The 221,071-nt window shown below is 35.7% G+C and overlaps 6 protein-coding genes and 1 long non-coding RNA gene across 11 annotated transcripts; 2 read left to right on the top strand and 5 right to left on the bottom strand.

Moving 5' to 3' along the window:
• Positions 1-47,581: 47,581 nt before the first annotated feature.
• Positions 47,582-56,971, bottom strand: LOC139690042 (uncharacterized). 2 transcript variants are annotated; one of them, XM_071587230.1, is made up of 3 exons: positions 56,698-56,971; positions 52,205-52,441; positions 47,582-49,788 (listed from the first exon to the last, which is right to left on the bottom strand). In XM_071587230.1, the coding sequence occupies exons 2-3, from the start codon at positions 52,419-52,421 to the stop codon at positions 49,121-49,123; spliced, it is 885 nt and encodes a 294-aa protein (XP_071443331.1). In that variant the 5' UTR covers positions 52,422-52,441; positions 56,698-56,971; the 3' UTR covers positions 47,582-49,120. The 2 variants fall into 2 exon arrangements, with proteins under 2 accessions (XP_071443331.1, XP_071443330.1); XM_071587229.1 differs by having other exon boundaries at positions 47,584-49,788; positions 56,705-56,970.
• A 3,845-nt stretch (positions 56,972-60,816) lies between these two features.
• On the bottom strand, positions 60,817-98,588 carry LOC139690028 (solute carrier family 53 member 1-like). The gene is made up of 15 exons (XM_071587210.1): positions 98,520-98,588; positions 98,136-98,289; positions 95,612-95,883; positions 94,146-94,407; positions 93,208-93,575; positions 92,873-93,020; positions 92,558-92,752; positions 88,282-88,451; positions 83,202-83,335; positions 82,799-83,016; positions 67,534-67,782; positions 65,324-65,518; positions 64,794-64,963; positions 62,856-62,989; positions 60,817-60,922 (listed from the first exon to the last, which is right to left on the bottom strand). The coding sequence occupies exons 1-15, from the start codon at positions 98,586-98,588 to the stop codon at positions 60,817-60,819; spliced, it is 2,844 nt and encodes a 947-aa protein (XP_071443311.1).
• Positions 98,589-102,161: 3,573 nt separating this feature from the next.
• LOC139690694 (solute carrier family 53 member 1-like) lies at positions 102,162-118,708 on the bottom strand. Of its 2 annotated transcripts, none has more exons than XM_071588201.1 (11): positions 118,445-118,708; positions 112,706-112,828; positions 112,255-112,408; positions 111,410-111,693; positions 109,511-109,772; positions 108,326-108,693; positions 106,969-107,116; positions 105,472-105,666; positions 105,178-105,347; positions 104,451-104,584; positions 102,162-102,767 (listed from the first exon to the last, which is right to left on the bottom strand). In XM_071588201.1, exons 2-11 carry the CDS (start codon positions 112,772-112,774, stop codon positions 102,533-102,535), a joined length of 2,019 nt encoding a protein of 672 aa, XP_071444302.1. In that variant the 5' UTR covers positions 112,775-112,828; positions 118,445-118,708; the 3' UTR covers positions 102,162-102,532. The 2 variants fall into 2 exon arrangements, with proteins under 2 accessions (XP_071444302.1, XP_071444303.1); XM_071588202.1 differs by lacking the exon at positions 118,445-118,708 and adding an exon at positions 116,481-116,496.
• Positions 115,909-200,287, top strand: LOC139690027 (uncharacterized). The gene is made up of 10 exons (XM_071587208.1): positions 115,909-116,101; positions 116,511-116,896; positions 162,835-162,925; positions 191,173-192,581; positions 192,675-192,953; positions 193,032-193,163; positions 194,705-194,906; positions 196,259-196,476; positions 197,991-198,221; positions 199,976-200,287. The coding sequence occupies exons 2-10, from the start codon at positions 116,885-116,887 to the stop codon at positions 200,285-200,287; spliced, it is 2,886 nt and encodes a 961-aa protein (XP_071443309.1). The 5' UTR covers positions 115,909-116,101; positions 116,511-116,884.
• LOC139690693 (solute carrier family 53 member 1-like) lies at positions 131,274-155,083 on the bottom strand. Its single transcript, XM_071588200.1, has 10 exons — positions 154,677-155,083; positions 154,122-154,275; positions 153,745-154,001; positions 146,402-146,663; positions 142,553-142,920; positions 138,808-138,958; positions 138,337-138,531; positions 134,390-134,559; positions 134,164-134,297; positions 131,274-132,729 (listed from the first exon to the last, which is right to left on the bottom strand). Exons 1-10 carry the CDS (start codon positions 154,743-154,745, stop codon positions 132,456-132,458), a joined length of 2,034 nt encoding a protein of 677 aa, XP_071444301.1. The 5' UTR covers positions 154,746-155,083; the 3' UTR covers positions 131,274-132,455.
• Positions 172,174-187,156, bottom strand: LOC139690695 (uncharacterized). Of its 2 annotated transcripts, XR_011701494.1 has the most exons (6): positions 186,952-187,156; positions 186,573-186,794; positions 183,113-183,280; positions 177,134-177,314; positions 175,515-175,803; positions 172,174-172,362 (listed from the first exon to the last, which is right to left on the bottom strand). It is a non-coding gene; the product is annotated as an uncharacterized lncRNA (long non-coding RNA). The 2 variants fall into 2 exon arrangements; XR_011701493.1 differs by having other exon boundaries at positions 186,573-187,156.
• Positions 200,288-201,352: 1,065 nt separating the features above from the next.
• Positions 201,353-215,037, top strand: LOC139690371 (gamma-soluble NSF attachment protein-like). 2 transcript variants are annotated; one of them, XM_071587799.1, is made up of 10 exons: positions 201,353-201,465; positions 201,701-201,768; positions 201,895-201,979; positions 202,076-202,093; positions 202,356-202,563; positions 204,679-204,749; positions 210,152-210,329; positions 210,928-211,248; positions 212,300-212,404; positions 212,934-215,037. In XM_071587799.1, the coding sequence occupies exons 1-9, from the start codon at positions 201,407-201,409 to the stop codon at positions 212,384-212,386; spliced, it is 1,095 nt and encodes a 364-aa protein (XP_071443900.1). In that variant the 5' UTR covers positions 201,353-201,406; the 3' UTR covers positions 212,387-212,404; positions 212,934-215,037. The 2 variants fall into 2 exon arrangements, with proteins under 2 accessions (XP_071443900.1, XP_071443899.1); XM_071587798.1 differs by lacking the exon at positions 212,934-215,037 and having other exon boundaries at positions 212,300-212,591.
• The last annotated feature ends 6,034 nt before the right edge of the window (positions 215,038-221,071 follow it).

The following is a 221,071-nucleotide window of genomic DNA, read 5'->3' as shown; positions in this document are numbered from 1 at the left end:
AACTTACTGAATTCAAGAAATTTGGCTAATTTTCAGCAATTTTGGTTTTGACTGAAAATGTCTAGATTTTGAAGTCCAGGTCTGAATGACTCATGTTTTAAATACTATATGTTTAGTTACGTGTCTGATTCAAGAACCGGATTTGTTAACCAATGACATGGCTCTCTTCTCTGACTTCCAGGATTCCCAGTCAAATGTAGATTACATAGATTTATATTTCCATGGAGGAGTGTTTAAAATTGAATATTTAATGATTAAAATGTGAAATAAAAAGTTATAATATTCTGTGTTCATTATCCAACTGAATATTAGTGAGATGATCAAGCTACCTTTTGGTACTATCGAAAAGTTACACAAAAAATAATTGAAAATCGATTAGCTAATCGATAAAAAATGAAAAATGCTTACGAAAAAATATAACGATATAGAGAAATTTTTTCCGTTGTCACATATAGCAAGCTATTCTGTCTTTTGATAAATATGTTTGTTTTGATGTGTAGACGATGAATGTATATAATCAACTAGCTGATAACGCATTGGATTTATTTTTTATTAACTTATATTTTTGAACTAATTAAAAATATATTGTCCATAAATGTGCTTATTTTAACGTGTAAATATTTCTCAGCAAGTATTCTCTCTTATCATTCATTTTTTTCTCTGTCCTTTTAAAAGAATAGAAAGCAGCCCCATCGCAATATAAATTTATCCAATCTAGCTAGGGTCTAGGTTCCTATGACCTTTTGCATAGTTCCTTCGTGAAACTAGTGTACGGGAAAGTAAGTCTTGATTTTGGAACTGGAATGGTATTAAAAAATGACAATGAATATTCCCTACCATTTGTCACGCTTGACGTCAATGGAGGGGACTCCGACTCCGCCCACTATAGCTAATAGCATTCTGACACATTCTAGCCATCGAATTGGCAGTCAGTGAAACTTCCATTCGATTCCAAGTCGAGAAATATTATTTAATACTTCAAAACTAAACATATGTATCTGAATATAATATCTGTTATTTTTTGTCGCATATTTTTTTAGTATTCCAGTTGCAAAAGCGATCATAAATATGAGCGCTAGATGGAAATAAAGGCCAATTCCTCCCAAATTACTTTTATTATTTTTCTCGTTCTAACTTTAATCGTTGGCTACTACACCGAGTTTGCCGATCATTGTTTTACGAATATGGTCCGCATGTGCGGGCAAAATTGGCATCGGCGAGCATTTTCTCCCCTCTTCCATTGCTTCTTGTTAGTGTGTGTGGCCCTTAAGTTCCGTAAAGAATGAATCAGTAACATATAAATAGCGCAAAAATGCCTCGGAAAATCTCCTTTCTGCCATGAACACAAGGGCCTAATTCTGCGTTTCACAGCACAACTTGGGGATGTGATAGTTGCCAGGGATGTTGATCCCAGCTGTTTTCAAAAGACTTACACAATTACTATTGCATCATGTGACACCACTTCCAGACCAGAATGCAGACTTAAACACAGCGGTTTAACATGGGTTTAATTCCAAAGCTCTACTGTAGGTACAATTTGCTTCCGACGAAATTATCTATCCCTCAGATAATAATACTAACGAGATCAAAATAGTAATTTTGAACATAAATATAACAAATCTTTTCATGGTACATGTTTCTGTCCCCACGAACTCTCATCAATTCAGTTTAGGAAAGCGCTGCTTTTTATAGTTTTACGTCAGTCAAAATCACAATACAATGTCAGGAGAAGGTATTGGTATTCTCTTTCACGTAATTTTTCATTTTCATCTAGGTATTTTATTTCGTGAATGCGTAAATTGGGAACAGGATTCCACTTCTCTTTATATTATTTCATCTCTGCTCTCTCTTTCTCTTTCTATTATTTTCGTTGTCCAAATAGTTGTCGCTTTCAGTCATTTAAACTCACCGCCACAGGATAGGAATCCTAGGGAACGTTAACGAGGGCTGTGAGTCTCAATTCCACCCCGATCTCATTAAGACTAAAGACTGGAAGTGTCCCTGCTCTCAAGACCATCGTAAGATTACTAGATGCTGTGCAACTGATAAGAATAGCTGCGTCTACTCAGTCCCCGTTATTTAAGACCCTTCGGTTTCGAAGCAGTCGATTTAAGTGGACAGGAAGCTAACTCGGGTGCCATGTGATGCGTGGCCAACTCCATGCTTTACTGTAAGACATTCAATAACAATAGAATGATGAAGTGCGGACGAGAATGAAGATAACCTATGTGCAAAAGTGATAACTGAGCCCTTATTCATGCACACTAAAGACAAATTTCATCACGCCATTTACCACTTCCAAAGGTGATAGAAATGGAAAGCTGAATAGCTCTAGCTTCTACATCAATATGCTTCCCGCTTATAATTCAGCCAATTCTATTTTCTTTAGTTAAGGTCAAAATTTTATCGACATGTATAAATGTAAATAATGTGCTAAACTTTATTAATTCAAAAGTGTATTGGAATTTAATATTTGGTGCATAACTTCGTTTTAAGAGAGCTAATTTCGTCATGTTTAAGAATATTTAATCCATGACTTTAAATTGAAGAGTTATGATCACCTAATGACCTTTAAACACTTACTTTTATGGTATAATGAAAATGGCGAACTTCCATCAAAAATGCTAACTTACGTTTTCTTTCTTATGTATTTTTTTAATTCGTAACTGAATTTCACGAAAATATTTTCAGGTGCACATAAAATTGTAATGTTTTTTAATCTCATTTTTACCCTCTGAAATTTTTGCACTCAAATGGTTTGCTTTGGTTAATGAACGTGCTGTCACATCCAAATTCTTTTATTTGTGGTGAATTCCTAAAGTTTGTATGCATAAAATATTCTGGAAGTATTTTAACGTTCGTGCGAGACCTATTATTAGAAAAAATTGGGGATAGTCAATTTGATTTACTCCACTTATTACTTAGACAGCAGTATTGGGAATACGTTCAGCGATAATTGAATTACAGTAATAAACTCCTATTAATGTGAAGATATTATTATTGCAATCGAATGTGTAACAGTTTTTCGTCTGAGATGCTCACAACTATTTTACATTGCGGTCGATACACAATGATTTAAATGAATCGATAGACAGCCATGTCGACTGAACCGCGTCGCTCTCATTGGTTGTGATGCAATATCTGCTGTCCTAACCTTCCTTGGAACTCAGTTCCTTATCCCATTGGAAAATGTCCAATAGATATAATTACTACACCCTGTCGATTCTTCGGCGTAAATCTTCTGGAGAAGTTTAGATGAACTACATGGCGAGACAGGCTTGTGAGATGCTCAATGTTCCAGGATATTCTTAATGCCGGGGATATGATAATGAATTTGTACTACAATTATTGAATAAATTACGTCAGGATGAACTTTTTCAGCTTACACTTTAACAGCATGCATTAATCTCCACATAAATTAATTTGCTGACATGTTGAAAACGCATTCAATAAATTAATATTGTTAACAATAGCGATGCTTTGGATACTTGTTTGAAAAAATTATATTTTTCTATGAACCACATGTGTGTCTCGAATTTTCACGCATATCACGAGTTTGAAATACTCCCGCACAAAACATCCTCGAGTAAAGAGGATTGAGAAGTCGTCAGATGAATATGTGCGGTAAACCTTAATAAAACAATAGTCTAATTGATCTACCTGGCCTAAAACACTAGGCTTGATAAAAATAAATACTTTTAAACATGTCAAAAACTTGCAATCCTAAGTCTAGTACTGTTTAGGGAAATTCACACGAAGAATATGCAGTTACTCTGGGAAAATTGTATTTACTCTAGCGTATTTAAAAAGGACAGCGGAAAAAAGTAAAGTAGATCTTTTTTCTGTATTATTTCGACGTCACACTAAAACTATCTCTATCATAACGAAGCACTTTCACTAGCTGTGACGGCAGCAACAATGATAAATTTGGAATAATCAAATATCAAAAAATTGAAATGGGACGGTTCGTCAGGATGACAGTATACTTTATAATGTTTCATAACTGGTTTCATGGCTTTAGGATTTCACATTATCTATTAAAAGATAAGTTTTTCTCGCTATTTACTTGTATATGAGACTTGTGCTCTCATTTCTTATGTTAATATTTTATGAATTTACTTTGGAATATAAGGCAAAGCAAACCTAGATGTATCGCAGAAATTTTAAGACAATTTAATAGAGTCGCTATTAGAAATAAGTAGCAGTTACCGTGATTACTGTAGGCCATTTTTGAAAAAAAAATGAAAATGTACTTCCCAAACCTTAGCCATGAAAACTAGCGCCGTATTTCATTCAAAAAAATATATCAATTGAAGTTAGGTTTTGGTTGGTCGGTAACGTCTACTGCGTTCCACTTAGCACGGCCTTACGTATATCAGCTAAGAAAAGCTAAGGAAACTATTATACTTATTCTATACACTGGATGTTACAATTAGGTGAGTGTATAACTGTGAATTTTTGGGTCATATGAGCTAGATGTGAATTAATAACACCCGAAATCTCTTGTCTGATTTCACTTTATGGCAGCCCCGTGGAGAACTCATGTTTAATTCACTCGCCTTCTAGTTGGAAGTCTGGGGATCGAACCTGCACCCGGAGGAATATAATGATGTAGCGTAATTTTTTTAATAGCTGAATAACCGTGTAAACTGACCTAATCTCTGAGCCACTTTCCCATGTCAGTTTTCTGTTTCGTGGTATCCTGATAAAATGAAAAATGAAGAAATGAGCCTAAATGTTCCTAACACCATCACTGAGTCATTAGGCTGAATGTCAGTTACCTTTCCACTTCGAATATTATCCATTGCTGTCGATGGTAAGTAAATGTTTCAAAATATTCGTTTAAACGGAAATTACTTTTAATTTGGTATCCTTTAAGGCGTCTTGCTTTCGCGTTTCGGATGCAAAAGAGTGGGCTTATCCCTTTCCCGCGTGAGGTTACGGCACCGCGGCACATTGTTTTTGTGGTTACTCAGAGAGACGCTCTAAGCCAGGCCGAGAGCCACACTTCACTCATCCACGCCTGAGCGGCAGCGTGCGTGCCTCTGGATGAAATACAAGGGAGGAATGCTTTCACTCGGGTGGGCTCCTTAATATGCCGCCCACGATCGGAGGGAAAGACACTTCCGGAGGCTTAACCACGACCTCGCCACCTTGAGGAGGGTCCGCATCTCGTCCGGAAAACGTTGACATGGAAAACTTGCTCCGTTCCCAAGAAAAAGCGAGATGAGTGAGCTGCCTCTGCCGCTTTCACTCTCAGCGGCCTCTGTCGCCGCCTCCCCCTTTGGCCGCAGGAGTAATTGCCCGAGAGCTGGAATCATGCCGCCGGATGAACTCATCGCGGTCCGTTCTGACCGCCGTAAATTCAGGGAGCCCCTCCACAGATCAAGCGTTCCTAGGGGCGCATCCGCATAGAAGGCGCGAATGGAGAGGAGGGGTTGGACCAGCTAATGGATGCAATTGCGTCCACGACTCCGCGGGGCGAGTTAGTAGCGGTGCCTTTTCGTCGTTTTCGTCGGGAAACTTTCGCATAATAATTTTAGAGTGAGAATTCGATGGTTCAAACATTAAGGGCAATATGGGTCAAAATAATATGACAGAAGACATAAATTTGGGAATACGCAAAGTCTAAACACTGATCGGAAAGCATTTCGTGGAAACCAATGGAAAGAAAAATTAAAGTAAAAAATTACCAAAAATGAACTTGGGACATAATTTTTTATTGGACTAAATATTTCACAATACATGCTCAGAATTCGACGTAAGATTCCGTAGTACTGGAACAAAACAAAATTATGTGACTCATAAAGTTTTTTCAACCATTTAAAATAATGCCAAAAACATTCTGTAGGTAATCTGATATTGCTTAGCAAGTTTATGCGTGAATCATAAATTCGCCGCACTCGAATTTTCAAAAATCCATACATTACTTAGGATTATAGTATTTGATATATATATATCTTTTTCCCAATTATCAGTTCCCATTTTACTCTCATAGTTCATCAATAAACACGAGCATTCTTGCCTATAGAATCATTACCTTTAGTCCAACTCTCCCTTAAACGCATCCTTATAACAGAACGACGGTTAAATGTAATTTATTTGTCTTTCTCAAGCGAGAATGGCCGGGGCGAAAAGTTTTTGAATTTAGGCATTGGCTACAGTGCAAATTTATCTGGGAGAGAGGCTAAGCACGGTAATGACTACACCATTATTTTTTCAGAACCCGCACCCAATTATAAGGTTTTGCTTTGGGCTTCGGATAAGTTTGAACCCAATTATTAAGACCTCCAAAAATTACCAAAACAATATTAATATACGAGTAGAAATGAAAATTATTTTGATTCATCTATGCAACTTTGAACAAAATTGTTTTGATGATTTCCCTCTAATGAGTAAACTAAATTAAATTGTTGAAATCCACTATATGAGCTTGAAGTGAAACAGTACACACCATATCTTGATATTTATAGCACTCTTTAACATCTGAATCCACAAGGTGCAATATCGTATTGAGGATGAAATCAGACATTCTCAGTTCAGTATCCGTTTCTATACCTTGGCACCATTCGAAGTCGCCATAACACGGGGTAAGTTGATTATCAAATTACTCATCAAGTAATTAATACAACTGAGCAGTCGAATTTTAAACAATCATGAGTAGCGCCTGTGAAACTCTCATTGGCTCTTGTCCCCTTTTATGCTTTTTTTTCGGGTTGTCTAACAGTGAATGTAATACTTTATATCGATTATTGATGGTATTTATATATATGGCATATATATGGTTTATTTATATATATAGCATTTGTATATATATATACATATATATATATATATATATATATATATATATATATATATATATATATATATATATACATGTCAAATAAATGCATTGCAAGCCTAACATATAATTTTGCTCTCTTCGTATTCCCAATCAAAATATATAAAACATGGGTGAAAACATTTATATATATATTTTTTAAATCTACCGGTAAAGTTAGGTTTGGGATGGACACAACTACCAAATAGATATTTTGTTACCTAAGAAAACACCATCCAGCAACCCACTCTACATCAAGTCCCTCCTCATCTGTGAGTACTTACTTCCTCACTTCATCCCGTCCAACATTCCTATCCTATGCGTGCCCTTTCCTCGTCTGCCTAACATTCTCCCCTCTATTACAGTTTTCAACATCCCTCTGCCCATTAATACGCCCTTCATCCATTTTTCCTGCCTCCATAGGATTTCTCCCAACAAACCCCTCTCCTCACTCACCATACCTAGTACTTCCATATTTGTTTTCCTTTCGGTCCATTTCACCTTCTCCATCCTTTTAGGGAGGCTTTTAAAATGAGGGTGTGAACCCTCATTTTAAAAGCCTCCAAATCTACTGCTATCATTCAGCTTCAGTGGCCACGTTTCCGCGCCGTACCACGCTCCAAATCCAAGTTTTAACAAGTATTTTCTTAACATCCTTACTCAGCGTCCTCGTCATCAACTCCTTCCTCCTTCTGAAAGACTTTGCCTAGCGCAATTCTTCTCCTTACGTTCCTATTACTTTGACCGTGTTGGTCCAAAACACTTCCGAGATACGTAAACTGTTCTACCTGGTCTAGTTTTTGCCCTCCTATTTTAATGTTTAGCTTAGCCTTTTTCTTTCTGTAAAATCGCATAGCCTTTATTTTATTAGTATTGATTCTCATCCCATATCTATTGTATTAAGTTTCCAATTCGCTCAGCAAAGTTTGCAACCCCTTGGCTGACTAACAAATTAGAGCTTGGTCACCAGCTCTAAATGATTTTAGCAAACCTAACTGATTTTTTGTATTCTTCTCCTACTTCCAGTTCTTCCCATGCCTCTTTAATCATTTCCTCTGCATACAGGTTGAACAGCAACGGTGATAATCGGCAACCCCGCCTTAGACCTCTTCCTAACACTGCCCAACCGGACTCCCCGTTCCCCACTAGCACTTGAGCAGTCTGAGACATGTACAGGTTGCGGATTAGCCTCCTATCCCTCCAATCTATTCCTATTTTCTGCAATATACTCATTATTTTTTCCCAATTCACTCTATCAAACGCTTTTTCGAAATCTACGAAACAGGCAAATACATCCTAATTGCATTTTATATCCCTCTCGATTATTGATCTCATTACTGCAACGGCATCACGTGCGCCTCTCCCCTTCCTAAACCCAAACTGATCATCCCTTAAGTAATCATTTGCCCTACTCTCTATCCTTTTGTTGGTGATCCTGAGAACCACTTTAGCTGCGTGGGATATCAAACTTATTGCTCTGTAGTCCTCACATGCTATAGCCGTTACCTTTTTCGGGATATGAACTAACACTGATCTCACAAAGTCTTCCGGCCAGTTTCCTTCCTTATAGATGCTAAGAATCAGTCCACAAAGCCTCTTCCTTCCATATTTGCCTACACTTTTTAGTAGTTCCGCAGCAATGTTGTCTACCCTAACGGCCTTATTTACCCTCATCTCCCTTGAAGCCCTTTCTATATCATCGTCGAGTATGCCTGGACCTAAGTTATCTTCCTCTACGTCATGTTCCTTTTCCATGTCTAACTTTGTTGGCCTAAGTTCTTTACCATACAGTTCTTCTACATATTCCTTCTATCTCTCTTGGATCTTTTATATACCAACTATTATCTTACCCGACTTATCTCTAGATGTTAACACAGATCTCCCCTTCTTACTTCTTTATAGTGATAAAACCTTGCTGTATAGCGCCCCAATTTCATCCTTCCTCTGCAAACTTTCCATATCCTCGCATTGCGTCTTCCACCATGCTCATTTTTCTTTATTTTACTTTATTTATATTATGTATATAAACATAAATGTTTTCACCCGTTTTTATATATTTTAATGAAAAATACGAATGGAGTAAAATGATACGTATGCGAGGCTTGCAATACATTTGACAAAAACAGAATTATGTTACCATAACGCACTCATCAATATTTGCGAATGGCCTAGAATCGGAATAAATGAACTTTTTCATGCATATATTATATTCTGCCATACTGTTATGTTATTAGGTACTGCTAGATTTTGATTATATCTTTTCGTGGATAAGGTGAGAAGAATAAATTTAAGGGTCGTTTTCTCAACAAATTTCTATCTTTTTGAGGAAGTAGTTGGATACTGTGATACCATAATATATCAGTGATCATTCTAGCGAGGCCATATGCATACGCGCATGCATAAGTTCCGTGGATAAATACTACTTCATCTGTAGTATAAGTTTCCCTTAGCGATCTTACGTTAATGTCAAAAATGATTTAATTTTATTTGGCAGAATCTTTGAAATAGCTTAAAACCCAACCTGATGACCCTGAAGCATCTATAGAGTAAAGGCAGGGCTGTCCTGGAGGTACATGAAATCATACAACTCAAAGAAAGGCCACAGTTAAATTTATTTTTTTTAATTTTTTTGCCCATCCTAATGACAAAAATGTTTTCGTGCTATAGCAACACCATTCATCTCAGAATTTAATCTCTTTGCATCAGTATAGAGGAATGGCATACTTTCAAAACCTTAGGTCATGAACGGAAAAGAGAAAAATCTAATATCGCTCTGTGATGAGACACAAGATCTTCAAAACACGGTGTCCTTCAAAATACAGCTGAGACTTTTTGTGCCCTGGGGAAAAGAAAATAATCCTCCTCCCCGAAAAAATTTCAGAGAAAAGATTTTAATCTTAGTTGATTTTCGCTTAATCCCGAGCTCCTCCGACCATGGCTCTGCCAAATCGATTAAAAAACTCGTAATCAATAATATTTTCACAAATACTCGCCGAGTATCCCAGACGCCCACACTGAGTATCGTAATGTGGCGATCATCTGGCATCGTCTCTCACCACGCGCGTCAGTGCCGCACGTCGAATCTGTCTTCGTTGCAAGTGGGTCTATAGGCCAGCGGCTGAGGTATTCGGTCCTTAGTAAGGCTCTATCCCCGGCTGCTATGCGCCCCATTGGGGGTGGAAGTATAGGGAATGGGTCGCGGGTTGTGGGGAGGGGGGAATGAAAGGGGTCCACGGGGCTGGCGGAGGAAGAGGAGAAGCGAGGAGAATAGGAAGGGGGCGTGCAGACTAAGGGAGACGCGCCGGCGCTCCGGTGCGGGGGATAAACTAGAGCTCCCGAAAAACTATCCCCTCGCCCGATGATATCCTCCCGGCGGCGGCTGCCACTACGGGAATAGATCCTCCCCCTCCCGGTCCACCCTGACTAACTTCCAAGCCCATCTCCCACCCCCTCCTCTCCTCCACCAACACCACCTCCGCCTCAATCCACCTCACCACACTTTCCGAACACCCATCCCCACTACCCACACCCTCATCCCTTCTCCCAGCGCACCTCTAACCTCATCTCTTTCCCAACCCCCTCTCGCCTTTCCTCCCACACATACGCAACCCTCTATTTCTCTCGCCATCCCCCAAGCACGACTCTCCCCTCGCAATAATCTACCCCCCCATGATAACAATCCACCTCCAGAAGCACCCAATTATTTCCCCCTCTCCTCATCGCCGATAGTTCCAACTCCACCCTGCCCTCCCCCTCGTTTACCGCCATCCATGACCTCTCCCTCCCTCATGGAGATTGCCGCCGCGCCCTCTTCCTATGACCGGTCCGTTTCCGCCTCGTTCCGGTGTCGTTCACAATCTCCCTCCCGGTGAGCGGTGTGAAAACAAAACACGGAGCGATGGGTATGTCTGATCCGAGCGTGGAAAGAAAAATGTCTCCCCGGAGTGTGTTCAAGGGGTTTCCCCACGGCGATGGGGGCGAGAGATGTGGATAGGTCTTCTCCCTCTTCGCGAAACGTGACCAAGAGCTGATTGGGTGTGGGACGTGAAAGAGCTTCGAGACACCAGGCGTTTCTCAACGCTACAAGTCAACTTACGCGTCCTCTGAAAACAGTCTAAAATTTAATATAAAACGTATACTGTTCAATTGAGGAAAGTAAGAAGGGATGCGCCATCCGAATAATTTAATGTGCAAATCACAAGGACTCGCATACTAGCTCGTAGATTTGTGAAATGGTCACCAGAAGACCAGAGTTATTGAACCGGATCCATACGCTCTTTCAATAAATGCCGGTGTTTTAAATGCCATTTTCTTGTAATACAAGCGGAAAACAGCGTGTAAATCGTGTATGCATTTCACTAATCTAAAATCGAAGCGCAGATACATCGGGGGAAGTCACGGAGGGATATAGTAAGTAGGAAGTCACTTGTCTGAATGGAAGTTGATTCGGGAAAAATGAATCGGTTATGTTGTTGCTTTTGGCGCCTGTGTAGAAATTGTAGTCCTGCAAGTTATTTTTCGTTGGACCTAAAAACCCCATTTGTAATGAAATGAACTTTTTCATTTCATGAAATGCATTGTGAGACATTTCCCCATCACTTCGCCTAACTTGATGATGGTATCGACAGCAGACGTTTCTCCAGTAATCGGAAAATATACAGCGGGCTAATAATTGAGTAAACTAACATGATTAGTGATGATTTTATCGTGGCGAAAAAAAAGTTCTTTATGTGAAATTAAATAGCGACGACCTAAGTTGTCATTAGTCTGCACTATTGTAATGTCCTTGTTGATAATAAACATGTAACTAAGTCTCAATAATTCTGTCAAGCGGTGATTTATTGCGGCAAAATGATTTGTCATTGGCTAAGCACTAAAGAGAAAGGGTTATAAATAGAGACCTAGTTTAATAGACTTGAGAAATCTTGAAATAATAGTTAAAAGAATCTTAGGCGGAACGCTGAAGTTCAGATAGGTTCGAGGTTATAATAGTAGTTCTAAAGTAGAAAAAGAACGGATTGCGAAACAAGATTAATTGATCAATGGGATCTGTTATTTTAGTGTCTTTCAACAAAAATCTGCAAAAAAGCAATGTAACTCTAGAGTAATTTTATGATATGCATAAAAATTAGACCAAGTTTTTGCAAAGGATGCTTCGGGAATTGATCAGAAGTAAAATGATATAGGAAATATTAAAAACATTGTTGTTGAAAGATAGCTTAAATTTTAAAATTTTTTAATGGCATTAAATATTTAAGTTAATATTAACGACTATTGTTATATCGTTAACAGAAATAACAGTGAGGTGGATAAGTAAAATAAGCACAAAATTATCATCGCCCAAGGGAGAAAGAAATTTAATATGAAATGAAATTACTGTAAGGTTATTACTCATATTTTATGGCATTTTTATTGCATTTAAGATTAACAATTTTATGGACTCGTGCAATGTCGATTCAGTAAAATCGATGATTAACGCGCATGGCATGCATAATGGATTCCGAGCTCACAATGACTGTCAGAAACTAATAAAAGTATGTAAAGTTTAAAGTTCATTATTGATTCTTTAACTCTCCGGTGTCTGCGCGCCTGACGTAATTGTACTAATTACTTTTTTTGGAACTCAGAAAACCTATAGTAACGCTACACTTTATCGTGAAAGTTTAGAACTTCAAGGTTTCTTAAGATTTTTGAACTTAGGATCCTTCGGCCATTGTCCCTCCATAATTTTGGATGCCTAAGCATTGCACTTAATGGCTCAAGGAAATATTTATGTTTTCTTGCCTCAGTACCTCTGAAGCCTCTTTTAATGCGTGTTCTTGTTAGTATCATTTTAATTTATTATAACGCTAGAAGTTCCCTGTTCCTTGCCTGGCAAAGATTCAATCTGCATGAGGGACGAGGTTGTTTTTTATAGCAGCGAAGCGGGGAGGTAAAAGCCTCTGCCGTGATTTAGCTTCGCAACAAAGATTAGGAATATCTACCATAGTCCTGTGGACAAGGTCATGCAATGTTTTTCAAATATAGGAATGACTGCTCTCTTTTTTTTTCAGTTATGTGCTTCGTGAAATTTTGGAAATGTGCACGAAATAGTACTCGGATACATATTTGCACTCATACTGAGTTATCTCTGTAATACAAATAAATTAGTTCAGCACTCGCGTTGCTCGTTTTATATGGGCGAAAGTTGCCAAGACTGAGTGCTGGTGAAGTGTTTCTCTTACAATTAGCTCAACTAAAAATACATTGCAACCAACCTAATTGGGGCGTGTAACCGTTGCTGTGCAACGGTTACACGCCCCAGTTAATTGATCGTTTATACCAGAGTAAAAGGAAAAAACTAAGCACGCTGTTAATATATGGTTTAAATCATAATGTTTTCTCAGAAGCCAAGTGGCGCAGGCTTACCTTCCTAGGACAGTTGTCTCTCTCGGTCGCTAAAGTGTTACCAAAAAAACGGATAAAGCCAGCCTTTTACAATAGACGCAACTTGCGAAACATCCTCGCAAATAACAAAGACGAAATCCCAAAATCGGAAAGGAGCGGAGTGTACAAGCTAACCTGTGAATGCTCCGCCGTCTACGTAGGTCAGACGGGAAGGAAGTTCCGAGAACGAGTGAAGGAGCACCAGGCCTGCCTGAAGAACGGTAATGGAAAATCTCAATTTGCCAAGCATTTGATTGACCAGAACCATAAAAGTGATTTTAGCGTGGAGTTTCTCCATTTCGAAAGAAAAGGCCCCCGGTTGGACATTTTGGAAAATATGGAGATATTGGAAAGAGCGAATTCTACCTGTAATATTGTGAACGACGTGCTATGTAACTCCCGGTCACCCCTCCTCAACCTTAAACTCCCAAACTCTTTGTCCTATCTCCACTAACCCCAAGGCGGACCCCCGCCAGGCAACCCTTTCCCTACCATGCTTCCTTAACCTCCCCCACCCCTCCCTCCCCCCCCCGGAGGCTAACCTTGACTCCTCCTTCACAGTAATACCCCAATCCCGCTCCTTTCCCTCCCCCATTATCTCCTCTTCCTTTCTTACATCCATACACCCACCCCCCACCTCCCCATTCCTTCTGTTATATAAAGAAAGATTTTGGCCTGTATTTCACCTGAAGATGACGCTGAGCGTCGAAACCTAGGTCGTGAATAAATATTTTATGTGGAAAAACCAAGTTTTCTTTTTCAATATACATTGCAATATTTTAATGAGCCTTATATAAAACGAAAACCTTATGAAATCGTGAACCTGATTTCATTAACTCATCTCATTCAAATGGAAAAAGTAATAGCTAATCATGTAACTAGTGAACCCAATAGTTTATTTCGAATAATGCATGTGGAAATTAGTATAAAATCAATGAAAAATATAGGGCTTTAACAAATATGGTTTGTATAGGTGCCCATCATATACCCAAAAAAACTAAACGCAGATCTAATGATCTGCGTTTAGTTTTTGACAATAATTTGTCCACCATCTCAAGTACATCTCAATGAAATATTGACGGAAAGTATATGTATTGATTTTTCTAACCACAGATCAATTCGACTAAAATTCCGTGCATGCAGTATCGAGAAAAACTCATTGAAAATTTAGAGATTGGATTTTGGTGTTGTTATATTTATGCCATGCGAAGAACTGAAATTAAATAAATGCAGGGCATATAAGCGTTTAGGCTAAATGAAGTATCCGCGATGTGCACTGTAAAATAGTATTTAGGAGCCTCCTAAAGCCTACCTTAAATAGCTATGTAATTATGTGATTTATGGTGAAAACTTATGCAGAAAGCATAATTTCATTGAACACACCTGTCGTAAAAAATTCTGACTGTATCAATTGTTAAACTGGACCCAAGTTTATTGAAAGTAATATTTAAAGGACTTGGGTGTAAATATAGAGAAAAAATGATGAGTCGTGATCAGTCATGATGAGTCATGGGATGAGAAAACAATTATGACAGTGGTAGAAAAAAGAATTAAACAAGATCCTCGGAAATGAGTTCAAAGAAAATGCCAAGTGAACTTGGAAAAGAAATGGCGAGTTAATTAAGGGTATTTGGAAGAAAAACCTTTTCATTGAATTTCAATAATTAAATGGTAACATGAGATAAGGAAATTAGGAAATTCATGCAATTACAAAATGTTTTTGTAATTTATCTTTTATAAATAAATTAAACTTTGCTCTACTCTCTATTTCCAAAGTATTACAGTCGCACACTGTATTTATCTCAAAAGTTAAAAACATATACGACCTTTATTACAAATCATATCTACTTCTTTTTTTCACATAGATTATTGACTCCGAGTCAAATTTGCAGTTATAAAAATATTTTCATAATATTATTATTTTTTCATATTTTTTTGCGTTTTTCTTCGGTAATGTTTAACTATTCATTCAACGCATCAATTATAGTAGTATTTTTTTACCATGCATAGGGAGATGATTTTTTTACATTTTTGGAACAAGAAAAATTAAGCAAACGATCAAACTACCCCAGAAAACCTTAGCTGTATTAGAGTATATTAATGCTCAACTAACTACAATCTTAGAGTCTCCAAGTACCATATACGAGGGCATATGGCATCGACACTGGGTATGGTACACAGAGACATCCAGCGTCGCGAGAGACCACTTACGATGAGTGAAACCAAAATGGTGGTGAATTATGATGAACGTGTTTGTATTTCAATTAATTACGTAATATCATAGCATTTTGAGTATTTTCTTCTCAGAATTATATAATATAAGTATGTTTTAGCATACATTTGATTGATAATGATGACTCAAAATTATCATATTTGGTAAGTAGTCACTGGATTTCATCAGGGTTGGTTCATGGTTAAAACATACGAGGATGGTTTTTTTTTGTTGTTTTCTCTGATTCATCCACACAAATCCAAGCATACCTCTAGAATAGACTATCAATTTCCGACAAATGAACCATACGAGTAGATGGGCTGTGGGTCTGTATGTACGCGGTATAGAAGTAGTATTTTTTCACCGCGTTACCTATTACCACCTCCGCGGTACATAGGTTTATCCACGGGACATAGTTCGGCAACATTTGTGACAGTGCCGTGGGCTTTCATTAGACAAAAAAATACTTAATCGCTGAGAAAAGTACTGAGGTGTAGATAAAGACTGATGAAATTTGTCGGTAATAGATGATAGGTTTACTTAACAAAAAGCTGCTTGAACTAGGTTCGATATTCAATGTAAATTAGCAATCCTGTTTTACTTAATGAAATGATTCCTGTCTCAAAAACGCTAACAATTCATTAATGTTTGTTAGATTGGGACGGAATTCAAGATGTTTTCCTTTTTTGTACAATCTATGTCTTTCTTGTCCCATTTCTATCCGAGGGTGTGAGCATATTTATCCTCATTGTGCTGTTTTTAAGGCTCCATTCGAATTTTCATACTTGCAATTTATTTCCTGATTCATCAGCAATACCAGGCTTAGGTATAAAATGCATGATTTAGGAGGTATATGTGAGGTACACTCTGTTTTGTTGGTATTAATATTCATATAACCTTAACTTTATATAACCTTCTATACTATTTATATAACTTTTTTTTTCTATATAACCTTAACCTTAAATTTATTTATATATAACCTTATTATATTTATTTACATAACCTTAACTTCATATAACCTTATATAATTTTCCATCACTGCGATGTATCATATGCTTCCACCACTTCAATCAGTCGGACATAAAATACTTTTTCTATTTTTTAATCTAAGGTTGGTTTTGACAGATGAGGGTGGAACTCGCCTGGAACGATGCCTTATAACCTGTGAAATTCACTTATTTTAATCGGTCCTTCGCCACCTGCGACTTCCCATCAAGTTCTGGTATCAGGTCATCACACCGCTTGAAATTTTTATAGGGTTTTCTAATGTAAAAATTCGGGATACAATAATTTTCCCACTTTTATCTTACGTGTATTTTTTACCTCTCATGGAGCATGGTGGCTAAGGAGATTACTTCCAATTTTTTTCTTAGTGTTGCACAATGTTTCACAACTTAGCGACAATACTTGTTCACAGGATACTTACTCTTTGCTACTTTCTATACTTAAAACTTGGATAATTACTAGGACAAATTTGTTTCCTTATAATGATGTGTGCGATCGAATTTCCAGTTTGTTTTTCATAGCGCACGACAAACTGAACCATACACATATTATGCTATACATTCTTAAAGTCTACTTGAAATCCAGGGTTGGCTAATACTCCACCTTCTCGTGTGTATTACGAAAGCTCCGAGTGAATGACAATGCATCAGCAAAAACAACCATAGATTTTGTATCATGTAATCGTAACCTCATCCTATCTCTTATGTCCTTGTGAAGATATGAGTTGCATTCCAACACAGTTGAAAATGTTCTATAATTTTGTATTATTAGCAAAATACTTTGGTTGATGAAAAATAATGTGACCATAGTAAACTGCAGGCATCGTGCCCTGTGTAAAAAAGTTACATGAAGACGTTCATCCGTTTTTAAACTTTTCCATTAATGCGTAGCATTAACCAAATTGAGTGATGACGTCATAAGTGTACATTTGAAGCTTCATTGTAATGTGAAGCGCTGGTCAAAGCAGAAGGCCTGCGTAGAATTAGTGTTATTTGGTTGCGGAAGCTTGAAAGGTATTTTGCTCAATTATTTGATCTCTAACTGCTCTGGCAGCCGACACCCAGTCACTTCCTCAAAGTAAACTCCGTGTCGTGACAAATAGACCATCCATGCGCGGATTAGGGTTCCTACCTGTGACAGAAAAACTGCCCACAGGATGTAAGACCTTCTCGACCGATCGGTCTCTGTTGAAATAATCGAGGTAGGTAATCCATGCTTGCATGTAACTAAATACAAATGATGGGATTGTTTACTGATTAAATCTTCATGCAATTAATTCCTTCGCGTTTTGTGTACCCAAATAGTGTTGGTAAAATTTGTAAATATATAGGCACATACTTATGATAATAATTCCATTATATAATTATTCACATTCATTATACATTTCCATAAAAACTAATCACATTGCATCGTCTCTCGGGTAGGAATAATCTCACCTTCCAGCCATTCCGAACTCCATATCATTTTTACCGTTGCGCTCGGTCATCTAGCTTCCTAAATAACTTTATGCAAATATGATCGAAGGCAAATCAATGAGTCAAATCTCGATTGACACCTCAGTATTAATATCGGCAATGCTTTTTAACGTTAGACTTTCATTAACGAATAGCTGACAGCTCCAAATTATGCTGCTACCGGAAAAGTTTCGCTCCAAATCATGTTTTTTTATATTTATTTCGTTAGTTTATTAACGTTTTTCTTTCACGGTTTACCTCCAGTTTATTTTTGCTTACTTAGCCATTCCTAATGAATATTCTTCCATTTTCTTCGTGTCATTTTGGTAAAGAATGTCGTCTTTGAAAGGTATCTTAAGGATTTCTTCCATTACACTCTCTTTTCCTAGCCAACCAATCTTCACATTTTGATTTAATCCTCATCGGGAAAAATTATAATAAGCAATGCCCGTGCGCAACTAAAAACATCTTCTGGGTATTTAATGTCGGACAGTTGGCAATTTCGCTGGATAAGTTTCAGTTTTGATCCATCGCGACAAATCAAAGATGTGCTCGTTTACTACCGCTATTATTCACGATAGGGTTCTAATTACTGGGTTAATAGCCACCCCAGCAATAGCTCCATAAAATTCACGGACTGGATGACACAAAGGTGAAGCCCTCCAACGGCGCTGACTTAGCTCCAGAGACTTGACAAATCATACAACCATCTCTACTAGCTCCTCTCGCTTCTCCTCCCTGCCTCACGCCAACCCTCCCATGTCCCTCCTGGCGCTTCCCCACTCTAAGCCCACGTGCTCCCATCCGCACGCGTAAATCCTCCTTCCTTTGTTCTATTCTGATTGCGGCGAATGCCTCTCTACCGTAATAGCCACGGTAAGGCATTCGAGGCCAAAGCCTTTGATGTTCAGGCAAGAGAAAAACACGTGCATGAAAGTTTGGTCAACTCGTAATTTCTTTCTTGAGGGTATTCCACCCATTTCTTTGTTTCTTATCTTAATTCATGGACGTATGAACCATTGGTCGTCAGCAACTGGCGCAGATTAAGAAAATATCGCTAAACCGTTTGAAAATTCAAAATATTTTCATAAATGTACGAAGTGTGACTAACTGCTCATGGATGACTGACTTCCATTGATGGTATACTTGGGATACCACTGCAAATCTTAATTCTATGATGCCCGAAAGCTTCTGCCATTAACTATTGCAGTAAGAGTCAGGTATTATTTAATAGTCAAGGTAAAGGATTTCTACCATAGCAAGCATATCAGCTGATGTTATTAGTAGTTACGTATACACTGGACGCATAGGATTATCTCATGCAGCAGAGCATTCGGTCGCCACCCCACGACATTTATCCAACATTCCCTCGTTATATCTTTCTGTTATGTTAGGAGAATCGAAGAAAGAACGTTTCTGAAGTAGTGGCCATATAGGTCGAGCTTTTGACCCCCCAGAGACTTTCATGAAAACCAAATGGCATCATGAGGAATAAAACTGACCCGCCCTAATTTGAATTTGCGAATTTAAGACACCGAGGGCTTTGTAGGAGGAGGCTGGCACTATCCCCCGAGTCAATTTCAGCCAGAGTAAGTTCTCAGTGTTTTTTACTGCATTATACCGCCGCAGTTTAAAATAAGATTAAATATTCTAATATCTCATTTTTATCAGAAGATTAATCATCAGTTTCTGAAATTTAATATTCTTTGTCGTGTGAAGACTCATTATCTTTTAATGCAACAATTTCAGAGCGTAAAAATCATTCGCCTTGACTGGGACTCGAACCCAGATCCCTCAATATCCGGTCGAGTGCTTTAGCCACTTAAGCTACCGAGGCGTCCTCTTAAACTCTGAAATTTTGGGGCTTTTAAAGGAACTAGATGTTATGACGAAATACCGTACATACAATGTCACATGCATTCGTAGTCGTGCGCGAGGCGCCACTGTCCACGAGGTTAAAAGCCAACTTTAAACACGTATGGTGTTTTCCCTTTGACAAATTCCAAAGAAACTGCGGGAGATGCCGCAACAGTAACTTTTAACGGAGTCATCCGCTAATGTGCATTTTAATGCAACAATTTCAGAGCGTAAAAATCATTCGCCTTGACTGGGACTCGAACCCAGATCCCTCAATATCCGGTCGAGTGCTTTAGCCACTTAAGCTACCGAGGCGTCCTCTTAAACTCTGAAATTTTGGGGCTTTTAAAGGAACTAGATGTTATGACGAAATACCGTACATACAATGTCACATGCATTCGTAGTCGTGCGCGAGGCGCCACTGTCCACGAGGTTAAAAGCCAACTTTAAACACGTATGGTGTTTTCCCTTTGACAAATTCCAAAGAAACTGCGGGAGATGCCGCAACAGTAACTTTTAACGGAGTCATCCGCTAATGTGCATTTTAATGCAACAATTTCAGAGCGTAAAAATCATTCGCCTTGACTGGGACTCGAACCCAGATCCCTCAATATCCGGTCGAGTGCTTTAGCCACTTAAGCTACCGAGGCGTCCTCTTAAACTCTGAAATTTTGGGGCTTTTAAAGGAACTAGATGTTATGACGAAATACCGTACATACAATGTCACATGCATTCGTAGTCGTGCGCGAGGCGCCACTGTCCACGAGGTTAAAAGCCAACTTTAAACACGTATGGTGTTTTCCCTTTGACAAATTCCAAAGAAACTGCGGGAGATGCCGCAACAGTAACTTTTAACGGAGTCATCCGCTAATGTGCATTTTAATGCAACAATTTCAGAGCGTAAAAATCATTCGCCTTGACTGGGACTCGAACCCAGATCCCTCAATATCCGGTCGAGTGCTTTAGCCACTTAAGCTACCGAGGCGTCCTCTTAAACTCTGAAATTTTGGGGCTTTTAAAGGAACTAGATGTTATGACGAAATACCGTACATACAATGTCACATGCATTCGTAGTCGTGCGCGAGGCGCCACTGTCCACGAGGTTAAAAGCCAACTTTAAACACGTATGGTGTTTTCCCTTTGACAAATTCCAAAGAAACTGCGGGAGATGCCGCAACAGTAACTTTTAACGGAGTCATCCGCTAATGTGCATTTTAATGCAACAATTTCAGAGCGTAAAAATCATTCGCCTTGACTGGGACTCGAACCCAGATCCCTCAATATCCGGTCGAGTGCTTTAGCCACTTAAGCTACCGAGGCGTCCTCTTAAACTCTGAAATTTTGGGGCTTTTAAAGGAACTAGATGTTATGACGAAATACCGTACATACAATGTCACATGCATTCGTAGTCGTGCGCGAGGCGCCACTGTCCACGAGGTTAAAAGCCAACTTTAAACACGTATGGTGTTTTCCCTTTGACAAATTCCAAAGAAACTGCGGGAGATGCCGCAACAGTAACTTTTAACGGAGTCATCCGCTAATGTGCATTTTAATGCAACAATTTCAGAGCGTAAAAATCATTCGCCTTGACTGGGACTCGAACCCAGATCCCTCAATATCCGGTCGAGTGCTTTAGCCACTTAAGCTACCGAGGCGTCCTCTTAAACTCTGAAATTTTGGGGCTTTTAAAGGAACTAGATGTTATGACGAAATACCGTACATACAATGTCACATGCATTCGTAGTCGTGCGCGAGGCGCCACTGTCCACGAGGTTAAAAGCCAACTTTAAACACGTATGGTGTTTTCCCTTTGACAAATTCCAAAGAAACTGCGGGAGATGCCGCAACAGTAACTTTTAACGGAGTCATCCGCTAATGTGCATTTTAATGCAACAATTTCAGAGCGTAAAAATCATTCGCCTTGACTGGGACTCGAACCCAGATCCCTCAATATCCGGTCGAGTGCTTTAGCCACTTAAGCTACCGAGGCGTCCTCTTAAACTCTGAAATTTTGGGGCTTTTAAAGGAACTAGATGTTATGACGAAATACCGTACATACAATGTCACATGCATTCGTAGTCGTGCGCGAGGCGCCACTGTCCACGAGGTTAAAAGCCAACTTTAAACACGTATGGTGTTTTCCCTTTGACAAATTCCAAAGAAACTGCGGGAGATGCCGCAACAGTAACTTTTAACGGAGTCATCCGCTAATGTGCATTTTAATGCAACAATTTCAGAGCGTAAAAATCATTCGCCTTGACTGGGACTCGAACCCAGATCCCTCAATATCCGGTCGAGTGCTTTAGCCACTTAAGCTACCGAGGCGTCCTCTTAAACTCTGAAATTTTGGGGCTTTTAAAGGAACTAGATGTTATGACGAAATACCGTACATACAATGTCACATGCATTCGTAGTCGTGCGCGAGGCGCCACTGTCCACGAGGTTAAAAGCCAACTTTAAACACGTATGGTGTTTTCCCTTTGACAAATTCCAAAGAAACTGCGGGAGATGCCGCAACAGTAACTTTTAACGGAGTCATCCGCTAATGTGCATTTTAATGCAACAATTTCAGAGCGTAAAAATCATTCGCCTTGACTGGGACTCGAACCCAGATCCCTCAATATCCGGTCGAGTGCTTTAGCCACTTAAGCTACCGAGGCGTCCTCTTAAACTCTGAAATTTTGGGGCTTTTAAAGGAACTAGATGTTATGACGAAATACCGTACATACAATGTCACATGCATTCGTAGTCGTGCGCGAGGCGCCACTGTCCACGAGGTTAAAAGCCAACTTTAAACACGTATGGTGTTTTCCCTTTGACAAATTCCAAAAGCCCCAAAATTTCAGAGTTTAAGAGGACGCCTCGGTAGCTTAAGTGGCTAAAGCACTCGACCGGATATTGAGGGATCTGGGTTCGAGTCCCAGTCAAGGCGAATGATTTTTACGCTCTGAAATTGTTGCATTAAAATGCACATTAGCGGATGACTCCGTTAAAAGTTACTGTTGCGGCATCTCCCGCAGTTTCTTTGGAATTTGTCAAAGGGAAAACACCATACGTGTTTAAAGTTGGCTTTTAACCTCGTGGACAGTGGCGCCTCGCGCACGACTACGAATGCATGTGACATTGTATGTACGGTATTTCGTCATAACATCTAGTTCCTTTAAAAGCCCCAAAATTTCAGAGTTTAAGAGGACGCCTCGGTAGCTTAAGTGGCTAAAGCACTCGACCGGATATTGAGGGATCTGGGTTCGAGTCCCAGTCAAGGCGAATGATTTTTACGCTCTGAAATTGTTGCATTAAAATGCACATTAGCGGATGACTCCGTTAAAAGTTACTGTTGCGGCATCTCCCGCAGTTTCTTTGGAACTCATTATCTTCATAATTCCCTCTCTTTATATTTCAATAAACGTCTGGTATTGAAATATCGCTCAGAGAGCGTCCGCTAAAAGTAAACATAAAACATGCCTGCTCCCGCTCCAAGGGCCGGGGTTTGAATTTTGGAAATGACAGGGTCTTTTCAGTGCTGTCCCGATCCCTAATTGAGGTGCTATGCGGAGAGTAGTGCAAGTGGGGTGCTACGTCCGTCGGATGGCACGTTAAACTGTGGACGCCTTGCCACCTTTTATTAAGAGTAGGTTAATACCGACTCCTACCCTCCCCTAATCCCTTAACAGCCTACTCCTACCCAATTTCCCAACTATCCCTGATGGTACAAATGGCCTTAGCCATCGCCTAGCCTTCCCTAATAACTACTATCAAAACATGCCTGCTCCCGATCTCCACTTGAGGTGCTTTGTGAAGAGCACTTTGAGTACGCCGTCCGTCGGATAGGACGTTAAGCTGTGAACCCTTTGGCGCCTACGTTATGAGTAGGCTAATACTGACGCCGAGTTTCTGTCCACTCTTTCTCCTTTCCCATCCATCCCTAATGGTGCAAATAACCTGTGCTGTCGGTGCCTCCCCAAAATCTACTCCTACTACTAACAAGCCTGCTCATGATCTGATAGTTCGTTATCGGTGCATTTATCAAAGGCCCCTTGGAAGAATATATATCGCACTTGATATGATGTAACTTATACAATATGTATCCGATATGATGTAAAAAATATTATATCCTACATTCTCTGACATAACTGCATGTTATTTACAGCCCGAGAGCTATTAATGACCTACGCATATGTTTATTTTCGGTGTGAACTATTTCTTAGAGATTTTGGGTTTGAATTCAAGATAAAGTAAAATAAGTAATAGATATTTCGGCAGAGGGAGTGGTATTGCCCCGGCGGATATCTTTGTCTGATGAAAAGTGAGGAAATCTGGAAGAATATTGATGACGCGTGGCTAAATTTCCTGAGAAGATGAGGGCAGGGCCGTGGTTTCATCCTCGGAGTGACTCCGCTACTCATTCGGTGACTGGAGTCCGCCATCATTATTCTAAACCTTTTGTCACCAGAGGTTGGACTTGCCCTTGGGGTGGGGGTAAGAGTATGAGAGAGGCCGTTACTTCCAATTTTCTGGATTGCAAGAAGCTCGATTCCCGACCTTCCTCGGAGGTATCCATTCCCTATTGGTAAATAAATGTATCACGCCAGGAAATATGTTGTGTCGTAAAACAATGAACAGATATGTCCCCAAATTTCTCATATCCCTCATGCTGTCACTAAAATACCCACAGGAAAAAAACATGAGAGATGGATATTGTAAGACAGAATTGAGAAACTCGACGCAAAAATACCCGCAATGTTTTCTGGCTGATGTTTTCGAGACCGCCTGAGTTACGTATCATTTCCAACGTTCCAGATTCAGATTTCCTTGCTACTAACACCATTGTTCATCTCCCGTCACCAACTAAACATGAACGAAATGGAAATCAATAGTTTTTCTAAGAGATGAAGGAAATTTGTGGCGCTAAATTTACTGATGCAATTAAAGAGAAATAATTTACTGGACTAGACTTCTCAATGATATTTTATAAGATAAGGGTTTGTTTATACGTGAGACAGTTCATTGGGTTAGGCGAAGTACTTCTGACTGTGGTGTCCGGGTTTGATTCTCAAGGAAGCCTCTGGGCAAGTTCAACCTAAGCAGTGTAATTTTCCGGGTGCCAAAACTTCATAAGAAACCACAGTTGGCAAAGAGAAAGGAACTGTCCATCATACCCTGATTTGTGTCACTTCTCTGCATTGCATGCATATACTTTAGTAGGTGAACTTCAACCTTGCCTCATTTTTGGGGTCATTGCTGTGGTTTTGAATTTGATGAACTGCACATTTTTTCATTCATCGACAATTGCAAGTGTATGCGCGCCACATACTTATTGACATTAAAACTTCATTTTATACCGGTGAACACGTAATAAAATGTGAGATATAGCTTGAATACTCTATTTATTTCAATTATGGCAGTCCAAATGGAATAACTCAAAAGGTCTTATAAACGTTTTTGATGAATTACCATAGCTACTATTTAAACATTAAATACATTAGTATAAGCGGAAAATGTTAGGAATGAATCAACCATTAATATATTTCTGTACGTTTTTAATTGTGCTATGACATGTTGTTTTGATTTTTTTTTCAAATCGCGCTTAAGGTATAAGTCAAGAAGAAGAAAGAACAGATTAAATAAAAAGATAGGATTTTAATGTTGAAACGAGGTCATTGTAAGTTAAGTTTGCGGAATGTTCATATTTGAGTTTAATCAATACATCTTGCTATGCTTTAACTAAGTTTCAATTTATATTCTATGTAGTATACATTTTGAAAAACAAATCTTGTAATGGAATAATCATATTTCCATTAAAATACTCTGAATGTACCAAGAGTCCGAAAATATATTGGAGTTTCAAAATCCACCGAAGGAAACGTATGGTTACGTAGGTTTAGTCACAATAAGTTAAAGTGTAGTATAAGGTTTTCTGTTTCCTGTCATCTAATTAAGACAAATGAATTGTATTAAGATTCGATATCATTCGTAGTGATAGCATTGCGTCTCTGTTGACAACTTTATGTGAGAACGTTACACTCACAATTAATGAAGAATAATATCCTTAATTCAGAATATTAAATCACCAGTCAGTCTACAATAAAATGTATGTTTCCCTGTATAAATTTATCATTTGCAAATCCGCCTTGTACTGTATTATTCATTTTGCAATACAAAGTGTTCTTTAAAATAAAGTTGACGTTCTGTTTCGATCTCTATGAAATCAGTTTTGAAAATCACACAATATATATCAAGAAAATCTATTTATTCCTGTAAAAAGCAGAGTATATCCTTTAATTTCAAGTTTAATTGATAGGATATAGTCGGCATTTTTACTTCATGAAATTGAATTTGGATTAATAATAAATATCCAAATCCCTCGAGTCGGTCCGTGCAGCCGAAGACAACAATAGTTTAATTTTGGTCCCATCATTTCATCAATAGTTAATAAACTTAATATTTTAAGACGTCACTTTATATTTTTTATTTCATGACTAAATTACCCTGGTAAAGTTTACAAAACCGTTTAATTTAATGACCTAGGTTTTAACTTGTGCAACAGTCCTTTTCAAGGTGATTAGAGCTGGTGGCCCGAAACAAATATATTGGTGTAAGGAGAGGGGGCAAACCTGTGGATTGGCTATCCTCACTCACCTCTGCTTCGATTATTTTTGTGAATAATTTAGAAGAAAGGCTTAAAAAACATAATCCCCTTTTAAAAAATATGATTTACTGGTAACGGTATATTGGCAATATTTTTTTGTTGGACAAATGGCTCTCGCAATCTATAAAATGTTTAATGATTTAAATAATTAATTCATCTATTACTTTACCATCAAAATGTGTGAGAAATTATTTAAAATTTTGGACTTGGTTGTAAAATTCTAGCCACCAGAGATTTTAACCATCAACACTCATACGACGGCCTTTTATTTAACGGTTTACCACCTTTTATTGGCTTGTATGGACCTAAGTAATCATGAAAATGAATACTACATCACCAGTTGCATTTGTTTTCAAAATGCTGTAATTAAAATCTCATTGAAAATACGTTTAAGCGTTAACTGAAAGAATTAATGATGATAAATTTGACTAGAACTTTGGTATCCACTAACACGAGTGACCCTGCCAGACATTAGCGCAAAATTAAGTTTGCCGCCCTTATCTTTCAAGGTCGCGAACTTTCTCGCCATAATTCGCACATTCCAAGAAAAACTCTTTTCAACGACAGAAGTTTAATTCTTCTAACCAGAACCTTGTATTTAGATCCAGTTGTATCGACCCCAACTGTACCACTGAATACGTCGGCCAAGCTCGTCACTTGGTATACACCAGGATCTTGGAGCACAACAAAAGCCTGCTTAGGGCAAATATGAGTTCCAACTGGTCAAAACACTTGGAATGAAAACATATTTTAATGGGTTTATTCCGGAGGCTATTTGCATCTTCAGGAAAGGCGCAAAGTTGGATTCTCGTGAAGAGTTTGAGATTATAGCAACATCTAAACCTAAAGTGAACCTTCTAAATCGCTGTTCCTCCTTCACGCTCACCTCTATTGTTCTTGTCTTTCCGCACTCCTCCAACAACGTTGTGACTCACAATCTAAACATGACCTCAAGCTCTCCCTGGTACGCTCCCTCACTCTCATCCACCCCTTTCCCTTTCCTCCCTCTTCTTAACTTACATATTCTCCTTATCCTAACTTTTGACCTGCGGGAGTCAAAAATTACCCTGTAAAATATGATTTCCTCCCTTCCCATCCCTTCACTATGCCCATATATATGTTGACTCCATGTTCCGAACTCTATTTGAAATATGTCTTTAGGTGAATTTTCTGAAAATGCTATTTTTATAATTTGAAATCTATGCTGGAAAATACAAACAATTCTTAAACTTAAGTTATTTTGTTCATTATTATTTCTCTGATAAACTAAATTCACACCGTATTCAATAAAAATAAATACGAAAGTTTTAAAGGTCTTTTTGTTGGTATAGATGGGGGGCAAATCTGTTGATTGAAAACAGCAGCAAGATTATTCTCTCTTCACTCAGCAAAGTGCTCTTTAAATATATATAGGTTTATGCATAACTGTAGTGATTATTGTGCTTATAACCTTTTCAAGAAATATGAATTAACCTAATAAAACTCCTTGCTGAGGTATAATTTTGTGATAATTACCTAATATTAATTCCCGCTTTAATTGAATTCCGAAACCCAGGAAAGTCTCCCCACGAGAGACGCCCTATTGCTGCTCTCTCTCTTCTTCCCCAAAAAACCTTTAGTTCTACTCTAACTCATCAAAATATATTTCCCCTCGCTTTTTAAGTATATGATCTTAGTTTTCCCCAGCATACTGCATACCGATGAGAGCACATTAACTTTTGTTACCAGGTGTACGTTTTAGTATTTTGTTGCTATCTTTTTCAAGTTTAGATTGCCTTAATAAATAGCCATAATTTTACGTTAAAAAAGTAAGTTTCATTCAAGAATAGGTTAGGGTTTGAATTAATGTATTTAAAAACATATTTTCAGGTTTGATATACCTCCAAAACGTAATAAGCTACTTTCAGACCTGCACTTATCACTGTAAAAGAACTTTTGCTTATTAGATCATAATTCCATTTCCTAATTAGTGAAGCTGATTCTTGGATTTGAAATTTAAAAACTAAATTATAATGGATTCTTGGAATCCATTATAATTTATTTTTTATAAGTACTCATGTAAAGTGAGGGCTCAAACAGTTTTCTGGATAGTGATTGAATTATCATGGAAAACAGATGACCAAAAACGAATGTATGAATTCTCTCTTCAAAACAGCTCAATGTGTATATGCAGTTTAATGATACCTTGTAATTCAATTTTAAAGTCACTCATTCACGTTCAGGAGGTATGACCTGTATTAATTATTGCCCATAAAATGTAGGTAATGTGCAAAAATTGTTGATTTTAACGGCTCTAATGGATTGGCTCATTCATGTGAGCACCTCTAAAAAATGTGCTCTGTCTAATTGACGTCAACATCGCCCAGAGCACATACGCCCTTTCATCCATATTCGGCCCTAAATTGTGGCTACCAAGATTATATTTTAGCAACTGACACTCATTTTTCGCAACTCGTCAAGACTTGTGTCAAAATCAATTCTTAGCGCGCTCATACTCTATATGTATGTATACAAAATGTCAATTTTAGTGTACTCAAATGTATATTTTTTCCTCCGCCAACAGTCTCATTAAATCCAAATCAAATGCATGCACACACACACACCCTCACCTATATAAAATGCAAGGAGACGCACACAAGGGCGAAATTTTCAATATGCGTTCAGAGTGCTTCAAAGGTGTGTTTACCGTGAAATTCCGAAGATTTTGTCATGATTGTAATGCAATCCCTAATGGCATGCACGATGCGGATACACATTCATCCATTGGTAGGATTTTTGTTTTCTGCTGTGCACTGGTGAACTCGCATTTAGACGACGTAAAATTTGCTATAATTGGTCTAGTAATGCGTGTGGTAGTTGTTTTACGATATACTATATGTGTATCATTGGGAAAGGATCACATATAAACCATTGTTATTTCCGCAATCATTTTTTTACAGCCCGAGTTCACGACTACAGTCGTGAAAATAAAATATTTGTGGCGTTTCTTTCTCTTCTTTTTCCAAATCGCCAATGAATATTAATTACATTTTAGCTACTGACCTTCGGCCTAAAATTATATAATTTCAATAATCTTTATCCTAAGTAAACGTTATTATAATTTCTACTTAAAACTTGAAGCAAGCTTTGGGAATTAGAAGTAAATATTCCTAATATGTACTTTAAAAAAGTGGAAAATAAAATTTTGCGCTGAGTGATTTGAGACACTTTAGCCACATTCCATAAAATTTGAGGAAACAGGCTTAGAATTAAGCGCCCACGTTCATTCCGTATGCTGGTCGTCGTTCTTTCAAAGATACGTGAAGGAAATATGTTCATGGTGTCTCTACTTGGTACAATACACGTCTATGTGATATGCTGAATGATCTGAATTAATATCAATAGACCTTAACTAAATCATATAATTTATGACTTTAATCCTAATTATTAATACTTTGTAAAGTTAATGAGTTTTAAACATAAATAGCTAGGAAGATACCATTTGTCTGCTTCGTGAAGCTGGTATACTAGACGTTCTCCTCCGTGCGCTAGCTATGCATGCCAGAATACTCTCTATTGTAATCAGGAAAGGAAGCTGAAACACAAGCCATTAATTTAGAAATGCTTTATTTACATTAATAATGATAGTTTCCTTTTCACCACAACTTTTCCAATATTCAATGTACCGTGTACATTCTATCTATACTTCCAAATGCGTTCATCTGAATAGGCTGTGTTTGAACCATCATTATACCAGTCACTCGACCCCCATTTGGATTTTATTTAAAGATCTCTGTATAAGTTTATAATTTTTTTAACTCTCAATTTTCCTCATTTGATTTATTATCTATTTATTTTTGCTACATCCTTTTATCTTTTGCCAGGACATCAAAGCCCATTAGCAGGCGATATCTGCGTTTTTTCAAATCAAATCAATTTATCAAATCTGTTTCTGATTTGTTACTTGGATTTCAAGTTACTCTTTTTATTTATTGCGATTTATATATTTCCGTTACAAGTAAAAAGATGTGGACACCGTTCAGGTTTTTTCTTCACTTGTGTGTGTGTGTATATATATATATATATTTATATATTTATTTATATATTTATTTATATAATATATACATTAGGGAGGAAGGAAGTGCACAGAGATGAAGAGGGATTTGTCAAAATTTTGATATGGAGCGTAGTTATGTACAACGTGATGATAGAAGTAGATTGGAGGCTTCTGAATTGTGGGTTTGGTGAAGAATGGAGAAGATAAAATGGACCGAAAGGAAAACAAATGAGGAAGTACTAGGTATGATGGGTGAGGGGAGGGGTTTGTTGGGAGAAATTCTAAGGAGGCAGGAAAAATGGATGAAAGGTATTCTGGTCGGCAGTGGAATATTGAAGGGAGGAAAAGATAGGGGGGAGCATGTTAGGCAAACGAGGAAAGGGCAGGAACAGGATAGTGATGTTTGACGGGGCGAAGGGAGGAGGGAAGTACAGAGAAATGAAGAGGAACCTGATGTAGACTAGGTTGTTGGATTATGTTTTGTTAGAAGCCACAAAATATTTATTTGGTAGTTGTGCCTATCCAAAAATCTACCTTAACCGCTAGATTACTTAATAATATCAATATATATATATATATATATATATATATATATATATATATATATATATATATATATATATATTGTAATAACAATATACATTTATATACATATATAGATATTTATATAAACATATACAAATACATATTTATTTATTTATTTATAGTATTTTATCCCATGCTGACCGTAGGTTCACAGATGTTACATTAATGTATTGATCATTTCAGTATACCTATTCCAATTATTATATGATGCGCAATGCCCACATCATAAGTGTAGTGTGATTTATTAATATTTAATGGTAAATTATTAATTATTGTGCGTAACTCCCTCGTTGATTGAAGGTGATGGTGACGGGCAGGAAAATGTATTTCCTCTAAGTACTTCGAAGCTTCGTAATCAGAAATATGAGAATCGCGATCCATAAAAACTATACACTCTTAGCTACCTGCTACCAATCTAAATTCTGTGTAAATTTCCATAATGATACATCCCTATGTTATTTTACTTGTTCGATATTTCATTAAAATTTCATATTCGAAATATGCATGAAACTTCATCAAGTGCGCACTCATTCTACCAAACGATGAAGCATAGCCACATTTCCTTTAGATACGGGAATAGCCTATAAGAGGAAGATTAATTTCCTGGCGTATTTTGAAATCCCAGTCATATGATTGCGCTTCAAGAGCACCTAAAAAATATACTTAAGATCTTTTCAGGCTATTTTAAGCTGGAGATGAAGTATTTCGGTATTTTTAATGCAGTGTGTCGCAAGTGGGTTGTTTACTTTTCAACCGTTTCTCGATGCAGTAAGTTTTTCTTGAAATTATTTTGATGGCTATAATTAAAAAAAAGAAAATGATAGCTTTTTACGTTTATATCTTTCTACGTTCAATCAACATGTGAAAACCTTCCTCATAATCTTTATGCTGGTTGTATTTTGATAAAGTTTCGGTGCGCCCGCCTTAAACTGCGTTTAATGCGAACGTCCTGATATGTTCATTCATAGACAACTAACGGACAGAAGACAGTATATATTGATAACTCCTTGGAACTATATCTACGGAGTCATTTTTGGATTTCTATTAATTTTTCCGAGTTACCTCTTTTATAATTTTGACGTAAAATAATTATTTTTATCTGCAATATCATAACATAACCCGTAAATAATATTCCCATTCCTAAATTTTATATAACAAAATTTTATTCATAAAAAATACTCCATTAACCTTATTAAATGAATTTAGGAAGCATGTCTCGATATTTTGAATGAAAAGAGGTAAACCATTTGAACATTATGCCTCATACCCTACAGTACTTACTAGAGTGACGCGGTCATAATGCGTATATCATTAGGATCTTCTGATTACGGAACTTTCAGGCATTGCGAAGATGGACGGTAAAAGTTCACTTAATTAGAAAATGTAGCTCCGTCTTATCATATTACTCTGCATACATCGTTACAACAAACATTTGCCATCCAAAGTCGGTGTCTCATCACAATTATATTACATTTGTTGCTATAACCTATCTTAGGTGTAAATAGTATCACTGGAAGACAAAAATTAATGCTACAGAAGTTTTGCTTTCATTCTGTTATTTCATTCTGTTACCCCCCCTCACTTAAATCCAAAAACGGTTTTAATTGGTGAAAGCACATACCCGAGGCTTCAAGGAATATATCTAACATAACTACGCTGTAATAGCAATAGTTGGACGCTGGACCCTTTCCTAACCGCCGAGTCTAAATAATTTTTGCTCTCCTACCACACCCATTACCAAGAATATATAGCAATTGAATAGACATTCTCGTATTGCGATACATTTACCGGTTTTTGCGAAATATATTGTTAGAAAAGCAGCCGTTAGTAGACTATATTCTCGGATAATTAATTACGAGTGGCTTAGATAAAAGAAAAAAATCAAATAATTGTCACTGATCGAAAAAACTCAATTTCTCAAACGCACCTTTGGAAAATCTTTTTTTAAATACCCACGCATTGACTTTTGAAAGGGTGGGCTTTTAAACTTTTTTAAAGGTGGGATATCATTTAAAAAATTACGCTCCCGAGGTTCCCAATTTTCACGTCGGAAGACCATGGCGCTTCCGAACGCACGAGAATACCTCATGTTCCCACTTTTTATCGGCGTTTTAATTCGCTCATTTTTTGCAGTGGTCGGAAGTTGGAGCTTAGGTCACCGTCTGTAATCTCCGAGAAGAAACCTTGAATCTTAGCCCTCTTTTCGTGGAATATATATTTATATCCCCATTCCACGAATACGCATAAAAAATGCGACACATGTATCAGGTCGGCACCCACTAAATAAGAAAATGGGGCCCCCTGCTGAACTAATTTTGGCCGGCATGGATTGCGACCAACCCCTTTCTTCCCCCCCCTCCGTCACCCGGACGGTTTTATTAACTTTTTCCCTATTCCATACCCCTCATCCAGATCTGGAAGATGGGGAACTCTCAGCTTCTCGATTCACCTGATTCCACTTGATTCCCTTCAATATGGATTATTTTTTATTTTCTGGTGCCTCCTTTTACTCCGGAGAGTTAAAACTTACCCGACACACACTTACCTTCGTATTACTTACCTTTTTCACCATTGCATACGATCCGAATTCCCCACCGCATCAGCTGCCGAGGCAATATCCTACCCCGAGCCTCCGTCAGGTGACGCATTAGCTCACGGGCCTCGGTGGCGCGGCGTGGCGGAGGTTCTCAAAGCGTCGCGGCGGTGTGAAATGTGGTTGAGATACGTGGATGACGACAGTAATAATGTGGACCAGGAGAGCGGGTGCAGAGTGAGAAGGGGGAGAAGGGCGTGTGGGAGAGAGATAGAGGGGGCAGAGGAAGAGGAGAGGAAAAGTGGAAGGGGATGGGACTTATGGGCGCGGTGGAAACATCTTGGGAGGTTTATTTTGAGCGCACAGCCCACCTCCCTCTCGCCCCTCCTCTCTCCCCTCCCTCCATTGGGTCCACCAAGCTGGCAAAGCCATGGCGGTGCAGGATCGCGAACGCAAGACTACATTTTCCTGGGTGTTCGCCAGGTCAGCTTATCCCTCTCCCTCCTCATCTCCCCCTCTCCTCGTCTATCTCCGTCGGAGAGATCTCTCTTCTTCCACACCAACCTCTGTTTTCCCCCCTCACGATTTTATTCTCCGTCCCTTATTCCTCAACACTCTTTCGAGTCTTTTCCATTGCTCCAATTCCACTCGTCTACTTTCTTGTCTCCTGTCTCTTCCTTCCCGTCCATATAATTTGTGCTTTCGTCCTTCTTTCCCCCTTGTGACACCGTCTATAGGAATCGCCTCCTTCTGTTTTGGTCATAAGAGGCATTGGATGCAAAGACGTCTTGCTTGAATATGATTTTATTTCGTTTCCTTAAGTTAAGGCTTTAAACATTGGTTTTCCTTTGAGAAAATTACTTTAATATACTAGTATTAGTATAGAAATATCATGTACGGAAACAAAACTGGAAGATTTTTTTACGAGTGCTATTTATAGATTTTAGCTTCCATTTCCCTGTGTCAAATGGTATAGAAATCAATGGCCTCACTAACGAATAACATTAGAGTTGAGAAATAATATTTCCTGTGGGGTTATTGTTTCCCTTCGTGATTTCCAAAATAATAAATATGTATTATTGAATCTGGAACTTATGAGGCATTATTGAGAATTTTTCAACCACATGAGGCCGTTTCATCATGTCACGGCAGAAATTCATTCATTAGCATTGATCTGTTTTCAATTCGCATATTTCGCATGAATAGGGCATGTGCTTTTATTAATTTATTTCTGAGTACCCATAAAACTTAGAAAATTCTCTCTTGCAATTCAACGTACTTGTATTATTTTTGCAATATTAATGTTGGTCTCGAATTTACTTTCTGATATAAATGTGTTTTTCTGTTGATCACGGGTGAAATTTCAGCAGCGAACCGGAATAAACATCTTTCCTACTTTATATATACGTCATTTGATGAGATTTGAAAGAAATTGATGGTCATCCAATACTCTGAGTTAAGGAATTTTAATTATGTCACTTTCGGAATAATTTTTGCTTATTGTTCTCTTGTGGGTCATCCAATACTCTGAGTTAAGGAATTTTAATTATGTCACTTTCGGAATAATTTTTGCTTATTGTTCTCTTGTGAAATCAATTTAGGATCTATGCCAATTAATTGTGGTGTGTCCCACTTTTCTTTCAGTAGTAGTTGTATGCGCAGTTATATAGGAATTGTTTTTTCACCATCATAGCTATAAGTCATAATTTTCCGTGATCAATTGAATATTAAGAAATAAAAAGTCCGTGGATCACTATGTACTTACATTCTTTATTACGTGATTCATTTTTGTATCTTGCGTACTCGCATATTTAATATGCACCCTGAAGGAATAAGCGCTGGATGTGTTTAAGCTAAGAAACACTTCTATATCTTTGGGTATTTTTATCTTGCTGCTTTGATTCATTCCCGGTTGTTTGAACTAATCGGCATCCTAGCTGGCCGCCGCCTCAACTTTTCTACCCTGTGCTTTGCAGCAGACATCAATAGTTTCGAATGGCTAAGGTCGAAGGGCCAAAGGTCATCTCTTCCATCCAAAGCTTTATTTTTCTTTAATTCCAAGTGAATACACGAGCGAGGTTTTTTTTTTAATTTCCGAACCTCTGTCGCAGTCTTTAGTGCCCCTAATTCCATTACGAGGCCTGTTTCGACGCTAAAAACGGAGGCATTTTCTTGAAATATATTTTCGGCGTGACCACGAAAATGTACTCAAATGCTAATAAGATCTGATGAACGGGTAATAATAATCTTTGAGCGTAGTTTATTTAGTGTGCGCGGAAAACGTACAGGGCAAAGAATGAGATCGGAAGAGGCAATAGTGCATTTAATTCTAAAAAATGTCGGTCTCATTAATTACATAGACTGTTTCTAAGGTTCGGTACTATTTGAATATCCACCGAGCTAAAATAGTCGAAATAGGCTGGTTTATCTTTACTCGAGCATTCTTCAGTAAGTGGTCTATTTGTTTCATATTGAAAAAACTGTCAACTAAATCGTTCGGTTGTTCCCATTATTATTTGAATAATATATGCATCTAAATTAGAGGCAGTTAATATTTCGATATTTTTAGGATAATACTTTCTATAGACGATTTTGCTTTAAATCATCTATAAAAGTTTAAAGTACGGATACCACACCGACAAATGTATTTATGAGACTGTAAATGAGTGCTACTTTCGTTTTGGTAGGTTTATCAAATTTTACCACTCACTTTAACTCAATTAATCGCTGATAATCCTTGTATTGTTAGCAACCATACATTTCTCGTCAAATATTTCCAACATAATGAGCATTTAAAAACTTTCAAGCTATTTTAATAAATTTTGTATGAGGGTATCATGTGAATGAGATGAAATGTATATTTTCAAATGTTAATGTTTATTTAGAATTATATTGGAGTGTTTTACATTGATTTTGATGGTATTTGTTGTGTTACCTTCAAAGATTTTTCGCTGAATGCATACGAGTACCTGCCTAAACTAACACCCCCACATCTTCTTTTCACAACCGTCCATTTGCATGATTTTAATTATTACCTGTATATGATGCGTTTCTCGGTAATGCTGAAAATAATGAGCAAAAGCGTATTTTTTATTTGAATGTATTATGATAATATTTAGCATCATCCAAATATAAAGAAATGTACTGATATTGATTTTTATGGACGTTTTTCTTCGTTTTTGTTATTTAAGGCATGGTATTTTATAAATAGATTAGGAATATAGCTTGTTCCTGTCATGAGAAATGATATTTACCAGGTCACGTATATTTGGGTGTCCAATTTATAAGACTAGATTTTGAGTGTAAAGAAAAACATTTCTCGTCCTTCAATTTAACAGAAGATAAAACATGCTGTCATTAGTCGAATATGCCAATTCGGGAATGTTTGACTCTAAAAATATATTCCAAAGAAACTGCGGGAGATGCCGCAACAGTAACTTTTAACGGAGTCATCCGCTAATGTGCATTTCAATGCAACTATTTCAGAGCGTAAAAATCATCTAGTTCCTTTAAAAGCCCCAAAATTTCGGAGTTTAAGAGGACGCCTCGGTAGCTTAAGTGGCTAAAGCACTCGACCGGATATTGAGGGATCTGGGTTCGAGTCCCAGTCAAGGCGAATGATTTTTACGCTCTGAAATAGTTGCATCTAAAAATATAGTTTCAGGTCAATCTTGAACAGTTAGACTTTCGGCTAGGTTTTGAAAACATTGACATGAAAATAAGGCTTCGGTGTACTCAGCTTTATCATAAGCATCTCTGTTTTAGTATTCCTTTCCCAAGATAATAGTCTACTTCAAGACAGTATATTTGATATTCTATGCATTAATACAGTATATTTACTTTTGAGGCCTCAGATACCCTGTAAATATTTTGTGCACATCCTCTTTAAATCCGATATTTTTACGTTTAAATTTCATCAATAATTCATTGTATTCATTGCATTAATGCATAAGGCATTGGAGTCATTTTTATTCATACCATCCCCAGGGTATTGGCTTATAAATAAATTTTCAATGGATCTTTTTCTCCATTGGAGGGTGAAATTCCTATTTTTTCAGAGCAGAATTCGCTGATTGATATCGTGTTGAAACTTTTCTCATATATTTTACATTTTTCCTTCCCTTCATCTTTACTTCCACCTCAGGGTATGTAAAGAGATAAATTAGCAGTCACCGTTTTTTCGGGACCTTCATCCTATGCGATCACCAAAATAGTTTGAATTTGGAATGGCAATCCGTCATCCCCAATTTTCCAGTCTGTCTGTTAGAAAGTTGCAAAAAATGACTGAGTGGACGGAATTTATTTCACCACTTTGTAAGAAATAACTTCCTGTAAATCGTTTCTTCCCTTCTATACTCCCTATTCCTTGATTGATTTCAGTCCTATTCAGAAATAAAATTTATTTTATGAATTTATGAAGTTATTTTCGTAAAAGAGTATGCATCCATTAGGTATAAAATTCCGCACGTAAATAATTTTATCATTAGATTAATGGATAGTTTTCTGCCATTAAATTTATATCTCTGTTTTAAAATGATAGTGGTTCAAAATATTTCCCCCATTAGTTTGAAATATTACCTGTTTATTCAACTCAATGTGGGATTGTATTCCTCTTATAATCAAAGCAAATTACTCTATACATATTATGATAAATATTACTGAACTAATATTCAACTGTGTAATACTTACATTTGTGGTCCACAGTCTGCGAGAAAAGCGTCGCTTGGATTTCCTTGAGTAATGCGTGTATCGAAAGTATTGAATTAAATTGAGTCCATACACCCTTCGCCTATCAAATTACTTGCCAATAAAATTTGGTCACGCTCATTCCCCCAATCTAAACCTCGTCGATGACTGAATTTTGCTATTTCTATAATTATATGCTGGTGAAAAATTTGCCTCTATTTTATATCTTATTACTTAATTTCTTTCAAATAATCCTGGGTCAATTGGCATATTAAAAGTGCATCGTGAAGAAACTGTAGCGACGATATTATTTTATAGATGGCATTTGAAATACGTTTTGCGAAATAACTCAGTTGATGTTTTGCTCGGATGTAACTGGGACTGGATTTGCCGAAGGCCAGGAGTCAAAGTAAAAAGAACAAGCCATGCAGCTTATTCCAAAATAAAAACCACAATACAAGCTTTAATAACTGTTCACTATTCCACTCTCGATTCACTAAATGCGTATTCGTTCGAGCGATTCCACGGAAAATAGAATGATTACATCGCTCAACCAACACTAGTCCTCTTCCCAGACCGTTTCTCAACCGGTGGCCCTTGCCCTTTGCGCCGATCTCTAACCATCAATCCTCCTCCAACTCTCCTTTTCCATACACTTCAGCCCCCGCTGCTCATCTCTTCCACTCAAGTCCTTTGTCTTCAATTCGAACGCCATAAATAAGTCAGTGCAGTGGCCAAGCTGCCTGTCTTCGTCACCTCGGGAACGGACCATTCTCCGCCATTAATCCTGTTTACCTTTCCTCGCAGGTCACATTTCCCCTCCCCTTTTACTCCTGGACCCCGGCAATGCTTCCTCTTTCCCGATTCTCGTTAGATCCATCCCATCGTGACCCTATTACGACACGCATCCGTCAAAAGTTTAAATCTTGAAATACATGACCGCCATTAATACGAGATTTTCCTATATCAATTGCATGTGGTGAAATTAGTACGTGCTCATCCTCAATCAGGAAGCGAATCAAGAACTAAATCATGAGTGGCAGAAATTATTGGACCTCCATGGTCTGGGGAATCTGTCCTTCGTCAGACAGCAACGTTTAAGCAACTTACATTTCTGAAAATAGGAACATATGACCAACTTCATCTCTTGGATCACAATAAAATGAATATTTTTTTCGCTTTTATGGTAAAAAAATCAAGGAATTTCTCTTAGAATGTTAAACATAATGCCTCGATCCGACGCACAATTAAAAGAAATTTTATCGAGATAATCGATGGGTGCAAGTAATGTGAAATATTCTGAACTGAATTTCTGCACTTCATAATTCAATGTAATCTATTTTATTTTTTCTGGAAAAAACTAGCATCTTTACGCGGCATAAAACAGAAACATATTGAGAGATCCCCTTTATTTAATGGAAACTAAACCAAATAAATGCGTGTCTACAGTGAGAGCTCACCGTGAACTTTTTTTTTGCCAAGCTCTGGAGAAATACGCTCTCGCACACTGAATTTCGCCGCGACCGAGGGATTGTTCGCGCTCTCGCTCGTTAAGGCGCAACTCGTTGAGGCATGCGGAAACCTATTTTGGTGCAAAACACGCGCGTCTCCGGAATATACATCCGTTGAGGCGGGGTGAAGTCGTATTTTGCCGGGCTAGGGACGTCCGCGGAGGGAGAAGAGAACGAGGAGGGCACGGGAGTAAGAGAGAGAGGAAGAAAGAACTGCAGAGGGTGGGGTAATGGAAAATTTTAGGAGGGTGATGTGAAGGAGAGAAATGCTCGAAAAAAAATGACGAAATGTTCAACTGCGAGAGGAAGTATGCGTGTTAACCCGATGGCCATCGTAAGGAAAGGGGAGAGAGAGGGTCTGGGAGGTAATACGAGTGGGTTAATGGGTTCATACTAGCGAAGCTTATCTAAAAGAATTCTTTCGCTGATGGCCACGACCTCAAAGTAGAGTCTGTGAAGAGAGCTCAGACGATTCAGGAGGGGGTAATGATTTTGCATGGGAAGGGTGCGGGGTAAAGCTCTTCTGCTCTCGGGAGCAAGATCGTTCGATGAGGAGATAAATGGACGATAATTTATCGTGCAACTAAAGAGTAGGGAAAGCGTGCCTGAAATGTGTTTATGGTTTTCGCTAATGGCCACATAATGGCGGATATGGATCAAAGTGGATTAAAACCTCTAACCGGCTCTCGGACGAAATTTATCTCAGTTTTTATATCTCAAGCCAGACTCTAGTAGTGGAAATAGTAGTCACTTGATAGTTCCTTAATAATTGAATATCAAACTTTATCTGTAAATGTGAAACAGTTTTTTCTTAGTTTTAGCCCCACCCATTGTGAATGATTATTTAAATAATGCAGTTTTCATGCACACGTCTTTAATTATTCCCCGCTACCTAGCCCATTCTTTTGAGAAGTGGATATTTATGTTCACTCACTAAAATATTAGTAATTTTTCATTTATATCCAACAAAAATGGTAAAATTCCTAAAATGGAAAAAAGATATGGTAAGTTTTCGTTGATAGAGAAGTTCAGAAGCCTACGGCCGTTATTATTTTTCCCTCATTTATGAAAAGTGAGTTGGTTTTCAACACTTGTACCACAAAGTGGTAGCATCATTGCTGAAACAAAAGCATTAACGAGAGGAGAAAATTCCATGATTGAAATTAACAAAGAAACTCTATAATGTACCTAAAATATTTGGTATAGGTTAGTGTGAAAACTAAGCTGTAATGCACCGCATCCATAGCAGTCAATGTCTAAATCACTTTAAACAATAAATATAGTATGTTGACTATTCATTTGATGCATCCTGTAAACATGTAAAAATAGTGATAACATGGATTCATTATGAAATTAAAGGTAGAAATTCTTCACTATGTTGGTATTTGCCGATTTAATTCTTTTTAGTGGACTTAGAAAAGCGAAGGAATGTTATTACAAATGTATTCCATTATTTTAGTCTCATCCGTAACGTACTCAGAGGTTACGTATAATTTTCCCTCGATCGATATTCGTCGGTGTTATGCAGTATCTGGGAGGCCTCTAGGGAACTTGGGAACTAGGGAAATGTTTCATTAAGTTTCTTCGAGATCCTAGAGCACCATAAAAATTTGAACTCAAAATATTTTGATCAACAAATGAATTTTACAATGCAAGAAATCAGTCAGCTTATTCCTGCATATCGAAGAATCTTAAAGGTAGTATTAAATAATGTGCTCGCTGTATCAAAGAGAAGAAACGGAAATTACGAAGAGCGTGAAGTGAAGGTAAAACAAATATGATGATGAAAGTATCAAGAAAAAATAGCACTAAATGAGGAAAAGGAGAATGAGGTATTAGTTAGACGAGAAAATGAATAGCTTAAATACTTTAATTCAGTCTGAAAATGATGCAGGGAACGAGAAGATTGATTGCGTAATAATTGAGCCTGGGATAGAGCTGAAAATGTGCGCCGAATACAAATATTTACATCATTTTAGAAAGGAACTGAAAAAGGATGCTGGATGGAGAAGTGCATTATTTACTATCCAGATTATATTAAGATTGTAAAAATATGCGGCCAATGAGGGATTAATATGGCCTCAATACAAAAAAGTGCAGGGGGCAAGAACATATGTGCGTGGGCGAATAGAGCCAGGAAATGGAAAAAAGGGTTCGAAGATCCAGATTAAGAGAATAGAAGCAAAGTCATCAAAAACAAGATAGAACGGAAAGGAGGGTAACGAGGGCTTGAGAGACTGGGACGTGAAGAGCAAGAATAGGATGGGCGAAAGGTCGAAGAGGAAAAGGTAATTCCACCGGGATGCCTTGAAAATCAGATGGTTTTAGAGCCGGAGCATTGCTTTTTATGCGTCCTCATAGCTTGGAAACGGGGAATTGGTTCAACGAGTGGTATTATTTGAGCAGTGTACTTGAAGGAAAGTTTAAAAATCAGTTCTCTCCGTTTTGAATGCTTTTTAAAGATATAGATAACCAGTACCAGAGAAAGGCTATTCCACTAAAGTGCACTTTGAAACGGACATTCAGCGTTGGTCAAATCATACTCGAAATATTGGACTAAAGGGACAAAAATAATAATTTTTGACCGTGAAAATTCTTAGTATTTTGTACGTACCAAAGTGGTAAGCATTAATGTGAGCAGTTAGTGCGTGGGTTTGAGTGCACATGGATATCTATGGGCCGTTTTCGAGACAGGGCAATAATCGGAACTTCCTCTGTGACCTACTTGCGACAACAGTGCACTTGGGTGGTATTTACGGAGCCTTTTTTCCTCGGAGCACCTCTTAACCCTTAGAACTATCAACTTAAGAAAACCTTCACATCGGTGGGAAAAGTTATGGTCACAATGTGAACTGACGATTGGTAGACAGGTCCGACCGCTTTATTTGTTTATGATAAAAGGCGTTTAAATTCAAAAAAGGCATTCCAGATCATTATTAGCTTGTAAGTAACCGGTTTAGGGTATATTATTGACGGACCCTGGTACTACACACTACTGTATTCGTGAGCACTGACTAACATGGTACAGAAATTCCTTAACTCCATTCTACATATTACAACGACTCATTCTGTAGCGCTGCATTTTTTATCCCCGTGAGTTAATTCAAAATGCCTATTCTTTTCCTCCCTTTGACTCGCTTTTCTAGCATCCTTCCCTCCATTACTGTCATCACCATCCCAATGCCTCTCAGTGTCTCCAGAATCCACTGGCTCTACCATCATCGAATTTCAACCAACAACTGGTCTCACTCAACCTACCATGCCTAGGATTTCGTTTGTTTTCCTCTCCGTATATACTCTTATAATCTTCTCCATTCTTTTCCACAACCATGTCTCGACGCCTTCGAATTTCCGTTTATTCTCATGTCTCTTCGACTTGCGTTTTCGATCCATAAAAACCTACGCTCCGTATAAAAGTGTTCCCTAGTCCCCTCTTTACGCCTTTACTTTTATGTGTGTGCCATCAACTCCCGCTTCTTTGTGAACGCTTCTTTGCCCATTCACGATGTACTTCTAGAGAATACATCTAATTAGTTCCATCCCTTGTTCATATATGTGCATCTCTGTGACATTAAAAATTTTTTTCCATTTAACTCAACATAACAGTCAACCGAAAACTCTCAAGCGTAATGCATAATTTTAATTCTTAGAGTTTGAGGTGGGTTAGAGTACCCTAGTATTCTTTTTTATCAAGACGGAGTAGATATAAAGATATGGTGGAGCTCATTATATTTGGAAACTTTTGATCGATAAAAAACATAGATGGCTCTACCGTACATTACTCAGAGTTTGTATAGCCTCCGCTAGAGCTAGAAGAGTTTTTCATACTTAAAATACGTCGTTTAGCGTACAAGAAACCCGCGAGATTTAACAGCCATCGAACTTCAACGTCAATTGAGTGATACATGCGGCAATGGTGTAATGGATGTGTTTAAAATATTCGTTCGTGGGTGCGACATTTCAAATAAGGCCAAAGATCGCGTGGAAATGAAAACGAGAAGACTCAGCTCCGTACCAGCCGGGATTTCCAGTGGGCAAAAGGAACCGTGACCGAAACGTTCTCTTCGACAATGGAATAATGGCGTCTACGTTGTGAAAAATGTATCCATTAGAATAGAGATTGCGTAGCTGAATTTACAAAAGTTTTAACTTTTTGTTGTAATGAGTCGATCCGAAATAAATTAGAAGATGTAAGATTTTGAATCCACTCGTATTACGTCATTTTCAATGGATTTTAATAGCTTTGTTGCACCCTCAAATAATGATTAAGAATCCGCTATCGATCAGTTAAGAAAATAGGATATCCATGGGATTCGCCAGAAAATTTCTCTGGTAAATAGGTAAGCGAGTTACGATATAGACTCTTCTTGGATGAGTATCGACTAATTTTGGCGAATCAGGCCTTCGGGTGGCGGCAGGTATAATATATGACGAAGGGTGTTGGGTCAAGGAATTTGAAACGTGAGCAGGGACGTGAGCGGGAAGTGTTGGGAACGTGTTTGACAGCCACCCGTAAGGACGAGGGAAAGCGAAGGGACGGAGGACGTGACGTCGGTTGCGGTGGTGCGGGGTGTAAGGGGTGCGAGCGCTGGGGATAGCGATGAAAGAGGTGAGGTGAGAGCAGGATTCTAAGGGTGGGGGTGAGAGGGAGGAGGGGGGGGAGGGTGATTCTGTTGATACTCAGGCGGTGCAACGCGCTCCGAGTGTTAGCTCAAGTGGAAGCGAGGAAAATGTGAGAAGATGGCATCAAATAATAGGTAGAGTTTACCAAAGTGCAAGATTAAAAAGCATGTCGTCCATGATATAACGTCTAAGCTTTAAAGAGGCAGTTCAAAGCTGTGCAGGTTACGCTTAATGCGGTGATTAAGCTCAATCATCCTGGAGCTGTATGTATAGCAAAGATTTTATCAGCGGAGAAGGTCGAAAATATGGATTTCAAGTAGCTTGGTTAGTGGTGCGAGGTGAAATTAAGACTTCCTTAGGGTTATTCTGAGTATGGAAGCTAAAAAATTAAATTCTTCTTAAATGCATTATTTTTCACTTTCATCACAAACTTATATTCATTCCTTATTATTAATCCGTTGTTAGAGTGGAAAATAGCATGCGCAAATTGCACTCTCTTAAATCAAATCCACCCCAATATGGTCTTCTTACTCTAAATAGTATGCATCATTGAAGTTATTCAAGAAACTCCATCTGTATATAATGGAAACTCAGTTAAATATAAATATTTCATGAAAACTATTGTTCATACTTCCTATAACTTCATATTTAATTTCTAACTCATAGTATTTTAAGGCAGATAGTGTATTCTCTACAGTTATTTAGATTTAAAAAAGCTTTTGATTGCTGAATGAATCTTGATAACTACGAGAAAAGGTCTTAAGATTAGTTAAAAGTATGCTCAGTTATGAAGAATAATTATATTCTCTCTCGCAATATTTTGGGGATCACTGATTCATTGTTTGGTGATTTATCTCCTAAAAAATATATTTTCCTCAAAACAAATATTTATTTCACTTATGTGGTAATACTTAAATTATCATATACTCATGCACGTATTGAGATATTTGATGCATTAGTCTCCGTTTTGAGGTGGCATGATAACACTACGCGGAGCAATTATGATTAAGGAAGAAAACGTCAATGAAACTTAATAGCAGTATGCCTACCTATTTTACAGAATGATAAATAGCGTAACTTAATATTATTTCTGCCTTCTCGAAAATTAGAAGAAAATGAACAACTATACAACTTATAAACATATTTCGGTTTTGGACCAGGTAGGTAGGTATTGTGCCGGATAATAAATAACATTACTTAATTAATTTAAAAATAGACATTATTTCTATTTTCTCGTAAATTACAAGAAAATGAACAATTGTAACATGAGCCAACTAATATTTCGATATTGGGCCAGATATTTTGGCAATATAATAAGCCTAATTGCCTACCGAGTCTAATTGGAATATGCTCGTGGGTAACTTAATAGTTCAGAGTAAGACGACCATTGTTGAGAGAGAGCCTTGGAACTTAGGAATGACTATCATTGCCAATTTCCTTGTGTAATGTTGTTCGAAATTTTTATTCTCTGAGACTAAGCATAAGAGTAAAAAAAGTCAAGGTTTAAGAACTTTTAAATAGTTTCCACCGGCCTTGTCTTGCGTACATTTCCCCGCAAGGGTTCCTAGGTTATGAGATCACGGCGTCTGAGATACTGTGGCGCCGGCTACCCGGGACTGCAAAACAGGATAAAGGGGAAGAAGCGGATCTTCTCTCGAGACTCGGGGAGCTCTCTGCACCCAAAAACATTCATCCCTCTTCTCCCCTTCTGCCCTTCCCCCATTTCCTCGCCTCCACTCCCGTCAATCCTCCACCACCCCCCCCCCCCCAGCTCCCTTCCCCCACTGCTCCCATGGAGCACAATAATAGCCGCTTCACCTGTCCAAGCTTGGGGCTATACCAATATTCCCGGTCTTCCTCAACCCCCGAGAACCTCTTCCACCTCCTCCTCCTCCCCCCTTCTCCCCCTTTGCATCCCTCCCTTCCCCACGACCCTTCCAATTCCCTCACCCCACGACTTCTTCCCTCACCCATCTTCCCTCGACCCCGTCTCTCCGACCGCCGGATTCCCTACTCTGCTCGGCCGGCACCCTTCCTCGCTCCGCCCAACACCGGCGAACCCGTCTCCTGTAACGAGCGAGTTGCCGCGCGAGACGACTTGAAATCGTTCCAGGAGCAATTCATTGTTTCCGCCCTACTCCTCCTCCTCATGGAATGTCAGTTGCTTAGTTTGTCTCGACTTCACGAGAAATTAAATTATCATATTCTCCTTCCATTGAGGAAACTCAAGTGGATTTTTCACGACTGCTTCTCGAAGAATTTACTAGTTTTTCACAGAATGAACTCCTCGTGACAAATATCGAAGAGAATATTATTCCCACAATTTTATTTGAAATTATAAAAAGTACAATGTTATCAGAAACTTTCAAAAACTGATCCTTTTTATATGTAAATTGTAACGCTCCTTCATGCACTAGTCTTATATTTTTGGGGAATGTGTTTCGAATGATCGTTTATTCCTTTAGATTAGATAGTCATTTTGTTCCTTACACTTCATTTATGGGCACTTGATATGGGACGAAATTGAAGAAAATGGTGAATATTCTAGCGATTTAATTCACCGAAATTCTCACCGTTTTCTCTCCAATCCCTATCCAATGTCTAAGATTTAGCGCCCCGACTAAAAATAGAGATCACTTCCTCGACAAAGGAGGAAGTAACGCATAACAGTATAATTATTTGCAGCGCCTTTAAATAGACTCCTTTCAATTGCCAATAAACCTCTGCTAATAGTGAACCGCACTTCTCTCTCCAAACTGACTCACTGCAAGTAATTACTATAATAAACTGAATTCCTTCGGCGTGCTCTTCTATTTCCAAAAATAGACATGTAAAAATACCAAACTTAAAGCATAAAAAATTCCTACCAATGGTTTAACTAATTTTGCTTTATTCGAATTTTTTGTTGGTGAAAAAATTATAATAACTCAAATAAAGACGAATGCAGCTTGATGAAAATTTTCTATTGCGGCGTTTCTTTAAAATTAACGAGCCGGAAGAAAAGGTTCTACCATTATTATATGAGTTCACCGTTGTTAATATTTGTAATTTAAATCTAACCATTTATGCCTTTTCGACAATGTTGCCAGAAAGCTAAAGTAGAAATTCACGATGAGGTAAGTTAAGTATACTTCAAAATGTCAAAATAAAATTTAGGAAACAATTGTTTTAACAATACATTTCTTTAATTTAAACTTTTGCATTTCAGTTTTTTTAACTTTTCAGCGGCTTTTGAATTAATTTTTGCAATTATTAACAAAAAAATTAACTTTCATTGAGTTTCATCACAGTAACATGACTGCTACGAGTCTTAGTTCAATATTTGAATAAGGAATCGGCAGGTAAATACGTCTCCAAGAAGATAATAAGCTATTCATACATACCACGTTAGAAATTATAATTTTTCTCTTCAATTTTTAATAGGAAAACCACTGTGTCAAATGTCACTAAAAAAATAGGAACGTCAAAGCCAAGTAAAGCGTATATAATTAATACGCTTATACGGACGTAATTTTGTTTTGCAGCGCTCTATTTTGCAGCACGACAAGGAGATTAAAGCATCGTTGGTATGGTTTAAGAAATTGCAAGGGATTTGGTTACAAAATTGAAGGTTTCCATAAGCAAATGTCCCTCTGTAATAAAATAATAATGTTAGGTATGCAATCAGTTATTGAACAATGTGCGACAAATATGGCAAATAGCAGTGCTTCCATCTCGACGGTAATTATCAACTTTCCAGCAAAACAAATTGAAAACATTTTTGATATATACTCATGCAATAAATGTGACTCAAATAATGTACACTAATTTCTAATTTTTTGTGCATTTAGTACCAACATACAACTGTACATGGCATAACAAGAAAAGTATATCACCTGCTTTTAACGAATACAATTTTTGGGGTTCAACGATTGACAAATGTTTGTGCTTCTCCGAGTATATTTTCTGATTAAGAAGCTCAATTAGTTTTAAAAAAATGGGCGTAAAAATTATAATGCTAAATACAAATGTTGAAAGAAGTATGTATAGAAAAATGTCTTAATAACTGAACTATGAAAATCAAGTAAGAAATAACAATTCCCCTCGCGCAAATGCAATTCCGGCATGTATATTATAGCAAATATATTGAGGGGTTCACTAAGCTTGAAAATTATTAACAAGTCTCTTCTTAAAAAATGCGTTACATATGTTTTGAAACATGAATTTGAGATTAATTTTTTTTCATTTCCTAATTTTAGCACGAGAAACAGTAAACGAATTGAATTTTACTAAAAAAAACTTGCTTATGGCATCATACAGATTAAGCTATGAATCATTAGTTTAGCGAAAAATCAAATTTTTCCGTTTATATACGATATGTACAAGAGATCGCTGATGAAGCTAGCGATAAACATAAGTATAGGATGTGCCCCGTCAAATAGACTTCTTGAAAAGATATGTTCAAGAGTGTGCTAGTGTTTGCTTGTGTTTTCAGGTTTGTTCATAGAAGAGACAGATAGTAATATACAGTTTCTAAAATTGACAAAAGTTGTAGCTTTCACAAGAAAGGAGTTTTCATACATTAAAGGCCTTTTCTCTGTGAGAACCCTCTTACGCGATGAGTTCGGCCATCGTCTTCCATACTATCAGCATCGTCATCGATCATCATCATCGAAGAATTATTATTCTGTGCTTAAATTCCTCCAGAATGTTAAGCAGAAGGGAACTCGTCCAAGTGTCGCTAGAAGCTGACCATCTTCTTTTCAGCCGTCGCCGACTGTTGGATCGAAGTCTTCTTCACCCTCACTGTAGACGATGTGGCTGAGGAAGAGGAGGCGTTGACGCTGCCACTGCCATCGCCCATCTCGGCGGCCTCCGCCAGGCGAGCCGTCACCATGGCCCTCCGCCCCGCTCTCCCGGCTGCCCTCTCCGCCAGCTCCTCCATCTCGTTCTCGATCTCCGCGATCCTGGCCCGCGACCTCTTGGCGCGCATGGCCGCGGCGGCATCCTCCTCGGCGTCCGCCGCGCTGGCGGCCTCCAGCGCCTTGCGCGCCGCCTCCGGCTTCAGCGCCGTCCACTTGGTCATCGTCCCGTTCTCCAGGCCGTTCTCCTCGGAGGATTCGCGGAGGGTCCTCCGCTTGAAGAAGCTGTCCGATTCCAGGTCGCCCAGCTCGCTGGTCTTGAGGCCGACACTATCCATTAGTCTGTCGGACATAGCGATTTTGGGCCGGCGACGTAGGCGGGAGGAGACGGAGTCCGGATCTTCCAGGGTTTCTTCGAGAGTCATGGATCGCCCGGCCCTGGCAGCCCTCATTCTTTTGAGGGCGGCTGAGGTGATATCATCTTCTTCCTCGACTTGAGACAACATCTGGGATGCGGCAGAGTGGTTGGACGATGTGTTCATCTCTCCTGAGAAATCGTGGTCCCCGACTTTAGACCCATTTCAAAACGGAAATTCATCAAAGCTTCATTGCAACTTATTCTAATTTAAGAGGACTCCACGTCTATGGGGTACAACATTCTCTAAATAGTTCTCATCAAAACATTTTCCCTGCGCCACAACTAATTGGGACCCATTTCCTTCACAACATTAAACAGTTAATTATCTTTATGCGAAATGATGGAGGTAAAATGACAGAACCTAAGCGCTTCATATCTTAATTTAAACTCTCTCGCTTCAATTAAGTATGGAAGTGATATAAGTAATTAAACTAGTTGGTTATTCAATTGATGACTCACCCGATTAAGAAATACGTCACCAATCTAAAATTTACCATCGCAAAAAGGGAAAGTTTCCTCTCCCCGAGTTGGCAACGGAGAAAAGGGGATTAGTTAAGCATTTGGTTAACGAACCCAAGTAAGAATTACAACATCCGTGTTTGTAAATATTTTCAAGGTTGATACTATTTTATAGTAAAACTCCATCAAAAAATCTTTTTTAATACTCGTTTTTGAAATAATAGTTGCGTAAATCCCGAACTTTGAAAATTATTCCTCTTTGTTCATAGTACTATTTATACTGATAAACAACAGTTAGCCACGTCCACATTTTAAGAATGTTTACTATTTTTGGAAAATATTGTTTTCGGGTGATATTTCTATTTCAGACGTCATGAGGCTAACACGTATACAATTGAGGTTTAGCGGATCTTAGTCTATAACACTTAAATTTAACCCAGTAGCTTCAGTCAATTAAAACTACGAATTAAAAAAAAACGCCCATTTCATTTTCCAAGTTGGTGACAACTGCCGCCTATGATTTCAAAGTAAAATTTGTATGTTTTTTGCTAAAATTAAATATCTTAAAATATACGGACTAATAATAATGGCCATAGTCAATAAATAAAACCATGCGTTTAAAACTGATGGAGCTTTAACACTAGTTTCCTTCCATCTAATTCTACAACTACAATGTTTCATAGGCAGCAGCTTGTCACCAACGTCTAATTCCTGTAATCAATATTCTTGCCTCATAAAGAGTAATTTTCTAATTCCATTGAACTTCATAGCCAAAAGGATGAACTGATATTTGCGTTTATTCACCTTTTCTTTGTTCGCTGTCTTTTTTTATTTATGCGCATAATGTGGTGGTTTTTGCGATAGCTTTCCCGTCGTAGTATGAAATAATTATCAAAGAATATATTTATGATCCGTTGCAAATATGCCCATTTATCATAAATAGTAATCTTCCCCCCCTGAATAATCCCACCCATCCCACCTACAGTCGAAGTGAATAAGCAGCTGAGATATTCAAGAAATGCAAGTCGAGAGAAGTATCACTCCTCCTGGAAGGTAAACTTCATCGTTTAGTTTCCAAGACAGTCTTCACCTTGTGTGAAATAATTGTGTGAAATTGACAGCAGAAATCATTTTACCCCAACAGGGGTAAAATGTCGCGGCGAGTGCGGCTGGAAAGTTATAAAGACCGTTTAGTTCAAAACTAAGCTACGGCAGGTTAGGCACAGCTTAGTAAAAAGCATTAGGCGTTCAACTAAAAATTAAGTAAAAAGCGTTTCACTAAAGTGCAAATACTATCCTTTTCAGCAGTAAATGAATGCGGATTTTTCGTGTTTATAATCAGATACAAGTTTACATTATGTATGTGATAATCATTTTATTCGATCCTTAAATATCAACAACATTTCTATAGAAGTGCCATTTCTTCAGTCCCTGATAGTACAATAATAGATATTTACGCCATTCATGGCTGATAAAATAAACAAGAAACAAAAGTTTGTTTCCATTGTCACATAACATAGATACAATGATTTTGCTCTTGTTCAATATTGCACAAATATCATTCAGAATGAGTAATTTTCCTGATTTAGGCTGGGTTTCCTATGACGTTGTGTGCGTTTCAGTAAAAAAAACTAATTGCCAGAATTTTATTTTCTTTTAACTGGTTAAAACATGTGAAAACGTTGGAATATTTTCAAAAATTCAGCTATTGACTATTTATACTAAAGAGAAAATTAAATAATAAATGCATTCAGAGGTTTTTTACTATGTTTTACGTAAGTCGGTCAAAGTGTGTTTCAAAATAAAATTAAAAATAAAAATTTTAAAAAAAGGAAGCGAACAAAGCATAATGTTGTTTCTTTTGTTTTGAGCGAGGTGAAACGCATTTGGTTATTTTAAATCCACAAATGAGGTATGTTTTCAAATGTGAGCTGCCCGCTTTCTGAGGCGAGGCAAGAACCCGTTACATTTCATTCTCCCGTTCTCTCCCCCCAAATCCCTGAGTCATGTGCTTAGAACTGCTTCGGGGGTTTCCCCAGGTAATCCTGCAGGAGGATCCTCAGGGGCAGGCCGCCTGATCCCTTACCAAGAAGAGACGACAGGGAACGGCGTCTTGGGACGTCGTCTACTTCCACGAAAGAAGCTGGTCTTCTGGGGAGAGCGCTCTCGAGATCCTCTGCAGGGCGGCCGGAGTATTTCCTATCCAGTCGGTCCATCATTGGCTTGTACAATTGCTCTCCCAAGCTGTAATTGTAGTCATACAGCTTCGTTCTTGGTCTGCTCAATGGACGTCTTCCTGCCATTGTGTCTTTTGCTTATGGAACTGTTTCGAAATAAACAAAAATTATTTAATTGAAAAATAAGAGGAATATGAATTGAAAAGTTTAAGAACTAGAAGCAACGAACGACACAGGTTACTGGAATTTCATTTCAAAATAAAATCCAAATTGACTGTTTGATCAATGATTCATTTCAATTTTCTTTACCAGCAGCGTGACAAAAATAGTTTTCAAAAATATTGTAATTCACATCGTCCGAAATATTTAACTTCTTTCATACATCCTGAGGTAATGAATTTTAACACACAACAACCATAACAAACCGACATATGAAAAATTTCACCTCTGAGGGTATTGCAAAACTAATAAGAATACAAATGTAAGGGATTAATTTATCAAAGAGCTCCGTGAAGGTACTGCTGAGTTGACGCATGACATAGTTGTTGATGTTTTTTGATATGTTTGCGGTACACCCACTTAAGTGGGCACTTCAGTGCAAGATCAGATTCCAATTTCTAAAAGGATTTCCGATTTCATTTAGCCGGCGAATATAAATTGAGTACTCTCTCAGTCTTTCACTTTTTGAAATTCTGTTTAAAATGAAATGCATCGGCAATATTATTTATTCTTAGAGTCTTTGTTGGGACTGCGATATAATGCCGGATTTCCCTTTTGTCGGATATATGCATGAACGTCGCAAATACTTTTGTGTGTGTGTGTGTGTATATATATATATATATATATATATATATATATATATATATATATATATATATATATATATATAAAGCAAACAATTATTTAGCTGCTAATACAAAAATTATTCCATGACACTAATAAATAATTGATGAGCTCCAGATCCAGATTTAAATAGCTATCGGAAACAGTTGCCTGCCTCATCGTTCTCGATAGCAAGTCTAAGGCCTTTGATGGAAGTCAATCTTACGTGAATGTTTCCTTTCAGTATAAATTTCAACCTACGTAAGACTTAGCCACTACTGATATTCTCGCAGCGTAAAAAATTAATCGTTCAACACACAGGTATGCCTGTAGGTCTTCATTGTGAAAATCTGGATTTGGCATAATTTAGATTTTGGCTAGAGAAGCAATTATTCGAACAGGAGATGTTTATTGTCGCACATTTAAGGACTTAAGAAATATTAGAAAAATAACAAATTGCTGCCTCAAGCAGAACCTCTTAACTAGATCTAATGCACCATTCTTTAAGTACAAATCATGAAATATTTTGCCCATGTTTCCATTTATTTGCTTTAATTCCATGCTCTACTTTATTATCACTAGTGCGCTAATGTGATTTTCTACATATTATTTTTCTACATATTTTTATGCACACCTAGCAAATGTGGATTGTCTTTACTATAGGTTGAGTTTATAACAGAGATCTTTGACTCAAAAACCGTATTTTTCAGATTCTTGCGTTCAGTTGAAATCAACTATACACTTTTTCCGTGCCACATCCGGGTGGTTCACTGATGTTTTTGAAACGTCCGTCTAATGACTGAGGAGCAAATTGAGATTTGGCTAAAAAGTTAGTATTACTCAGGACCCTGGCCAGTTTTGGACTCAACAGTCATCTCCTTAAGCAGAATCCTAAAATTATGAGAAACTTAGGACAGAATTGGTATGTAACTCATTTTGGCACTACGTACAAGAATGAACCATTGTGTTAAATGTGGCTGACTCTGACTTTCAAATGTCAAAATTAACCCACCAATCAGTGATGCAGTGCAGCTTATTAGATGGAATGAGCGACGTTTTCAGCTATGCTTGCATTAGGAGATTTTTAATGGAGAATTTAAGATTTTTTCCCTACTTTAGAATGCCTGAATTTACGCTTTCTCGAGAGCTTGCCAAGTGATAAGACGGAAATAACGCGTCCACAAAAAAAAAGACACGCGACCGGTGCCCTTCGGCGCCCGTCTGTATACCCGGTGCCGAGCGCTTGTAGTACGTTTCAGAATTAAAGCTAATTCAATTTCCGTCGGATTGTATTAAAATATAAACCAATTAATATGCAGGAATTTGCTTGGAAGGTATATTGGAAGTAATGGGCCATAATATTTTGCATCAAGAGCTGAAATTAGTAAAAGGCCACTTTTCTTCCTTTGAAAAATTTAAAATTTGTGATTGAAACATATTATCAATTCATGACTTCGAGTGATACATAAAATGAAATAAAATAAATATTAGCATTTAAATTATTTCCCAAAACCTCCTAGAATTATTGATATGTGTCATTAAATAACGTACTGTAAAATAAAAACTAACATTTCCATTGGTATAATAAAATGAAATCTACTTATTTTAATTAAGTTCATATATATGTATAAACGCACACATACACACACACATATTTTTATTTATTTATATTTATACACATGTGTTTGTGTGTACACAGGTATAAACATAATTCCTATATATAAAATCCTATATAAATCCTAAAAACCAGTGTAACGGAAATTAGGGAAACAAACGACAGGATCGCATTTTTATCATTCTATTCCATTTTACCTGTAGCGTCATTTGTCATTCCATTTGATGAGGTCGTATCGTTCCGTAGACCACATTCAATTCGTATTATAAATATTTCCATTATTTTATCATCAAATTTTTAGTGTTCTAAATCGTTTGAATATATACAAAATATGATATGAACAGACTTCTGTATTCCATTTCAAGTTTTTTTTTATAAATTGATCAATAATATTGTCAGTCTCAAATAAATGATTACCGTAAATTCTTCCAGAAATCTACATCTCTTTAACCGAATACCGACTAAAATTATAAAATTTCTAAATATGAACTATTTTTCTTACACAATTCTCTCAATTTTATAATTTTCTTATGTATTATGACCTTTAATGTGATTTCTAAAATATTCCTCTCCTTGGTTTCCGTGCATATTGGGAGATCGTTCAGTTAAACTAAAACGGAAGTAATAAATAAAAAGCCTTTTCAAAATGATACTTCGCCATTTCTCTATTGATAAAAACCTCTGGTAAACGTTAATTTGGGCTAAAGAGAGTTAATGTTTTCCTCTCGTTATATTTATAAATGAATATATATATATATATATATATATATATATATATATATATATATATATATATATATATATATATATATATATTACAGTTTATATGAATAAAATCACATATGGCGATTTCTAATATATAATTTACTTATTTAATGATAGAATCAAAGGCATCCAATTTGGTCTCGTTTAGCACACAGCGCACACAATATTGCTGCTTTTCCATGCTTAACTTCATTAGCAACAAAGGATCTATTTCAGTTTACAAAATTTGGCGACGTCGGCGCTGCAAAATTAATTAGGGCAGAGATCACAGAGGTAAAAAATAGAGTATCGGTTGACTCTTGAGAACGGATCAGAAGTCTTTGGCTGCAGTCTCCACGCATTCTAAATTTGGAACCAACCAAAAAAAGGGGTCAATCACTCTACCGATGATATGAAAAACATTTATACTATCGCGCAGTGAGACAAAAAATATTTGTTGTGATCCATTTACTCTATAAAATAATTACCTTAATCATCTAAAATCCAAATCAAAACTTTTATAATAATCAAATAATTAATAAATTCACTGAAACCTTAGTTTTTATCCAAATGATATTCTTATCAGTTGATTTTCTAGCCAAAACGATGACTGTAACTATTTTTTATTATGTTTCACATTAATTTTATTAAACTATAATTTCAAATATACTCACTATGGACGACACAGCATTTAAATACTGAACTGTGCTAGTGTAAGTTTAGAGAGTAATAGCAGCGAATATTTTGGTACCTAGTTTTACCTCCCAACCCTATTTAACCTATTCTTAAAACCATAATTTGCCCATGCTCTGCGGCGTCATCACTGCATCAATTTTCATTGAAGGCATCCAATTCATCCCGCTCTTTTTAGAATTTTACCCACCCAATTCCGTTCAAACTACTGTGAAAGCATGCATTTGTAAGGAAGTTAAAATAATCCAGCGAGCTGAAAACAGCTTGAGAAGAAACATCGTGCGCTGGTATTCCAACATAATTTCGATTCGATAGCAAATCACTGAGAACCACCCTCAGAAAGAGGAGGTTAAAATAACAGCCAGAGTGCAAAGATCAAAGGGCAAAAAGTTGAACGGGTAACCGGATCCTTGACGAATGCCGCCGCGAAAAGGTCGATTTCTACTGGGAGCACATCCAAGCGGAACAAAAGAATCGCCATCCCCGCGGCACAAGCACGCACACAAAACCGCGCACAATGAAACACACCTCTCACCTCTCTCGATTCGAGCGGCGTGCGAGGGAGCGGCACTCCTGTTTTGCGTCGTCCCTGGAGCTCTTCTCTTCGCCGAGTCCCTCAACTTGGGCTTCCTCTTCTTCGCACTTGCTTCTCTCTCTCTCTCACTCTCTCTCTCTCACTCTCTCTCTCTCTCCTCTTCCCGGTAAAATGAACGAAGGGCTCCCCAAGCGCTGCGTCGTCGGCAATCGAGAGAGATATGTTCTGTGCCGTTCACGGCGAGAGTGAACGCGAACGCCCTTGCTATTTGGGAACCTCTCCCGCCCACCCCTAGCTCCTCCGCTCTATCTATCTCTTTCTCTCTCTCTCTCTCACACACACACACACACACCACGCCCCGCGGATCTCCCACCTTCTTGCCCTCCCCACCCCCATTGCACACACACACCACCCCATGCCACCCCCACCCTCAACCCCTTCGCAGACCGCTCCCCCCCACCCTTCCGCCACCACCACTTCCTCTTCCTCCCACCACACCATCATCCGAGGAGGGAAGCATCGAAGAGGGAGTGTGAGAAGGTGGGAAAGGGGGTGGGTTGCGTGTGCCAGGGGCAGTTTGACCCATCTCCTTCCATCTCGCCACCATACCATCCTCCCACACACCAGCCACCCATTCCACCACCACCTGCCACTCACGAGGGCAATTCATCAGGTCCCTCCTCCCGCACAGCATTTGTCTTTTCCCGATTTCTGACCTTTGGGAAAGCCTTCTGCTGGGTGTCGAAGACGTTCCGTCAAGGGTCCGACGAGCGATTACTCGGGGGACATCCCGGAAGAAAAGGTTTCGCGGCGGGCAGTGGAAAAGCCGTCCGCTATTTTTGTGGTCATCGCGGAAAGTGGGACGGAATAGTAAAATTAAAGAACGGAAGAAAAACTTAACCTAGAAAACGATATTTCCATGGAAGAAATTTTTCCAAGTTAGTTATTTTGCTCACTCATTTTTTTTTTTTTTAAGTTGTAGAAGCACGCTTTTTGACCTCAAAAATCGTTTAATGGGTACCAAGCGTTATTGGAGAATCACACGAGTACAATATCTGAATTCATCGTAGAAGAAATGAATTAATGAGCCGGTTTAAATTAAGAAAATAGATAAGAGAATTCAATGAAATAATGCAGTGTACCATGATCAAATTACTGGTAACATATCTTCGAACTTTATTTGGAGCGTGAAGTAACAATAGGATGATTTGATAATTCGAAAAATAGGCCGTCAGCTGAGTCACCCCGCATTACCTTCCATTGAATCACTTTAATTACCTTCTCCCCATTTGTATCGCATGTGAAGATGCAGAAATAGCGTCATGATGTGAGTGCATGGTTAAACGGGATAATAGGTTCAGGTGTGTGTGTCAGTGGATTTATTAGCCTGACTATAGCTTTCTCAGTAAGTAAATTATAGCTTCCTCCTTCAGTAGTCGAATCTGATGGATGACTCTTCTGGTTTCTAGTCTACTCTAGTCTAGACCAGCCAATGGCTTCCGTTAAATTGTGGTTGCATCACATCCTATAATTTATTTCATCCAACCTTCTTTAAATAAAAGAGCAGAGTCTCAGAGGACCGAAATGTGACAACCTCTGGAGCACCGTGTGATTTTAGACGAGCCGTAAATGGAAAATAAAATTGTGATAAAATGTGTTTCTGGGTCACCCGTTTCAAGTTTCTGCTCTACTGAGTCGCAGAGGAACGTATTTCGCGAATGAATCTAACCGACGAAATAAGCGTTACTTATCTTCAGGAGCACGAACCCACTACCGTTTGAGAGTTCATCCACCAGGTGCCCCCCAATCCTACCATTTGGCAAGTTGTACCCGTTTGTAAATAAATCTCGATGAAGTCTTTGGGTCAGGTGTAGCAAATTTATGATATGGTGGGAATCATTTTTGGGCCAGTCAGAGGATAGCATGCAGTTTGATGCAGGAGTCCGAAAGTCGCTTGATGAAGTCGTCCACGTGGCCGCTCATTCCAGTGGTTTCATAAACCATAAATTGGTTCTACTTTACTGCGCAAGCTTCGAAATATGTAACTACTCGTGTTAATTTTTCAGTCTACTTCAAATGCTTCTATTTCTTGAGCACCCATCAAGAACACATCTAGTTCCACCAATCGCCTGTTATCATTATTTTTTATATGAGTTTAGAGGATAACGATTAGCGCATTTTTATACATCTAACCTACTTCATTGCACGGCGGAACTTTTGTCTATCAAAATGACGATGACCCCATCTCGTAAAATAAAAAAGTGTGTGCGTGTATTCTGCTTTTCAAGAGAATTAAAATGTCAACGATGAATCAAGGTTATGTTCTGTGCTAACTGCAGTTAGAGTTTCTATTCTCAAAATGATAATTATCTATACAGCCTTGTAACTACTATGCTAAATCCTTTATGAATACTCCGGAATTCAAACTAGCTTTATTCACGCGCACATTTGCCTGAATTTTCTTTCTGACAGAACCCTGTACCCGCATTGGCATCTATGGTTCATCGACATGGTTCATTTGAAGAGTGTTAATAGAATCATTTTGCTAGAGCCAGTATATTTCGCATGATAAAAATAATGTTATCCACCTGATATTTATGATTCACAATATGAAACTCGATATTTATGATACACGGTAATTATTTTATAGAAGGAACAAGCGGATAAAATGTTTTATACCGATACAGCATGTCATCCGTGATATCAAATTTATTTGAGGAGGTATGTATGATACGATTTGATTGATAGAGTAGTCATGGAAGCATGCACCAAACTATTTGTTACATCTCATAATCACTGCCACGCTGATGTATCATTATACTGCGATATTTATTTTGTATGAAGAATCGAAACTAAAAATTAATCCTCCTGGTTGCGCTCCACCTATTTCTGTAATTTATTTCTGTGTATTTTTGGTTTCTGTGGTTTTTTTCCAGAGGTTGTGACATTATTGCCCCGAAGTTCAGATACCCATTGCATTTTATTCACGGTACAAGATTGACACAAAAATATTCTGACAGTGAAAGGAGGCCGTCGGATAATGGCATGACATATTAATTTATCCACCCCCTAAAATGTTCTTGCGATATTGGCATAAATACGGTACATTTATCTCTAATGTTGCGCAAAATGGGATTTTTTTTATTTCGTGGGTGATAACCTTGAAGATATCAAATTTTGGGAATTATCTTAGCTTAAATTAAAATCTTAGCTGTTACATTAATGTCACCGTTAAATATGTACCAAACTATAATCTCGTTCCATCGAGATCCAAATTCCTTTTGAGTTTAATCGTTTATAAAACCAAAATATTAATAATTTTTAAAATTCATTAATGTATGATTTATTATATTTTTCAAAACGTGCAATAAAGTATTGGAAATTTATTCAGAAGTTCGCCATACCCGGTGAAAGAACAATGAGCACTTAATTTTAACACATACAGATACAAAACACTAAAAACTGAGTTCATTAATTTTCTATTCATAAACTAGATTTATATATACCTGTATGATATAATATTTCCCCATTTTTTCGTACTAATTTAGCCCAATATCACAGTGCTTTGACAACGGTTGTGTGTTTAATATTTCCAGCCAATTAAACACTGATATCTGCGACCATACATAGCATGTTGGTTTCCAATGGAGTCAAGAGGAGATGCAGTCGGCAGAGTATAATTTTTCTAATGGATTGTAGGATAGATAAATGAATATTTGTTTGGCAAACCAGCCCCATATGTTTCAAGAAACGAGTCTTCTCGTGTTACAATGCGCCAAAAAAGCGTTGGTCCTCCGAATTGCACTTGTAAGGGTCACCTCTGAACGATCCCGCGTTGAAACTATTTTCTCTCCGTCCACTCTCTTCCCTTCATCCCTTCCCTCAACCTTTCCACCCCTGGTAGTGTTAAGAATGACGAAATATTGACGCCCACATTGTCTATCCATCTTTCTTCCCGGCTTCCCCCTAATGTTCTCCTCGGCAACTCCCCTAAACTCGACTCCCCACCCAACTTCCCCCCGTCTCCATCCCTTCCTGCCCCCCTCCATCTCCCGACACGTCTCTTTCCCCGACAATCTTCTTCCCACGCCGTTAGCCATTTGCCGTCTCACTCAACTCCCCTCACGGGTCTCATCCTTTCTTTCTCCCTGGCCCTGTCTTTTGAATTCCCACGTCGTGGAGACGAAGACGGCAAGTGGGCCAAGGGCTCCCCCGAGCCTGAAAGCAAAGGCGAGAAAGAGAAAGGTGGAAATGGAGGAGGGAAGTGTGATGTTGGCGGGAGGGAGCGATGGTGGGGGGGGGGAAGGAGGAAAGTGCGAGGTGGTGGTGGCACTAATGGAGAACGAGAGTGCTTTCGTGAAAACTCAAGAGTGAAAAAAGCTCACAGCGAAAAAAAATCAGTTTTGAGGTTTTTCTTCTTCTCAGTTCAACCCGGGGATGCCACAAACTTTCCACAAATATCGTCGGACTTTTGGATCCCCTGCAGTAACCAAAATAAAGGTTGTCTCTTATGTTTCATTGAAAACGGTCAATATTGACGAACGCTTGCATTAATGATGCACGAACGATGGCATTTTGAAACCTTCATTCGATGAATAATCACGTACTTACAAAAAATAATTGAATTCTACGAAAATCTTAACCATTACTCTTCTTATTTTTATATAAGTTTTAAATCTTCATACTCTCTACTCTAAAGGTTAAGGGTTTTCATCTCACTGACAGTTAACTGAGATACCAATTAATTGCTAGGAAAATTATTTCAAAAGTTTTATTTCGCTAATAAATTGGATGAAAACATGTGTTATTCAAGAAATTAAATCAGAAACATAGTTCAATGATAGTCCTGCCATGATTTAATCACAAAAACCCCCGTGGAAACATCTTCGTGTTTTGGTTGTTTGCTCTCTTCGATATTGTAGCTTCCTTTTATCAGTTTCATCGGTAGTATTTGTTTTGTTGCTGAAAAAGTATTTTATTATTAGGTTACGAAATATAGCACTGGTCTTTGCGTTGATTAATAGGTGCTGGGCTCAAGTTTGAGTTACCAAATCATATAGCATCCCTTCCGATCGCGAAACATTTTTTTAATTACGGTTAGTAATTTAATTTATTAGAGAGAATAGAAGTTTTGTAGGATTCACTCAAAAAACCACTTTTAGGCAATTAATACTATATATTATGCCTAGTATATGAAGACTTTGTTGGAAACGTATAGCGTCACCAAGACCATTACATTATGAGTATTAAATAGTTGGTGCAAAATATTTCTCGTAACTTCTATTTCATCATAAAACATGACATTTTAAATAGCATTTTTTGATACAAATTCTTGAAAACGAAGAAATTGGTAGTTTCAAAAACCCCTAAACACCAGTATGTCAATCGATAACGGATGTAATCCCCAGAATGAGCACTTTCTCTCATTATCCCTATCATCCGTGCAATAAATCTCAAGTATAATGTGAAAACACAATTGGCATTTCATAGTTTTTAAAATTTTTCGTATTTTTAATATAATAATTAACAATAAAAAGATGGGTAATTTTTTTGCGTGCATACAAGCCAAAAAAAGTTGTAAGTTATAAGTGCAAAAAAGCTTATACTATCATTATTTTAAACCTTTTCCAGCTATTTTTTTAATTGGGCTTATAAAGTATAATGCTCTCATTCGGGAGCTTTTTGTATGCCATAAATATAATTCCAACGAAATAGGTAGAATTTTAGTTTTTTATTTAGCATGTGAAGTATAAATCTTTTAAATATGTTAAAATGTAATAATTGATTCATTAATACATAATTTTTCTCAAAAAAAGCACATGCGAAATTAACAAACCTTTTCTTGACGACGATGGTAGTGCATTATTATTCGTGGGTGGAGACACGTTATTTTCCTTTTCCGCAACTATTGCTCTCTTTCTGAATTTCCCATTTTTGTTATCGTCACTTTCTACCTGAACTTTTACGCCAGGATCTTCATTAAGAGTCAATAAAATGCGTCGCACAGACTGATAATGTGCATGGTTTTTGATGTGCTCATTCTCCAGACGGAATATATTCCAGATGAATCGCCTGAATATGGTAAAAACAATTGATTATCATTGAATTCGACGCCGAAATAAGATATATTTTAAATGTAAACTTCACGTACCTGACTACCTCGAGAGGCGAAAGAATGGTGAACATTAAATCCAAACTTGCATATCCTGTTTGCGTCATCAGGTAAAGTAATAACCAGTTATATCTCAATACAAAGTCTTCGACAATTGCAAAATAATAGTAACCCTGTAAAGAAATATAATCTATCAAAATGATAAAAAGTTTTAGCTCACCACTTTGAATTACTAATACTGAAAAAGAAAGAATAATTTGCTTTCCGCTAAATGTAACATAGTGATTATTCAGACTTAATAACGCATCGTTCCTCTTTGTAAATACATGTAATTTATTCCTTTTGAAAAGATAGCAGTGCTTATTTTATTATACAAGCAATGTAGTTTACACATTATCTGGAATTGCAATTCACTACGGATTACTATCTTAAAAAATAAATATACTTTTGGAAAACGCATTAAGAATTAATACGTTTTAAAGATTATAATATGTTTAATGTGGGTCTATTAGATCAATGAAGTTGGTGAATTGGAATTAGCGGCGTTTGGTATAATATATGACGTCATTTTAGTACTATGTTAAAATGACTGATAATGTCCTTTAGCCGTTGGATGACAAACAGTTAAGATTTGCGCCTTTTTGAATGATATGACGTCAGCTAATTCAAGGGAGCATTTTAGTCATTCTAATAACTCATTCATCTGTAAGTAATGTAGAATTAAAAGTGGAAGTAATCAAATTAATGTTAGGAACAGGACTAATTAATTGTAGCACTATTGACTGAAATAAAAATAATTTATTTAATGAGGAAGAAGTACCCGACTATGATCCTGAATCAGTTCCTACTAACGTACGTAGTTCCATTTAAATTGTAATTGAGTATTTTCAGCGCAGAATATCTATGTTTCTGGTTTCCCAGGTTTTCATACGCTTTATTCCCATCAGGAATTGAAGAACTGCTACCAATGTTTTTAATTTGTGATGATGATATTAATGTCAGTCCACGGAAATACGAATTTTAATCCATTTGTTGTGTGAAGTGGGTGGCGTACACACCAGGAGAACTCTATTCGCTGGTTGCCTAAATCCATAGATAGCCTGGTTAAACAAATGATGGCCTGCAGGATTCTGGCAAATGCATGGGTGTATTGTGTTATGGAGTTTTCATCTCAATTGTTTTTATTTTTGTGCGTTGGTTATGTGCTAATGTAACACTAGTCCCTGGTAGCTATAGTTAGCATGCATGAGTACAAAATATATTAGTTGAATCCTAATGAAAATTTTCAAAAATATGCAAGTAGATTTTAATCAAATTAGATGTAATACTGGTATTGACGTTTATTATGCATTAAAGCACTCTGTACATGTTCGGGCTGTGTACCTTAAGTTTCATAAAATTTGTTAAAACCAAGTTTGTTTGAAAATATATATATGCAAAATTTTAGAGCTGCATATTTCATTAAAATAGATATTAGAAATTTCCATAGACTGACACCTGACGTATTATGCCTATATTGAGCCTCGAAACTTGTAATGTGGCTGCAAAATATGAATTATTTCATTTTTGTATAGTTATTAATATTTAAATGCAATTTTGAATCTATTATCAGTTAATAGGAACTTTGAAATTGGCACTTAAAGATTTTGAAATTAAGATCAACATTTTTTTTTAACTTATTATCTGCTTCTATTTACTAAAATAATTCCATCATTTAAATAATTTTCTCCTACGCTTATATCATGATAATTTCATTCCATTTATAGCCACAGTAGGGCGTGATAGGAGATATTGCGAATTATGGATACTTGTTGCACAATTGGGTTTGTAGAATCCTGCTGACTTCTTGTCAATTTAAAACTTAAATAAGGTTACAAATGTTGCTGTGAATATATACACTGACCAGAGATGAATTTACAGTGATCGCCCTTAAACTACATGCTGGATTACTGGGAGTCAAAATGATGTGAAACTTACCTTATTTGGAATCATCATTTCTTCTTTCAAAAATTTATTTTTGCCCCTAAATGTATCAAAAAGTCCCCAATCAATAATCACGTCCCAAAGGTACGCCCAAATTGCATTTGTAACTGAGGCAAGAACCCACAAACCAAAGTATGGGTTGTAGAGGTTGGATGAGTAGTCACCTTTAAAAAAATCATGGTTTACAATTTAAATTTTAAATATTATTTAGTGATTATTATCTTTAGTTTGTCGTATTTTATATTGAAACTCATGAGGCAACGAAACCACTAAATACATTAAACTCAGTGCAGCTTCCAAAGAAACTGCGGGAGATGCCGCAACAGTAACTTTTAACGGAGTCATCCCAGTCAAGGCGAATGATTTTTACACTCTGAAATTGTTGCATTCAGTGCAGCTTATTAATTCTTATTTCTTTATGTTATTGTGAAATTATTTTACTATTCAGATTCTTTTCTAACGGTTTTCAGTGCCATAAAAAATTTGATTTAAAATAATGTAATTTTGTTTTAAGATATAATTACCTTCTTTGATCCTAAAAAGAGCGAGGAAGGTGAAAACAAACAAAACTGTACTGTACTTTCCAGCGTTTGCAATGTGTGGGAATTTTAATTTAGTATCCCTATAGAGCCTGAGGCATTGAATGAATCTTATGGCAGCTGGAATGGATGCTGCAACAGATCTTGAGGCAAGGGATTGTTCCAAGCAGTGGCTGGTGTCTAGAATAAATATAGTATATCATTGTAATTGTACCGAAAATTTGTAATGGCAGGTAATTCAAAAGTAAGCGATTCTATAAATATTGCTGTTACCTCCAGCTGTCGCCCAGTTGTCGATGTATATGTAGAAACAGAAAAAGAAGTGCCAGTCCATGAACGCAAGCCACAAACTTATCATTTGGTCAGCAAGCCAATAATCCGTAAAATAAACTCGGAAATATGGTGAAACTAAGGTCCTTCCCTAAGGAAAATATTCCAGCCAAGTATTAAAGTAGCTACGTATTAAAATTGATATTATTTACATAAAATGGTCGCAAATTGAAATCGTTTCTTACCAAAATTTTCAGAAATCCAATGCGAGCTTTGTACCAGCAAACGTGAAGAGGATTTAGTAATATAGCCAGAGCGAATAAGAACATGGCCAGGGGGAACACATAAGGCGGAATGTGGAGGTATGATGAGTGAAGGAACCCGAGAACGCTTAACGTCCAAAGAATCCCCATGAGGCAGGCGATTTCCAGAATATCGTACTTCGTTAAGTGATCCTTGGGATCCATATTAAAGATCCTTATGTGGTTCAACCCGTATTTCTGCCATGTTCCAAAGTTAAATCCGGTGAAGAAGGTCATTTCCACTATCACAAGAGGTCCACGATAGATCCGTAGAACTACATGCCAGTCTTCTTCTCCATCATAATAAAATACTGAAATTTGCACCCATATTTTTATGAACAGTAATACTTAATATTTTAGTGTTGATTTGATTGTAATATTTGCATGAACAAATTTTATGGTTTTCAAATACTCCCAGATTGTTACGGATACGCAGAAAAAATAAATCGCATATCTCCGAAAATAATTGTATAACATTTTGGCACAAGAGCATTACAATATATCATTTCACTTAAGAAGTCACACTCTGTTACAACTGTCAACAACGATTATAATATACCTGAAGAGTATTTTAGTCTCAGAGATGATCGGAGCATACTTGAGGATTACAAAAAAATATTAAAAACAGCTTAAGAAAGAAGAACTCGCCTTAGATTTAAAAGTTTTTGTTCCCTGAATTGAAGTTAAAATGTGTAATTTCATGGCCTTCAAAACCCCAAATAAAATTTTGATATAAATACTATTAAAAACTTCCTTGAATTGAAGTGATAAATTGTAATATCAACACTAAACTAGAAAATTCTTCAATGCTAGGAAAATTTAACAAATATTGTGCAAAGTTAAAATTTTAATACTTCAGAAAAATTATTTTCTAGGATAAAAGCCCTAATTATGTAACAAGCACGAATAAATTCGAGGGTTTAGCTAAAATTAGAACAAAATATTATCAGAGAGGCTCTTTCGAACAAGTTTCCGTTCAATACACAGGTAATAAAATGACACTTCTCTCTCATTCGTAATATTAGGGCATAAACTTACATTTCCCAAAAAAACTATAATAAAATTTTAATTCCAATTAATTTATTTCACATTAAGTATCCCACGCTCTGAAAGTCATCCAGCTACATTTCTATTATTGCTTTAGAAAATAATAACATACTGAACGCGGAGATCAAAGATGACGCTTTACTTTCAGTTACTTTTGTGTCGAGTTATTCACTGTGGGAAAACATTTTTTAACAAAATTTATCAAGACAACTCTTTGAAATTCTCAGATTTTCCGGCTATTTTTACAGAAACGTATTTCAAAAATGAAATTCCTCGTCTACCGCATCTATCTAAAAATGGAAGTTTAAATCTGCGATGAGTGACTGCCGAACTTTCAAGTTATCTTAAATGATCAAAGTTCTAAGGGCTTGAGTTCAAGAAAAGAGATTTGAGCAAACTTAAACCCTGTTAGCTAAGCATTTCCCATTGAGTACTACGCATTGAAATAGGCAAATAAATTGAATTAAATATTTTTTTTAATAGCAACATTAATTCATTCCGTTGGTTTTCACCACTTACTCATTAAGGACCGATAACTCTTAGCTGGGAATTGGCTTTTGGTGAAATCGAACTTACCCGATAAGACTGCAGCAATCAGTAAGATGACCAGGCAACCGGAGTACAGTCCAACTCTGAAAACACACCCTTGCAAATAATCATCTTGGGAAGGGTGACTGTGCAGTTTCTTTATAGTTTTTTCATAATCACCATGCTCAAATGTATTTGAGATTGTCTCCTCCGTTTCATTGATCAACTTCTGCGTGTCTTCACTCGTGTAAAATGTTGAGTATACAATTTTTTCTTTGTACCACTGAGTTCCGGAATCTATTTGAAAGAGCTTTAAAAGACACGATCAAAAATTAGGTCACTGCATTGTACTTCATTTAATTATGAAAATGTACTTTAAAAGAATTTCCCTCGGAAAATAATATGACAAAGAAGATACTTTACTCTTAAAATTATTTAAGGTAATGTAAATTATAAAATGTTTCAGGAGTATATATTATTGAAAACAATTTCAATCAGCTGACCACGCTGGATGACTACACCATTCGATTCTGGGAAAGGAATTAGATGAATTACTCTGCAGCAAATATTTTTTCGGTGCCCATTTTCTTTAGCTTCCTCTTTGTTTCAGGTTTCCCTAATTTCTCCGCCCATCTATCCAATTCTCTCTTCACCCTCATTTTATTTAGCTATTCTTATGAGGAATATCGTTAGGCTAATTTCTTCTCTTACCACTTCATTTAAGTATTCTTCTAGAATTCTACAATCTTTTACTATTTTCAAACCTTTCGTCTGCGATGCCTGTATCCTTCTTTTATCCTCCTTTGTGATTGTCCATATTCAGCTAACACAGAAAAGAACAAGAGCTGTCATTAGTTAATTACAAGTTAGGTTAGTTTTCCTATTTGCATGGGCAATAGTCTCCATCGTCCTATAACTCGTCCCACATATCATCTGGTATTTTCGTAATTTGTTCTAGTTGTTCATCTCCTCGTTATGTACAATGAAATTTCTAAAATAAGTGAAATGGTAAACTTGTTCTGTCATAATCCTGTTAATGACAGTTTTGTTCTGATTGATTCTTCTCCATGGATGGCCAATAACCTTGTTTTATTTTATTTAATATTATCAGATTATATTAGCTCTAGTTGTTTGAAGTGCCAATCAATGAAGGTAACCTTTGATGTCATTAACCAGATGGTCTTCGAAGATCAGCATGTTCAAAATGAATGAACAGGGTTTGTTCAATAAGTATCGGGACTGGTTCGCTGTAGCCTCAACGGAGTGGTGGATGGGGGTCCGACCGGTTGGCTCGGTAGAGGGGTACCCCACTACTCAGATGCACTTTAGGTCAGTCGCCTTTGGGCATAGCTCTGATACAGGAGGTGGATTTTTGTGACGTGTGATTGTTTGTGGTGTCGTCGCGTCAGCATGCAGCACACCTTCGAGCAACGCTACGCTATGAATATTTTCGTTAAACTCGGGAAATCCTCGTCGGAGACCTTTGAACTCATTAAACAGGCTTATGGGGATGATGCCTTAAGCCGCACAAGAGTTTTTGAGTGGCACAAAATGTTTAAGGAAGGCCGGGAGCTCGTCGATGACGAGCACCGCGTCGGACGCCCGACCTGAACCTGACTTTTTCTTGTTTCCGCGAATAAAAAGGGTGCTCAAAGGATATCGGTTCGACTCCATCGAGGCGGTTCAAGCGGCGACGACAAAGGCTCTCAGCAGTATTCCGGAAACCGACTTCCAGCGGGCTTTTGACGAGTGGCAGATGCGCCAAACTAAGTGTATCGATGCAGGAGGAATGTATTTTGAAGATTATTAAGTAATTGTAATGATAACTGCAGTAAATTTTGATTTTTGGAACTAGTCCCGATACTTATAAAACGGACCCTATGTATCAATTTTCAAAATGTTCAAACTCTTATCGACTATTTTTTTCCATTTTATCATGACTACGTCAATGTATGCATTTAAAGGTGTGAGTGGCAGTGAAAACCCTTGTCGAGGCAGACATGGGTGTTCCTTGTCACTCTTTGCATTGTAATTGTTTTTTCGATTCTCTAAAATTATTTTTACAACTATCTCTGTGTTGTGATAGAAACTTTTAATTGTTTTATAAACTACTGAAGTACCTGCTACTTTTAGATATCTGCCTCGATAGTTTCTGTCCATAAGGTCAATGGCTGTGTCAAATTCAATAAATTCTGAATTCACGGTGTTATTCAATTACATGTTTTATCACCACAGAACCTCCATTTCCCAACTTGTTGATAGTATTTCCATAAAATAAGAAGAAAATTTAATAGCCCTAATTTCAGCAGAAGTCCTTCGCATTTCAACAATTGTTCATGTATCCCATTCTGATCAGTCGATTTTCGATTCCTCTGTCGGTTCACATATTCGCACACAGCACACATGCAAGTACTTGTATTAGAATTTTTGAATCTAGATACTATAATCTTGCCCGTATTTAAGTGTGTCTTGCTCGTTTCCATTATGTTTTCTTGGTTACGTATTCTTCAATAAATCACAATATTTTATTTAGTACACAGTTTTCTTCAAACGTTTAATGCTTTCACCTGCCATATCTAGCGTGCCAGTGACCCATAGCCTAACCACAAAACTACAGTAGCTTCGCTGAGTTCTTACTGGGGACTCTTATAGAATGCTGCCGTCCAGACCAAATGAAACCTGGCATTGAAACGAGATTGTTTTACTCCTTCTTCTCTCTCAACCTGGGACAAGAATTGGCAGGATCATCTAGAATGAAGCGCTTAACTAGCATGATTTTTGCTCGGGAGCTCGCATTTGGACCCTGGAAATCGTCCCTCGTGGTTCATTGGCTTTAGATGCCTCTTCAGAGAGAAATAATGGAACAAGAAATGGAGACCTTGTGAGCGAAGCCTCGAAGGTAATCATCGCGACAAATTCAGTGTTTGAAATATGTAGTACTCAAGTATATGTGTATTCTACACTTATTGATCTTATGATCCATTATGCTAGTGTTACAAAACCTTGAGCATCTGTCTTTTAACAATGGTATAAATATTACGGGTACGAACAACGCATATAAACAAATCTATGATCACGGTAGCTCGGAAATGAACGTTGATAATTTCGGCTTACACGTTCATGATCTGCCGCCTGTAACATATGTGTGTTCAAGAACTCAAAGATATCGATTTTGATGTTAAATCAACGTATCTTCCATTTTAAGTGTGGCATCATTATTCCGAATTACGCTCGAAAATGATATTGATGCTGCCCTTCTAATTTCTTGGAATTAATTCCTGCGTTGTGTCCTTTGGCGATGCTTCTCAACATTTTATACGGAACCCTTATAAAATACCTCCTTTTTCGTTCAAAATTGTCACATTTTCGAACGTAATGGGCCAATTTTTAACGAAAAATATCGAGAAAATATGTACCAACGAAAATTCTAACATAATGTGTTTTCATCATTGTTTCCCCAGAATCGCTTGGCTTAAATTAGTCAAGATTTTGCTCACATTATTGTTGAGAAAAAGAAATAGTTCAGGTAGATGATAAAAGTCCGCTAGATAATGAATAAAATGTATTTCAACTTATGGTTTTATGATCTTGCCTTATTAAGTTTTCGAAGAATCCTTTGAAAGCCTAAAATGTTTAGACTTTGGTAATTTTGTAGCTCGACAAGAAAAGAGTGAAAATCATAATATTTTAGACTCAATTCTGTAATTTTCCTTGGCGATGCGGCAATCTCAGAGTCATGGATTTCCAATCGATTTGGAAGCTGCTCTTCTAATTGCTGTAAGGTACTTCTGTTTGTATGGATTCTTCTTCCAGGTAATTTTTTTAGACCAACTTCAAGTTCTGCGTATCTTCGGTTGGCTTCCGCAAGTTTTTCTGGGTAAAATATAAATTCCAATTACAAAATGTGAGGGGTTATAACAATATCACTAATTATTTTTGGCTTAAAACCTCTAATGATAAGTTTATCTTTCAACAGAAAGTTCAATATACATAATCCAAAAAAGAGTCAAACACCTTATTTAGCCAATGAATATAATTTATCGTACTGTCGATACCAGTCTGATTACAGAATACAAAATTGACTATGGCAAAATACACCCACAATATTTCGCTCTTATAGGTACAGCCATTAGCAAAAGTCGATTTTGAGTCTCGCCCGCCGCGCGTTTGAGTGGGTAATCTAAATTTTTTGAATTAAGTTCAATATAGTTCACACAGAGGATTCAGGAGAAGTAAAAATGAGGAAGAAGTGTACAAGGAAACACCAGTGTAATGTAATTAAGATCAAGATTTCATTCAAATTTCATTTAGATTTTTTTAAAATTCTGTATTTGTAGTGCAAGTGTACGCTATCAAATGACGATTATAAAGCAGAGTATTCCTTAAAAGTCGGAATCTTTTGATCCGTATAACTATTTACTCCGTAAGAAAGCTTTTGCTCCTCTCGTTGCTGTTCATTCAACTATATCTTCCCTCCATTTTCTCCTTTGGTCAGTATCAACTTATTGAAATAACTATAGCATCCCCCACGTGAGGCGAAGTGAGGGAGGCAGAGCACTCCCTTTTTCAAATGGCTGTACCTGTCAGGCGGCAAATGATGATAACCCACCCGAAAATTTGTTCAACAGGTGGGAGGTGAGAGGGTAAAGCTCACCTTGCAGACAGTCCCCGGGCGCATGAATTCATACGCTCAGGTTAGGGAGAGGCCAGTCCATTCCCATTTACTGGCAAAGGTTTTCCATAGAAAACTGGTAGCCAGAAAAGCACACAGGGAGTAGATTGTCGCTCATTTTTTTTCTCTGATTAATCTAGCACTCAGAAACACCAACATAGCCTTGGGTGGGCCGATAGCGTCCAGATTCACAACCCGGATTTGAAACTGGGACCCTCCAGTCAACGGCCGAGTGCTCTCTACCAACTAGGCCACCACGTTACCGCAGTGGATAAATTCCTGCAATTATGTCTTTTATTAGGCAAATCAAGAACATATATATCTAAGAAAATCTAAGTTCCCACGTTTCTTTCGAATAGTTGAAATAAAAAATTCATCTTTTTCAATTGTTAATTGAAACATTTGTAATTTTGACAATAATCCTCATGAGCAACAGAAGCGTCTCCTTTTCCGATGCGAGTATCGAACGAAGTAAAATTAATTTTTGGAAACGTAGGGTGTAGATACCTACGAATATTTAAATTATAAAAATTTTGAAAAATTACGAAATAAAATGAACTTCGTAAAAAATATACGTCACATACTACGAGCAATGTTTCGTGGCACGCCTGGAAAGATAAACAAAACTGTCTTCGAGCGTGAAAAGACGTTCTCCTGTCAATGGAGGTATGGCGTAATACACGTAAATCATATCTGATTAATGCATTAGCCCAGCTTATTAAAATTATTCAGAGTAAAATATCCCATTGTACCTAATTAAAAAGGAGCAATTTAATATTTGTTCAAGTCGTGGGATCATTACGGAGTAATTTGCTGTATTAGTTTTGTAAAAAACCTTAAATGGTCCTCATTTTTCATATATCGTTCAATAAGAAATAAAAAACGTTGAGATAAACCTAATGTTGATGTTAGCAAATTTTCGGCAAAAAAATCAGACGGATAATTTTACACATGAAGGAAGGTGTCCCACGCTTGAGCATTAACCTTGCTCTTAAAAATTATGCGCCTCAGGCCACTCCGCCATATTTAAAATTCCCTAAGGGTTTTTTCTCCCTGAACCGATGAACAAAATGTAGACATAAATAAAATAGGTGGGGCACACTTTTTCTATAGCATTCAGAAGAATTTTCGTGGCTCTGGTGACCAGAGAGAACAACCTATTCACTGCCGTGTGCGGTCATCGATCCTCTTAGGTTCGATAACTTTTAGTTATTGGTTTCGACTGATAAATGCGGCCTGCCAACTTTCGCGCCTCGCCGTTACCTTTTGGCTCGTAGAGCCATCTGTGAATTTCGTAAAAACATTGCACCGATGGACGGAATCCTAGAAGCACGTGAGGCACTTTTTACCTCGGAAAGGTAAAGAAGTTATAATGAATAACTAATCGTAGCACTTTTCCACTTGATAAAATGTATTTACGGCCGGGTTTCGATGAATTACATCATCATCATATATATACTTTCGAATAGGCTTTAGAATTTTTCCTTCTCATTGTATCACAATAAATGTTATAAAAATACACAATATTAGAGCTCCATTTTTTAAGACTAAAGTGCAATTGTAGGACATTAATAAGAGACATAAGCAGGACTTCTGGCTGAAATACAATGCTTGCTAATTCTAAATTTATATTTTTTTCATTTTCAGTTGACTGGTTGTTTGATTTTGTTACATAATGTCCAAGGAGTGGTCATTGCATTTGATTGGGATGGTCTTAATATAATAATATTTAAACTTACCTGAATAAAAAAGCTCTACTTTAGCCAATTCGTCTTCACAGTGATCGAAGAAATTATTGATAAAATGACCATTGTCATGGCTGGTTACTTTAGTCTTATTTACATCGAAAGATGATTTGTTTTCTCCTCCCTTGTAAAGTAGTTTCTTCAATTCCTAGAGTGTTCGAAAAAAAGAGGTTCCGGTGAAGTTAGCAGAGCAGCAGAAGCTTGTATGTAATTGAGCCACTTTCTTTGTAAAAAACGTCGTCGATGGTAAATTTTATATTCTTTTTAATAAACTTTATTTAATTTACATCTGCATTCACGCACAAATGTTCATTTTCATACATGTCAGTGCTCCCATTTTCAATAGATTGATGTTCATATGTTATCTTGACAACAATTTTAGTTTTAGCAACAAAAAATAGTAAAAATAAGATATATGCTTGACCTCTTTTCAAAGAGATCTGAACCGGAAATTTGAATGCTGAGAACGGGGTGCCGATGGTGCTTCCAAATGTGACCAAATTACTTTTGATAATATAGTAATTCCATAGAGTTTTCTTTGTTCGACTCTTGCTATAGATAGTTTTTTGTATCACAATAATTTAACGCATTAAGGCAGATTTTCTGACCAGGTGTTCATGTATCCAAACTTACTTTGAAGGATACACTCCAAAACGTTAAATAACCACTAAAGATGTTAATAGGAGTTGATCTATCAATTGTACGAGTAATTCGATAAGCTTAAAAAAACGTGCAAACATTTAACTCATCAAGGCTGATTGATAAAGTATTAAATTTAAAGCGCAAGCTCGATCGATCTCTTCATGGAACACCGGAGGGGTTCGTTTGACCCCATAGGTGATCGTAGGACTCAATTAAGCTTGAAGTGGTGTTACCATGGGGCAGTTCTAAGATTTATTTTAACGGTCAAGTAGATTTTTGCTTTCAAAGCGACCCAGAGAGCTATATCGACTTACCCTATTCCCAGAAATCTTCATCAATTATCGTCACCAAAAATGGTTAACTATTATGTCGCCCGTTTCGACAGACCTGTAGATAAATTGTCAATCCAGATTTTCACCAAATCCCACCGTAGTCAAGGCTGATCCATATTATACAGATATTTTTGTTTGTTTTCCGCACTTAGTCAATTGCTTTTTATGTATATTTTTCTTATTGTGATTGCAATTTATTTGGATGTTTCCTGAATACTTTGACAACATGGAATGAAAAATATGACTTGTGATAATTCCTTTTTTTCCCGTAGTATTTCATAATAATTCAAAACTAGACACAATAACTTTCAGGTTTTTCATCCGAACTAATTTTATTCTTTTAGATTGTCGTCTTGGAATACGATCTTGTTCTTGATTTATACTTTTCATTCTAAATGCACTCAAAAACATCTAAAGATTTTATAAATAGATATCGCGGATTGTAAAAATGGATACGAACTTTGTTATTGAGGAATTATCTCAAATCAAGGAATAGTGTAGCTGCTTGAAAACCTTGGCCCTATTCTTCCACGTAAGAATACCTGCTGGTGCGTCGAACAAATCTTCAAATTGACCCTCGGGAGCGAAAGACTGGGTTACACATACAGCTAGGTGTGTTTTTTGACTATCGAAGAGTATTCTTTCTACTGTCATTTGGTATGTGGTCAACAGAACGTAAATCAAATATCCTGGCACTTATTCACATAGAAAGCATATCTTCGTCTGTTGAGATTAATTTGCTAAATACTGAATTGGGTGTCATCTTCGTAGGATTTCCTTTTTAACAAATAAAATCCTTCTCATAGTCTAGGTTACCATTACACGCTACATTCACAAATTAACTTTAAGATTATGACAACAGGTATAAATAACCCACAACCAAAGTGTTAGTCGTCAAGTATATTACCAAATAGAACAATGCGAAAAGTATAATTTGTAACTGAAATCTCTTCCAATTTTCTCATAAAAATAAATGAAAGGATTTCCTTCATAAGCACATCAAAATCGTACATTTTCAAAAAATTCAAACAGAACTCCACCTTTCTCGTAAAAGACTGTTCGGTTCTTCAAAAAATTGAGCTACTATTATTATCTACCCGAGAATGTAATTGAATTCAGAACTTTTTTACCTCATAGTTTATATACTGCTCACTCCAACCTGGCGAGATATTTTCTCGTAAATACTCTCCAAACTTCATTGCACGCCGTGAATTTCTACTTTTCCTGAAACGTTTTAATTTCGTAGGTTTTTAAGCATTCATGATTAAAATACTCTAAAATTATCAGATAGTAGTCACTCACCTATTATAAAATATTTGGTCACTCTTTAATGCGTGTTATCAATAAATATAACACAATAAAGCCTCCGTCTATAGATGTAATTAAAAACCTGTTACTAACGGCAGAAAGTTCACCTTCTCTGCTCTTTGGCCACACTTGAAACTATTTTCCAGTGGCCTTTCCCGTCAATTGCACAATCCTAGGAATTATGAGCCTCTGACGTCACTCAAAATGGATTTAATTCGATAAGAACCCGGGATGTAGTCTTCCTGACTGTGTTAAGCAAGAAACTCCGTGGTAATTTAACTCTAATCCTACTCCAAACTCCTCCTTTTCACCAGGTACAGGAATAAATTCGGCGACGGAAGTGATAACTGTCCTAAAATAGAAAAAACTATGTAATAATACATTTGGTCCTTAATTTACATGCATAAAATAAATGCTGTGACCCAATAATTTTTATAAATAATACTGATAATCCCTCATTGCTTGAAAAACTTACAAACACGGCGGTAACTCGTACTTCATTCTCAAATGGCGACTCGATGGTGGAATGGATATTTTATGACTTTTCACGGAAAAACCTATATGAAAAAGGTATTAACTAGATCGTGACCGAAGTGGTAAATGATTGTGAAACTGGGACAACAGCCGTTACACCTGGGGATGTCTCAAGGTGCTCTTTGGTGCTATATTGCTAAATACTCGGCTAACGGATTTGTCACGAGCCGGGCGATTCACCCCAGAAGGAGAAGAAAAAACAATATCAGAAGAGCGAAAATAAGGCAGTGAAGTTATTAAAACTAATCAGGCACATTGAAAATTATTTTGGCCACCGAGTGTAGTATAGGAAATAAAAAAATTAAGAAATAGAATGACTCCAGACTTTACTTTTTACATTAAAGAACCTCTTTGCAAGAAAGAATGAAAATAAAATAAAACAGGAATGAGGAGAAAGAGGAACAAAGTTAAACCTTCTGGGAAACGATGTGAGAATGGTCTCTTGCAGTGAAATGTCCCCAGCAATGGACTGCCATATTTGGCGTCTAGTTGGTATGAAACGACGAGTAATTTACAGAAAGGGATTAGTACGTCAGGTGATACTCTTAATAAATATACCTTCGCCACAGTTTCATTAAGGTTCTATTGTTTGAAAAAACTTTTATTAGAATTTTAACTGCAACAAAAAGACCCGAAGATGTGACGCCACTCTTTTTACTGGCATGTTGATAAATAAATATCAACCAGATCATTGATAAATTCTTTAATTTAAGCCTAATTAAATCCTGCCCTCTTGTCTGTCGTCTATTTCTCCTTTGGTGGGTGAAACAGCTCCCTAACTCCATCTCTTGGTGAAAGAATCGGGGCACTTGGTTGCATAAACCCCCCGCATATTTCAGCGTGAATTGAAGAATTCCACATAGCCACCCATTCCCGTCAGTAACTCCGTTCGGCAGGGCTGCCCGCAGTCAATGCTGCCGTTCGCCTTTACCTTAGACCCCCTACTCAGACGACTGCACGGATATGGCTGCCCCTGGTACAAGAAGATTATTTTTGCAGAATGACTGTGCTTCAAACCTATTGATAATTCTTACCATACATAATGTTCCGTCGCTAATCCAAATTTTCATACTATATCCCGTGAACCCTGCCTTCATTTATATCTTGCTGAAGTTGCTCATGGTTACAACTGTTTATGCATGTATATGAATGTATGTGTATGTATGCATGCGTGTGTATGCATATTTATGTGTGAGTGTATGTATGTGTATGGATATGAATACATATATTTATATAAAGAAAAAGAAATATGCTGTGACAATAATCTTTAAGCTGACATTATGTATAATGTAAACACTAGCTGTGTAACATTCTGGACCAAATAACATTAAGTTGAATCAAAGCTCAAGTGGTCAGAGCACCAGCAAGTCGAAAGTTCTGGTTCAAGCCCGGGTCAAGGAAATATTTTTACCCTTGTGATCAGCTCGATTCCGCCTTTCCCACCTCTCCAGTGTTCGTCTTTTATATGTGTTCCTATTCCTTTTCCTTATACCCATTTTATACCTATTTCCATGTGAATGAATATTTGTTCGCCATATGGCAGGTTTTTATGTTTGAATGTGTGGGTGTGTGTATATACTCGTATATATATATATATATATATATATATATATATATATATATATATATATATATATATATATATATATATATATATATATATATATATATATATATATTCATTGTTCTTGTGTGGACATCCATGCAATATTTTGTCTTGCCATCAATACAATACACAACTAGGATTTCACTGAAAATGGACTCTCTTTCAACTGTCTTGTTTAGCATCTTTTTCGGTTCTTTCTTAGTTAAAATAATCATTATTGTCTAGTTTTGAAAGTTTTGAATTATGTACCTTAGTTGTACAAGTATCATTTGGCCTCATCAAATCTTTTTCAAATCATTCTTTTCTTCAAATAGAAACCATCATCTTGTCTTAACTACTCAGGTTAAACTTTGTGCTTTTAAGTTGAGGACAAAATTAGGATAATAATTCATTGCATTTTCCGAGGGCTGTCAAGAGAGGAACTTATGTTTCAGCCTAGCTTGGTGGTGGGTAGGGCTAGTGCCACCATCTTGGTGTCCCTAAATTCAGTATGCATCCTCCTGTGGTAGTGTGAAGAGTGTGGCTCATCTACTTTGCTTACTGCAAACTGTTAAAATGAGCCCTGCAATAGAAAATCCTGCGAGTTGTCAGCGTAATTCTTTGAGAGCCAAAGAAAATTTTATTTCCAGAATATTTGTTTGAAAAGTTAATCACAAGTCCAAATAGTCATCAATGAAATGAATAAAAGTAAGAATATCTTAGGAAAAATGTTGAAGTTCTTATATTTCCCATAAATGAGTATGAAACCTTGGTGGCTGTATTAGGGTAGGATCATAATTAAAATGATTAATCCCAACAAAAAAAGCCCATTTATTCACTGATAATATATTTACAGAAAATGTGCAAGCAGAATGTAGATGATGAGTCAATATGAAAAACCCAGCACAAACTGCTCGTCTGTTTTTTACCATCTCCCACTGGTCTCATCATAGTGCTCACATTCTCAAGAAATGAAAGCCGTTATGTATATGCAAAACAACAACAACCTAATGGCCGCTTGTGTGCTTTTTACTCCTTTTGACTGGATGTTTAATTTCCCTGTGTTTTTCTGTGATAATATGAGCCTTAAGTCTACCTTGATGTTAAATTGAATGGATTCATAAATTTCCAGATATTTCTTAGGGTAACATAGATCTCCCATCACTTATTAGTGTCTCCATCATCAATATTTTTCTGAAATATGAGTTCATAATACCAAGTGGCAATAACACTACATCAATAATGACAGTACCTGATTCCTAGCTGAGTTTTCTGAATAATCTAAAGTCATTGGTCCAATTTTCCTCTTGAAATAAGCCATCTTCAAATTTTAATGAAGGAACCTTGATGAAATTAATTTTTGCTAATTTTCCATCAAGATAGTAGAGAGCTATAATAAGAACAGTCTATAAAACTAGACTTAACTCTGTTACTTTTTGGATTTGAACTCCATTGAAGGAGCTGTGTTTGCCTAATCGTTGCAAGTTTTTGTTGAATTATTTGGGATTTGTTTTAAATTCATAATTGCTCCCAGAGTCCTTATGCTCTTTTAAGAAACTACATGTTTGTTGATATAATTACCCAGCTAAATATGCAGGTACAATTTTATTAACTGTATGGTAGGTGTGCAGGCATAACTATACTCATGATGCATTATCTGAAGTTTTCCCAGGGTAGCATATATGTACTCAACATATTTACCACCAATTAGTAAGTGAACATAATAATAGAAATTTCTAATTCTATTTGTCTTACAAGTTTACCAAAGGATATGGTAGTGAAGTGGGTGGAGCTATGGGTTACTGACCTAAGTTCCTGGGTTCAATTCCTTGTGATGACTCAGGGCACCCTCAACTTAATCCAAATTCTATGATTTTTTGGGTACCAGATCTTCCTGATACTATAGCACAGGGAAAGGAACTAGCCCCACTACCCTGATGTGTGATCCAACATTCCATTGGGCTTAGGACTAGATGAGCTCTGTCCTTCATCTATCATACCAACCTTTGGGTTGATTACTGTGGTTTTGCACGATAACAAGGCTTAGAATTAACAGAAAAATTAGGTAGTCTATGGCTCCTGATGAAAAATACTAAGAAGCTAATCAATAACTTTGGAAATAAGATATAATAAATTTTTTTGGGAGACAAAATAACATAAGAGACTTAAATTTGTGAGGTTATTTATAAAAACATTATTTTTATTATGCAAAATGTTAGTTGTAAACATTTTGAAAAAATGCTGCATTTTGCAACTGACAAAAATCATCTGACAAGTATTTTCACATTATCGATTTACTAAATCAAGAGACATTCTAAAATTTTCATGAACAATATTCCACAACTTTAGTGTCATGATAACAAAAAATATCAACTGCATAGCATTTTGTAGCAATTATTTATAATGAATAGAAATTAATGTTATTCCTCCAATAAACCATTTCAATAACATGCAGAGAGGAAATATTCAAAAAAACAATTTTTACTAGGTTTATTTTATTTATTATTCAGTGTATGTCATCAAAACCATACAGAATTTAGACAATTTAAACACAATTTTGGCAAATGAATATTAAACTTTAGAACAAGCTTTTAGATCTAAACTTTTTCAAAACTTAACATGTTATATATCATTTACATTTTACTCTGAATTATCGGACATTATCCATGCACATTATATACTGCAGTCAGCTAAACAAAGTTCTTGACAATCCTAGTCTTGAAACTTAACAATTTAGGCTTTAGCCAAAAAGTTCATTCTATACTCTCGTAGCATTCTAAAATTTCTCTTATTGGGAGTAGAACTTTAAACAATAATACTGCTATATAAATAAACATCCAAATTCAATAAAAATTATGCATTTTATGATAAGATTATTGTTATAAGAGCTATAAAAATCACCAATTTTCACACTCACACTATTACATTTTCCCATGTTAAAATCAAAATATATCTCTTAGTAATCCCATAGCTGATACTTACTCCTTATCCTCTCCTTAAAAAACCTCAATAAAGTTATGATTATATTTGTAACTGTTATAAAATGAACAGTAGGTGTTTCATGAATCCATATCATAACTTTTGAGCCTCCCTGTTGTTCTCCATTAGTTTTTTGGGAAGAATTTGTTTACCTGCAAGAAAAATGTTGACACATTGTAATTATATTTTGTTAATTGAGTTAGTCTTTAGGAATAAATTGGGCTTGGGTTATAAAACCACAAATTATTTCTTTCATTCATTAATTTTTAATATTTTAGGAAAAATCAAAACTGTTGAATTCATATTAAAATAATATTTGGGGAAACTAACTTATTGATATAATGGAAATTTTTTAGAAGTCTTTTCCTTTTTTGTTATATTATATTGTCATATTGTAACATACAGGCTAAGTACTCTATGCATGATATAGCTTTTGCGATTCTAATTTAATTAAATAGATATTTTTATTCATCAAAATATTCAGGAATAAAACTTTGCGAAAAGAAGGTAGGGTATAGAAATTGGATACGAAGATTAACTGAAGATCTTCAGACAATCGTCTTAACTCATTTTTTTATATGCATTAATTGTGAAAAAGAGTAATAAAAATAAAAATTCCCTTCCACGTTTTTGCTAGATACTTTACCCCATGCTCATTTGCCTTCTCCTCCACTTGGCAGTATTGATTATCTCTTCATTTACATGGATATCAAGTAGATTTTTCTCCCAAAACAGCAAAAGAATAAAAGGATCTACTGACAGTAACATGTGATAAATGTGGCATATAAATGAAAGTTGAGCAATGGACATATAAAAGCTTTCACTAAAATTTTCACTCTATCTTTGATGCATTACCAAAAAATGGTGTTATATCAGAGGAAAAAATGTGTCCATCACTATTTACTGGTATTACTTTTTGTTTTGAATAGGATATAACATTTTAAGTGGGCTAGAGATTTTGACACAATTTATTCATTTTAATTTTTCAATATTTATTAGTATATTTACCCCCCCCCCCCCATACCATAAAAGTTTTATCAACAATCGTCATATTATTCGCATCCAATTAATAAAACGGAGTCAAACTTCAATATCTAATTACCCAAGAAATTATTATAATACTTATGTAGCCATAAGTATATGCATTGCACATAAAATTATAGCAATTGGTTAAAAAAATAGTTTCCTAGTTCCTCTGGAAAAGCATCCATCTATATATACTTCTTTCCATTTAACGTTATGCCTACAAGCAAGAAATAAATTTATTGATAATGCAAAAGGTCTAACTTCAGTTACAGAACTCTTTAGCTACAAAAGATAATATTTTTAAATGTCTACAGTGAATAATTGGTTATAACAAACAGTAAAAGTAGTATTAGATATATAATTGATTATTAATATTATTTGTATAAATTTAGATGTGCGTGTTATTGTATCTTAACTAAAATTGATAGTGTTGTTATGTTGTTAGTTATCATAAGAAATATCAAACTCTTGCTCCATTGAATATGGTTACCTTTCTCAATAGTTATACTAGTAGATTTGTCTTCTTTTTTCTTAAAGTTCTTTCTTTTCCGGCATTCCACTACACCATCTTCTTCATCCATCATCTTTATCATTAGCCTTTCATCAGATGATGTGATAGGGGCAACTGAAATATCTCTCACTGCACGGAACTGACCACAGTTATTAAGGTGCTCATTTTCAAGTCGAAACAAATTCCAAATAAATCGCCTGTAATCATATTTTAGAAAAGATTAAAATTTTCCCTAATTTTTTTCAAAGTATGCAACATAAGCATTTCCACAGAAAATAAAGATAATAAAAATCAATGTTCACATGGTGTTGCAATTTGTTTTTTTTAGAAATAATTGGAAATTTAAAAATTTTCAAATATTCTAATGTAAATATTTACCAACCTCCCTACTTCTAAAGGTGAGATGATGCTGACTATTGTATCATTTGTTGTCAATCCACTCTGAACACAGCCATATATTATTGCCCAATTGAATCTCATTATTAGATCCTCTACAATGGCAAAGTAATAATAACTCTGAAAAAACAAATAATTACTTTAATAATTCACTTACTTAAGTGAATCCCTGTAAGGAGGCTCTTAAATCAGCACAAGGGTGTGCTCTGCAATGGAAATCATTTTCCCATGCAAAAAATCACAGGTCATTAGTTTAGTAGCATACAAGTGGGTTCTCATCATTCCACAATGCATTCATTCATTGGATTGCATTCCATAATTCCAGCTGTTGCACATAAACATTCAGTGCATACATAATAAATTACTGGACCTCGAGGTTCTAGTAAACGAGTACCAATCCCATGTGATCTGTGTCAACGAACATTGGTTAAATGCGATTGAACTTGACTCTCTTCGTGTGCCTGGGTATGTCATCGCTAGTGCCTTTTGCCGGACTGTTCACAAAAATGGTGGTGTTTTAATCCTACTGTCTGAATGTTTTTCCCGTATTCCCATTGGTTACCCATACGAATTTCTCAATGAAGATCAATTATTTGAATGCTGTGTTGCCTGCTTCAAAATGGATACTACTGTTTTTTATGTGCTGTCTATTTATCGTTCGCCGAAGAGTGACTTTTGCGTTTTCCTGACCAAACTGACGAAACTCTTGGAAATAATCCATAGGTTAATCCACGAACCTTGCATAATAATTACAGGTGACTTTAATTGTAATTTTATGGCCGATTCTAAAGCTAAAAAGGAATTCATGGATTTACCGACGTCATTCAACATCAATGCTACCAACAGTGAACCTACTAGAGTGAGTGCTAGTTCGCAAACAGTTTTAGATAATGTACTAACTAACATCGACCTTGATCTAGTACAAACAAATACCATTAATGCCCACCTATCTGATCACTACCCACTTCTTTCCACAATTGCTGTGTCTACATCCAAAGACAGTAAAAAATACCACAAAAGGTATTTCTCTGATCAGAATATGATCGCCTTTTGTGACTTATTAAATTCCCATGACTGGTCCGATTTGTTTTCCTTGAAGTCCTTTGACCTTAGCTTTGAATATTTCTATTCCACCTATCTACATTACTTTGAAATCTGCTTTCCCCGTGTCCTGAAGCATACAAAAAACAAAAGCTCTTCTGTTAACTACAAAAGTCAGTGGGTCTCTGATGAAATTCGCTGGCTTTCAAAGAAAATGAAAGATGCCGCAGTGTATTACAAAAGTAAATCAAATCCAGCAGATCGCCAAGAATACTCAGTACTCAAGAAAAGTTATCGCCAAACCTTACAGCATGCCAAAAAATCTTTCAACAACCATAGACTTACCAATGCAGACAATAAAGCTAGAGAGATTTGGAAAATTATTAACGAATCCAAGGGTCCACATCATGTACAAGATCTTCAACTGTAGGACTCCGCTGGTAATACTATATCAGATTACTCTAAAATGGCCTCCATCCTGAATGATTTCTATCTATCCCATCAAAATCTCACAGTTTTAGTCAATTCAGCTAATTATTCTCAAATTCCTAACTCATGCCATTCATTATATATATTCCCATGTTCAGCCATGGAACTGACCAACGTAATCAATAAATTACCTAACAAATTTAGTCCTGGATTAGATGACATCCCAGGGATAGTCATAAAAAGGTCGTTTAATGCTATTAAGGATCAGCTGCTGTTCTTAATTAATGAATCCCTAAAAACTGGAATTTTCCCGAGCCCTCTTAAATCAGCAAAAATTGTGCCAATATACAAAGGGAAAGGTTGCAAAATGGCAATGAATTCTTATAGACCAATATCCCTGTTGAACCAGCTGGGGAAAATATTTGAAATAGTTTTTTATCAACGTCTTGTATCATATCTTGAGACATATAAGCTATTATCCACATCTCAACATGGATTTAGGAAAACAAGGTCCACTACAACAGCCACATATCACATGGTGAATCAAATACTTTCAGGATTGGATAATAGAACTGAAACTTTGGGATTATTTTTCGATTTCAGTAAAGCTTTTGACTTCGTCAATCATCAGTTACTCCTATATAAACTGAAATGCTATGGTATAAGAGGCACGCCCTACAAATGGATTGAATCTTATCTAAGTGAACGGCATCAGTATGTTGAGCTCTCAAGAAATGGCTCCAAATTTGTTTCCCCTGGTAGAGAAGTAACACTGGGTGTTCCCCAGGGTTCTGTACTTGGTCCTATTTTATTTTTAATCTATATCAATGATCTCCCAGACAATCTTAAGCTCATTAAGGGGATAGACCCAATACTGCATGCTGATGATACAAATATCATTGTATCAGCCTCCTCAGTAGACAGCTTGACAGAAAGAGCAGCCGAAGTAGCTCAGATTTTCAATGAATGGTGTCTTCATAACTTTCTAAAACTCAATATAAATAAGTCCAGCCTGATTTATTTTACTAATAAAAAGAAAGTTTCATCTGCAATCTCAGTAGATGTAGAAGGTGTGAGCATTCCCCAAAATTCCAGTACCCAATTCCTGGGAGTAATCCTGCAGAAAAACATGTCTTGGGAGGAACATATTTTCAAATTACGCAGCAAGTTAAGCTCCCTATGCTTCCTTATTAGAAATATTAGGTATTCTGTAAATTTAGAGGTCCTTCTATCCATTTACTATGGTGAATTTTATTCTCGTGTTACTTTCAGTATCCTCTTCTGGGGTTCCTCTCCCCATGTGGGCATAATCTTCAAAATCCAAAAGAGGATTATACGTATTATGAGCAATGCTCCTTGCGATGAACCATGTAAACCTCTCTTCAAAAGTCTTGGTTTATTTCCAGTACCTTGCATATATATATTTAATGTCATCTTACATGCAAAGGGTAATATTTCCCATTACAAGTCCAACCACAATTACCATAGTCAATACACAAGGACCTGCAATGACCTGCACCAACCATTTGTCAGGACACACAATACTGCCCATGGGCCCAAAGCAATGGGCTTAAGGTTATTCAATAAACTTCCCCATGAAATCAAATATGAAACAAAAGTACCTTTTTTCAAGAAAAAGCTGTTTAACCTTTTAAAAAATAATATGTTCTATTCTGTAAATGAATACCTTGAATTGTCGCAATGCGTCAATTCCGGCTTAAACAATTGATATGTAATTATACTATTGTATTGGTATGCATATATATATATATATATTATATATTGTATCTCTTCTATTGTGAAATTGTGAAAATTATATTTGACGTGTCCTATATTTGTGTATGTATGAATATGCAACAAATCTCCGGACAAATAAATGTATTATTATTATTATTATAAGTTTGGTCAATAGTGTGCCTTCATATGCTCACAAATCACTTTGACAAAATCATTATGAGTATGTTAAGCATCTTGGCTTGGGATTATTTTCCCCATTAGTGACTTTTTCTGAATTGGCAAAGTTATATTTTAATGTGATCCCCAAACAATACTCCTGTTTGGAATTAGTATAAAGTAGTATGATTCAGACCTAATGGCCTCCCTGTGAGGAATTCATTTTCTCATAAATAACCATAGCCATCGGTGTGTGTCTTACTATGAATGCTCACAGGAGTTGATCCAAGTTATGGGGTTCCTTTATCCTTTAAAAATTTTGGTCAACAAATATTACCATTGATTTTGTTTTTATGAACAGTGATATTATTACTATAGGTAATCTACAGGTTAATGTAAGTTTTGGATGGACACAACAGGGAAATAGTTCTCTTTTGTCACATAAAAAAAACACAGCTCAATATCCTCCTCTACAATAAGACCCTCTTCATCTCGGTATACTTCCTTCCTACCTTCATTCCGTCCAACATCCCTATCCTATTCCGGCTCCTTCTTCATTCCCTCTGTTACACTCTTCAATATTCCACTGCCAACTAAAATGTTTTGCATCCATTTTTCCTGTCTACTCATGATATCTCCATGTGAGCATTAATCTCCTCTCCTCCTACACCATACCTTACACTTCCCCATTTGTTTTCCTTTCTCTCCACCTTCTGGAGGAGGAGGAGGAAATTGATGTATTTAAATTTTTTTATCCTAAACAACTTAAAAATGAGATGTATGAGCATGTGCAGTTCATCTTACATGATATTCCTTTTTTTTCAGAAATGTTTAGCATACATAGGTTGTTAAATAATTCCCTAGAAAATTCAAGAGATGGCAGTCATAGTATTGGAAAAGGTTTGCTTTTAGTAAACTTCATCTCTCACTAGATGGCTGTTAAAGGTTCAGATATGTCCACCATGCGGTTTCATTCTCAAAAACGTTTGATACAACAATCTTTTGTTTATATAGAAAAATCACAAAAAAATTAGCTGCATACCATGATTAAAAACCTCTAAATGAAAGGCTTAATACCAAAAGATATCATAGCCAAGTTGGATAAAGTTCATGACACATCTGCTCCTGAGTTTGCAACTGTTTACAATTTGGTAAATGAGTTTAAAAGTGATTGCACATCCACAGATGATGAAAATCATATGGGACGTCTAGTGGAAATGACTTTCTTCAAAATGGTTGACAAAATCCATGCTATGGTTTTGATTGACAGACGAATCAAAGTTTGCAAACTATTGGAGACCACAGGCATATCACAAGGCACAGCGTTTTCCATTTAACACATAAACTTGGGCGTGAAAAAGATCTCAGAAAGATGGGTGCCGCATTTACTCTCTGTGAAGAATAAACTCAATCATGTGGTCAACTTTGAGGTTGGTTTGGTACTTTGCCATCACAATCTTGACAAATTTCTGCATTAATACATAACCCTAGACACTCCTTACTCCAGAGACAAAGAAACAGTCAAAATAGAGGGTTTCTAGAAGTGATCCAGCACCTACATTTGTTCTTCAAATAACATTCACATTGCTAACCTTCTGGTATTGCATTGAATTTTCAAAATTAAAACAGTCATCTAGAACATGGAGTGACTTTCCCTTTTAATTACTTCCATTTACCCAGAAAATATGAGTCTTCACACTTACCTTAGAGGAATAGATTATTTCTTCACGCAAGAATAAATTTTCTCCAGCATTCTTGTCAAAAAATCCCCAATCCAATTTAACATCCCATAGATATGTTGCTATGGAACTAACAATGGAGGACAATACCCATAGATGAAAGTAGGGGTTTTCCAGGTGGGACTGGTACTGATCTATTATTTAAAGATAATATATGTGCTATAGAGTACATTTTTTCAATAACTCTAAACATAAAAGACCAGTTCTTAAAGATACTGCAAAACCAATTGTTATTTCATTTTTGACAATTGATTGATCTCATGAAATATGCAAATATCTGCATGACATAGATAATGCAATTGGCAATAATTGATTATTAATATAATAAACTTCTAAGATGGTAATGCGAGTTGTGAAGCACAAATCAGTGTTAGTCATCCACCTGTAACTACCATTTCTTGAATATATGAATGAACATCATGAACTATCAACAGATGAAATATTTCACTTATAAACTATGTAATTCCTTATATCTCCCTATTAAAACTACAGTAATTTTTTAACATGAATGTGACAAATAAAAATACAATTGCGTTAAAGATTCATTGGAAAAATTTGTATCACTTTGCAAAAATGCACCTAGAAATTTAAGAGAATCTAAAAGAAGCAGTATACTGATATGGCGGGATGTGGAATTTGATAAATATAGACAATATATTGAGCAAGATGTAAAAATAGCTGCAAACAAATGTCGCACACTAAAAGAACTAAGATTATATCAAAGATGAAATGCAGAAGCAACATAATGGAAAGTCACTCAAATGATGTGATTGAAACAGTAATATTTAGAGATTGTGACATCACTATTGCAATGACCCATTCACAACAAATTAATACATTTGTATCCATCAATACCAGGTTGCAATCATGACGGAATGGTTGCTGTTTATAAAAGTCCACAATAGTGTATGTATTTATTCATGCAAAAGTCAGAAAATATCTAATAATATTTTTAATCTTAAAATATTGGATCAAAGAAAAATATCAAGAAGAAAAATTGCATACAAAACTTTGGACAAGCAAAGCAAATGAGTAAAACAAAATTTAGGATATGGCAGCATTATGAAGAAAGATAGAAATATCTGAAGAATAAAATTACAGAAACAGCATAAAGTCAACTTATAAGTTAGCTGCCATCATTTAGCCATCAATAATAGTGCTCATAGGAAAACTTTAAAGAAAACAAGGTAAATATAGGAATCCAGGGAACCAAGATGAGAAATTCCTCTGCAAGAAGTTAAGACCAATGGATTCAAGAGTCTATGAAGGCAAAGGGATAGTGGACTGAAAGCTGTGGCGAATAAATCAGTAAAAACATGAAGAAAGAAAACACAGAACCGAGTGCATGCTACTGGAGAGTCATTCAGAGAAAGTTAAACTAAATGTAGAAATAGCAGAAATATATGTATTAATGAAAGATGAAGACAGGAAATGAAAGGTATAATTTCTTGAATAACTATTTCAAGAGCCAAAGCCACTGGAAAACTATTTAATAAAATATAAGAGAATGTAATGGCATCACCAGGGTGATAAGGTTGGAGGGGGAGGGAAAACTGGTATTAAGTATCCCATAAAACATGGAAATATTGAATATTCACTCTTACAGAACTGAACAAAATTTCAGCAAATAAAATGTTCTTCTATTTTCTTGGTTAAGATTTACATTTCTTCACAGGAGAGATTCAGGGTAAAGAATTTATGATGGCCGTTTCTGATTCTTAAATTTTACCACCTCAAGTCTTCATATTTTGTATAAAACAGTAACATTAAAGAGGCATTGTAGTAATTCTCAACACTCTGACTAGATAGATCAAGGTATCAAATCACCCCTTTAAATTAATATCAAAAGTCATCAGTTCTATCCTACATACATTGAGTTGGACTTAGAATGGACTACCCACCCTTGCTACACCTTTTTGCCTATACCACAGAGAGAAAGTTTGATAAAGATAGCATTTTGTGCCATTATATTCTAGGATGTGAATTTGGCTCAATAATCAAAGAGTAGGAGGAAAAAAAGATGATCAGATCTGAAAGACATCAAGTAGTTTTGAGATGAAATTAAATTGAATTCAAGGTAATTCCGTCGTCCATATTAATGAAAGGCAGTTATGATGATGGAAAACTACCAGATATATCTGAGAAGAACATCATAATTTCAATGAGAAAGAAAGGTAGTCAAGAAATGTGAGGAACACTGAACATTGGACCTCCATATTGAGGGCTTCCACATACTCTTTTCACCTTCCCTGAACCTGTTCCACTTTCATTAATAACTTTTTTTTCTAATTTCATATGGTTGGTAGTTTTTCCTGTGTTAACTTTTGACAACACCCTTGCCTTCTTTCCAACATTTCCCTGTCTCTGAGATCTTTTCTGCATCTTTGCACTACTTTTTTCACTGTCTTATTGGTAGCATTAGTTTTAGGTGAGGCGACCGACAGCTGAGGTCATTTGCCCCATTAGGGATGGATGGAAAAGGAGGAAGGGTGGAGAGAAACCCAGCATTGGCATTAGCCTACACTCAACAAAAGGCGCCAAGGGGTTCGCAGCTTAATATACCATTCAACAGACTGTGCACTCACTCAAAGTGCTCTCCACAAAGCAACTCAAGTAGGGATCGGAATATCATTGACAAATATCTACCATCTAGAGTATTCAAACCTGGGCCCTCAGGGTACAAAGCCAGTATGTTAGTCACCACACTATCCTGATCCTTGACTATATTGGTTTCTGGACAAATTTTATTATTTAGTGTTCTAGACATCTTACCTTATTCCATGTTCATATTCCTCCATTTTATCCTCTCTTCCATTCTCCTTATAATACTACCTATGATCCATAGCTTCTATATTTTCTTCAGTTTTACTGCTCCTTTTGTTTACTTTGCAGCCCTTCTAATGTTTTTGCATTAAATTGAATCACTACTAAATAATAATATTAAGTTGTATATTTGTTTGGGAAGCTGTATGAATTGGTGGCACTGCTCCTAATATCTATGTCTATCCATAATCTAATCCAACTGACCTCTCCCTGTTTCTCTGAACATTTCCCATATGTCCCATTAGCATCCTAACAATTCAGTTTCCTATTCCAACCAGTGTTATCTCTTAAAAGTGCTGTATAACATTTCTACATTTTCCTTTATCATACTGTTGACTCAGCTATTCAAGTATTTCACGAGATGATAGCAACAGAGACATTGCCTCCCCCTCTGCTGGGCACAAAACCCACCAAGTGGGCTCAGTCCCTAGGATTCATCATCCATCAGAATGAGCATCAAAGGAATTAAAAAAATTAAAATGCTTCCTAAAATGAACTGATCCAATCCACAAGTGACATGATAGTTATATAAGAGAATTATACTTTCTATTTCATGCATCCTCAAGTGCATGACTCAAACTCTCCAAAGGCATAATATAAAAAACAATTGTAAAATTTTAGTATGTGGGAAAGAGAAGATAAAAGTAGATGTTGAATTAAAAGGAAATAAATTAGACAAGTGGACTATTTCAAACTGGTATTTTGGAAGCAACACAGTATAGAATAGAAAAATCTTGATGGTATCAAGTACAGAAGGGGCAATGGTAATAAGTCAGAAAAAGAGGAAAGGGTCACGTAGAGATTCACATAGAAAAGAATAATGAAATGGTGAGTGGACACCTTGAAGCATAGTTTTTTCAGGAGCATATTAAGAGTTAAAATATAAGTTGAGGTCCTATGAGGTAGACTCATGGCCAAGTCATTAGGTAAAATAAAGAAGGATGTAGGAAAAAAGGGTTACATGTACACAAGAAAATTATCATTGCATTGTAAGGAATAGGGTTTTGTGGTCAACCAATCATTTAATTTCAATGAAATAACTAGGAATAAATGAGTTAAAAATGATTTTGATTTAAAAAGAAATTCATTGTTATTTCTGCCAAAGCCATTATACATTGAAAGTGTTAGTGAAAAAAATATATGAGCATTTGCATTGATGACATTAGTAAGACAAGCATCAAACTAGTTATGTAATAGATTCTAAACTGAAACCGCTGAAGATGCAAACTATCTGGAATTGAATTTTTACAACACTTTAATGGAAATTTAGGAACCAGGACTCAAACATGGGAAATTTAGTGTTTGATGATGTGCTAAGGAATTCAGTAAATTGCCTGCAATAGCAGGGGTGTGAAACTAGTGTAAAAGTATCCACATAATGACTATACCAGTTTAAATGTAATATAAAACAATTCACCTTCATATGCCTTGTGCAGACCTAAAAATCCAAAGACAAAGAAAACAGTGCTATATTTTGCAGCATTCAATAGATGTGGAAAAGCATCTCTTGTATCTCTAAAACGTCGACAGCATTGAGCAAATCTAAGCCATGCAGGAAATGCTGCCAGAATAGACCTAGCAACATAAGCATCTTCAAAACACTGAGAAGTATCTGAAATAGATTAATTGGCCCAATCAGTTGACTCCTTTGGATAACCATTTTGTTAACTCAAATCATGAGCTTTACTATATAAATTATTTCATATAAATTCTTTCAAGAATATAATACAACCTCCAGCAGAATTCCAATTGTCATTTGTGGCATAAAAACAGAAAAAGTAATGGAAATCAAGCAGAGCAAACCACAGGCTGTTCACTTGATCAGCAAGCCAAAAATCAGGAAAATTCACATGAAACATCGGGGCACATAACATTCTTGTCTGTATATGTGAAAAAAAACATATGCCTAGCTCTAATACTTTTCATAAACTTGGAATTAAATTAAAATTAAGTACTTATATATACTCTTTCTGACCATAGTAGTTTTCTATAATGTATGCATATTATAATGCATAAATTTCATAGCAAGTCAATACTGACATTATTAATTGAAAATAGTTTACTTACCATAATTTTGAGTAACCAGAAGCGTGCTTCATATCTAAATATCCTTATTGGATTCAGTAAAAATGCCGTAACAATGACCATTAAACCTAATGGAAAAGCATATGCAGGCACACCAAGTGAGGAGGAGTAGAGAAATCCCAAAACACTTAGAGTCCAAGCAACACCAAAGATCGATGCAAATTCAAGTAGATGCTGTGCTGATAGATGATTACGTGGATCCAACTCAAATATAAGAACATGATTGACTCCAACAGACTGCCATAAATGTACATTAATTCCCAAGAGCAAGATAAATTCCACCAGAACAAGTGGTCCTCTATACATTCTGAGTGCCACATGCCAGTCATCAATCCCGTGATGGAATATAGCTGTAGGTGGAATAAAAAAAATTGAGTCATTTCTAATGAAAAGTAATAATCTTTGGGTCCTCTAATAATCAAATTGTGAATCTAGTAATTTCAATGTGTGACCAACAGTATCTTTGTGAAAGCATGTCCTACAAAGTATTATAAAAAAATAACTATTTTTGAGATAGTGGGAGTGACTATCATGGATATAATTGAAGAGTAACAATGAAAATCTTCAATGATATAATAATTATTAATATATTCATTTAAAGCTGACACAAATAATTTGGAATTAATTCCACTCAATTATATGGAATTTCAACAAAGCTAGCTTACTATTTGAAATCCAAAATCACATAGGGAAATGCTTCTGTAAGCTAAATCACTGTGAAAATTTCTTAAACATGTATACAGTCTCACATGTAAATTCTTATATGCCACAATGGATGCTAAGTTATTTCCATTTCTAATCCAATGATAGTATTGTGAATTATTTAGGAAGATGGTATCCGAATGAGGTATTTCATTCTGATTCGATTCAAGAATTTTGTAGGAATATGTTAACAATGCATAGAGATATATATTGCTCACCAGACAACACAGCTGCTATAAATAGGATAATCAGGGATCCAGAAAATAATCCCACTTTAAAAATAGTCCAATGTGAATGTCTTTCACCTAAAGGTGGAACTCTCAGTCTTTTCATAGCCTTTGTACGATCGCCACCCTCTAACTTCCAAGTAACAGTTTCTTCTGTCTCACGAAGAAGACGATCTAAGTCCTTGTTAACATGAAAATGAGCAGGGGACACATTCTCTTGCCTCCAAAATAGTCCTGAATTGGTATGCAGCAACTTAAATGTAAAAATAATTATGCATGTAACATGTCATCCTGAGTACTCCAATGCATGTGAAGGGTGAAAACAATTATAATATGGATTTAATTAAAAGTTTTTTAAAATGCGGAAAAGATAACAAGAGCATGTTCTCAAAGCTGCAAACTAATTTGAATTTCCTCTGAAAACAATCATAAACATCATATAAAATGTTATAGCAGACACCTTTATCATTTAGATAAATGATACATTAAATAACTATATTTTGTATAGCTAGGCCACAATCAAGCAAATTATTATTGCTTTTAATTTGCCTTCTAGCTTGAAGAAGCAACCTCTAAGATGACAGTATGTGATCCAACCAGTGAGTAGTTCCCACCATTAGTACTCCAGGTGTCAGAGGTGTGGCAGATATTAGCTCTCCCTTACTTACATTGTGGATACAATGATACAAAATTTTAATCTTAGTAAAAATGGCCCTACTTTATGTTTTTCTCTTGCTCTGTCTTTCCTCCTATATTCCCCTTTTTCCCATTCTGTTCTTTTAGTTCCCTTCCCTTTTTTCCCATCCAAGTATCATTCTTCTCCCAGCCACAAGCAGTTACATACTGCCCTTGTACACAATGGGGCCTAAGGACCATTATACTCAATGGATAAATAAAACAAAAAACCCTTAAAAGTTTTAAATTTTCCTTTGGGTAAAGTCATTTCATACTATCACAATCATATTAAGCACTACTGCTACGGGTAGAACTCACCACAAACTAGAACAAAAGACATGTAAAATTCACAGATCCATGATAGGGAGTCAATTCCTTCTATTATGGCACTATATGGTACCAATGAGTTTTCTATTTCCCAAATAATTGAACCACTCAAATTTTATAATGGGTTCCTTCTAGTTATTAACTGGAATTTGATCCCAAGATTCTCCAGTCAGTGACTAAACACTCTACCCACAGGACTGCAATACCTCCTATATTACCACCAAGTGTTATTTAAATAAGGTGACTTGGAAATGCAATAATTGTGCTCTAGAATTTTTGTTGTCTTTAATCTCACACTCCACTGTCATTCATGACCGATTTGATCTTTTCAGAACCAGGCAGTACTCATTTACCTTTGGTTACAAGGTAAATGAGGACCAAGTTCCCAAAATCAAGAGTTAAGACATGAGAAAATCAAAATTTGATTTCAGGAAATAAAATTATGGAAATGTTACCTTATCATGTTTCTTCATTATCTTTTCAAATCCTGTGCAGTTCAGGTTTTGGTAGTTTTGCAAAAGTATCAAACTGAGATAGAATTCACTGAAGGCCAATTTCAGCTCCCGGAGTTTGCTTGAAGATGCCTGAAGATTCTTTATTGCATCTTTTCCTTCTTGGTAAGATTTTTTTATCAGTGATGTAATTCTTGATTCAGTTGGGCCTTCAATAGTTTTTTTAAGCTCGCTTTGTAATGTTGCCATTTTCCTCGTTGACTCAGCAAGTTTTTCTGCCATGAGCATACAAAACAAAAGGTTTCAGGAAATATTCTATGCATGCCAGGACATTCATATATTCTCTTCCTTTAACAGCATATTACCTACCAAAACATTATTGCAATACCTGAGGTGGTAAGAGAGCAATGTGAGAGCAGGTTACTTGATTATTTTACTGCTAAATAAGATAAGAAATTCTGTCATTTTTTGATTTAATTAAGTGCATAATTTCATGTCAGTCATTAAAAAAAATCATGTGTGTGTGTGTGTGTGTGTGTATATATATATATATATATATATATATATATATATATATATATATATATATATATATATATATATATATATATATATATATATATATATATATATATATATATATATATATATACATATATATATATATATATATATATATATATATATATACATATATATATATATATATATATATATAATCGAGAGGAATGTAGAATACAACCAGGAGGTATTTGCCTCTTTTGTAGATTTCGAAAAAGTGTTTGATAGAGTGAATTGGAAAAAACTAATGGGTGATGACCAAGCTTTAGTTTGTCAGTCAGCCAAGGGGCTGCAAGCATTGCTTAGTGAATTGGAAATTCAGTGCGACAGGTATGGGATGAGAATCAATATTAATAAAACAAAGTTTATGCGATTTTCTAGAAAGAAAAAGGCGAAGCTAAGCATTAGAATAGGAGGGCAAAAACTAGAGCAGGTAGAACAGTTTACGTATTTCGGAAGTGTTTTGGACCAACGCGGTCAAAACAGCAGTAGGGACATAAGGAGAAGAACTGCGCTAGGAGAAGAGGATTTAGCAAGGAGGAGGGAGTTAATGACACAGATGTTGAGTAGGGTTGTGAAGAAAAGACTTGCTGAAACTTTGATTTGGAGCGTGGCTATGTACGGCGCGGAAACGTGGTCACTGAAGCTGGATGATAGCAGTAGATTGGAGGCTTTTAAAATGTGGGTGTGGAGATGAATGGACCGAAAGGAAAACAAATGTGGAAGTACTAGGTATGGTGGGCGAGGAGAGGGGTTTGTTGGGAGAAATCCTATGGAGGCAGGAAAAGTGGATGAAGGGGGTATTGACCGGCAGTGGGATATTGAAGACTGTGAAGAAGTAATAGAGGGGAGAATGTTAAGCAGGTGAGGAAAGGGATGGAACAGGATAGGGATGTTGGACGGGATGAAGGGAGGAAGAAAGTACTCAAAGATGAAGAGGGACCTGATTTAGAGTAGGAGACTGGATTTTGTGTTTTGTTAGGAGTCCCAAAATGTTTATTTGTCCATCTGTTTGTCTGTGTCTATCCAAAAACCTACCTTAACCAGTAGATTCCCTAATAATAATAATTATATATATATATATATATATATATATATATATATATATATATATATATATATATATATATATATATATATATATATATATATATATAATTCATAATCTGCAAAACCACACCCATTAATAGTATTATTCTTAGTTTTCTATGGATAAACTATAAAATAAGTTAGAAAGAATCCAAAGACCTAACTGTATAATACTGAATTAAAATAATTTAATGGTTATTCTTAGGGAGCTTTTAGCATAAACCAAAGATAGCAGTTAATAACTTTAAAAGGGAAAATCTTATTTTTGTTACATCTAGATATTACCAAAGACTTTCGATATTATCATGCAATCATTGGGAAAATTTTAGATTTTTTGTGAATGTATGCCAACAGTAATTTTATCCTAATCGGTTTGATCATTGAAGCAGAAAATTACAAATATATACGAACAATGATCTATAATGATAGCTGCCATGTGAAGAGTAGATTGCCAATTCAATAATTGCGATCATGGGTGCCATGAGAATATTTCAAGGAGGTGCATTTGCACATCACTGGCCTATAAATCAAGTGGATGAGGGGAATCCAAAAAAAGGAAAATTTCATTAAGGCAGAATAAATATTTTTTAGTCACACCGAAACTCAATGCACAAATATTAATGAATGCTTGAGATAAAAATTTGGAACATTCATTTTAGAAAAAACAGATTTTTTTCAGTGCATCCTCTTCTGGTTGCACTATCCTGCGAGTGGTAGAGACAGTTATTATCACTGTACTAGAATCTTGATCAAGACTACTTTAGAATAAAAGTTTTTCTTCAAATCTCTCCATAAAGAATGCTATAATTTCGTTCACAACAGAATTAAAACATATGATAAAAACAAACACCAATCCCAAAGAAAATTTATTAATTACCTGAGTAAAAGGTATCAATTTTTTTAAGCTCATTTTCACAGTATTGGAAAAATTTTTCATCAAAATTTCTAAAATGTCGTGTCACTTCTTCTTCATCAACAACTTCAGAGGATGGTGCTTCTTCCACTGCTACATAAAGAAAAGCTTTCATTTCCTTTAATTTAAAAAAATAATATTTTAAATAGCATTAGTCAATGTAGGTTCAAGTCATGTGACATCTTCGCATCATCTATGAAAAATGATGACTAACACTCATATAATGAAATACTTAATTCAGGCTTCAATCAACCACACTTACATAAAGGCAGCCAAAATTCCATCGGTTAAAAAATAATCTTAACTGCATATTAAATGAAATGAAAGATAATTATAATCAAAAAGTACCTCATAGTTTATATACTGCTTTCTCCATTCAGGAGTGATGTTTGATGCCAAGGTCTCTCCAAATTTCATTGTTTCTTCTTTTTTAATATAATCCAAGTTTAAAAATCTTAATTTTTTATAATGAGCAAATCTTATTCCATAGTTCACGATTAACCTTGCTAATTATATAACACTGATTGCTTAGGACCAAATAGAAAGTTTTGGAGACTCAAATGCAAAGTTATCCAAAAATTCCAATGCTTGTCTTCTCCCAATGCCTCCTCTCTTCAAATTAAGTCCTACTTCATTTAAAATACCAGACATATGTACATCCGGACAAATGCACGGCAGAAACCTTCTGTCATTCACATCCTTTATCTTTTCTTAAATGTCACGTTTTCAATTTCTCTCTGAGAGATTACTAGAGCTTTAATGGCCGCTAATTCTTCGTGAAAACATGGCAATCCAAATTATTTAGCCCTTCAAATGACTAAGAAAAGCAGCGTAAGGCTTAAAAAGAACCTGAGGGAACGATCATTTCAGCAAAAATTATAAATACTGTTCTATCGATGAATTTAGATGAATAAATACATTTCTTCCCCATTGAGGTTACTTACATTAATGAGATTAAATTTTTCTCTGGAACATCACGACTCCATTTATTTCTCTTTGAAAACGTTAGAGGAATTTGTATGTAATTAATTCCTCAATATGTTTCGATCCAAGTTGTAATCAATTTTGAATTGCCGCCAACTAGTCACTAGATGCCGCGGCGAAAATTTTTATAATGAGAAATTTATTAGTTCCCACCGAATCTCACAAAATGTTTTATGGAAATGAAAGATTTAGTTTTGCAAATAAGAGCTTGAATTCATCGTCGAACCAACATCGTGATATGTCATTCGGCGAGGGGACGTGATTCACATGCTAATTCAAAATATTCACGAGCGGAAAGTCGTCAGGTATTAATTATGAAAAACGTGACGGTGAAACATGAAACACATCTTCATTCATGGACAATATTTAGTATCGATTTTTAGCGACGTATTTTTTAGCAGAGCCATCCTTAATCCCTCCGGTTTACAGCACATGTGAATGCTGCCATAGGTGGACTGTATTGGAGATCTGGTGTCTGATTTAGCGCTCATTAACTAGCAAACAAGGAAGTTTTGGAATGAAATCAACTTTGACTCAAGGTAATTAATCCTTTTACAAGAATCACCATGAATTCATCCATTTTAAAACACTCAGCAGCGAAATATCGATTTCACAGCAACGTGCTATGCACACTTCCATAAAAATTATATTTTAAAAGAGCGCGTGGTTATTACGGGAATTGCACACGTATAATTTTTAGTCATGAGGGGCACATACGTGGACAGACAATATTAATTAGTTGTTTTGTACCCTCCATGTGAAGTAGCACTCCAATAAAGTGTACTCTTTGCATAAATGCAAAGGGATTCTAAATGCATCCAAATTAAAACTCCGTCTTTTCAAGTCACGACCAAATAGTTTAATTGTACAATCTAGGCAATCAGTCATTCTATCTAAACTGAAAGAAATACCAAAACAGAATGAAAAAAAAGTAGAGGAAATAATGTTTGAATTTTTTGAGATGTCCCTCGCCATTCATAACCTTCCCTCACTCCCCACGGAAATATTTTTCTTCTCCTAAAAAGAATGATATTCTTGTTTGGTAAAAAATACCGATTTAATAAACTAAATCGGTAATTTGATTTGAGATACATTAGAAATCCAAAAAGATAGAGGGAGATCGTCTCACCTCGTCCCTCTTGGTTAGCACCCTTGACTTCACATTAGTTAGAACAGGGTACATTTTTGTAGACTCATCGGAGAAGTGATTAATAAATTTTTAATTAATAATCTATTAGAAATTGAAAAGGAAAACTAAAAAATCAGTGATGTCGTTACAATAAATTAATACACTAGCTTAGCAGGAATGTTACAGAAACTAGAAATGGAAGCACTTAAGTCTCAAAGATTAAATTTAGTAGAAGATATAGGGCATACAAGTATAATAAGAAGAGCATTAATGCTAATCGTAATGAAACCTGAGGGAATAAGGAATCATAATAGAAATTATTACCGTTGGATGCCTTCATCTGAGGCCAGTGGAAACCCATTGAATACTCTCACCATGACCAATCTGATTTTTAAAGAAGATTCCCTGTGAAAATTGAACCTAACTTAACAAATAACCCTCATATATTTTATAACAGTTAAGATGGTCCTTTGTACATTTTTTGGTGATGGTCCCTTGTCCATGAATATTATACATGCAATTTTTTATTGCCTGATTCAACATAAGTTTTTTGTAATTACATATGCCTCATGGGGCAAATTAAGAAGGACCTAAAACATGGAACCTATCAGAGGATGAAGGAATTAATACTAAATAGGGAAGAATGGAGGTCATCAGTTAACCAATTTTAGGATTGAAATACTGATGATGATACCTTTTTCTCATGCATTACAATACCTCAGCTCTTTGCATACCTTGCAGATATGCATACTGCATACCTTGGTGGTAGATTGCACCATATCATGTAAATGTCGATATAAGATTTCTTAAGATCAATTTAATCAGTATAAAACCATAAACACAGTAATCAACCCGAAAGTGGGTTTGGTAGGTGATGGTAGAGTTCACCCAGTACTAATCCCGACGGCGTGTGAAATTCACACATCAGGGTACGGGGGCCAGTTACTTTCCCTGTGCCGGTTATGGTTTCCCAGGAAAATCTGGTACCCGAAAAATCACATAGCTAGGGTGGAGCTGCAGGTGCCCAGAGTGCCTTGCCCGGAAATTGACCCCAGGCCCTTCTGGTCAGCAGTCCAGCGCTTTACCCCCAGGACTACCGCAACCCACTTAATCAGTATATAATGCCCAAATCATAGGATAAGACGGCAGTCGACATTTATAAGTTGCATGCCAAACTCCCAGTGGAGAAAGTTAAATGATCAGTTTGCATCACAAAATCATATATTTTAGAGAGTGTTCATTTTTAATGAATGGAATATGTTAAGTGACTTCTGCCCTATGTAGGAGCTGTGGAGGGAGGGAGGATTAGATGGCAAGTGAGTGGTCATATGGGAGGTAATAAAGACTGTGGAAAGGAATCTAGGAGAGGTCAGAGGAGTGTAAGGTTGGAGGTAAAGACATTGACCCTCCTCCTCCTCATATTAACGTTGAAAGTCAGGAGTTCTCAGTGATATGTGGGTTGAACAATGGAGATTGATAGGGGCAGCTGCCTTCCCTTAACCTTTCGTGATAACACCACTGTAATGAACTTGAAATTTCTGATAAATATACATTGCATTACTTCATTTAGCATCAAACTGCAAAAATTACCAAATAGTGTTAGGTTTTGAAAAAAATACCAACATCATCAAAGATATATGTGGAAGTAATAGCACACTTGATTAGTGCTAGTAACTTCAGCTCTCCAGGGTAAACTTACAAAAGATAAAGTTGGTTCATAAGTATTATTGAATATCCAGGCAGGTTTTTTTATTCTACAATAAATAGCATTGCTTTACCATTGAAGATACCTGGAAATTCAGCAAATTGTGACCAATGCCAAGAGTTACTTAGGTACTTAAAACTTACTAAAATAAGAAATAATTGCTCAAGTAACATAAAATAGAAAAGTAGATAATTTATTTTTAGAAAACAACAATGTTGATTCACTTCAACCCAACTAAACATCATGGTACATAGGTATTGTATAAAATATTACAATATCAGTAATAAACTTTCATAAAAAAGACCTTGGGAATACTTGGAACAGAAATCCTCTCTAAAGTTTGGAAAATAAAACTGATGCATCAATACTTTCTAATGAAAGTTACTCTTAACACATTTGTAGCAGTCTTTTGATCACTGCTAATGATCATGGTATGCCAGTTAAGTATGCATTCAAACATGTGATGACTTCCACATTGAAGCACAGGAAAGTGATGGACATGATATGTAGACGAATAATACTTTAAATTGTTGTAATAAATATTTACTCCACTATAGCTATAGCAGTTGAGGCTTTCAATAGGGGTATTTTATCCTCTTTCTTTTTAATTTTCTTTGCACGTCTATTAGTCACCCCATTGTCATCATCCATCATATTGACAATTAACTTCTGATCTGATGAATTTATAGGGGCCACAGAAATGTCTCGAACAGCACGAAATTTTCCACAATTGTTTAAATGTTCATTTTCCAGTCGAAAGTAATTCCATATAAAACGCCTGAAAAGATGCACAAAGGATGTATTGAGGATCACTTATTGTACACATAATCACTCATAGCATTGCTAAAAATGTCTTTATAACATTGAGACTAATCAAAGGAAATTTTAAAAAAATACAAATATATTATTTTTCAGTTTAGGGTTATCCACACCACTAGTAAAGCTAAAAGACATGGTATTTTTTTAAATCTATGAAGATTTTCACCACAAATAGTTTAAATTAATAAATTAGTAAATAATTATTATGAGATGGCATCAAAATAATTAGGGAACACACCTATAAAGTATCAACCTGATAAATTTAAAAACCTATGTAAAATGGCCAATTTCAATTGCTGAGTTTTTAAGTTTTTAAAAGTAAAGGTAAACTTTTTTTATAAGTAACACAAAATGTTGAATATTGAATTCTACACAAATAATTCCTTATGCTATTTAATATATTGCAAAGACAATATGAGTGCAGAAAGTATGTAGGCAAGCTAAGCAATGCCAACATGAAAACTTCTTCACATATGTGTGCTTTGGATGGTTTTCTTTCTGCATGAAAATAGAACTTTATTAATACAATTTTCTTGATAATACAGAAATAAACACCATCAAAATCTCAAAATAACGCATCCAAAATGTGGTATCACTAGTTATTCCTTAGCTGCTTTATAAGCCTCTCATTGTGGAAAAGGTAGGTAGTCTCAATACACAATGTAGTGTGTTTTGAGGCTACCTATCTTTTCCCAACCCCAGTCACAATAGTCAAATATCTTGGGTGTAACTAGAATTATATATTACCGGTCAGTCATGAGTACTGTTGTAATGTTGCTACTCTGGGGAAAATGAGGTATCTGACTCTTATGCCTGATTATGAACTTTGTCTGTATGTGTATAAAATTTGGAAAATATCAAGGAGTGAGGCTTTACAACTGCCAAATACATATGTGTTCTTTCACCAATGCCATTATATCCGAATTTATCAGTAACTATTATACAAGGGATGCTTTCATGGCTTATGACCTGCGTGCATTCAAAATGCAGAAAATTACCTTTACAGAAAGGATACTATTGCGGAATTTACCTGGGTAGAAATAGCTATTGTTTCCAGCAGTATGAGTATAAGAATTCACATCACTAACTTCTCCTCATGAAATGGTTCAACATGGTAAAATACTTGTTGAGTGATTGGAAATAGACAAAGATGAGCAGGATAGAAGCTAATGTTCATTTTAATTTTGAAACAAATTTGGGCCAAAATGATTGTGATTGTGGTGCTTCATAAAGATATTATTCTGGCTCATAGACAGAAAACAATGGACCAGTTCATAAAGTGTAAAATCAATGATTAGCAAGGAAAATTAATTACATGCTTGTATTTTACGGCAAGAGAAGTACTCATACTGCCATACACCATAATACACCACCATTAAACCAAACTGGAGTACTTTATATAATTAATGTGCTTCGTATTACCAATGTACAAGGATGCTTGTAAAATAAAAGCCAGCAGTAATGTCATCACATTTCCTGTTTTATTGAGAAACGTAACCTTAGTTTCTAATGGCTAGAATCAATGAATTCCTCACATTAATTATGAATTGATATGAGAAATGTATTTGTCTGTTTGCATGCTCTGAAAAAATTGAATGTACAAATAGCATTTAATGACTAAATATCAAAATAATGAACTTACCTAAATACCTCAAGTGGCGATAGGATAGTGGTCATTACCTCACTATTGACTAATTCAGCCTGTTGCAAACCATAGGAAACTGCCCAACCAAATCTTAATACCAGATCTTCAACAATGGCAAAATAATAAAAACTCTGAAAATGAAAAAAATAGGTATTTATCAAATGGAATTTTGATTCTTCCACTGCTCCTACTGAGTAAGGAAGGGAATAATATCATTCAGACAAATTATATATCTGATAAATTCTCTAGATGGATATTCTTATATCAAAGTGATAAATATTTTATTTATTTGGATCATGCATTGAATAGGTTTTATTACAGAGTCAGGGTTAAACAATCATTCCCACTTGGATTTTGTTAATAATTTTATGAATTTTTTAATTGATTACATTTATTAGGATATATAGGAACTTTCATTTAATTACTAACTCCTCACTTTAATGTTTTTGCTGATTATTATGATTACCACTTCATGATGTTTGACATTGCAGTATCTTTGTTGCATCTTTAGTAAACACCTTAGACCGTGTAACAGCAATATGATCAAATGATATTTGAATAATAATTAATGGAGGAAAATGTATTGGTATTCATTAAAATCACTGGAGTATCATGCAAAAAATTATTTTCTGATTCTAAAATCAATTGGTCATTAGAATATAAAAATGCAATTTTGTTATGAACCATCATTGTGAGTGGTTATAGGCTGAAAATTATATCTTACCGGTGAAGAATAAACAATTTCCTCTCTCAAGAACCTATTATCTCCAACTTTTTTATCAAATAACCCCCAATCCATTTTGATATCCCATGTATAAGCATAGCATGAATTTATCACATTAGAAATAATCCATAAATGAAGAAATGGATTCTCAAATTGTGATTCATAGTTTTCTGAAAAAAAACATTTTCAATCATGAATAAATAAAAAATTAATCAGACTGTTTGCTTATCAAATTATATATCTTTTTAATAAAGTTGAAAATAATTGGCCATTCACTAGAAATAAATTCTTTACCTGCATAAAAACTCTTCAAAGTTCCAAAAATAACTACAAAAAATGTCGTTGAATATTTTCCTGCATTCACCAAATGAGGAAATCCCTCTTTAGTGTCACGGTAACGCCTTAAGCACTGTGCAAATCGGAACCATGCAGGAAGACAATTTACTATAGGTCTTATAATGAAAGACTTTTCATTGCATTGACTAGTATCTGTAAATCAATTTTTGCAACATTAAAATATCAGACTACATTTGTACATATTGGACAAACACAGTTTCATTTTTTAATATGATAGTTTAATTGTGACCTAGAATACGCATATGCATATTCTAGGTCACAATTAAATTATGCATAACATTTAGATTGCAGTTAAGGAAGATTTGAAAAGAATATAACTTGTTGTTTGAGCTTCTCATAAAATGTCCATAAAATCTGCCACAATTTAACATCGCCATTAACTCTCTAAATATTATGACTTGGACATAACTAATGTTGTTCAAAATTAAAATAAAGTGATTTTAAGTTTGACATATAAAAGAGATAGACAATGAATCCAAAGTGCCTAACCTATCTTAAAATATGAAATGGGTTACAAGAAGGTGGCATATACTATAGTCATATGGCAAGCATTTTTAAATGCATAGACTCTGTGCTATCTCCAATACAAAGGGCAATTTACTATCCCTGTTACATCATCTTGTAGTGAATAGGTACCTCACCTTGTATCTTTCCTCTATAATAGGTTTTCAACCTTTCCTTCGGCACTGACAGGTTTAAATCTTGTGATAATAAAGGGATGGATTGACATGAAGCTTCCTCATTAATCATACCCCAAAATGTCTTTTCCATGGATATACCTCACTGTCTTATGGCAAATATTATTGATAGGTTTAAATGCAAGGATTATTTTCTTAGGTTCTATGGGTTAAAAGTAAATCATAGTCAATTTGAAATTTATGGGGGCACCAAAAATGAAGGGTAGACCAAGACATGATCTAATTCTAACTATGCTTTCTTGTTCTCAAACAGCCCAAGTTGGTGCAAATGAAGCTTCTAAATGCCTTCACATCTTCATCCTCCTTTATCAGTATCAGAAGACGATGTGTGAGTATGCTAATTATATTTAAATGGTAATGCCATTTCCATTTATTGTTTAATGTCAAAACTATTAGTGTATTAACTTATCATATGAATTAAAGTTAAATTAATGGTTATATAAACCACGTATGCTACATATCACAAAGAGCTCTATTGCATTAAATTTGCACTGGTTTAGTACCAAAATGAGAGTGGGGTGCCAAATTCACATCTACCCAAAGTGGCACAGACTGTTTAGTTATTGTTGTAGCCCCGGAGTTACATAATATATGTCTTATCTTAATGTTAAATTTTAAATAGCATATTGTGTAACTGAATATTAGAATTATTTCTTAGAGTGATTTCATTTTTAATGTGAAGAAAATTGCATAGAAACATTCAAAAATATATTCATGTAATCCACCTGAAACTTACCACCAGCAACAATCCAATTTTCATTTGTTGCATAAAAACAAATTAAGTACTGGAAATCCAAGAAAGTTGATGCTAAGCTATTCATTTGATCAGCAAGCCAAAAGTCTGCAAAACCAACATGAAAGAAAGGTGCAGCAAGGATTCTTCCCTGCAAAATAATTAATAAAAGTATTAAAGCTGGCAAGCGAAAAACAACTACAAATTAATGATAAGTTTATTCCATTATATTGGTAGTCTTTTTTAATAGTTTGGATATTGATTGCAGCAGTTCCTGATTAATGTGTTACCTTAGGTTTCTTGGGGGAGGGATGTATTTGCAATTTCATATCCTTATTGGAAATAAACAGGGCATATGCAAGCATCTTACATAAGGTATTTCATTGGTTTATTCATTGGGCTTATTATTTTCATTTTGGCCATTGTTTATGAAAATATAATTTTAAATGTCCTAGATAACCAAAGAAGTCATTTAGCAATAGCTAATCAAACTTGTTTCAAAACTATTTAAGCACAAATCATCTGATTAAAAGAGTTTCAAAATCTGTTCAAATGCAATGTATGAATTATAATATCACTAAAATAATAAACTAATCTCCTGGCAAGGTAATGGATTTTCAGTGAAAATAGATAATTGTACAGATTTGAAATCACAGATGAAATTCTTTCTTCAACCCTTGATGTTCTTATTTTAGTATGATGTACTTATTTGATATTAAAGTTAGCCTAGATAATTACACAAGAGGTGGATAAACATTTAAAAATGGCCCCTTAATCAGGGTAACTTTAAGCTGCAAATTGCATTCAACAATACTCATTTGTTTATCCACATAAGAGTGATCAATTTTCCCCCATGAACGTGATTTCAGAATTGATCCATATTTGCCATTAATGTGTGTCTAGATTAAATAACAGTATCAAAACAGCATCATGATGACCTATGTTAAAGCTTTTGTCATTATTCTATGCATTATTTTCTACAGTGGTTCTACATCCCACACATGTTATTAAAAAATTTAGTCGTTAAGAGGAAGGTAAATACCCTGAAATATATAACTTCATAAGCTGCTGCCAATAAGGATTTGATTGATATGAGTACAGATTGAGTTCACATTATTTATATTTCCACACTGTATAGCTCATCATTCATAATCACTGAAGATAGATTGTAAACATTAATCTTTGAAGAAATCATGTGAATTAACTGGTTAATTGAGGTTTAGACTTCATTTTTAAAATTAAATACTCCTACAACCGTAAGTAAAATTTAAAGCCAAGGGGTACATAAAATTATATTACGTCATTATAGACTTAAATAATTACATAATCATTCTTTACTTTATATTAAATCAGTACTCACAACTTCTCTCATGGCCCAAAAGCGAGCTTCATGTCGGAAAACATGAAGTGGATTTAAGAGGAATATTAGCATGATTACTGCAAGAGCCAAAGGATTTGCATATGGAGGTATGCTCAGAGAAGATGAGTATAGGAATCCCAGCATGCTCAGAGCCCAAACAACTCCAAATATTGAGGCTAGCTCCATTAGGTGTTGCTCTGACAGGTGATTACGAGGATCAAGCTCAAATATGAGCACATGATTAACTCCTGAAGACCTCCAGCCATACACATTTACTCCCATTAGAAAAAGAAACTCCACTAGAACAAGGGGGCCTCTATAAAGCCGAAGTACAACATACCAGTCACTTCTTTCTTGCTGAAAAATTGCTGAAACAATCAAAAGAATTTAACTCAAACTCATTGAAAATTCATAACATTTTGATTAATTTTGCTAGCAAATCATTTTTAAACAATTTTAAACTTTTAAAAATAGTTTAATTCCCCAAAAGTATTTACTCTTTTTTGTTACAACATTAAAAAATAAGGTACATACACTATATCACCATATTCTTAATATTATTCAAAGCAGTACCAGATTAAATATTATCATTTATTTTTGTCAGCAATATTTGCATCATGTTATATTTCTCATTCTTTCTGTATTATGTATATAATATAGTTCACTAAACTTTTTGACATTTTTTCAGAAGATAGGCCATATAAGTTTCATTGTTAAAGCCACTTATTAAATGTTGCTGAAAGAACTCCGCTCATAAAAAAGGTATTATATATTAAAATAATAATAAAATACTATTTTATCTTGGAGTCAATGAGATTCAATCTGGACACTCTAGCCAGTAACCAAATGCTCTATCCAGGCTACCACACTCATCATACACAAACATCCCTGAGAAAATCACACCACAAAATAGGATATAGGGGGTATACAGGATCACAAAGGGGTGTATGATGCATGAAATGTAAGCCCTGGTCATCATTAGTAGCCCAGCCTCAATAAAAATGACTAAATATTATGAAAGACCTTCACTTCAAAAAAAGGTTACAAAAGACACCACTCATTCTGAGTCCCCTGAAATTCCTGTTCAGTCCCCTTCAGAAATTTCTAAGATTAAGAAGAACAACTACAATTCATGTCTCAACGTAGATAAAAATCTATGCATGGAAAATGTCTAGTTATATTTACCTGAAAGGACAACTGCAATGAATAATATTACAAATGAGCCAGAAAATAGTCCCACTTTGAATGTTGTCCATGGTGATTGTTGTTCCCCTAAAGGGGGCACTCGAAGCCTTTTCATTGCTTTCTGACGATCTCCCCCTTCAAGTTGATTTGTGACAGTTCCTTCTGTTTCACGGATCATTCTATCAATCTCTTTTACTGTATAGAAATGGGATGTAGCTACCCTTTCCTCTTGCCACCGAAGTCCAGATTCTACTGACAGTAACTGTAGAATAATGCCATACACTATAATAAGGCACTTTCATATGTAATGAAAGTGATTTTAAACCATAATATGCATACCATTTTTAATTCAAAACAACTATTGGCAAAAAGACTTTGCTTTTCAAATGAAAACATAGAAATGAAGTGCTTCTGGCAACACTATATTTTTTTTGAGAAGTATTTACCAAGGGGTTAAATTTCATTGAAATTATAATATTCTAGCAAAATTGTTTCCAAATAATGTACCTGTGCACCAACACACATTTTTTTAATACAAATAAAGCGAATAAAATATACCTTTCAATTCATGCACTTCCAATTAATTCATATGATATTATCCCCATGATATGAGGATAAAATGGCATATTTAACAAAAAGCTATTTTATCTTCATTTTCATTTCTATTTTGTAAATAACTGCTCTATGTAGTTGTACACTTACAATAATACTGTTTCACAAACAAGATTTTCCCAATGCTGGTCTGACAATGTCCACTGTGGAGTTCATGAAACATTTCAGTCTTAATTTTTTTAATAATAAAGAAAATCTATTAAAGCAGATTTTGCCAGATATTAATATTACAACTCAATTCAGTGATGGAAGTGGCATTCATGAGATAGGTTACTCCATAGCTATGAAGGCAAACTAGTCATCAAAGGCTAAGTTTCAAATTATGAGATTGAGGAAGTTTTCATTGTTTTTATATCTCATCCCAAATTTGGTGCTGTGTGGAGAGTAGTTCAGATATGAGAGCTTTATACTTCAGGAATAATATTACACTGTTGATATACTGGTTACTCAATTTAGAGTAAGCTAATACCAAAATTTGGCTAATTTGTACCTTTCTGGTGGCGATTAAATCCTTACAATACTCAGACAGACCTATCTTTAATGATTCAATTAATTCAGTCATCACCTCTCCTTGATAACTAACTTAGTGGTTTTGTTTTTATCGCATTTAAATGCTAAAAATTTAGTTTTATTCTAGATTCATCTAATGTTGAAGCATGAGCATCCTGCCCCAAAGCTAAAAGCAAATTTCTCAGGGAAGATAAGGCCCTCATTCAGAAACTAATTTTTTTACTACTGCTCCATTTTATTGTTCCTAGGAAAGTTTCCATCATGAAATTTCCATTCAGCAGTTCTTTGATCATAGCTGTACAATTCAAAATTCTTTCAATTCTTCATTGTTTGGATCATATTTACTCAAATCATCAGTTCTTTGATTAAAAAATATTCTGATTAAAAATTCAGGGATGAAACAGGTAATAGAGCTGATGGTATGCAATCCATCGAGTGTTCCTGAAGATGTTTCACAAAATGTTCAAAATCTCTGCAAAAAATGTTGGTGGGCTCAATTTAGTTGTTTGATATGGATAGCTCCCCATTAAAAAACTGTGGAATTTTATGATTAGGATCTTAACCACTGTTATTCAGAAAATTGTAATTTGAATAAGTGTGATTCAAATTTATTTGTATAATTGAATAATTATAATTCTTAAACTAAATAAGTTCAATGAATTATGGTTGAATAACAATTGTTTGAGGATTATGGTAAAAGAGCTCTAGAAATCTGTGACAATATATTTTAAAACTACTCATCATTTTACTTTATTTGGAATTCACTCTATAAATTACCTTGTCATGTTTCTTGAGAATTTTTCTAAATCCAGTGAAATTAAGATTTTGATAATTTTGCAAAAGAATTAGGCTTAGGTAAAATTCACTGAAAGCTAATTTAAGTTCTTGTAATTTTCTTGCAGGAGCATCAGGTCTCTGAAGTACATCTCCAACTCGCCCAGTCCCGCTTACAGCCAGTAAGTTTTTTAATGTTGTTTTATTACCCGGCATGCTACCTTGTATAGATGATTTTAATTCACTGTGCAAAGATGCAAATTTCCTTGTAGCTTCAGCAAGTTTTTCTGTAATTAAATAAATATTTACATAGGCGTAAACACTATTTTATCATAAATGTTCTTCACAGCTCTTATCATAAATTCATGCCAATGAGTGCAATAGAGTGAAAAGCTATGTCTAAAATAATTTCATAATGAATATGAAGATAAAATTGTATAGTTATCCCATCGACTATTAATGCCACTTTTGGTTAACCTTGAATATGCAGATAGCCATTATGAAAATGAAGTTGCTATTGAATAAACATTTAGTACAAATGACATTTTCATCATTATTCACTGACTTTCATGATGATGCATAACCATTTTGACTAATAAAAAATTAGCACAAGCAGATAATAGCATTCTGAATTCCAATATACTAGCTAAAAATGAAAATATTGGCCATTTATGATTCAAGAAGATCCTTTGCTATCATCAGTATATAACAATTACATTTGGCTTAAAGTCATTGCAACTAAGAGAAGAAATAAAGGAACAACAAATAGTATTAATTTTCATTATAGAACTAGGTATACATATAAGGAGGTCAGAATGTCAATTCTGCGGGAAAGGACAGAAACTTACCTGAATAAAAAGTGTTAATTTTGGTGAGCTCATTTTCACAATACTGAAAAAAACTTTCATCAAAACTGGCAAAATAGCGAGTAACAACTTCTTGTTCAACAATTTCAGCTGATGGTGCTTCTTCAACTGCCAGATAGAGCATTGCTTTCATTTCCTGTTAATTATCATGAAAATAGTTATTAGGTAGGTATCCAAAAAAGTCTAAATTTCAATAATGAAAGTTCCTAGATGGTAATTCCATCTTTTTGGAAACATAATATGCAAACATTTCAGCCAATGAATTAATTTAATGGATTATTAATGGTTAAATAAGAGGCAAAGTTAATAGTGATAAACAAATTATTAAGTTTGGGTCACAAAAACAAATTTAAAATCCATTTATATCTCATTTCTGATCTCAAAAAATTATTTCCTAATGCTAATATGAGAATAAAATCAAATAGTTGTTTACCTCATAATTTATATACTGTTTCCTCCATTCAGGAGTAATATGTGCAGACAAATGCTCTGTGAACCGCATTGCTGTGTTTTCAAGTTCTTTTTCAAATGATTATAGTTAAATCTGTTGCTGTTTCTGAAAAAGTATTATCATTATAGTCTTATTATGATAGTAATATATTAACTTATTTTACTTAAACTGCTCTAAGAAGTTGTAAATTTTTATGACTCTAGGCTAATGAAACTCTTTCTATTTTAGAATACACAATATTGCGATGAAATAACTGAACTCACCACCCCTCTACCATGTTAATCCCTCCCTCAAATGATGGGTAAAAATGACTTCAGCTGTCTGTCACCAACCCAGTTAACCAGTACCTCTCCAATTATGGTGTAGGGAAATTAATTGAAAATCCTCAAGGTTCCATTGATTTCAAAGAGAATATCGATAAATAGTTACACACTAAAGCTATGCAAATTTTGAAATAAAGGTAACTTGTAACACCTGGAGCATCATGTAAAATATGCTACAGTGTGGTCATCAACTCTCAGCCTCTTCCCCTGCCCACTGCCTTACCTCCCACCTTGTGACTCCTTAATAGTAACATTTTCTATGTTTCTCATTCTCTTTCTCTTCACCTCTAATTGTTATCTCCTTTTCTCATCCTATCCATAACTCCCTTGTCGCTAATGGGTTTTGCAGCTATATCTCTGTACCATAAGTGAGGGCTTCACTGAATAGTGCGAAGGGAATCCAATGACCTCATAGCAGAAGAAAGCTGAATAACTTAGGAAAAATAGAAATGTGAATGAAAATAAATCATCTTTGTTAAGGAAGACTCATTGACTATTTTCATCTATACTATAAACTCATATCTTGGAAAGCAGCGCCATGGATGTTGGTTTTTGAGGAAAGCTCCTAAAAGATAGATTCCCGCGCACTGTGAACTTTTCCAGCCACGCTCTTTCCTCTGGATAAAGTCAGAAGTACGTAAATCACATCGTAACTTAGAATTTGGTTATCAACGATTTATTTCATTGTTCCAAGAAGTTTCCTCAAGTCACAAAAGTAACGGTGTCATAACTTAACTTGAAGCGAAACTGAACGGAAAGTCGTTCGAGACCAAGGGGAACGGTGAAACCAGCAAACGTGAAGGTTCGTTTTTGGGTGTAATCCATAAGTACCAGAACGAGACGGCGTTGGCAGTTAAACAGTTTTGGAATTTAAGAAGAGCAGACCTTGGCGGCCCCTGAGAGGATCCTGATAGTAATCGTGATTGAATCGAGAATGTAATTTCCACCAAGCATATTTCAGCAATGGATTTTCTGAAAACTGTTGATTTGCAATTTAAATCACACTTACACCAATCCCTATGTCCCACCTCGCTCGTTAGGTTTTGACGCTCCGAACGTTATTTTGCCAGGTGCGAAAATCTTGGCGCTACTTAAGACGGCTTCGTCTGGAAACTTAATTGGTCAAAATAAACGATGAATGAAGGACCGCTGAATATAGATATGCCTTATTGATGTTGATTTCGATAGTTTTGCAGCTTTAAAGCTCCAACGTTGCTTAATCGTAAATAAATAAGATAACAGAAATACCAATAACAGATTTCAACCCAAAAGAATGTTTCGGGGAAGGGGTAAATGCTATCATATTATCTTTTGGATAAGTTACCTAAGCGTAAAGTCTCTCAGTACATATATCCTCCAGTGAACTGAGACCGATTTGACGGAAATACGATTAATTCGGCTGCGTGACCATCAGAGGAACTTTCAAGGTAGAAATTTGCGCGAAAGTGATTTATTATCTCAAAGCACACCTTAAAGTGCCGTGCGACGTCTAAATAATTGTTAGCTAAAGATAAAACCAAAGCCGGAGCGGATTGTGGCTCGGAAATATTTTTCTAAGTTTAGCGCCGTTGTATGGGCGTTATTGGTGAACGTTCTCTCATTCTTCGATTCATAAAGGTAGGTGCTTCAAATATGTGTCTTTACAATTTACCTGCTATCTTAATATTTATTAATCCAATTCAACTAATGCATATTTGCGATACACGACACCTAAAATAACCGTAATTATCAATATTCTACGAATTATCTGCTCGAAAAAAGTCATCCGAAGGTACTTATTAGGAATCCAGACTTCCTTTGCGCAACAGTAGGTACTCACTGACCTCAATCAAGGTACAAGCACTGTGGCATCGGAAGCAGCTATCCGTCCATGCATTTTTTAGTAATGGGAAAAATATATCGATTGTCTTTACAGCCCTTACTTTGCTTTTGAGTAACTTTAGATTCAATATTGCTCATATTCTTCACGCTTAACCTTGGCCCACCCGTAAAGTGCTTCGTTCCAACGCGCCTATCTGATAAATTCGCAATTCCTCAAACCAAATCATTTAAGTGAATCTGAACATTGTTGGCTTAATCAACGACTGCTCATGAGCGTTAAATAAGATATACTTTTGGATAAAATGCAACAAATATTAAAATCGATATTATTGTCGATTATCTTCTCAATGAATAATAGGTATATTAAATAAAAATTATACCTTCTCCAAACAATTGTTTTTATTTTATGTAACTTTTTCATATTTTAATGGTTATAACAATGATAACTATATATTTAATAAATGTGGCTAAAGAGAGATGAAGGAATTGACCTTAAGATGCATATCGTAAGGTCTTACTAAGGAATTAGTCTCGTCGGTCTTATTTTGACGCAGCCTATATTACTAACTACTCTCGTGAAAAGCGTATCTACATTTGTCAATATCAGGGTATTTAATTGATTATCAATATTCTAATTATTTCTGCTCAATAGTAAGTCGTACTAGTTCAACTTTACTTCAAGTCCAAAATATCGAATTCGACTCAATATATTTTGTCTCGAAACCTTCCAAAGTGTATGTGACTTAGCATGGTGCAGGTATAAAATGGAAATCAAATGTTAAATGAATGAATGGATGAAAAAAATGAACTTAGGTCTTTACATTAAATCTTTTAGTATCCAGAGATTTACACGAATAATCCTAGACTCAATTAGCGGAATTCATAGCGTTTAAACTTGTGTATTATCCGTAGAGAGGCACAGAATGACCTTGACCTAAGCCTTAAAAAAATGCCCGGCTGTCTCGACGCATCTTACGAAGCCTTACAAACGCAGTAAACACTCGACTCACTTCCCTTCGTCACTCTGGTTCGGGCTTCTGAATGGGTGTGTCACTCGCCATATCCCCGAGCTTAGCACACTCAGCTCGAATTCCCCCCAAAGCTGGATTATAAGCGCTTGGAAATAGTTCAGTAGTAATTCAAAAAAGAGAGAAAGATATATAGGAGATTTATGTGCTATTTAAAATTGTGCGATCACACACGCGAAGAAGAAATTGATAACAGAAATATAAAGGTAAATGAGCATTTACAAATTCTTTTGTTAACGATGGTATAAAGCGAGGAAACTTCTCGCAAATTAAGTATTCACGATAGGCCAGAACCACAAATCCCGTGAGTACACATTTTATGATATATACACTTCAAAATAAAATAGTCGTTTAAAGGGGTATCTCGTGCTGTCTAAATACATTTAATAACGAAAGATAGAATTTAAAAAATAAACACTTCATTATTTCTTGCCAACAAATTTGAATACTTTAAATGCAACTTCTTTTCATAGTGAACAGAACGAGAGCGAAAATTGGTGTGTGCGAAAATTGTTGTTTCATGAAAAATACTTTTTCATGCTTGCAATCATTGCAAAACAATACCACAGTGGAATTTGACTGTACCTTATGCATCCCCTCCTCTCTTCCGTACAGATAGAGAGAAGCACACGCACGCGCCTTCACATGTGCTGGCCACTTGCCCGGCTGGACCTCGCTGATTGATGATTTAGGCCGAACCTCAAGAATATCAACAGCCAATTCGAATCAACCTATTTCAATTGACTTGAACGCGTTTCGTCCGGTCCAAGGAATTAGTATTCCGGAAAGAATGCACGCAGACATCGGATCACGTCTCTCGCATAAGCGGCTACCCGGGGGCATTTCTTCAAACGAGGATTGCGGCGCCGATACGAGAACTTGGAGGGGGAATACGACGACGCTACCGACAATATATCGGTGAAACGGGAAGCATTTTATCCATTCCTCGCAGTCATGGCTGCACAGTAACTCAACAGATGGAGCTCTGAATGCCCTTTAAGGTAAGTGGAATAGGAAATCCAATATTGAGCGGAAGGTATAAATGTGCTGTATTCTTAACCCACGAGGTCACACAACGCTATTAGAGATGCGCCCTACCCTTTTCGAAATTAGGGCAAAGGCGAATGACAAGAATAGTATTTTGGACTGCGAAACAACCCCCCGAGTGCGCCCGAGGAAGTGCGATAAAATACTCACCGAAAACATGCGTGCGTTTATTTACGGGGAGGGGGGATTAAAAGCAGAATGATTCGTCTGAACGCATTTCAGCTTGATTCACAAAGGCGTCTCGGTTATATGAAGACACCAAGTTATGCAGTTACTTTTCAACCCGACCCAATGGATGGGACAGTCTTTCGTCAAAAACACCTGTCATTTCGAGGTTTGAAATCGGTTCCACGGCCGATAGCGTTGTCGAGGTGCTGTACACCTGGGAGCCTGGTGAATATCAAATGATCGCAGAGATTTTGCAGTCAATGGTCAGAAGATATAAGCAGATCATTTTATCGGCAAATTTCAATGAAACAATATATAGATTCATTATCCCCCTAACCCCCAACCCCTATGTAGACAGTGATTTTTTTACATGATGGCCTGTGGGCGTACTTACCCTACTGAGACCGAAAAGTAACCCCCACCAAGTCAACTCCTCCTCCTCTCACGTCCCACTGGTCTTAATCGTTCTTCTGGCCACTCACCTTGGGCGCCACTATTGTTAGCGTTTATCCCGTCACCATCACCGTCAATCACCTTAACACCCTTCCCCCACCCCGTGCTCCTCTATTAGGCTATCGCATCGTCTCCGAGTGAAAAACATCGAACTCTGTTCCCCATTCGTCTACCTACACCACCCCTTATTTTGGCTCTCTTATGAGAAAGGCATTCTCCCTCTCCCGCCGCCTCCACAAATGTTGTCCTCTGCCGACCTCCCGCCCCTACCCTCCCCATTCCCCCCCCCTCACACGACCTTCCTCCCCATGTTTTTAGAGCGTTTCCTTCCGCTGGCATCAGCTACGCCGGAATTCTCTCTGGTCTTGAGCGGAAGATTGCACGTTACGAAATGTTCAAATGAGACGTCCTTTTATCTCGTTCTTTCAAAATTTGGTCCGTGTTTTCATCTCTCCCCCCCTTGGTCATATGCCCCCGCGGCATTCCTTTAAAAAAAATATGACGCGAGACGGAAAATTTGGAAACACATTATCTCGAGAAGCAAGGTTTTTTGTCTGATGACTCCTGATATATGGAAATGGGGTGTAGCTAGAATATGGGCGTTTCTTAAGGAAATCCCTCAATGAATTGACACCGGGATTCCCACACTGAATTGGCCCCTGTCAATCCGTGCGGCGGACGGAAAACACTCGAAATATTTTGCAATGGTTGTATGATGTTATGACACACGAGATGATGAATACGAAGGCAACCGAGTTTTCCTTGTACGACCACTGACGAAACACTGAAACTTGTCGCCGCAAATAGTCGATGGGAGATAAATCACAACCTGTTCGCCCCGAGACGGATACAAAAAAACAATAGGTCAAACGCGGTCTTACCGTCGAAGGTCATGACAACTAGTCAGTCCCCTTTCACAAAACTTCACCCGCAAATTAGGAATCCAGCCTTTCAACTTGGTCTCATCATACTCCCTGCCGTCGTGACGCCTTCGACGGCGGGTTGCCAAGACGATGCTAGGAGGCGGGAACTGGGGTGCTTCAACTTTGTGATCGCTGATACCTCGATTGTCCCGCAATTTCTTTTCCTCCTCTCCCTCGGCCCACCTCGCCGTCTCTCCCCCTTCACGAACGGTCTCACAAGAACTTCTATTATGCCTCAGTTTCCCACACTCCCCTCCGTGCCTTCTAGTCCTCATGTCTCTCAGCTCCCGCCCCATCGCCCCACATCCACTGACCTTTGATCGGAGGCAGTCAGAGACACTGATATGAGTCTTCGCAATGCTATTGCCCGCCCCCTGCCGTCTTCCTCCTTCCCCAGCCCACATCAGAAGGCATCGCTCCCCGCGCTAATACTACTACTACTCTTTCCGCATCCTCCTGCAATCCACCATGATTCTTGGACGCGCTGGGTGGGAAGAATGCGAAATGTTATTTGCTTTCATCAGAAGCGACTGGATAGGATCATTGCGCAGGATGGCTGAGTTCCCACCCCGTGGGGAAGGGTTCGGTTCTCGGAGGTGGGGTATAATTCAGCGATATTTCGTCTTCCAATGTTATATATCGAGCGGAATACACTCACAAAATCGAAAGGCGGAGTGGCGGTGACGGAATACACAGGAACACGATTATTGTTTCGCCTTAATCACGTTCATTTCATTTATGTTCACCTGAATTCCTTGTGCACTGATATTGCCCATTTTGAGAGTAAAATCAACGTATGGAGAATTCCTATACATTATTTCCACAATCGCACTTATATTATGCATAGGTAATTTATAGGAACTTTACTTTGAGACCGTAGGAGAGTTAAGCGTCGCGACGCCTATCCAACTAATATTTGGCCTATGCTGAGGCTGTTTCTTTCCGGTCTAATTTCCTAGTGTCCGTAATTGCTCATACATTTATTTAGCAAATTATATCTATATCACCGCGGAAGTTTGCATCCCACACGAGCTACTTCTCTGGGATATCGGATGTGTAATTAACTATTCTCCATATTCTATCCATATAGAGCAATAATTGCTTACAACATATCTGGTAAAAAAAAAGGTTTTCGTCGATCAACCGATACGAAGATTGGCTCGTACATTATCTTTTATGACGTTCCGAATAATCGACACGCTTCACTAATGTCTCGTCAAGATTCTAAGGCTTGAGATATTTATTATCGTTTCCAGTTAACTAATACATATAGTGAAAGGGAAAAGTATAATCTTTCGTTACTAGGAATAAATTAAGAGAAGCGGCTGCATTATTGTCTTACATATCTCGTAGCGTTAAATCTCCTCTTTAGGTAGTGGTGTGCAATATTTCAAACGTGCAATAAAATTGTTGGCTCAGAGTTCTTGTTCATAATCTTGGGTTAATTGGTTCCTTAGTGTTAGCTTATTAATGTTTACTGACACTTCAGCGATTGTGACAGATAGTTTTTAGTTAGGTGTATTCACACTCGTATCATTCTGCCAAACATTCAATTTCCGACGGGAATATCTTCGTTTTCCAATGATTTGTCATCGTATGTACGGATATTTCGTCACAACATCTTGCCCCTTTAAAAGCCCCAAAATTTCGGATGTTAGGAGGACGCCTCGGTAGCTTAAGTGGCTAAAGCACTCGACCGATTATTGAGGGAACTGGGTTCGAATCCCAGTCAAGGCGAATGATTTTTACACTCTGAAATTGTTGCATTGGTCCATACGTGTTTACATGACCTTTTTGGGCATTTACCTCTGTTCCTAAGATAGTCAAATATGTCGGTTTGTCAATATTTAGTATTATACTGCACTAAAATTTGAATTGTGATTATTTGGTTAAAAAGGGGAAAGAAAAATCAGTCATGTAAACTACGCTGAAATATGTAATAGGTAAACGCAGTCATGGAACTAACACAACTAATAAAATAATCAATTTTGATCTAACGTTAAAACAATTGATTTGTATGTAAATGTTTGAGCTGTTGAAGACATATTTCCATTCCGCATTTAAAGCATATTTTTTACATGTGTAAGTGGCTAAGTAACTGTGCCTGACGGTAATTAATTGGCATATACACGTTTTAGATTTAAATATATAAGCTTTTTCCTAATACTTTGTTGAAACTCCTCTCCCAAAATGAGGAAGATGAAAAAGAACCTACTTCGCTTTAATTTCGTGAGACATTTTTTCCGTAACGAGATCTAGCATTAAAAGTTTCAAAACATAGAATAATTATAGCCTTTCTTATCATGCGAAAGGAATCCACCAGCTTCTTAAGCGAAACAACACTGATCTCCATTATATAAATTCTCCGCTGAGTAACTCCAATGAAAAACGTTGTATGCATACTCGAGGTTGGGTACAAACCCACAACTTCTTATCCTTGTGACGAACTCAGTTGTCAAGCAGCTGTGGCACCGTCATAGATTTACACAAGCAAAAATTCAAATGAATTTGAATATTGATACTATACAGGTTTATCTTATATCATTTACCTAAATTGTCTTTGAAATGTGGTAAGTTTTGAGTAACTTTAAATCCTTACACACTCCGTTGCAAGGCTTGATATGTCTCTAATGAAAGTTATCATAAATGGACGCCTTTGAGATGCCAGTATGTATAAAATAATCTGCATAGTAGATAAGAGAAACAAAGAAGTGTAAGATTAAGATGTTGACTGAAAAGATTTATTTATATTTTAGAGAAAAAGATAGTACTTTTAGATGAAATTCCAATAAGGCAGAATATAGAGGTAACGGAACGTTGAAGTATGATTAAGAAGGGATAATGATAGGTGTGCAGAACACCAGTCCTATTGTTTGTTGGAGGCTTGTGGCACTGATAAACCGCGAGACCTCCCTAGGAGGTTTCGCAGTTATATACTCAATGATATTTTTAAACCGAGCATTTTGTGTTCGCAATTATGAAGAAAAAATTATAAATATAATATATAGATTCACAATGTCAATAAAACCCTTGAGTATATTGCAGAAAATAGGGATAGAATGGAGGGACAGGAGGCGAATCCGCAACTTGTACATGTCTCAGACTGCTCAGATGCGAGTGGGGAACGGGGAGTCCGGATGGGCAGTGTTGGGGAGAGGTGTAAGGCAGGGTTGCCCATTATCACCGGTACTGTTCAATGTATATGTGGAGGAAATGATTAAAGAGGCATGGGAAGAACTGGAGGTAGGAATGAAAGGAGGAGGGGAATTCGTAAAATCAGTTAGGTTTGGTGATGACCAAGCTTTAGTTTGTCAGTCAGCCAAGGGGCTGCAAGCATTGCTTAGTGAATAGGAAATTCAGTGCGACAGGTATGGGATGAGAATCAATATTAATAAAACAAAGTTTATGCGATTTTCTAGAAAGAAAAAGGCGAAGCTAAGCATTAGAATAGGAGGGCAAAAACTAGAGCAGGTAGAACAGTTTACGTATTTCGGAAGTGTTTTGGACCAACGCGGTCAAAACAGCAGTAGGAACATAAGGAGAAGAACTGCGCGAGGAGAAGAGGATTTAGCAAGGAGGAGGGAGTTAATGACACGGACGTTGAGTAGGGTTGTGAAGAAAAGACTTGCTGAAACTTTGATTTGGAGCGTGGCTATGTACGGCGCGGAAACGTGGTCACTGAAGCTGGATGATAGCAGTAGATTGGAGGCTTTTAAAATGTGGGTGTGGAGATGAATGGACCGAAAGGAAAACAAATGTGGAAGTACTAGGTATGGTGGGCGAGGAGAGGGGTTTGTTGGGAGAAATCCTATGGAGGCAGGAAAAGTGGATGAAGGGGGTATTGACCGGCAGTGGGATATTGAAGACTGTGAAGAAGTAATAGAGGGGAGAATGTTAAGCAGGTGAGGAAAGAGATGGAACAGGATAGGGATGTTGGACGGGATGAAGGGAGGAAGGAAGTACTCAGAGATGAAGAGGGACTTGATGTAGAGTAGGATGCTGGATTTTGTGTTTTGTTAGGAGCCACAAAAATATTTATTTGGTAGCTGTGTCCATCCAAAAACCTATCTTAACCAGTAGATTACCTAATAATAAAAATTATATATATATATATATATATATATATATATATATATATAATGGAGAGAGAAGAAGGTAAGAGAAGCATGGGAAGGCCTGGATGTAGGAATGAAAGAGTCGGGGGGTGTTATCGTGTTAATGAAAAAATCAACCTTAAAACGGTAGGCTCCCAAATGATGATCGTGCTAATTTGTCAATTCGTAAACGGTCAGAAAGTGCCCCTAATAAGAAATCGGAGATATTTCATTATGTCAGGGGACCTATTGCCCTCCTAAGTGAGATAAAGGAAGACTGGTACTCAAATTATGGCAAATCAAAATCGCGCCCCCCAAGGCTTCAATGGGCTAAAATACGACAGGAAAAGCATTTATTTCAATTAAAGGATAAGCCCTACTTACTTCACGAAACCGGCTTGCTGAATTCTTTGTTCATAATTGTTTTGCAGTAAAGTTGTTTCATATACGAGATGCATTTACTCACGAAATTCCCAACGTTATTCCCCTTTCGCATACAGGGTTCGTCCGGAAAATAAGTGTACTGAGCTCAGGAAAAAAAATGTATTACACTTTTACATATCTTAAGCTAATATTCCTCAAAATAGGACCCTTGTGAGTCGATACACTTGTTCCAGCGGCGTTCCCATTCCTGGAACGCTCCCGCGAAGGCATCATCGGGAACCTCTCGAAGACTCGTCGTCGACCTCTTCTCTGCCCTCCACGAACATCTTGTGCCACCGAAAGATCATGTTTCTGGACATGGCTGACTCCCCGTAAGCCTGGTTAATCAGACCGACAGTTTCGGTAGACGATTTCCCAAGCTTTACCGCAAATTTGATGGAATAACGCTGCTCCAAAAACTTCGGCATCGCGTTCCGTGACGTGGGTCGAGCGTGGAGGTTCGCGTTAACAGAGCTCCTCACTACACCACAGCTCAGAGCCGACTGCCTTTTTCAGCGTCGCTTGCCAACATACCCCCCTCCAATCGCAGCCCGTCAGGGCGCACCTGGAGCGGCGCGCCCAGCCCAGGAGTCAGTACACTTATTTTCCGGACGAACCCTGTATGTGATATGACCCTGGAATTTTTAGTTCACAGTTTGAAGTCTCTTTTCCCACTTTGTGGGCGCCTTAAACAGCTCTCCCCTGCTTACCATCTTCCTCAAGCAAAGTTCCAATAGCACCACGTGAGAGCGTTGCAGCTTGAAAATAGCGGATCCTTTCTTTCAGTCTTCCTTTACCCCCTTTTCTAAGATAAAGTTCTGTAATAAGACAGTGCTGACTAAAAACTGTCAAATAAACTGGACGTTGAAGGAAACGAAGGCCAATTAACGAAAAAAACACTCGCATTAACAATGTTGAGGGAAACCCTTATGAATTATCTGTCGCTTCACAATTTTGGCCATTCTCAGTTATTTCGTCGTCCTCGTCAAACCTTTCTTTTGATTATTGGAACAAAATTGTGTGCAAATTTTAACCATTATTATAAGACCTTTTTAAATCAATATTCAACCTTTCGACGTCGAAAATAGTTTTATATATCGCTTTGAAAAATCACATTGATTCCCTCAGTTCTATTACCATCTCCCTGCAATTTATATATGAGTCTTTCCATAACTACTACTGTGACAAGTAATAACCATTAAAGAAGGCGAAAGACTGAACTCATCTGCGCCATTAGGGATAGGTGGAAAATTCACTAGAGATACGAGTTTCAGGGCACGAGGGAAAGGTGAAGGAAAACCATGCGTTTGCATTAGCTTACTTTTAACTAAAGACGCTAAAGGGTCCACATAATTAAAAGCCCATTCGACAGATGACATACTCCACTTTCAGTACTCTGCGCTTAGCCCCTTAGTAGGGATCGGGATACCCCAGATAAATTCTTGCCCCCGCCAGTACTCGAACCTCCTCGGCGTGGAAAGCCAGTGTACACACCACCGCAATAACTCAATCTGTACCAGCCAGTTGGGCCATTCGGCGGAAAAAGCTGGAACTTTTTCTGGCTATCCCTGGTTCTTTCTATCGATAATGGAATATTCAGATACCTACACATAAGTCGTCCACAAGGGCAAATTGCCAGGCCATGGAGAATGACGTAGTTGGTGTATATCCCATCATCTGTACGGAACAATTTTTATTATTCTTTAAACGTGTATTTATGTGTGTAACAATTAAATACTAAGTCGTGGACTACATGGTTTTTCTGCGTAGCAATTCCAGGGTACACTATGTGAACCATGCAGAAACCTTCCTCGTCTTTAGGGGTCTGGTATCTTTCACTGACGCTTTCCATGATATCACCTCTAACAATGCCGCATAAAGCTCTCCGTGGGCAAACATACTTTATGGCAAGTACGGCCCCATTCCATGGTTTCATGGAATTGCTCCTGAACCTCGTTGGTAGTCTCACACGCGAGCTAAGCTGGAAGCTGGTGCCGCCGCAACTGGAAAGGCTATCAAGTTCCTGGTTGACCAAAAGAATCCGAGGGAGAGCGATTACGCCCTTGGTGAACTTGTAGCCGTATTCCTCTGTGGCCTAAGGTGTCTAAGCTGACGTGCCAAGAGCGATTACGTCCTTGATGAACTTGCTGACGCGCCATCTGAAACGAAATTGTTTCCTGAATGCATCGCTGCCATTCTCGGTCGCCTTCAAATAATCCCGAAGGCTCCGCGATATCTCGGTATAAGGTTCCATCAAGTATTCTAATTCTTGGAATGATTGAAGAATCTCTCCACAGCTTGTCTCTATTGACCCAAGTTAAATATACTTAAGAAATCCGTGATAGCAGATTAATCATTTGGGTTCTCAGCGCGGGTTCCAAAGAACCTTACGAGCATTGTGTGCCGTGAATCCCGCCTAAGTTGCACAGTCCACGTTGATGGTTCGGTTATCACACATATTGGTGATCTACTTGCCGCAGATTCCCCTTCATCAAGTTCAGCGACAAGCGACAACCTTGAAAAGGGTAGATTGACCGTGAACTTATTCGCATTCATGTAGACATACTTAATCAATGTCCCAGGTAACCTTCTGACAAGATTAGAATTCTATGGGACAACCCACCGATTATCCAACTCAACTCCACGTCAAAATATTATGCGGTCTTGATCACGATTACTGTGAATCGGGTATCCACAATCGTAACACGAAATCCTTTGATGGAATTTTCACGTTCACTGTACATCGCGCGTTTGGTCAGAGAGATCCATATGGGCCTTTGGCTGAGTCACAACAGGCTATATTCGCGAGTCTTCGTTTAGATCAGGGAGCTAATAGCCAGGTGAAAATATAAAATGGATTATATATATACACATGTATATGTGTATATTGATTTACAATATACAAATAATAAATACAATTTAAAGGAGGCAAGAAAAGAGGATGGACAGTATTTTGGTTGGTAGTGGCGTGTTGAAGATAGTGATAGATGGGAGAACATTAGGCAAGTGTTAGGAGTAGGAAAAGAATATACATGTTTCATAAACTGTTTTCTTATTTGTGGTCAGATCTTCTTTGAGTATTAGATTTACCTTTTCATCATAAACACCTCCTTAACTTGAGCTATTCAGCACTTCATATCTATTGAGTTTCTTCTATGTTATGGTGCATCCAAGGTAGATGAATGCTTCCACTTGTTCTAATTCTATTCTTCCAATGCAACAACTACCTTTAAATTTTTTCTTCCACAAATTAGGATTTTTGTTTTCTTCTTATTTTTTTCACATTATATTTATGCAGTACTTGATCTAGGATATTAACTGGTCTTCTTGATTCTCTGATCTAACTGTGATGTCATCCCAAATATCATAATTGCAGTTATTTTAATGAATCAATTTTCAACAATTATATAAGAAATTAATAAAAAAATAAAAGGTAATAAACAAAGAACAAACCTAGCTTTTGTCAAGTTCTCTGTCACGTACACTTAAAATCACACGTGAACCAGCCACTCACATATATAGAGATTGAGAGTATCACTCCTTTGCAAGTGGCTCACCAATTATTCTGTCAGTCGCATTAGTAAATACAAACAAACTTAAAAGAACTTTGAAGTCATGATACTTGCCATCAAAGTGGGGGTCCTTCGCTATTACATCCTCTCAAATAAAATTACAGCTATGGCTTCCAAAATCACTACTTCTCTTACCTATAAATACTTAGGAATTTCTAGTATGTATTAACAAGGTCTGCCAGAAAGTACCCAGCCATGCAACATTTTGAGAAAAATAGCCTACCTAGAACAATGAGGCCTATGTCCCCATAGGACCTCACGCGTTCATCCCAGCATCTTTTCAACTATTCAAAACAGCAATTTTGGTGTTTTCTGAGTCCATTTTGTCCAATTGTTTCATCTTCCCTTCACTATATTCACCATAAAATTTTTACTGGAAAATGCAACTATTATACAATTATAAAATAAATTTTACATACCTGTAATCAGGTACTCTCTCAATCCACAAGAGCAGCAAATTTTGTTCATAAGAGAGCTCTACTCGCCATGCAATCTGAAATTTAAGGGCTATATTATTTTTTAAATAGTCCTCACATTTATTCTGTCACCCAAGTTGGAAGTGATGTGTGATATTAAAGCCTAGGAGACAATTTCTTCCCCTGTGCGATCTGTGGTTTCTCATTCCTTGTATCTAAAATATTACATACATTGGATTAGCTGGGGACAAAGACCATTTGACACAGTCTAATTTATTGGCCAATCTGCTATCAGGGGTTGGCTTTTGTTGTGTCCCAGTGATAAAAACTGGAAACAATATTGAAACATTTAGTTTGGAAGGTATTTTGGAAGTTTAGAATTCATTTGGCATTTGATTATATATGTGAACGAAAAAATACTTTCCTTACCAATTGATTTGTACTAACCACAAGAGTGAATACTCTGTAAATCACCTAACTAAAAAATAGAATTGTACACGCTGTGGAATTATGAAATGAAGATAAATTCTTACAACTAGCTGTCAAGGTAACACACATTAATGCTGATTCTTCTGCATTCGTTTCTACACTGTTTACCATAAGATAACATATCAAAGTTCTTTTCATACCAGAACAGCACCTTGATACGTTCTTTTGGAGTTTGTCACGTGGTTCACTTGAGTAGAATGATTCACAACATATTAATCCAACAGTGGCATTTGGTTTGTCGGGAATTTCGTCCCTTTTTCCACCCAATTTTTAGGATGATTAGGCCGAAATATCATACTGTCATATTGACTTTATGATTAAACATATGATGGACCTCGTCCTATGTTCTACTCAAGAGTAAACAAAGCATGATCATATTTCTTTTCTACATTAAAAATTGTATCCGAAAGTTATTTCTACAACAACTCAGTTGTGCTAAAACTTCAGGATTACTTTTTAAATGTGAGCTTGAACTAAAAATGATGAATTAGAATAATTTACGCAAAATAAAATTCATCCAATTGCCTTACTAGTTGTGACTATTCAGTGACTTGCTCCACATTCCCTAACAATTGTCTTCACAATGTCAGTTATATTATATTTCAATGGAACATCACATAGAATTATCTCTTTGATGTAATAGTTTTCAAGTGTTGTTCAATTATCCCTCTAATTAAGCATTATCTTCCAAGGAAAGTTATCAAACGCATGTTGAGTCTTTCACATATTGATTTCTTTGATAAGATAAAAATCCTTCTTGAGTGATCAAGTTAGGCAAGAATTGAGTTCAATGAATCTCAGAATCTGTTGACAATAGACATTCACAAACACTGCTTGCCAGGATATATTTCAAAGACACCTCTCAATTTTATTGACAAATGTGGACTTTAATTGGAAATGAAAAGCAATTATGGACAGGTTTTGTAATCGTAACACTCAATAATTCACCATTTTTTATTAAATGCTGCTGCGGATGTAACTTAAATGATGAAGATTCTATTTTATCTGAAGAATGGGTGCTGGACCACCTTTATCCACAATGGGATACAAATAACGACAGAAGGAGCAAGTGGCATTACTTTTCTTCCATTTTCAAACTTTGTACCTTAATAGATGTTGTCTTCCTTGTAAGTCTTAATTTAAACAAGATATTATTAGGCACTTACGATTTCAATTCTGGATACATGAATGCATGTAAGTGTGAATCATATTTGTGAGTCACAACATAGAATATCCTTTCAATATACTTCTGACTTTCCTAATACAGTATTTATCCCGCACCACTTCTCCATTTGCATGAATTCGGGCACTACCGTCAACTCTTCACGACCTTCCTTGCACACTCCTACTAAGAACGACGACATGATTATTACAATAGGTACTGGCTTTCATTTTACACAGGGTTGGCTGTTTGTGAAGGATTCTGTGACAATACTTATTACTTTCTGAGTATTATGCTTTCACATATTATTTCCCACTCTTCACTATAACAAAACTAGAATGAAAGTCTGCTTTCTATTATTCACTGAAATCATAGTAGGCATGAAGTAACACAGAAAGGAAAATATGAATATTCACAGCTGGTTGCACATTGCAGAAGGTAGCAAAAATGTTAAATTCCAGCAGAAAGAGTGTCTACAATTTTGAAAGGGTCAAGAAGAATAAGGCTAGCTTGATAAAATATCCACGACAGGTCAATCAAGGAAGTCTTCTAACTGAAAAGATGAAGAGATTGTACACGAAATCTATGGCACTCCCACAGAGACATGTACCAGTATCATGACAACCAGGAGACATTTGAGTTAAAACAGCAGAATTTCAACAAACTTGCAGTTCCCTGGACCAGATCATAGAATACCCATTTTTGAATTCTGACAAACTATATCATGTTGCATTTACATTTTGCTCAAGTTTGCTTAAGATTCCTTCTTCATATTAACTATTCCACTTACGATTTTGGCTCAATTCTTCCATTATGATTGATTCCGCTTGCCAAATGACAAAACTCATCCACTTCTTATGTTTTGACCCCTATTTTAACATTTTTATCCATCTGTTCTTCCACAATACACCATATTTTATTTTTTGTTTTTATTTATGTTCAGGTTCTCCTCAACCTACCTCAACATCAGTTTCCATCAATCAAGCATTTTTAGTAACTCCCCTTTCCTCTGTGCCACAAGAGCTATATTATTGGCAAATGACAACCAGCTGATTTTTCCCAGACATGCACTTCTGGAGCATTTCCTTTGATTTTATTTATTGGTTTTATGATGCACACATTTAAGATATTGCAATACAGGATATCTATGAATGAAAGAACATCTACATGATTCTCACACATATTTCTGGTTTATATTGTTTGCAATATCAGGATAATGTGCTGTACCATTTTCTAAACCTTCAATTTGTATTGACATGTCATTGGCTAAGGCAAAACTAATCATGAAAATTTAAATATCAAAGATAGAGAGGAAATTGACATTTATAAGTAAAATTTTCATTTCATACATTTCCATATGTATTTCCGGCGAAAGTATTGTTTTCATGAAATAATTATACTTCAGGACTTTAATGGATATCTGTTTTGAAGTTTCCTGAACATGTTTCCACAATTTTCCAAATGATGTCTGTACATGTATCTGCGCACAGTGACCCAAAAAATGTGTTCAGAGATACAATATCTCAAAAATCGAAAAGCATGAAATTTTATATGTAGCATTTGTAAAGAGTAGATGAACTGATTACATATTTTTAGAAATAATCCCACCACAGGCAACCATTTTGGCTTTTCTCAACACGTATCAGAGGTACTGACACAAAATATTATTAAATATAGCAGATGATCTGAGACTAATTATTACATTACTTATTGAACAGATATGAATTTCCATGAAGCATCATTTTATTTTTCTCTTTTAGTCATAAAAGATTTGGGTTATTAGGATTGGATTTTTATTTTTACAGAGGGAAAGATGTAAATTTTCTTCTCTTTCTCACCATTTGATGCACCTCATTCAAATAATTTATAAAAATGTCATTTATGTGTAGACATCTAGAGTTTTATGGTACTTTTAAATGTGGTCATCTTATAAACCCCACTGCTGGCACCAACTCACTCTCCTTAACAGGCCCAATGCTGAATTCATAATATCCCAGAAGAGATTCTAAAAATCCTCATCTTTAAGAAGAAACTGAAGTAGGAGATGATTTCAGGACTATTCTCACCTTGCAGCGGAACAATGAAAAAACTATCATAGACCTGAGTAATGCAATGTTACTTTCAATACACAATACTGTCTATTTTTGGCCACATCAAGGAAAATCACATGCAAATGTAATATGCTGGCTGTTCACATCAGATTTTATTGTTACTTTAAATTATCATTCAAGACCTAGAATAGACTTTGAGCAACAGTAATACCTAGTGCATGTGAAGCTATGAGTAAAACTTGTAAGTTGGCATTCAACTTGCCCATTATTATTTTGTATTAAGCAGATCTCCAAGGCCATTATCCACCACAAGTAGAAATATTCCCAATCAGCTGGAGACCAAAATATCTTTTGCCTGCACTCAATAATGATTATTGACTGTTAAACTCCAAATAAAAACATGAAAAATAGTTCGCAAGCTTTTAATAATAGGAGAATCCCTGCAGTAAAATATATCATCCTCTCTCTTCCGCTAATCTTCACCACAAAAAAAAGTACGAAATAACAGGATCATACTTTACATTAAATTCGGTTTTCACTTTATTAACAGTAAAAACGATGACAAATTTTTATAGCTCAGTGTTGTAAAAACAATTACAATGTAACTAAAAGAACACAACAGTCAGTCATGATTAAATCAGAATTAAATATAGTCATGAATTTGGAAATTTATGTGAATCTAAATTACATTTATATCACAGAATACATGTTTCCTAGAAGCCTCTATAGTCACCAAAATCTTTAATAAGCTTGGGCTAATACTTGAAAAAATAGAATCACAAATATATGTACATATGTGTATCCTATGTGTTCCAAAACGTAAAAGAAGTACTTACTTCACTCTTAAAAATTACCAGAGAAAAATAACTGAAGTACACTCAACATGTCAGCTTGTGAATAATGGTGCACATTTGTAAACATCTTTGGTAAAAAATATTTTTTTTAGATTATGGAGGGAGACATTGAAGTACTTTTTGCAATGAGATGATATTTACATTCAAATAATGAAGACTGATAACAAGACATTGGCAAGAGGCCCCAACAATTAAATATTCATGAAAACTTGCCTGATGTCTTTCCACCAATTTAAGTAGCTATTACGGGAAATTTTAGTCTCTCCTACATGAAAATGTATGTACAGATGACAAAATAAAATTAAATAAAGTCATTAATGAATTTATTGGCACTTGGGTCCCATATTTAAAAAAACACATAAATTATTAGGAATGGATCCAAAAAGGCAATGTCTAGTCAAACTTCTATTCCCTAGTTACTTGAGTCTTTAAAAATCCACATCAGCTAGATCTTTACAACGATCAACAGTAATTAAAAAAGAGCTTGGATTTTTAAAAATACATATTCCTCGTGAAATGTGTATCAAAATAAAATCTCTATAATACACTTATCAATTTGATCAGTTTGAATACTGGATAGGAGGTGATGCTCTTTGGTCATCAGCCATAACAAGATGAGAGGAGGGGGAGAGCACCATGAAGCGAGCCACCATACAAACAATCACTGGGAAGCCCTACATCTGCTCCATTCCACTGCCTTGAAGAAGTGTAGAGCTCAGCTATCACGAATAACCATGACTCATGCCAGTAAGGGAGCAGAGAGTCTGTCTTACACATAACAATTATGATTAACAAATAAAAGAAGTACATGCAGAACCAGTAAATGATTCATGTCTTGACAGTGACTCTCTTACATTTCAACTGCAAGACACGGAGAATGGCCATGAGCACCACAGTCAACGACTTGCCTAGCTGTCTGGATCATCAGTAGATTCACCCTCCAACATGAGTCTATGCTCTTCCTCAGCAGCATTAGTATTACTAACACGAGTGATCCCTTGTTGTTTCTTCTTCTGTTTCTTTTTTCTATTAATCACCCCATCACTTTGATCCATCATGCTGATGATTTGAGTTTGGTCTGATGAATCCATGGGGGCCACTGAGATATCCCGAACAGCTCTGAATTTACCACAGTTATTGAGGTGTTCATTCTCAAGTCGGAAGTAATTCCAAATGAAGCGCCTGTTATTTTTCAAAATTTTATAGAGAAATAGTGAGATTTCTATGATTACATTAAGATTACCTTATTATGAGCAAAAACATGAAAAATAATTTTTTTATGAGCTAAAAGGAGTATATAAATGATCATTTATGATTGGGAATAAACTTTCAGCAGCATTGCAGATTTTCTCAAATGTTTGGGAGGGTCATTGAAATAAAGATAGATATATCAACTATTGGTATATTTCACACTATTACTCTGTCCAACTCGTATCTTGCAACATGCATGCATACATTGCAAAATATACCTATATATGTATTAAAATGGCATGTTGAAGACTGTGACAGTGGAGAGAATGTTAAGAAAATGAGGAAGGGACAGAAATAGGATAGGGATGTTAGACAGAATGAAGGGAGGAAGGAATTATATGGAGATGAAGAGGAGTTTGTTGTAGAGAAGGATGTTGGGTTATGTTTTGTTAAGTGAGACAAGACATTTATTTAATAGTTGTGCCCATCCAAAACCTACCTTATCCGGTAGATTAATAATAATAATGTATATTAATATCAATATATAAGGAGAAAAATTTAACAAACAAATTGACAGGCTTTGGTGATTTATAAATTAATATAATTGCTGGAGAATGATAAATATTAGTAGTTAGAATGGTTGAAGACTTACATAACATTTGTATCGTCCATAATTTATGAATACTCATTTCAAAGACAATCATTTCAACTCCCAAATTAGAATAACATGAACAAAATCTACTATCCAAAACAATTTACAGTGAATTGTTACCCCACAAGTTTTACAAAAACATGTTACTCCATACATATTATTTTAATTAAATTTAACAAGATATAATTTGAAATAATTTGATGTTTCTAGACCTACAGTAAACAGATAAGTATGAAATAATATTTTATTAATATGCAGCTATTTTTTCTACCAGTTTATTTAATAAACATGCCATTATAATCTTTAGATTGCGACTTTCCCATGCATTATAATATATTATACACATATGCATAGCACATCTCATAAATAGTAACATTAGATCATAGGTAACTTCATAAATTTAATATACAAATGTCTGAAAATGATCAAATTAATGTAAACCATAATAAAAAATTAATACAGATCAAACAAATGAAAGGACATCTGTAACTCCATAACAGATGAGACAAGGTGAATAGAAGTACATTTTTAAATGTAAAAATATATGTCACGTTTGACCTTAAACCACATTTCTATGAATGGCAGAATTTACATTATGAGTATATTTTACCTTTTTTGGCCAAATATTTAATGTCAATATGAACCAAAATATTACTGCTTTCCTCACACAATTATTATTGCTAACACAAAATATAAATGCTAAAAATGAAAAGTAAATATGCACATTAATAAATACACATTCACTCATACTTTTAACCTTATTGGAAACTTACCTAAAAACTTCAAGAGGAGAAAGAACAGACACCATCAGATCACCATGAACGTATCCCATTTCAGTCAAAGAGAGAGATAGAGCCCAACAAAATCGCAATATGAAATCCTCCACAATAGCGAAGTAATAATAGCCCTATGAAATGAAAAAAAAACAATTACAAAGGATGTATGCAGGAAAATAAGCATGGCAATGAATACAATAGGACATTTCATTTGTTCACTTACAGTAGATGAGTACACTATTTCTTCACGAAGAAAACGATTGTCACCAGCATTTTTATCAAAAAGGCCCCAATCCATTTTAATGTCCCAGGTGTAAGCATAGCAGGAGCTTACAATGGATGCTGCAATCCAAATGTAAAAAAAAGGACTCTCCGAAGAATCTTCATACTGATCTGAAAAAGGAAAATTCATTAGCCTGAAAAAATCAAATAGTCTAGAGTAAAAGTTTTTCTCATAAAATCAAGCATATAAGGAATATTCTCCTCTAACAGAATCCAGGTTTAATCAACAAAATATATACAAATTTAAAATCTAAAAGAGAGTTTCCCTGTCTGTTTCCCATTTATTAATCCTGCTGATGCAAGCTAATACAACCATATACTAATCCAGTGATAGCAATATATCTAATTTAAAAGTCTTTAGCCGTAATAATAAATATTCAAGAATCAAATTTTTATTTTTTTAATATTCATGACCTGAACTAATATCATTTTCAAGTACTCCACATCGCATGTCAAATAGTTATGATAGTAAGACTGCAAATAGCCCATACATTGAAGGGTGCTAATCATTGCACTAAGCAGAAATTAAGTAATAAAAACGTAACATCAACTACTACTCTAACAATCCTTTTTAATGTAGTTTACTAACTCCACAGGACAAGATTGGTTTCCTCCATTCCAAGGGGACTGAGATATACGGGGGCCAATAGGCCCCTATGTCTGTTAGCCACATATATTATCAAAGACAATCATTTTGCTTTTTAGTGTTAAATAAAATATAGCAAATATGTTTGTAACCAATAAATATCAATTGGCTCAGCAAACAGGCTGAAAGAGCAAGTTTCTTGTGGATGGAAACACTATGACTACTTATTGACTTCAAATTCACTTTTGTCAAACAAAGGCAGGAGGAAATACAGCAATTAAAGAATTTAAATCAAAATCAACAAAATACTGGAATTTAAGAATTTAAAAAATGTTATTTTGCTGTGTAGTTCCTTTCATTAAATGTAATACTATGACCGATTACCATCTCAAAATGTCATTGAATAAATCACTTATGAATATGAGATAGAAGCAATCACAGCTTCCCCGATAATTGTAATATCATATTATACTCGTTTGGTATATCCAAGCTGTTTTAGAATCTCCTAGTGATAACAACTTGCACACTCTTCTGGTATAGTGCCAGATGAGCGTGCAAGGAACAGTTTTCCGAATCAAACTAAGTAAAGAATGAAAGTATAAGCCAAGAAATGAATATTTTTGAATAAATGATACATAAATTAATTGAAGTACCAAAAAATGGGGGAAGTTTGTTCACATTTCGCAGCCTTTTCACCACTTTAACAAGTAAATCAGTTCTGCATTTCCAGAAAAATCAAATAAACAGGAAGTATACCTTAGTAAATCAAATAGTGACAAAAAATTTTCTTATTACAACATAATATTTGTGAAACAAGTACAGTAGCAGAAGTCACTCCTCACCAAGGATTGATTTCACCCAAGATATAATTTCCTAGTAACTGTCTGTAAAATAATATTTTTTCAGATAATGCTAAATTGCAATATTAAGTACAGCTTCATTTTAACATTTTAAAAATGGATGCCAAACAATGATGTGGCCACTTTATTTCAAAATTTTAAAAAGCAAAACTATTTCACTCCGTTAATTCTGCCTTCACATCAGTGAAAAAAAGTCTTCCTCTTCAAACATCTCTAGGTTATTTTAGTTGATGAGTATATTGATTTATCGATAAAACAATTTAATTCCTGGAAACACAAAATACTTGTTCTTAACATTTTAATTTTTTCTCAAATATGAGACTTCAACAGTATAACTTTCTGGTGCAGAAAGTACTTTTCCAAAAAATATTGTCTCTTTTAATAATCAAAAACATGCCAATGAAAATTAACAAGCACTCTTGAGTTCTATCTTATACCTGTACAATTAATAACTCTCCTGTCCTAGATATCAAAGGTAACTTGAAATTTACATCCGCCATAGCATTTGTTGTTTGACTATGCATTCCCACCACCTCCTTCATAGTTGGCCCCAAGGTCTTGTGCACTGGCAGCACTTTTTCCTGTAGTTACCATTATTCTTCTTTCACGATTCTTTTTTCCAGGAATGTAATTCTTGGAATTTGGAACTACCTATATTCCTTCAGCTCTAAACCTGATCTAAATTTTATGCTGAAAGGAAGGTCCATTTGCCTCTAGTACTGATTTCAGAATTATAAGGAATTCACATTTTGGTACCAACACCAGCATTCAATTTTTTCAGCCATCAAGATAGTTTCTGTAAGCTACCTAGCTATGAAAAATGTCACATCTAATTCCTGGCTTGGATGTGCAGAGTTAGGGGAAAAAATATGGAAATGAACATTTAACTCCTCACACATTTTTAAAAATGTCACAAATGACTTGAAAAATTGTTCTTAATCGATACTATAGGGCTGGGAAGGTGTCTCATTAAGATGCAAACATGCATTGACAAACCAATCCTCAAAAATTGCTAAGTCAAACCACCCAGAAGTATTTCTGTTCTAGCGAGTACCAGAAATTTCTCCTTCAACTCAAGCAGGGCAGAGACTATAGAGAGCCTTACATAAAGTTTTTGTTGGTGGCAAAAATACTCAACTTACTGAAGCAGCCATCAGGACTGAAGCACTTACTTCTGAAGTGTCTTTAATAACTTCTGGATGACGTGTTCCCCTTTTAATGATGACTTTGGTTTTTCCAGAATCATCAATAAAATTAGTGTCTCCATAATTAAAAGTATGTTCATGGAGGACCCATCAAATGCCACTTAAATTATTGAAATAATGTAGCATATGACTTCTATTCACTTCCGATCAAATCCTTTTAGCATTTTCTTCAAATCCAAGTGCCAGTGTTTTGTTTCTGCTAATCAATCCACAAAGCCAATCGATTCCTGAACAACTGTTGTCAAAACACTTTACAGTTACTTTTTTATTGTACAAATAAGTCTGTAATAAATTTGGATATCACAAACACTTATACATTGGAAACCTCCACTCACAGCACTTTAAAAGTCCTTCCTTAAGTTTTGCCTTATTCTTCATGATGACTTCTGTTGACTAGCTGTTTGACTTCCAACTTGTATTTTATGTTTTACTGAGAGCTCCTTAGGAGATAGTATTGCTCCACTACTTTTCGGATGGTCAATCTTTCTCTCTTGACTTCATCTAATTATTCTTAAAGGTGATGTTCATTATTCCTTAAGTATGAACCCCCCTCCCTAACCACAAGCTTTATGATAGTGCCTGGACATGACTGTAGTCACCCCACAATATTTCAATTTTTTTCTAAAAAGTCATAGTAACCTGATTTTGAATAGAACATCTTAAACTTTTTATAATCTGGTTGTTAAAAAACTAACAGCATCATGAGATGATTTACCTGGCTTAAGCAGAGATGAATGTCAGCTTTGAATTTGTATAACTGCCTCAAAAATTCAGGACAAGTTTCAATTGAGCCCCTTAATACAATTGCACAATTATCACTGTGAAAGACAAGGCTAGTCAGTCAGTGATATATCCAGACAGTGTTACAAAAGATGGGAATAAATAGCTGACCCATTATAATTAAGATATATTACCAGTTTCAATTTCTATAGTAGTGCACATGCGGCTGAGTCACCCATCTCACAGAATAGCAGCAATCGAAGGCATATCCTTTATCAATGTATTTACACATCATTCATGAATTCGTCATGTCCAATATTTAGCCAGTTTTTACAGAGCTAATTACATTTCACTCAGTTAATCCTAGTATGAATTTGAAGTTCTAAATAAATAAATTTGAAGATTTAACAAACATAGCCATTACTAAAATGACCACCAGCATGAAGCTCAATTTCATACATCTACCCTAAATAGAAAAATAAAAAAAAATTAATACAGAATATATGACAATACTTACCGGAATAGATGACATTTAAAGTTGAAAATAATACAACAAAAAATGTAGTAGAGTATTTTCCAGCATTTAGAAGATGAGGGAAAGCTTCTTTTGTGTCACGATAACGCCTTAAACACTGAGCAAAACGAAACCATGCAGGCAAACAGGCAACAAATGGCCGCCAAGCAGCTGACTTGGCAACACATTTGCTTGTGTCTGGAAAATATAAGTATGAAACAGAATTAGAACCATTACCCTGAGCTTACTATTATGTACCCATACAAATTTTTTTTGGCTACTCAAATGATAAAATTTTACCCATTTAGTATGTTGCAATAAGGTTTGATCTGGGAAAGGACTAGAAAACCAAAAAATTTAACTTTTTATATTGATGCATGAAATATATTTAACATTAACATTGTTTTTTTTATGATCCTTACTCATGAAAAAAATCATTTAATGAATACAACAAAAAGTGACAACAGTTAATACCTCCAGCTTCCATCAAGTTTCCTGGGTCTGTGACATAGAAGCACACTAGATATTGAAAATCAAGGAGTACAGGAACTAAGCTGTTGAGTTGATCTGCTACCCAGAAATCAGCAAACCCAACATAGAAAAATGGTGCCAAAATCACCCTGCCCTATGGATCAAAAGAAATGATTGTTAAATGATCATCACAAAAATTATGATTATTATAATTTTTGTACTCCACTTTTATTATTAACACATTTATCATTTGCAGTAACTGTCATATTAAAATGAACCACTGGAACTCTTGATAATTGCAAGTCAGTGTACTACTCTTTAAATAAAAGTTACCACTAATAAAACCTAAAATTCTATGCAAAGTTTAACTAAATTTCCCAAGCATGTTTAGCAAAGCTTTAATGATCATTATTTGCAAATAACTTAGGGACCCAGGGGAAGAGCCAATTCATTTGGTGTGATAGAAGCATGTATGTGGCTTTGAAGGAACCAACTAGTCAAGTAGGCAGGGTCTAGCCCCTTGTAAATACAGTGATTTCCAGAGGTCTGATAAGCTCACTTTGTGAATCTCCATACTGAGGTGAAAGAAAGAGAAAAAACAACTTTGCACTTCCACACACTTTTTTAATATAACACGACCATGGTTTCGATGCTGCGCATCATCTTCACCTGAAGATGATGCGCAGCATCGAAACCATGGTCGTGTTATATTAAAAAAGTGTGTGGAAGTGCAAAGTTGTTTTTTCTCTTTCTTTCACCTCACCATGAAAGAATTCCACCAAGTTAAGCCTGAAACTGTTAGATTCAATCTCCATACTATAATGCCAAACCTCCATTGTCTTAGTTTTTGGAATTTCCCATGTGATTTTACTATTTTTCATCTCTTTTCCATGCTTTGTGCTCCCTCCTTTTTCTCATCTCTGCATTTCCTTCTCCTTTTCTATTACCTTTCTTCTTTCTTGTCCACCTATTATCCTCACATTGATTATTTTCGGAGAAATTTAAAGGCCAATGATGATATTATCATTGGCAATTAAAATCCCACCAAAAAAATATTTTCATTTGGCCAAAATCAGCGGTCCTTTTTAACACCCACATTCATTATTAAGTTTATCCTCTCCACAATCAATCAATTTATTTTTGCCCAAGGATTTGTTGTTCATGTTCTACATTTTGCTGTACAATTCTTGAACATGACAATGTTACTCCAAGGATTTATCAAGGTCCTCAGCAAGCATTTACCAACACAAAATTTGTGACAAGCACATGGTTTGTGCACCTTTTGTTGTCAATTCAGCTAGGTTACCATATGGAATATGAGTAGGTATTTTTTTATAATCACTGTTTATCGTAGCAAATTTATAATTTTAGATATCCAATGTCTACTTGTGAATCACTGAGGCAATCTCTCTGAACAACTCCAACTCCATGAGGAGCTTAACTTGTTATGATAGCCCTCTGCAATTAAATTAATACCAACCAAGGATCAACCCTCACAATTGCTTCACTAAATGTTCTTCCAACCAAAGGTGATTCTTCATATGAGTCCCATACTTGCTCCTTGCCTCTTCTTACTTGAGATTTCTATGAAATATCACAAACTACATTATCCAAGTGTTAGTCACCACCACAAAGTGCATATGTAATAGAGGGCACATGGCAACGTTGAGTTTGAGTGGTCCCGTCGATGCATATCACCACCTCCTAGCAGTGGAGTCATTCAATCAGTTCCGAGCATGCATGAAAGACCAATTCCAAAGACATTTCAAAACTATAATAGGTATCTTCATTTCAATGTTCTCCACATATAAAATGGATTAGTCTTGACTTATTTCAGTGCAGATTCCTTTTTCGTATTAATTCCCTAACAAAGTAAAATGACTAATGCAACCATAAAATTTTGTCCCTAGTCTGAAATAATAATGTGTGCACACACAATGTGATGGTGAAAACTGATATTAATGGAATTATCAAATATGCTAATAATTAAATATGTGTAATGTCTCCTTATTATAGAATCAGAATCAAGAATGGAGCGTGTATAAGAATACCAGGAAATGGAATAACACGTCTTACATGATAAAACACATTGTAAAAGTAATACCTGCACAATTTTTTCATGAATATGTCATAAACTTGGTTATAAAAACTGTTAAATTGACTTGTTGAGAGAAAAGTGGCTAAGTTTCTTTTCGTGCCACCAAGGCAATATGATGATTTTACTACACAGTCATTTCATTTGAAGGCAAACCACATTAAAAAAATAAATAAACCATTAGTAATGATTCGTGTAAGTCTTTTTAAGAGGGATCAAAAGGAGACACTCAATTGTTTGCTTCTACCATTAAGTTTCAGCCGTAGAAATACGAGGTCTGTCCAATAAATACGCGAACTCGGGCAATCTGGCGGCCCACTAGCGGCGCTCTTTGCCTAAGCCCCAAGGAGCCATCTCTGCTTGGCCTAATCATCGAGCTGTGCCTATAGTGCCAGTTATGTTAGTTTATGTTGTCCTTGTTTTTACTGTTTGTGGAAAATGGAAATTGACAAAATCGCAGAGCAATGTATCAGCATCAAGTTTTTTGATGAAGTGCTGTAAAAATTACCTTCAACCACCTGTGTTGACGACAACATTGATCGTGTGCAGTCCCTTAACCTTACAGATTGGCGAAAAACTGTCCAAATGATAGCCGATGAACTGAATTTAGGAAAATCAACAGTGCACACTATTTTAACGGAACATTTGGGATTTAAAAAAATGTGGGCAAAAATCGTGCCCAAGCTGCTGATGCAAGTTATTGTTATGTTATGTTGGCATTAACCATGAAAAAATTATTGGATCATAATAATAGCTCTGATTTCCAAATAGGGGAAATAAAATGGGCGGATTAGGTGTTTTAGCCCATTTTCTCAATTCTAAAAATTATTGGATCATAATAATAGCTCTGATTTCCAAATAGAGGAAATAAAATGGGCGGATTAGGTGTTTTAGCCCATTTTCTCAATTCTTTCACTCATACAATATGTGTAATGTACACCATAAGTGGGTAATTCTAAGTCACCAATATATCCTCAGATTTTTACCTTGAATAATGGTGGTTATATTATTCAACTGGTTTGCATATTTGACCTGCCGAACTGTACAATTGAATTGTGTAAAATCCATATGCAATACAACATGCCTTTTCACAGCCATAATTTCATAACTTTTTATGCTTGCTAAAAAATCTGGATTATCATAAATCTTAGCATCAAATGCATTCTAAATATTTCCTTAAGTTTAAATTGAATACTTGCATTAAACTTAGTCCTATGATATATTACACAGAAAACAATATCCTAAAATCACCACTAATGATTGAAAAAATTATACTAAAATGAACAATTATAAAGCACTTCAGAAAGTTTTATTTCATAGCTATGAATGAATTTTTTGTTAAATTGTGAAAATGCCTGCGTGCATCAATTAACATTTTTTCCTGAAGAGAAAGAGTATCTTAGACTAACGTAGCTTAACTTAGAGTGAAATGATTTAAAATTAATTTACAAAGAAAACTCAAGAATATAAAGCAGGGCTATTATAGCTTGATACTTATGTGATATGTATTGTGAGGAGAAGATGACTTTTTTAAGCCAGGAGTTAGATCATCATTGCAAGGAAAAATGTGTTAAATTTCAACAACTTATTTTAACAAAGATAAAAATATAGTCCAGTTGGTTATGATTAAAACAATTACTTTAAACAACTTACCATCACTCTAAGAACCCAGAAACGAGCACCATGACGGAATGTACGAAGAGGATTAAAAAGGAAGGCAAGCATTATTAGGATTAGGACAAGAGGATTAGCATATGGAGGGATACTTAAAGATGAAGAATAAAGGAAACCTAGCACACTGAGTGTCCAAATTACACCAAATATTGCTGCTAACTCCATCAAATGTTGTTCAGACAGATGGTTACGTGGATCCAGTTCGAATATTAGCACATGGTTCACTCCTGAAGAACGCCAACCATAAACATTCAATCCCATTAAAAACAGGAATTCTACAAGTAGTAGAGGACCTCTATAGAGACGGAATGCTACACGCCAATCGTCTCGACCCTGATGAAATATGGCTGAAAAGTGAATGGAAATAAAGTTAGCATTCAACAAAAATCGCAGAGCACTGCCATTCACCAATTAAATTACACTTCAAAGCATTTTTTTCTTATATCTAAAATAAAGAAGATACACAGGAGGGAATTCACAGGGTACATGTTTATATTACTGAATCTCTCAACAAAAACAACAAATTTTCCTTATGATAATGGGGAGCATTTTTTCAAGTCAAAATAGCATAAAACAGTATGGCATACAATTTTAATAAATGAGATAAAATTATTGATGTCTTCATCCTATTTCTTCCATTTTCCTATTTTAGGAACAAATGGACAGTCTACAAGTATGAAATTAAGAAGTTGTCCAGTGACATATTTTCACCCAAGCCCCAGGGCCTCACATTGCACCATTAATGTATGGAGCAAGTATAATTTCATTATCCTAGATAAATTTTGGTATTTTATTACTTCATCTATCATATTAAAAATATAATGATTTCCCCACTCCTCTCACCCTAAAATCAACCCTAAACACACAATCAACAATGGTGATAGAGAGTCTAGTTGATTCTCCAGCTGCCTGTCAGGCAGGGCCAACACATCTACCACAATTTCTGGGAAAAGATTTTTTCCACACTTAAACTTAGCTTTTTCTACAAGTTGAGTAATTTCATTTTTTTACATTTAACTATAACATGCAATAATTAAGGGCTATTCACTGCTTCCAATGTGACATGTATGCTAGAACAGGATCAGAAAAAATGTAGCCCACACATTATCTGAACCTTAATGAGGTATTTGCAGAGGCATCTGATTTCAAAAATACAGCCTCATACATTGTACCACATGAAAAACAATACTGAGTAGAGTACTGGGAAGCCACCTTAATTATTTTCCCAAGAGATGAAAATGATCAAAAGATGATAATGAATCCTGGCAAAAACAGTGTGGCAAATACCATGCCTGGCAGTCAAGGCAGAGCCATGATTGAAGACTAAAAGCCTGCTATCAATACATTCCTTGCATAGCCAAGTCAACAGCTACAGATAAATGCACAAACTGTATGAATAAGGACTAGGGAGTGTTAATGGGACATTATGGGAAAGGATATTGGAAAATCAATGGGAGATGGAAAGAGCAAAGATAGAATGGTTGGGTATGGACAGAAGAAGATAGAAAAATAGCAGATTATTGAAGTATGTGTCATAGAGTACTTAAGTAATATAAAATGGAAAAGATAAGACGTAGTGATGATGGTCTATCTAGTAAAAAGGATATTAAAAATAGGTTAGTAAGTTATTGACAGAATATTAAAGATAAAATCAGGTCCAATAAAAGAAGTACGTAGACGTGTACAATAAATATGCGGACTGGTGCAATCTGGTGGCCATGACGCAGACTATATCCCCGCCCACTAGCAGTGCTAATTGTCTCAGACCTGATGAGACATCTGTGCTTGGCGGTTTGCAAGCGGTGCATATGGTGCCAGTTGTGCTAGTTTCTGTTGTCCTAGTTTATACTGTTTGTCGAAAATGGAAATTGACAAAATCATGGAACAACGAATCAACATCAAGTTTTTTGATGAAGGGCAGCAAATAGTATCAAGAAATTACTGAAATGTCGGCAGCTGTTTACGGTGATGATGCTCTGAAGAAAACATCCGTTTACAAGTAGATTGAGCCTTTTAAAGATGGCTGACAAGACAGATGATGCAGAGCCGGGACGACTTTCAACCACCTGTGTTGACGACAACATTGATTGTGTGCGGTCCCTTGTCCTTACAATCATTGAAAAACTGTCCAAATGATAGCCGATGAACAGAATTTAGGAAAATAAACAGTGCACACTATTTTAACCAAACATTTGGGTATACAAAAATGTGTGCTAAAATCATGCACATTCAGCATTGATTGTTCGCCAGTTTCTGGCAAAAATTCAATTACCATCCTTGTTCATCCTCCTTATTTGCAAGATCTCGCCCCTTGCGACTTTTTCCTATTCTCTAAATGCAAAAATGTGAAGAGAGGACATCACTGGAAAGGTGTGCACACAATAAAGCAAGAAACGACGAGAAAACTAAAAAGTCTAACTACCAAGGACTTACAAGAGTGCTTTAAACAATGGAAAAGAATATGGAATAAGTGCATAGCAACAAGTGGAGAGTACTTTGAAGGGGACAAAATCGATGTAGACTAAATTTTGCAAAATAAAGTTTAAAGTTTTTATGGCCCCAGTTCACGTATTTATTGGACAGACCTCGTATGTTTAGCTAAAAGAAACTATTGGGAATATGCCTAAAAGGCAAGATGAAATACTAATGGAGGATTAGAATGCAGGGGTGGTCAAAGAGGGAGAGGGGAGTGAGATAGAAGAATACAGTTTAGAAACAAAGAATGATCCCCTACCATGATGTTTAAATGTCACATGCTGCAAGGACTTTGGTCAAGCTGAGCTCTTCTCTCCCCTTTCAAACCAACTTTTAATTGATTACTGAGGTAGAGGAAATAGCAGAAGAAGTATAGGGAAGGCCGAAAGAAGGAATGAAAGAAGACATGCAGCTGATTAAACCAGGTTTGCAGATGACCCAACTGAGATAGGCAACTTTAAGGAAATTTTTATTTAACTCAAGACTACCCAGGTTTGGTATCAAATAGAGAATCAGGATAAAAAGCTGGGGAGTCTGAAAGAGAGCCAATTATCACTTGAGCTACTTAATATATTTACTGAGTAATATGGTAACTGGGACTAAAAGTGGCAGGAGGTAGGAATGAAAATAGGCAGAAAACAGATTATGTCCGTTAGATTTTTGAATCATAGAGCTTTAAATAAGCCAGTCAGCCACAGGATGACAATCATTACCGAGATCATTACAATATCAATGTGAGATGTGGAGATAGCTAAGAGGAAGGTGAATCATAAAAATATTAAAGCAATAGGATTCTCAAGAAATGGGAAGGTAATGTTATGCATTAAAGTAGGCTTACATATTTTACAACAAGTAGAATGGCTCGATATTTTCGTGTAAATGAAAATAATGAATACCTTGTACACTAAATAAGAGATGAAATAATTAATATTTTGGTGGTGTTTAGAGTTTACTAAAATGGTCAGGAGAGGGATAAGTATAAGTTGAAGAAGTACAAGATGCCAGCAGGTATGATTCATATTTAATAAGATGTTATTTGAAGGAATTTCATTTTTTATACATTTAGAAAAAACATTTCCTGAATTTTCTGGTATTACACATTAAAGAACCCACATAACCTCTCTACTAATAAGGAATAATGGATTAGGTTCACATACGCCATTCACCCCTCCAGCCTATCCCTAAATATTGCAAAACTTCTATAGTTTGATACAATTTCTTTATGCCCATGGATGACAAAGAGTTGTTCGTACATTAAAGTAATTACACACTCATACCTCCATAACATTAAGATTATACATAATCATAGAAATCATACACTTTCCATAAATAAATCCCTATTGTATGGCTTACCAGAGAGTACCACAGCAACAAGAAGAACAATGAAGGAACCCGAGAAAAGACCAACTTTGAAAGTGGTCCATGGGGATTGCTGCTCTCCTAGTGGGGGAACCCTTAGTCTTTTCATTGCCTTCTGACGATCACCTGCCTCCAAATCCCGTATCACAGTACTTTCAGTTTCCTGAATTAGGCGATCAATGTCTTTATTTGTGTAGAAATGAGCATTTTCAACATTTTCTATCCTCCATTTTGCACCTACATCCACAGCTAAGAGCTAGAAAAAAAATAAAAGAGTAATTTAATGGAAACTCATATAGCATCAACAGCACGAACCAGATAGCTTAATAGAATAAACATATTGAAAATTCCCTTCTTTTTCTGACAATTTTTAAAAATTTAAAACATTCATTTAATTATAAGCATCTTTTTCTTAAATCAAAGTAATCCAATAGAAGGTCAGTTTGATACATGAAAGTATAGTTCATCTTGTACTAAGCTCTATGGCATGTAAATTCAACAACTGCCTTTCCTTTTTTGGTGATGGAAACTAACACTGATCTGAAAAAATCTTTCAGTTAGATTCCTCCCTCACAAATGCTACAAATAACCCCATTAAAACTCTCTTTCTTAAATGTTTTTCTAAGCCCCACTGTAGTTGGGCATGAATTTCATACATCCCCATGGCCTTATTTGATTTAACTTTCTTAAATACTTTGCAATCAATGCCTGGAACTATCCTCAAAAACATCACCTCTTTTCATGTCTAAGCTTGACCTAATATCTTATACTTTCTTGCTCTTCAATGTATTCATTCCACCTCATCTTCCTTAAATACTTCCTGGGTAAATAAATAATCCTCTTGCTCTATCTTTGATAGTGTGAATGGATTCTCTCTTCTTACTTCCTGGCAGTTCTTTCAAGGTCCGGTACGATTCACACATTCTCTGTAAACTCCCTGTCCTCCTCTTCTGCAATCTATGGTTTCCTAATCCTTTTCCCACTCACCATACAATTGGTTTTGTTTGCCATTTTTGTGATCCCATTTTATACATTTTCCCAACTTTCTTCTACTGTACCAACCCCTTGTTCCTCCTCCTGGATTTCAACAACCACTAACTAGTATTCCTTCTATTCTGCCCCAGTTAAAGCTTTGATATTTCATTTCCCTACACTACTTCCGTTTCTAAGCTTCCTGATTTTGATATCATGTCATGACTAAATTGTAATGTGAATCTATTCTCAGGACACTGTTAATAAATCCATGTTTAACCATAATGTAATCTAAGTGATATTTCCTGACTTTTTACATGTTAATCTACATCAATTGTGACATTGAAACCAGGAGTTGATAATTGCTAAAGCATTTCTCCCTTAAAACTTGTATTGTTTTCTCCCCTGGTCCTTCCTTAATCCCTCAACTACCTCACTCCCTTTTCTCCATTTGTCCACCACTATGGGGATCAGGGTGGTGCGGTGGCTAACGTACTGGCTTCCCACTGAGGACCTGGGTTTGAATCCCAGAGGCAGCAGATATTTTTCAGTGATATCCCGATCCCTACTTGAGTTGGTTTGTGGAGGGCGCTTTGAGTAAGTACACCGTCCGTCAGATGGGACGTTAAACTGCAGACCCCTTGGCGCCTTTCGTAAAGAGTAGGCTAATGCGGACGCCGGGTTTCTCTCCACCCTTCATCCTTTCCTGTCCATCCCCTATGGCACAAATGACCTCAGTTGTCGGTCGCCTCCCCTCAAAACTATTACTACTATTACCATCCATCGGATGGGACGTTAAACTACTGATGCCTTGGCACCTTTTGTTAAGAGTAGATAAATGCCGATGCCGGGTTTCTCTGTTTCTCTCCACCCTTCCTTTCCTATCCATCCCTAATGGCGCAAATGACCTTCGCTGTCAGTCGCCTCCCATAAAACTACCACTACTAACTAACAATGGTTTACATCACAATGGTTTCCTTCCAGGGGCACACTCAATTATTTCCTCCAGTTGATCATCCATGCTGTCTACATCTTCCTTACTTTGAGTCCTTTTCAGAATAAACACCTGAGTAACAACCATGTTTGTTGGTTGTGGTTTTATTTCCAATAATAACGTTCCATTACTCTCCTACTCTGTTTACTACTCTTCTTCGGTTTAAATAACATTCCTATTCCGCTCTGTTCCCCTCCACTATAATCTCTCCATCTCAACTCACTCAGTTATAATCAGTCTCTATCGTCTCCTCTCTACATCTCCTCCTTGATAGTTTCTAACTTCCCTATCTTCATTTTTGTCCTACATTCAAAGTTTTTATTATAACAGTTGCAGTCCTCCTCTTTGTCTTCTTTTCAACAGCTTTCAATTTGGCTGTACTAGGATTTTGCCTGATAAAAACCTTAGAGGCCTTGCCTCCCCTGCTACATGGTGTAACACAAACCCCTGAGGGCCCAGATCCTGTAGTTACCAGTACTTTCCTTATTTGGTTTCATCACAGTTGCTTATTATAAATGATTGAGGTTGTTTCTCATTCTCGTCCTGAAGCATATTTAACATGACACCAACACTTTTATTGGCTAAACATCTGGGGTCAGGAGCTTTGCAGTTGCCTAATTGAGGAACAAACCCTGTCTGAGCTGAATTTCATCTGACATTCCTTCAACCAATCTGGCATGGGCAACCATGCCAGGAGCAAGTATTATTGCTGCCACCAGCATCACAATAGGTGTTATAGGATACACAAGCCCTTCCATAATATCGAGGCAGTACTCCACTGAGAGGAAGCTTTTAGCAAGTGGAAAATAAATATTTTTTGAGTTGAACAATATATTAACGGCATACCGCTCTTTAAAAGGGAGTCTTTTCCAAACCTGAATCCCATATTTATTTAATGTTTTCATTAAAAAATGGCTCGTATTTATAGGGATAATTTGAGAAATTACAAAATCCTGTTTGAGCATTCAGGGTGGCTGCTAAGTGTAACAAGAGAAATTCCCAGACATTTACAAGAATTTCCACACTAACAGTATATTTCCAGACCATTATTTTCATCTTTTTCAGCAATGTTAATACATTTCTAAATATTCTCCATGTGATTCATTGTTTGCATTTCAGCATACAGATATGTAAGTCTGCCATGATAGATTTAGTATGTACTTATTCTATTTTACTTTGGTCCTTTGCAATAAATACTGGGACCGAGGTATTTTACAAAGGAAAAATGGCTTAGAAGGATTAGAATGGGGGAAGGAGTCATGTTTTCATTGAGGCTAATGGACAGAGTTATTTCATTACTATATTTATTAGCATGTGATAATATTTCAAAATCCATAGTATTTTCTTCGCTGATGATGACAAATAACTACCTTTGTAAATTTCCTGTAATCAGAGTAGATGTGTTTACATGATACTCTTAGAAATATGACGACTTAAAAACAGGAATAGAGCTAATGGACTCATCTGTTTCCTATACATAGAACGTACAAAAAATCAATAATTACTCAATACAGTGGAATTTACAGAAGATAATTAATCTTTTTTTAATTTGAATGTATGATTCAATCTTTAATTTTAGCAGCAGTATATTACAATACATATGCTCATTGATATAAGGTGTGAATGTCCTCCAGAATTTAATGCTAATAGAGTTAGCTCATTCAAAGTTTGTCATTTCAAATAATATACAGGTATTCAAGAATGGCAAAGCCACACAGGCAGAATAAAATTAATTATGATTATGAAGTAAAGCACTACATCTGTTTATAGAGTGAGCCATTATAAAAATGTACTCCTAATTACAATGTCCACTCTTATATGCACAGTATCAACATTTGTGTATTCTGAACCTCTTCAAAATTTTCCCGTACATTTTCAAGACTTCCCTGACTTCCTAATGGTTCCTAAGATTTCCCAGGCAAGCAGCCATCCTAGTAATGAAAGCTGAGATATTCAACAGCCTTAGGTAGCTTATGAATATAAATTAATTCCATGCTGAGATCTCATAAGGTTCAAAATATATAATTTGAAGTATGAAGGCAATCAAAATAGGTTATCAATTAATGTTCACTCTCAAAAATATGCTTGTGACTTGCTCACCTCCTATTATATCTTAGTTTACCTTTAAATAGAAGCTTCTTAGAGAGAAAATAAGAAAAAAATACAATAATTAGTGTATGTATTTCTATCTTGCTTCCTCTCTAACTGGCTTAAGTCCTCATAAGGAAATCAAGTGATCCAGGTTTGTAACCTGGTCACGGTGAGCAATTTTTGTGCAGTGAAATTTCTCATGTTTGGGTGTAAATCAGTGGATGACTCTGATTAAGTTACTGTAGTGGCATTTTTTTAATTGAATTGAAACTTTTCAGTGCATTCTACAATGTGCTTCTATTCTTGTCTAAAGTTGTTATTGTAAGAATAACACTACCTTATATTGCATTTTGCCTGCTTAAAATAGCATTCTGATTCTTGAATCTAAGCCCTTCAATAGGTAGGATTCGGTGTGTATAATCATTTGGATGAAATGAAAGTAATAGTAATAAATATTGGTGCTTAAATTAAAATAATTATTATTTGTCATAAAATCTGTGGAATAATTATTTTATACTAGTAAATATGTTTTGGCATTGGTCTTCACTGTAACATTACTTAGCAAACTACATTATTATAACGAAACTTAGCAAACATAATTCAAATGAAAAATTGGTCATTTTTCAGGGGGCACTACCTAATATGTAGGTACATTTTTGAACTACCAAGGGGTGATCATTTTAACTTTTTCCAGATTTCAGTTAGCTTGAGGTTAGAAAAGCAGTCATTATTGCTCAACAGAATACAGGACTTTTTATCAGATATCTTTAGGTTTTCTCCCTTGGTTTAAATTCCACAATAATATGCAGTTTTGATGAAATAAGACATGAAAAAGAGCTATCATTTCCTGTTACAAGTGTTTCCAAGTTGAGGAAACAAATGGAGTAATCTTTTGAAAGAAATAATCTTAACAACTTTTTTACATAATGATGAGGACTTTGCAATAACTGAATAGATGAAATAAATACAATACTAATGAGAAATTTGAGTCAAGATGACTCCAATAACCAGTCAGATGCAGAAGAAGAACTGCCTATTTCTAGATTTGGAGAGACTTGTGTTTGAATAAGAAGCATTCATTTTATTTTCGCCTCTTATGAAACAAAGATGGAAGAACTCAGGGTGGATATGAGAATTGTAATATCTTATGCAATGTGCTGGCCTTAATTTGCCTTCTCATGAATTTCTTCTCAACTAGTGCAGGTGTTTGGGCTGAAATGGTAGCAAATACCATGCTTATATTATATACTGAATGGATATAATTACTAACATTAAACTATGAAAATATACATGAATAATGATCTTCAAGAGAATATTTCAGTCGTACAAGTAATTGTAAGTACATGCAAAGAACATAATCAGAATTTCAAAGAAAGATGTACAAAGTAACTGAACTGACAATGCGAAATTTTTTGCATAACTATTGAAGTCCCACATGTGATGACAAGAAAGATGCACTCTTCCAAAATAATGGCTTAATAATCACTCCCAAGTCTTATACGTCATGAGCTGGAAAAACTTTTTCCAGAATGTCCACTATGGAAATAAGGGTACATTTCATATGCCCTAACTGTTATTTGCTTCCTTTTATGGTAATTAGTTGAACTGAGAGTTAAGTCAAGAGAAATATTGAAAATGTATACTCGTACAAAAAACCCATTCCCCTCAATGACACATTTTCTAAGTTTCACTTGATACACGATATCCAAAGAGGTATTTCTTATGCCTAAGATCAAATCACACGCTGAAATTGAAGCATGTCCACATTCCATTTAAAAAAATAATTGCTACCTTTTAAATATATATACAAAGCTACTGTATCAATAATATATTAAAATCTTGATGTTCAACATGCACTTAATTTTTAGATGGCTATAACACAGTTTAATTAATTTTTATTTAATTGCATTTGCAATATAACATTGAGTTTCAAATATTTTTTTTTAAGATTTGTAATACCTACCACCCCAAATAATTACATCAAATCTAATGAGCTTTATTAATAAAAAGTCTGCCCTCAAAAGCACATCAGTTGTTTCTTTATAATTACAGTTAAAAATTTCAATGATAATACTATCATTTAATTCATAATTATTATAATTCACTTTCATACAAATTTAACTGTAGTCATAGAAATTTATTACATAAGCAAATACACATTTATTAGTTTTCATGTATGCCCTTAGGATCATATCTGTTGAGCGGAAACTCTTCAGTCAGTTCATTGCACAAACTGCTTTCAATATAATAAAATGAAATCATGTAAATATTGTGCAATGCAGTCGACATATTCTAATACATTCTTTGGCATTTTCATAAGCAAATCATACTGCAGTGATTCAAACAGTTATAGACATTACCAAGGTTTAAGGCACCAAGCAGGGGAGTGAGGATATTATAAATAGAAAGGGAGTAATGATGGGGATTAGAGGAGACCGGGGCAACTGATTAGCATTGGTACCAACAACAAGAATTGCCATGTTTTTTGCTCAGCCTCTTTCACTTATCAAATTGAGAGTTTTCTTTCCTACCTTAGGTCATTTCCCAAAACCCATGACACCAAGTAACATTTTTATGTAAGCCATTGAGAATACCAAACCCAACCTTAATCCATTTTGGGAACTTGTGATCTTCCTTACAAACTGGCCCGCGACACCAGTGCCATAAGCATTTATTTCATCTCCACAAATCTCATTATTGTATGTAAAAACATAGGCCCCAATGCCAGGGCCTACAGAACATAAATGATAGCTCAACTAATATTAACATTAAATTAGCTTATAGAACAGTGGTAATGTTACCTTGGATGCCAGTGTCACACAAAATATTTTCTTGAATAGTAATAATAAATAATAGCATGAATTCATTTATAGTCAACAGTAACAAAGGCTTTAAATTAATTAAAAGGGTGGCAAATACTATTAGCTCTACTAAAATTTAATTTGTCAGCAAATAATTCCAATTTTTTCGTTGTTTATGGTAAACATAGTTACTGATGCACATGATTTTATTTCATAAATCACATACATCGTCAGCAAAAAACCTCTTCGTTTTCATTAAGGCTGGTAGGATTGAAATTGATTTGTAATAACTTATACGTTTTTCTTCATGGAATTTAGAAAAAAATTCTTTTATTTGTAAACCTACGAGCAATTTGAAGGAGTCACAATCAACTGATGTGCTACCAGCTTAAAAGCTACCTCAGTAACCATCCAGAACCATTAAAAATGCAATCTCTCAAACCATCTAAGTTTTATACAAACAAATAACGCTTCCTTACCTTGTCATGCTTTTTTAAAATTTTGCGAAACCCAGTGAAGTTCAGATTTTGGTAATTTTGCAGTAAAATGAGACTTAAGTAAAATTCACTGAATGCTAGCTTCAGTTCTTGTACTTTTCTTGCTGGTACAGCCTGTTTTCGTAAGATATTAGCACGATTCTTAAGAATTCCTTCTTTACCATGATGATCCTTTTCCAATGCTGTACTCATCTCACTTCTCAGGTTGGCGTATTTTCGGGTGGCTTCTGCAAGTTTTTCTAAAAATGCAATTTTCTCATGAAACTCTATGGAAATTTATTAATATGTGTCATGAAAGTTATATTTCGTTACACTCATGAAGTTTAAATTTAGCCAACATATACAGGCTTAATTTTTACCTGAGAAGAAAGTGTTGATTTTTGCTAGTTCCTTGTCACAATAGTGAAAAAAATGCTCATCAAATTTGGCAAAGTATCTCGTAAGAACTTCGGGCTCCACCACTTCTGCTGAAGGAGCCTGCTCCACAGCTGCATAAAGTATAGCTTTCATTTCCTGCCCAGGGGTAGAATGTTAGATTTAAGATGGAAAATATTTTCTGAAACTTCGACAAAAACAACTTTCTTGCGCGAGGCTGTTTCTTCCATTCAAAACAATCTCTAGCCTCCAAATACGGCAAGTTTCTAAACAAGAATTAATTTGAACAATCCGGCAATATACAGATTTTAACTATAAGAATGCCATGAGCTACCATAGGTGGTACATCGATGTTTAATATAACATTTGTGACAAAAGAATGGGTCTCAATAAAAATGGTACTCATGTAATGTTATAAATTTGGATAATTTTATTCGTGAAAAATATTCAAGAAAACTGGTACACCCTACACACAGTAGGCATATAACAATTACTTAGCGAACCTCAAACTTCTAAGCGATTATTTGACACAAAATTACCTCGTAATTAATGTATTGCTTCCTCCACTCTGGAGTTATGTGTGCTGAGAGATGCTCCGTGAATTTCATGTTGTTTTCGTAATAAATATATAAGAAAAATCTCGCTAAAAATTCTTATAACGTGTTATGGATGTAATTGACCGACGAGGCATCAATTATTCTAGCTAATATTTGTAATTGTACATTTAAGTAACAATTCGATTGCACTTTCATGACACAAACAATAAAAATAACAATTTAACACCGAATAACATGCGAAAATTCGCATATCTAATAGTATGTCCCACTTTCAGACACCGCTGTTTATCGTCCAAACTTTAAACACATCACATCACAGTAAAATATATGCCGTGCACTCTTAATTACTATATAACTTATTCTTTCGTATCATAGTTTGTTATCCCCCTCGTATATATTCATTTTTGTAAACAGTTGAGTTACAACATGCGAATAAAATATTATCGTCGCAGGCGCTCTACCGAAGGGGGTGATGGAGGCAAAAGGGTTTACTGCGGTAGGGTAGCGATATAGCGAAGGGTCATAATCGCGATAGATAAGTCAATGTAGTGGTGAGTATGGAAACGGGAGATGCTTAAATTAATATACCTCTTCGGCAACCAATTGGGTCTACTTTCTCGAGTAATCCATTGGCTTTTGTTGGTCCATTCTTATTGTTTAAATAAAGGAGATGGTGACTGCAGGCAATAAATTTGACATCGCTCGGGACATAGAAAAGAATTTTTTACCAATACCTGCGTGAAAGAAAAATATCTTGAACTCCTTCAACAGAACGACAAAATAAACTCAACGGTTATTTTTATTTAAATAAAATGCTTGTCGTTGCATGGAGGTAAACTTGTTTAACCATGCTGTCGATTTCGGTATTTATTTTTCTGGGCTATCGGTTTCATTTCATCAGTTATTTTAACATTCATTGGACAATATTTCCGCTCTCCTCAGTCACAGACGAATAAAATTGAACAAATTCGGCCGTAATTATAAGATTTCATCGTTTATTTCCCCACCCTTTGCCTAATTTATCATGAATAAATAATCGTTTTCATTAATAGGCAATCATTGTTAACCTTTCCCTTTTTTGCTCATTACCTTCAACGACCCTTCATGAAATTTACCACGAGAGCGCACTCATCTAGCGCACCATATTGAGCAAAAGTTCATTATGCTCACCCACTAGGAACTTTTTGTTAGTTAATGAGGAGCAAAAATCATGCAAGGACGTAGGTGAGTGTGCGTCTCTTAGCAACAGTCACCTATAGTGTTACATCAAATCTAAATACTACTTATTGTAGATTGTCATCAACTTACAACACATTTCATAATATGAACATACGACTGTATAACTATCTGCCTACTCATTTGAAATCTGACGATATTCAGAGTTTCAAGAATAGGGTATATACCTGGTTACTTGCTCGCCCACTTTACTCATTGGATGAATTCTTTTTTCATTATCTTCATCGTATTTAAGAACTTATGTTGATATGTTAAATAATATTTATATTGACGACATTTAATATGGTTGTACCATTTTTCAAAATGAATAAAGTATTATTATTATGCAATGCTGATATCATTTGATGATGTAATAGATATTTCTATCTGCCTATCAGAGGAGAATATTGTTAATGATCCACCTTGGTTGGGAAGCCATCTGTGGATTCGAGAGATGCCATAACGTTATAATAATTTCAATATCCTACCAATTTTTACACCCCCCTGATTTAAGATGAAACTCTGGAAATATCCTTCCTTAATAAGCCTTTTACTACATCCAAAGAGTTTCATGCCACTCAGTAAACCAATCCTTTTCCCATTGGTTACTGAGAACTGAGGAATGAAGAGAATATCATATTCCAGATATTCTAGGATATCTCCATTAAAAATTCGGTGAAATATAGTCATATCTCCCTTTTACATAAGCTTGAAATTTGTGCAACACCTCATGTGGACATGTATCACTTCAAACTAAGGTTCATTATGTAGCCACGACAAATGATCGGATATATTACCCATCACTTTCAATGAGTAATCACCACTGCCAACTATAAGAAATTCTTTGAGGTGCTCACAGGCTACCAGCAAATTGCAAGGGCATTTATTCTGGGTAGAATGGTCCATGATGCATGCCTTAGGAATCTTCCATAATATGAGAGAATAAATTTGTTAGAGGTTTGAAGCAAACCTTTTTACCAAATATAGAATGAAGATGACGTCACCTTCCTTGATTTATTGGGAATAAGTCTTAATTCCTCTTCACTCCTAATGAAGAGGTAAATGGGACCCCCAAAACTACTGCACAATATTTTTTACTACTAACATCTCGTACTGAAAATTTTTGGGAGGATGATTAATCCCCTGTTTATATGCATTGTGTGTAGAGTAGCAGAAACTTCCTTCTTTCATAAAGGTTGGCTTTGGCATCATAGAATCACTACTGGGCAACCAATTCATGTGTCTTCATGAGGCCTTTTTGCAATAACATTTTTGTGCCATTTCCTATTTAGAAAGCATATGATCCCATTTAGCACCTTAAGATTGTAAAAACATTTTATATGTGAGATTTCAGAGGCAGTTGGATAATTTTTATTTACTACTTTTTAATTAATTAAGGCATTAGAGTTAGATGAGGGAATGCTTTGTAAAGATATTGTGTTCAAGAGAATGAAATACTTCAAGGGTCAGTATTTAGCATCCCACTTTTTGCTATTGCCATTTATGGCAATTTTCATCAGTCACGAGTGATGGATCTCCTTGCAGCTGGCATGGCCATTGCTTGCGAACAATTCAGTCATAATTATCTACAGTGTGGAGATAGCACATTTTACTATTATTAAGCTGGTAAAATGTGCACAAAAAACAGACTTTCGTTAACCTAAGAGAAAATGACTGGAGTGAACTTCAGTAGAGTGTGTAGAATACAAGGTATATCTGAGATTTGTAATTTTTAACTGGCTCAATTAGCAAGCTCAGATTTAAATTTTAAAGAGATATTTTAAACATTGTTGCATGCACTATACCATCATGATTCTTTGAAGAGCCAACCATATTCCTGCTTATATTTCCTAAGACCTTTGATTTTTATGGTTAGAGAAGGTAGCCATAGTAATATTGCCCTTCTAGGGATTTTTCCTAATGGGTACTTACAGCATTCTTTATGGGGAATTTCAACTCCAAATCACAATTATTTGTCCATGCCTTCAAAGCATTCATCTATGTAGCCAAATATTATCACTGTTTTAAGAGGCGCTGATCTTGGAATACTTACTCAAATAAATTAGATGGGAAATGATGAGATGCATTGTGGCTGACTACATTGTTACCACTAACTATGTTTTTGAAGAATTGGAAATTTTGCAGCAAATCATGATAGTTGGAAATTAAATTCAGCTAATGTCATAAGCACACGACACTCCCACTAATCTAAAATGTTTGAAGTAGTGGGTTAGGAAAGGAGAATAACATGAATAAATGGCTGAGTTCGAGGAGTAACTCATGACAGTGCCTATATTATATCTCATATGTTTTACAAAGAGGTATAACTCTCTAAACCAGTGCTGTGTTCAATCCCTAGGATATATGGATCAAATCATTCTCATTTGGTTGTACCACCACTTACACACTCTTCTGAAAACAAAATTTTCAGAGATTTAAAACTACTTAGAAATTATCCCCTCAATTAACCAAATCAGGTATGTATGAGATGGGTGGATAAAATCACCAGAATATTTACATTGAGAAAATGAATTTTTTTGCTACCTGATGGCCCAATATTTTTTTTGTAATTGTCATTGATCATAGAAGTATGAAGATGGAAATTTCATGGGGTAAAAATCATTTGCTTTAACTACCCTCCTTTTACACTGTGTATTTCTAGTGACTTTATAGCCTGAAATGTACACCTAAAAATTAGGCCATCCCAAAATACCCACATCCTAAATAAAAGAATTGAGGAAGATATCCTGAAATTTGCTTCAACAGAGTCTTCCATTAATTTTAATTAAAATGCATGAATTTTGCAATGTAAAAATTATTCTCTTTGACTGAGACTCAAACCTCGATCTTCAAACTTCCAGCTGAGTGTTAAACCAATTAAGCTAATGAAATAAACCCTTCCACTGTACATTTCTAGGGGTTTCAAGTTTAGGGTGTCAGCTTAAAGCTTTAGAGCCTCTAGAATTTCATGGTGTAAGAGGTCGACTTGCCTTAACCTGGACACTTCAATAGTTTAATTGGTCAGAAATCAAGGGATTCAGTTTTGAATAAATAAGATGTCAAGCATGGATCTGACCTTTTGTCTCTCTGAATTTGATGAAATGAAAAAGTAGAATTTGAAATGGAAAAAACCTAATGTTTATTGGTATGTCAATTACTATGCATAATGTATTACAAGTTTCTAAATTAATTGATGAAAACTAGGTATATTTATAAAACAGTTTCTGGCGTCACTTGGTGGAAAATCTTCATATTGAACTTGAAAATTAAACCACTTGGCCTTTCCACATAGAAAAAATTTTTATTTACTACCTAGGTTTCGTTATGGTATAACATCATCAGGTAAAAATACAAGTCAAACACAGTATATGTAGCTCTGGACGGAGGGGAAGAGGAGGGAGGGAGGAAAGCAAGGATTGGTTGAGGTAGGAAGTGGGGGCGGAGGAGGAGGATTGGTAATATTGATAAATTAGCAGGCTGGGAGAAGGAATTAATACAATGTTGAAAAAAGTTTTGCTTGGCGTCGGTTAGTTGGCAGAGGAGTGGGGAATGGGTAATGCGAACGGCACTGGGTAATTAGGTGATTAAGTAGCAGTCTTGGAGGGGTTACTACATTGTTGAAAAAGTTTTGCTCGGTGTCCGTTTAGTTGGCAGATGGGCGAGGAAAATACAATAATGAGGAACGTGAAGGGTGAAACCCTGCACTTTGAGAAGAAAGGTCACCGCCTCAATGCGCTGGAGCAATTAGAAATACTTCAGCACATGGATTACGGAGAAAATGTTTTGACCAACAAATTTCTTTACCTCTCTTTTCTTTATATAAATCTTATTATAACTTCATCTATATCCTAAATTAACATTTTCTCAATTAGCCACAAATACCAAACATTCTAATTTTATCCTTGCCAAGGTGGAGTAACAATATCTCTCCATTATTGTTCATTGTACGTTGTATTTACCTACATACGCCCAATGAGGCCAAGTTTCTTGAATGCGAATATACTTGTACATTACTCTGCGTGTTCTAATACGGTTATAGTTAAGGGTGTAACCCAGGTAGTTGACTCTTTCCAAGGTACTCAACGCTGGAATACTTCATCCGTCAAAAACAATGTAACTAAGGTCGTGCATGTTTTTACGGTTTAACATATTCTTCAATTTGTGTTTTTTATTAATGTATAGTTAAATTCCTATGTTAAGTTTTAAAATACATAAGTTATTATGCATGTATAAACTTCAAGTAAACATTTTTTTTAATTAATAAAAACATTTCAGTATCCTTTGTATGCCCTTAGAAGGATTTCATGCAGGTTTCCTGTGGCACAAGGATGATATTTCGGACGTAGTGTCTTTTTTGAGGGGTGTTCGAGAAACCCACCACTTTGGTAGTACTCGCATAGTTAGCCGGTGTTCAAGGATGAGGTTTAGACTTGAAATTTTTGGGGAAGCTCATCACCATTTCGCCATAATATTGGGCTTATTAATAAAATATTTTTGGGACCCCCATTCTTGAGCATAAGTGCTAGAAGGAAGGAAAATTGTAGCTCATGGTATTATATTAAAATAGTCCCGTTTTAAAAAAGGTTCCTGGCAGTTTGAACGAGCTGTGAAATAGTTTGCGTGGGCGGATGCCGTCATTGAAATGCAAACCTATAGAGTTTTATAACTTCTAACATATAATAAGCGAGCATCTTCCTTAAACGATGTTGATGAATAATGATGATGGGATATCCGCTTGTCCCTCTGCCATCGAGCCAACAGCGATAACATGATAAGATGATACCTGTATATGGGTATAGTTAGCTTTTTGTATGGAAGGTTGCATCATTTCTGCAGGGATATCGTCGCTCCAATCATGTTGCAGCCCACTCAACCGTTCTGGCATTTCATTCACATCTGAGGCCTCCAGGTGTTGAGTGGCTAGGACATTCAGGGACTGTAGGGCTTATTTATATTAAAGTGTAGTTCTGCGTGTTGATCAAATAGTGGGTCTCAAAAGTGTTCTTGGCCAAATAACTAAACTTCATATGCATCTGACGAAAAGGTTATTCGAAAGTGTCTTCAGAAAACTACTCCCATTTAATATTCAAACTACCGTGATGTCAAGAAAGCATTAGCTATAATATTAGTTACCTGCCAAAGTTATGAAAAATGAGTCGCTGAATATTATCACCCGCTCAATGTCCAGCCGAGTGCTTTAGTCAGTTAAGCTATCGAGGTATCCTCTTAAACTGAAATTTTTGTGACATCTCCCTCAGTTCCTAGGGATTTGTCTAAGGTAAAAACAGTCTAAGTGTTTAAAGTTGGCTTCAACCTCGTGGCCTGGGGGGGGGGGCTACGACTACGAATGCCTGTGACATTATATGTACTGTATTTCGACACAGAATCTTGTTTCTTTAAAGCTCCCAAAATTTCAGAGTTTAAGAGGACACCTTTAGAATCCCAGTCAAGGCGAATGATTTTTACATCCTGAAATTGCTGCATTGAAATGCTTATTAGCGGATGACTCCGTTAAAGATACTGTTGCGGCAGCTCCCACAGTTCTTGGAAGAGACGAAGAATTGTGGAACTTTGAGTCCACAGAGAAATTACTCTGTGGATCGGTGGCGCCACTGTTAATTTGGAAATCCCTTCTGCCGCATTGCATTGTGAAAGTAGCAAGAACCATAAGATATTAAAGTAGGCTCATTTAAAAATAAATTCCAGAAATGTACATTTTGAAATTCATGCTTGAGAATGAAACAATTTTGCCTTCATGAAGTCCACCTGCTTTATTTCCAGCAGAGCCAAAAGGAAACTATTATATGCCTTATAGTGTTATATTTTTATATGCCGATTGCCATTACATGATTCGAGATGTTATTTATCCTATAATTCCAATAGACAACAACTTAATCCACAATCAATTTTAAGACCCGAATTCACAGTGATTCAAATTCTTAAAGACTTTCAAGTAACCCTAGCCCATCCTCGCTCAATAAGGAAGAGAAAAAAGTTAATCACTGCTAATTAAAGGGTATATTGGGTATGAGTAGTGGTTATTAGGGATGCAACACAAATGAGTAACAATCTAGGATGTGGTCTAAAGCTCTGTTTGATTGTGAATAGACATGATTTTTACAAGTCTGTCACTATCAACATCTTTCTCTGAACTAAGCGTCAACTTTTACCAGGAAATATTGACGATTATTCGAAGGCAAGACTTTTAAAGAACAGTTGTGACATTTCTGTTGTACCTCCGTCTTGGAAAGTAGGACACTTTTAAAGATAATTATACACAAAGAAAAATTTATCAATTTATTATTTATTTTTAATCTTAACGCCTATGTATTCCATGTATCCCGCAGAATCATTGTGTCATCCGTTGCATTTTTCCACTTCTACCTTTTTCTATTCCCTCCGTTTCATGTTCTCTCGCCGTCTAGGCTTCGTCCCCTAATTGTTTGCCCCTTCCTGCACTTGCCCCAAGCAAGCTTCAGTGTGCGCCCTCACCTGACTCAGAATTTGAATGACTCAGAATGGTGACCTCGGTTGCCGGTGGGGATCTATTAGAATTTTCGTAAGACCTGCAATCGTCACCCGTGAATCCCTTAGAACAGGATGAACGAAACCAACTCGCCCCTGGCGAATAAATACTCCCACCGCATTGTACCCTCACCCGCGAGAAAAAATTGTGGAGTGGGGGAGAAGTAGGCCTTCATCGCCACCTCTCGCCTGTCGAGTGAAACATTCATTCATTCGGTTGATGTGATTCTAGGAAGACAGTGTGAGCAGGAGTAATTGAATGGTAGGTGCGTATCACATGTCTTCAACAAATCGAGACCTGGAAATTGTAATTCTGAACGTCTGGAGAAAATATTTTAGCGATGTGTAGGAGAGTTCAATTCTTATTCGATAAAATTTTTGCTCTTCTTCATTTTCACAGATTTTACTCGAAAGAGTCAAACATAACTTCACAAATGATTTGAATGATAAGTCCGGAGGAATGGTTTCAGAGGTGACTTCGTGGGAAACCGGTGAGTACGTTTTACTCTTTAATAACTGCACTACTTCATTATAAGTTATTATTAAAAATTTTGCCCGTGAATCCAATTAGAAACGGACTCCGCCTTAAATGTAGTTATCTTTCCCAAGTACTCAACCTAACATTTTCGCCTCGTCGACTCCTCTCACACCCCTCCCTCTCCAAAAGTGAACTGGTGGTTACTTGTTTCCCAAGTAGATCTTGTAATTGAGACTGTCGTAGTAGATTTATTCCTCGAGAGGCATCTATTCTACTATCCCCGACTACTTTGAAGCTGATTCACCAGCCGTTAAGATGGTTGACAAAATCAGTACGTGCACTTTAATATTTTATTTTTTTTTGGTTGGTATGGGTGAAGTTTGAATAATGTTAACAAGGTCTAATCAAATTTGAAGAACGCAGAAAGAGTTATCCAGACCATCACGTTTTAGGCTCTTCATTGTGACAAATTAGAAGTTGAATTTTTCTTTTATTTATCGAATGATAGAAAAATAAAATTGAATCGAAATGAACGGACACCTAGCCCAAATTCCGGATTTAGTTCCACCCCATGCCTTTGAAGACGCTCCCCTACTCGGTGTTGAGGAGTTTTGCGTGGGATTTCGTCTTCAAGCAGTTTTCCTCCAATTGTCCGCTGTCTCTTCCTTCCGTAATAAATGGTCTTTACCATTGAAGAACGCGATCGTTAATGACCTCTACATTATCGCGCTCGGATCGGCGTACTCACTCTTGTGTTATCAGCGCCATAAATAAGAATAGGTTAAGCAACTAAGGTGAGGGTAGTGTGTTGTACGAAGATATCGATGATGCGAAGAATTTGACGCCATATCACAGCTTTAAAGGGGGTAAATAGATGAAAGTAATTTCGCTCGCAATGCTCTCCTCTTCCCCTTCGTCCATTTAGGGCTTGGCAGAAGAAAGATGGAACTGGGAGGGGTGGAACTGCGATCGGGCATGAGCGAACCACATTCAGAGGCTGCGGTTTTGTGCAAAATTCTTAAGTTAAATGATTAAAGTCCCGCAAATCGTTTTGCAGCCTTGGTCGTGGCCTAGCCAATCGGTTGAAGCAAGCCGTCGACCCATCCCCAAAATTCCGACTGGGGGAAGAAATGGCAACCGCTACCGGCAAGGTACTCTAACCCCAGTCCAACGGGTCCCACTACACACTCGATGATGCCCATTTGAAACTCGACCGTGGCGTATCAGGCTGCGAGATCGAGACCCGGTCGCTTAAACGCTGTGACACTTGATTAAACCTGGATTATTCGGGTCTCCCACCGGGTCCACGTTCGTAGGTTTGCCGACGTTTCGATGGCCGAGTCGTCCATCGTCTTCAGGGCATATGGACGATGGACGACTCGGCCATCGAAACGTCGGCAAACCTACGAACGTGGACCCGGTGGGAGACCCGAATAATCTTGGAAAACATTATTACATTCGCCGGGAAAGTACCAGATCATTCTTCAGGGAAAGCATTGTGGGAAACATGACGACTTATAAATCGTCCCCTTAAATGAAGAGATATGCAAATGCCTGTGAGAACTATAAGACAATTTAGATTTTTATTGCAGCAAAGTAACAATTAAGTTCATCAATAAAAAGATGCAGCAAATTCATTTATTAATGCAAATGACTATTTAGGGAATCATCGATTTGTTTCCATTAATGTGAGGGGTATGGGTGATATCACAGCATTAATGACGTAACTGGTAGAGAGGAATACTAGTATGGAGTTTTAAAGGAAGTATTCTTTTGCTTTTTAGAATCCTAAAAGGCACTTGTCATAGTAAATTGGACAGAATTAATGAATGTATTTCAGAAGATACGAGTAGACTGAGTGGTTAGGCAACAAAGCCAAAGTCTGTTCAGACTACATAGGTATAGATAGTGGTTGGAGAGTAGAGATGGGTAGTGGGTAAAGGCAGATGCCCACTGTCACCCATCAACGTTCACTCGGAGGAAATGGTGAAAGAGGCTTGGTAAGAGCTAGCAGTATGAATTAAAGTAATGCTAAATTCATAAAATCAGATTTTTGGATGATCAAGCTTTATAGTGGGTCATCTTAAGGATTTATATTCCATACTGACCACTTTACAAAATCAATATGATATGCATGGGATGGAATCAGGGTAAATTAAAAGAAGCACATCAGGTTCATGAGAAATAGGAAGGCTAAATTAAACCCTAAAATTTAACGAGATGAACAACTAAAGGGAGAAGATTCCACCTATCTTAAAAGTTACTTGGACAGATAGAAGAAGATTCAAGCAAATTAAGAGAATTACACCAGGTAAAGAATCTTTTAAAAATAGGATTGAGAGGGTGATTGGCATTTTAAATAAAGATCTAAGCAAAAAATTGGTAAAAGCTTTGATTTAGAGTATATTTTTGAAATGAAGGTAACAGGCAGGATGAAGAGGAATAGGAACTTTGCAGTCTTACACACTGGAGAATAACGGTAGGAAGCAGCTGGGTGCAATTTGGAAAAGGCCAAGATTTTGTGTGGTAGACATGGATGATAGATGTAAATTAATAGGAAATCAGCCTCTGGGAAATACGGACAAAAATCATAAACATATAGATATGAAGCCCAGTGCTCCAAACCATGATTACTCCATAATCCTGGCCTTTCAAGAAAGGGAGCAGGCATTAACACAGCATGAAAATACCTTGAGATGGGTAGAAAGACCGACAAATCACAAATGGGATGGGGTTGATGAAAGTTGATGGAATATTGCAAAGGCAGAGGGAGTGGATGGAATAGGGCATTAAATAAAATAAATAAAAATTAAGCTGCTACTGATTAAGATAATCAAAGCAAATACAAAGCCAATACCATCACTCATGACCCAGCATCTTACCATACAAACAATGCATTGTCCAGCATCACACCTCATCCAAAATCATGCACCATTGAACATAACACATACAGTCTAACTTTGCATTGCCCACATTTCTTTCGAATAATTATCCCTTACAATGATTGTAAAGTTTATTACTCAATCCTTTGTCCAGTGGCTACCTGGCTCCTATTCATAAAACTCATACTATTTTATGAAAAGTGCTCAAACAACCCTCCAGGTAGCTGAGTCCATTCAACAATACTTCAATTTAAAAATGAAAACTTATTCTTATTTGTTTTTTGCATTCTTTTGTGGTGGTTTTTTCCCTTAAAAATTAGTTTTTCTATTTCCTTCCTAAACTCTTCCCATGCTTCATCATTTAAACCTATGCTGTACCTTGCCACTAACCTACTCTTGTTTCTATCATGCAAACTTTCCCATTTCAGATTACCTAAATGTCCATTACGCTATTTGAACTTTTATGAATACTGAGTACATAACTGCATGGATTTTATTGCCCTTTTTCTGACTATATGTCCCACTTCTTGCAAGTCCCATACTTTGGATGTGTATTCCAGAATAGGGCAAACCAGGACCATATAAGCTCTTTCTTTCGTGGCTACACTACTTCCTTTTAAATTTCTCATTACTCAATGGAAGTAATAAAATACCTTAGCAGTCAAACCATTCACTTGAACTCCCCACCCAAGTTCCCTAGCTAGGTAAATGCATAAATATTCTAATGTACATTCTTGTTACTTGTAAAAGCCTTACTTTAATGCCCATATTTAGTGATCTAATTAAATTGAGTTTCCTTAGGAGCAGGAATAATGATCCATTAATTGGAGATTGAGGTATAGCTTAATGCAGTTGGATCAGCTTCCTTTTAAGTTTGCCATATTGGGAATGGGCAGGAATTTGAAATATGAGAATATTGAAAGGAGTTTTGGGGGGAAAAATTGTTTTTAATGACTAATCTTATTTAATGACATCCCTTAGTCACCTGCTCATGTTCGCATGAGTAGGTGGCTTACATAGTTATTCGTTAATTTAAATTACCATGTACCTTTTGAAAACTGAACTTCGTGTAGAGGGAGGAGATGCCATTGGTTGGAAACATCCAAAGGATCAAGAATGAGGGATGCTATTATGAAATGGCTAAATGTGGAAGGATATGAGGAAGTTGAAGGCTGTTGAGCGAGTTGTGGAGACAATGGAAAAGATGATTTGATTTGCATTGTGTGGTGTGTTTATATTAGGTGGGAGGCAGAAGGTAAGGAGGGAGAAAATGAAAGGGGTATCCTTGGGAATTAAAGGGATCACGTTGATGATGGAAAAAGTTAAATATTTTCACTCAAGTTTTCAGATAGTTTTCTGTGTCATTCCTCTTGAAAGGATTGTGCATAGTTTCCCACAACTATTGAAGAGTTGCAAATCTGATATCTTGACCTGATATTAGTCTCCCCTATACAGGTGTTACATAAATGACACTAATGTCAAATATAGTGTGAATTAGGGAAACTTTTTCACTAATTTATTTCACAAAAGGCATTTTATAAGTGCACTGTTTATTATTTTTATGAAAAGCATTTTAAGCCATAATATTGAATTGTTAAACTATAATTTGGATGAAAGACCCTTAGTCTAATGGTCATGTTTGCTGATTGGTGTACTACCATCATTTTTGGGTTTCCTCCTCAACTTCTTCTAATTAACCTTAATTCTGATGGCATCATTTGACAAGTAACTTAGTATCATCTACTGAACGGATTGTACAAATGGTTTATGAAGATGACTCTGGTTTGACCTTACCATTTGCCATTAGACTCTGTTATCGTCTCCATTTATTCTTATTTTAGCTCATTCAATTTATCTCTTCACCCAGTTCTTGCCCCTTAGTTGCATCTTCTGTATATTTTATTTCTCAAAATGAGTGTGTATTCGTGATAACTTTTAATTTTTACTGTAGAATGAGTTCATGCTGAAACAGGCCATGATCTAAACTATTACTAAACTGTTAATGTCTCAAAAACTTGCCTGCAATATGTCAGGGATATCTCTAGAAAGGCTTGAATAGGTAATGCATTTTGTTCAGTCTGATGCAGTTTTGGTTTAAATGAACTGAATCCTATTAAATAAGTCTTTCTATAAAGGGAAACTGTTTTAAAATGTTCTTGAACAACTGTGCTCAATACCAAGTAATATAAATGGATTCGAAACTATAATAGGTACAGGTTTGGAGATTTTGTAAAAGTAATTAATATATGTCATTGATTGCATTCTTGTGAATTATTATTTCAACAATGGAATTCTTCCCCTAATGTCATAAACTCTAAATTCTGCCAATTGTACTACAAAACTTTGTGTAAATACCAGAAATGCTCTTGTTTATTCTCTACCACCTTAATGTTTAGCAAAATACTGTCCATCAAGCATTCAAGATGAGATGCATCTATAATCAATTTCTTTTCCTTCCCTCTTATATTCCCTGCCTCTGTCTTTATTTTTCTCTTCAATTAGACAATGTTGTTCGTTATATGAGTTTCCACTCCTTACAACGCTTTCACAATTTATTTTCTCCTAATTCAATTCATATCAATTTCAAGTGGTCCTCGCAGGTACTAGTATTCCTTCTCTGCTTTTTACTCAGTTTTCACCCTTCCTCTCCCCTCCTCCCTTTTTCCATCTAAATCCTTAGATTTCATTTAACGGGGGTAGTGCACTCCATGTGCGTAGACACTTGCCTTGATTAGCCATTTGGAATCTCTACTTCTTCCCTAACCCTAACATGTAATTGAACATTCTGGAAACAGTCCCAGGGGATATTTTATACCCACTTGTCGAGGTCAGTTCAAGTAGCTCTTGTTTGAATTACATTCTGACATTTGAAAGACATGTCAGTGGAAAATGAAATAAATATTGGTTCACGCTGAAGAGAGTTATGCAATGAATGCCACCTAGTGATACTGCAGTGGCACTTGCTGGTGGTGAATGCACAACCCTGGTTCCATGTAAAATCATGACTAACTATGAATCACCCCAATTCCCAACTGATTTGGATGCATTTTACTCTTTTTGGGAATAGAGACAATGTTTATCAGACAACAACATACCTCTCAAACAAGTAACATTTCGTCACTTCTTTCCTTAGCAATATGTGGAAATTTTATTTTTCAAATCTAGCGCTGGCGCATTCATATATTTTTCAATTTGACAAGATTTTAAAAGGCCCAATTAATATTTTCATGATCTAAAATGATATTTGATGTTATTAGTACAAAATTGTGTAGTAACTTACTATTAATGCTATGGATTTGTATTAGTTTTAATCTTTTGCATGCTCTTTATATGTATATTTGTTATATTCTGCATAAATGTTATAGTCAGAGTTTTTAATATGTTTTGAAATTTTTCATCCGAATGTATTGATTGATTGTGTCTGTACAGTGGGTTAAAATGCTATCACCCTAATTCTACAATGGCATGCATAAACTACACTAACTTATCTGGTTGCAAAGAACATCTCATTAACCATTCACCCATCTGTCATTGCGGCACTTTAACCTAATGTTGCATAGTTGCAGTGAACTGAAATTACTTGCTCATTCTATGTAACAAAGCATCGTTTTTTAAACTTGAGTATGCAGTCATGGATACTGACCTATTTTTATTTTGGACATAGTGTTGACAAGAAGCACACAACTTTTTATTACATCTAATTACTTGACTTCCTCTCCATTAGCTCACAAATTTTCATTAATTTCAATTTCCATTTGATTCCATTTCTTTCAGAAAGGAACTGGCCCCCCTTACCTGGTGTGTGAATTCCACACACCATTGGGCTTAGTACTGGGTGAACTCTAAAATCACTTGCCAAACTGATCTTTGCGTTGAGTACTATTTATGGTTTTCATCCCTTTATTGAGGTTTTCAGTTATTGCATTATTCATAATATTCCTGAGATAGGCAATATTATTAGTGTCTCTTATACAGGAAGACTATAGTTTTCTGCCTCTAGTTTTCATCATATTACTTGGACTAATTTCACCCTCGAGAATCCTGATTTCCATAATCCACCCATCTTAAATAGAGTTACATGTACATAAGATAAGTCGAGTTCCATGATTTCAGATGGGTATATTTCATTAAAATTGCACAACCATCACACATATATTCATGCAGGCAGGTCAGGCCTCAACTTATATAATAAATATTTCTAATACACATTTTGGCTCGGGTCACCCATTAAACTCTTGTTTAGGTTCAAAATATTTTATTTTTTGTCTTCCCAACCAGGATATTGATAAATAATTCATTGTATTGCTTTGAATATTAGAATTCACTTGTTTTTACCCCTAGTTGATTATGTACAAAACAACTTCAATAAATCATTAGGAATTTGAGGAATTGTATGAAAATTGAACTGTCAAATTCATTTTTCCTTTTATTTTGTGCAATGTGCAAATTTCATTGGTTGGCATTTGATTATATGTATCTACATTTTCCCCATAATTTTTAATTTCCCTATTTATATTCCATAATTAATGTCATCAGGTATTCACATCAGGCGAATGACTCCCTCTTCATTCTTAAACTATACTTGATAGTACACCCTTTGGAAGTGCACGTAGTAAATTCCCATATTACACCTATGAGTTAAACTAAAGCAAAACATAGTATTTCCATTAGCTACCACTTAATTCCACATACTATATGTTCTAGTTTGCACCATATTTGCATATACCATCATTTTAAATTCTCTTCTTGAGTACCAGGATTACACACTTTCATCTTCTTTCTGGAATAGCAGTGACTCACCTTACATCTGATGTTCCAGAGGATTAAATTAAAATGCATTCTTTTACAAGCACATATTTGTCAAGAATTCCTCTCATCCATCATGCAAATAGCAAAGAATTTGAGGTTGATGGCATTTTTCTCTAAACAAGTCCTTTCGGTAAAATCACATTGCAAAACTTGTTTGACAGGAATTAGTGCACATGAATAGAATAAATATTAAATTGTTTCCGGCACAACTTCGTGGAAATTCATTTTAATTAAATGAAGAATACAATGTATCTTTCCACTGTCTTTAATTCACGTACAATCAGTTTCAATGCTCAAACATCAATCAGGTACCTGATGATGACGCTTGAGCATTGAAACTGGTTGTATGTGAATAAAAGACAGTGGAAAGATACATTGTATTCTTCATTTAATTAAAATCTTTGCTTATCATTATGGTGAAAAATCTTAGAAGATATGAATTTATTCTATTCATTTAATTAAATGAATAAAATAAACCAATGATAAGCAAAGATTAAAGGATGATTGATTGAATGATAAAAATAACTGGTATATTACCATGGTCCATTTACTGTATACATTTAAATCTCACTTCTAACATGTACCAGGAATTAAGACGAAAAAATTATTGATGCCATCTTTTCATTACAGGTTGTCACTGAAGAGCATGTGTACATTGTATAATCAATATCAACTTATACTGCAATGTGCTAGGATGTTTCCAGAAATGCAACTCCATCAATGGGTACCAATGCTGTATATGTGACATGTTCCATGTGGGGTAAAATCCTTAAGACAGCCACTTGCCACTTCAGTAGGAGGTACAAGATGACATTTAATTTGAATTCAATGTCATATTTAATTGTATAATGTTGAACTCATAGTTTCCTTTTAAGTCAATTTTCAATAATAACCAGGATATAGAAACAATTTGCAAAATTATTGAATACAAGTGATAATCTGGGAGCTATTGCCCGCTCCAGTTAGACATTCCGGAGAAATGTTATTGAATGGATTAAACACGAGTTCTTCAATCTCTTGTTAAGGCTTTCTGGATTTCATGCCACCAGAATGTCCACCAGCTCTTGGAAAATGGCCAGCATTCAACAATTTTGCAAATTGTTTCCATGAGTTGTGTACTATTGAAAGCTGTCTTAAGAGGTAACTTGTTCAAAATTTACAATTAAATATGACAGATTTCAATCAAAGACTTGTCATCTCAATCACTTCTACTGAAGCGGCAAGGGTGCTGCTGTCTTAAAAATTATTTACTATATTGAACAAGTCAGTCAATCAGAACTGGCATCCATCATCCATGAAGTGCAATACATTTGCTTAATTTTATAAGCTTGAACAAAACTCATTTTCAAGACAACTTGTTGGTTGATCATTACATTTCTTTGTAAAAGTGAACGTTGTATGAAAATAAACTCATTTATAAGAAATCAAAATTAATTAATTTGAGAGAAAAAATTAGAAGTTGATGTGAATGATGAGTAAAAAGATAAAATGTTTATTTCCAAATTTTAAAAAAGTACATTTTTTAGTATTAAATAATAAGTACATTTTTTAGTATTAAATAATAACAGGAGCAAACAATTACAATCAAATAAATTAATGCGTACCTTTGGCATGGGCAGCATGCAGTTATATACACACATTTGACAGTTCAGGTGGCTGCTGCACAAAGTGCAATTTTTTGGAGTTCCATTTGCTGATGGGTTGTGTGTGAACTTACAAGAGTATCATATCAGAGGTGCACATAAGGATGGCAGGAATCCTGTGAAATAATAAAAAAATCTATTAAAGATAACATTCAAGTTTTTTGTGTCAACAATATATTAAACTATACTGTGGAGTTATAGAAAAAAGAAGTAAAGGGGAAAGGAAGGTTTAAAGATACTTTTAAGTGATGGCAGGTTAATGCTCTTGATTACATTGATAAAAAAATATGCTGACTAGGTAATTTTATGTAACAAAATGATCAAAATATGAAAGAAAATGGAAGTACAAAATGTTGACAGCACAGATTTGCTTCCCAAAAAATATAATAAATCATTTAACTGAAATGAGATATGCTTTCTTTAAAGTATTCCTTGAACAGTTTGCAGATATTTATTAGTTTCCAGTTTCCAATATATGTATACATGCAGTTATTACGTAAAATTAATTGAAACATTAACCTTGAGAGTAATTCAAATGTTAATTTTTGATAGTATCGTTTAAGTAATATGTTAAATGCTCTGTATTAAATGGGAATCATTCGAGTGATACAACTATATGGATTGTGGGGAGGGGAATGAGTTTCACATACAGGATGTCACATAGGATCCAAACTAATTTTTTATCAAAGTTTGACACAAGAAAAAATACAGCACTTAAGATAACATTTCAAACAACTTCGACATGCTTAATTTGCATTGAGTCAGTTCAAATAAAATGGGTGCCATTCTTTAAGCTGGAGAGGAGATAAAAGCAATATGTGAGGAAAAGGCACCAAATAAAATGGATACAAATTAGTATAAAAAAGCCCTATTAACAATGAGATTCATAAAAAAAGGGAGTACATCTGAATGTAAGTAGTAAAACAGACATCAAATTTGATTGAAATGATTGCCTCAAAATTTAAGCAAGTTGACGCATTTATTATTCCCACTAATTTGCTCTGGAGTTCTCTATTTCCAGATTTGTTTTGTACACTTTCTTTATTACGCACATTCTTTCAAATACGCAAACCTTTAAAATATGTAAACAGAATGGAAAACAATTTTAATAGATGTCGCAACTTGACATTAAGCAATGACAGGGACACACAGTGACTAGCAATTATTTGAAGAAAGCAGATAAGGTTTACTTCTGGCTAATTAGAAGTGGCTAAGCAACCAAGATATATGAATTCTGCAAGTTGTATAAATTTTTTGAGAGATATTTTGATTCAAGCATGACGCAGCTTGAAACACTAACATTCATTATAGCCTGAAGTAATTAACACCATTCAATGCCTGCTACTTTTCCATTAAGTAGTTGCCTTCAATGAGCATTCAAAAACCTCTTTATAACAGCTGATAAAATCTCAGTTAAGCTTTTAAGTAATAGCCCAAAGTCAGTCAAGTCTTCCAATATCTAGCACAGAAATTTGTCCTATCTGAAGGCTGAAGCAAAAATTCAGAGAATACTATTTACATTTCTTTTTTTTAATTTAGTACCCTTCAAGCCACCACAAGAGTGTATGGCTGAGGGTGATTACACACTATACTACCATTTACTCAAAACATCTTTCCCTCCTAGCTCGTTCAGACTATTTAATTCTGATCCCTTATCAATTGTGGGAAAAACTGCATCCTTAATCTGTCTATTCTGCAATTAATTTCTTGCATTTTATTGACATGATCTCTCCTGCCATGATAGGATGGGGCGAATAACTATTTTCAACATCATTGCTGTAGGAAAACCATTCCAATTCATGCAAGATATTTAATCTGTAATTTAGCCTTCGCTCAGTGGGCTATTCCCAACCTAGATCCTCTAATAATTTTTATGCACCACTCAGTTTGTTATAACATTGTAAAAATCTAACTCCTCTACGCTGCTTGCAATCCAATTCGAAAATCAATCCAACTTCATGAGGATCCCATGTACTAGCAGCATACTCTTATTCTAAATGAGAAATAACCACCGAAAGATAATATTTATCTTTAAGCTTTTCATCACATTTCCCTTACACTTCTAATGAATCTTAATTTTTTGTTAGCTTGTTCACATATTCCTCATCTGTGTTTCACCCAGGAGAGGCCTCAAGTGTAATGCGTAAGTATTTAATCGAGCCTACATTTTCCATTTCAGTATTTCTGATGCAGTAGGTATTCAGGAAAGATTACTTTTTATCAAAATATTCATCATTACACACTATGTTTAATTCAAATTTCCATGTGCAGCACCAGCATTGTAAAGCATTTAGGTCAGCTGCTAAAGCTGCTTCATCTCTGGATTATGGATATCTCTGTAAATCTTGGCATCGAAGGCAAGTGAAATATCTTACTATTAACTACCGAATTCATGTCGTTAACTTAAATTAGGAATAAAAGAGGTACTAAACTAAGGATATCATGTACAAAAGGTGCAAGCTCCACTACACTGTAGGAACTAAATAAATAAATAAATGCTCTCCAACAAGATAACGAGTTTACACGAGCCCACATATGTTATAGTATGAGAGAAATACGCTTCTCATTTCATGTTTTTTCAAATGTTTTAGTAAAATGTGAGCTCTGACAGGCAAAATTGATAAAGAACTGACCACATTCATAGATTCTTTTTAACTATCTACCCAATTACCGACATAGGAAAACATAGGAAATCTAAAATAACAGCTAGATATCTTTAGAGTCATTTCAGTCTCAGCCTCCTAAAAACTTTCTCATGCCCAAATGCCGCCCATAAAAATACAGTCCAGAAAATTAAAATCTCTTCTAAAGTAATCAAAGGAAAAAATAGTTTCTAACTAAATTATTAAGTTAATATAAATGTGCTTTCATCATTATTACAGTGAAGGAAACGTGTGTTACAGAAACTACTTTCTGTATTTAACTTAATTTTTCACCGCTGTCAAAAAAGTTAAAATTGATCCAGTTTTTATCACTGATACATGAATTTAAAACAAATTTTCCATACACACAATATAAAATAGGATCACTTCTAACCAAAACAATAAATTAGTAAAATTAAGTTGTTATTAAAAAATTAAGTACACAATCTAGCAAAACTAGAAATATTGAAATTAAAGAATTAAAGCCAAAAATAAAAACTACAAAATTTTAATATTAATGTAAATAAAATGAAATAAAGTGGCAAAAATAAAAGGAAATAAGTGACAAATTCAAAGACCAATTTGGTGTATGAAAATGAAGTAGCAGAAATTGATTTTGCAACTACCTTTTCGAAGAGCCAAGGTCCAGCTGCGACAGCCAAGGACTTGTGATATCTCGCCGATGAGCTGATCTCCAGAGCACGACAGTCTGGCATTGTTCTCTCCTCCAAGTCTTCGCTATCGTTTGATCTGAAGACATTCACTGATATCGAGAACTGATTTGTTGAAAGGGCAAAATTGTCGAGTCTCCAAATATTCCGAAAATTGGAACATATCAAAGAGCAAAATCAGGAAACTGTTGCCGCAGCAAGTTTCGCGAGTCCATTTTAAAGGTAGCTCTGCTCCAGCAACAACCTTACCAGAAGAGAGAAAATTGAAATGCTCAGTATTTGCAAAGAAAATAAAAATTCTAAAACAATAAACATTCTAAATGACAACATCAACAATCATGAAATTTTTCTCAGAACTATTCATTTACGTACAACAACGCAGATGATAAGGAGAGGAATATTGGAATGAAAGCTAAAAACTCTCATATCATGATCCAGAAACTATTTACAAAACCGCATAAGTAATGTCATAATATTATAAGTATTAAATATTAAATCCAATTAATTGACTTCCTCAACAAATAATTCAGCCATCTTCAAACCACACCGACGGTTGTGAACAAATTTGTAAACTAAGCACGACGTGTGCTTTGGCTTAGGCATTCCTCTCAGGGCATAATACTTTTTTGACTAAACTAAATTGGAAGTATCTGCATACAAAACAAAACCAGTAAGATTTAAATCTTTTATGTAATATAATTTTGTTAATTATGCTTTTCAGATACTATAACTTAATTAAAATTGGTATGTGACAGGATTATTTTTCAATATAACCATAGCTTTAACAATTATGAAAGATATTTTATTAAAATTCATTACTTTCAAGCATGGTAACTTAAAATACTTCGCGTGGAACATCAATGAAACATCTGCCTGTTAAAACTCATTAAAACAATGAAAATGTACAGCACCACTCCAATTTCCGTTGATGCATGAAAGAAAATTCAAATATTAAATCTATGTCAGCATTCATACTCGTCTCATGAAATTTAGAGAATATTTAGGGCACGAAGCAGAGTATCTGCAATTAGCTTACAAACATCAGCTTTGCACATATAATTAAAACGAAACAAGATTGAAAAAAATAACGCAGGCAAGAACCTTAAAGTTGACATTCACAAAGCACAAACCAGTTTAACCCTTAATAATAATGACCCGAATTAAATTATTTCTATCGTCATCAGCACGGAAATTTGGAGGCAGGAAACAATGCAATGATCGTCAAGTAAATACTTTGAGGAAAAATAATTGGCAAGAAGAATAGCAATTCAAACGGCTCTTTTAGACATTCCTGAAGTAGCTTTGAGCAGTACACAAAGCGATCCGATAGAGAAGCGGAAATATATAATTCTAAATCGATGCAGTAAATAATTAGTCTTTATCAAAGAAGTTAAGTTGTTACGTTAATTCATGGGCGGAATGCATCCCGCAATCTATTCCGAGCACGCGATACCCATCCCAAGTACAGAGGCTGCACCTGCGGCCAAAAACTTCAAGTACTCCGCCCCAAAATGAATCTTCAAAATTGATAAATTTCACAGAAGGCTAAAATTAAGGAGCAGAAATCAGGTTACCTTTCCAAAGCAGGTATAAACAGCATCTGGGATATCATCTCGCCGATCAGCTGATCACGAGAGAGCCTTCTTCATCTTCCCACTTCGAATCGCGTCCCTCGATTTGATGAAATGGCGATGCGATGAATTCTTCCACAGTGGAAGTCCAAGTAATACGATTAGCAAGCTGAAGTTGAAGAGTCTGCAAGGCATGAGAGCAGTAAGTGTAAGTTTTTGGAAATAATAATAGGTGGATTAAGTCTAAGATTTAGCTATTATAGTCGTCCAATTAGCAAATTCACAGTGATATGGAAGTGACGTATTAAAATCAGGTAGGCACATTCTTAAAACTGGACGCTAATTACCCGGTCAGAGAAGCACCAGTAATTTTTGAGCAGGGGAAATTGTACCAGACATGAAATTGTCTTCCGTGAAACTACTCTCTCTCCAATTGCGACATCACTCACTCAACTTCGGGTGAACTGATATTAAATCGCACCGAAAATACTGATTAAATCACGTATCATTGAGTAAGAGATTCAATTCAAATTTGGCACGTTTTCGATTAGAACATTCACGTTAGGCACGAGAAATTTGACTGCAAAAGTAATTCCAGAATGAAATGTTATTCGCTTATTCCATCGCATTGCCACGAATCTCGAACATACTTTTATGTAATACACAGGGAACCTAGTTCTCCCAAATAAAATATAGATCTGAACAGCAGAGTCAGTCAAACAGAGATGAGTATACGCCTTTGGTAACAACGGTCAAATTTCACCTTTCCCAAATTTCGAGTGTGAAGTGCCGCGAAACCTTAATTCAGTTATAGCATGTACAACTTTATCCTTTCAAACGTGAACCAGCATTATTACGACACTAAGTATGTAAGAAAATATAAAGACAAGATTACGAGATAAAAGAAGTTCAGGGCAGAATTCGAAGATCGCGGGAAATGCGTTTAACAATACGTGTATTAAAGTAAGGTTATCACGAAAATGATCGATAATTAAGAATGCCTGGCCACTTACTTGATTTATCCGAGATACCAATCATCTTCCATCGCCCTCACAACGTCGTTTGCACCGTACAGGTGTTCCCCCTATAGCATACCTGCAGCAAACAGATTAACTGAAGATGGAATGTCCTTGCAGAACTAAGCTCTCGGCCAAGGCATGAAGAGGGAAGGGGGGAGAAAGGATCGGCGGACGTAGGGGATTGGCGGGCGAAGGGTGAGGTTAGCACTGCCGAGAGGGAAGGAGGTAAGAGTGAAGGGAGATTTAGATGATGGGGGGGAGAGCTAAAGAGTCAGGGAGGATTTAGATATTGGGTAGGGAAGGAGGGAGATGGGTGGTGGGTTAATGGAATATTCATAATAGAGTAGAAAGAAGGAAAGAGGGTTGACGAAAGAATACCGTAGACAGCTGAACACGAAATGGCACGGACAAAATTAGGCATGCAGTTGTTTATGGAACCACATATGAAAAACAAATAAAGCATCTTACGATATTGATTGGAACAAAATGTTCTTGTTTGAGGTGTGCACATTCATTGGCATATCTGAAGTGCAACAAAAAAGCATTTTATTTACTATTTTTCTATAAAAATGCAATGCGCGTAAGAGGAAAAATATATTAATAACAAAAAAACTAAATGGTCACGCGATAAGTTTTTGCCGAAAGACAAAACCAATAACTGCTGAATGATGAACAGGGTGATCAAGAGTAATCCAATATAATATTCTGCAAGCATAATTCATAGTACAAACGTCTAGTAAGGCATTAAAGCTTAAAGAGTCGACGTTTCCAAGCATCCTTGGGAGTTTTCTCATTCTTAATGTCTACAGCGTGCTCATTTAGACTGCATTTGATCCCTTCGTCTGAATAACGACAATTCTGAACCTTTACGTCGTCCCCGAGGAGACGAAGTTTACTCTCCCGGGTTCGATTGACGCGTCCGCTATTAGACTGGCTTCCTGCATAGGTCGGGTCAAATTTCTACTCGCTCCAGCCGGCGGTTTACCCAAAATGTTCCGTCACCGACTACAAGGTCGCTGGTTGTAAATTTGTACGGATATCTTAACATGGGTCCTCCGCTATGACACCGCTTTGCGCGCCGGGTCGTTTGAACTGAACTGCCAACCCACCGTCTGAAATGTTGATTGACTTCCCGAACGGATAAATATACCTGTAAACCGTCCCGGTGAGTTATGTCTCACACCTTTACCGGTCATTATACATGAGAAACGCAAGACAATAAGAGAAAGAAACGGCTGAAATGGATGTGGGGTTTACGAGAAGGATAAACTTAAAACTAGGAATAAAATATGAAATCTCAACTTAACAAGAAAGGAAATCCCACCGGGAATGACTTAAGTACAAATAAGAACGTTAGTGCGTAACGGTCCTAACTGCCCTCCGGCGCACTCTGAGCATAGAGTGGTACAAAAAGGAAACGGAGGCAAGGAGCGCCCATTTCCCACAGCAGGAAATAACACTTCGGCAAGACCGTGAAGCGGATTCCTTTCAGCCGACAGATACGGGAATGCCGAGTCGTCTTCCCCGCCGTCTTGCCTGCAATCCCTCACGCCAATCCGACCCCGAAAAGGCTGCCCACCCTCGAGGGGTACATATGGATCCGATCGACTAATCGATGCCATGATTGAATACGCCCCCATTCTTGGCCTCGTAGGTCGTACCAATAACTCTATCATCCAACATTTTCGGCTAAATGTTTAATTTACTCTAATCAGACAAATGTGTTCATTTATGTTTATAATGATGTTATTCATAATATTAAGGGGTAAAGACTTAAGGAGAAGAACTGTGTTAGACCAAGAAGTTTCAACAAGGAAGGAGTTGATGACAGGGATGTTGAGTAAGGTTATTAAGAAAAGGCTCGTGAAAACCTTGATATGGAGCGTAGTTTCTCCAACGCGGAAGCATGGTCATTCAAACAGGTAATGAGCATAGATTGGAGGTTTTTGAAATGTTGGTTTGGAGGAGGATGGAAAAGGTGAAGTGGACTGATAGGAACACAAACGAGGACATGTTAGGCTGGATGGGGATGTGAGGGGATTATTTGGAATAAATACGAGTAAAAAGCGGGTAGGACAAGTGAATGCAAAGCTTTAGGTTTGTGTCATGTTAAGGAGAATCGTTTGGCAGCTTGGGTTCATCACAAACCTACCTTAGCCAGAAGATTACTAATGATAATAATAATTATTCGCTTTGGAACTCCACGATGGACTAACTCCAAGTTGCCTTCGCGGTAGTAAAATAAATGAAGCATAGTAATTACAACAATATTTCGTAAAAAACCGCATTATCAATTATGAGGTCTGTTCAAAAAGTTACCGAATTCAATCATTACAAAAAAATACTTGAATAACAAATTATTGATCGGGGCCCCTTCAAAGTAGTCTCCTACCCTACGTATTAACTTATCCCAACGGTGTTTCTACTTTTTGAAACAGCCTTGAAACGCTTCTTCCGGAATGCTCAGAGGCTCCCCCCAGCAAATATTTTATCTATAGAATGGTGGCAAATGTTTTTCCTTTGAGTAGAGTTTTTAGTTTGAGGAACAGGAAAAAGTCACACGAGACCAGATCTGGTGAGTTGAGTGGGTGGGGAAGGAAAAGAAGGTGAGGAAGGGTTTTGCTTTTGGTTAAAAAACTCACGAGTTCTCAGAGAAGAATTAGCCGGCCCGTTGTTGTGGTGGAAACAATCACTTGCCGCCCAGCCCAAGTTCGGGCCGTTTTCGCCTGATTCTGTCTCTTACGAGTTTCAAAACCCTCAGGTAGTATTCCGTGTTGACTGCCGGCCTTCAGGTAGATAGTGCTGATTCACAACCACCTTTGCATCGAAAAAACATTCAATACCTTGACACTCAAGCGAACTTTCCAGCTTTTTTGCGGCGGAGGGATGTTTCACCAATCCACTGCACCTTTGTTTCGATGTCATATCCGTAACCCCATGACTGAACAACTGTTATGATCCTGGAAAAAAGGTTTCATCCTATTCAGTTCGATCAAACAGTTCCTGACCCAATTGAACTCGATGTTGTTTCTGGTCTGTTGTCATTAAGCGAGGCACGAATTTGGCGGCGACTCGATGCATCCACAATTTTTCCGCAAAGAATTCATAGCAAGTACCAATCGAGATGCCACACTCTTCTACGAGTTTTATGACAGTTCATTTTCTCGATGTGGGGGTCATTAGTCGACGTTGACGTCTTCTGGAAGGCTCGTCGTTTGCCACGGATTGCCGCCCCTTTTTGAACTGGGTATAAAATGGGTCTCATAACACGCGGTGCGTTTCATTGCATCCTCACCATAAGCCTAGGTAATAAACTCAAATGTTTCCGTAAAGGATTAGCAGAGTTTGCAGAATTTCACAGGACAAAGTTGTTCGTGAAAAGAGTTAACTTCCGTAGATCCGATTTTTCGCCGAACTCCACGACTACCCGTTCACATAAACGGCCATAACTTATCAACAAAACAAGATATCAACTAAGTGGCTGAAGTCTGTTATTCGGGAAGTTTCCGCAAACACAAATCCTCCATGGGGAATAAAAAATAATCAACTGGAGGCGCGCGCAAATTAAAAAATGCGGAAACGTTTTGAACAGACCTCGTAAGTGATTTTAGGAAAGCACTTTTGCCTCTTTACCTATTTATGTTCACATGCCGAAAAAATATAAAGCGTGCTGAAACAAGAGTAGAAATTCTAAAAGCAAAAGGGAAAATTAGTCGATTGAATTCGCTTTCAGCAAGTGAACTTTGTAAAGCAGAAAATATTTATATTTAAGAAATAAAGTTTTTTAAAGAAATTTTTTTGAACCATTGCCTTAATTTGGGAGGGAAACCTCAAGAAATAGGTAAACTTTACATTGGGCATTTCTTGATACCGATGGATGTTGATGGTTAGCTAAGAGTTATGGTGTTTGAAAAGTCAGGGATGACAGAAGACCGTAGTCAAAAGAACTAAGCATGGTTAATGGGTCACATACTTTAGTGCTAATTGAATAAATTTGCTAAAGAAAATATAGGTAGGGGCCTACCCTTCCATGTTAGCACAGTGTAAAGATGCTGGTACTGAATCTTAGGAAGACTATCCAAGATTCACTGACAAAAGGACAAAAAATTTGAAATGAAATTTAATAGGAATCCAGTTGTATTCCATTGGCATAGAATCTGAAGCGATTCAATAGGATAAAAATGTAACCCCTAAAGATTACATCAAGGGAAGTTACCAAAACCCATGCCCTAGGCTGGAAAATCCACACTCGTGGAACTCAAACCTGTGACCTCTGGGAAGGCAGGCGATGACGTTACCCCACCACCACCAGGGCTGGTGAGTTATCTATCCGTTGAATGGGAGATTAAATTTTGCTGCACTCGTCCCTTTCATTTAGAATAGAATAATGCTGACACCAGGGTTATTCTCTCCCATCTCCTGACCATCCTAACGCTACCAATTGGTGCTACACAGCTACAATACCAATTTGATCCATGAGGAATGTGAACTATGTCAAGAGGCCGGGACAATGACACGAGAATATGCATTTTAAGACAAATGTGAGTAAAATTATTAAAGAGAATAGTAAGTACCTAATAAAAGAGAATTGATGCAGATGCTAACTATGCATGGAGAAATATTCCCAAATAGTATACAATCAGCTCCATAAAATAACTTAGCCACAAAGGTTACCTTGGACAGAGTGATTTAGACCAAAATAAAATCAACTATCAACTTCAACTAACTTCATGAATTACTTTGTCAATTACCATGCTGAAAAGCACTCTAAACACACACTATTGATGGTTTGTTGGTTACTTTTTTACTTCACAAAAGTGAGTTGAGAAATTTGATAGAAAAAGAGTTATTTAAGGGAGCTTATGTGTGAATTCTATTTATTGACTAAAAAGATTATCAAAAATCCTTAGAGACAAAATTCCCTCTTTTACCTGGATGACAAGTGCTTATATATAAGACTTACCTAGAGATCCTATATCGATATTCCTTATGCAATAATTGGGTGATACTTCCATGTTGACAAGGTCAGATGGTGTTAGCAGAAAGGAGCTTGGGTCACAAATTTTTAAGTGACCACTACAGTTCACTTTTACTTTCGTGGCACCATCATATTTGTTTAGTAGGTGGTCAACTATGAAAGAGGAAAATATCAAAGTTAAAGAGAGGGTAAAGATTCTCCTCTTAATTTCCGAATTTTATGATATTTTCTACATTTAATACAACAATGTTCATACAAAAATACCGGGCCATTTTTCTTTAACGTTAATTACATTAGGTACTGGTGTTAATTAGCAAGATGTGTACGACTTATGCCAAGAAATGTTAATTCATGCTTTTAGTGAATTTTCATTTACTCCACAAATCATTCTCAAAATATAAAGTTGAAATAACAAGACCATGTGAATAAATTAATATAAATGAGAGATTTTTAAGGCAAATGGATAAAAATCAACAGATTGTAGTCCTGATTCTCTTTCTAAAATTAAATTCTCATTGATCAAAATAATATTATTCCAATTAGACTCACTCTCCCACCTTATATGGCTAATGATATGGTACCTTTTTAAATGCACTACAATGCTTGCTTACAAAGCTACGTAATAAACAGGGATTCAATTCTTATGTGGTTAATTTTGGCCTTGGCAATAATTAATTCAAGACTAAAGAAGACTTAGTGAAGCCGGCCCCGGTGGCGGCGGGGTAACGTCCTCGTCTGCCATTCCAAGGGTCGCGGGTTCGATTCCCGCCTGGGTGAGTTTCCCTCCATCTAGGGCTTGGGTGTTTGTAAAATGTGACATTGTTATCGTTGTTAATAGTTCGATGTAAAGGCCTAAATGTGCTGTTTTCGGACTTATACTGAATAAATAAATAAATAAATAAGAGGTAGCACGGTTTATAAAGTCTATAGGTATATTTGTGTAGTGAGCATATGATTTTCAAATCACTTATATGAATTTAATACTAGTAATGATAATTAGGTATGTGAAACAGTTTTCAACCGGACTACTTGGATAATTTTCAAACTGGAATTGCCTTTCTCATCAAATTTTCCAGAGGAAGAACAAAAGATTATCTAAGGCAAAAAAACTTTTTTTATGGGGTGCAATTATTTCTTAAACAATCTATAATTTCTGAGTCGGCTAAATCAAACTAAAAAAATGAGGTTTTCACTCCCAGTAGAAACAATCTCAAGGCAAGCTTATTAACTCTACCACCAATAAACGAACTTGAATTAAACACAAAGTCTACAAGCAAGTGTTCACTTGTAAATCACATCAGTATTATAGTAATGTGTCTGAAAGTAATATGATTCTGAAAAAGGACTTTGGAAATCCACTCATCCACCCAATAGAGTGCTGCCATGGTATCAGGGTCCGATTGCAAGGCCTTCAAACTAACAACTCATGAGTCTCTCTTCGAAACATTCCTATGCTCTCCAGCTTAGTCAAGAGTAAGAGGGTCAGAGTAACACTCACAGCTAGCACTGCTGTGACGGTGTCAGAGATGTCCCTTATTCCTTGACCTTTTGGAATACCTTCTGAGCAATCGAGAGTAAGATAAAAGCTTGTTTTTTCAATTTGTATTTTAGGGGGTGGATTCTAAGGTATATTTTTTTAATTCGTTTAGTCAATACCAATTTCCACCAGGAGGTAACTGAATACAGCATATTATTAATGGCTGAATTAGATTTTTAATGATTAATTAATACATTATGTAAAGAAAGTTAAAAATACCCTGCACCACTTAATGCGGAAAGAAAGATTAGTCTGCAGAAGATGAATACAACTGAATCAACATTTTCCATGCAGAATAGATACTGTACTTAGAAAGTACAAAAGGAATGTAGTACTTGAGCTACTCCAGGGATCGATTGTTGAAGCACATGAATAGTTAACTGTTGCCCCTCAATATTTCAATGAGATTCAGACAAGATTGTATCTGCTTCTCTCACCAATTTCACAAGACAATTGTTGGGATGTATAAGGTATCATTAGCTGACCTTTAACCACTCATATGGTCAGTTATCATTTGAATACATGTTTCAGATTCATTATTACTCAAAGTTTTGAAGGATCTTCAATCTATCGATAAATAACCACTAGTATCCTGATAACCATTTCCTCTTTTGATTAAAAATTATCCGCATCAACTTATTTACATTTATGTGACTTGAAAATAAGGCCATGATGATCATGAACGATTGCATGAACGCTTCGTGCAATCGCAGTTGGCGTCTATGAACAGTGATTTACTCTTTCGTCCGCCATTTAAAAATTTTCCAGGCCTTGCGTCCTCTAAAATCTTCTCTACTAACTTCCACTATTTTCCCCATACCAGGGACACGGCCGAAATGACTCTAAAATGTGAAGCTGGGATCTAAATGTAAGTACACTATCTATGTAAATTTGCTAGTATCTTACCCTGTAAGTTGTTGCGCAAAGGATATTCAGTCAGCAGCAGGTCAGGTGATTTAACTACATTAGAGAAGTTCAAGTTTTTGCATGTAATGTTTCCTACTATTATGATCCTGAATAATGTGAGGGAAAAAGGATTGTTTACATCGATCGGATCTGCAGTCTATTTTTCTTAAATTCTAACAATTATATAGTTAGTTCTGCAATGAATAACGCCCCGAAGCAGGTACATAAATTTAAGAATACGTATAATATTTTTAAATTGTATGGTAATTCAATCAGAAGCTAATATTTTCTCTAACATTTCCGGTTACTTTTAAACAGGTGTTTTTTCGAATAGGAAAATATCTTAAGAATAGGGTTCTCATTTTCTTTCTCATTACAAGGGCATTGGATAAGTAGGAAGTGTGTCATAACCGTATGGACCTAGTGACATATATTTCCTTTCGGAATAAATCTTTAGTAGTAAATCGGATGGGTCTACCGAAGGAAGAAAACAATCCGAGCGAAAGCAACCCCTCACTCTTACGGTCTCCTCCGGATTTCCACAATTACAACCTCCTCTCTTTTTCTACCAAATTTAAAACATAGTGGCCAGTCTTCCTTCATACTCTCCCAAACATATAATCAATTCTTCTCCATACCCACATTTCAAAAGCTTCCAATCTACGCTCAACTTCTTATTTCAAACCCAAGTTTTGAAACCAGTCATCACTGCGCTAAATATACACGTAGAGCGTTCACTAATATTTTGCTCACCGGAAAGAACCTATTCACGTCAACACCAGTGAGTGGATCTGAAGTTATGAAATATAATTCAATAAAACATCTCATAAAATCATTATTCAAATCTCAATACATAGTCCAATGCGATTGTTAATTGATTTCCGGACAACTCTACTTCATCCTCAAGAGCTCTCTAAAAGCTGACAGCGACGGATAGTACATAAAATCATATTAATGCCAACGGTCTCAATGCTAGTACAGAATTACATCTAAAACACTTACCAGGAAAAATGTGATCCAGCGTCGTGGCCCTCATTTTTAACAGCTCTTATGAAAGTACTTTGCTCCGTTAATGCACCGAATAGTTTATCAGCAAAATATGCCAATATTTCGAGATGGATTAAATATTTAACTTTACACCACCTTGGACATTACCATGAATACTCATGTGTTCTCCGAGCAAGTTTTTTAATATTAACTTAGTTCTTCACTTGTTAGTTTGTGCTACGAAAAAATATTAAATGCGATTCATAACCATGATTTGTTCGTTTATAATTCCTACTGTTAATGACAACACATTCTGTTTCCCAGGATTAAATTCACTAAGGAGCATAGGCTCATCGGTACTGAAATTGGCGCATCACCTTGTATTTATACTTACTTCTGTGTCAGCTTTGCAAATACCTCTGGTGCTATGCGTATTTTTCGTTACGTCTTTGTTTACAGCTACATTTGCCCTACGTTAAAATTACCGTTTGATCTCTTTAATAATACCCATTCTTTCGTCAACCCTCACATAAAGTTGGCATCCACGGTAACTAACCATTGAATCTAACCTGGCATCATAAAACCGGGCCATCATTTGTAACTACAATTCTATTCTTTTCAACGCAGCGCGTCCTCGATATTCACTTATTTCCTCTACGACTCCCGCTTCGTTTTATTTATGTGTACAAACACGTGAAAATGGTTCATTAAGACTTCATGATGGAATTCAACGAATATTTGACCAGAATACAAGGTTCTCTTGTTACTTTAAATCGTACCAATGGATTACAAAAAGACACAGCGGGTGACAAAGGTATTACTATTAATAAAATGCACATTGTATCGTAAATAATTTTTTAACTACGCTAGCAGTTTAATTTTCATAGTTATCAAATGTCAATCCGGAGTATAGTTTGTTTCATTTATTCAACTCAATTTCTTTGAAGCTGACCTTTGCTCTCTTTTAACTTCAATCATTAACCTGTAATTATTTCCTTGCTGTATTTCGTTATTTTCACCGTAGTATCTTTTGTTTCTGGCTGCTATTGACTTTTCTACTTTTAGAGTGCTTTTTCCCATGTTATTCTTCCAAAATTAACTTCGAACCCAAATCATGGTCATCCTTCTACCTAGATGACATAATTCTTGCAATCGCAGTTTCCTGTTCATATTTTCTGTTTCTACAAACTATTATTTTGGTTAATTTTCATTGATCTCCAGTAATTTTATATAGGTATATGTCAGGCCTTTCGTTTATAATTGTTTATTGTTTTACCGATCTGTGAAGTATTTTACCAATCTATGACAATTTTAAATATAAATATCGAAGATCATGATCATCAAAGGGTAGGTAGTCTTTTGGAGCACGATTGTTTGTCAATGCCTATTTAATACAGGGGCCGCTATTAATCGCTGCCTTCTGTTTTTCATAGTCTCAACATTATATTCCATTGTAATAAATCCTTTCTTAAAACCAAACTGAAGAAAAAACTTAATGGCCTTTTTGCATTGAAACTGAATTAGTCTAGATCATGGAATTCCTCTTGCTTTCACCCTAATTTTTAAAAATAATTATTTAAATATGTGTGATCATGCAAGAAATCTAAGTTTAGAAGTATATTTTGTAATTAGCATGCACTATTATCGTTCGGGTTGGAAAAAAATGTTCTTTAGAGAGTTGCTTTTGAGATGTTAATTTTGAACTCCATTTTTCTGGTTAATTTAGATATTTTATTTCTCCAGGATGAATATTTTATGTTGCTTCCTCATGAAAATTTTTCATTATTCCTTCTTTAACTTCACTTTTCGATTTATTTTAGAATTTTGTTCTTGGTATTGCATTCTTTTCTGATGTTTTCTCACAATTTCTTTCACTCTTTCTTCAAATCCTTATAGCTGTTATAAGCAAGAAGAGGTATACATAGAATATATAAATGTACAGATTGTTTGCCAATCTCATTGTTATCCATATTATTAATCTGCTGAATGCAGAAACATGGAACTACATATATGTTGGCATCGATTTAGTGACAAAAGTTCTCTTCATTTTATGAAAGGATTGTTAAAATTGTTTTAATCTTGGGTTTACTCAAGTTTCTCATAAAATTTCAAAAAGTAATCCTAAAATCAACATATTGTAGATGAAATTCTTGCACTATTGATTTATCTTGAGTGCTGTTCATTCAGCACAAATCTTCTGGTAATAAGGATCTAGAGTTCCTGTGCAAATATCTCAAAAGGCCATCCTCCAAACTTCCCAATTGTGCTAAATTGACGTACAATAATGTCATTGTTATACTCCAACAGTTCTCTGGAAATTTGGATGATTGTTGATGAATCAAAGATATTGTCCATGCCAACTTATCATATTCCCAAAGCCAATATAGCTGCAGAAGATTTAAATAATCATTTTAATATTCTTCCATCAATTAGCCAACCTACTGATCAGTTGCATAATATGAATATTTTTGATTCGTCTACTTCTCTATTTCTCTTTCATTGGTCTGTGAGTGAAATTAAAATTAATGTTAATAGCTGTGGTAGTAAATACAGTGCAGGAATTTATAAAATGCCTAACTTTCTCTTTAGGCTGTATAATTATTTTATTGATTACTGTATTATGATGGTTATGTGTATTACAATGCAACATCGTTGCATTGTAATGCATATTTAGCAGATGACTCTGTTAAAAGTTACTCTCATGGCATCAGCAGCAGTTTCTTGCAATTTGTCTAAGGTAAAACACCTTAGTGTATAAAATTGGCTTTAAACTTATAGACTATGGTACTTTGCACCAGACTATAAATGCTGGTGAGATTGTATGTACAGTAATTCATCATTACGTCTTGTTCCTGTAAATCCCCAAAATACGGAGTGTAGGGGGATACCTCAGTAGCTTAACTGGCTAAAGCACTCCGTCGGGTATTGAAAGATCTAGATTTGAATTCGGGTTAAGGCAAATGATTTTTACACTCAAAAATCGTTGCAGAATAAATCCACTAAATCTGCCATGTATGATGCTATCAATCATTCACCCAATACTCAGGAGGATAATCTTTAAACCTGCAGTAGTAGTTTTGAGGGGAGGCGACCGACAGCTAAGGTCATTTGCGCCATAGGAGATGGACAGGAGGATGAAGGGTGGAGAGAAACCCGGCGTCGGCATTAGCCTACTCTTTACGAAAGGCGCCAAGGGGTCCGCAGTTTAACGTCCCATCCGACGGACGGCGTACTCACTCAAAGTGCCCTCCACAAAGCACCTCAAGTAGGGATCGAGATACCTCTGAAAAATATTCAACACCGCCGGGATTTGAACCCGCGCCCTCACGGTTTTAAACCTGCATTTTATTCAATAATTTTACCAAAACGTTCAGTCTTGTCTACTACTGTGTGCTGAAAATTACAGATGGTTGGTGTTAGAGGCCCATAAAAACACTGGTTGATGTCATATTTATAAGAGAGAGTTCACTGTGTTATTAGTTATGAAGATGGTGTAAAATACTTCTCACTCAAATATAATCAAGGTGTTTCCCTGGGATCCACTCTGGGTTCCAGTTTCTTTTGAATGTATATTAATAGTATTCCTAGTATACTGAACAGTGTGCCTAACAGTCCTCTCATTATATATAACACTAATGGTCTTATTTCTTCAGCAACTTCTTCATGGCAGCATTCTTGCAAACCAGGGAAAATTCCTTTGTGGTCTCTAAACTATATCCTCAAAATTAATACAATTAATCACAAGTAATACAATTTGCTTGTTAGAACCTTCCATCATAAATGTTGAACATACAATCAAAAGGTATATTGTTGCCTATAAGGTTGAATCAATCAAATTTCTTGGTTCACATTTAAATGCTCATATTTATTAGGATTATCATTTGGATATGCAGTTAAAGAAACCCAATCTAATGTGTTTTCTAACCTGGACAATCTTCTAATTCTTCTCTAATTCTAATGATGTTCGATCGCTATGTTATGGTCTGTATTACACTCATATTATTTCAAACCTAATAATCTGAGATTTATCCCCAAACCCTATCTATTTTTAAATTACAAGAAAAACGTTTACAACTGATAGCTTATATTAGATATGATGCCCCAAGTTCTCCATTATTTAGGCAGTACAACCTGTTACCTCTTCCATATATTTATATTTTTACCACTTTAGTTTAAACAAGAATGGCCCTGAAGACTTCAAATAATGATGTTTGCAGTAGCAATACTCACAATATAAATAGTTCTCACAATACTTTTTGAGTGCATAAGATACACTTACCAAGAGCTGAAGCATATGGGAGTTATTTTTACAATGAACTTCCTTGTTTTTGGAAAACTAATAGTATGTCTTAACCTTGTCTATAGTATAGTGTAGTTAATATTATGTCTTCACCTAGAGTAAATAAGATATTTCATAATGTGTGTGTATACTGTTGTATAGTGCGGATGTAAATAATTGATAATACGTATTTTAATACCTCTTCATACCTTCCTCCTATTTAAATTTCTATAGCATTTACTTTTTATTTTACTTCTGCATTGATGTTTCTATTGGTACATATTTATTTTATTTTGTTTATACGCATTTTATTTCATCCTAATTTATTTTTTCTAGGAGAGACAAAGGAAAAGTCCTTGCTTTACAATGCACTGCAAAGAATATTCAGCGAGTTTAAAGGCAATGAATTGGAAATGAGGAAAGCACACCTCTATCTTATACTCAATTCAGATTTTTCCTTCAATGACGAATTGGCTAAAGAAGATGACTTTTGTCACATTGTTAAATCTGCTCCAATCATTGACAAATACCTTTTAGTTGAAACTATTTTGTTACTTAATTTAAACCAGTTTATCCATGAAATCATTGTATTTGGCCATATAGCTATTAGCTTGGAATATTTGGAGATCTTGATGTGTGAACTTCATTCAAAAAAGTCCCGTCGTAATTATTTTGCTGTGGAAAATATCCTTTTGGCAGTGAACAAAAGGCTTGCCGGTTTAGAAAATGAACTGAATCCAAAAGACCAAGAATTCAAGAAAGTTGGATGCAAGCTTTCCTTTTATTTCAAAGAATTTCTTAGTATTTTTTCCCCTCCTTATGGTAAAAATGAAATTGGATATGTGATTAAATCCCTCCTGTCTTTGCTACAATCATGCCTCCATGAGCAATGTAATTACAGTGCTAAAATAGATGAGAAGTATAGCGTGTACTCACTGTTACAGATGAATTTCAAAATTGAGAATCCGACAACAGGTTGCCTTGATTTACATAAAAAGGAAGATATTCTCTGTATTGTGAACATGTTAGAGTCAAGTCTTAACCTTATAAGTGTGTCCACTTGGATGTCGTGGTCAAAGTGTTTGTGGCAGTCTCCAGTTGATTCTGGAGAATGTTCAAAGACAATGCAACAAGTGATTGGTGAGCAGGCATTTCTTTGCAAGCAGGAGCTACAGAGGTTCACCGATAACTTCCCAGCAGTGGCTACCTTGTCATCTGTCTTAACCAATATGGAAATTAAACCCGTGACAGATGAAGATGAAATAGAAAAGGTCAAGGATGTTGGTCAAATTATATGCAAGGTCAAAGATTCAAGCAGATCATTGGAGTCAAAAAAGAAGTGGCTCTTAGCCTTATTAAAATATTCTTGGAATTCTAAAGAAGAAGAATGTGTGAACTGTATTGAGGAATTTGGCAATATGTTAGACTGTGTGGAAGATATTCATCTACTGCAGAAAAAGGTTGGTGACGTTTTAAGTGGTGTTTCAGTGTGCCAATCATCAGAATCATCCACTTTAGATTCAAAAAACAAAGAAGTAAGTGAAATCAGTAGACCTCTGAGAGACAAGATGATGAATCTAGTGTTTGAAGCGTACCCCCATATTCCAGTAGAAGATCAGGGGAAATTGGTTGGCATATTCTACAAAGAATTCGGTCTGAATAACTTCTTCCAGGCAAATGACTTTGAAAAAAGAGTAATGGAGACTTTAAATAAAGCTGTGAATGTGAATGAAACCAAGGATCAGGTAATTATTATGTTTGTGAGGAATAGTATCTATAGTAGGATACATTTTGATTTGCATATGTCCATTAATGAAAAATTATTTTGTTTTTTCCAGTTGATGTCAGATCTGTGTATACTCTGTCTGCAATCTCCAATGGAAGTTGTACAGAGGCTGTTAGTATTAGGCATAGGCTGCTACTCACAAATTTCATTTGTGATTGAAGCTTTACAGACACTATCATCAGTCTGTCAGTTACATGTGGTTGGAAAACAATCTACTCAGCCCACGCCTGAGCCACCAGATCCAGACATTGTCTTACTCTGCCATCAACTGTCCCTCCTAATGAAACAAAATAATTGGAATGAAACAGAAAATTCTAACCTGCTGCATATGGTTAGTACACAGTTCATGGTCTGATGTGTTATCATAATACTTCTTATGGTTAATTTATATTATTCATGTGGAACTTAGGTTGTCCAGTGTCTTGATTCATCGCTGTTACTCCATGAGAATTTACTAGACAACTGCATAATCCCTGGGCTGGAAGAGTGTATGAAAACGGCATCTTGGAAGTCTATCAACATGTTTACAGAAATTCTTAATGTAAGAATAGTGATAAGTTCGATTATATTGCTCATATTGGTGCTTCAAAAAGATTGAAGAATGATATTTCATTCACATTCATGATGTCATTGTATTTTTGGGTGTATTTACTTATATCTCTCACTGAGTTCTAAACTGCATTCAAAAGACAATAAAGAAGTTTTAATTAATTTTTCTATGGCATCCCTTAACCAGATAATTAAGCTGGAACTAAAATGTAATGATTTCAGAATGTAAAAATCATTTGCCTTGACTGGCATTCGAACCCAGATCCATCAATGTCTGGTCGAGTGCTTTAGCCAGTTAAGCTATCGAGGCATCCTCTTGAACTCTGAAATTTTGGGGGCTTTTAAAGGAACAAGATGTTGTGACAAAATAGCATACATACAATGTCACAGGCATTTGTAGTCGTGCGCAGTGCACCACAGTCCACAAGGTTAAAGCCAACTATAAACACTTAAGCTGTTAATACCATAGACAAATTCCAAAGAAACTGCGGGAGTTGCCAAGTTTCTTTGGAATTTGAAACTAAAATATTTAAGAAAAGCTTATTGCACCTCATTAAAAACTTGAAAATGTTTTGCTCAAGATTCCTGCGAAAGCATTACTGCAAAGTTAGCAATACAAGTGCCCATTGTATATTATCTCAAAGTATTTCAAAGAACTCTTTTTATGACATATTTTCATATAGTGTCTTAACTAAAACTACTGACACAGCATATATCCTGATGTCTCTTTTCCTTCTAGATTTCAGTGTGGACAGAAATATTGCAAAAACTTGTCTTTGTTAAATATGATAGGTCACCAGATTGGTGTTGGGTCAGTTGTGTGATGAAAAACATGAGCTGTGAAGTTCAGTTGTCCCTCCATGAGTCCTCCTCTGGATAGTCTGTGGTTTTCTTTATTTTGTCCTATTCACACTCTATAAGATTTATTGCAGTAAAATGCTTAAATGGTTGACAGTCATATAAATACTAGAATTATAGTTATTTCTTAATCAGTGTTTTAATTTAAGACTTATGAGGACTTGTTTAGCTATTGATAGCTTGTGTATTTAGATCATAAATATTTGTTATATATATATATATATATATATATATATATATATATTTATTTATTTTTCTTATATAATATAAAGACATATTGCTTGGACATAGGTGGCTAACTGTAGCACTCCTAGTACTAAACTCAGTCTTTGAGAAAGGAGTACTCTTTAATTATTTTTCACTATAAATGATTGCTTGATTTATCTCTGCTTTAATAGGAGATGATTTAAAAAATTTATATTGCAGTATTCAAGGAGTCTATGATAGTTTTGAGTCCAAAACACAGTGACATGGGAAATTAGAGGTTCTGTGGTTAAATGTGGACCTACAGGGTGACAATATTGAAGGATAACTTTATTCTACCTTTATATTCTTTGCATACTGGTTACTAACTGTACAGTGGGTAATATTTGGTAAAAAAATATTTTTGCTATATTGTGCTTTGAACTGATTTTGTGATTTTCTTATTAATGATGATTGATTGAATTTCAACAGACAGTTTTGACCATGCCATCTGCTTTTATGGGGGAAATTTCAAATCCTGCTGTAATTCTGGCATACCTCATGTTTATCTTGGAAAAAGGACGAGATCATTTGAGGAAACATTTTTCGGTGGCTGCTGCTTCAACCTGTGAATTAATTATCTCCTGTATTCCTGTTATCTTGGAAAATATGCTTCATCAAGCCTCATTCAAAGGTATAACATACAATTTATGAAGGTTAGAGAACCTATGCTTTTCACTGTTAGTCCCTTCGCAACGTTAAAGGGCTGTTTTAGTATTTATTGATGGCAGTATTCCTATTAATACGTTTCTATAACATTACTTGTATCTTATTCATTCTACTTAAATTCACATTAGATGTCAGGCTAAAGGATGAATTAATGGAAACTTGAGCGATGGCTTTCTTTAGTTTAAATTATAAGAAAATGGAAAAAAAATTCCAATGTTTCAGCTTTTAATATGCATTAATCGTTATCAATTACTTCTTTCACAAATTTGGACATTCTGAGCCACACAGGTCAGTTATGGTTTTCAGTTTCCCAACGGGTAATTGTTACACAGAAAGTCAAGGGAGACTCATACAATCTTTGTTTGATTTAATTGAAATGTAGTCTCCATGTAGGTAAATAGGATTTCTTTTGTTTTGGAAGATTGGGTGGATTTTTGTGGGTGAGATTACACATGGTATGTGGTTTATTTATTTCCTTGAGGATCCTCTGTGATCTAGTTACTCTCAATTAATTACATTATAGACCACACAGAAGTAGTCAAAATGTGGGAAAATCAGAATCATGTTTTTCAAAAGAGCCTTGATAGTAATATTTCATATCTTGTAGCACTGGATACCTATTATGTTCAAGTGATAATGTCATTCTCAATAAGTGAATAGTATAATAGTGTAAGTTTTGAACATATGGTTTATAGCATGAAAAATGGGATAAGTAAATAAGAAAGGAATGGGAGGAGGGGAAGGGCAAATGGGAGAGATCTTTACAAAGTTATACCTTACCCAAGCCACAGTATTTTGTACAGGTTTTTGATTTCTTGTATGTGTACCAGGTGTAGGTGAGCTTGATATGTTTCAAATTGCAACAACTGCTGACACAAATACCATACTACCATCAAATCAATGAAACTTATACCATATGTGCATTACACATTGAGCTAAGAATAAAACGAACTTATATTTTTGCACAATGTATAATTCTATAAGAAATGTGTAAACTGTCTACAGTGATCAGCCACAAGTGCATGTGCCCATTTGAATGCATAGACATGTGCATTAATGCGTGGATTTTTACCTCTTTATCAAACCTACCATCTTTTGAAAAAAATTTGCCAATGCTATGCAAAATCATTCTATTATTCCACAGTTTACGCTCACTTTGCAATCATGCCTCCTATTCTTCTAATGAAACACTTAAGTTTTGGTGTATTTTCCTTCACTTAATTTCTCTCTGTTACCTGGTTGAAGATACCTTGGGTTATTGTGCATTATAAAAAGTAATCAAAAACCACTCAAATAAATTATTCTTTTATGTTTCAGAAAAAGACCTACATTGGTTAAGAAATAAAGTCCTGTCAGCATCACCACAATGCCAATATTACTACAATAAGCTGTGGCCTGTTGACAGCAAAACCCTCATAAAGGATTTTCAGTCTTTGATAATGTTGACTGTTTATAATGAACGTGAATTTGATGAGAAAAAAATGTTGCAGTTGTTAACTAAAGATCATTCATTACTGTCTCACTTCCTTTTCAAGGTAAGTTCTTTTCTTTTATCTTAGATTTTTACGATAATCTACAGAAATTCATTGACATTTCTCATAATGACCTCTTTATCTTAGCGGGTAAGTCTTCTCCAAACTGTTACCAGGACAGAAGTCCAATTAGGTTAGTGTACAACGTTTCTATAAAAACTTTGGCATAATTTCAAAGGGCCTTTCAGTAGGATCCTGCTTATCTTATTTAAGAAATACTTAATAGCAATGAATTCATTTTCAGTCATTCCACTTTTAGAGAATGAATCTTAAACAAAATGAGTTTAAGCAGTGAGAAAATGCTTCCTGGAGTATGGATTTTTATGGGAGATAATTGAAGGTATAAATAGGTCATAGAAATATTGCAGTCTGGAAAGTTTGAATTAAGTGCAATAAAAGTAAGATTGGATGGTAGTAAGGCTAGGTAGTAAACAATAGGCTATTTAGTTCCGTGTCTTTTTTTCAAATGTCATATGTACTTGACTGTGACAATCCATGTTCAGTAAATCTAATCGTGTGCTTGATTATTATATATATACTATATATTTTTTAGATGATACTTTTTATAATATACGAGGGCGATTTGAAAAGTAAGTTCTCCTATTTTTTTTCATGAAAAATCAAATTTATTCTCAACTTTGCGTGCATTGTAGGAAAGGTTGAGCATTTAGCTATTTTTAGTCACAGTCGCCTGGACGATCAATCACTTTTTGCATCCTTGTAAGCAGCTTTTTAATACTGGCGTCGTACCATTCTCCCACTGTGTCGCGAAGCCAACTGACGACTGCTTCTCCGATATAAATTCATCACCATTTAGTTGAAATGTGTGGTGAGAAGTGTATGGACATCAATAGCATGTGGAAGTGGTGCAGGAAGTTTTTGATGGCCGGGAAATCGTCCATGAAGAACAGCGGTCGGGGTGGCCGAGTTTGCCGGAATCAACGGTGGCTCCAATCGACAAGATGGTGCGAAATAACAGGAGAATTACCTATAATGAGATAAGGACGGCCTTAATGAAGAGAGTGGCTACTGCTCCATGCAGAATATTGTGTTGGAGGTCCTCGGTTATAACAAGGTGTCTCGCCAAAGGAGTGTGTTTGCATCATGTCAATGCATCCACACCAACATGCACGTGTCACATCAAACGACCACCCTACTCAATTAATTCGGCTGGGATATCATCGACCACCCTCCTTACAGCCCAGATGTTGCCCTCAGCCACTATCACAGTAATTCAAGTCAAACGAGGAAGTGCAAGAAATCAGTTGGCTTCGCGATGCTGCGGGAGAAAGGTACAACACCGGTATTAAAAAGCTGGCTACAAGGATGCAAAAAGTGATTGATCGTCAAGGCAACTATGCAGAAAAATAGCTAAATAGCCTTTCCTACAATGTGCACAAAGTTGAGAATAAATTTGATTTTTCATGAAAAAAAATAGGAAACCTTACTTTTCGAATCGCCCTTGTATATTTATGATATGTGATTTATCGCTAATGATGGACTTTTTCTTATTCCAGCTGTTACCCTCCTGCACAACATCTGAATGGTTGAACACTGCAAATGTTTTCAAGAGTATAATTCCTAAATCTATTGAAAAACAGGAAAATTTGTATTGGAATTTGTTACACCAGATATCATCTGTTCTCTTAATAATGATTATGGCTGCAAGAAGAAAATATACCTCTGGGGACAAGAACATTCTCTATTGCATTGAATTATGGTTTAAAAATTATGTAAGGATAATTAAGGTAAGTATTGATAAGAAGTACATTTTAAAAAATAACATTAGCCAGCTAATTCTTTGTAAAAACCTTTATTATTATTTTTGACTGGCAGGCTGTGAATTAGTGTTGAGGAATTTTATTAAAATAAGGTGATTGAGTGTGTGTGTATGGTTATCAAATTGTTATCAATATAGTATCATTTTTAAAATAGGAAGTAATTTCTTTTAATATTCTAGATGCGGCACAAGATTTAATGCTTCACTTTCAGATAGTTATTATTTTCGGTTTAAAAAATCTCAGTATTTCCTTACTCAAATGTTTTGAAGTTAGTTTTCTTCTGCAAGGAGCTGATTGCTATACAGACTTGTTACACATTTTAACATTGAAATGCCTTAGCTCATCCTAAAAGCTGAAAAGCCCACTGGCCGTTAATTGACCAAAAATATTATTTTATCCTTGTTAGTTATATTGTTTCTGTATTTGAATTGTTATCATTTTTTTGCCACATGATTAATGTCTTTGACATTTCTCATATTTTTTCATGTTTTTGAAGAAATTATGGAGCAAAATAATTGATCAAAAAGTTAGAATTGAAGACATTTGGAATAAGTCTATATAGAGTATATAAAATGAATCCTGTAGACCAATGTAATAATAAATTTTAAACAAATTTGAAACTTATATAAGTAAAATATGCACCAAAAACACACAAAGAGTAATTGTCATGCACAAAAATTATCAGAAATGAAGCATAATGAAAAAATAAACATTTTTGGCTAAGCAATGTATATCTAAGAAGAAATCAATAAAATCCAATATCAATGCATAAAATCATGGAGACAAGAAATTCATCCTACCCTTCTTGGGTGAATTAATTTGTAGTATTATGTGTGTTTTTCCATGCTGAGGCCACACAAATGTCTGGTACAGAGCAAATTTCTTTTGACATAATGCAAAATGTTTTCTGCTAGACTCCAGTAGGAATTTCTTCTGGATTTTAGATCCTCATATTTCTCCTCTCAGGAAGCTCAGGGATCCACATAATGGTCCCCTCATCCAAAATTCCCTTCTAGCTTGCAACTCATTATTAAGTTTCAACTTTTATAGTCACAATCCAGGAATCATGTTTTGGCAGTTATAATGGAGAAAAAGGTTAATTGGAAGATAGTATGAATGTAAATCGTAATGTGCAGGGTCAAGTATTTTATCTATGCTTTTCTTAAGGTGTCACATCATTTTGAACTACCCATCTGTGCCAATATATCATGATATGATTGCCTTTAATTTTTTCAGATGCTCATGAGCAAGTTTCTCTGAAGAATGCTTCTTTAAAATCTTTCTCTCCACAGAAAGCCACCTCCCCCCACTCCCATTTATCCCAAGAGCATTGTGGAGCAAATTGCCATTACTTAAGGATCATTTATAATACATTCACAAATTACTTTCCTGCAGTAAAGCATCCAATTTTTTATTTTGGCTTTTAAAATTTTGGTGATGTTGGCTTCAAGCATGTTGAAGTAAACTTTCAATTCTTAACATGACACAGGCAAACAAGTATTAGATAGTATCCATTAATGAGCAAAAAATTGGATTCTCAAATAAGTGTTTCATAGTAAGTGTTGTCAGTGAGAATAATCTCTCTCTAGTCAAAATTATGCCTTGCCACATTTCTGATTTGTCTAAAAGTTCTTAGGTACTAATATGACACAACATTTTGGGTGTTATTTCAATTTAATTATAATAGTAATGAAACCAATCATTTGTTTTTCCAATTTCAGGAAGAATTTTGGCCCTGTTGTAAATATTTTAACGCAGCTGAGTCAACTGAAATATTTATGACTATAATCAGAATCTTGGAAGAGATCCCTGAAGAAGAAAACATAAGAGAGACTTGTAGTTTCCTGGCTTTAAGTATATTATCTGCGGTATTTAAAACAGTTTTACCTCAAAATCATGAAAGTAATTATATGAATTCTAAGAATGTGGACCATAATCCTTATTTCATGAAGTTAATTGCCTGTATAAGTCTAATGAGTGAAGGAGAGAGTAAGAAAGGTTTGGCAAGGATGGCTCTTGAAATTTTATGTTAATAAAAAAATAAAGTATGTTATAAACATTTTTAAAATTTTATTATTCACCCCCTTGATAATCGGAGTCCCATGGAAGACCGAGTAATTGAAAATGGCATAAATTGCTATCTCACTTTCTGTAAGAAAACTGAATTAAATTAATGAATGGGTAAAAGTTTTAATAAGAGCTCAACCAATACTAATCCCAATAATCTCAGATATTCACACATTATGCTAATGGGATCAGTTCTTACCTCTCTGCAACCTGTGGTTTCCCAGAAAGATATGGTACCCGAAGAATCAGCTTGGGTTAAGTTGGGTTGCTCAAAAGCATGATCCAGTATTGAATCTAGACCCTCAAGGCAGTAGCCCTGCATTACCGACTTGGCTATCATAATTTGGACTAGGATCTCCTTCATCAATTCTTGTAGTCGTGATATCAACATTCCAAATCAAAAATATTTGATAAACCAAGTGATATTTTAGTCACACTATGCCAAAAAACTGGGTTTTAGAGAGAATGGCGCACCTAGAATATATTTATGCGCAAAAAATGGTATTCTCAATTAAAAGTTTCATAAAAAGTTATATTTTTGCTGGTAAGTGAATAATTTTAATCGATTAAGGGAACATGTTTTTACTACTTTAATGTATTTTGAAATAATGCATACTGCAAATTTTTCAGTTCATAGTCAGTTTTGGTACTCCCCATCTTTCAAAGCTGATTCCAGGAGTCATGAACTGTAGGTTATTGTTAGATACAAATTTTGTTATGCACACCAATTTCTTGGGGTCATATATTTATGAGCCGCCTGCTAAGAAATTGGGACTTCTTCGATGCCTGTACGTAGTATTTGCATAGGAATTTATTCCACAGCCTTTTTTTTCAATAATATTTAATGATTGCTTTCAGATAAATTACTATAACAACGCTGCTAGAATCAAGCTGGAGCTATAAAGTTCACACAATAATATGATTTCTTGATGCATTCAACTCCTCTTCTTCAAATTCGCGGAATTAATAGAAGACGAGACAATATCATTACGCTCGATGCAGTAGTGCGGACACCTATCGGGTCTAACATTAAGGTTGGAAATTCCAGTAGAAGGTCGGATGAAAACGTTCTGCTATAAGCCAAAATGGCAAACAATAAGAAAATTGATGAAGGATTAGAACATATACGGGTGGCTGAGAAAAGGTAATCAATTCAACTTGAAATAATATTTGTTACGCCATTTTTTATAGCTGGGGAAATGATTATGTACGCGTATATATAAATCTTTATGAGATCTTTTGGAAGAGCCTATTATGTATTGTCATTTTAAGGTTCAGCTTTTGATGGTCTGGATTTTATACCATGTGTAGTTTATTAATCGGTCTTCGCTGAAAATTCAGTATTGATATTCGTGATACTTATAAAATGTTTTTTTCAGTTTAAAAACGTCTTTGCTAAAATGGAGGCCTGATTATGAGATAGCTTCAGACGAATTCAGTAAAGCTGGTGAGTATTAATCAAGTGCACGTAATTGCCTTAAGATGATATGTTGTGGCACATTTTTACAATTTCATCGGTCATATTTAGAGAAAATTCTGTGGTGATAATTATATTATTTCGTCATTTCACTAGCTACGTGCTTTAAGAATGCCAAATCCTTCGAGCAATGTAAGGAGTGTCTTCTCAGAGCAGCGGACTGTCATAAGCAAAATAAGTCGTATCCTTTTACGCTATCATATTGATTATTCAGGTTAAAATTAGCGTTGTTAATTATATGTTAAACATATGCGCTTTTTCCTTAACTTTTTCGTAGGTGGTTTCATGCTGCGAAGTAAGTATTAATTGTCTCCTCAGGAACTCTTCGGAACCAGATTCAATGTCTAGAATTTAACGTTACAATTATTTTCCAAAATTCCAATAAATGGGAAATTTTTAGTAGTATTATGAATTCACTCCAGCTTTATAATCATTAAGTCAACTTTTGTATGGCATTAGTCCTGTGAATATGTACCATTAATGGGATTGCGTGTACATGTTTCTAGTATCGTTCATCTGTTCACACAATTTTATTAATCCATGAATTTTTTGTTAAGATGTATGGAACAAGCCGTATTGGCTTGCAAAGATCTGGGAGACCTGCGAGATGTACAGTCTCTTGCACAGCGTGCAGCTTATTTGTTTCAACAACATGGGTCGCCTGAATCAGCTGCCCAAGTTTTAGACAAGGCTGGAAAGTTGCTGGAAGCACAATATGCCGATCAAGCTCTGCGGCTTTACCAACAAGCTGCTGATGTTGTAATGGTGAGTGTCCTGCTATCTTAAATAAACTTAATGAAGGCAAGTATTTTACCATACAGAAAATTGTACTATAAAACATCATATTTCATCGTATAAAGTTAAAATCATTTCTAATCCCCAAAAATACATACAGCATGTTTTCCGGAATCTATCACCGGCGTTTCATGTTCTGAAAGTTTAAAATCTGTTCTTTAGCGCTTTTAAGTTTTTTTAAGCGTACTTAAGCTCAATGGTCATAAGCAAAATACTTTGCCATCTATTTTGAAATTATTTAGTAAATAGAATTGATACATGAACTTGGTTCCCGTGTGTTGCAATCTTATAATTATAAAGATTTTCCACTCGAATTATAGTTTCATCCTAAATATCATTATGAAATCTATAATGGATGAAATTGAATGCGTGGTATACACATTCTTGATTGGGTACATACTAAAATAATAAAGGGCAATTGGCATGTTTGTTGCTGGAAGATCAGTTATCATGTTACATTTATCTCATTTCTCTCTGCTAAGTGCCAACCCTGCCGTAATTGGAGTGCAGCAACTGTGGCAGTTAGCATATGCTGTAATACTTACCATCAACTATCGTTGATCTGATTTTTATTTGAACTCACTTTCATTTTTGCTTTCAATCCACTTTGCTTTTCCTTTGATGCATATTGAAAGACCAATTTATTCAAATGCAAATATTTGGGTGAGAATACCTCGTAGAAACTTTGACCTTGGTATAATTTCCCAGCTTATTTGCTCACCTTCACTTTATAGGTTTATTTTAGCGTTTTATTTTCCAGTAAGACAGTCATAATTGACAGTATTACTGAATGGGGATGGCTATTGAAGATTTGAGTCTGTGGTATCAACTCAAGAGCTCTTTTGAACTGAAGTCACTGAGTGGATAAAATGTTTATATAAGTACAGCATGTAGTGCATGCAGATGAATTATAAATAGAGGCTAAGAATGTAAAAAATATATAATAAAAATAGCTGAACAAAAATGGAAGTGGGGTGGCATGTGATTAATTTAAATTGGAAGGAAAAAAATATCACTTCATTAAATCAAATGATTTAAAATTAAATACGTCTAAAGATGGATTATATATGATAATATCAATCGTTAAATTGTGGTCAAGGGAAGTTTCTTCATTGTGAAAAACTTTCTTACCTGTACTGTGGTTTTATTACTGAAGTCAATCTAAGAAGAATCAAAGTTTGCTCTTTCCCTGGCTTTGAGATTTGAGAACAATATTATGTTTTTTTACAAGAAGACACAGCAAAGGAGGGTTCTTTCAGTTAGCTGAAGCTTGTCTCATGCAAATTTAATGATTTAGTAGGGACAAAATAAACTGAATTGTACAGTAGATTACAGAAATAGATTGCCCTAGTCAAAATGCCTTTTCTGTTGTGTGAAGATTTTAAGAACATGGGAAAGAAATTCATTAAATTTCATTTGTGATCACCTGATTAGTTAATTTTATGCTATTTCTAAATAGTTCAGTGAGGAGAACTTATTTATTTATACGTAAGAACAATGTTTACTATTACCTAGTTTCATTCTTATTCTTTAAAGAATATACCTCCAGGGAAACCCCAAAACAACTGAAAACATCAAATGGATGCTACTAAGTGTTCATCCTTATTTTTTCCTAATGATGAGGCAGAATAGTACCAACACTTTGAGCTGACTAAATTAAGTTTCAAGGTCTTTAGAGTGTGTCTATTGCTTGCCTGCTAGCAGCATGTCTGTGAATGTCAACAAAGCTAGGAATAAGTGTTCCATCAATAGCTTAGAGTTTTTAGGCTCTGTTCTTGCATTATCCTGTGATAATCTTCTGTTTAGATGCAGCCTTAAAGTTTTATGTTAACCCTAATTGAGCCAACCATTTTAGCTGGAGAAATGTTGTCTTATAATAATTATTATTATTTAACTGTATTCCAAATTTGGGAAATATGCCATGCATAAGTGCATCAAGTATAGCAACTTAAATTTAGACGTTGAAATATTGCTAATTTTCTCATATCAGTGGTTGGTAAGGTTTGTGTAGGGAGTGTTGGTGTATTATCTCTCACAAGTTAGCTTTTGCACCCTTTATACAATACTCATTATTGTGTATTTCAGATTGAAGATAATCCCAAGCATGCTGCAGAGTTTTGTAGCAAGGTGGCACGGATCATGGTAAAGTTACAAATGTAAGTTGCTCTTCAAATTAAATTTCTCTTTCAATTGTTTATTTCTGTAAAATAATTTTTGTATTCCCTATTTTGAGAAGATTATGTCATTGAAACATTCACATTTCATAATAACTTGCCTTTCCCTTGAGAGATAGTTGGTAGTCGGTTAGTATATCCTGATAGATAGATAAAATAATTGTGAAGATATTTATGTGGAAATTATTAAGTGATTCATAGTATAATAGCAATATAGTAGTAATGGATTGGTACCACTTTTTCATGCTTGATTCTAATATCTAGGGACTAATCATTAGACATCTGGTATTCATTTTAGTTTCACCCAGAAATAATGGCAATTATAATGATGCAAAAGACTTCAACTTCAGAGAAACTATATTTCAATGGCACATTAAAAAAATAGGTAATCTTAAGTAGTTATCATTAGTCGCTGATACATACCCATCTACCATAAATACTATTAGCTTCAAGTCGTAGAATCTTTTTTTCTCTCTTTCGTAATTCTTCCTTTCTTAATTGATTTTACTTTAGAAATTTCAGATTTTCATCATTTCACAGAGAATCTTAGTTAGAGGTATGTTGTGTTTTTCTGTAATCCCTTATTTTCTGATAAAATTAATAACTGCTTGACTAGCCAGATGGATTTCCTAATATTTTCTTTGTTATATGTGTATTACTGGATTGTGTCTAGGCTTGAATGTGATGGTTAAATGGTTCAAATTTCCAGTGCACGTTATTTTTGCTCGCAGCAGCTCTTAAAAATTATTTTCTCCAAAATTACTGCCATAGTATGAGTTCTTAGTGGAAAATATATGTGATTATTTTTATGCTTTACTGTGCTATTATGCAAATGACCTCAGACGTTGAGGTTACTAAAAATTACATTAGTACTACTATTACTGTGCTGCTCTATATAGCATTTTCTCCTTTGCTCCACCAAATTAATAGTTTTGAAAAAATGAAAGATATGGATTTATCATTGATGTCACTAATTTCTACCTGTAGTTTGTGTTTATAGATGGGGACCATATAGCCCTTTGTTACATTACTGAAGTTATAGTATAGTTCAAAATTATCGTAAATACTGATGTGTTATCAACTCATAGGAAACCTGATAACACGCTAGGAGTGGTTTATCAAGATGCTAGGGACATTAGGGTCACCAGTGATGTAAATGTTCCCAAATATTAAGTGGCATATGGTACATTCATAATCAGTGGAATAAACTTTTTAGTCCACATTTTAATCCAATACCAAAACTCCACTTCATATTCATTGGATGTTTAAATCAGGGGTTTCTACCTGGGACAAGGGCCTCCATTATTATTAAACTTGTAAAAACTGTACTTTGATTTCCTTACGAGTATATATTTACATTTTTAACTAAATTAAATGGAATGTTAATGTTTACTTTGCGTACAGTGAAGTTAATTATATGTTTACACATGTAGAAAAAAAAGGAAAAAAAGTTATTATTGAGTCAAAATTGAAGTATAAGAGTAACAGGATTCAGTCTCAAAAGGGTTTCATAGGTCACCTTCTTGTGTGAAATAATGTGGCGTATGGTATCTGTTTTGCTTTCCCAAGATTGATTCATAAAACTTATAAGAATGGTTAGTTTTAAGAATTAGTTATTCATTCTACAGTGTAGGATATCAATTATGATGCCTACATTTAATATGAATGTAAAACAGAAATCATCCTTTGCACATTTCATTCATGCAAAACCAAGATGTTCTGTGTATTCTTTACTCATATGTTCAGAATCTCCCTTTAAACATGATATTAATTGCTTAGAACTCCATATTTCAGGTGGTTATATGTTCTTTAATTATTCTTCTTCTCTTCCTAAGAAAATGACCACATTTCAAGTAATTCAATGAAAAACCATTAGTGCTGTACCTAAGAGAAAGAATATTCACAGCCAAGATACAGAAGTAATGATAAATACCAAGATAAGAGCAAATAGCAAGGAGATGACTGGCTATATTTATTAATTTTTCAAAGGAAGCTAATCTATTTCCCTTAGTTTTAAGGCAATGCTTTCAGGAATTCGACACCAGTATAACAAGGGTTCTTAGCAAACATAGCCATGTTATTAGTAGTTATCCTCAAGTCATTACACGCTCTTGTGCTGTGCCAAAGTATGCAGCATTGGTTATCAAATTAGACATTGCTTTCTTTTACGGTTCAATGATATTTGTATGGGAAAATATACATACAGGGAACAGTTAAAATTTTAAAAAGTAGTCTACAGCTACATGTCCTTGGAACTTTACCGAGGATTCTCACAGCCAATTTTTGCAGCCTAAAGAGGTGCATGAAATGATATGCTAAATAGCGAAAGCTATTCCATATTTCAGTCAACTATGAATGAATACATGATAAACTGAGAGAGTCGTACCATTGCCAACCAGGGTCACAATTTTCCTCTGGGGATAACAACCTATTTTAACTTTAGAGCTTATATTATTAACATGATTTTCTCAGGATAGAATCTTTTGGATATACATCCCCAAGAATTTAGTCAAAGTAGAAGGCTTAAGAGAGGACCCATTAATAATCAAAAGTGTGGAGGTTAAAATTTTTCTTTAATGGGAATGAAATTTGATAAATGTTGTTTTTTCATTGTTCTTGAATACCAAATTATCTTCTAACCATTTATTCAAACTGTCAGTATTTGCCATTTTCCCAAAGAGAATTTTCCTCACATTTCCTCCCTGATACTGCATGATTAACTGAGCCAAAAACCTTTTTAAAGTCACAGAAAGCACCAGTAACATTATACCTTTAGTCAAGTTCAAGAAGGATGTTATGAATGATATGTATGTATTGCAGTTTCAGTTGATTTTTTTTCATGAAGGCAACTTGAGAATCAGGAAGAATAATGAGTTTACTTAAGAAGTACAACAATCTATTGCGCATAACTTATTTCAGAATCTTGAAGAAAAGAGATAGTATAGAGGTCTATAGGATAGGTCCATAATTATTCATGTTTTGTGGGTCACCTCCTTTGAATTCTTGGAATACTTCAGATTCTTTTCATCTATTTGGGAATGTGCCTGAAGATAGAGATTCATTGACTAAATATGTAATAACATCAATCATTAAACAATTATCAATGCCTTTTAGTAGAGAGCGTGGTATATTATCATATCCAGCTGAGTGCTTCCTGCTTATTTTTTAAATTATACTGTCAACATCTCTGTGATATGCAGGATGAAAAAAAGGTAGTTTTAGTTGCGAGATTCATACCCTGAGATAATTCATTAAGCCTTAGTTGGTGGCTTTTGAGTTTTAGAATTCTAGTTATGGAATTGAGAAAATGTTCATTCAGTAGATAAGCAATATGATATTGGTTGGTAACAAGAGCATTATAATGAGATACAGCTTGTTTACTCAACAATTGAAGTTTTGAGGGATATGTAGCATTATTAATGAGGTTGCAAGCAGATTTACTACAATTTTTGAAGGAATTAATGCCACACATACTATAGTTCCTCGTAGTGTGCATCACCAAATTATTGTTTTCCTTTTTGATGGACTTATAATATGATCTCAAAAGGGCTCCGTCATTTTATTTCAGATTATTGAAGACTTTTCTTAGAATAGCAGAAAAAGCCCTTATTTCTTGAGTTACCCATTTGCAATTAATTTTCTGGGGGACTAAAGTTTCCACAGGCATCAGTGGAAAGCATATATCAAAGCAATGTGAGAAAATCTCATGGATGTTGTTGAATTTAGAGTCAAATTCATTGTTAGTAAAGACAATCCCAGGGTTCCATGTGAAGTAATAGTTGAACATGAGTAAAAATGCTTATGTTGGCCCCCACTATGAAATGTTCTAAAGTCACCATCGAATAGTAACTTTGACAACTGGAATTTATGGTCAGAGAAGTACATATCCAAATTTAGACTTTCAATTGGTACAATGTTGGCGAAGATGTTGTCAATGATAGAGGAGAAGGAAACTTTGTAGGTTCATTTATGGAAAGGGACAATTTAAAAGTCATTATAGTATTTATTAAGTGATTTCTCTGAGTAGACAAAGAACCAAACTCAGCATTGAAGTCATCACAGATTTGGACTCTCTTTGTTTAAGTTCCCATTGTCTGCATTCCAACCATTGTGTCATATGGGGCTGCGACTCATTTTTCCTCTTGACTTTTTGTTTTATGTAAACAGCTTTGTTCTGGGTAGTTATGTAGTATCATTCTACCCCTGTATTGTTGACAGTGGAACCTGATTCATTCTTGTCTATGAGAGTTTGCCATCAGAATACCTACTGGCAACTTAGATTATGGGAGCCTTACATCAACCTAATCCTCACGTAAAGAAGTTTTTGGAACTCCATTGAAAGGAAATATCCTTCCATAAATAAACCATAAAATGTTGGTAAGGCAAGGTTTATGGGAATCAAATGCCATTATCCTATTTGTGTTGTTCTGAGAACTGAATATGAAAGCACTTGTTCATGTTTTTCTTTCTGAAAACAGTAATTCCATCAATCCAACTGGTTTAGAGTGAAAATCTTAATAAATTAGGTCAGTTAATCTACTCTAGTACTGTAAGTAAGTTTCAATTATCTAGCATATCTTAAAACCAGAGATCTACCAAAGAATTAATGCTAATCCATGGAATTTTGACTCCTTTGAACAAATTTCATGAAAATATAGGATCTCACTCAGGGCCCAGGAAAATGGGCACCAAAAACTGTTGAGGTCATCTCTATTTATAACTAGGGTTAGCAGTAATGCTTTCTGTTTCTGTCAGATTTCTGTTCATTTAATCAATTGCATCTCAATATTTAACTGCTCACACTTTTCCATGTGACCTAATTGTGAATAGATAGTATATATTATGGAATACTTCAATCATGCCACACAATGAAAATATTAAAGTCTGCCATTCACAATTATACAACGATGAAAAGATTTGGTATCAATTGTTAAAAATTCCTAATTTAAAAAATGGAAAAGATGACAGAGTAAATATTTTATTGGTATCATACCCTTTTGAATATTGCATTTCATGTTCCCCTGTTGAAGAAAGAGTCTTAAAAATATTGTTATTTTTTATGGCTGAATCTAAAATATGAAGGCAGTAGATTTTTGTTACTTTTTGGGAGAAATGCTACTTTTATTGGATAATTGTGTTTCAAAATTCTTACTATTTTTCATAGATTTCATTCGCTTTTCATGAAGCAGGCTCTGGAAAAAGCACATAATTAGGAATGTGTAATTATGGAGCAAATAATCAGTACATTTTTTTCGTGGTTTTATATGAGTTGAGGCAACTTGAAATTGGCCGACCTTGGATGTGATAATCGTACAGGACTGAAGAATTTTACAGTTTTGGAAATGTTTGTTTTTAACGTGTTATGACCATGACAATCTTTCTAGGTATGATCAGGCTGCAGATGCTCTGAGAAGGGAAATTGGCCTCCAACAGCAGTGTGAATGCACTGCAGCTGTTGGGAGGTTGGCCGTAGCCCTTGTTTTAGTACAGCTGGCTAGGGAGGACACTGTTGCAGCTGAGAAAGCATTTAAAGAATGGGGAAACTACTGTGACCCTGAAGAAGTAAGTTAGAGATTTTGTATAACATTACATTGTATAACATTATAAAACATTGACTTCAAAAGCCTGGGGAAAATACCCTATGTCAACATTTTTTTCCCCTAAATTAGCCATGTATCAGATGGATCAATTTGAATACTCCTGCATGGCTCCTCTAATCAACCAATATTACGGAAGTGTAACTGCTTGGAAACTTCCAGAACATAATGTATACTACTACTGTGAGTCTCAAGAAGTCTCTAAGCAAGTCACCTTAAGTTTGTTTTTCGAAGGGAATAGCCTCCATTGGTTGATAATATAACTTTAATGATAAGAACTTCTCTGTGTGTATCAAACTCTTATTGTATGGATTCATTGTTCATGATTATATAAGTCACCCTAAGTTTGTTTTTCGAAGGGAATAGCCTCCATTGGTTGATAATATAATTTTAATGATAAGAACTTCTCTGTGTGTATCAAACTCTTATTGTATGGATACATTGTTCATGATTATATATGAATTATTCTAATGTGAATATAAGCATAATGTTTATTAATGTAATGCATTCTAAAAATTACTCTCCATAAAATTAATCATGGAATAATTATGTTAATAAAATAGGTGCAGACCCTAGAGATGTTACTTCAAGGCTTTGATGAAGAAGATGGTGATATGGTTTCAAGAGCTCTGCACAGCCCTTTTATTCGCCATATGGATGTTGAATACTCCCGTTTGGCTCGTGATCTTCCATTGCCCAAAGGCATTGTATTGCCTAAGCCAGCTAAAGATGGTTCTACAGCATCACCATCTACCTCCCAACGTGATGAACCTGTGCCCACTCTGTCATCACTCTTAAAGGCTCCAGTCAGGGAGAATGCTACTTCTTCATATGTCTCTCCTAATGCTCCTCCAGCTGGTGATGGTGCTAGTTCTTTGGCTAAGGTAACTTCTTTCTGGTCTCTATTGTGATGTTACTATCATTTTCAATTTTTACTGCTATAAACATAGCCAACTTTTATTTTTTAGTTTCAGTAGTTCATCAACTAAATTATTTATCAACTCTTGTATGCATTATTATTGGTTTTGTCAAACCCATGTAATTTGTTGATTTTGCAATGAATATGACAACACTCGGGGGGACTTCCAATCAAATGTCATGCAAAATTATCAATATTGCATACTAAGCAAAGTGGAAGAGTATATTGCTCTGCTGCTAAGGTTGGCTAAATCATTTTCTGGCTTCCAAGTATTAGTACGCAGCTGTGTATATTTACAATTTTTGTCCGTGATCTTAAAGAAAAGGTCTATCGATGATGTCAACCGATTGCTGATGTCTGTGCTAGATCAGCCATGTTCACACCTTATTCCCAATTTTCAATGATTTTACATTTCATTTTTACTGTTATTTTTATTTTCTGATGACTTTCTTCTTATCAAGAGGGATTTTTCTTTGTGGTCATATAAAAAAATATGTGCAAAATATTATTTGAATTTGCACAAAAAAATTACTAATAATATGTTTGAGCTCAAGTTTGGAAAAATGTGTGATCACTAGCAATGCTAAGATGCTAGCTGAGCGACTGCTAGAGAAAGACGGCAGTAGCAGGCATGCAAAGAAAATGGGAATTCCGCTATCCTCGTCACTTATTATGCGAAAAGTCACTCGTTAAGCGAGTAGTTTTTGGGACCAATATATTTGCTCATTATGCAAATTACTCACTGTGTGGGGTGCTCGTTAAGCAAGGTTCCATTGTATATTATATCTCTTATTTTAAAGTTGCAAAATGCAGAAATTTTTATTAGTGATCGGAAAACTATAAAACCCATGTTCTTCTTTCTACACTACTTCTGTTCAATTTTGGTTTGTGGGATTTATAAGGAAGATTTTTCAGGCAGTAAATTTTAAAATAAGGATTTAACCTAGGACTTTTAGCACTCAACTTGGCCACCACCATGGTGAGACATAATATTTTGATTTTTTGTGTTTGCCCAGGAGTTTGATGCTACAGAAGAAAAGCGACCAGAGCCTACTAGTGGTGCTGATGCCAATGAGGAAGAGGATGAAGATGACCTGCACTGAAGATGTGGCCAGCCAATAGTTTGTAACATTTTTATTCTTTATAAAGTCATTTACTTTGTAAAAAAATTTCCTTGCTCATTAGCGAAAAGTAAGGAGTGTTTTTTTGTGATACCTTATGCCTTTCTGGTATGCTATAGCCTTTTTATGTAATTTTTTGAGCTTAGCAAAAAAAAAGAATGACCTCTTCTCTGTTTCCATTTAATTTGACCACAGTTGGAAGTATTATTCAATTTCTGGTGGCAGCTCTCATTCAACATAACATATTTGAAATACATTTAGAACATTAAATGGCTACCTAATTCATGGCTTTTTCATTTATTTTTGGCCCGCTGCTATGAACTTCAATAAAGCATAAGTATTTTGAGTACTGATTATTAAAATGGATGGCCATTGAGATACGACTTGTTTGTAGTATGATGCATTTTCAAGGAAGCTGGTAGAGATTCCTATCTCAGTAGGAAATATTGATGACTTAGGGCTAATGAATGAATATACAGGCTAATTACTTGTTCAATTTTAAACCATAATTCAGAATCCTCTTTGGCAGGACAGGAGCATGACCCTCGTTCAGCTGTGGCTGGCTCCTATTAGCCAACTATTGGCAGGGTAACCAGTTTCCCTTAATATTCTGAATGAGTTAGTGGAATTCTGAATGGAAAAGTCAGCTTTTCATGTGCCATGCACATGTTTCTCATGCCCTGATCCTGTGCATTGGTGTTTATTCTACTTTGGAAATTCCTGATATCGTGTGATTCTCAAGTTGTCACATTCTGATTGGATACATCTGTTACTTTGTTTGTCCAAATAATCCACCTTTTCAGCTCATTGACCTTGATTATTAATTTAAATGTCCATTTAGAATATCATGCATTTTGATATGTACAACCGCTGTATGGCTAATGCAATTCCAGTACCATTCCAGTTCCAAATTATTTTCTTTGTGAGTCCAGATCGTTTTCAATGCAAAGTTTTTTTAAAGACGGGAATCATCAAAAAATGATATCAATCCCCTTTTAATGGCATTTTTTCGCTATTAGTTATTTAGGAAAACAAAATTGTTACTCTAATTCTGAGTTTGTCAATATTTTTTGTAGTGATTTGTGTTGTGAGTGAAGCATATATTTTTTATTAAATCTTTTCAACCTTATTTCAATGAACTCTATGTACTTAATGACTCAGTTGAGTCAGTATGTCAGTTGAGTGCTCAATATTAAATTGCAATAGAAAATATGAAAACTCAAAAGTCTATGTGGGCTTGAGTTAAACTTCAACTTGGCTTCTGTTATAATTGTAATTCGTAATAAAACTCAGCAGTTGCAATGAATTTGTAGTTAATTTTGTAAAGGTACCTGTAATATTAAACACAAAAATAATAAAAACTATATAGTTTATATTTTATGCACCATATTATAAAATCATGAAATTCATGTGTATGATGCATAAGTAAAATGTTTAAATCTAATGCACATGTATTGTGTTGTCACTGTTTACAGAGTGAGTGTGTAGCAAAGGTATGAGAATTGTGATTAATTGAAAAGTATGTTACTGTGTGAACGAGCATATGGGTGCTTTGCATGAGCCTCTTATTCACTAGTTCCTTTGTGGGGCAACTCAGCTGTTAGATGTTTATTACCTCTATTTATAAGTGGAGTGTAAATATTAGGAAAACTAAGATCTATTTTTTGTGATGTAGCCGTGCAAGTATTGTTAAAAGCTTGATTACATAAATCTGTGAGTACCTATTGCTGCGAGGTAAGAGAGTTGTGAAAATACCAAGAGTCTCTTCCTTTGGCTCAAAAACTTAACTATCATGTATTCATGTTATGTTTATTCTTTATATTCAATTGTATTTGCAGTGTGTGTAACAATCATTTAAAATGTCTAATTGTTCTTTTAAGAAATGTCATCATAGTCTAGCGTTTCATTTACTTTTCTTTTCATTGAGTCCATTATTTATAGTCACTAATGTCAAGATAGCAAAAAATATTTTTTTAAATCCCTTGTTTTTATGAAAAAATTTTTTTTTGCTTCTCATTAACAGCATATTCATGTCATAGTTTATTAATGATTGGATGGTATACATTGTTATCCCTGCTAGCTGTGATTTCGGTTTGCTTGAGACAGCAAAAATGTTTGGAAGAAATTGTTACGAGTTAATTAATTAAATCGGTTCTCTCCTTTGTCCAACATACTTTTACGTAAAGATTTTAAGGCCACTAGGTTTATGTTGTGGGGAAATAATTTATTGAAAATAATAATATTTGGCTGAAGTGTATTTGATATCTTAACAAGTCTTCAAAAAATAATTTGTTTTAATTACATTTTACTCAAAAACATTTTTTTAACTGCAAGTAGGCTAGAAAATTTAGATTCTTGTTTATTTTTTCTCTAATTGAATCAAAGTCCAATGAATAAATCCAATGTATCATATCTGTCTCTTCTCTTGGAGGCATATGGAACAGTTTATGTCAGAACTGAAATTTATGAGAGAATCTAAAAATAATAGATTCCCATTGTTGAATTACTATTGTCGTGAATTAAGAATATAATTTGCATGTGATTATGGAGTATTTACCATGGATCATGTAAATAAAATGTGAAAAACTGGAAATTTTCACATAAAATGTAGGTTCTTAAAATATATTAAAACTTACATTCCTTTAACAAACTCTGTCTTGTTGTTATTATTGATTGTATGCCAGCCATTCTTGTGAGCCAAAAGTTTCTCTTTTATTTACTTAAGCTGATATCATTGAAAGAATGTCACATGAACAATCTTTTAAAAATGATGTAAGCTTTAAAATACCATTAGTCATGACCAAATCATTTCCCAAACATGCTGTGAAGAATCATATTTCAGGTTACTTTAAGACAGTTATTGTCCAAAATTAAAATGCTAGATGGGTTTTACTTTTATATGCCTGAAATACTTATTTGACCACAATCAATGCAGAATGAACCCTTCCTACAATATCCAGCATAACTCTTTCTTCAACCCCCAGTGATCTTTGAAGAAAATTTTAGGGTGTATTAATTTGGTGGAGGGCCGTGTATGTTAGTTATATGTAGGAGAAAATCTTTGTGGGAAGGGATGATTTTTTCCCCTTCATTTATCCATGTTGTAATCAAAAGTAAATCATCTCCAGTACTCTTTGGTTTGAAAACCAAAAAGTACAGGTGATAATTACAGGAATTCCTGAGGCAGCTTTGACATCTTCCCCAAAATGGGTTCAAGTCTAATGTAGGTTGTGTGTGTGGTGGTGTCATTGAATCTTGGAGTTCTCAAATCCAAGCATGAGCAAGGTTTATACGGCAGAATTTAAGCCAATAAGATGTTATACATAGTATGAAATGCAATGATACTATTTCTTAAATTTGCTGACTACTCCAGCCCACTGCAATCTTAATTCCAGATTTTCCCAACACTTCCTCTCACCTGCAATATCTTTCTTATGAATTACTTTGTGTGTGTGAATAATTGGAAAAAGAAAAGTTAACTCGTCAGATAAAAATTATCTCAAAGATTGATGGTATACTTAAGATGATCGCAATATCTTTTCTTTTTTATCAATCTTGTTTTTACAATTTTAATTTATTTCGCAAAATGTATCCTTTCTTTTCAAAAATTGATGTTCTTAGTAAGCATGGGGTCTAAGAGTAGTGCAAGATGACCATAATCGCCAATGTACCATGAATACCAAGGACTATTATAGGGATAATGATAGGGATCGAGATGGTGCAGGGGCTAACGTACTGGCTTCCCACTCAGAGGGACCTGGTTCAAATCCCAGCGGTGTTGAATATTTTCAGAGGTATCTCGATCCCTACTTGAGATGCTTAATAGAGGGCACAGTGGAGATGGTGCGGGGGCTAATGTACTAGCTTCCCACTCAGAGGGCCCGGGTTCAAATGTAATATCTTTGTAAAAATTTTTGGGTGTCTGTTTATTCATGAAGATAGTATGTAACTTCAAAATGTTATCAGGCATGTGATTATTAGTATTTCTCAGCCTTAAACATGTGATCTAAACTCCTTAGTTATGGAGCTATGGCCACCCAAACATTCCTTTGAGCTAACCCTGTAGTTGTAAATGCTTGATTGCCGTAGAACATGTTCATAAAAATGAGCTGAACATTTCTAAAAAATTCACAAAATATTTTTGTAAATACCTAGTATTTTTTGTCGACAATCACGCATTTCAAGATGTCAACTGAAATCACAAAATCCTTGTAGTTTGTGTGTTGACATCCATGATCAAAATAATTGATAATTACTCCAAATTATTTTTCTTTCAATTCTGCTAACTAGTGATTTTTCGGGTACCAGATCTCCCTGGGAAACCATAACTGGTACAGGGAAAGAAGCTGGCACCCCTATCCTGATGTGTGATGCCGTCGGGCTTAGTACTGGGTGAACTCTACCATCATCTACCAAACCGACCTTCAGGCTGATTACTGTGTTTATGGTTTTTTTTAATGCTAATTAGAAGAGAAAATACTCGATAGCCACACCAATGAAATTATCATAGTTAACGAGGAAGTAAGATTGGGGCAGGAAAAAATGTGAACCAAACAACCGTGGACCTGAAATGTGGAGAGAGAATCAATGTTACTGAGGATGAAATTGTGCCATCATTAATTATAATCAATCTTCTAATCCTCAGCAATTCCCTTGTTTGTCTGATTTGATATTATTCCATCATAGCTAATTAAATATCTAAATAATAGATATTCAATTTTAATGTTGATTTTTCAGACTATCACAAAATAGGCTCTCTTTGCCAAAAGTGAATTTAGAGAATCATTTTTACCACCAATAAATAATATTTTTTGTTAATAATTTCCTGATTGGAAGATGGGAATAGCTTGCTCTCGGGTTAAAAAAGTTACTGTAAAAAACAACTTTTTGTAGGGAATTTCAGGTGCCATTATGATAGGGTGAGTATTTTTCGTATGTCCTGAATTAAATAGTTATGGTAAAAAAGAAATTTTTTCAGTGCCATCTTGAAACATGTAATCAGTACAAAAAATTCTAGGTATTTACACATTTGTGACTTTATTTGAAAAAGTTCCACTCGATCCTTTGAATATACCTTGCCCCAATTAAGGGTTTCGTGTAAAACTGCAGAATTAGCTAGATGTAATTTTTGCGTTGCCATATCTCCTTAGCAAATGATATTTTTGCTGTGATGCATGTTGTCTGTTATGTGAGGCATTAATTGTGGACCTATTCCCACCTTTCATTTAGAATAACTTAATGCCGGCGCCAGATCTCCGTCAACTCTTCACCATTCCCTGAGAACCATACCCCTGCAAAATCACTCCATCCATCCGCAATGTTGGAAATGACCTACAATATCAGTCGCTCTCCGTAATCACCACTGATGCTTCCAAAGTGGGAAAAATATTCTCAGGATATAGTTATAATGAAAGGGAGAGGGACACAAAAGGGCAGATACGAGTTTAGTGGTGAAGGTGGGAGGGGAAGGATTCTTAGCCGAAAAAGTATTCAAACCAGAAACCACAAATCTTCGTTTTTCCGAGCCCACCCCCTGATCACTATTTATATACATATGTAAGCATCCTAACCAAAAATGTCGTCCCTTCTGTATCCCTTGCCAACATTACCCGGCCAGAATTCATGTCCGTATCGCATCAACGCAGCGATTTTTTGCATGAAAGAGCTCGCCATAGTAGTTAGTTGTACATTATGTTAAGTTAAATAATATCCTATTTGACTTTTTCATTAATTCACTATTAGCTATGCCTGACGATAAGGATTACCATGAAGTATCAAAAAGTGTGAAGTTTCCTAAAATTCTACGGGTGTGCAAATTTGGCTTTGATAGAAATAAAAGCATGACTCCAGCTTCCTCAAAGATGTAGGTGTTTGCCCTCCGCGACTGCAATGTGGTTTGAAGTGAACTTACACGCTGAGAGACCTTCGGGTCCCGTCCTTGCCTCCTACTCCTAGCCTTTTATGAGGTCAACGAACGCCACTGACCAGACGAAGATGCAACGGAAAACTTGTCAGGCGACCTTTGTGAACGTGGTTGCAAGAAACCCTTAGTCTTTACTATTGCCGAACTAGAAATACATTTCTATTTTCATTTTTTATTCTTTTTACGTATATAAACTAGAAAATATTTATATTTAAAATGAAGTCTGATGACATTAACATTTTTGAGGAATTTTTTCCATTGTGGATGCATCAAGCAATTGAAACTTTTGAAACAATGATTTTTGTGTTTTAATAAGGCTTTTGACAAGGATGCGATCATCTTGTCCCACGCGCTTCCATAATGGTGGGGTTATTAAGAAAGCGATTTTCACAGACTTCATCCGTCCATCGCTAACTTTACTTCCAACAAAACTCGTGTCCCGTACGACGTAGGAATGTGGTGTTGAAAACAACTCGGCCAACGTAAGTCAGTTGTTTATCGGCGGGTTTGCCGAGAACACCTGAGGAGGAGCGGTTGCAATGGATATATTTATGGAATAAACTTGTTAAGGTATGTGTACTTTTGCGTGCGAATCACAATTATTACAGGGAGGATGTTCGGAAGCATAAGGATTAATGTGTTCGTATCCAATTATTATTGAAGTCTCTTCTTGTTGTCTTGAATATGAGATAGTTAAGTATAACTGGAGTTCCGCATAATCCATATGATGGGAGTACTTCTTGCTATTATACCTGCTAAGAAATCCGTGCATCTATAGGGAATATGACATGGATAATTATTTTCTTCAATGTGTGATAGAAATCCCAGGTACTTCAATTTTGCTGTTGTTTTTGTTTTGCATCCAAAGCCTTGCACAGTGAAAACTATCGTTGAAATATTTTTCTCGTATGTCTTTTTTTAATGGGGGAGCTGGTATTATTTAGACTTTAAGTTTAGAATATTCTCAATTAAACCTATTTAATTACACCAATCATTAAAGCCAATCTTTCGGCAAGTGGCCGATGTAATAGTGCACGGCATGTCGCAGCTTTCGGGGCATAAACGAAGGACTAGGAATCAGGCGGTGATGGTGTGGGCTGGACCCACATCGGTCTCGGCGATGTTGCAGTCAGCTGACTGCTTCCTCGTCCTTGTCAAGTGCAATGGACCGTCTTTCAGGTTGAACATCCGAATACGTCGGACGCTTCTTCGTCAAGCTCGAGTTTTATTGCTTTCGTTTAATCAGCCTTACTTTTTCTACCGTTTCTGGCTCACTTTTTTATGGGTATTTTTCATACCTTGAATCTTACAGAGGATGTGAATACTAGTTGGTGGCTGACACCTAGTCGAAAATACCCCGAAGCTGTTCGTCTAGGATACGATGTGTTACACAAAACCATTTCGTTTTGATCATAGGGGGGGGGGAAGAGGTTTTTTCTTCCAAGCATGCTCCCGGGCTGTAAGGGCTGAAAGTGGGAGGGGAAGGGTGGGCCCGGCTCAGAGGAGTCAGGCAGGTTGTTTAGGTAGGATGGTGAGATAATGGGAGTGGCTGCTTCGTAAGGGGCGGAAGAGGGAGGTAGCCCTCGCCTTGACTAACCGCTTCCAAGCTCTAGAAAAGAGACGGTCTTATTACGGCCTCGCCTGCTCGTGACCTAAGCTGACAAAGCTTCCGATCGTAAGTTAGTCCAGCGTCGGCATGAAAATTACAGCAGTAGCAATGATGCCCTTTATACTTGCTTAGTTAGAATGCAATGCCTTTCTGCAGAGGAAGTTTTGAAATTATGCCTTAGCCTTATATCTGCACCAATGAATTACTTTCTTTGAAGGAGCTTGTAAGCGCTCTGTTAGAAAGGTTTTGCGAAGTTTTTGTAGTTCTTACGCCTAATTGTATTGAAAAAAATCAAGCGTTTGTCACTCATTTAATTGTCGGATAAAAATAAAAGTGTGGCTCCTTCGTTGCCATCATCAGTTGCTCATGAGCTGAAGATGTTTAGGCAAGAGCAGGCCAATCTCTACCAGTGAATGAACTTGAGCGTTAGGTAGGTATTTTCGTTGGTGCATAAATACTTTTCTGTATGTAATAATAAACATTTTTCTGAATGAAATTTTTCTAATTTCACATTCCCGAAATAATTGGGTTGTCGTTGATTTTATTCACCGTTGTGAAGTTGAATGTAATGGCATTGGGTTAATTAGTTATCTATTGCTGCAACGCATAAGTTTTACGTTTATGTCTTTATATATTTTCAGGTAGAATTTCCGTGGTACAGTTATACAATTTTTTAGTTTTTAGATACGTTAGGAATAGACTCATCGACTTTCATCAATAGAAATAGATTTAGCACCACTCTGCAATCATTGAAATTATTGATCGTGATTTGATATTCATTAAGTAGCTTTTCTTAATCATATAATATTGATATAACCATAATCACATTTCGCATCCGTTGCTGCTTTTATTTTATTTCGTGTAAGCTTAGTTTTCATTATGCATTTTTAATGTTGAAAAAATCAGAAGAAGTATTTAAAACTGTAGAAAGAACACTCTTGAAGGCAACTGGAGTTATAGTGCTTGGATTTATCGGGGGATTGTTCATTTAAATCGTTTACGGAATAAGTTTAAACGGGGACCAAGTTTAATCTTGTTTTATGCCTACTTCTCAATCATTTCGTTCGTTGGAGAAAATATTATGAGGAGAAATTTGAATAATTCTATCCCGTATTTCGTAAAATAATTATTGATT

The sequence above is a fragment of the Hetaerina americana genome, unplaced genomic scaffold (genome assembly GCF_022747635.1).
Source record: "Hetaerina americana unplaced genomic scaffold, ioHetAmer1.1.p SCAF_3, whole genome shotgun sequence".
Lineage (NCBI taxonomy): Eukaryota > Metazoa > Arthropoda > Insecta > Odonata > Calopterygidae > Hetaerina > Hetaerina americana.
Note: the sequence above shows the minus strand (reverse complement) of the source record. Positions and strands in the feature narration are given on the sequence as shown.

Coding starts and splice junctions, on each gene's coding strand:
- LOC139690042 (XM_071587230.1), bottom strand. CDS start 52,421: ATGGCAGGAAGACGTCCATTGAGCAGACCAAGAACGAAGCTGTATGAC. Junction 49,789..52,204: donor TTCCCTGTCGTCTCTTCTTG/GTAAGGGATCAG, acceptor ACGATTTCTCAG/GAGAGATGAACACATCGTCC.
- LOC139690027 (XM_071587208.1), top strand. Junction 192,954..193,031: donor ATTCTAACCTGCTGCATATG/GTTAGTACACAG, acceptor TGTGGAACTTAG/GTTGTCCAGTGTCTTGATTC. Junction 196,477..197,990: donor TGTCTCACTTCCTTTTCAAG/GTAAGTTCTTTT, acceptor TTCTTATTCCAG/CTGTTACCCTCCTGCACAAC.
- LOC139690694 (XM_071588201.1), bottom strand. CDS start 112,774: ATGCGGTTCACAGAGCATTTGTCTGCACATATTACTCCTGAATGGAGG. Junction 109,773..111,409: donor TTCTCAAGAAACATGACAAG/GTAATTTATAGA, acceptor ATTATTCTACAG/TTACTGTCAGTAGAATCTGG. Junction 104,585..105,177: donor AAATTGTTTATTCTTCACCG/GTAAGATATAAT, acceptor TTTCATTTTCAG/AGTTTTTATTATTTTGCCAT.
- LOC139690693 (XM_071588200.1), bottom strand. CDS start 154,745: ATGAAATTCACGGAGCATCTCTCAGCACACATAACTCCAGAGTGGAGG. Junction 138,959..142,552: donor TCTGGGTTCTTAGAGTGATG/GTAAGTTGTTTA, acceptor TTTGATCCATAG/GGCAGGGTGATTTTGGCACC. Junction 134,298..134,389: donor AAATAGTGTACTCATCTACT/GTAAGTGAACAA, acceptor TTCATTTCATAG/GGCTATTATTACTTCGCTAT.
- LOC139690028 (XM_071587210.1), bottom strand. CDS start 98,588: ATGAAATTTGGAGAGACCTTGGCATCAAACATCACTCCTGAATGGAGA. Junction 95,884..98,135: donor AATTGATACCTTTTACTCAG/GTAATTAATAAA, acceptor TGCTCATGGCAG/AAAAACTTGCTGAGTCAACG. Junction 93,576..94,145: donor TATAGCAGCTGTGTTGTCTG/GTGAGCAATATA, acceptor TTCCACCTACAG/CTATATTCCATCACGGGATT.
- LOC139690371 (XM_071587799.1), top strand. CDS start 201,407: ATGGCAAACAATAAGAAAATTGATGAAGGATTAGAACATATACGGGTG. Junction 204,750..210,151: donor ATCATGGTAAAGTTACAAAT/GTAAGTTGCTCT, acceptor CAATCTTTCTAG/GTATGATCAGGCTGCAGATG. Junction 210,330..210,927: donor ACTACTGTGACCCTGAAGAA/GTAAGTTAGAGA, acceptor TTAATAAAATAG/GTGCAGACCCTAGAGATGTT.